Genomic DNA, 288,358 nt, shown 5'->3' with positions numbered 1-288,358 from the left:
CAATTTGACTGCTTTGAACACATGTACACCCTCATGAAATCATCTCTATCAAGGTAATAGGCCTATCCATCACTGCTAAAAGCTTCCTTGTGTCTTTGAGGGGTTTTTTGTTTGCCTATTGGTTTTTGTGGTGAAAACACTTAACGTGAGATCTACCGCCTTCGCAAAATTGTAAGTGCACAACACAGTACTTTTCACTGAATGCGACAGGCTACACAACAGAGCTCTAAAAGTAATCCACTTTGTATGACTGAAACTTTACACCCACTAAATAACAACTCATTTCTCCTACTCCTCACCTGGTAATGACCACCATTTTATTCTTGGCTTCCGTGAGTTTGACTCTCTTAGGTACCTCATATAAATGGAGTCGTGTGGTGTTCGTCGTCCTGTGACCGACTTGTTTCATTCAGCAAATGTCCTCCACGTTCATCCGTGTTTTCACAAACAGCAGAATTTTCTTACCGTCCCACGCTGAGTAATATTCCATTGTGGGTATACACATTTCCCTTCTCTATTCACCTGTCGGTGAGCATTTGCGTTCATTATAACATGGCCATTGTGAATAATGTTGCAGTGAACACAGGAGTGGAGGTAACCCTTTAAGATCCTGATTTCAGTTCTTCGGGGTATATACCCAGAAGTGGAACTGCCGGATCAGACGGTTGTTGTGCTTTGAATGTTTTGAGGAACCTCCGGACTACGGTGTTTCCATTGTGACAACAATGGCCATTTTACATTCCTACCGACAATATAGGAGTCCGATTTCCCCGCATCCTCCCCCAGGCTTTTTACCTTTTGTCTTCTTGATGGTAAGCCATTCTAACTGCTGTGAGGGGGTACATCATTGTGGTTTAGATTTGCATTTCTCTGATGAGTAGTGATGCTGATGATCTTTACAGAGAGCTGTTGGACATTTGTGTCTTTTCTTTGGAGAAGTGTCTGTTCAAGTGCTTTGCCCGTTGGTTACTTGGATTATTTGGGGTTTTTTTTGCTACTGAGTTGTAAGTGTTCCTTATATATTTTGAATGTTACCTTTTATCTGACATTTGACTTGCAAATATTCTCCCCCATTCTGTGTTGCTTTTTCATTTGGTTAATTGTTTCTTTTTCTGTGCACAAGCTTTTTAGTTTGAAGTAGTCCCACTTGTCTAGATTTGCTTCTGTTGTTTGCACTTTTGGTGCCATACCCAAGAGATCACTGGTGAGACCGAGGTCAAGAAACCTTTTCTCCATATTTTCTCCCAGGATTTTTACAGTTCCAAGACTTTTTTATATTTAAATCTCTCATCCATCCACTCTGCTTTAATTTTTTTGTTTGTTTTTAATGTTTATTTATTTTTGAGAGACAGAGTGAGAGCGGCGGAGGGGCAGAGAGAGAGGGAGACACAGAATCCGAAGCAGGCTCCGTGCTGACAGCCCAGAGCCTGACATGGGGCTCGAACTCACGAACCGTGAGATCATGACCTGAGCCAAAGTGGGATGCTTAACTGACTGAGCCACCCGGGCGCCCCTTTCCGCTCTGCTTTAAAACCAAAACACTGCATGGTTTTAGTCTAGGAATGGGAGAACAACTTTTCAATAAGGAATAGCCTGGCTAAGTGTGAGCTTTATTTTATTTTATACATATATATATATATATATATATATATATATATATATATATATTTTATACATATATTTTATATATATGTATATTTATATATATGTAAATATGTGTATATATATATTTTATACATATATTTTATATATATATATTTAATTCTGAAACTCTTACGATAGTGCCAATCTTGCATATTTTCAAAAGGACATCTTTAAGTGTTTTAAACTTAGAGAATTCCTTGTGAATTACAATGAGGAGAAAATTACATTGTAAAGAATCCCTATTGCTGTAGGAGAAATGCAATTTCTTTGGGCTCAGCAGATATCAACACTTCAATTGTAATCTTTATAGACAAAGATAGACTAAGGAAGATGGATAGGTTTTGAGAAGACACTGAAGAAAGTCTTATCCGAGAATCACACTTATGAAGAATAATAAAAAAAATAGAGCTGCTCAACCTAGATAAGAAATGAAAAAACATACAATTTTTAGGTTATTAAATATAATTATATTTGTTAATAACAGTTTTAACATTATTGATAGTATTTGAGGGAATAAGAGAAAATTAGCTTAAATCAAATCTAAAGACTGCAGAAAATGAACTTCATTAAACATTAGAAGGGTTTTTAAAGTGTTCCTTTAGACATCTTTAAAAACCTTACATTTCATGCCTGGAATAATTAAAAATATATTTATACAGAAAGACGCGAGCAGAGAGAAGCAGAATCGTTCCTATTTTTCATAAAAATGTTTCCACATAAATCAGAACTTTCAGTGGCTAACTAGATACATAGCAAATCATATACACATATAAAATATGTTTATAAAGATAGTGTGTGTATGTATACATAATAAATACACATATGTTTATATATGTTGTATATCTGTGGATAATTACTTTAATTTGATAAAAATCTAAGACTGAGCTTACCCGGAAGGGTAACCCAGTTCTATGACTTGCCCCAGGACCCAGAAAAACAGAACTTGACTTATGGAGAAATGAAAATAAATTCGAGCCTAACTTGCAATGGTTGCATTCCAAAGAGGGATCATGATAGAAGAACATGTCTTATGGCATGAGAGACAGAGAGAGAGAGAAAGAGGGAGGAAAAGAAATCAACCTGAAGCCTAACCACTGGAATGTTGTAGATGAAGCACTTGTAAGCAATCCATGGTGTGAAGGTGGGGATACTGCATTTTTGTGTTTCTGGAATTCAACTATATCCTCCCCAAGATGAACGAAGGTACTCGTTATTTAAATACCATCTGCTGGCAACTTTCAAATTTAGAAGTCAGTGCAAGTTATTTCTCTGAACATCAGACTATTATATCCAAGTGCATGCTGAAACTCCCCACTTGGATATCAAATATTTGTCTTAAATATAACATGTCAAAACCCAACACCACTCCTCACACATAGATCAACCCTCCCTCTTCTGCCTTCTCAGGAAGACTCCTTCTTTCTTTGCCGTGGCTCAGACCAACTTTGTGGAGTTATCGTTTAAGCCTCTCTTTCTTTCCTATCCCCAATCCAGTCATAAAAAAAAAAAATTCTATTAACTATGTTTAAAAAATAGTTCCAGATGCTTACGAATTATATAACTATTACATCAGCTTAAGTCGGTGGGTCTCAAACTTTTGCCTTGTGATTTGCTTTACAAATCACTTTTGCCTTGTGGTTAATACTTTACAGTGGTTCAGGAGGGTTTTGCATTTATTGATATTGGGAAAATAGAAATTCTAACCATATGTGTTTAGTGACTCATTTGAATTTGACAATACATTGTTTCCAGAATATGCAAAGAATTCTTGCAATAACGATGACAGGCATGTCAGATGGCCCGACACTTCATAAGAGAAGATCCACAAGGATCCAAGAAACATGTGTAAAGGTGTGCAACGTATGGAATAATCAGAGAAATGAAAGCCAAACCCACAGTCAGGTACCTCTAGAAACCAACAAAAATGGGAAAGTAAAAAAGGCAAACATACCCAGGATCAGTGAGGATATGCAGCCCGCATGGGAGCCCGCGTATTAATTGGAGCCCGCATATATTGCTAGTGGAAATGAGAGCCTATAATAATGCGATTTTTCGCGCGTGGGAGCCATAAGAGTGAACCTCTCAAGACTTCCAGTGACAGGGAGTAAAGTTGGCCAACTGCCTCCTTACTGTGCGTTCATTTCCACCACTGTGTTTGTGCCACAGCTGCTCCCAGCCGGTGACAGAGCCTGGCAGGGTGACCAGGCATACCCATCCCCAGCAGACTGGCCGGGAACTCACCAATGGCTTTGTTAAGCATTTGGGCTGTGCCAAATCATATCACCTCTCTCCTTCACTTTGGTGCAATCTTCTGTTGCATTCAGATGTCTCTCAAGCTCTCTCCCTGTTGCTTTTCTGCCTCTTTTCCTTCATACGGGTAATGTACCAAGTACTAGCATTGCCTGTTTAACACCATTTGGGAGTCCCTTTCTTAGAGAACCGCCGGGATGCATCCTCTGCCCCCCCAGTCCCACTTTTAACTACTTACCCAAGAGAAAAGAGGAAACAAAATATATGTCCACAGAAAAGCTTCCATATGAATGTCACATCAACATTATTCACAAGATAAAAAACAGAAAAAAAATTAAACGACCATCAATTGGTGAATTTATAAGCAAATTATTAGAATCTCATAATACAGAACACCAATTAGCAATGAAATGGAACATATTAATATATGAAACCACAAGTGAATAAAGTAGCTGAACACAAAAAACTCCATATCCTCTGGTTCCATTTTTATGAAATTCTGAAAGAGGAAAAACTGTTTTGATAGAAAGAGATCAGTGATTTCTCAGGGCCAGAGAGCAGGGAAGGAGAACGACCAATGCAGAGGGGAAGGAAAAGAATTTTTAGGGTTCTGGCACTGTTGGTTGGGTGATGGGTTCATAACTATATATACTTATCTAAATTTATGAAACTATATTAAAATATAAGAATTTTGTATAAATGATAAATTACAGCTCAATCAAAGTAACACAAAGAAAACTAACATATGTAAGTTTCTACATAATAAATATATAACACTTACATTTAATTACATACTTTTTTGTTTATAAAATAACGCATGCAATCTTCTGCTCTCTGTCATAATCGTTACTCTAAATAAAACAAATACTCCATGTCTTTTCACTGGAAGACTCATGTTTTTCACAAAGGTGCTAAAATAAATCAATGGTGTTAAATTGATGTGGACAGATCAAAGTGTGAGTGTTTTTGTCTATCATGAATTAAGCATAATTTACCCCAGTTATATAAGATGACATTCAGCTTCTATTATAGGGGAACTTGCCATCCTAAGAAATTTTCTACCGTATAAAAACAGCTTTATTTTTACTGTTCTTGGTATCAGATATGAAAGCATTTTATTCTCCATTTCACATATTGTTTTTATTGAGAATTGTTTTAACAGAAAATTTAAGTAATTTAGGAAAGGGGAATCACTGACTATGACACAAAATGTATCCAGAGCAGGTAGAAGAAGGAGACACTTGAAGTCGGCCCAGATTCAGAAGAACAGGAAGTCTAAATGTCATGAAGCTCTTAGAATAATTGATGACACGAACACTTTGGCTAAATCACAGGTCTTAGTTTAGACTCCTGTAACCAGATACCATAGACCTGGCGGCTTAAACAATGAACATTTATTTTTCATGGTTCTGGAGGCTCAGAAGTCCAAGATCAAGGTGCTGACAGCTACGTGTGGGGAGAACTGGGTTCCAGTTTGCAGGCAGCCATCTTCTGGTCGTGTCCTTACATGGCGGAGACAGAGGGCAAGCTCACTTCCTCTTCCTATGAGGACACAGTCCCATCGTGGGGGCTCCACCTTCATGGCGTGACTGACTCTCAACAGCCTCATCTCCTGAAACCATTACATTAGGCCTTCACCATAGGCATTTGGGAAGGGACGCACGCCTTCAGCCCATAGCACCATGATAACGCCTTCTGTGATGCTGTCTGGCAGGAATCAAACCAGCTCATGTGTCGACAGTGCTAAGGTGTTTGCAAATTCTGAAATATTTTTCTTATTATTGATTCTCACCCGCTGTCAGCGCATTCTGTGGACATCAAGACTGAAACCATGGCTGTCAAAGTGCACGTTTTACCCAATGCTCACATTCCCTTTACATTTTGCCCAGGTTCCACTTACGTGATTCAACAGGGAGGGACTGATTTCGTATTGTCATCATTGGACTGTAGGTTACTTGATATATTGGCTTATAGGCCAATCTTACTTTTTGAGCATTTCCCTGAAGTCTTAAGAATGTAAGTTAAAGCATTCCTTTAAGCCTTTAAAAAAATGCAAGCTGTAATTAATTCCTTTAAATAGGGTTTGGTGCTTCCCAGAAAATAACAGAAAATTCAACAACAGGAGAAATGTTACCCAGAACATAGAATTTCTTTCTTCAAAGTATTTGCAAATAGTCTGATATATTTTAAGTAGGCAGTTAACAACAAATCAAGTTATTTTTGGTAGCTGAAATTTTTTAAGTTTTTTTTTTTTTTTGCATGTCCCAGCACAAGATTCACATAAAAAGACCTACTGAAAAATAATTCAATTATTTCAAAATTACTATAGTATACTATTATAGCCAAGTATAAGTAAGTACTAAATAGCACAAGGATTTTTTTTTTTTTGCTTATTGGCATTACTTAATTGAAGATACATTTAAGAAGACTGTCAAACTTTAGTGAAATAAAGACTCACTGCCATTTTATAACTAAGATGTTACAAAATAATATCAAATCTGATATTTTCCCCCTCATATCAGAAACTATTGAGATTTTTTCCCCCAACACCTAAAAAACTTTGTAGAGCATATTGATCCTTGTCTCTTAAGTTAAAGCCATTAGTGACGATTTTTACTTTACCTCATTTTGCCTGTGTAATTTCCTACAAAATAACTCAGATACAGGAAGCTGAATAAAGAAAGACAAAATAGGGATGCCTGGGTGGCACAGTTGGTTAAGTGTCTAACTCTTGATGTAGGCTCAGGTCATGATCTCACAGTTCGTGAGTTCAAGCCCCATATCGGGTTCTTCACTGATAGTATGGAGACTGCTTGGGATTCTGTCTCTCCTTCTCTCTGCCCTTGCCCTGCTTGTGCCCTCTCTCAAAAAGAATAAATAAACTTAAAAAAAAATTTAAAAAGACAAAAATAAAATAATAGTTTGTAATTGTCTGTGTCTGTGTCTTTGCCCATTGAGCAATGACACGATCCCTGGAACACCTGGGCCTCCAATGGCTATTTCGTAAAGTGATGAATGAATGGAGGCCGACTTTAGGAATCTGATTTAGGTCTGAATGAACAACAGTGTTCTCAAAAGATTCTGAGCTTCTTCAGCCTCTGCTCTCACCTGCACCTAAGTTGACCAACAGACTAAATTCAATATTATCAAAACTTAACCCGTTCTACGCTGTGTATTTCACATACGTAAGTAGAAAACTTTGGTAAGAATGGAGTGGTCACAAAGTGAGCAGTGCCGAGAAACCATTATTTACGTTTCAGATGACAAATCTAAAAAAAGTTTTCCAAGACTATCCATTCTATAAAAAGCTCTAGGGATTACTACTCCCAGAAAGAAGAGCGAGAAAGAGGTGATGTCCGTACGTTGGAAGGTCAAGAGCACCTTAGGCAGATTCTTGGGGGATCTGGTCAACGGGAAGGATAGGATGAAAAGCACACATTTGTTTTGGTTGGAAATCATTTTAAAGTTCATGTCACTTAATAATGCAATTTCTTTACTATTAGCACTCATAATAATATTAGCATTCATAAAAACCAAGTTGGTATTTTGGTGTTGAGTGGTGACATTAAAACACACGCATCACATGCAAATTGAGACAAATATACACAGATACTGTTCTCCTGGAGACTTTCTAAAACCTCAATGTAACCTAAAGAAATGTTTACAGAATCCACTAACATGTGGAAGAAACCTCGGAAATTTACAAAGAAGCACAACATCTGAGGGTTAATGGCCAGAAGGTGTCAGTTATTGTAACAGAGTGTTGTCTAGAGTTAATTTTTGAATGTGTCTTTTTATTCCTATTCAAGAAGCAAGGAAGTGACAGCAGCCTTGCTCTGAATTCAGCCAGTGGCTTCAAATAGAAATGGTTGTGGCACGAGTCGAGTGCTTTTCCGTCAAACAATCAGCTTCGGGGTTAATGTTCAGCGTGAATACTTTCTGACGTCACATCTCCTTCTCCCTGTTCTTTAATGAATCATGCCACACGGTGTTTTGTTAGAATGAAATAAATTATAGGCTGTGGCTTCTGGCCAACAAAAAATTGCCTTTACTTATTTTAAGACCCCATCATTAGTACATCCTTCTGGATGTTATTTATCTACCACCCACTACTGAGCCCTTAATCACAGCATTTTTACTTTTCCCCTTTCTTGGAATGAGACAAAAAAAAAAAAAAGTCAATTCAAGGTTTACAAAGAATGCTTTCCTGTCATGAGGCATTTACCACTGTCTTTTTCCAGGCGTATTTTGTTATCATTGTGTGACAGCAACAGAATGGTTCCCATTTCATTTTCGGTCACTATGTGCCAAGTTCCATTGTGTATTTGTCTGCTCAGAGCACAAGAAGCATGGTATTTCGACTATGAGTTTAAGTCCAAGGGCGAGGAAAGCATTTCGACCCCACTGCCAGATCTTCTCTAGGAAAAGGTGATGATGATTTTGTGTTTGTCTTTGTTGGAGAGATGTGGGAAGAGTTGGCTAGGCCAGTGTTCCCTGGATCCTGGGAATGTGTGCTCCTTTTTGATGTGGGAAACAAAGGCAGAAGGAAATGGCAGGTAAAATTAAATTTCCTTGTAACCTGCAGCCCATTGACAGATACTTGAGGCTGGCAGAGTAGAACATTTCTCCAGAACTCCCTATTGTCTTCATGTTAATGCTTTGCTAGAAGGAAAAATAACCTTAGCTTGACAATAGCCAGGCCTCCGGTTTCCTGTGAATCCTCTTTGGCATATGGAAATCCCTTTGAAGACTTGCCCTTGATGTTACCTCCCCCAACTCCACAGTGTATAAGCAGTCTCTGTTCAAGGTCCAGGGTAGCTCTTCCTGCCCACGGGTGAACTCCTCATGCTTTAATAATATCACCTTTTTGCACCGAAGAAGGCTTAAGAATTCTTTCTTGACCATTGGCTCTGGACCCCACCATGACTCCCCAAACCCCATCACTCTTGACTATAGGGTCCAAAGGACCAATGGCAACCAGCGTGTAGCACACAAAGCTAACTCAAACGACAATAAAAGCAAGCCTCCCATTATCCATTCCTTTATGTAAAAACCCTTTCCACACTTGGCCTCATATACACAAAGGCATGTCTGTGAAATGTATGGTTGGTTTTACCCTGAGCTACATTTAACAATGTTCCCAATTGTCTTAATCTCTTAATCTCTCTTCCCAGTCCCTTCCTCTCTTTTGTGGTTGCCTCCTGCCTGCTTGAATATTTGATTTGTTGGCCTTTTCCAATCAGTCCTTCATGCAGAAACTCTCGCCTGTTCAAGTGAGGTTTATCTTGCCTTTGGCATTAGTCTGACTTCCATGGTTACCTTTGCAGTGAGTGTGGAATGATAAAAATGGCTTTACAAGAATAATTTATATTTTATATAGCTCCTTTAGGTGTTTTCAAATGCTTTTAAGATGGAACAGACCATTATAGTCTCAATGCCACCCTCTGAGCTAATTCCTTGACCTCTGGAGAGTGGATTTGTCAATGAAATAAACAACAAACAAGACGACAATGGCCTTATTTTAAATATTGCTATTACCTAGGAAGTGTTCTTTTGTTAAACACAAATGGCTGTGGGCAGGAGAGGGGATTTAACACAAGTGCTCTGTGGTAATCTTGCCTTAGACAAATCTGACTTCTCCTCACTGCCCTCCATCATAGGACAACACACCCTTGCCTGAAATGATCTATTGCCTTGTTACAAGAAGGGTGGTCTGAAAGCTGGGTTGATTTTTGTGAATTAATAAATTGATGAGACACTAAGAAGATTAGATTATAGTTCCAGAAAAGGTGACCTTGGGGCAAGAGGTGGCCAGAACTGTCGTGAAGGCTCGAGGAAACATTCATAAATGCAAGACAGTGATGTTAAAAATGTTAAAGAGGGACACAAAATATAGTCCCAGGAAACTGTGCATTGTCTATGACGTGGGGAACGAAGGCAAAAGAAAAAAAATTATATTTCCTTGCAACTTACAGCTCATTGACAAGTATTTGAGACAGGCGGTGACCTTCCTCTAGGAACTCAACGGCCTCCAACGTTAATACTTTGCTACGGGAAAAAGGCAATCTTAGCTTAACATTTTCCTGACCTCCAGGATCCTGGAAGTCTCCTTTAACATACGAAAATTCCCTTGGAAACTTCCTTTATCTCTACCCCCATCCTCCAAATATATGTCCCACTGACAGACATCTGAAGAGTCTCACGACTGAGGTTTTATTAGACAGTAATAAATGACCTTTTCCTAACAACAGCTAGCCCTTCAAGGTCCCGGAAACCTTGCTTACAAGTTCCTTAGAGACTTAACGCTGTCCCTACCCCACTCCCAACCTGAAGGTATATAATCAGCCACTCTTCACAAACCCAGTGCTGATCTTTCTGCCCACGGGTCCTGTGCCTGTGCTTTAATAAAACCACAGTTTTATACCGAAGACATCTCAAGGATTCTTTCTTGACTGTTTTCTCCTGAACCCCAACATTTCCACAACAGTCTATGCATCGCTTGTGTATTTCTTTTAAACCCATAAGGTTGTTTCTTCTAATTTTTCTCTCCTATTTTGGTCACTCCCTCTCCTGCACCTTCTTTAAGATGATCAAGGTATGGATAAAAGGCATGTTAATCACTATTTGTTTCTTGATATGAAATCATACTAGGCAGCTTCAGTTGTCTTTTTTAAAATTTAATTTAATTTAATTTAATTTAATTTAATTTAATTTAATTTTATCAGAAGTATCATTGCCACTTATCTGCAACTATAAACCTAATGTGATAGGCCAATACTATGGATAATTGAGGGTAGACTCCAAGGGGAAAATCATGTAAACATAAATGAACACATGAACCACCAATGTTAGGTATTCAGAAAGTAAGAACAGAATGATCCTTACTGGGGAGAGACATAAAAAGCATTTGGCAAAAATTAGACGACAGGATGAATTTCTAGGTTTAAATTATAAAATTGAGTTCTTAGCTACTTCATATCTCTTTGAATCCTAAAGAGTATTTCCAGAATGTTACATGTCTCTTTTCCTCACCTGAGGATGATGTCCGGGCCTTGTCTTGGCACTTGGGTTTCCCTGTGTTAACAATGAAGGTCATTGCCATTCTCAATAACCAAAGGCAGGATAGACCTACTGGCTCTTTCATTGACCCTGGGTGGTGTGAGATGTTTGAGGCTCACTGACATCCAGAACCTTTAGTGGCCGAGAAGATGAGAGGCCCGATGGAGGCTACTCCTGTGGTTTCTTTCCACCTATGCTTTATTCGCTCTGCAGTTCCTTGGTCAGATTTTCACAGTTCAAAGTGCTTTTACAATAATCATCCATGTGGCCTAAGAAGCTCAGAGATTTATGGAAACATCTAAGGTTTTTAATAGTATTTGCCATTTGACTATGTTGACTATGTTGCCATGTTGACTCTATATGTGCTATAGACTAAATGTGTTCTCCCTCCAAAATTCATGTATCGAAGCCTAAATCCCCAATGTGGTGGTACTTGAAGGTGAGACCTCCAAGAGGTGATTGAAACCTGAGGATAGTGCCCTTCTTGTGATGGGGAAAATGTAGGATAAAATAGGGAGGGAGGGAAATGTTAGGGCCCGAGGTCCATGAGTGGGAAAAATGCACATGTTGGAACAATGCTGGGAGCATCTGGCCACAGCGAAACCCCTCGGGCGTAAGGTCCCACTTAAGAATGTGACAGACACCCCCTCTTCCCTCTCCAGTGCCCCTCAGGAGTGTGACAATCAAAATATCTAACTAAAAAAAAGAAACCCATAACACTTATGTTATAGGAGGGACGGCACAACCATGGTCTGATTCCTCACACAATGGAGTCGAGCCGATCAGGAAGGGACAACCCAGCACCTAAAGTTTTCCAGCCGAAAGGGGTAGATCCTGAGAAGGAATGAGGCCTGACCAAAATCTAATGAAGTCAAGACCTCTGCTTACTGTCACAGGCAGTCACCTCTGTGCAAAGAGAGCTTTCCTACTACTCTAACTTTCTAATCTTAGACTCTAGTAACTTTTGCCCGGTGCTCGTTTTTTGTCCACCTCTTTGTTCTTTGAAGTGCAGACACCACAAACTCCGGCTATTGAGGTAACAAAGCCCTGCAACATTATAAGAAGCGACGTGAGAGTGACAATCTGTCTCCGAACCCCGTCAGGTGAGGGTACAAGGAGAAGACGGTTGTCCGCCTGCCAGGGAGAGAGCCCTCACCAGACAGTGGAGCTGACAGCTCCTTGATCTTGGACCTCAAGTCTCCAGAGAGTCTATGGTCATTTACTACAGAAGCCCAAACTAAGACAATGTGGAAAAATATTCACTGAGCATCTATCAGATGCCCAACACTTAGAAATAATGGTAACAAAATAAACCCTAAGATCCACGAAGAATCTTCCGAATTACAGAGAAGATAATAGATATTAAACAAGTAATGATTCTACAAACACAATGATCTCAACGTCGGATTCGTTCTGTGAAAATGATTACCCGCTGCTGTGGGAGAGTGTAAACTGGTCAGGTGTCGGGGATGGAGGGAATGGTGGTGGCGTGTGAGACAGTCGGGGATGGGGACGTGGAGGGGCAAAGAGAAGATGCAAGTGAGGTTCATCCAGGATCCACAAAAGGAAAGGAAGGCACCTGTGAAGGAGCTCGATGATTCTGGCAGATAGAACAAATGAGAAAGAACAGTGCACTTTGGAGAAACTTACAGAGAAAAAAAAGGCCAATATTTGGGGAGGACAGAGACCCATGAGCAGGTGGTCTGAGTTAAGGCCGGACAGGGGTTAACAGGCAGGGCATGCTAAGCCGTGCTAGATGGTTCTACTTTTTTTTTTTTTTTTTATTAATGTTTACATATTTTTGAGACAGAGCGCACACACGCAGGGGAGGGGAAGAGAGAGTCAGAGACAGAATCTGAAGCAGGCTCCAGACTCTGAGCTGTCAGTGCAGAGCCCAACCCAGGGCTTGAACCCAGGAACTGTGAGATCGTGACCTGAGCCGAAATCGGACGCTTAACTCACTGGGCCCCCCGGGTGCCCCAAATGCAGAATTTTGTAAGAAGCCTACCAAGTAACTGCTTTAATAAATTGCCTGATTGATGTGTGTTTAGGTGGACTGGGTTTGTGTGTGTATAAATAACCTTGCTACTTAATAGTTCCACGTTTACAAATGGCCTTGCCTTGGTCTGTGGTCCGGCAACCAAATAATTAACACCCAGAATTAGTATCTGAACAACGTGATACAACGTTTCTGTTGCAGTTTTGCCGTGAGCATAAGGATTCTGATGTTTCTCTTCAAGAGCGGTGTTACTCCTCACCAATGAGACATGATCAGAGCGGCCAGGTTAGTCTCAATAGGGGCGAGTCCCAGTTGGCGGTGGCTTCCCGGTGGGCGAAGACGCCAGCCACACGCATTGCGCAATCTGTGTGCAGCTACTGAGCAGTTAGTCAAGGAAAGGGAGTCCAAAAGACTGTGGCACGATGATGGGCTGACCCTTGGGTCTGTGGTTCTTGCTTCTGATAACTTCAACGTTGTCTGGGTCCGTTTTATTGTTTATTTGTTTATTTATTTATTTATTTATTTATTTATTTATTAAAAAAAAATTTTTTTAATGTTTATTTATTTTTGGGACAGAGAGAGACAGAGCATGAACGGGGGAGGGGCAGAGAGAGAGGGAGACACAGAATCGGAAGCAGGCTCCAGGCTCCAAGCCATCAGCCCAGAGCCTGACGCGGGGCTCGAACTCACGGACCGCGAGATCATGACCTGAGCTGAAGTTGGACGCTTAACCGACTGAGCCACCCAGGCGCCCCCCGTTTTATGGTTTAGATCCAACTTTGTTTTGTCTGTCTGTTTTTTGGAGGGGGGGGCGCGAAGTGGAGTTTGTCTCACTCCCCTTTCGCTGGTGTGGTCCTAATCCCCTCCTCTGCTCAACCTGTAACACTGTTGCATCCCACAATTTTCTGTTCGTGGGTCCGTGGAGTCTGTGTCCACCCCCCGGGGGGCCGCGTGGGCTCTGCCTTGAGCCCGAGCCATGCCTGTGTCACTCTTGGATTCCTGCTGGCGGTAGGCAGTGACATGTCTCGAGTCCCACTGCCGCTGCAGGCTGCTGGGGTGACGTGAAGGACAGTCACCACTCACTCTCCCAAAGGTCAGCAAAGAAAAATGACAAGGCTTCAGCGTGACCTTAGATGACCAACTTTCTCATCTGCTTTTATCATTCCTCCCCAGCTCAGCCCGGGGCATGACACTTAGGACACCAAGTCCCTTCTCAGAGGAGCTAACTTCTTGGCGTCCTTGATAGCTGTTCACTCTTGTTCTCCCCAGCAGAGAGCATTTGATCCCTTGTCCCTGTTGGTTAGCGAGGGGCCAGGGCTCCTAAGGAGTTAGCTGGCCCTCAGAGCTGTTGGTTCGGTCACGCCCTTGACTTTTGAAAGCTCAAAACAGGAGCACTCACTCCTGTTTCGCCTTTTGTTCCTGCCACATCCTCCCTTTCCGGAGTCAGGGGATTTCAAAGTCTAGGGGGAAAGGGAAAAGTGTGCAGAGCAAAGCAAAGAGCGGAAACGGCAGACTATCCATCCATTAATTCTCCCCATTACCTTTGTGCTACACTAGCAAGCCAGGAGCGGAAAGTGAAGTCACTTATGTCTAGACTGGCACAAGGGGAAAGCTAGCACTGCTTGTGGCCATTGCAAAGCTCACGGGAATTGCAGACTTGAGTGGGGGGGGGGGGGGCAAGGATTTACAATCGCATAGGTTACGCTGTTCTCAGGCACTTTTAAGTTTTTGTCCCTGAAGCATTTCACTATCTTCCCTTTGAAAAAATAACCAGAACAAGTTCTTTGGTTACAAAGGTGAAAGACTGCATCAGATTATTTAGAATGACAGATGTTCAGTGTAAATATACATTTATGTGTATTTTAGCAGGTTTATTTCAAATGCTTACACCATATCTACACTAATACACAGGAGGTTTTTGGTGAACTTGACTCTAAATTCTCAGGGTGCAGAGGAAATAGATGAATGTCTAATTTTAAGGCTTATTAATTTTGTTGTGTGCACTTAATTACCATATTATATAAATGGCACTTTAATTTAGAGATATAACATATGTCCACTCTTACACAAAATAATTTTATGCAAGCTATTCACATGCATCTATAGGATCCGTGTGAGTAATTGAACCCATTTTTTTTTCAGACTACATTTTTTTTCATTCCTAAGCCGTTTGATTTATGGAACTTTTTCAATTTGCATATGATGTTGTCACTAGATATTTTGACATCCAGACGCGACACCCATTGGGGTGGTAGGAGTTTACACAATATTGCTACTTATTCTATTTGTGAAGTTAATCTTTAATATTCGACAACTGAAATCTCATACCCGAAGAAAAACCAACAAATGGCACATTGCAATTCCGTGTCCTGTTTTAACTCGTTCTAGCCGTAGTCCCGGGTGAGCCTCTGAAACGGCCCTGTATTGATCCCATTTCCAACTGTGTCTTCTCCAAATAGATACTTTCAACTTCTCCCAAGCAAAAGAGATCTATTCAAATTTGAGAAAAATCCAAAACATTTTAAGAGCTTTTCATTCTTCGGGATAATTGTTTTGTATGTTTACTTATTGAGTGGGGGAGGGGCAGAGAGAGAGAGGGAGAGAGGGAATCCCAAGAAGGCTCTGGCCGTCAGCATGGAGCCCCATGCAGGGTACCATCCCGTGACTGCAAGATCATGACCCGAGATAAGTTGGACGCTCATCCGCCCGTGCCACACAGGTGCCCCAGAATTGGTTTCTTCTGAAGCTCCTCTCCAGATGCTAGATGGCTCCTCTCTCCCGGTGTCTACGTGGTCTTCCCTGGGTGTGTGTCTGGGTCCTAAGCTTCTCTTCTTTAAGGACACCAGTCACATCAGAGCTGACCCGAATGACCTCATTTTATTTATTACTTCTTTAGAGACCCTACTATGCTACAAGCAGAGTCACCCTCTGAAGTACTCTGGGTAGGGGTAGAACTTCAACACGTGACTTTGGAAGGGGGACCCAATGAAATACAGTAATTAACATGAAGTTATCAAATTCAATAACACCTTAAGCATCTAGAAGAATATAAACCGATAGATATTAAATTAGATACAGTGTCTGGGCGCCTGGGTGGCTCAGTCAGTTAAGCGTCTGACTTGGGCTCAGATCATGATCTGGCAGTTCATGAGTTGGAGCCCCGCGTCGGGCTCTGTGCTGACAGCTCAGAGCCTGGAGCCTGCCTCGGATTCTGCGTCTCCCTCTCTCTCTGCCCCTCCCCTGCTTGGGGTCTATCTCTCTAAATAATAAATCAACATTGAGAAATGTTTGAATAAAAAAAATAGATACAGTGTCATTTTAAGGTTAGATCTTAACTCGTGTTGCTAAAAAAAACCCCAACCCTTCTCTCATTATTCTAAAGTGCTCTAGATACGTTTAAATTTAGAAAATTTGAAGTTTCAAATTCTAGAGCTTTTAATATGGAGAATTTCAGTGTCAAGAAAAGGGAAAAAAAAAGAAATAGTCTACCCAAATTATAAGTTAAACGATTGTGATTTTTTTAAACATACATCAACCTCATTGCTAGAAATGTTTCCATCACTACTTTGATTACAAAACCTATATAAATATTTTAGTAAGTCATATTTAGATAAATGCTTTTATTAAAGGCCATTGTAGAATCTATTATGTACTTCACAGGGATAACATGAGCAAGCTTATTATAGTAAAGCAACGAATTATGTTAGAGGTCAGTATAAAAAGTTGGTATATATGACTATAAGAAAATACATAATGCATTTATGTATTAGGAAAAAACTCTAGGGAAAAAATACTAGGAAAAAATGCTTTAAAATACAGATGAATTAACAGACTCTTTCTGGAATCTATGCATAACCCATGAATAAGAGATTAATAGTCAATGGAAAATAAATTGTAGGCAAGTTTATGTTGAATATATTGATGGAAATTTAGCTAAATGTAAAAATTATAGGTTCATATCATTTTTCTATGAATTCACTGTTGATGCATTAATATTTCCTCCAAAATATAATTTAGGAAGCAGAAGCAAAACCATGATGACAAATATCATTATCTTGAATAAGATGCTCATAATACCTATTTATTTTTCTCCTAATATCTTATTATGAACATTTTCAACCCACATAAACATTAAAATAATTTTAGTGAATGCCCATACACAAACCATCTAGATTTTATGATTACTATGTTTCTAAAATTTTCTTTATCATATATGTATCCAACTATACATCGCTCTATCCATTCATTGACTTACTGTATTTTCTGATGTATTTCAAGGTAAATTGCAGACATCAGTAAGTACACCCCCAAACATTTTAGTAAGCATATAATCTAAGGCTCAATACGTGCTTACACTTTTTTCCTTTTGAGGGGAAAAACAATAAAATGCACACAATTTAAATTTACCTTTTGATGAGTTTTGGTGTCTATATACCTGTGTAACTCAAAACCCTATTCAGATAAAGAGCATCTATAGGGGCACCTGTCTGGTTCAGTCAGTGAAGCATATGATTCTTGATCACAGGGTTGTGAGTTCGAGCCCCAGGTTAAGTATAGAGATTATGTAAAAATAAAATCTTGAGCGCACCTGGGTTGCTCAGGTGGTTAAGCAGCCAACATCGGCTCAGGTCATGATCTCACGGGTTGTGGGTTCGAGCCCCACATTGGGCTCTCTGTTGTCAGCACTGACCCTGCTTGGAATTATCTGTCTCCCTCTCTCTCTGCTCCTATTCCACTCTTTCTCTCGATCTCTCAAAAAGAAATAAACATAAAAATAAAATGAAATCTTTAATAAAGAATAAAAAACAGAATGTGTTCAAAAAAAGAACATCTCTATCACCCCCGGAATCTACTTTTAGTCAGTGTCCACATTCACCCACTGAGATACAGCCACTATTTCCATCTTTTTGTACCATAAATTAGTGACACTTGTTCTCGAACTTTCCATAAACAAAAGTATGCAGTCTACATACCATAGTTTTATAAGGCTTCTGTTACTTACCAGAATGTTTTTGACAGTTATTCATGTTGCGATTTGTTTTTGCTGTATAGCATAATTCCATAGTATGAATATATCACATTGTTTCCCTATTCTGCCATTGACGGACTCCTGGCTGTTGATCCTTTGGGGGATATTGTGAATAAATATGCCATACATTTTCTCCTTCATGTTCTTGTGAATATTTGTTTTTATTTTTAAATACCTGTGGGTGAGTTTACGGGGTGTTTTTCTGCATTTAAAAGTCTTTGAATATGTTAAAATACTTGGGGTTTTTCACTTTTAAACTTTAAATAAGTTACGGATCATTTTGGGAATTGAGTCGTTTACTTAACGGCGCGGCCTGAAGGCTAAGTTTGCCTCTGTCCTGTTTTGTGGGACACCGTCACTGTCATTCACTCCCTTACTGTCTGTGGTTTCTTCGGCACCACTGCTCCAAGGCAGAGTTGAATAGCTGTGACAGAGACTTCAAGGCCTACAGAGTCTAAAGTATTTACTATTTTTCCCTTTCTAGAAAAAGTTGTTGTTGGCATTATATTCTTTGCTTTTATTTTTTTTAGTGTGTATTCATTTTTGAGAGAGGGAGAGGCAGAGTGCAAGTGGGGGGAGGGGCAGAGAGCGAGGGAGACACAGAATCCGAAGCGGGCACCAGGCTCCAAGGTGTCAGCACACAGCCCGACGCGGGGCTCGAACCCACGAACCGTGAGATCACGACCTGAGCCAAAGTCGGATACTCAGCCGACTGAGCCACCCGGGTGCCCTGTTGGCGTTATATTCTGTTGTCCGATTATAACAATTAGTACATCTGTATGTATCTCTATTAGCAATGTCTCCTCATACTATCTGCATATTTATTTTTATTCAATTGTATAATGTTTCAAAAATCTTCCCCCTTCTCATTTGGGCTCATGGCCGTTCATTTTATCTATTATGGCTGGCCAGGGACCTGGGACAACAAGGACCGGCAGATCTTAGATAAGGGAGTCCGGAGGAAGGACATGCTGGTGGACACCTGGGCGTCAGTACCAGAGTGAGGACTTGGTGTCACGAGCCCTATCCAACGCCCTCTAGAGACATCCCCCTTGGGAGAGTCACTGAACAGCTAAGCAGACACAGTGATTCAGCCATGTGACATCATCCAGCCTTCCCATCAACTCCCCCGGTGCTGCAAGCTGGAATGGACTGGCCACAATGGCAGAGATGGAGGTTGGTAACAGGCAAGCTCACTCCCGCAGCCTCTGAAACGTCCACGGTCAACAACAGGCAGGTGTATCCTCAAGGATACCAACCAGCTTCTTAAAAGAGAGTTGATGACTTGGACCCCTTCCATTCTAGAAAAGCTGATGGTGCATCATCAGAGGAAGAAATACCTATCCTGGGTATAGTTTTGCCTCTCCTGCCCACGGAACCTTTGTATGGCTAGGTAGCCAGTACCACTAACTGAAGGTTGACGTTGTCTGATCCACAGACATGAAACCCACCCCGCACCATGTGCGCCTGCTCAGGGGACACCTTCAGAGAGAAGGATGCGAAGAAGTGGCTCGGGATCGTGGGATCTGCTGATCGCATCCCGTGACGCATCCTCAGGATGTAGCTCACTGGTAAAGCGTTAAAATGGCACACGGAACATGCCAGCTCAGATGAGGCACCGTCATCTAGGGTGCAGCATACACACTAAATCCGAGAGCACTGTCTGGAACAGTGTTGGGAGAAATTCTAGTCCAGGATCTCAAGGTCACACAGAGTGTATTGACCACTGTGTTCTTGCTGAGTCATGCTGTGACCAGCCAGCCATTGAGTAGGAAGAAGGGTCCAGAGTTGGGCTATTGGTGCTAATGCTTTCCCCTGAATGGTATTTACCAGAGCCATCCCAGCTTCCTTTTGGTTGGTGTTTTCCTGATTACCTATGTCTTTAAATTTGAGACGTCTTTTATTTATTTTTTTTTTTTAATTTTTTTTTTCAACGTTTTTTATTTATTTTTGGGACAGAGAGAGACAGAGCATGAACGGGGGAGGGGCAGAGAGAGAGAGGGAGACACAGAATCGGAAGCAGGCTCCAGGCGCTGAGCCGTCAGCCCAGAGCCCTACGCGGGGCTCGAACTCGCGGACCGCGAGATCGTGACCTGGCTGAAGTCGGACGCTTAACCGACTGCGCCACCCAGGCGCCCCTTGAGACGTCTTTTAAATGGCATATAATTTGATTTTTTAAAAACAAAATCCAATATGAAAAAATCTTTATTTTTATAGGTTCAATAGGAGTTTAATCAGTTTATATTTACGGTTTCCCGGTATAATTTATTTTCATATATATATTCTTTTTCTTGTGCTTTTCATTTACAGAAGTTTTTCTCTTTTCATCTTAGTCCCATTTCCTGTTTTCTATTTAATTATTTAAATTTTTGTATTCACGTTGCCTTCTATTGATATGAAAGTTTTATTTGTACTATATATTATACAATCTATTTTTATTATCTTTTGACGGATTTTTTTATTTCCGACTACATTTTTTTATCCCTAGTTACTATGTTTCTTTTATTTTGAGCTTACGGATTCTATTTCTTTGAGTCTTGTAAATTTCTTGCATGCTCGATTTATTTGTTTAGCTGTAATCATTTAGATGACACTTTATGGATATCCCATAAAAGTTTCTGTCATCTGAAGTTATTCGGGTTTGATTCCATCTTTTAATATGCCTACTGCTCACACTTATTGGGAAATCACCTCATTACGTGAATTGTACTTTGGATCGTGGCTTCACCTTCAGGACGGTTTTTCCATCAAACATTCAGCAACCTGCCTTAAAAGCTTATACCACCAAGGTGCTTTCATCAGGTTACTTCAGAAACATTATCAATTGAGTTTGATGTTTGGGTTCATTTTTCAGCGTAGGGTTTCCCTGATCACGCTGGTCATGAATTTTACAAATGGCAAATTAAAAAAAAAAAAAATCAGGTTTAATGGACCAGAAAATTTGTTTCTAGTCCTGGCCTCCTATGAACCCAAGATGTCTTCTCGTGTCGGAACGGATGTGAACAATCAGCATTCTTGACGACTAAGAATGAATCCAATATGCACACCTGCATTCACATGCACACATTCACACACATGCAAGCACATGCGTGCACACACGTGTACATACACCCATGCACATGCACGCATGTGCACACCTGAACTCCACAACCCAACACGGCCTTTTCATCAGCTTTCCTCTTCCTCTATCAGTTTTCCCTTTAGTCCGACTCCAAGAAATGCTTTTTTTTCCCCCATTGGTTTGGAGCCTGTGTATACGATGCAAAGCATGTCGGCTACGTGTTGTATGGCAATTCCATATTTTTAACGCAGGAGGATTTTTGTTATTTCCTTCGCCTTACCGATGTATTTCAAGGCTCGATGTGAGTTGTGTTGTTACGTGACATTCTGAGAAAGCCACAACTGTATAGATTTTATTTTCTTTATTGAAAATAAAGAACATTTTTTTTCTTTATTTTCTTTACTTACATCATTCCACTCTCCAAATGACTTGAGGTAATTTTGAGCAAAGTTCACGTGCATGAATGTTAACTTATTAAAAATTAAACGAAAATAGAAATTTCAATCAAGGAAAGAAAGAGAAACCAAATACGCCTCAAGGAAAGGTTAATTTGGCTGCCCCGGTAAACATGAACTATGACTCTAAGAGCCTCAATAGCTAGAGCAGAACGAAAGGCTATGTGAGGGGCCCACAGCTCATCAGAAAGGAAAGAGCACACTTGTTTCTTCAGAGACAGAGCCCTTTTTTTGGCTGCACTTGGTCACATAGATGTCATCAGGTGACGCAATGGGCAGTGTGCCAGACGACCATTTACAGATAATGAATTAGCAGAGTAATCCAGCAAAAAAAAACAATGTAGAATCTTGACCCAGACAGATACGGTTCCAAATCCAGACAATGATCTTTTTTTATTTTTGAAACTTAGGTAAGTTTCCGGAACATTCCGACTCCCAGGTTCTTCGTCAGTACGCTGGTTATTACCACCTCCAGTTAGTGAATACTTGATAATTAGGGTTATGGTGGAATGCAGATGGTGTTGCAGGTTCCATAAAATTCTCCACTACTTTGGAATACAGGGCACAGAGGCCTCCTGACCGTCAGCATGACAGTGATGCAGACAGTTGGGGGACATGGAAGTAAGGCTCAGACGCATCCCTGATTTTCCGTGAAGCCCAGGACCACTCTTAAGTATGAAGTTAGGCCTAAACTTGGAGTTACTTTTTTAATTTTTAATTTAATTTAATTTTTAATTTTAATTTGTTAATTTTTAAAAATATTTATTTACTTATTTTGAGAGAGAGAGAGAGAGAGAGCACACAGAGGGGAGGGGTCGAGAGAGAGGGAAAGAGAGAGAGAGAGAATCCCAAGCAGGATCTGCACTGTCAGCACAGAACCCAATGGGGGGGGTTGAACCCACAAACTACAAAATCATGACCTGAGCCAAAATCGAGAGTCAGATGCTTAACCGACGGAGCCACCCAGGTGTCCCCAGACTTGGAGCTTAGAAGGCACAGATCTACGGGAAGAACATGATACAAAAGTACTATCTCAAGTAGACATACAAATTTGATAAAATCATCATGAATCCCTGAAGAGTAAAGAAGACATTGTTTTCCTGATAACTATGGGAGTGATAACAACAATGGCTACATAACTTCTCAGAAATGGTAAAAATAGGGGTGCCTGGGTGGATCCGTCAGTGAAGCAATCTGACTCTTGATTTCAGCTCAGGTCATGATCCCAAGGTCATGGGATCAAGCTCTGCGTCAAGCCCCGTGCTAAGCATGGAGCGTGCTTAAAATTCTCTCTCTCTCTCTCTCTCTCTCTCTCTTTCCCTCTGCCCCTCTCCACCACTTGCACTCTCTCTCTCAAATAATAATAATAATTATAATAAAGATACCACTTGAAGAAAAGAAGACGCAGGGTGTCTGAAGAAGCTGGGCCACCAAAGGCCTGGGGAACTGGGTGTGCAGGTTTCCCCAACACTTGCCTGGAGAGGGACACTAAAGACTGGAGGTCAGGGAGCGAGGGAGCCCCAGAAACACCACTAACCCAGGAAACCATGTGTTCGAAGGCGGTAATTAAGAAAAGCCAAATCCCAACATTATATCATAAGACAAAAGACTTCCAACTGGTTCAAGACCTAAATGCCACGGTAACTTGAGAAAAGCATTTTAAATTATGAAAGAACACAGGGGCATCTGGGTGGCTCAGTCGGTTAAGCATCCGACTTGGGTTCAGGTCACGATCTCGCAGTTCATGAGTTCAAGCTCCGAGTCGGGCTCTGTGCTGTCAGCTTGGAGCCTGGAGCCTGTTTCCGAGTCAGGGTCTCAACTCTCTCTCTGCTCCTCCCCCACTCACTCTCTCTCTCTCTCTCTCTCAAAAATAAAGATTAAAAAAAAAATAAAATAAAGGTTAAAAAATAAAATATGAAAGAAGATATATTTATATGATCATGAGCTAGAGGACAGGCTTTCTGAGCACAAGTCAATGTTGAGGCCATCAATATGTAGAATACTAGCTACAATAACCAAATGGTCCCTGAGATGTCAAAAGGAAATAAGCAGCCAATATTGTGAAAATGTCAATAAGACAGGAGCGGAGTAGGCCCTTCAGAAGTGAACAAATACACGGTGTCTAGAGGCATGTTGTCTTAGCCAAAACTTAAAAATAAAGGTAAATAAATAGTTGAAAATGTGATACGTTTAGGGTGCCTGGGTGGCTCAGTCAGTTCAGTGTCTGACTTCGGCCCACGTCATGATCTCACGGTTCGTGGGCTCAAGCCCCGCGTCGGGCTCTGTGCAGACAGCTCAGAGCCTGGAGCCAGCTTCGGATTCTGTGTCTCCCTCTCTCTCTGCCCCTCCCCTCCTCCTGCTTTGTCTCTCTGTCTCTCAAAAATAAATAAACGTGGAAAAAATGTTTTAAAAACAAAATAAAATGTGACGCGTGTCTCATTGATTAGTAATGATCAACAATATTTACATAGAAGGAGTAGGAAATTAAGTAGGAGTGAAAATCATCCAGTTGGCAGTGTTTATCACAACAATAAGTGCATACTTTTGTGAGCAGCAGCTACCCTTGTATAATCACCAAAGTACATGCATACAAAACGAAATAATAAATACAAAATAATACTATAAAAGGAAGAATGAACAGAGGGTCCGTGACAACAGATGGTCTCGTTTGTCCTAAGGGATGAAGTTTGGATGTATGTGTATATTGAGCTTGTCTGCTTGAGGACATCTGGGTCATACTATCTTGCTACTCTTCCCCTGGCTTAATCAGGTAAGCGAAACCATGCCTGTAGAGCCTCATTGCCTCTCCTGTCACTCCAATTGCCACAACTTCGTGAGAGGACGTCCTGTGGTGAAAGTCACAGGCTAATTGACTTATCTAGGTATTGGGTCCCGAGTGCTCAGGAAACTTCCACCTTATGCCTCGTCTCAGACTAGTTTCGTAACTATCTTCGTTTCATAATTTATGTTCTTCATAGGACACCCCTTTGCCTCCGTTTCGATGACTAACTACGTGCATGCTTCTGTCCACCCTTGGAGTATAAAGGACATGCAGGATATTATTGTTAACTCTCGATAAGTAGGTTCATTCTCCTACTCTAAACCACCAATGCTATCTCTTCTGTTAAAATAAAATTCCCTGTCCCGACAGGGGGGCTACAATCCAACCAAACATGATCTCCTCACTGACTCTTCCGAAGTGCATCTCTCCTTTCCTCCTGTCTTACACAATTCCAGGCACATCAATTGTCCTGCACCGAAAATACAAGAAGCATGCAGATACACTTTTCCACCCCGAGTTTTTTCCACCCCCGGAGAATTCCTTCCATAGATTGTCGACACGATATTCCTTCTCACTCCATTCTGGTCTCTGTTCTAAGATCACCACGGAAAGCATTTCCTTGACCACCCTACTGAAAATATCACTTTTCATCATTCACGGTGCACCTACTGGGCATTTTTCTCCATGCCGCTCTTCCCTAATTTAATAGTTCAGGTATGGATGTATGTATGCTCGTATTCATGTATTCACCCAGAGTATACATGAAGCAGTCTTTCTTAGCCGCTAACGTTGAGCGTCTTGGAAGGCAGGGCGTTTGCTTGTTTTACTTACGGAGAGAACGTCAGGCAGGACAATACGTACAGAAGCCCCTCCCTCCCAAATCAATGAAAGTGGGGAGTGGTAATGAAAAAGAATACAGTGACAGGAACATTCCACAACAATGTACATTTAGGATGGTGGGATGTGGGGTGGTTTTATTTTCTTTTTACTCACTTGCATTATCATTTTTTTTTTGCGATGGTTGTTACTTACATAATCAAAAGTAAAGAAGAGGGCAAGAACATGTGTCCTTGTAGACCCAAGCTAATCGAAAGAATAGCTGCAGTTTATGGGGTGCTAAAACGTTCCAGGCATCGTTGTAAGAGCTACACATTTAGGAAGTCATTTCATCTCAGCAATCCTGCCAGAAGCAAACTGTTCCTCTGCCTTGTTCCTTGACAGGGAAACCGACTCACAGAAAGGTGAAGTAAGTTGTTGGTTCGGTTAATAAGGGAGAGGGGGTGGTGATCAGTCTTTGATCCTGGGCCTGCTGTGTTTTAGAGTCCACGTTACCGCCCCCACACACAGCCTACAAACCAGCAGAATTTGAAAGACAAATCTCCGCCCCAGATGTGTCCACACTAGCACAGAGTATTAAAAACCAACCAGCTCTTAGTCGGATTTTTCTCTCATTATGCATGGACCCTGTGCCTTGACATTTCTCTAAATTTAACAGTGGAGCTCCAGATTATTGCTGCTAGCAGCATGCGATCACTTTGTAGTCTTTTTATGGGTGTAAACCTTTCCCAGGTGGGGTTTTCAGCAGTTTCAATGGTAATTACATGAAATATGTTATCTTCAGCTGCTTTTATATTCACGGACATGGATTGTTGTTCTAGGCATCGGGGAAAAGGCCAAGGGGACCGGCTGCTTCACCTGGGTGAAAATGAACTTGATTATCCACCCTCCGGTGAGTCTGAAAATGGCATTGTTAATTTCAACTGTTTATTAAGAGACCGTCTCATTGTCAGAACAGGAAAAGAGCGGCATTACTTTGTTATGAGCGATGAGTTTGGCCTGACCCCTCCTGTCACCTGACACCTTGTTCTCATCACAGCCGGGCAAGATTAGAATATGTTTAGTTTCTACACCTCTTTTTAATTCTCTTTTTACAGCTCTCATCATTTGTGTTCCTGAGCCCAGATGCCCTAGTCTGGCGTTTTGGGGTGTTTTTTTTTTAATGGATTTGCTTCTTTTGGAAGTGAAAAGAAATAAAGTCAGCACACTCTTCCAGATCGCCAGTGCTCACTGACTGGTTAATATTCATGGGGCACGGCAGAAAGTCCTTCATTTGTAGTAAGAGGAATTGAATGTGTTCCCTTTGGAGGGACCTGTGCACAGCCAGAGGACGAGGTTAAAGAAACGAGGTAGCATTGGTCACAAAGAGGGCTCTAATAATTTTTTTAAAGACTTGTCTGATGTTGGTTTTGAATAAAGATGTGAGACCTCTCTGTTCAGCCCTTTTAATGAACAGCATGGTGCTTTGGATAGTCTCAGGAGAAAGACTCCTTTTTTTTCCATTATAAAGAACTACTTTAGTAGAATGTTTGATAATGAGATGCAGAAGCCCTTCTACAGTCTCTTTTATTACATTCCCCAAATGAAAGTGGCTGCTGGCTCTGTCACCCCTACTGCCTCCCTTTAAAAAGGAAACAATTATCTGACCACATCATAAATAAATTTAGGGAAATCCGACGTGTTGTACAAAGTTGGCCACGGAATCACATACACTCACCCACAGTTTGAGAGGACTCACTTGTCTAAATGTGTAGAGCAGTTGTGAGATGAAGCAGCTACTCTGAGAAAGTTCTGGAAAGTAAGGAAGACAAGGAGAGAAAAATGGATCACTTCCTGCTTTACCTAACACCTGCCTTCCAAATGGAGTTTCTATTCGTTTTTACATTAAAATAGCAATTGCAACATACCTCCTTCTTTTTTTTTTTTTTGAGTTTATTTTATTTATTTATTTTAAGAGACAGAGAGAGAGAGAGAGAGAGAGAGAGAGAGAGAGAGCACATGAGCCGCGTAGGGGCAGAGAGAGAGGAAGTGAGAGAATCCTAAGCGGGCTCTGTGCTGTGAGCACAGAGCCAGACCTGAAGCCCGACCTCACGAGCCGTGAGATCGTGACCTGAGCTAAAATCAAGAGTCAGATGCTTGACAGCCTGAGCCACCCAGGCGCCCTGCAGCCTATTTTCTTCTAAAGCTATAAAGTAGTTATTTTTGTCAAGATGGGCTTGGAAAGCTAATTTAGATGGAATTGTCTGCCAGGTGTGATCCTGTGATTGGTACTCATGAAACATTTCCAAAAGTCAGATGGAAACTCTGTAAGCACACGTTTCATTTTATTTCAGAGTGTGTGCGTGCCTTTTGTACTATTGATATTGTTGGCTGATCCTGTGAGTACGTTAAAAATTCGAGACATACGTGAAAGGGATTGCTTAGGTGTGGGCACAACAACTTAAAGAATTGAATCACCTTATATCCTGACCCACAGTACCACTCAATCTCATTAAGGTATTTCATTTCCAAAAACACGAAGTTGTGGCCCATCTAGGATAGTTTGTAGTCATTTTGGCACATGATTTACCCTGACGCTGTACGTGGACTTAAGAGTCTGAGAGAATTAAGTCTTTGGTGTGGTCTTTATCCAAGAGAAACACAAGCCGCCAAATTCAAGGAAAACTTTCCTTTAATCTTCTGGAAATGACCTTACGAACTAGAAATTCATGAAAGCAAAATCATTCTTTTAGGGCCAGGCAGAGATAAAAGTCCTCCACGTTATGCTTTTTAAAACCTGTGAAGGATCTTCTTTGTGGAAGGAAAATTGTTCCGGACAAGTTAAACAGGCAAGGAAGACTTTATTCAAGGCTATTGCAACAGGGGAGAGAGACTGAACTCAATTCCCCTGAAGGAGAAGGTGGGAGGGTGAATCAGCGAGCGAGCGATCGGGATGAACAGGTGAACCAGTTGAGCGGGACTTCGAGGGGAGGCTGGGGAGTGCTAGCGGCCGGCTCTGCTGATTGGTACTCAGCACTGTGGGGGTTCCACCCTGCCACAGTGACTGGGCAATAAGGGGATTATCTTTCTAGATGCTTACATTTCAAGGGGATTGCTCCCAGGGCCCTGACCATGACATTCCTGGCTTATAAAACTGGCAGGAGGCTGGGAGACTTACATCTCAAGGAGCAAAGAATTTACAATTGCAAGATTTCCAGAGGAAATGCTCTAAAGAAAGGGAAGTCTGGGCTGGAGACAGGAAGAAGCCCGTGCAAGGTGCACTCAGGCTGAGGGGGCGTTCTGGCCCTATTAGTGACCTTGTTAGTGCAGTGCCACTGGCTCAGATGCTCAGATTCAGAGTTGCATGCTAGAGAAAAGGTGTGAAGGCTCTGAGATCTGCAGTCGTCAGACAACAAATCTTAGCATTAACACATATATACACAAACACGTATGTATTAACGTACATATACATATATTTTTTCACTGTCTACTTATTTATTCAAAATAGAAAAAAGAAACAGTTAACATAGTGAAAACAAAAAAGCTGAGGGTATCTTCAATAAACGAGGGGTAAGTCCTCCCCAAAGCCCCAAAATGTGAATGAGGGATATTTTTGCCTTTTGCAGAATGTTATTGAGTTGGAATCATATAAGAGGTGGCCTTTTCAGATTGGTTTCTTTCACGTCGTAATAATACACATTTAAAGTTCCTCCTTTTTTTCATGGCTTAACTAGCTCATTTCCTTTTAGTGCAAAAAATATCCCATTGACTGGATGGACCACAGTTTATTTATCCGTTCACCTCCTGAAACACATCTTGGTTGCTTTTAGGTTTTGTCAGTCATTAATAAAGCTGCTATGAGCATCGATACGAAGGTATCTGTGTGGACACAGGTTTTCCATTCATTTGAGGGAATACCAACGGGCACAATTGCTGGAAAGCATGGGAAGAATACGTTTCATTTTATAAGAAACTGTCAAAGTTCCTTCCAAAGTGGCTGCACAATTTTGCAGCCCCAGCCACAATAAATGTGAATTCCTCTTGCTCCTATTGGGGCCAGTATTGGCCATTGTCAGCGGTCCAGAGTTGGGTCATTAATTAAGGTCTGTAGTGGTATTCTGAGGTTTTAATTTGGAATCCCATAACGACCTATGATGCTGAGTATTTGTTCGTATACTTCCTCCCCGTCCATCATCTCTGCTGAGGGGTCTATTGAACCATCTGTTTATTTTCTTAATCAAGTTGTTTGTTCATTATTGTTTAGTTTGAAGAGTTCATTGTATGTTTTGGATGACAGACTTTTTTCAGATGTGTTTTTTGCGATAGTTTCTCTCCATTGACGGTTTGTTTTCTTGTTCTCTTGAAGTTGTTTTCCACAGAACAGAAGTTTTATTTTAATGACGTGCCGCTTCTTTCTTTCTTTCTTTCAGGACTCACACCTTTGTTGTTGTATCCAAAATCTCAGCCACCCTACCAAGGTCATCTAGGTTTTCTCCTGTCTTATTCTCTAGAAGCTATATAGTTTTGTGTGTGACATTTGGGTCTGTGGCCCATTTGAGTTAATTTTTGTGAAAGGCACAAGGTCTGTGCTTACATTGATGGATTGATTGATTGACTGATTGATTGAATGTGGATATCCAGTTGGTCAACACCATTTGTTGAAAACACTCTCTTTGTGCCATTGTGTTGCCTTGGTCCCTTGGCCAAAGATCAGTTGACTCTCCTTGTAGAGATCCATTTCTGCGTGCTCATTCTGTTGTATTGGTCTATTTTCTATTCTTTCACTGTGCAAAGAGACACAATAAATTGGGAGAATCGCCCCCTCAGTGTCACTGTAGCTGCTCAAACAGCCCTTCATTTCTCTTCGCCAAAGCCATCTGTCGCCCTTCTTGGTGCCTAAGCTAGCTATTGTATACATCTCTTTGTTACTTGGCTGTACATTCACACACTAGGTACTCCTTTATGATGAATGATTCCTTCATTTTATAAGGTGAATTTATAAATTGTGCTAATTTGTTTTTCTTTTAGACATTTTAATGCCATAAGATACACACGTTAATCACAACAGGCTTACAAGATTAATTGAAGGTGATTTTTGACCCAGAGTTTAAGTCTGTGGAATTTCCAAGCCATTTACCTAAACAAGAGACCTCATAAATTTTCACTGAGTTTTGAGAAGTTTGAATCGTGTAAATATTTCACTGTAGAGTTGGTATAGACTGAATTCTGTCTTCCTAACATTCATGTTTAGGCTCCAGATTCCAATGGCACTGCATTTAGAGTTGGGCTTTATGGAGGTCATTAAGGTTAAATGAGGTCATAAGTATAGTCCCTAATCCCATAGATTTGGTGTCTTTTTGAGAAGAAGAGACATCACTCTCTCTCCACGTGAACATAGAGGGGAAATATCATGTGATAACACAGGGAAAAGGTGGCCATCTGCAAGCCAGGAAAAGAGCTCTCGTCAAAAACAGAATATGTTGGCATCTTGACCTTGGACTTATAGCCTGCAGAAATGTGAGAAAAATTGCATTGTTAGAGCCACCCAGTCTGTGATATTTTGCTATGACAGCCCAAGCTGATATGAAAACCAGTAAATACTCTTGATTTATGAAAAGGGAAAAGAGAATATTCTTTCTTACTTCACAGTATTGTTGGTATTGGAAAAGCAAGTACGTCAACCACCCAGGGAAAATGGTAAATCAAATAAACAAATTGATAACGATAAGATCAAAACAAGTATGACCTGAGATTCTAAAAGACCAATATATTATTTTCGCTTTCAGCTATCAGACCAAAAGTTAATTAAAAAGCAAAGACCATTAACAATATTTCTAAAATCATAAGCAGAGACGCAGCAGTGTGTATGAGCAATGTGTTTCCCTCTGAAGTAGTCAGCTCACAATTAAATTTAGAAAAAATTAATTACCTTGTTCTTGGTTATGTTTAGCAAATGTCAAGTGTCCGTTGCCATCTGATTTCCACATGGCCTATTCACATGGTGTGCACTATGCCCTTAGGCAAGGACACCTGCTTTGTGTCACCTTTGCTGTGTGGCTGTGGTGGGGGGTTTTGCTGTTTTGGTTTAACGCACTGAATTGGGCAACCGTACAATAACCTGCTTACTTTCTTTCTCCTGGATGCATTGATTTACTGCCAAGGCAACTCCTTTCATTTAGTTCAGACCGTATCACCCTCTGACCTTGGGTCTTTCTTTGGGTTAGATGAACATAAAGAACTTAGAACATTTAATTGAGCAGCTAAGAATATATAGCTTCGTTGACGATTTGAGTCTGATTCTAGAAACTGGGCTTATTACCTGGATTCTTTCTTTTGTATCCTATGGGTCGAATAATCTAGTATGAGCAGACAAGACCAGTCATGTCATTGTAAAATACAAGAGCTGGAAGGAACCTTACAAGATAAAAGGGCGTCTGCAGCGTCTGACACATGAAGCGAGGACGATACACGTGGGGGTGAAGACGCATTCCATGTCTAGACCAGATTCCCCCTTGTTCGCAGCCACTGACGTCTTCCTCTATGTCTGTCTGTTTTTCAGATCTGCAAGTCTGATGCTTCCGGGACTTCCAGACCCCTGCTTGTGAGCTGGCTTGGGGTTATGGCCAGGTACTTACCGGTCCGAGTCCAAAAGACAAAAAAGAGAACAAGAGAAGACAATTTTCACCAAGTACATGTATATAATTTACAAGATCACCCTGTGTTCCATGATTCTCACTAATTTTGAAGTAAAATATTACTTCCTGTGTGCTTTGCTGTGAGAGGAGGCTGCAGGGTGGTTTTTAAATGATCTCCGGTAAAATTCAAAATAAAATGAATTTTTGTGCTACTGTCTAATATTTGTCTACACTTCACGGCACATGCAGTCCACACATTCAGGAATCACTGCCCTGAATGGTGGATCCACACTTCTTTTCTTTTCTTTTCTTTTAATTAAAATATTTTATTTTAGAGAAGAGAGGCCAGACAGAGGGAGAGAGAGAGTCTTAAGCAGGCTGCACACTCAGCACAGAGCCCAACACGGGGCTCCATCCCACAACCCCAGGATCATGACCTGAGCCAAAATCAAGAGTCAGATGCTTAACGACTGAGCCACCCAGATTTCCCTAACATTTTCTAATAAGGTAAAGTTTCCAGTTTAACTATGGTACTTGACCATATTATGTTTCTTACCTTATTTGGTCTTTTTACATGAACTTGGTGTACTTAGAAAAATAGACTCTTTATTATTTTGCCATTTAGATTACACACCATTACTTCATTAAATTTTTTTATTTTGATTTTAGGGGGGGAGGGCAAAGGGGGAGAGAGACAGAGAGAGAGAGAGGGACTGAGAGACAGACAGAGTCCCAAACAGGCTCCACACTCAGCATGAGCCTGACCCGGGACTCTATCCCATGACCTTGGGATCATGACCTGAGCCCAAATCAAGAGTCAGATGCTCAACCAACTGAGCCATCCAGGTGCCCCTACACACCATCACTTCATATAAGTGTGTTCTTAGTTTCTTTAGGAGTTTTCTTTTGCCTGAAACACATTCTTCTTCTCCCAGACCCCCTCCCAATGTGTCCTTTACATCTTCCCTTGGATGTCACTTTTTCTGCGATCTTTTTGAACTCCCCCAAGACTGGGTTACACATCGGGCCACATGATACTGCCTTTCCGCTCTCTGCACTCATAGGTGCTCACAGGCACGACCCCTGGCCCCACAGCGGGAAGGATCGGGGAGAGGCCTTGCCTTCTCTGAAGAGGCCCCCTAGGCTCACCCAGAGCAGCCACTCAGTAGCGGCAGCAACAGATTACTGCATAAGGTAGGGGGGAGAGGGACTAATTTGGATCACGTTTGATTGATTGATTGATTGATTGGTTGATTGAAAGATTTTAAACATGCTCACCGTAACAACCAAAAAATGGTGATTATCTCAGATAAATGATGTGTTAACTAACCTTATTTTGGTACACATTTTGCAATATATATGTGGGTCACATCAGCACATCGTGCACCGTAAACTTACATTATATCGACTGCATCTCAATAAAACTGGAAAATAAAAGTATTTCATTTACCCTCTAATTCCCAAGTGCTGTGGCCACCTACTCTTCCCTCCAATACCATTGTTTGTACTGCTGCTGGCTAGGATCATCCTTTGTAGTGCACGTGCCCAGACCCACTTCCGGTGGTCATTCTCCTTCTCTGCCTCAACTTTTAAGTCAGTTTCATCCCAAACGTCTCTCGTCTTTGGTTTTCTTCCTGTCCTCTACTACTTATCACGTTGACCCTCATTGCTTCATCTGTCGTCTTAATCAGTATGATGTCCAAATGTCTATTTCTCGTCCGCATCTCTCTTCAACTGATAACACACTTTTTTGCTGTGCATCTCCATGTGGGTACCAGGAGGAGCATTAGCCACGTAGAATGCTCACGTCTGAATTTATCATTTTGTCTCCCCTACCTGTCTCGTAGGTGGGGACTCGATGAAATCATCCGAACTTGCACACTAGAAAGTTCAAATGGGAGACAATTTTCTATGGCCCTTCTTGTTAATCATTCCTACTATTCTTCCTGTTTATCTCTCCAGTAGTGTCCACGTACCATGCCTGTAAAAAATTCCAGCTGTCATACTAGTCACCAGCCATTGAAAAGTCACACTACTGCAGTGTTTCTCATTCTCCCATCCATTGTTGACACTATCATGACCGTGACTTTGCTGAAACACAGTCTTGTCCTAGGGACTCAATGTCCTCAAGTCTTCAATGGCTCCATGTTGCCTTAGATTCCAAATATCTGAGGGTGAACTTCTAAATCTTTTTACTATCTACTTATTTTCTACATAAATATTCCCGCTTTTCACTGTATGTTGTTATTAGCCTTTATCATTGTCCATTTTGGAGAAAAGCTTTATGATTTATTTCATGACTCCGTCCCATCCTGTCAGGATTGATTTTGGGTTTTTACGAGTCACTTGTGTGGCATCTGACTGGCTCCGTCAGAAGAGCACGTGGCTCTTTATCTCAGGGTTGTGAGTTCAAGCCCTACGTTGAAAACAGAGATGACTGAAAAAGTCTTAAAAGAAAAGAGTTCACTTGCATCTCACTATTTTTCTATGCAACTTCAGGAGATTTGCGTGTGGCAAAAAAAAAAATCCATATTTTTGATAAACTGCCCATTGGTTCTTAATGATCAGCTCATTTGGAACCACTGTAGTAAATGTCATTTTGTAGCATAAATACAGGGTACATCACCAAGTTTTTGGTAATCTCTCTTTCTGGTAAGTTTGTACGTTTCTTTACAACTCAAATGGTATGTTATTGTCTATTGTTTTATTCCTAACATGCCAAAAGCACAGGTCCCCACATATGGTAGAAGCTAAATAATTAGTCCCTAGAATCAATTAGACAGAGTGTGTATACGCATACGTGACTGGATTCAGGAACAGAAGCTCAATCTCGGGTTTTCAAACATTTAAGTAAAATGTATAATGTCATCTCAAGTATCTGGGGATGAATGAGATGGGTTTGTATCGTCTGCAGATTTTCCTTGTTTTCAGGGTTTGTCGTCTCCTTCCTTTAGCAATATTCTCTGCTGTGGACTGAAGGAAGAGTGTCTTTGATCCACATGCTCAATGACCTACTTCTGTGATCATTCACTGTAAGCCCAGGAGTCGTCACTGCGTCACGGCTCCCTTTTCTTCTAACACCTCTTTCTAGTTAACTCTCACTTTATCTCCTCATCACAACTGTTTCCCCAGCTGTTTCCAAACCATTCGATCTGAGTAGTTTAATTTGTGAAATTTCTGTTTTCTTTTCAATCATCTAGGGTGGCCCTCCTCAAAGTAGCTTCCAAAATTCACACAAAATACAGCAAAGGGCACTGCATGTAGGTAGGGGGTAATCAAAAGTACTATTGTACTAATTAAGGTCGTGAAAGTAATCAGATATATTTTCGTAAACCGCAAATCATGTAGCTGAATATGGTTAAGTTAGGTAGGTTGGAAATTAAAGAGATTTTACTTCCTGGCTGATCCTCCCACCTGACAGGGGCAGGGACCTCTGTGCGTTCAGAGGTGTGGGAATGGGCATCTGTGCATGTGGAGGATGAGTTGCTTTTCCTAAGGTCTCTTTGGTCACTCCAAGGAAGGCTAGTGCGACAGAGGAGGGATAGAAATTTTAGGTGCATCATCTACTCTGGAATACAACATTCCACTTTATTTTTTTATGTTTATTTATTTATTTTGAGAGACACACAGAGAGAGAGAGAGAGAGAAGAGGAAGGGCAGAAAGAGAGGGAGAGAGAGAATCCCAAGCAGGCTCTGTGCTCTCAACATACAGCCTGATGCGGGGCTCAATCTCATATACCATGAGATCATGACCTGAGCTGAAGTCAAGAGTCAAATGCTTAACTGACTGAGCCATCCAGACACCCCATGATATTCCACTTTAGTTTCCTTTCTTGATAGTCCTGGGTATCTGTTAATCAACACACACTTACTACCTATAACACATCACATACCCCTGCAATGGTAGAGAAGCAAAAGTTTGCTTTGCCCTTGAAAAGTTCTCAATATCATGGGGATAGAGCAATGAAAATACTAACTAAAATGAAGTGATAATATTTTTTTTAAATATTATTTTAGAGATGGGGGGCAGGGGCAAAGAAAGAGAAAGAACCTTAAGCAGGTTCCACGTTCAGCGCAGAGCCTGATGTGTTGGCTTGATACCACAACCCTGGGATCATGATTTGAGGTGAATTCAAGAGCCGGATGCTCAATCAACTGAGCCATCCAGGTGCCCCTGATGAAAGAGTCTGTCTAAAGGGTTGTGCCAGAAAGAAATCCTGACTTTAATAAAGCGATTCGTTTTACAAAGAATTTCCACAAAAATTATCCTATTTAAGATCAAAGTAGCTCTTTGAGGTAGGTGATGCTTTCATCATGTGTTTGCCATTGAACAAAATGTGCATTTAGAGCAGTGCAGTGACTTCCCCCGGGCTATAAAGCTAGTGAGTGAAACACTGGGATCCTATTCCCTAACTATTGAGCCCAAGTCTCACATGCGTTTTACGTGCACATCAGCCATACGTTCCAAAGTATGAGCCCATGCAGTGATTTTCTAGACTTGCGGTGAACGCACGGGAAAGTTACTTTGGTACACACGCACGTGCAAACACACACGCGTGCTCACACACATGCACACACGTGCCACATCCTCAAGAGTACGACATCTAATAAAGTAGAAAAATCTCAAGATGTCGAAAAAATGTAGGATTAAAAGGCAATGACTATTTTCTTCAGCAAAAAGCACATGCTGATCAGCTCAAATAATTATTTACTCTGCTGGGCACTAACTTCATTCTCGCAACATTTGTGCAGCAAACTTACAAGGGGCAGGAAGCAAGCAATTCATTGCATTATATTGTGATAAATTCTACTGACGCGTGGGCTCCCTGCAGGGAGAGAGAAGATGAGGAGAGCCGTCTTAGGCTGTTGAGTCGGAAAAAAAAGTAAGAGGTAAGCAAGGTTTTGCAGAGGAGACGATGCTTGAAGAATGTTGAGATTTTACCAGTGAGTAAGACTGACTTACCTACCAGACAAATGGAAAAAATACGATTCTAGGTTCTATCGCACACAAGATAAGGGATTCAGCTCAGTTGTGAAAAATCGAATTTATTGAGAGTCTTGGCCATCACTCCTGAGTGATGACTAACCAACCCCTTTTTCGAGAAGCTTAAGAACCCCCAAATAACTATTAATAAATGCGGAGCCATGCCTACGTCATCCATGCAAGTTATCGGCACACCGTCACTTCCAATGACATGAAGAAGATTACCGACCGCCATGTGGAATGTCGAGGTTTGGAATCATCGGCAGGAACACGCTCCTCCTACTTGCCTGGAGCCCAAGGAGTGGATCCGGGAGCTTTCTCCCCGCCATCCCTACTATTTCTTCTTCTTCTTTTCCTTAGATGTCACTGGTCAGCGGTCACCACTGCTCAGCCGCGTCCCAAAGTGCCAAGCGCCCTCGGTAACCTGATAGTAGAATCGTCCTGATTTCTTACACATGAAACATTTAGCCGGTTAATACATTTATCACTTTTCAAGCAGCTCTTCAGGTGTCACAGTCACACGTGTATTTTCGGCTTGGTTAACACGTCTGAGGGAATCAGCAGTCGGGCACTCGAGAATGTTATTTTTCTCTCTGAGTAGGTTTTCCTGGCTGGCATCCTCTTGCTCGCTGGGGAAGAAATAATTACTCATCTACCGGCTCCTTCGATGAGTTCACCGGACATACATTGTAACCCGGTTTCTATTATAGATCCAGACAACTCTTATTTATTACTTTGTAGGTCAAGGCACAGTTCTGCATGATGTGGAAGTTAAGTCGGTGCTTAAATTACTTCCTGTAAATAAGACTCATTAACCGCGGTGACCTGAGAACACTTTCAATTTAAGATTCTGCCCGGTGAGGAGAGTCCTTAGATTAATCCTGCGGCTGTACACGCCGCTTCCCTATGCTTTTCACTCGATGAGGCGACATCTTGGGTCCCCACAGCTGAGAGACGAGCTCCCTTAACTTCTTCCACATCCGCTCACCCCTCACATGTGACACTGAGTATTTGATATTTACGTAAAAATAAGAAAGAAGGAATCACCAAGGAACTTGATTTTGGCCTTCTGAGAAGGCCATGAAAACAGACTTCACCTGTTCCCCAAATCCACTCTGATGTAATTCTCAGGAACGATGCATGAAAACATCTCAGTGACACACTTTTCTTTTTAATATTTTTTTAAAGTTTATTCATCTGTGAGAGAGACAGAGCACAAGTGGGAGAGGGAGACACAGAATCCGAAGCAGGCTCCAGGCTCCGAGCTGTCAGCGCAGAGCCTGACGCGGGGCTCGAACTCACAAACCGTGAGATCATGACCTGAGCCAAAGTCAGACGCTCAACCGACTGAGCCACCCAGATGCCCCCCAGTGACACACTTCTAAAGTAAATGCCCCAATTAAAACTTTTCGTAGAATAAATCTAATTCAATTTTTTAAACATCCTGAAAAAAAATCTAAATGTGGAGCAATTTCTTTTCATAATACTCGAATTTACCCTATATAAATCATGCATTTTTATTAGATAAACGAGATATATTGTAGGACCAGAGCCATATTCCAATTCTTTGTTGAGGACAAAAACAAAAGGCATTTTCATCTAAAAATTTTTAATGTTTATTTTTGAGAAAGAGAGACAGAGCACGAGTGGGGGAGGGGCAGAGAGAGGGAGACCCAGAATCCAAACCAGGCCTCCAGGCTCCGAGCTGTCAGCACAGAGCCCCACACGGGGTTTGAACTCATGAACCGCGAGATCACGACCTGAGCCGAAGTCGGACGCTTAACTGACTCACCCGCCCAGGCGCCTCAAGACATCTCTATCTTTATAAACTTTACCGACACTGATGTTGTTCTTTTTGTATGTGAAAATGAAATGCGTGGAATGGGAGACTGAATTTGGTCTGGAAGTCAAAACACTTGAGAGCGATAGAGAAGAACACTCGAAGTGAAAACTGAAATTATGCTAACACCAATCCTTAACTGCCAATATCACTCCTCTTCTTTTTCTGACAATAATAGGTACAGCTCGGCGTGATTCTTACAGACAGGAAAAATACAGGCATGCCTGTTTGTTCCCAATAGGGTCAATTTTCCAAGGTTGTAAATCTGATTCTTTCCCACTTCTCCGAAAAGTCATTGTGCGTATGAGGAGAAAAAAAATGCCCTTAGACATATGTGTGTGTCCTAATGTAGCTTGCATTTTGTTGCCTTTGAAAACATACTGTAACAGCACCAAACACTAGGTGTGAATGAGTCACCCAGTTCTGGAATTTCTGATGTAACTCCTTGCTTGGCTGGAAGAAGAAGAGTGGTGGCCAAGATAGTATTGAGTTCCTCCCAGGAGTGGTTTGGCCGTGATTAGCCTTGCTCCCGGGCAAAAATACATGTCTGAGGTGAGCATGATGAGAAGAATATGAAGTAAAAGAGGTGGCTGGCGTGTGATGTGTCTTTAGAGACCCTGCAAGTTCCAGATTACTAACACGCATGGAATTGTCTCTATGACGGTTTCTCTTGGGACTAAGTCATTATCCTTGGTGTCTGGGAGGATCAGATTCTCATCCAGAAAATATTTATAGACTAGCGATTACATTCTAGGTATCTGATCTGTATAAAAGTACTCATCCATATGGCCCCATCCTTTGTCACCTTTACAGTCTGGTCCAGGAGGCAGAACCCTGACGTAGTTGGAGAACAATGAAACGTTAGACAGCGTGCGACTCCCTCCTGTACAGATTTAAGCCCCACGGAATAGCATCCTGCCCTACGGTAGGCACAAAGGATTGCGTTTTTAAATAATGTATGGGATTTACACAATCCAAGAAGGCTAGGAATGAAATTCCAGGAAGAGGAAATAACATCAGTGGGAGGAAAAGGATGAAATAAACAGATGGTGTGAAAGAAAGGGAGCAGGTTTGCCAGATCAGAATGGTGTGTAGAAGTTAAAAATCCTGTTAAGAAAACAGTTGGGAGTTACATCCCAAGTTGATGCTGGAGAATTCTCACGTAGACACCTGGGATGATTTTAGGTTTCCAAGCCAGTAGGTTGTGCAAGGTGGTCAGACAGAGAGACGTGGGAGGCTAGGAAGGGAGGGATGATCCAGAGGCAAGGTAACAAGTTAGGCACTTTACAGTGATCCGGGGACCTGATCCTTACTTTCGTTGTCTGGAAGCTAGAACAGGGTCCGCTTCACAATACGTTCTTAATATCATGTTTTGTCTTCTGAATTAATACTGAACGCACCTGTCCTTCTCTAAGCCCCTGGAATTTCGAGAGAAGCAAATTGAAAATGCTTTCGAATCATTTAGCGCCATACAAATGTGAGGGGTTATTGTGTCAAAGGAAGGATGAGAAGGCCACGTGGGGAAGGTAATGTTGAAAGCATCTCCTGGAGTTGAAACTTGCGAGTAGCTCTGATGTGGAAGAATGTTATCTTTTTCAACCGTGGAAGAAATGCGTCGATGCTAACGGAGAGTACCTGGAGCTTTGGCGATGGCAGAACAAGAATGCCTGTTGTTGTCCGCAACGTTATATATATGTATTCATCTCTTAAATGTTGAGTATTTATTCGTCTAAGAAAACCTGCATCTTTTTGAGAAATCGATTAGTTACCTTCCTGGTTATGCTACATCTAACACAAAGGAACACAGCTACTGATGTTAGCAAAAAAATAGTTGGTAACGTTCCATCCGAAGAGGGTGCGAATATGCAAAGTGGTTCCTTTAAATTATTTCGGCCAATTACCACACAGAGTTAAAAAAACAAAACAAAACAAAAAACTACATGATAGTCCTGACTTTAGAAAATTATTGCGTTTCTATATGGAAGCATGAGCTGGCACATGAAATATTACTTGTGACTTCCGTTATTGTTTATTGCCAAGAATGCCAAGAGGACATTGGGACCTGGAAACGCTTCCTCTGATCCCGGTTGGAACACTGAAAATTCCTAATGTGAACTTTTTATTTGCATTTGAACAGTCTTTGCTAATTCAGATGGAGAGAGCAGCAAAGTTCCTGGCTAGAGGTAGGGAAATGCTTCTCCTTGGGTTTCATTGTGTGACATTGGATCTAGGTAATTAATAAAGTTAACCCTTGACCTGAATCATGACAAATACTGTGGAATTAATTTATTTTACCTTTCACATATTATACCCAAAAATCATAGTAGTAATAATTATATCAATAATAAGTCTTGGCACTTCTAAAATATCGATGAGGATATGATATTTTTTGAAATTTCAAAGCATCGACCAGTATAAATGTGAAATATTAGTCTCAGGAGTGTCTCTGAATGGATTACTTTAGAAATTGATAGCATTTTAGTAGACTGTTTATTATGTCATTTTCTCATTGACAGGATTTACAAGCACAGACCTAGAAACAAATGATGGTTTTGTATTTTGTCGTTTTTCTATATAAATTATTATCAGTAAATGTGGCTACTGACCTGCCAGAGTCATTCTAAATAGTATTTAAATTTTTCTATGCGATGTCCGAAAGTGATGATATATAATACTTTTATGCGGTTCTTTTCCATTATAAACAAATTTAGATATATATTGATACCTATCATGAACTTTATTTTTTTCTTTCAATTATCACTAATGATGTTTTAAAAATGCTCTAGAAAATACAATTTTTGGTTTATAAATATATCCCTTTGATAGGCAGACATATGATTTTCTTGAGAGTAATTTTTTTCTGTGTGAGTCTCCTGTTTTCTACATTTACTTTCTATGACTTCTGATCGAAAATGCTGACAGAATTTTCAATCTCACATCACATTCACAGAACCTTTTTGTGTGTTTGGCTGTTTGTTTCCAGAGCTGAACCTCCTTTTCATAGATGAATGTAAAGCAAAATGCCAGCAAGCAAAAAAAAGTAGTCATTTAACCGTGGAAAGCTCAAGTTATCAAAATCCTCAACCACGATAGGCTCACATTTTAATGACATTATTGTCACTGGCTGGGGCAGAGCAGTCCTGTGTATCCGCATCACAAACACGCTGACGCATCTGTGGAACTTGTTTTCGAAAGAACATTCTTTAAGATACAAGGAGATTGGTAGCGTGAGCGGAATGTACAGGATACTCTAAGACAGGGGAAATGTAACTGATCTTGTGCGAGGCTGTAAATTTATCCCTGAATTGCGCCTTAGAAAACAACATGTCAGTCTTGGCCTATGTTGGCTGAAAGTTGTTTCACCAGTACCACACCCATTCCTTCCTTCTCAGCCAAGCGCTCATCGAAACTTGCTCTGTTGAGGCTGCTAACGGGTTTGTTTTTCAAGGCAGATCACTAGAATCACCCATCAGTCACATTTAAAAACAAAAAAAACCCCTCACAACATGTAAGTATCTGAAAGCATTTGTCCAGACTTTTTAAACAAGTTGTATTTAATGACGGAGGCATCTGTCCACTCGTTCGGATTTCTGATCATTAGTTTTTAAAATTCTTTCACCTTCTTTGCCCAGATCAGGGTTTACACACTTAATTGACACGGTAATAGTTTCCTCTAATAATCCACTCCGAAGAGATGAGGGGGTGGTTCCAGACAGAACTTTTAAAAATCAGCTGCAAGGAAAGAAGCTTTAGAGAGCTAAAACAATGGAAATCGTTTGTTTCCTAAATAAATGTGAACTTTGGGATGTGCAATTTGTGCAGATTATTCTTGATGTGTAATCTGTAAAGGTTAACATCTGCTCTTAAAGCTTTCGGTAATGATTTTTATTAAAGGTAAGGAAGGTTTTATGTGGTGGTTCTTATGGAGGTAGTCCTCTTTGGCCACTAGAGTCTCCTTCTTTTACGGAAGTGAACATATTTTTAGTGATTTTCAGTTTTTTTCGAAGAAAAGTACTTTGGCCTCTATATTTATTTGTGCCAGCTGGGGACCAGACTTTGTGAAGATGTGGGCACCTTTATATGTATTTTTTGGTTTGTTTGTTTGTTTGTTTGTCTGTTTGTTTTTGAGAGAGAGAGAAAGAGAGCACGAGTGGGGTGGGAGGGACAGAGAGAGAGGGAGACACAAAATCTGAAGCAGGCTCCAGGCTCCGAGCTGTCAGCACAGAACCCAACCTGGGGCTCAACCCACAAAACATGAGATCACGACCAGAGCCAAAGTCGGACATTCAACCAACGGAGCCCCCCAGGCGCCCCTTGAGCAACTTCATAAAGTCACATGTGTTGAATTTGGTGTGTATTTATATTTTCATAAAGGAAGTTTTTCGGCTAAAATATATTACTAAAAATATGTATCTGTTTATTCAGTGATGCTATCCTGTATCATTCCTGGCTTATAATACCTTTATATGTATTGGCACTTAGATTAAAAAAAAATTAGGACCATCCTTACATTCACTTGAGCTTAGTATATGAAGCAGAGTTTACCTACTAAAAGGTCATTGCCAATTTATATATGTTTCTGTTTTTTCTTCAGTTATGATTATGCCTGATATCAGTTGATATGTTGATATTATGATGCGGGTGAGCAAAGCTGGTGATTGAGTCCTGGTTGGAAAAGTCCAGATGTCCATGAATAAGGGAAAATTTGGTCTTATGACAACCAAAGTTTTATCAGTAAGAGGTTCCATGATACACCATCATGGAAAAAAATATATATATATACATATATATTTAGATAGATAGATAGTCATTTAAGCTAATATTAAACAGTACGTAAGCATGGGTGATTTGTTTAATAACCTTTAATAGAAATTGTTCTAGAATGATTTTACCATATATAAGAAGACACATTTTTAATCTTGAAAAATAAGAGATTCCAATTAAAATTTAATTTGGTATAAAATTGAGTTTTTCTTTTTTTTTTTTTATTTTTTTATTTATTTTTTATTTATTTTTTTTATTTTTGGGACAGAGAGAGACAGAGCATGAACGGGGGAGGGGCAGAGAGAGAGGGAGACACAGAATCGGAAACAGGCTCCAGGCTCCGAGCCATCAGCCCAGAGCCTGACGCGGGGCTCGAACTCACGGACCGCGAGATCGTGACCTGGCTGAAGTCGGACGCTTAACCGACTGCGCCACCCAGGCGCCCCTAAAATTGAGTTTTTCAAATATCTGTATTGTCATTTTAATTTAGGATGTTACCATACATATAGGCATGGTTAGCCAACGTATCACTACAAGTCACTTACAACATGGAACTGATTATGCTGAATGAAGAGCGGCATTCCTCCTGTTAGAAATACAGAAATATTTAAAACCAATTAATATCCCAAGATTAATTAAACGCATTTCACAGCTCAAGAATCCCACAAATAAGGTCGTAATTAAAAGAAAAGCAAAACAAAGCATTCTGATGACAAGATAATCAGGGCATGCTGTATCTGCTTGGTGTTTTGCAGCAGGGTAATATTTTCATAGCCCAGGGAAATGTTATTTCTTGGATAGATTTTTCTTACTGAAACCCAAAGCGGAGGCGTTGCTCTCTCAGGTGTGAGAGGAATTAGCCACATTACTGTGAGTCAGAGTCTTTGAAAGAAAGTTTATTTTAGACTCTGGAGGAAATTATAGGATAATTTAGATGATCAAATTCGCCTGAGGGATAAAAACTATACTTTCTCAGAAGGGGTTATGTGAGAAACGGTTTCGCAGGTTCTCAGTGGCAGATGATCTCCAAATAGGGCCGTCACCATGTATTTTCTCCCGCACAGGCAGGCCGTGAGGTCCCCCTCCAAAGACGGAGAGGTCCCCATTCCTGTCTTTGCGCTGGTCCCGGACAGGCGCTGGCAAATAGAATCCTACAGAAGCGGAGGCTCCTGGGGGCTCAGTCAGTAGAGCGTGAAGTTCAAGCCCCACGTCGGGGGTGGAGCCTACTTAAAATAAAGGACTCCTACAGAAGTGGCTTTCAAAGAAACTCTGACAAGGAATGACTTTTGTGATGATAAGCACCCTGATATTATACTTTTTTCCTGGACTAACATAGATAAAAACTGAAATAAAGGGATAACTGCTTAAAGCTTATTAGAGACAATACAATAAATTAGGATGTTAGCATGTGAACGGGTCTGTATAACCCTCCCATCACAAAATCGAAGTAACCCTTCCATTCACTAAACAGTACCCAGTTTCACTGATTTTGCGAAAATGAAAAGCTAAGAATGGGACAGGAAAAAAAAAACAGAAAAAAAATTAGTTTATCAGAGTTTGATTATTAACTTTTTTTTAATATTTGAAAAAATGGTCAAAGTGAATTTATTTGATTTCTGATGTATCGTAACTCTTCACTTGTATGGAACCACGCTTTGCAAAAACAAATACAAAAGGTTTTAAACTACGTAATATTGTGAATTATCTGAGCCATTACCATTATTATGGATAGAACCATGTGAGTTATACTTCATACGTGTGAAATATACACAGAGAAAAATGTTTACTATGTATAATTTTAATAGGAAAAAAAACCATGTAATCCATTCAAAGTTTTCATAAAGAAAAAAATGAAGGAAATTTTATCCCTGCTTGAGATTAGCGATAATACACTTACTGCGTTTCTAAGGGAGACATCACCACGGAGCTGCAGTAATTCACAAAAATGATGCATTTTTCTCATTTGGAAATACACAAATGTTGGCTATTGTTGGATATTCTTGCCCATGAAACGGATAGTCTTAATTTAAAACAAGTCCGGCTGTCTAGTAAAGAAGAGAAATCTTTACGTTTTTTTTTTCAATAAAATACCCTCAATCTGAATTTAAATATGCAATACCTAGTTTTAGAAAATCAACCAGTTACTTATTTTTTTAAAACGTCCTGGAATAACAAACACACCTCTGTCTTCCGTTGATTCTGTAATTAGCTCGTGTCTGGCTCATTCGTCATCAGTCATGTTAGTCATTCTGCTAACCAGTCTGGACTCTAACCTTACGGGACATTCAGTTTGCTATGAGCCACGCTGACCGAAGGTAAGTCTCATTCATCTGCGTGGTTCTACTTGACTCAATTGTTGACTCACTAAACGACCTTCAGGGTGATTCCACTCAGCTTCCTTGTAACCAGCTACTGTATCCTTTTCATAAGGCATTCCCTGTGCCTACGAGCAAAACCACATTTTTGTAGGTAGCAGTGGTTAAGAAACGACAGCAACCATAAACCTTCGCAGTTTGGTTTTAAGTATCTCCTTTAAAGTAACCGGGGCTTTATGTTTTGGTCGCATCCTCTCTCTCTCCAGTTGACTCAGAGACTGTGGCAAAACTTACTCTCAAGACAGGGCTAGTAATGGGAGCAAGGAAATCGCACGTGGCAACTCAGCCTGAAGTTCAAGCTCATGGGCATTCTAAGCCTTTGTGGTTAGCCAACCAAGTTTGAATAAGAAGTTACCTGGGAACACATTATCACCCCTGCTAAATTAATGTGTCTATTGGGTCTTTGACTCTCTTTTCTTCGCCATTCATCAATCCCCATTTCGGCAGAAGGGGTGCAAAAGAGATTCAAAGTGGTTATTTCGAGCAGCGCAGCGCATTGTTTTTCTTTGGAGGAGGGCTTTCTAAAAAAAGATCCGGAGGGAAGATTGGCTGAAGGCTTAAAAACAAGCTTCTGAAAATCTTCCACATTAATTATCTGATTAGAAAAGCCGACTTCAATACATCAGTAATTGCCACTGATAAACAGATGATTCAGCAACTTTCCCTTTGTATTTTAAACTTGCATTCCCTTAACTCATTCTAATTACAAACCATGGATTAGTTAATGAATACAAAATGAAGGAAAAATTATAGATGTGCAAGTCATTCAAAGGTTATGAAACGGTTGAATAACAAAATTCTAGTAAGCTGGTTCCCCTGGATAAGAGTATTTGCAGCAGAAACATTTCTCTGGAGGGAGAGGGAAGCAAGCGTGAGTAACATGGGACTCTTTCAGCCCAGTGACAAGGAAAATAAAGGATCAGCATACTTGGAATGGTTAACAATTTGAACATATACCACACGTTTTGCTGTTGTTCTTGGACATTCAGCGATCGAAGAACTTTTTCAGGTATTGTTATCAAAAGTCACCTAAACCAGAGAGGAAATTTACCTGGAACCAATTTGGGAAGAAAGGATGATGACAACTTACTACCTCTAGATAACTGATCATGGTAGATCATTATGGATCCACTGATATGATTGAGAAGAAGTGCAGGCAATTCTTCAGTATACGCTGCGTTATTAAATGTCTTCATAAAGTTTGGGTGGAAAAAGGGGTAGCATATTTTGAGGGAGAAAGTGTTGTACATATTTGGCATACAATCAATATATGCTGAATAACTGTGGCATCCATGAGAGACTGAATAGACAGACATTGGCCAGCCCAAATATGACAATAGAACTCTAATAGAATCCACAATTGGCAGGAATTAGTCTAGAAAGCCAAACAATAGCTTTGCCAGTAATTGGCCCCAAACGCTCAGAACCTGGTCAGTGATTGCCATCTTCCCAATTTTCTTTCTTTCTTTCTTTCTTTTTTAATGTTTTTGTTTGTTTGTTTGTTTTTGATGGGGGGTAGGAGCAGAGAGAGAGGGAGACAAAGAATCCCAAGCAGGCTCTGCACTGATAGTGCAGAGAAAAAGAAACTTTTCTTCGAAATACATTCTGTAACTAAATAGTGAAACAACATAAATTTAGGAGGTAATTAAAATATGTATGACTCGGGGCGCCAGGGTGGGTCAGTGGGTTAAGCGTCTGACTTCGGCTCAGGTCATGATCTCCCAGCTTGTGGGTTCTAGCCCCGCAACAGGGTCTGTGCTGACAGCTCAGAGCCTGGAGCCTACTTCGAATTCTGTGCCTCTGTCTGTCTCTGCCCCTTCCCTGCTCCTGCTTTGTCCCTTTCTCTCTCTCTCTCTCAGAAATAAAGAAATTAAAAAAAAAAAAACATTTTTTCAAAGTTTTTTTGAAAGTTTCTTTATTTCTGAGAGAGAGAAAGAGAGAGAGAGAGAGCATGAGCAGGGGAGGGGCAGAGAGAGAGGGAGACACAGAATCCAAAGCAGGCTCCAGGCTCTGAGCTGTCAGCACAGACCCTGACCTGGTCTGGCACCCACAAGCCAAGAGATCCTGACCTGAGCCGAAGTCAGGTGCTTAACCCACTGAGCCACCCAGGGGCGCCTTAAAAAAAAAATTAAAAACTTGTATAACTCAACCGAGAAAACAATCTCTATTCAAATGGCTGTGTCTCTTCGTAATCATTATTTCTTACCGAATCTTATAAACCGTGAGATCATGACCCGAGCTGAGATCAAGAGTCAGTTGCTTAACCGACTGAGCCGCCCAGGCGCCCCAGCTTCCCAGTCTTCTGCTCGGCCTTCAAGTCAGGACTCACCAGGGAGAACCACGATACGATCCCTCATGATTCCAAGCCTAAAGCAAGAGACCCGCTTCCACTTAGTCGGCCTCCAGCCTCCCCAGACCCGTAGCCTCCAATCAGCACAGACCTGAAGCCTTTCTTCTTTTTCTTCACTACGAAGCTTTTCCACTCCCCTGCTCGCCTTGAGTCTTTACCAATCCTGATGGTGGCTGATCCCTTCGCTCTAGCGAACTTGGAGTAAATAGCCTCTGCTTGCTCTCATTTGGGTGGCCTTTGTTTATTCCCATATCCGTAATCAGTCATTTCATTAAGTAGCTTGGCTATGAAGAAAAATAATTAGTTTGGGCAGAGAAGGTAAACAGACCTGCTAACCTAATGGTGTGGAATCTATAGCTCTGAGTTTCCATACAGTGAGGAATAATGATCACGAGAGACACAGCCATTCGAATAGAGATTGTTTTCTCCGTTGAATCGTACACATTCTAATTATCCCTTACATTTATGTTGTTTCACTGTTTAGTTACGAAATTTATTTTGAAGAAAAGTTTCTTCCTGTCTTGCTTGTTTAAGTGGCTTTGGCTTAATCTGTGTTCAGTCATGCATAGGTACCAGCTATAAACCTTGTATTCAACAACTTTAGAGAATGCAGTTTTAAATTTTTTAAGTTTATTTATTTATTTTCATATATATATATATATATATGTACAGAGAGAGAGAGAGAGAGAGAGAGAGAGAGAAAGAGAGAGAGAGAGAGAGAGAGAGAGCAAGTGAGCAGGGGAGGGGCAGAGAGAGAGAGAGAAGCCCAAGCAGGCTCTGCCCTGTCAGCACAGAGCCTACTGCAGGGCTTGAACTCACGAGCTGTGAGATCATGACCTGAGCAGAAACCAAGAGCCTGATGCTTAATCGGCTGAGCCACCCAGATGTACCCAGAGAATGTCATTTTATCCTACGTGTTTTGTCAGTAAGATAGGCCGCTTTCCCTGTATTGCTTATAATTCGGTTTGAGAATTGAGAAGGCGTCTCTAAATTCCGCACTCTTTCAGGATTCACATCAAAAATACTTGGTCTACCATTTCCAGTTGTTGCATCGAAGTGCAAAATGTATATACATTTTAAAGGAAACCTGCAATAGAGAGGGGCAGCCGCATTGTCCGTAAAGACTTGGCTAAGTGACCTGGTGACCAGAAGCAAATCTCCAAGAGATCTCAACCCGGTTTTAAATTTTTTTTTTCAACGTTTTTTATTTATTTTTGGGACAGAGAAAGACAGAGCATGAACGGGGGAGGGGCAGAGAGAGAGGGAGACACAGAATCGGAAACAGGCTCCAGGCTCCGAGCCATCAGCCCAGAGCCCGACGCGGGGCTCGAACCCACGGACCGTGAGATCGTGACCTGGCTGAAGTCGGACGCTCAACCGACTGCGCCACCCAGGCGCCCCTCAACCCGGTTTTAAACAGCACCACAGGTGATCAAAGAGTGCTGGATCCAAATCATTTCAGGTGGATAATACGCCTCTTTGGATTTCTCAGCATATATGTCAAGACCAACAAGGACAGTAAAGTGAGATTAAGCCACACTGATGCTATCACCCTAGGAGTCACTGCCATAACCACACAGTGCTTAGAGCTCAGAGTGTATAAAAAGGACAAGCAAATTGTCAGCGGAAGATGATAAAGAGGATCTTTTGCATGTTACTGAGGCACGCAATATAGATTTTACAGAATACCACGTAGCATAACCTAAAGGCATATTTCGCACGCAAGAAAAATTAAACATTGCACTTGTTTCCACTTACTTTCATTGGAAAGCTGTAAAATCAAACTACCCGGGGGAAAGTTTTGCTTTTAAACAACATCAGATGTGACTCCAGGAAAAGCAGGGTGCAGATTTTCGCATTGCTGAACCATAAAGTGCTCACGCCTTCCTTCATGGACGGTCGCCAGTCCTCAGAGATCACGTGATACGGCGAATTCCCGCTCTCTGCTGCTGTTTCTTCACTATGGGAGATGCTCTCCAAACCAGAAGAGAAGTCGCCCTCTGAAGCTGCAATGAGGCTGACATTGACATTTAGATTTCTGATATCAATTGTTTTAATTTTACATTTCCCTGGTGACACATAATGTGGCACATCTTTTCATGTGCTTGTTTGCCATGTGTTTATCTTCTTTGGGGAGGGGTCTTTAGCCCATTTTTAAGTCAGACTGTTTGTTTTCTTATCATTGGCTTCTTTATATCTTTTGGCTAACAGTCCTCTATCAGAGATATCTTGCAAATATGTTCTCCCAGTATGTGCTTGTCTTTTCATTCTTTTGATTGTGTCCTTTTCGGAGTAGTAATTTTTAATTTTAGTGAAGTCCAGCTTATCAATTCTTGTTTTTCACGGGTCGTGCTCTTGATGTGTTATCTAAATGATATCACCAAACCAGGCTCATCTAGATTTTCTCTTATGTTGTTCCCTATGACTTTAGAAACATTGTTTTTATTGTACATTGTGTTTTTTTTGTGAAAAATACATTTATTTTATTAAAAAATGCTGGAAATCTATAAATACACTAATTAAGTTAATAATGTTGGCTTGTCTTAATAAAGAAAATAACATTTGAAGGTGCCTGTTTTCTACAATTTTATTTTATTTTTTGTTTCTTTTATAGAATTTTTATTTTTTTTTATTTTTTTTTCAAAATATAAAATATATTGTCAAAATGGTTTCCATACAACACCCAGTGCTCATCCCGACAGGTGCCCTCCTCAATACCCATCACCCACCCTCCCCTCCCTCCCACCCCCCATCAACCCTCAGTTTGTTCTCAGTTTTTAAGAGTCTCTTATGCTTTGGCTCTCTCCCACTCTAACCTCTTTTTTTTTTTTTCCTTCCCCTCCCCCATGGGTTTCTGTTAAGTTTCTCAGGATCCACATAAGAGTGAAAACATCTGGTATTTGTCTTTCTCTGTATGGCTTATTTCACTTAGCATCACACTCTCCAGTTCCATCCACGTTGCTACAAAGGGCCATATTTCGTTCTTTCTCATTGCCCTGTAGTACTCCATTGTGTATATAAACCACAATTTCTTTATCCATTCATCAGTCGATGGACATTTAGGCTCTTTCCATAATTTGGCTATTGTTGAGAGTGCTGCTATAAACATTGGGGTACACGTGCCCCTGTGCATCAGTACTCCTGTATCCCTTGGGTAAATTCCTAGCAGTGCTATTGCTGGGTCATAGGGTAGGTCTATTTTTAATTTTCTGAGGAACCTCCACACTGCTTTCCAGAGCGGCTGCACCAATTTGCGTTCCCACCAACAGTGCAAGAGGGTTCCCGTTTCTGCACATCCTCTCCAGCATCTATAGTCTCCTGATTTGTTCATTTTGGCCACTCTGACTGGCGTGAGGTGATATCTGAGTGTGGTTTTGATTTGTATTTCCCTGATGAGGAGCGACGTTGAGCATCTTTTCATGTGCCTGTTGGCCATCCGGATGTCTTCTTTAGAGAAGTGTCTATTCATGTCTTCTGCCCATTTCTTCACTGGGTTATTTGTTTTTTGGGTGTGGAGTTTGGTGAGTTCTTTATAGATTTTGGATACTAGCCCTTTGTCCGATATGTCATTTGCAAATATCTTTTCCCATTCCGTTGGTTGCCTTTTAGTTTTGTTGGTTGTTTCCTTTGCTGTGCAGAAGATTTTTATCTTCATAAGGCCCCAGTAATTGATTTTTGCTTTTAATTCCCTTGCCTTTGGGGATGTGTCGAGTAAGAGATTGCTACGGCTGAGGTCAGAGAGGTCTTTTCCTGCTTTCTCCTCTAGGGTTTTGATGGTTTCCTGTCTCACATTCAGGTCCTTTATCCATTTTGAGTTTATTTTTGTGAATGGTGTGAGAAAGTGGTCTAGTTTCAACCTTCTGCATGTTGCTGTCCGGTTCTCCCAGCACCATTTGTTAAAGAGACTGTCTTTTTTCCATTGGATGTTCTTTCCTGCTTTGTCAAAGATTAGTTGGCCATACGTTTGGGGGTCTAGTTCTGGGGTTTCTATTCTATTCCATTGGTCTGTGTGTCTGTTTTTGTGCCATATTGTACATTGTTTTTAACAGCTCTTATGTCTTCAGCCACCAATTAAAAAAAAACAACGTATATGGTTAACTTTCATTAAAATGTCATTGTCTAATGACTCCAAAGGTAAGAAATGACATCCACAGGGGATTTTATAATGGGGAAAGAGAAAGCAGGGAGCATGGGCCAAATATAGGTCATGTATTTCTGGGTCTAACAGAGAGAGATTTAAAGTCACTCTACATGTAAATGTGCTGAAAGAAACAATAAAGTTTATTATAGAATAAATATGGCTTAATGGATGTAGGCATATAAATAGGAAAAAAAAAACCCACAAAGCTTTGCATAATCTCTTAACAATGGACATAATCTCTTAACAATGGACACTTTGTGGGGGCACCTGAGTGGTTCAGTCAGTTGAGTGGCTGGCTCTTGATTTCAGCTCAGGTCATGATCCCAGGGCTGTGGGACTGAGCTCCACCATTTTAGGATTCTCTCTCTCTCTCTCTCCCTCTCTCTCTCTCTCTCTACCTCTGCCCCACTCCCCTGCTCATGTGATCTCTCCCACTCTCTCTCTCAAAAAAAAAAATTAAAATGAAAAACAATGGACACTTTGTCAAGCAATTTTTTCTAAAAGCAGGACAGTTGTACAATGAGGGCTCTGTTGGTCCACTGAGTTCCATTTTCTTCTTCTGCATCTAGGCACGTAGTAAAATAACACTTCACAGACTCCCTGAATGCTGAGCACAGGGGTGTGGGCAGGAGTGGCAATCCCCATGTTCGCCATGTTCGGGCTTGGCTCCAAGAGCTCTCTGAGACCCTCCTGCTCCCTATTCCCTGGAAACTTTGGGCCAAGCTGGTGGCATCACAAGAAGTGGGGTCCCTCAGCTATTCTTGAGGATCACCTAAACGGAAGGAGAAATAAAACCTTTTTGTTAAGTCAATAAGAAATTGGAATCATGATGTTTCTCACACATAGACCAACCCATCCTGACTAATAGACCCGCAAAAATGAGATCATTAAAACCTTTACTTTTCATTCTTGTAACTTCTTCCAACCATGAGGCATGTCACAACCCTGGGAGATTTTTAACAGAAAATGTATACTAGGTTATAGTTAGGGAAAACTCTAAAAAGAAGAAATTTGCTTTGACGAATCCTGTATGCATCACAACTTTCCCATATAGCCCAAAAGACTGATGGTTTAATGAGGTGAAACCCTACTTCATTAAACTTTCCTTGTCTGGAAATTTTGGCACAGAAGATTCAAAGATAATTTCCATTGAAAATTCAAGAAATTGCCCATAACATGATGGATGTGAGACCATCAAAACTAACTTCTAAAAAATAATCCTATTTCTAGGCTCTCTGATGCCCAGGATAATTCAAGTAGAAAATAATATATGAGAAATACACTCGTGACTTAGGAAGCAAAAGCGGAAGAAGCTACTATAAAACAAAGTCTGGAGAAAGCTGAAGTCCTCAAGTACATGGAACTCATTTTCCATGACTCCAAGCTTGTGTTGTTGTACATGAGTCCCTTGAGAGCCTGGTTCCTGTAGCAGAAAATATGCCTTCCATGGGCTGAGAAGTGTCATTCCAAAATCACATTGGCGACAGTAATAGGACTAGTTATTAATACTGAATAACTGCTGTGTGCCTGGAAATGTGCTCAGTGCTATATATGAATTGATTTCTTCATGAATCGTTAAAAAATAGTGGCTGCTAGGATAAGTTAGGGGAACTCACCTGCCGACAGTTCTTTGTAAAGTTTGTACCTTATCAGTCCAAGGTACCGTCGTAATACGATCTTCACTAGACTGTGGAATCCTGATTTGTCTTAAGTTTCTGATAAAAATGATAGACTCTGGGATTTGCAACTCGCATAAAAGGCAATAGTGCTCAGTATTGTCACTTCATCAAGTGACAAAGTGCATCGAGACTTAAAAGCAAACCGACCCAACTTAGCTTGGCTTTTCTAAGATTCCCTGTTAGTTACTGGCAGGTACCATGACTGGGCTCCAGGTTTCCTGTTTCCTGACTGATTGCTTCTTTATAGCTAGCTACCCGCTGTAGTGAGTACTCTAATTCAATAATTTTTGTTTGCATTCCTGCTACCAAAGCCTACATTTTAATGTAAACTTCTTTTATGGTCTCATAAAAACTGTGGGAAGATATATTATGCATAGAATTTCCAAAAGTAATTTTTTTTCCTTTTGACCCCATAAAATAAATAAATGTTGGTTGCTAAAAATGCCTAAATTATAAAATGCATATTTGATACTAATAACTGGAATTGTAAGATGCATTTAATTGCCTGCAGGGGCTTTGATGTTGAGCTAGACATACTCATGTTATCCCCCGAATATGATTATGCAGTAAATAATGACATATGCAAATAAATAGTGGGTTTGCTTTTCATAGAAGATTAGATCAATTTGCTTGGAAATAACTCCTTTTGAACTAAAAGGATATTATCATATCCATGGCTGTGCAAGAAGGAAAACAATCTGATTTGGAAATTTCTTTCAAATTTACCCAAGAAAAGACTTGACAATAAACAGAGAAATAAGGAAGTGAATGAATGAATAAATAGATATTCTAATGTTTGCTCAGAAAATTATTAAAGAGACTTTACTTATTTAGATGTTTACTTATTTATTTATTTAGATGTTTACTTATTTTTGAAGGAGAGAGGGACGGAGTGTGAGTGGGGGCAGAGCAGAGAGAGAGGGAGACAGAGAATCCAAAGCAGCTCCAGGCTCTGAGCTGTCAGCATAGAGCCCGACGCGGGGCTCGAGCTCACAGACCACGAGATCACGACCTGAGCCGAAGCCGGACGCTTAACCGACTGAGCCATCCAGGCGTCCCTACCTTAATCACCTTTAAACCCATCCTTCCTCACCTGCACCCCTGCAACTCTGGCCAGAGGCGAAGGACAACCAGCCAAAGGCCAGCACTGTACATTCCCAGCCATCAACCTCAAGGACACCCTCGTCACTGTCCCACAGTCTCACGACACACTCCTCCTCCCTACTTACCTGGAAGAGTATTTCACATCTTCTCCTCTCTCTACAAACCCCTAACAGCCCCCACCAGCCTGCAAACTCCTCTTCACTCTCAACTGACAAAAAACAAGGACACGAAGGGGAACTTCCAAATACCCACCTGCACCCGTGCCCCCCTCCCCTCTCCCGTGCACGAGCCCCACCCGCTGCTGACCACTCTGCCTTTGCTCCCATAACTGCCTCCTTCCTCTTCAGCAGTGTAAGTGGGGATTTTCTTTTTGTCATGAATATAAAAACATGATATGGATCCTCACACCGTTAAAAATCAAGTGTCCTGGCCCCTTATTCTTCTCCCGTTGGTCCTGTTTACAGAAAACCCATGAAAGGGTTCGCTACGCTTCCTGCCTCCTAGAAACACGTGCCTGGAGTTGCTTGTTTAACTCTAAGCAGGGAATCCAGTCGAGCCCCCCTGGGCTTCCGACCCATGGAACACTGAGATTATAAACGAGTGCAGTTTTCAGCTACTAAGTTCGTGGTAATTTGTTAAACAGCCACTAGAAACGAATCCAGGTGGGGACGGCTTCCAGCTTCCAAAGGCAAGGTCAGGGTAGGGCTCATTAAGAAGGTGCCATGGCAGGCACCTGAGTGACTCATTTGGTAGAGATTCTGACTCTCGGTTTTGGCTCAGGTCATGATCTCGTGGTTGGTGAGTTGGAGACCCACGTCGGGCTCTGTGCTGACAGAGTGGAACCTGCTTGGGATTCTCTCTCTCTCTCTCTCTCTCTCTCTGCACCTCCCCCACTTACACACATACACACTCTCTCTCTCTCTCTCTTTCTCAAAATAAATAAATAAACTCAAACAAATTAAAGAAAGACACCTTACCCTGTGTTTCCTTATTATTAAGCTCCTGCCATGCATCAAGCCTCGGTTAGGCCCCCTGCAGATACAACAGGGGGAGGTGGCCCCTGTCCAGCTGTCACTTGCTCTGCACTTTGGAAACACTACTTAAACACTCTACGTTTCGGGTTCTTCACGTAAAAATGGGTGTATGGCTAACCTCCTTCAGCCGATGAGAATATTCAACGTCATAATGCATATAAAGTAACTACTAGTGAACCAGGCTCAACGTGGGCTTGTAATAAATGACAGTATTATTGTCACCGTCTCCCATTCAAAGGACATTATGTGCCTGCCAGTGTTGTTACCAGTAAAAGTGGCAGGAACAGGCAAAACGATAATAATACTTTACAATGATTTGACTCGCTTCACATTTTATTTATTTATTTTTTTTATTTTTTTATGTTTATTTATTTATTTTTTTAATTTTTGGGAGAGAGAGAGACGGACACTTAACCGACTGGGTCACCCAGGCGCCCCTGACTCACTTATCATTGTAAAGAAGTTTCATTCTTATTTCATTATTTTTTTTATTTTTTAAATTGTTTTTAAATTGTTTTTAACGTTTATTTATTTTTGAGACAGAGAGAGACAGAGCATGAACTGGGGAGGGTCAGAGAGAGAGGGAGACGCAGAATCTGAAATAGGCCCCAGGCTCTGAGCCGTCAGCACAGAGCCTGACGCGGGGCTTGAACTCACGGACCGCGAGATCATGACCTGAGCCGAAGTCAGACACTTAACCGACTGAGCCACCCAGGCGCCCTGAGAAGTTTCATATGTTATTTCATTATGATGCCACTGATCATCTGTGTAGGTTACTGTGCTTTTAAATTCAATGGAAACTAGGAAAACGTTACAGGATTTTATCCTCAATCTGTCTGGATACGCAAATCCAGCATTCTGTATGCTCTGGATGAGATTGTGTCAGACTGCCGTGATGAGTCACCATAGTTGAAATAATTCTTGCGCCTCAAATCAATAACATTCAGATGGTAAATATTAAAAAAGAAGCATAAACAATTGCTATAACATATTTTAAGGGATATGCATAGACATTTTTAAAACTGTTTTAAAAATACATTTAAAATAATTTTGTGCCTCTCAGTAGCCAGTTGTGCCCATATCGTGTCTCTAACGGAAATTCACGAAATTGCTTTCGAAACAGTGTCAACTTTCCTTTGATGTTTTCCAAAGAGTTTTGCACTGGAAGCTATTTCATTATATTTTAACTGTTTTTCCAAAGAATTAATTGATTTTCTTTAATACATTGTCTAATCGAAAATGCTAAAAAAGGATTAGCAATGATAAAAGCTATACTTATCGAGTACGCAGTAGGTAGCAGCCAATAAGATAAAGGCTTTGTGAGCATTGGGCCTGTCAACGTCACTATAGTTCTATGAACAAGATATATTCTCTCATTTTCCCAAATGAATAAATTGAGATCGAAGGAGGTCAAGTATCTTTTCCTAAGGTTTTACAGCTAGAAAGGTGAAGCTAGTATTTGAGGTTTATTATTTGAATCCATGTCTGAAGATAGCAGAGTGGAGTCAAAACTTCTCAAATTTCATTGCACGAAAAGGATTCGGAGCATTGTCAAGGTTCAGAGTCCTAGGACACCCGCCAGAAGTTCCGAGGGTGAGGCTCTGCGACTTCTATCTCTAAAAAGCAACTAAGGTAATAATCCTGGGGCAGGTGGTTGGGCAGTTACAATGCGACAAATACTGTGCGGTTGTTAAGAGAATTATTAAGATAGTGTTAGGTGTAATTTTCTGTTTTAAAAGTTGTTACATTAAATCATCATCAGTGAAAGAGTTCAAATCTCTGTCCTCACTATTTTATCAAATGCGTTATTTTCTAAAAGAAGAAAACACTGGGTTCATATTGAAGTGTCTTTCCTCTGCTTCAGCTAAGATTAATGCACACCATTGGACCCAGCGCTTTCTTCTAAAATCACCTTCCAAGGGTTTGTGGAAACGCGGGGCCAGACTGACCTACTTCAGAGAGACTTAATGACACTTGGAAAGTACCGATGCCCTTGTGCTACTTTTTTGTGAAAGTCAAACGTGCTTCTTTCCAATATATCTTTCAGGATCAAGTCTGGGTTCTGATATTTCAGGCTACTTACTTCCAAAGTGCCATGAAGGCTTCAAAACGTATTTGTGTCACAAGTGGATCCACTAGCAGGATTAATTCACTATCACTGGGGCACCTGGGTGGCTCAGTCTGTTGAGCGTCTGACTTCGGCTCAGGTCACGATCTCAGGGTTCGTGAGGTCCAGCCCCTGCGTCGGGCTCTGTGCCGACAGCTCGGAGCCCGGAGCCTGCTTCCGATTCTGTGCCTCCCTCTCTCTGCCCCTTCCCTGTTCTCCCTCTGCCTCTCTCTCTCAAAACTAAACACACATTAAAAAAAAAAATTAAATCATTACCATTAATGGTTTAAGAAAACAAAGCCAAAATAGTGTGGCTGTGGAGAAAAGAGTGTGTGAGGGGCTATATATAGGGAGTTGTGGCAGTTATTACAACGGTGCTGCGAAGGGGTGTAATTGTTAGTTGATCTAGCCCTTATAAAAATAGCCATCTTATTTAAGGGAATTACTTATCCCGAGTCTGTATTATTCCAGCTAGCATAGTTAACTTGATGGGTTTCTGCCCTCGAAATTGCTTGACTCAACTCGTTTTGACTTGGCCACGTCTTACTTGTGTTAATGTTCGATCTCTAGTTCTGAATGTCACCGGTGCAAATAATTATTTTACGTTAAAATATGAAAGATTTTGATTTGTTTTTAATGAACACTTTATAGTACTTTCTTCTTTTAAAATGCTTTTAAATGTATATGTATATATTATATATATACTATATATAATATGTATATGTATATGTATAATATGTATATGTATATATTATATATATACTATATATAATATGTATATGTATATGTATAATATGTATATGTATATATTATATATTATATATATACATTTATCCTCGAAAGAAACACATGTATGTATATATTTTATTTTATATATGTATATATGTGTGTGTGTATATATACACACACACATATATACACATACATATATATACACATACACACACATATATACATATATACATATGTATATATTTACATGTATATATACATGTACATATATATATATACATGTATGTATATATATTACATATGTATATATGTATATATGTGTGTGTATATATTTACATGTATATATACAGGTATGTATATATATATATTACATATGTATATATGTGTGTGTGTCTGTGTATATATATATATATATATATATATTTATTTATCCTCGAAAGAAACTGGAGAAATGAGTAAGGAAAGGGACACCTTTTTTGGTAAATAAGGAAAATGAGATTGGGAGGACTTTAATGGCCCGGGCAAGACCTCACAAGAGGTGGGAGCTGGGAAGCACTCCGGCAGCGTGGACCCCTTGCTTCGTGTGAGTTACTGATTTGGTGTGACCAACCTCTACCAATGTCCATGCCAGGAAGTCGTCTGCTAAATGGTGTATTTCGGAGGGCACCACAGCATTGGCCTCCGCAAATCATGTCCCCGAGGGGTTTGCCTGAAGGTCCCGAGACCCATCTCTCCTGGAGTCCTGCGATGGCAGCAGAGTTGTGCCGCCCGAAGGCAGGCCGCCCCCCGGCCCCGGTGACCTGGGCACCTGCCAGGCGCGCGGTGGACCACGGGCCGCCGGGGCCGTGCAGGGGTGAGGACAGGCAGCACAGAGGCAGCAGTGCTGTGAGGGGCTCCCACAGAAAGGAGGAGGAAGGGCCGGGGGCACCCTGACTTCCAGGGGATCCGGCCAGTGCTCCGTGCCCGCCCCCCCGGCCTAGTTCCAGCGTCTTGCCTCCGTGGGGCCCTAACTGCGTGCCCGGGTCTCTAAGTCGCCAGCGACTCACTACGAATGACTAGCAACGTTCACAGCTTCTCTCAGTTTAAACCTCATGAAGGTGTGGGGGGCACCTGGGTGGCTCAGTTGGGTCAGCCTCGGACTTGAGTTCAGGTCAGGATCTCAGGGTTGGTGAGTTCGATCCCCGCATCAGGCTCCCTGCTGTGAGTGCAGATCCTACTTTGCATCCTCTGCCCCCCACCCCCACCCCGCCCCTCCCCTGCTCTCTCTCTTTCTCTCTCAAAAATAAATAAAATTTTAAAAATAAGCCTCATGAGGCATAGATTAACATTATACTTCTGTTTTCTGTATATTAAAGCTTAAATATCAACCAGAAGAAAACCCAACAAAGCAAATACTCCAACGACCAAAAAAGAAAAAAAAAAAACTACAAAAGATGATCTTTGGTCGGTGAGGAGGAATGTAGTTTACATTCTGGGAGAAGAAAATAAGGAGTCGTAATTTCCTGAAGATAACCAATCAGTTGTTATTGTTGTTGTTGTCGTTTTGTAGGAAAGTCTCCTGAATAAGATTCTCTGGCCACTTCTCTTTCAACTCTCCTGCTTCTCACGTCTTTGTCAGGCTGAGTTATGTCTTCAATAAAACTGCCAACGCATTAAAATTCTAAAGCCATCAGTCACTACCCATGCTTATCATTATTTTTTTAAACCTCCCAGCAATACCGGAAAACGGTCGCCAAGAGTATATCTACATCCTCTTTGCTAGATCTGGAAAAATCGAGATTTGAATCATGGCCCATCGGCTTGTAACCCGTGTGACCACGGGCTAGTTACCTAACATCTTCATTGCCTCAGGTTCCCCATCTGTAGCAAGATCCTCACGGTGATGACCACAATGGTTGGTTGCGGGGAAATCCAGGATAATAAAGGTAAAATGCTCGGAACAGCATCTGCCAAAAAGCAGCCACCGCGGAAGGGCTGCTGATCAACGTGAGATCAGGTCCGCAGACACAGACGCGTAGGTGGAGGAAGCCAGGAGTTTTGCCCCAAATGGGGATCGAGCTGCCCCCACTGCTGTTCGCACTTGATCTTAGCCAAAAGGCCGAGAAGCGATTGCCCCACTGCTGTTCGGAATGCCGTTATTTGGAAGACACCGAAGACGGCGGCAAATTCAAGCACTTATGTGATGTGTGGCTGAACTATGGAATCTGTTTCCATGCATAACGGAGACATATTCCTCTAACTAATTTACCAGCCATTGTATTGTCTCCAAAGAAAGGTGAAAATGCGTGACACTCTAGAAAACCCACAGATGCCATCTATTGGGAAGCTGAAGACCCGAGGTCTAAGAAACGTTTGCTCTCTTTTTCTCTTCTGAGCATCCGCCTCCAGCTTAGGGAGTGAGTGGGATGTTAGAGCAAATTTTACTTTCTTTAGGGGACACAAGGGCAGGAGCTCTTCTCATGAATACAAAGGAGGGTAAGAACTGTATGGGTGGAATCTCATCCTGACTACCCAGAATAGAATCTGCCTGGGCCAATCAGCATTATCCTGGTGTTAGGGCAAATCATGTGAAATGTTTACCCCTCGAAAGGATGCGGGCACAGAAAAAGTTGTGGCGATAACCTGTAAACAAGCCCGTAATGACTCAGACTAAGGAAGTCCGCACCCCTTATCATGATCTAAAAATCCCTGTGGGATTTGGGTCCCTGCCTATCATTGCAAAGTCATTTATTTATTTATTTAAAGTGTTTATTTATTTTGAGAGGGAGAGAGAGAGCAGTGGAGGGGCAGAGAGAGAGAGAGAGAGAGAGAGAGAGAAAGAATCCCAAATAGGCTCTGTTATGTCGGCGCAGAGCCGGATGCGGGGCTCAGACTCGTGACCCATGAGCTCATGACCTGAGCCGAAATCAAGAGTCAGACGCTGAACTGACTGAGCCACCCAGGTGCCCCTTGGGTGTTTTTTGGGTTTTTTTTTTTTGAAACATGTTAATGGCATTCTAACCTTAGCATCCATGTTCTTACTCCTATCCCTGGAAGGTTTTTCTCCGGGACCCTCAGAAGTATTTATTCTTTTTCTTACTTTATTCAGGTTGTCGCTGAGATTCAAGCCGAAACAGTGCAGCTCTAAGTAAACATTTCTGTTACCATGGGGTCAGTTACATGCACGGACACCATGTTGTGTGCAAGGCCACGATGGCAGTTTCAACTTCTGTGAGCCCACAGAACGTGGTGCCCACAGAAGCATCATTGGGCAGGGGAGGCACATTCAAGTCCATTTTCTGTGTCTTTCAGGGTCACCCCCAAAAGGTTCTGTAGTGGTACAGCTTTCCACATTCAGGTGGTGCCCATGTGTCCCAGAGACCCCTCTGTGAACCGGGCTCACGTTTGTTCCCTGGTCATTGGTGGTCAAGATACCACCGGTGGCCCCAGGTCTGGATTGAAGCAGAAGAGGCAATTTCCCCAGGGCTGATGCTGAAGGAGCCTGGGTCACCTACTCTTACACCGTGATCGTACCTTCTGGATTAGCCTGAGCTGGATATTTTATACACCGTGTCCATTTGATAATAGATTGCTGCTTTACCCACCCAAACGTCTGGCTAGATGGGCCAGATGACAGCCAGTTCACGATGGAAGCTCAACTCACATGGTCACCTGATAGCCTAGGGGGGAGTGTTCAGTTTCTACAAGGCCAAACGCTGTTTCTCAAAAAAGGAGAAGCTACTTTCAGAAGAGGGCACAGATTTCCTCCAGATTCTGAGAGGTCTGTGTGGTGGTTCTAGAATTGGCGCTTGCCAGGGACTCCAGACAAAGTTCCTGTTTGTCGTGGATGCCGGGAGCATCATTGGCCCTTGTTGGAGGGCAGGACCGCTTGTACTGCCACCTGACATGCTGCACAGCCTGTCCTGCTTGGGGGCCCACTTGGGGCAGGCGGTCTTATGGGCTACTCTGTGCACAGGTCGAAGTAACGCTCATATAGGGCAGATCAGATGTTGCCTCTACATTCATATCTTAACTTTTTAAAGTTTATTTATTTATTTTGAGAGAGAGAGAGGGAGAAAGCATGAGTGAGGGAGGGGCAGAGAGAGAGAGAGAGAGAGAGAGAGAGAGAGAGAATCCCAAGTAGGCTCCACACCACCAACACAGAGCCTAATCCAAGGCTTGAACTCATGAATGGTGAGATCCTGACCTGAGCTGGAACAAAGAGTCAGACCCTTAACTAACTGAGCCACCCAGACATCCCTCTCATATCTTCATTTTTTAAAAATGTGACACGTTGTAGGTATTCTACAAAAAAAAATTATTGTAAAGCATACGGAGTTTGGAAGTGTGTGCCTCCAGAAAATACACAATAGTGTTGAAATGGCAACTTTAAAAACCCAAAGATCCCTTCCAATAGTAAAATTGTATAATTCCATAAATTATTTTTGTTTCTAAGATATTATTTTCAAAATAATGTATTATTGACAAAACACACTGTTCTGTATATATTCTTTGTTTTTATAAATGGTTAACAGGTATATTTAAAGTAAGATATTAAAGGTCATTTAGACCACAAAGACTTGTGTTTTTTCCTGGCAGGAATTTTTCTTGAATGAACAGCAGAGAATTTTTTTAAGTCTGTGTTTTTTTCTTTTAATGTTTATTTGTGTATTTATTTATTGTAATTTTTTTTAGTTTATTTATTTTGAGAGAGAGAGAAAGAGAGAGAGAATGAGAGAGAGAGAAAATCCTAAGCAGGCTCCAGGTTGACAGCATGGAGCCTGACGTGGGGCTCAAACCCACAAACCATGAAATTATGCCCTGAACCAAAATCGAGAGTTGGATACTTAATTGACTGAGCCACCCTAGGGCACCTAAGTTTGTTTTAAAGCAGATAATAACTGAAAAAGTATATACATTAAATATGTATTATATTAGGATAAGTGATTACTTTTTCCAAATTTAGAAGTCTATAGATTTTCCAGGAGAAACCTGTAGGTGTTCAAAGTTATATACTTATAAATAATATTTAAAAAATTTGTTTTTTATACAATGTCTCAAGAAAGCAACACTTTTACGATGCATGCACCAGGTTCATGATATAAATTTGTCATACAAATAAAATACTTACACATCATATGATGAAATAATCATTTAGAATGAACTGATTCCTTAATAAAATACACATATACCACCATTGAAAATGATTATTTGAAATTTATGCTATGTCACTGAATTTTCAAAAGTCGAATTCACCAAGAGAGTTGAACCCAACATAAGGCTCAATGGTCACGACTTCTGAGGTTAACTGAAAACATTTAAAAATGTACAAGAGGGAGAGGCACCTGGGTGACTCAGTTGGTTAAGTGCCTGACTCTTGATTTCGGCTCAGGTCATGCTCTCACTGTTTGTGGGTTTGAGCCCCGCGTCAGGCTCCGCATTGACAATGCAGAGCCTGCTTGGGATCCTCTCTCTCTCCCTCACTCTCTCTGCCCCTCCCCTACTTATCTTCTCTCTCTCTCTCTCTCTCTCTCTCAAAATAAATAAATATGTAAATAAAAGAAAATTTAAGATGTACAAGAAGGAATTCACTCTTAGGACCTCTGCAAACAGGCAGCAAACTGGTGGACCTCATCTGTAGAATTTCGCCCATCCTATCTGCTACTTCCTGCGTCGAAGATGTTCAATATGCATTAATGAATTGAATGGATATAGTCTTCACGCACCGTGACCCACGAAACGGCCCTCGTGTTCCCTCCTCATGCTCTGTGTTTCCCTCCCTCCACCCCGCCTTATCCCTCACCCACCGCAAAGCTGGTCCACTCCTGAACAGAAGTGCTTACTTCGCCGTCCGGCCCACCATGTGCCCTCCCCGTGTGTCTCGTCACTCGTCGGACTCAACCGTCTTGCTGTCGTTCACTCTGTGCCGCTAGCTTTATCTTATCTCTGCAGTCATACATACGCACTGCCAGCCAAGCGTGTAGTCGATGATACATAAATTGTTTGGGTTGTTTGATTGATGTTTACAGACACAGAAAGGTATTTGACTTTCTCGTGTTTACCCTAGGATAAGCTAGCGTAAAAGATTCAGTGTTGCAAAGCACAATGTGAATCACATACCAGAAGCCCATTTTGATTTCAGAGAAGTCATCCTGGAAAACAACTTGCCAAGTGCTCATTTAAAGATTATTTCTTTTAAAAACCGGATTGTTCTAGGCTATCCGTAATCTTACAATATAAGAGGAAGCATGCCATGTGGGTATAGGGATAGTGCCAACTTCAGGCAGACACATAAGTGCATGACACTTGTCAGTTTTACCTTTTTGACTTACTTAAAAATCATTTAATATAACTATACAATTCCATGGAAATTTACCAAAAGGCATACTGAAATAGCCATGATATATTTTTTAAAATCTCTAAACAATACCGTAAGTCTTCACCGTGCGGCGCAGGGCCAACCAAGACTTCCGTGGGGTTGGACGGAACACAGCGCCTGCCTCTACCCACCCCTCCCACCAGGTAGACCCACGTGGGCTCAGGGCTCGTTTGCTTGGTTGAGCTGCTGATTCCTCCAAATGGTCACTGCTGGACAGAGGAAAAAGAATGGCCTCCCTAGAGAGGGTTTGTGGGTCAAGCTGCATTTCCCAATGCTTCGATTTGCCTCCGGGCCACCTCTTCGACACATCACCTCCTGTCTCTTACACCTGTTCAGCGTAACTCTCAGCTGGCACTTTGCTGGTTTGTGTTGCTCCTGTCGGGGAGCAACCAAGCCCTCTTCCATCCTTCCAGGGTTGTGCACCTGTTTATTGTACCTTTTGCCACAGTTACAGTAATTGCGCATAAAGAGTTATTTTGGGATACGAAAGGTGCCCAAACCGGCACCTTGAGGCATCTGCTGAACTCCGGGTATCTTTCTTCGTGTCCCTGCCATGAAAGAGCAAACCCCTCTTCCCAGGATGATTGGAGTCAATGACCCCGGCCGCATACTGATACTTTTAGGTGCCTGATGGCCTACCAGGATGAGGAAGCCAACGTGACCGGATGGCAGCCATCACCTGGAATGTTGCGATCACTTGCTCTGTCCCCTGGCACAGCGTGTCTCCCCTGGGAACCAGGACCTGTACAAGCACAGCCTGAAGTGGCCAGGACAGGAAGCACAACTTACCCAATGGGCCTCTTCTACCAAAGGTCGTGCTGGCCCGAGATCGGAGTAGACACCACGTCTTCCCAGACAATTGCTCACGGAGTCCCATTTTTCTTATAGAGCAGGTTCCCTGGTCTGAGGTGCTTCTGGGCGAGACCCTGCGACAGCAACCAGTCTGAGCACTGGCGCAATGATGCTGTGCAGCTCCAGAATGTGGCCCATTCTCAGGAAAGACAAACAGTTCCCCTCCAGAGTGGCAAGTGTCTGACACAAAAAGGCTATCATCTCATGGCCGGCTCATTTTCTCCAAGGTTTGTACCTTATCTAGGCTCTGCCTCAGTTTCTGCTGCTGGTTGCTCAGGCTTTCAGCAGTGGCAGTAGCTAAATCCACCTTGGCGAGTAGGTGACCACATTGTTGGGCTCATCCCTGCCCCATGGTCGCTCCATTCGTGGGCAAATGATGCAAGTACAGAGGTGAGGAAGTTTAGAAGGTGGCTGACTTCCACTCAACGAGTTCTCCCATCTAGCTGGCTGCCTGGGCATCTCTTCGGCACTGGATGCTCTCTTGCATGTAACTGATACAAAAAAATAATAATAATAACCTCAAAAACCTTCCTTTTTGCCTCCCATCTTTCACTATTGTCCCTTCAAGGCTCCAGACTGGCCAGACAAGCCATTCCTCTGTGCAGGAGTGGATGTTTTTCTCGCCTGTGTCTCTTCTCCCAATGGGTAGCAATGTGTACTGCTTACAGTTGGCCTCCTGGGAGAATTTCAGGGTCACCCCTGAATGCAAGGTTAGTGCTATTCAGGGCGTTTTTGGTCTAAAATAATATATAGAGACCCATTCCTTGGACCAGGCTTAAAATATTTCTTCTTCTGCCAGCTGATTGAGGTGTGCCTTTCCATCCCCATAAGATCATACGTGTGATAATATCAGCATTCCAGAGGCAGGTAAACATGGGGTTTTGGAACGTTCTTTTGTGTAACTTCCCGTGCCCTTGGGCCTGCTCAAGGTTGATGCAAAAATGTATAATATCCCTTACATGGTGGATTGTTGGCGAGCCTCCCGGCCATCAAGCCTTGTTGGGGGATTCGGCAATAGCCATCTCGTGATGCTGAACACCCTTGGTTAGATCATCATTTGTCACTTCTCAGATAGGGGTTTAGTCACTATCAGGGCCTAGTAGCTGCCAGGACGTGGTTTGGGAATGGGAAATAGAACTTTCCTGAAGATGGCGTGGTCTTGCTGCAGACTCCTAATGGTCTGCAACTGTGGCTTAACTGCCACATGGTGACCTCATTGTCACCACACAAGAAGGACCACTGGGGCTGCCGCACCAAAAGACCCAATTGGCAGATACTTTTGAACTGCAGCCTGAACCTGCTTCAGTCTTTTCTTTCTCTCAGGTCCGCTCAAAATCAGCGGCCTTCCAGGGCGTCTGGGTAGCTCAGTCGATTGACCATCTGACTCGTGGTTTCAGCCCAGATCATGATCTCACACTTCTTGGGATCGAGCCCCATGCCTGTCTCTGTGCAGGTGGCAGGGAGCCTACTTGGGATTCTCCCTGTCTCTCTGTCCCTCCCCCACTCTCACTTACTCTCTCTCCCTTATAAAAGAAATAAATAAACTTAAAAAAAAATCAGCAGCCTTCCAAGTCGTCCAATCGTCCAATAAATGGGCAGCGGAAAGTATGCTGTCTCAAGATCGAAGGAGGCCTGCCAAGGGCTGTATTCCTTTCTTAGTGGTAGCTGGGATAAGATGCCATAAGTTGCCATTTAATTCTGATGTGCTCCAGCACGTTCCAGACTACCAGACTCCTAAAAATTTCACTGGTGCGGCAGGTGGACCCTGAATATTCATGTGGTTTCTCTCCTCGTCTTTAGTGCGAGTATGACTCACAAGGGCATCCAGGGTACATTCCACTTCAGGCTTCCATGTCCAAATAAGTGATGAAGGCAAGATTTCTGGCTCTGGCTAAGTGTCAAAGTCAGCAAATACCACGGCCTAAAAGGAACTACAAAACTGGACAAAATTGGTAACAACAACACAGCACTCTGGAAATTGACTAAAGGCAAACGACAACCTAAGAATCTCTTGGGCCTGAAAAAATTCCGCATTTCAGGAAAAGGCAACTGGAGTTTGCGGGTACTCTGGCCTGAGGGTGATTCTACACCCGGCCTTCAGCTTGGTGACGCCGAATTTCTGCCAGAGGAGCGCATCCCGTGGGTACAAGATACTTCTCTGTTAACGTGGGTGGGCTCATCTTTCAGAAGCGTGCGATGGCCATGCCCAGCACCTCTGTTCATGGCAGTAACTTCTTAGAGTCAACAAGGGGCAAAGGTTGCCAAATGCTGGGCTCTCTTAGCCTGAGGCTGCCATATTTTAGCAGAGTCCTGGTGAAGGCGGAGCATGTGCATAGCCACGACCAGACAGGCACCAAGATATTACACGTTCCGGGCCAAACCTGAGCAGTATGCGTGAGCAGAGGAGACCTGGACCTTGGCTTCTCACCTCATTTTACAAGAAAGATACAAGAATTCTTGGCCAAGTGGTTTGTTCAAGCATCGGGGCAGAGAATATACAAGATTAGCCTGGGACACACCAGAAATAAAGAAAGTGCTCCAAAAAATAATAATAATAATACAGTAATGAGTGTATGTCAAGGGAAAATGGATCCAACTGACAGAGCTCTCAGTGGATAAAGCTAGAACAATAATGCAATAAGAAATATATTCTTGAATGGTAACCCACAATATAAGATAAATACCCATGAGTCCTTACTGATACAAAAGTGGTAAATAAGTAGATAAATGAGGGAGACAAATTTTCCATGCACGGTTTCAGATTACGTGTCTAGACACTCGGCCTTCAAGGGGGCGGAGCATAACTCCTTATCTCTTAAGCGTTGAGTGCACGCAGTGACTTCCTTTCAAAGCGCACAGTGTGGGGAGGGACAAGAAGAACAGATTCCTGGTGAGAAATCTGTCAGGTACCCTCCCAGGGTTCACGTCAGCAGTGGTCAGGCATGTAGGTAGCGTGCGCTCATGGGGGATGATGTGATGAGCGCCATCTCTGGTCTTCGTCCCCAAGACCCATAACCAGTATTTGACCACGCAAGCCTCAATTAAAGGATCTAGGCTGCTATAGATACTAGCTGACCTGTAGTCCTCAAAACTGTCAAGGTCACTGAAAACAAGTGAAAACACTCACTATTTAGAGGAGATGAGGGGCCTTGGTGGTTCAATGTACTGTCATATTCTGCATGGGATCCTGGAACAGGTAAAAATCAAGGGTGTTTGGATAAAGTGAGTCCTTTTGATAACAATGTGTTAGTCTTGGCCTGTTAACTATGAAAAACGTACTTTATTATAAATGTAAAGTGTTAATGATATAGGAAATAGGATGGGAAGTATATAGGGGTTCTAACTTTTGACATTATTATTCTTTTTAAAATTTTCTTAATGTTTGTTTATTTTTGAGAGAGACACAGAGTGTGAGTGGGGGAGGGGCAGAGAAAGAGGGAGACACAGAATCCGAAGCAGGCTCCAGGCTCTGAGCTGTCAGCACAGAGCCCGATGTGGGTCTTGAACCCATGAACCGCAAAATCATGTGCTGAGCTGAAGTTGGACGCTTAACCAACTGAGCTACCTAGGTGCCCCTACCTTTTGACGTTATTTAAGCCTGAAACTACTCTAAAAAAGTTATTTAAAAAATAAAAAAAGAGGGGTATCTGGGTGGCTCAGTTGATTAAGCAACTGGCTTTTGATTTCAGCTCAGGTGATGATCTCTTGGTTTGTGACTTTGAGCCCCGCTTTGGGCTTTGTGCTGACAGTGAGGAGCTTGCTTGGGTTTCTCTCGCGTGCTGCCTCTCTCTCTCTCTCTCAAAATAAATAAATAAACTTAAAAGAATAATAAAGAAATACAGACATGGGGCAGATGTGAGAGCATCCCATTTTGAATGCCTTATCTATGCAGACACAGTTCCATCCATGGAGGTCAGAAGCCTTACTGGCCGGACACCCTGGAGTGCAATTCCGTCTAATCGTTGGCTAATTCTTAAAAATTCAGACATAAAATTAAAAATGAGAATCTATATAAACAAAGAAAAAAAAGTGAATGGAAACATCAGGCTGTTTATTACAGGAAATACAGAGTTCACTGACTCAGCCCAGGAAGTACTAAACAAAAAGCAGCAGCAACAATTATCAGACTACCTCCCACCTCTCCTTCCTGCCTTCTCTATGCTTTTCCCTCTTCCATTTACTTTTCCGTCTATTCTGTCTTTCCTCCAATACTCCTTATGAGTCAACTATGGTACCTATTATAGAACAGAGAATTTGAAAAAGTGAATAAGGATCTTAGACAAACTAGAGTGTTTTTTTTTCTCTAAGTGTGTATTCATTGACACAGAGAAATAGACTATTGAAGTATAAAAATATGGAGGGCAGCTTTAATGTTGCCCTTCATTGCCCTTAACCTGCTGGACCCTTTGGAGGAGTTCCTTGGCCCAGGGGATGATGAAGGCGATGGCTTTTACCAGCCTAGTGAAGACACGGCAGAGACTGAAGGCAGAGAAGAGTCTAAACAACAACCTAGCAGCTCAAATCCACCACACTCTCATTTCAAACAGAAAATGTGGCTCCAATTAAACTGGCTTATTGCAGTCAAGTGCCTGCTTTTAATTTAAGCCCTGGGGCATCAGCTAATTTAGACGGATGTTAACCAATGTGATAAAGTCCAGTTACAAAATGGCAGATATACCCATGACATACAACTGCACGCCCGAGGAGCTCACATCTAGTAGTAAAAGGAATTCATGAAATGACCACAATACAGTAGGGTCATGGAACATTCCTAAGAGCTATGCAACACAGAAATGAATGGTCCCCGGATAGGTGCTTGGGCTTCTCCTTTAGTTCAAACATGAACCTCACTTATTACCATGGGGGCAGCGTAACTGCTTGTAGAAACTCAAAAGACAACACATAAATAATCAAGAAGTAGTAATTTCTAGTTGCAGAAGGGATGATTACACAACCTACTCTTTGCCAAACCGAGAGCTTCCATTCACGTTTGCTGATCGTGATAATTCTGCACCCGGTTATCACGGAACACATTTGTTACTCATGAAGGGAAGTATGGCTGCAGGAAGTCCAAGAAGTTAAATGACTTTTCCAGGTCATGTGGCAGGAAGAGAGGGGATTTGAGCCCACACCTGAGAGACCCTAATATTGAGTTCCCTGCCATTGAACCACCATTCTTGGCAACCAGCACAACTCTTCAGTAGAGCCCAAGGAACACACATATTGTACCTACAGGAGGCTTGCTTAGCTGTACCAGTCAGGGTCCAAGTAGAACACTGACACCACACCAGAGATGTGTGGTGACCTCTGAGAAGACAAAAGCCATCCACGTGGCAGTGCCGTAGAGAGCTACTCCTTAGAAAGTTTAAGAATAAGGAGTGGGGATGGGGAAAATTAGAGTTTAGAAGTTTGAAAGGCGGCCCCTCTGTATGGGCTACAGATATCTAAAAATGGCTCTATCGGCCTACGACCCTCACTCGGGAGCTCACCGGAGGAAGCCCGGCCTATCCGTCAAAGGAATAATGTGGTTTGAAGAGACCAACGCCGAATCACAAAGCAAAGTCTACCAGGATGGGTTTGAAGCGGAGAGAACAGTAGCTTGATAACCAATAGACTTACTGAGGCTGTATTTCCAGGCCCCCAGATGCCCTTTTTGCAACTGTGAGAAATTCTTCTCATGGGCGCAACTGGCTATGAGTCGCCACCGTGACTGAAATTAACTCATAATCAGGAGCTGCTCGTAAGTAGGCATTTTGTTCTCCAAATGCCACGATTTAACAAAAAGAATTCAGAACATAACTGATCTGATACATCATGCATGTTACATTTTATTTATAAAACGATAGTTAATTTTAACCTGCGTCCCCAAATTAGTGCAGGACTGTTGGTATTTTTATCATAGACCCGCAACTAAATATAGTTCCTCTGCTGCAAACTTACATAAAATATTTACTTAAGCGTAATTATACCACAAAAGCTTGTTCAAATGCCAGGCTCCTTTGGGAGATTTTCACAGTTGTCTTATAAGTGGACAGGATGGTTAATCATAGCGTAATTACTCTGACCTCAAGCCACATATATCTTTTTATGTATCGTGCTATTTATAACTCATTTTGGCAGATCAGCCTCTCAAATGTATAGGAGCCTATTTAGTAAGATGAATCATCATTATTGTCATCCAGAACAGACATGCCTAAGAGGTAACTCCTGGACTCCACCGAAATGCACAGTACTCTTCTGGAAACACAGAGGACTATAGGGAAGCTCTCAGGCCCATCACGAATTCACATTTGTATAGAGGGTAAGTCACACACACATGAACATTAGATTACTCACAGTATGTCATGAGAGTCGAATGTATGCCATAATCTGTAAGTGTTATAACAACTGAAAGGAGAGAGAGAAATTCCCTACGGGACTCAGCGAAGTAGAAAGAAGTAGAATTTGAGTTTGACCTTGGAGAAGCATTGGCCTGTGCTCTCTTCCCCCACCCTCGCCGAGCACTGGACTAGCACTGGCTCAGACCACGTTAGCTGTCTCTCCCAACATTCTCTTGAGTTCTGCGGTGGGGCGGGGGGTTGCCTTGTTGGTCGCTGAATATCTAGTTTGTTTTAATGAGCAGAATCCAAACAGTTTGTGGGGAGGCAGTGAATCACACAGTAGTGAAGAAAGGTCAGTTGCTTGTGTTCGTGCTCGGAGTGCCCCCAGGAAAACAGGCATGCAAACGAAAAGGACGGTGTGCTACCCACGAAGGGACACTACCCACCTGTTCCCAAGACAGAAGAAACGCTCTCCCAAGCCAAGGAAACTGCCACCTAGACTATCAGTTCCGTGAGTCTTCAAAGTTGTTTCACGCAGAAAACCACCACTGTGATCAAGATGCAGGGGGCGCCTGGGTGGTTCAATCAGTCCGACTCCGGCTCAGGTCATGACCTTGTGGTTCGTGAGTTCGAGCCCCGCGTCTAGCTCGCTGCTGTGAGCGCAAAGCCCGCTTCGGAATCTCTGTGTCCCTCTCTCTCTGTCCCTCCTCCAATTGGGCGTGCACTTGTGCTCTCTCTCTGTCTCTCTCTCTCAAAAATAAACATTAAAAAAAAGGTGCAGAGTATTTCCATCACCCCCAAAAGATGCCCCAGGTCTCTTGGCAGTCTGCCCTCCCTCTGTCCTCAGCCACAGGCAACCACTGTTTTCCTTTTCGTTGTTACAGATGAGTTCATGTTTCATAAAAATGATATCATGTGTTACAGATGATGCACATAGGTTTGCACGACATGTGCCTGATTTGGTGACTGGTTTCTCTCACGCAGCAAAAGGCTTTTGAGTTTCGTCCATTTTGTTTCAGGCATCAGTAGCTGGTTTCTTTTGATCGCTGAGTAGTATTTGTGATATTATAGTTTATAATAAGAAATACGCATTTGGTCTTCATCCTTTCTGATGCAGGGCTCTTAAAAACCCTGGAATCTTCTAAGTGGTGAGAGCGATAAAGGTGTCTTTTTTTCTGTTAATGAGGTGACTTTTGAATGGGGGCTGGTTCCCAGAGAAGTCAACCCTGTGATTAGTGGATTGCAGTTCTCAGTTCTACTCTGACCTGTGGGGAAGGGCCAGGGGCCAGGGGTTGGATCAATTGGCAATGGCCAATTTAATCAATCGTGTCTGTGTAATGAATCCCAAAGGGCAAGGTTCAGAGAGTTTCTGAGCTGGTGAACACAGGGAGATTCAGACAGAGTGGTGCTTCTGGCCAGCTTCTGTTCCTTCCCACATACCTGCCCCTGAGCATCTCCGCCTGGCTGTGCCTGACTTACATCCTTTAATAAACTGGTCATCTCGTGAGTAAAATGTTTCTCTGAATTCTGTGAGCCACTCTAGCAAACTCACCAAACCCAAGGAGGGGTCATCGGAACCTTCAATCTACAGCCACTTCATCAGATCCCCTGTGACAACCTGGGCTTGTGATTGGCATCTGAACCGAGGGGAGTGTTCTGGAACTAAGCCCTCAACCTGTGGGATCTGATGCTGTCTCTGGGGAGTGTCGGCATTGAGTGGAATGGTAAGACACCCAGTTGGTGTCCCGGAATTGCTTGATGGTGTAGGAAAAACACCCTCGTAAATAGGACTTGGTACCAGGATTTTCGTATTCAGTTGTATGGGTTGTTTGTCTATTCAGGTACTGATGGATATTGGCGTCGTTTCCAGTTTTGAGCTATTACGCAGAAGGCTACTGTGAACCTTTTCCTGTACATCTTTGTGGACATGGCAGTTTTCGTCTCTTTTGAGTAGATGCAGCTCTTTCTTCTTTATGGCATTATTGTTTGGGGCCACTTGGTTATAGAGGTGGAATTGCTCTCTAACCCATTTAGTTATGTGTCGTAAAAGCTAAAGCTGATACGCTATGGATGAATGTATAAAATTACACTTTCCTCTTCTATTATTTAAATGATTTTATGTTTGTTTATTTTTAAGTGTTTATTATTATTTTCAGATGACCAAAGAAGCTATTCACTGAGAAGGGCAACTAGTCTATGTAATCCGACTGCCTTATAATCTGACAACCGATTTTAAAGTGAGTTTTGAATAAAAAGCATCTAAGGAGGTAGTTAGGGCACACAGTAGTCTAACCCCACAGCTGGCCAATCTGTGAGTAATATCAGACCTCATCTGAAGTAATAATATACGCAAACTGTTGTGTCTCAAGTCAGGCATTGCTTGGAGCATATTGTAACTATTAAAACATTTACTTCAGACAACAACCAGGGGTAGGTATTTTTATTTCAGATAAGGAAAATGAGGCATTCGGATGTGAAGTAATTTGCCCGACATCACAAAGCCAGTAAGCAGCAGGCTTCGGGGGACAGTGGGGAACTCTATCCAAGCTGTCTTTTCCGGAGGTCACACACTCATTCTTCAGTGACTTTACTAAACTTTGCTGATTGAAGGAAGGAATCATGACTTATCTCTCTGTATCTCCAGTGCCTACTAGATTGACTAGACATTCAATAAATATAGTATGTTTTAATAACCCAAAAGTTTTCTAATATAAAGCTCTTGTAAAAAAATTGATCTTTTTTTTTGTATTTCATTAACATTTTCAAATAACAGTACTCATCATACATATTATTTAAATTTGTGGGTTTTTTTTAAGTTTATCTATTTATTTGTGGGTAGGGGGATCAGAGAGAGAGGAAGAGAGAGAATCCCAAGCAGGCTCCCCATTGTCAGTGAAGAGCCCGATGCTGGGCTCGAACCCATGAACCATGAGATCATGACACCGAGCCGAAATCAAGAGTTGGACGCTTAAGTGACTGAGCCACCCGTGCGCCCCGCAGATCATATTTTTTTAGCTCGTTTTTTTTGACCAACACATGAGTCAGCAGATCTCTCCCAGAAGTAAGTAGACTGTAGGCTATGTGGAATCTCTCCATCCATGATGATTTACATCCCAGGAAAACAGCCTTCAAGGTGTCCGATCGACCCCAGCTATTTGTACAGAGCAGACAGGTTTGCTCTGAGATCTGAAAACCTAACTCCTTTCGTTCGGTTGAATCCCGCATATACTCAGCTTTTACCTCTCCTTTTGGGATTAAAAAAGAAAAAAAGTTAGAGAAAACAAGGAACCAACGTTTAAAAGAACAGAAGGCTCCTCACATTGAGGAACCGCTATCCCCAGGAAATTTCTATTTGTGGGCCGGGGTTTGCTCTGCCAGGGATAGATGACGCAGTAGTGGAACCAAGTGACTCTAACCTACTGGCAGTGCTCAGGAGGCATAATGGAGGCGAGATTCCCGGGTCCCCTCTCGCGGGCTCACGGAAGCCTTTGATGCCCCTGGGGCTGCTGTTGTCTGGTTTCTACAGGTGGTCCAGAAGGATTTCCAATGGACCCCATCTCTGAGTGGTTTACACTCACTTGAGTCAAGTTGCTTTCACCTCCTCACTCTGATCTTACCCCCAGGAAAAGAAAAGCCTTACAATCACTGCCACGCGGGTCTAGCTCTCTGAGGGGAACGGTATGCAAGGGGAGACAGGATTCTGGTCCATGGGTGAAGCTTAGGCCATGATGAAGCAGTAACTCAAGGACAAATAACCCATCGATCCTCATCCTGTTAAATGATTTGCTGCCTACTTTCAACCCCCCCCCCCTTTATTTACATTATCTCAGGCTGAGCAAGATATTGGATTCGAATTACAACTCAGAATGAGAGAGATACTGAGATCAAGGAAGGGATGTATCTGTTCATTGAAAACTACCATTGCTGCCTGCCCACCACGACTCTGCCCGGAAATGGAACCAAATGGAAGGCTGAAAGTCTCTGCTGCCTGGAATGCACACCCATCACCATGTTCCTTTGAAATGGGTTATGGGGACAGTTGACCCGCATTCATTCTTCACTAACGTAGGGAAGGAAAAGCTATTCTCTATAAAACAAATTCAGTTAAAATAATAAAGATTAGCGGTCCCTGGGTGGCTTAGTCAGCTAACAATCTGACTGTCTGTTTTGACTCAGGTCATGATCTCATGGTTCGTGAGTTTGAGCCCCGCATTGGGCTCTGTGCTGACCGTGTGAAGCCTGCTTGGGGTTCTCTCCCTGTCTCTCTTTCCCTTCCCTGGCCTCCCTCTCTCTCTCTCTCAAAAAATGAATAAACTAATAAAAAAATAAAGATTAAAAAGTTTCAAAATGATAGAGCACCATATAAATGTAGGAAATTTAATATAAATCTACCACATATTGCATATATCAAGCAGAAATTAAAGAAGAATTGCTTTTTTCTTTCCTAGTTCCTAATCTCGACTTCCATTCTGAATTATGTGACAAGTTAAACATCATGTTTGGTCTTAAAAAGCATGAATAAAAGGGAGTTTGAAATAGCAATCAAATCATTTAAAAGTATGGAGATTGAGGGGTTATTTGTCCTTGAGTTAATTAGTCACCGTTGCCTAAAGTTTCATCTATAAATGGAAATGTCAGCTCTCTTTGTGTTTCAATTACATTTTTTCTTGATTTCCAGGCCCCCTGGGTGGCTCAGTCAGCTGAGCATCTGACTTCGGCTCAGGCTGTGATCTCACAGTTCCTGAGTTCGAGCCCCGCGTCAGGCTCTGTGTTGACAGCTCAGAGCCTGGAGCCTGCTTCGGATTCTGTGTCAACTTCTCCTCTCTGCTCCTCCCCTGCTCGCACTCTGCCTCTCTCTCTCTCTTTCAAAAAAATAAATAAACAGTAAAAAAAATGTTTTTTAATTTCTTCTTGATTTCCATAGGTTGTAATTTTTTTCAGTGTTTTGTATTACTAAAAAGTCTATTACACTGACAATATTGATTTTAATATTTCTCCCTTAGACTTATAACTGTGTATGTGATGGGTAATGCTCACAGTTGCAAAACCCAAGAATTTATTGATAAATACATGGTACTCTTCAAAGACTAATTAATATTTCAGTAAAGTAACATTTATAGCCTTGTATTACAATATTAACGCTAAAATGCTGAGTTATAGAACTGGTTATTTTTTTCAAGATTTTCTATACGAACACACAGAAACGGGCAATATAAATACTGGACGCCACAAAATTCAACTTTGATCTAAATTAGACAGTGTGTTGGGGCACCTGGATGGCTCAGTCACATAAACATCTGACTTCAGCTCGGGTCATGATCTCGCAGGTTGTGGGTTCGAGACCCGCGTCGGGCTCTGTGCTGACAGCTCGGATCCTGGAGCTGCTTCAGATTCTCTGCCCCCCTCCCTCCATCTCTCTCTGTCCCTCCCCCACTCGCACTCGATCTCTCCCTGTCTCTCAAAACTAAACATTAAAAATAAATAAATTATCAGTGTGTCGCCACACAGCTGAACTTTTAAAAAAGTAAGTGATTTTAGAGGTGCCTCCGTGGCACGGTTGGTTAAGTGTCTGCTCTTGATTTTGGCTCAGGCCATGATCTCACTGTTCATGAGTTCAAACCCCACGTTGGGCTCTGGGCTGACAGTGTGGAGGCTGCTGGGAATTCTCTCTCTCCCTCTCTCTCTGCCCCTTCTCCACTCATGCTCACGCTCTCTCTCTCTCTCTCAAAGAAATAAACTTTAAAAAAAAGTAAGTGATGTTATATGGAGAAAACAGGTTAGCCTGGGAAAAAAACCACTTTAAAAGGGATATCTAGGAGTCACGAGAGGGGAGAAAAATCGCACAGTCAGGAAACCACATGTGGGCGTGATGGACTCAAGCTGCATCTTCAAGAAACCTAAAATTTGGATGGAAGAGAAAGAGAAAGCAAATTCTAGGGGAGTGGAATGGTTTGCACCAAATATGGAAACAAGAGACCGTAGCCTGTGCCTGGCACCTTTGGACAGCCTTTTTGGCCAGAGAACGGATTTCCCTCGGGAGCATAGAGACAAATAAAGTTGAAAAGTTATGTTATATGCTCTTGTTTTTAATTACAGTAAGATTCTTCTGGCATCATACAAAACGGCCTGTTTCTCTGCACGGTTGCAAGGCCGTTTTGGAAGCTAACGTGAAAACGCTTTGTCCTGGAACCACTCAGTGTCTCCTTTTCGCTTATTTCTTCCTGGGTAACAGAGCACAGGCTGCAGGGGAAAGAACAGCCATAGAAACACGACTGGGCTAGGGTGTGGGAAAATGGGAAAATGTCTCTCAAGTTTACGAATCGATGCCAGAAGAGAGAAGATATTTTTATGATACTTTAGTCTAAATGACATTTGCTCTGGGTATCTGTTGGTAACCAGACGCTTTCTGTCTATGCCGGCTATTGAAACTTCCTTTATGACACTTATCCCAATGTGCTGGGTAAATGTCCTTTCCCCAGTCTGTGTTTCTTCCTAGTTGTCTATCGAATGAAAACCACAAAATGTAAGTGATGTGAAAAGGAGAAAAGGGAGTTTTTGCTCCACATCCGAAAAGAAGAACAAAGACACGAACGGTAGGAAAGACCCTGCTTATCAAAGACTCCAAATGCTCCTTCACGTCCTCCCAGCCTTCCTGGAAGGTGGGTTTTCACCCTGTCACCAGTTCAGAAATGGGTTGTGCCTGGTGATGCCATCATTTTGGGGCCAAGGGATTAAAAATCCAGTGTTTTCCTCCTGTTTCTCTTCTCTTCCAACAGTGCCTGTAAGAGGTCTTGGGACAAGGAGACGATGAGTCTTAAGAGAGAAGTAACCCACACATCTGTGAACGTTGCCGAACCCACGAGGGAGTGTGTAAGGGTGAGAAATAATCACTGTTGTGTTTAACCAATGAGATTTTGTGGCTTGAGTGTTGCAGCGTTAATTATTCTGAAGGACATGCATAGGTTCCTAACCGGTTTAATGCTGGTTTCTCATGCTTCATTCTGAAGAATATTTCGAGTCTTGTTTAGGGCCAAAATAAAGGTTTGCTGAAATGTAACGTTGCTGGAGAAATTAATGTTTAATTGTTAAGTACCACCTCACCATCACTTGCACAAAGAGAATGATTATAATCAAAGGGAACCTAAATTTAAAGGTCAAGGCCGAAAATAAACCCATCGGAGGAGACATTTACATGAAGATCATGCAGCCAAGATCATACGGGTAAATTGAGATCTTGAACTTCTAACGCTCTGCACGTGTCACATAAGTAAACAACAAATAAATCAGCCCTTCAATAATTCACTAGGCAGCAATTCCCGTTGATTTGTTCTACGCGTGTTCAAAATATTTTTTGATGTAAATGTAGCCATCATCCACAGTGGACATCACTACTTTTTTTTTTTCCACAAAAGCCCTTGAATACGGCTATCGCATTGGAATTGGATTCTCTCGTTTTCGATTTCTTTTTTAATTTACATCCAAGTTCGTTAGCATTCAGCGCAATCATGATTTCAGGAGTAGATTCCGGTGACCCGTCCTCTCTGCGTAACACCCAGTTCGCATCCCAACAAGTGTCTTCCTCTGAATGGGATTCTTTAGATAGTTCTGGCGAGTACATACAGAGAAGACATTGGTTTTTGTTTGTTTGTTTGTTTGGGTTATTTATTTATTTATTTATTTTTAGGGAGACAGAGAGAGTGCAAGGAGGGGAGGGTCAGGGGAGAGGGAGAGAGAGAATCTCAAGCAGGCTTCACGCCCAGCACAGAGCCCAGCGCAGGGCTGGATCTCACGAACCGCGATATCATGACCTGAGCTGAAATCAAGAGTCAGATGCTTCACCGACTGAGCCACCCAGGCGCCCGGAGGAGGAATTGTTTTATAAACCTGGTGTGTTTTTCCAAAGTAGCTGCATTACTTCCGAGTAAAAGGTTTGCTTTTGAGAAAAACTGGGTCATCAGCGCCGTGCGAAGAAAACTATTCATGCCAGAGTTTACTAATCAAAACAAAACAAGCAACCAGGTCCCCCTCTCCACCCTGCCACTGGCAAGAAACCCAACCAGACCAAAAAAAAAAAAGTGTTCTCTGGAGTACATTAAGAAATTCTCTAAAAATCATACGAGGAAATTACTATCGCTTCTCCACCATTATGCTAATTGATATAGCTGTAATCGTTAAACATGATTCCCATGTGACTTTACCGTAAATCACAAGTAGAACAAGGCTGTAAGATCCAAGGGGCTGTGCAGAAAACGTTAACACAGCAGGCCTAGCAGGACCCTCCAGAGGTCTGCTCCTGCTTGGCCCTCGGATGCTGTCGGGGGATGTGGATCTCAGGAAAGCTCCCCCCACCATTCCTCAATGAGGGTGGTTCACTGGACCGAAACTTTTTATACAAATAATACCTCTTATGTTGAAACTGTTTTCCTTCTGAGAGTAGGGGATTTTGGCCCTTGCCAGCAGAGGGCGTCTACGTGATGGGCCCCCAGGAACCACCCCGGGGGTGAATCTCCAAGGAGCTTCCTGTGTAGACATTACCTGTGTTGTCTCCTCTCGTGGCTGAGGTTCAGAGCATTCCGTAGGGAGGACTCTCGGAGACTTGCACCGGTTTTCTCTCGGATTTTGTCCCATGTGCCTTTTCCCTTTCTTGATTCTTCTTTGTGTCTTTTCACTGTAATAAATCATAACCATGAATATGAGGATATGTGGAGCCCTATGACTCCTCCGAGGGACCCCCCCAACACAGTGACAGAAATTGCTCAACTCGTGCATCTGTCTGTGTGCTTATTTCTGTTAGTTCTTGTGTACTTACTCAGCTGGAAATAGATGGAAGTTCTGTGAATAAAGAATGAAACGTTCACAGAAAAATGAGACATAATTCATATGGCTTCTGAAAAATAAGGTATGTACAAAACAATAAATAGAAGTCACAGTTAGGGTTCAAGCTACACATTTGTCTTTAAAATAAACATAAAGGTCTTATTTCATATATCAACTTGTGGTTTTATAATTCTACAAGCAATTACTCTGCTGGAAAAAATGTTTTATAAATATCAAAAGAACAAGGATTGGTTTATAATTCATTTTCAAAATATCCTCATGTGCGTGGGCAATTTCCAAGCTTTTATTTTGCCCACTTCATCTCATAGCTTACGGGTTCCATAGTCAACTTACTAATTGTATTACAAATTTCTTTAAATCGAAGGAACTGCTATTTTGACTTCAAATGCTTGGTGTCCTTTTTGGCTTTATTTAACTATAATCTACAAATTTGAACTTTGACTTTTGAGTGATTGAAAGACATAAAAGAATTAACAAAAATGTGTTACTCATCATCCGTTTCTATCACCACATTTTCAGGAGAAAGTTACGAGATGCTGACTGATATGATTGCTCTAAACCTATTCCACGCTGTCATGTTTTTACGGCTGGTTGGTTATTTTTAATTGTACGTTATGGAGATTTTATTTGCATTTCAGCTGGCAAGTTCCTTAAGTGAAGAACTTTGAGGTATTTTTTATGAATATCACTCGGAATTAAATTAGAAGTACTCAAATAATATTTTAGGTTGTTATTCTAGTAGTAACTTCATATCACATGTTCCAAGGGACATCAGAGCTGTCGACCATGAGAAATTAGACAGAAGGGACTATCGTAGGACAGTCCATCCTGAGAGCAAGAGTACAACCTTGCAGAGTAGGACACTCTCTCGTAAGGGCGATAATGTGGGCGGACAGGGGGTGGGTTGGTAGAAGGAAAATTGATGGTTGTAGTTATTAGACTCAATTCGCAAGACTCCTGAAAATTTCCTGTACCTTCTTTTTGGTTCTCACGTTGCTTTGCTTTCTGCATTTTCTGGTTCATCCATGAGTGATCCATCCATGGTCGAGACTCTGGACCATTTCTTGAATTTAGCAACTACTATCCTACTCTATCTCGGCAGGGCCTCGGGCCCAAGCAGAACCAACGTGCTGGAGCTTTGAAACATCACCGAGGCCCCAGAGCGCGTAAAGTTGGATTTCTCCGGACTTACCCACCGCCCAGCGAGCCTCAGGGACTACAGTCAGCAGTTCTAGTGCACTGGAGATTTGAGTTAAGGACGACAGTCGGCCCCATCTCCAGGCACTCTGATTTAATTCCAAGGCCTGGCTGAAGATGGGCATTTGTAAAGCCTCTCCAGGTTCTGGGGATGTATAACCAAGAGGAGCCTTGATACACAGGGTGATCACAAAGCTTGCTGCTCTGATCAGCTTTCTCTAGCAACTGTTCGAAAAATGTGTGCGTGGTAAAGCAGCTTAAGGCTTAGGAGGAGAAGTGACAGAAAGGCAGATCTCCGAGCACACAGTAGCCAGTGGGGAACTGGGAGATGAAATGATCTGTGCAGCAGTGAGGGGCACAGGCGTGCTGGGCAGGTGCATGGCTTTCGACGAACTTTGGCCTCACTGGCTGTGGGATCCTCAGACTTTAGGTCCCACATCTACCCATCAAGCGAGGGTAATACTACTTTCCTCTCAGGTTTGTTGTAAGAGTTAAAAGAGATCAATAAGCGTGAGTATTAGTCTGTAAAATAATCAGTGTTTACGCCAAAAATCATTTAGGAATGAGTATAGATGTAACGTAACGCTCTAACTCAGTATCTGCGTTCAGAGGACTAGAGGCTGCGTCCTCGGCCAGTTGCAGAGCTGTGAGATTTTAAGCATGTACCTCAGCCTACCTAAATTTCATTCTTTCTGCCAACGGGTATCACAGATGTCCTATGAATCAGACCTGAGATATACATGCTGAGTGTTTATTACCGAACCCCTCACCTGCTACCGGCTGGGTGAGGAAGCTGTCATTGTTATTTGTATGTGCCCATGACATCGCCTATAATATAGCTTCTGACGGTGTTATGATTATCGACAGCTTAAAGCCCAACGCCCTAAAATCCAAGATTATTTTCGCGATGTTGAGGAATAAAAACTTTAAGAATCAAAGTAACTATTTTTCCGTGCTGTTTCTTTATTTAAGATTTAGTGCTCGTCAAATTGGAAAGAGTAATGCCATTCCTCTATCTGAATACAGTGTGGCGAAATCCACAGAACGTTAGCATGATGCTGAATGCTTATAACTGTGAGCTCCTTTAGTCTGGGAAGGAAACCTGAGCTAAGTCGGAGCTCCGTGTCCTGTGGGGGAAAATTGTGGATATGCCTGCAGACGTTGTATTTCGTTTCCTATCGTACAAAAATTTAATGTAATTTTACCTAAAACCATAAACCTCAGGTAACCTGATACAAATTCTCTTTTAAAACTTGTGGTAAGAAAATGAATAATAAATAAGATGCTTGCTAATGATATTAATACACAAAACATAGTTCAACAATACGAAAAGGGATGTTGACATGTGTAAATGACCCATATGAATGAATGGCACGCACAATTCTCGATTTGTGGAAAAATGCTACTTATTCTCTTCGGATATGATAACCCCCCCCCCCCATATTTTCTCAGAAAAATGATTATCCTTGGAAATATAGTTTTTGTATCATATTCTTTTCATTTTTGTCCAGCTCAGTCCATCTCACAAAGTTTCAAAATATGTCATTTTATTTCAGAGTAAACAAATATATGCTTACCTATTCACCTTGTAATTATTACAGAAATTACCATTTTTTGCATAAATTTAAAAAAGCAATGACCATATACTAACACATCCTATCCGTTAAGAAAGGAAAAATCACTGAACAGCTAGAATTTCTTCTTTAATGAAATTAATATTGCACTACGATTATTTTGATTATTAATCAATTATCAATGATTGTCCGCATCTTAAAATTCAGTAAAGGCTAGTGGAAGGGTGAGGAACATGGTATAGTACCCCTAAGAATTGGATTTAAATCTTGCTTCTCTCAAAGATAAATGTCGGGGTGCCTGGGTGGCTCAGTCGGTTAAGTGGCCGCCTTCAGCTCAAGTCACGATCTCGCGGTCCGTGAGTTCGAGCCCCGCGTCAGGTTCTGTGCTGATGGCTCAGACCTGGAGCCTGCTTCCGATTCTGTGTCTCCCTCTCTCTCTGCCCCTCCCCCGTTCATGCTCTGTCTCTCTCTGTCTCAAAAATAAATAAAACGTTAAAAAAAATTTAAAAAAAAAGATAAATGTCAACACCGTTTATTTATTTTTAAACCAAATTTTTTAAGTGTCTCTTTATTTTTGAGATAGAGACAGACAGAGTGTAGTTGGGGAGGAGCAGAGAGGGAGGGAGACACAGAATCTGAAGCAGGTTCCAGACTCCGAGCTGTCAGCACAGAGCCCGACGCGGGGCTCGAACTCCCCAACTTCGAGATCATGACCTGAGCCAAAGTCGGTCACTCGACCGACTGAGCCACCCAGGTGCCCTTATATCAACACCTTTTAAAAGCAGTTGCTTTTGTGAACATCAGTGTACATATTTGTAAAGTGTGAGAACTGACCTTGTTCTGTGAAGTGTCTTCCAATAAATAAATCGTTTAATGCAGTTCAGAAAACAGTGAGTAAATATCAGCCATTTATTATGACAAGGCCAGTAGTTTAAGCTTCCTCTTCATACTCAATTGGTCAAGCAATTAGCAATATTTAAGCAATCATTCACCTGTACCAAGCAATTTTATATAGAAAAGGGACCTGTCTTTTAATAAGAAAAATAATTTATGATTAAAGCAACCACTCATAAGAAATCTGCTTAGTAAATTTAAGTTTTCTAAATTTTTATTTTTCCTTATGTGCTCACAATTTCAATAAAGTGTATAGTGTCTCTCATGTATTTGACTTCCTAAACACATATTATTTTTCGTTTCTCATATGTCATTATGTAATATCTAATTTGCACTGTATAATGGTCTATGAAAGATTCCCAGACTAACACTCATCGTATGCCTCGGGATAAATTGTTTTGGAAATGATTCCCAGTTCCTATTTTCTGGATGCTAACTGAACACAGTGTTGACAATCCTCAGCATCTTTTTCATTCATCAGTACTCAGCAGTTGAAAGCAGTGATACCCCTGGACGTATTGGTCAAAATCCCTTTCCAGAAAGACCTAAAATTCATCAGTCACATGGGAATTTAACACAATAATGGATATTATTTTCCTATGTTACTACTTGCTTATATTTCCTAATGCAAAAATAAGATTACTATAGGTAGTAAACTAACAACGAATAAGAAGAGTGACTAATTGACCTATTTTAGATTGTTTTTATAAGAAAAATATTTTAAAACGTTATCTCTGGCTCTAGAAGACCAGCATTCCCACCAATAACAACTAGAAGAACTGTGAAGATGACCTTAAGAATCTGTTTAAAGGCATCTGAGCCTGACCAAGGCAGCGCTGATGTTAAGGTTAATGTCATAGAGGGAAAGGGTCCCAACTTAGGCAATACTTTTGCCTTTGGGGTATTTGCTGATGTTAAGTAACAGTTGACACTGAGTAGAGCTTTTAATAATCTCAAGAAGCAGTGTTGGGAGCACAGAAAGATGGAATTCAGGAATCCCCAAGGAGCATGTACCTCAATAAGCATATACCACACTTTGAGTTTGGATCCAGTAATGACTACAATGTAAGAATAAAAGCAAACATGGTAAGCCAGTTCTCATAAAAACTCAAAGCTACTTTTAATTAGCCGAATTCTTACTTGGTACATGATGATCTGCCCTTATTCTGACTGTTTGCTGTAGATGTATAATTCCTTCTCTGAGCGAAAATAACCACACCTAGATTCTTAAATGATCTTTATAATTTTTCAGACACAACCATTATTCATTGGGAAATAGCAATGCACAAGAAATTCAAGAGTTGGCTAAAATCAAAAATAAAGATAACGGTATAAAAAACCCATAGGACATCACAATATTGCAATTACCAATAACTTAATCATGAGTAATCTAGAATGTCAGGAGAGAATAAAACACTATGAAAAATGATCAAGAGAAATTCTACAAGTGAAAAAACATAAAAACATAAGTTAAGTCAATCAGTAGTTTTAATACTAGTTTAGACACCCTCGGAGAGAGGAATAGTAAACAAGAGATAAGTCAGAAGAAAACACGCACATTGAGGAATAGAGATAAAAGCCTGAAATATACAGAAAGAAACGGAAGGTAAAAATTGAGTATAACAAAAAAGATCTCAAACAACTGTGTTTGGAATTTGAAGAAAGAGGAGAGAGAAAAAATGAGATCAAAGCAATATTTGGAGACGTAATGAATGAAATTTTTCCTCCCAAATATTAAAAACTCCACTTGAGGCTCTATAACCCCAAGCACTGTAAATATAAAGAAAACAAAGAATCCTAAAAGCATCTACAGAAAGACTGCCTTCAAAGAACAGGCGACTTTTCAACAGATAGAGGAAACTGAAGGAAATGGATAGATCAAAGTACCTCAAAGACAAAAATATTGTCAATTCAAAATTCTATACGTGGCAAAACTGTCCTCAAAAAAGGAAGTGAAAATGAGGATTAATGAACAGCAGACTTGCCTTAAAAGAAAAAAAGAGTTCTTCAGAAAGAAGAAAAATGATCCCAGATGGAGGTATGGATATGAAACAAAGAATACAGGGACACTTGGGTGGCTCAGTCAGTCAAGCATCTGTCTCTTGATTTCATTTCAGGTCATGATCTCAGGGTCGTGGGATCTAGCCCCATGTTGGGCTCAGTGCTATAAAGATAGAAGGTGAAAATAAACATATTGCAAAAGATGTAAGTTGCAAATATGAACCAAAGGAAAGCTGAGAACACTATACAAACAACAAATTCAGTATTCTTTAATTTCTTTAACATATATTTAGTTTTGAGAGACAGAGAGAAACCGAGCACAAGTGCGGGAGGGGCAGAGAGAGAGGGAGACACAGAATCCGAAGCAGGCTCCAGGCTCTGAGCTGTCAACACAGAGCCTGACACGGAGCTCGAACCCACCAACCAGGAGATCATGAGCTGAGCTGAAGTCAGATGCTTTTACAGACTGAACCACCCAGGTGTCTACAAATTCAGTATTCTTTAAGAAGAGAGATATTATTGAGATCGAGACAGTTCAAAATATGAAAGGATCAGTACATCAGAACCAGGTAAGAAGTCTAAATGTGTTTGCATCTAGTAATATAGCCACCTGAAATTAAAGGTATCAGAGCTAGTGACTCATCAACTTTAAAATTTTTTTTAACGTTTTTTTAATTTATTTTTGAGACAGAGAGAGACAGAGCATGAACGGGGGAGGGGTAGAGAGAGAAGGGGACACAGAATCGGAAGCAGGCTCCAGGCTCTGAGCCATCAGCCCAGAGCCCGACGCGGGACTCAAGCTCACGGACTGCGAGATCGTGACCTGAGCCGAAGTCGGACACCCAACCGACTGAGCCACCCAGGCACCACTAAAATGGAATGTTGTGTAATTGTACTAAACTACAATTTAACCTTTTGACTACATCTAATCTAATACTACAGGAAAAGAATCATTCATCCATTTCAGTTACTGTCAACTAATGAAACAATTTGAAAAAAATTAAAATCGATGAAGTTCATATCATTTCTCCTTCCATTCTATAGTTGCGACTCTGCACAGAAATTTTCATTATGCCGTCATTTTAATAACATAGCGATGCTTTCTGTGGGATGTAGACTCTCTGCCACTATTGTTTCAAGTATATAAAAATAACTAATATTAAAGATAATAAAATTAAAAGCAATTTCTGTATTGTGTCTACATTTTCAATTATAGGGAGGTTTTGAGAGATTTTTAAAAGTTACTTAGTGGGGTGGCTGTGTTCATTAAACCTTGTCAAGGATGATTTACTTTCATGCTAGAAAGATTTCAGTCAGGAAGTTATGAACTGTTATGCAAATTGTAAATCAGTAACGTTTACAGAAGACGATAGTAAGAGAATATGGACACGCCCTCCTGGTGTCTCTTGTTCCTCATTGCACAGATTTTAGTGCCACATTGTGCTCCAGGCAGGGGTCTTGGGCTGTCAAGACCTTGCCCCTGTGGCCCATCCGGACTTGCCTGACTTCAGACCTTGACCTCCTCTCTTCCGTCACGGGATTTACGCAGTCTCGTGCTTCTGAATCTGGATAGCTACTTTTGTAGCTGGCACATAAACTATGACTTTTTAGAGGCCTATAGGTTTGAAACATACTTTTCAAGTTATAATTTCAAGTATTAAATATTCTACCCGCTGAAAATAGTGCTTCATAAAGAAAATAATGATAAAAATGCTGTTAATTTTAAGATGTTAACAGATTTTTCACGCCCAGAATGCTCATAACGAATTTTTAATAGATATTCAGTGATTTCAGTGAGTGGTGGTGTCACTTCATTGTCTGTTACTTTGCTTATGAATAAAATGCTGTTTTCCATTGATATATTGATATATTATCAATTTCTTTTGCTAGGCATTGAAAGAAACAAACATGAGAGAGAAACATGAATCAGCACTTGACTTGGCCCAATCAAATAAAAGGCTCTCCTCCCAAAGATATGCTTTGATTATTGTTCAGTGACATAAACTGAACTTTCCAGAAGTTTTTGCAGAACACGGTAGAAATGCATTTCTACGCTGCCAAAATAAGGGCGGCAATTCTTTCTTTGCTTATTTGTTTATTACATAGAATAGGTGGTAACACACCTTGTATGATTTTAGCGACCTTATTAAGCAATAATATTTTACCTTCTTTCTTTTTCTTGGATATTCCTATAGACTAATGCCTCATTCCTTTGTTTGAAGAGTTCACATTCTCTGTAAAAAGTAGTCTGCATGTGAGTGTTGAGTGTGGTGTGATTCATACAAAGAGAAAAAAGAGAGATGCCGTATATTTTCTATACACACTGAAATTAATTTGAGACGAGTTAACATATACAAGCACGGCTTCTCAAAGTTCTGCACGGGCACCTCTAGTATACCTGGGGACCCTAGGCTGTAAGAACTCATGGTAAAAAGAAAAGCCCATAGAAATTATTTGTACACCTTTCTTTAATCATAAAATTAGTGAGAATCTGCTATTGCTTTGATACTTTTTATTTTCCACTACATACAAACATATTTTTTGTTGTTTCCTATAGACTTAAGAGAAGAACTCAATATTATTTGTTTAGTCTTTGAAAGAACACAGACCATTAATGTGATGCTCATTGGCTTGTAAATATCTAATTGTAGTGTTTTTTTGCAGTCAATTTTACATTTATACTTATTTATTAATGTTTTTTAGGGGGGGCTGAAATTCTTTTGGGGGCAACTCTGAGCAAATTAAAACTGCTACACTTTAATATGAAATATATAGCCATATGGCGGACAACCATGCGAAATGACTCATGGTCAATTATAACAAGGATGTGACACATGGTCCTACTTACAAAAAGATTACAGGATTATTTTCCAAGTTGTGGTATTTGAAACTGAAATTGAAGAAGAGCGGAAAAGAAGTGAGATGTAGATTTTAATCAGTCATTAAAGAGTTATATTTGGGATGATTCGGGTGCTATATATAGTACAGAACCCAACTTAGAATCAGTCTGCAGGTCTCTTCGTCATGCGTTTAATGAGTTTCTCTGGCTTCTGTTGATGGCAATGCTCATGTAGCTACAGAATGATGACAAAATGGCAGCTGTCATTGGAAATGGTCTTTTGAGTATTTATCATCTCTTACGCAGTTGGAACGTGAGAGCTCTTTCAGTCCAGATTACCTGCTACTGGCCACAATTCTTTTTGGGGCCCTACTGAATAAAAACAGAGCAGAAAGCTAACATATGCTTTCTTCTTCTTCTTCTTCTTCTTCTTCTTCTTCTTCTTCTTCTTTTCCAGGAACAACATCACCTTGTACAAGTCTATATATTCAAAGCCATGGATCCGTCATTTTTTCTAAGAATGCCATAAAACTATCAAGTTATGTTATAATGATGACTCTGTTCAACTCATCACGACACCGAAAGAAGGAGCATATTGATGAAAATGCTAAGAACATACCAACCGAGACCAAGATCAAGTGCAATGAATGGAGCGCATGTCATTTAAATACATGGCAGATATTTATACGGAGGGCCTCCTACCTGTAGGTAGAGGGGGTACACGTGTGATCAAGACAGCTCCTGTAAAAGAGAACAATTTTCAATCATAGAATAGAATAGAAATTCCAGGCTTCGGAAGACATAAATAAAAGAATGTTCCCTAAAGAAGGTTAACTTTAAGACAGATTATTAGTGAAGAGTAATAATTAGCCGAGGGAAGAGGGTAACAGTGGGACGGGAACCAACTGAGGCTCTGGTACAAGTTTTATAATAGCGTTAGTCATAATGATAATAGCTAAAACTTACGTACCACCTACAATATACACTGGGTGTTTTTAAAGTACTTTTCTTAAGTTATCTTACCTAGTGCTCATGACAACTTTATGAAGGAAGGTACTATTACTGCATCCATATTGTGGATAAGAAGCTAAAGCCCAGAGATGTTAATTAACCTCCACAAATCACACAGCTAATATTTGGTGGAGCCAGGAGTCTTACCGAGTCTTTTTATGGCCATTGTCTTAAAGCAGAAACCTTTCCGGAGTGTCAAAAAACCTTTAATCATGACACCTGTTGGGGCGCCTGGGTGGGTCAGTGGGTTAAGCGTCCGACTTCAGCTCATGTCACGATCTCGCAGTCCGTGAGTTCGAGCCCCACGTCAGGCTCTGCGCTGACAGCTCGGAGCCTGGAGCCTGCTTGGGCTTTCTCTCTCTGTCTCTCTGGCCCTCCCCCGCTTGTGCTCTGTCTCCCGAAAATAAATAATAAAAAATGCTAAAGGGTTTAAAAAAAGACACATATATATCCCTCCTTTGCCATGAGAAGGCACATTTCCAATAAAGTCTTGCTTTTTATGCTACTTTCAAACGTTTCATATATTTATATTGTTTTTATTATCTGTATACCAATAATAATTATGATACAACAGTTCAGAAGAAAAAATTAATAATTTAGGGTCACAAGAAGATTTTAAATTGTGTGTACATATACATATGCATATGTATATATACATACATAAGTGGAAAGATACTATAGATGTTGAGTGAAATATTTTTAGAAATCAAAGCATACTATATTAGGATGGGATACTGTGGGGAAGGTGAAATACATTCAGAAGTTCAGAGAGGAAAATGCAATGATGTAAAATTCACAGCTGTTAATGAGGGTATTTTATTCTTTTTTAATGGACTCTGGTGGGCATTGAATGACATTGGTGTTTATAATCTATAGCATATATTTAAGTGAGATAAAGTAGCTGTGGTTCTTAATGGCATCTTTTACAATATTACAAAATACATCCTTTGTAACTATTTAAACTCGTGATGAAAACCTAAGATGCCGATTTAAAATGAGAGGTGAGGGGCACCTGGGTGGCTCAGTCGGTCCAGCACCCGACTTCGGCTCAGGTCATGACCTTGTGGTTCATGGGTTCAAGCCCCATGTCGGGATCTGCGCTGACAGCTCAGAGCCTGGAGCTGCTTTGGAATCTGTGACTCCCTCTTACTCTGCCCCTCCCCTGCTTATGCTCTGTCTCTCTCTGTCTCTCAAAAATAAATAAACATTTAAAGAAAAAAAGAGAGAGGTGATACTCAAGAACTTAGTAAAAAAAAAAAAAAAAAAAAGATGTGCTCTCTCTCCCAAACGTGGAAATTGTGTTCTTCCTGCCTCTTTCCTTCACACTGAAGAAAGACGAGATGCCCTCCGATGTGGCCCCATCCAAGGGAAGGTCACAAATCACCAACCAGCAGGTGTTAGGAAGAACGAATTGCTTGTGAAGTTACGGGTATGAGAAATTAATTGAAAAATGGTTAAATTACGAAATGTTTTGGATGCCTGTATCGTTGCAGGACGCATTCAGGTTCTTAGGAATGATTCACGTGCGCTCATGGGACATTTTAGCAAATACGTTTTCAGAAGAAAAGACCCAGACTAGACCTGTTCTCCCTTTCCTTTTCACTTAAGTTCAGCAGTGGAAGTCACTTAGGAAAAGTGTTTGGAAACGTATCTTCTGAGATTGTTAGGAGCTTCAGAATGTCCGTGGTCTGGCCAGCTGCCATGGCGGTGTTCACGATTCAGATGAAGACGAGTTATGTAGAAGGCGCTAACCCAGGGTGACTTGGGAATGCTAATTATGTCAAACTGGGGGCTCCGGAGAGTTAAGTACACTCTACAAGCCCCTGTCAGGGTGACACATCTGTCAATTTGCTTTATGCCATAATTCTAGAAGTTATTGTTGCTTTCCAACTGTGCAAAACTTTGTCTGTGTTTGTTCCTTTCACCCCGCCTCATGGCGGAGAGAGGGACTAATCCCCAGAGAATGGAAACGCTTCTCCAAGCCACTGTCTTTTTATGTTTTCCCACGTGTACCTTAGGTGAAAACAAAACTAGACAAAAAAAAAAAAAAAGGTAAAAACTTGAAAGTTCAGATTTCAAACTTTCTGAAAGCAAAAGTGAGTCTCCGCCTGGCGTGGGATTGACAAAGGACGCTCTGAGAAGCAGACAGCAGCATCGGGGTCACCCGGAACGTGTTCGCAACACAAATTCTAGGGCCCAGAACGACTGAGTTAAAGTCTCTGGCGGGGCGCCTGGGTGGCTCGGTCGATTAAGTGTGGGACTCTTGGTTTCAGCTGAGGTCACGATCTGATCTTGAGGTTTTGTGAGTTCGAGCCCCACGTGGGGCTCTCCACAGCCAGTGTGGAGCCAGCGTGGGATTCTCTCTTTCTCTCCCTCTCTGCCCCTTCCCCGCTCCTGCTGTCTCTGTCTCTCTCAAAATAAATAAAGAAAGTTAAAAAAAAAATTCCCCGGGGTGGGGCCCAGAAGTGGGTGTTTTCGCCAGCCCTCCACGCGAATCAGACACACACTGAATTTTGGGAACTGCTGGGCTGGAGTAATGCCCCGGCTCGTCTGAGAGATCCAAGCCTGGTTTGAATCCCAGCCCCGGCACTCACTGTACACAGGGCATGTGCTCATTTACTTTTCTCCTCTCAGTCTCAGTCTGATACCCATACATTGCACAGGATATTGACTAAGATGACATTCTTACAGAGAAGAAGGGGCAGAACACCTCTTAGAAGGTACCGTTTGCTTCTCAGTCCCAGAAACCGAAGTGCCATACGATGGGAGGGGGAAAAAATGGAAAATACTTGGAGCCTTAGGACAGCAGACTCTGTTAGCAGAGCCAGATTTGGGCTTACATACGCATCGTGAGAAAGAGAGTTACTCCTGCTGGCTGTTTTTCACAGATCGCCAGCAACCCACCCACCCGTGCTAAAGGAGTGGTAAGTTTCCCAAAATCGAGCCTGGTGAGTTTTCCCAACCTGTCAGGTGCGTCCCCTGAAAACCACACGGAGATGAATGGAGCTTCAATGTGTTGTGAGCATTTAACATTCACTGCTCATCCCATGTGCTTGTCGTAAAGAGCACTGAATCAGTTAAATTAGTGATTATTTTGGAGCGGTGAGTCAGTGTGGGAGTCTAACAGCTATTCTCTGTTAGTGACTGTTAATTTTAAGAGAAAATGTCCCCTTTTTGGAACAAACAGATGATGTTTTCAGAGACAAGACGTTGAGGAGATGGGATGTCTCTTCTGTCCTGAAGGGAGAGTTTCCCAAATCAACCTGGTGTCCTTCAGGAATGTGCGCAGAGAACCCATCAGAGAAGCTTCCTTATGACTCTAGCTAATATTTGACCTGCCTGCTCTCACCCTCCCTTTCCCTCCTTTATTTTTCCTTACAGCATCGATCGATCGATATCTGACCTTTGAAATATGCATTGCCAGATACGTGAGTTCTACAAAGAAAGGATTCTGCGTGTTTGTTCACTGCTGTGTCCTCCGCACTTAGAAACATCCCTAAATATAATGGCTGCTCAATAAACAAATATTTGTTGGGTGAATGAATTATTCTCTTTGCTATTTTCATCACTATATGATCATCAACACACATTTTCAATATAGTTTTTCATCAGAAGCTAAATGTGTCCTTGCCCCTTAAGTTCTATTTTGAACAGCAACGATTCCAATAACTACATTATCAGAAGCCTATCGTCCCTATGCGATGAAGAGTTAAGTATCCCTTCTTAGCTAGAATTTAACACTGCAGGCCATTTTCCTTTCTGTTTTTAAAACATGTTTTTAATGTTTATTTACTTTTGGGAGAGAGAGAGAGAGCGAGTGAGCAGGGGAGAGACAGAGAGAAGAGACACAGATTCTGAAGCAGGCTCCAGGCTCTGAGCTGTCAGCACAGAGTCCGATGCGGGACCGGAATCCACGAACTATGAGATTGTGACCCGAGCCCAAGTCAGACGCTTCAGTGACTGAGACACCCAGGGCCCCATTTTCCTTTCTATCGGAAGCACTACGAAACAGCAACTTAAGACGTAGGCCTCTGTTTCTATGTCATTCTTTTCTTTTCATGTTCGACATTTAAAAAATAGTGAATGAAAGTACGCGATGACACTTGAAAATACAGGAGAAGAAGATTGTTTAGCTTGCTACGGTAAATTTCGATTTGGAATAAGAAAAACAAAAAGTCAGCAATCCACAGAGCTTGCAGGGGAAAAATGATTGAGAGGAAGTGCAGAGAATAGAGTAAGGCATCAATTTGCTTTTGCAACCTCTGTGACAGGACAGTCAGGAATGCCAAGAGCAAAAGAGGAAGAACCCAGAGAGCGACAGAAAAGTGCCCTGGAACTAGAAGCTCCTGCAAGAGGTGGGGGGGGGGGGACAGGGATCTGCGCCCCCCCCCCCAGCCACCTCAGGGTGAACGGAAATCTTGGGCTCCTTCAGAAACGTATTCATGTGGTATTTCTTGAAAAAAGCAACCACAGCCTATCACTGCTCTCAAGCAGCTCAGGAAAGAAGAAACTATCAAGGATTATATTTATGGTTCTGCAGCCTGAGAAAAGTTGAAACGATTTTAAAGGAAAAAAATCTGGGAGAAAATAAAGACACGAACTTTCTGATTTTACGTCAACAAATGACCGAAGGGAGACTAGTTCTCATTTTTTTTCAAGTAGTTCTGTAGAATTTGTCACTGATCTTCTTCCCAGTTTCTACTGTATTTTTTTAAGAATACTGTCAATAGGCCATACGTGCAGGACGATCGGAATGGGGAATCAAAGGGGTGGGGGAGATAACTCTGGGCCATTGCCCACAGATTCCGGTGTCACCAACAATTCTGTGGTGGAATTGGGAGGACAGGTGAGGTCATCAGGTCAGGGGTCAGGAGGAGGGGCCTCCCGAGCTGGAATATCCCACCCATTGCCTGAGCCACTAGATTTATAGGCAAGATTATACATTATGTGTTATGATCTAAAAGGTCTTAATTAGGGAGACCTTTCGCATCACTTCTCATGGACAAAATCTTGGGTTTGATTACAGTGTGAATAGGGTATTACTCTAAATCATGCCCTCCCTTAGAAGGTACAATCTGGGTTTCCACAGTGTGACCTCTAGCTTGCAAGAGCCCTAGGACACACACTCCTGTGCACGGATGGTATTTTATGATGGAAGCTTTTATGCATCCTTTTCATTGACAATTCCTTCAATTGAATTTAAACAGTGTTTAGATTGGCAGATGCCTTGAATGCCGCAAGCTTAATTACCAATACTGTTTATCCTCAGCGTCTTCTGGTTTGAGAATCTTCATTCATCTGAAAAGGAATATTTTGAACGTGTTATTCCATCCTTTCATTCATAAGGAAGTAGCAAGAAAACCCCGCTGATGGTGCTGAATAAAGTAGATTCGTACAAGAAAAAGTCACACAATATCTAAAAACTTGTGAAGGTATTTTGGGCGGATTGGCATGTATGAGCCAGTCGTCCACGGAGCCTCTGGGCAAAATCAATAGAAACCAACACGTAAACACCCATCAATCATAATTTATTTCCATTTGAATTTGTTAAATTTGTATGAAAGTAGCGAAATATATATTAAGCAAAAACTACGGTTATATGCACACTTGGACAACTCACATTGTGGAATTAGTACTCAAGAAATAACCATCTAGACCTTTGTCAGTAAAATGGAAATTCAAAGAAAACTTAGATATTGTAGAAATATTTTCTCAAAGGGAGGAGAAAAGTGAAAACACAAAATATCTTCTAAAATAAAATTTTATTCGGTCTAGATATTTAATGTTGACTTTGATTGTTCTCTATTTCTTTCCTTCAACACCATCTTTTTTAAAAAAAATTTTAATGTTTATTTTTGAGAGAGAGACAGAGTACGAGTGGGGTAGCGGCAGAGAGAGAGGGAGACACAGAATCAGAAACAGGCTCCAGGCTCTGAGCTGTGAGCACAGAGCCTGACATGGGGCTTGAACTCACAGACTGTGAGATCATGACTGGAGTTGAAGTTGGACACTTAACTGACTGAGACCCCCAGGAGCCCCTCCTTCAACAGCATCTTAATGTCAACTCCCAATAACGTTTGAGCTAATAACAAGAAGTATCTCCTAAGGGAATAAACCTAAACTGGCATCCTACAACATTATTGCAAATGATATTTGATTCCAATATTTGGTCTTCAGGATCATATTTATTTGAATATTAAGTTTCAGTATTCATACCATAATATGGTCATTTAAATCTATGGGGAAAAGATGGGTTATTCAATAAATATTGTGATAATAAGGAAGCCAGTTAGAGAGGAATAGCGATGGATCAGAAGTTTACAACTTCTACCAAAATAAATTCCAAAGGGATTAATTATGTGGAAGAAAAACAAAATAAATCATAAAGCACTAAAAGAAAATATAGATTATGCAAAATTTGGCATATGGAAGATCTTTGTAAGCATGAAACAGAAATCAAGAATCACACACGCACACACACACGCACACACACACACACACACACAAAAGACACATAGAGGTGGTTACCTAAAATATTGTGATATTCCGCATGGCAAAACGCTATCACAAATATAAAAGAAAGTAAAGATGATAATTATGAAAATCACTCGTGTCTATCATGGCACCATAAACTTTGTATTCCTAAATATCAATAATAATAATTAAAGATAAATAAACCAATAGGAAAATGAGGAAAGGAACTGTCAGAGGTTTCTTCAAACAGGAATGACTTTTAATCAACACAAAATATTATCAATCTCATTGATCGTAAGGAAAAAGAAGCTGAAAAGCACAATAAGATAATATTTTTTCTAGCAGTTAAAAGAGATCAAAAAGTTTGGTAACTATTGGCGAAATGTGAGGAAAGAGGCATTCTCATATTCCATATTAGTTATTAAGAGATAATTAAGAAAACAACCAACCAAGAAAACCACAAAATGCAGTGGATTTAAAAAGATCGATGTTTATTTCTCTATTTTGGCAATGTCCACCCATCTCAGGGTCTTTGTGCAACTCCCCTCCATGAAGTCATTAAGAGACCTAGGTTTATTCCATAGAATTGCTCAGCCATCCCCGGGGAAGACATTCATCCATCCATCTCTGTATAATGTAGGATGGATTGTCGCTATTTCTGCGTTCTGATAGAATGGGGGAGAGAGAGGCAAGTTGTAGGGTTCACGATTCCCTTCCAGTCCCTACCCAGGACTTCCCCCACTTTGTGTCTGATAGGAGGGAAAAGATAGTCATTAGAGAACCAAATTGATGACAGGTAGTCCCAGGGATTCGCTGAATGTAGTGAAACACTTGTTTCCACGGGAATATGTCTGGACCCCTTGACCACAAGCAGAAGGGAAGATAGTGAGTGTGATGAGTGTTTCTTCTCCTACACTTGGGTTTGACCTGGGAACGATAAGGCAGCATAGTCTTGAGCTGCTTGGGCCCGTGTACTGTCAGGTCCTTATGACCAGTTGCTACATGACCAGAATCAGTTTATCAAATTAGATTCACAGGAATCTGACATTTTGCTGAGGGCAACATTAACTAATGGTTTCAAAGCCTGAATTCACGAGACGCAAAGGAAAGATCTGAAACCATCAACTGAGCTCTCCAAGGTCCTTTCTCACCACCTTGACATCCTTTGGTCTTGAAGAACACGAAAGGTCCCTAAGCAAGTTGTGCAGTTTCTATTACTTATACGGATGAGAGTTATTTTGTTATGAAAACATTTTCTACTCGGTTACGCAACTGCTGTAAACTCATGTGATATTTTCCAAGGAACTATGCTCCCTCGACCCTCAGAATGCAGAGGGTTTATTGCAAGTGATTCTAGACAACCAGGTATATCCTGCTTGCAGTGCTTCACAGATAAGCGGTCATACTAGCAAACACTTGTTATCTTCTTGCTGGAATATCTGATAATAGGATGTTGACAAGCAAATAGTTCACTCACCTTTTTTCTTTCTTGGGGCTTCCCACTGGTAATGGGAGAGAAGAAAGCACAGAAATGCTGCTTAATCTTTTCCATTTCAGATGTCCATATCTAAATATTGTCAATTGTCTCAAAAATACCCCCTACAATATTCTGTTCCCCATGATCCACACATGACATTTAGTTTTCATGTCTCTTTATTTTACCCAACTCTCTAAAAATCTCTTATTTATTTTTTTTTGGCTTTTGTGAGAATAACATCTTTATGAAGTTCACATTGCTTATCCTACAGAATCCCCTACATTCTAAATTTCTCTGCTTTGTCTTTTTTTCCATCAATATAGAACACAATTAAAACATTGTTGACAATAAAACTACACAATACTGCCTATATTATGCTATGCACATTTTTACTTTTTTATTCCCAAATTATTCATTACCAGTTATTATCGATAGGAGGCACGGCTAATGCTACTCATCGACTGATGAGTTAAATTGTTAACACCATGAATTAACTGTGCCTTGAGAATTTAGTCATTAGTACAAAAGAAAAACTCTAAGGGACATGACTTTCACATGCATCTAAATGCTTCATTGGAAGCATGATTACTTAGATATGCAGCTTTTCTCAGAACCGGGGATTCTTGTCTCTGAATCTAAACAGATTCTGGATTGATAAAGCAGTGGAAAAATGACCTACTTAGGGTGAGTATTGACTACAGCTGGTGCCATTCAAAGTTTGATTTGCATCTCCTGTTTTCAAGAAGATAAACAAATGATTGCTTCTTTCTTATCTATATAGTTCTTGGACTCTAAAATCCAGATCAAGATTTGTATAACCTTCTGTAGAATACTTTATTGATTGTGTGAACATGTTGGGTGCCTAGGGGGTGTCATGAGTGGCTATTTTATGACCTTATCATTTTACTAAACTCTCAGATAAATTTCTTGGTGATATTTATATCATAGCCATTCCTCTTGATATAAAAAAAAACATTTATTTGCCTCTTTATTGAAATTTCACTGTACACTTCTAAATTGAATGTGATTCCTATCGATTTCTGTCCTTTTCTGTAGGTGAACTCTTTGCGGTAGAGTGCTGGGTAATTTCTTCTTAAGACTATAACTTTGTACCTAATACCAGTTGGCGTCGAAAGGTTTTCCATATTTGTAAATTTAACAATATTTTCCATTGGAAAACGTCAGCATCTTACACCCATACTTCAGGAGGGTCCTTTACCCTTAATATTATTGAGTCCTTTAACTTCTCAGGAGTGTATCCAACACACTTTTATAATACTTCATATTTTCTCAATATGAGACCAAAACTGCAAAGTACTTGAAGATACCCATATACCTTTCTGTGTCAAATCAGCATTTTCTGATTATTAAAAATGAGTAAAATATATTGTGTACTACAGTGACATTGCTTATAGTCATTCATACAGGTGACAAGACATTAGATGATTATTCATTCCAGCAATAATAATTGTTTTGTAACCAAGAGTGAATTTGCATAGTTAGAATAGGTACTGGGTGTCTTTCTGTTGCAATGCAACAAAAAGAATATTGGGGAGAAATACAATTATTTTAAGTTATAGAAAATGAAATGCTAGAAAATCATATTTCAATAGCTTTAGAGAGAACGATGCTTCTTACTTAAGACCACTATCTTAAAGCATAATTTCTATCATTAAAAAAATTAAACTTTGATCAGCTATAAAAATATTTCTGGAAATAAGTGACATCTTGTTTATTCTACACTAGCATCCATTGAAAAGAACTTATGATGTTGGCAACTTTCAAGAATAAAAGAGCCCACTGGTAGGGTATGGTAACAGGTGAAGCGGACAGGGAAACATTAGAAGAATGTGAGTATAACTCCTATTTTGAGATAATTCACAGGATAAAGAATGACTGTCTCTACTAAGGGTTAAAGAATGGAGTGTTTTTAACCTGCAACCAAAAGAAAAATGTCCACTTGAATCTCACAGTCCTTCACATTATTACAGGTGACTGTCACAGTATAATTTAATAACAAACACTCTCAAGATTATGTCTAGGCACATACACTCTTTAGGGAAAAGGTGAGTAAAATTGTATTATTAGATTATTTATTATTAGCATAACTATTTAAGTTTATTCCATTCCATTTTTATTTTCTAAGACTTAATAATCAACACACATTTAGCATCTAAAAGCTAAGCACTAACATAAAACTTGATGAAATAAAGAATATTATGTAGGTCATACCTTTAGTTTGATATTTGATTCAGTCCCAAATGCTCTTGTGTTTGAAATGAGTTGTCACAGGATTAAGCCAATCACAATAGGTTAAACTCATTTTTGCTTAAGTTTTCCAATACTTGAGTTTGAGTGTGGTAATAATTATAAAATGTATGTAATTTTACTAATGTGTTCTATATATTCTATAATTTTATGATCCATTTGTTTAGATATTGGTGATACAGATTTGGGTTAACATTTAATTGATATATTTTCTGTGCTATTTTTTTATTTTAGTGAGAGGGAGAGAGTGTGTGTGCTGGGGAGAGCAGGGGGGAGAGAGAGAGAGAGAGAGAGAGAGAGAGAGAGAGAGAGAGAATCTCAAGTAGGTTCCACACTCAGTTCAGATCCTGACATGGGACTCAATCCCTCAACCCTGGGATCATGACCTGAGCCAAAATCAAGAGTCAGACGCTCAAATGACTGAGCCACCCGGGCGTGCCTATATGCTATTTATCACATGTATTCACTATAAATTAGGTAAAATATTTTTTCTAGCTCAAAATAATGTTTATTATAAAATAAATCTTATATCCGGAAACTTCTGTCTTCCTGGTATCCAAATAAAACTGAGGGGACCCATGAACACAAGTCCCACCGACTATCAGAGCCTGATGGCCCAGGGACCTGTCCCTTGGATGGAAGCACAGAAATTGTGGTACAGATTTAGGCAGGGTGGACACATCCTTTCTCAGACTGAGTAGGATTTTTATTTGAGAATAGACTCCTACTCATTCCACCACTTTGCTTATTAAATGGGACATTCTGTTGTTCTTTTCAAAAACCAGGCACCATCAATTTCTGAACTGAATGGACTTTGCTACAGTCTTTGGAAATTTCTCCTGATCATATTGATTGCCCTACTCTGATAGTCTCTTCCCAGCTTTCCTACAGCCTCTTGTCAAATCCAAATTCAGTCTGTTTCCCTGCTTCTTCTCTGCAGTAGTTTTCTAAAATTTTTTTATATATTTTTAAATGTTTTTATTTATTTTTGAGACAGAGAGAGACAGAGCATAAGCAGGGGAGGGGCAGAGAGAGAGAGAGGGAGACACAGAATCCGAAGCAGGTTCCAGGCTCTGAGCGGTCAGCACAGAGCCTGACGCTGGGCTCGAACTCACAGACTGTGAGATCATGACCTGAGCCGAAGACGGACACTTAACCGATTGAGACACCCAGGCGCCCCTGCAGATTTCTAAGTTTTAAGGTCTCTAGGTCTTCAACTTGAAATATAATAACTGTATAGATTGAGTAATAGCAGATAGTAGACTTTACTAGACCAACAAGCATTCCATAGATTGCTGCTTGATATGTGTGGGCGACAGCCAGATGGGTTCTGCCCTTGACTGTTTATTATAATATTTTATCATTTACTTGCTAGGATATAAAACGCCGGTTAAAGAAATATATCAATAGTGCAGAGCGAGGAGGCTGTCATGAAGAATGGCTGCAGAAGAATTTACAAGGGACTTTGAAAAACTATAATAAAAGACCAAAACAAGAAATGCAAAACGGAAGAGGGGAAAAAAGTCCAATCTTGTGTACAGGTGTGTGCGTACGTGTGTGTTTAAGGAAGAAGCATTGCACGATTGAGGACAGTGGATTCTGAAGTTAAAGAGAACTGGGATCACATCAGTGAAATAATCACTATTTCTCTCACGAGTTTGGCCAACTATTTATTTCCTAAGACGCAGTTTCCTGTTTCCTAAATGGAAATGCGAAGGTTAAACAAGATGATATGCATAAAGTGCTTAGCGTAGAGCATAACACGAAGTGGTCACTGCAGAGATGTCGGTGGCTCTTATCACCGTCACCATTATCATTGTATGCAAGAGAATGAAATTAAAATCAATTCATTAAACAAAGGCTGGGTTAATAGTCAATCGCAAGCATAATACGAGCTGCCGAGAGAGGTAAGTCAGTCGTACGCTAATTATCAGACAAGATATAGCTAACCTCAAGGCTGGTAAACAACCTCTGTTAGCTCATGGCTGGTGCTTCTCGAACCTGGATGTGCACATGAATCGCCTGGGAATCGGAGCACATCAGACGCTTGCATAGACCTGGGTGAAGAAGTCTGAGACTCTACATGCCAACTTCTTAGCGGGTGTTGACGCTGCTGGCTGGGGACATTAGCAAGAACTGGTCTGGAGCGTATGTTTCACGCTAATTGCCAACTTTGAGGAAAAATGATACTCTTTCGAGGATATTCTTTCAAGGAAAGTGATGAAGAAAATGAAAGATTAGGAACGGGTTCGTATTACAGAAGTAATCGAAGGCACTGGCTGTAACAGCCTAGAAGTTAATTTCCCTTAAATTACGTGAAAAGCATTACAAATAACTTATTAAATCTTCTTTAAAAAGTGCTTTTTCCTGGGGCGCCTGAGCGGCTCAGTCGGTTAAGCATCCGACTTTGGCTCAGGTCACGATCTCACAGTTTGTGGGTTCGAGGCCCACGTCTGGCTCTGAGCTGACAACTCAGAGCCTGGAGCCTGCTTCGGACGCTGTGTCTCCTTCTCTCTCTCCCCTCTCCCACTCACACTCTGTCTCTCTCCCTCAAAAATAAATACACATTAAAAAAAATGTTTTCAGTGTTTTTCCCCCATCTCCCACATTTTTGAGGAATAGGAAACTTGCAGGGACTTTAAAATACGAATTTATGCTACTTAGCAAATGTCACACATAAAAGTGCCAAAATTGATTAATTATATGATATGGTCCATTTTGCTAATGTCATCTAGTAAGCTGAAGGTCTAAAGTGAATTTTATAGCACTATCAGCAATAGTCAAAGTATGGAAAGAGCCCAAATGTCCATCAACTGACAAATGGATAAAGAAGATGTGGTGTATACACACACACACACACACACACACACACACACACTGCAATATTACTCGGTGTTCAAAAAGAATGAAATCTTGCCATTTGTAACGATGTGGATGGAACTAGAGTGTAATATGCTAAGCAAAATAAGTCAGAGAAAGACAAATATATGATTTCATTCATATGTGGAAGTTAAGAAACAAAACATGAATATACAGGAAGGGAAGCAAAAACAAGATAAAAACAAAGACAGAGACAAACCATAAGAGATTCTTAAATACAGAGAACAAACTGAGGGCTGCTGGTGGGGTGTCGGGTGGGAGGATGGGCTAAGTGGGGGATGGGCATTAAGGAGGGCTCTAGTTGGGATGAGAGCTGGGTGTTATACATAATTGATGAATCACTAAATTCTATTCCTGAAACCATTATACTATATGTTAACCCACTTGGATTTAAATTTAAAAATATGGACTTTGGGAAAGAGAGAAAGAATGAAAGAAAAAAGAATGAAAAAAGAAAGAAAGAAAGAAAGAAAGAAAGAAAGAAAGAAAGAAAGAAAAAAAGAAAGAAGGAAGGAAGGAAGGGAGGGAGGAAGGAAGAGAGAAGTAAAGAAAAAAAGAAAAAATTACTGAAAAAATAAAGGTCTAAAGTTAATTTTAGATATTCATTAAACAGTCTATGATATATACATCATTGGTTTTCCCTGGAAATTCCATAAAATAGTCTGCATTTGAAAATTCACACAAGTGTATACACAAGTATATATATAAATATCTACTTATGATATAATAAATAAAGCATAAGCAAATAAAAACTGATTTATGAAACTAGCTACTGTAAGAGATAAACTGAATATTCTAGAAAAGCAAAGATACAACATAAATTAAATTTTGTATCCGTGAACTAAACTGAAAAAAATCCATTAAGATTCTAAGAGTCAGATATACAGTCAAGTTCTTTTTTTTAAGTTTATTTATTTATTTTGAGACACACACAGAGAGAGAGACAGAGCACAGGAGCAGGGGAAGGGCAGCAGTGAAGGAGAGAGAGGATCCCAAGCAGCCTCAGCTACCAGCGAAGAGCCTGATGTGGGGCTTGAACCCACGAACCATGAGATCATGACCTGAGCCAAATTCAAGAGTCGAACGCTTAACCAACTGAGCTACCCAGGTGGCCACATTCTGTATCATAGTTATTTCATTTCTCAGAATAATTTGTCGTGCTTTATTCCCAAAATAATAGCTGTTTTCATTATTTTAATTAATAGTGGTTCTAAATCTACAAAATAAATAACTATAACTAGAAGTAGTGGATTATAAACAAATGACCATCTGATAACCCCTCGTTCTTTTAAATTGTTCTGAATGAAACACCAAATTTCAAAATTGTTGGCTTATTATGATGCTGCCTCGTTTTCATATTGGTTTTCTGTTTCCCTGCCAGAATCACTATTAAATAGATTGCACTAATAATAGTATTTGCTTCGTCGAAGTTACCGAATTATGTAACTAATTTAAAAAATGGGGATCCAAGTGCGCGTGCGTGCGTGTGTCTGTGTTGAGTTTGATTTTCTTAAAATGTTTCGATATTGCCAGCATTATTCAGATTTCGACGTGGGCGACTGGCAGGGACAATAAGAATCTTTGCCCATAGTCAGCATTCTCTCTTTCCAAAAACTGTGGCAAAAAACAAAACCCAAAAAACAAAAAAACACAGGAAGAATATGAAGGGGGAAGCATCTGAAGAGCCTAAAATGTGTGGGCATCATTCTGTGCATTGAGAGGTTAGAAATAAAAGAGAACAATTATGTTAAATTTTAAATTTTCCATCAGATATCAAATTAAGCAGTGATGCTTTAATTATCTACGGAAACAATTCTAAAAATAGTGCTCAGAGCCCATGAACTGTGACATATACTGGGCATCCTTGTCTTCGTAGTATTGTCACATGCTAGATTGCACCCTCGATGTTGTCACTGGCGGAGATAAGGTGGTAGCCTGTAAAAAGGGTGCAAATTAGGAAAGCAAGAACTTTAAACGTCCTCTTTAAAGTGGAATCTTTCAGGGGCACCTGGGTGGCTCAGTCATTTACGCTTCTGACTCCTGCTTTCAGCTCAGGTCACGATCTCACTGTTTGTCAGAATGAGCCCCGCATGGGGCTCTGTGCTGACAGCGCAGAGCCTGCTTGGGATTCTCTCTTTTCTTCTCTCTCTGCCCCTCCCCTGATCCTGCTCATGCTCTCTCTCTCTCTCTCTCTCTCTTTCTCTCAAAATAAACAAAATAAATATTTTTAAAAACTATAATGGAATCTTCCAATTCTGGATCATACTGAGGCTCTTGCAGAATACGGCATTTAAGAGGCAATAACTGCACACGAAATACGACCTTACTAACTTCCTGCTGACCGGAGTAGGTTGGTCTTCTGCCTCGTTGTGTGTGCTTTGCTTTGTAATTTGATACAAGGCAGTGGACAGATCCGTACTGTTCCCTTCCCTTCATGGCTCATCACGCTGGAGTCAGGTGAATCACTGAGGGTTGTCCCAGCTTTCTTTAGTGGCGTGAAACCTGACATGATAGCTAGGTCAACGAAAAGCATGTGACTGCACAGGGGGAGCAGTGGTCAGAGAACTTCGCTGTGAACCCAGGGTCATCACGGAATATATCCCAGGCCTCAGTGAAGGTAGGGATGCACACTTTAAACACCCGTTAGCCTCCTCGAATCCACACGTGGTGGCGTTAATGCAGGGAGGTCCATGCTGCGGAGCGCTGACACTCACTTTAGAAGAAATACCTAAGAAAGGGAGTGACGGAGCTCTCCAGGATCAGCCAACGACGAAAATAGAAAGTCTCCTGACGTCCAGGTTTCAGAACATCTTTCGAAGTACGAAGACGACTTAGGTAAGCCACATTTCCTATAATGCCCTCTCAGGAAAATCTGGCGGGGCTGGATATGTGAGGTGGGAGTTCAGAACAATGGAAACGATGCTAATTCTGTCCACTTCCCATATTGTAAAGGAACAGCAAAATAGCAGCGACTGACTGGTTGAAAGGTCCCGTACATTCTTTGAAGAGAATGAGAACAACACCTTTAATATCAAGATAACCCACCCTTAAATATACTGCTGTATACAGAGCGAGGATGTCACTAAAAATATGGGAAAAGAATCCATAGATACAACTGCCTTTCTTATTTTACTGCAGTTTGAAATTGTCACACTTTGAAACGGCATTCATTCCGGTCTAAGAAATTAATTTGTATTTGGTGTTTGCTCACTTAGCTTGTAGGTATAGACCTGAAACACAGAAGATGTACCCAGGGCCCGTAAGTGCCTGAGTGCTGGGTCACTGGTCCTGAGAAAGGTCACAGTGACTTTGCCCGGACAAATAGATGTTATGCTTCTGTCTCGGTACTTAGAATTTACCTCTTTGATCATCCAAAGTGGATACACTCTGATGAGACATTCTTTCCCGTTGACACGATCTTAGGAAATCTGTTCTAAATTTAGATGGAATTCTAGCGTCAGATTGAATGATGAAAACATAATTTCTCCTCTTGTATCACATTTGAAAGACCGATTCATTGAAATACAGCTTCCGCCCCAGGTTTTTACAAGTGGAGACAAAGCTTCCATCTAGGTTTTTCAAAAGTAAAATGATTTTGCTTCCGATACACGCGAGTTTTATAGCGTGCAACATGAATACGTCATTTTTGGATGACTGTTCCCTCTCTGACCATTACAGCTGTGGCTTCCTTTTCTGCAGTCAGAAGTGCTATGTAGGAAAAGTGTTCTAGTTTTTAAAAATTAGTTGTTATTTTGTAGGCTAAACAACTGAATTTTCTTCTGTATTTCACAGACCTTCCAAAACCATTTCTTAGATTTTATAGCAAAATATGTATAGTAAGAAGAAAACGTATTAAAAGGGAAATGGATCTTGAGAAACTTAACAGAAGACCATGTGGGAGGGGAAGGGGGAAAAAACGTTACAGAGAGGGAGGGAGGCAAACCATAAGAGACTCTTAAATCCTGAGAACAAACTGAGGGTTGATGAGGGGTGGGGGGAGAGGGGAAAGTGGGTGACGGGGATTGAGGAGGGCACTCGTTGGGATGAGCGCTGGGTATCGTACGGAAACCAATCTGACCAAAAATTATATGACAAAAGGGAAATGTGAAAGACATAATAAGGGAAATGATAAAAATAAACCTATTGAAGAGATTCTAAACAGTTTTCGAAATTATTTGAAGAATCTTACTCCTTACTATTTTAAATTTACACAGTTTAATACTTCCCATTCTGTTTTGTTTTATTTAAATATCTACGTAACATCATCATGTTTGCAGTCCATTTTGTGAATGCACACACATTTTAAGCTTGATTATAGGGATTTATCAAGAATCAGAATGGTCTAAATGCAATGTGGCATCCTGGACTGAGTCCTGGAAGGAAAAATAAAATGCGCTAATGGGGGGGAGGTCCTGAAATGCAAATTCAGCCTGGACTAGAGTTGGCAATAGTGAGACTTGTTGGTTTCCTGTTGTGACGAGTGTAACTGCTACTGTCAACATCAGGAGACACTGGACTAGGGGCTGATAACGACTCTCTGTATTACTTCTGCAGCTTTTCTGTAAATCTAAAATTATTCCCGAGTACATTTTTTTATTTTATTTATTTAAAAAAACTTAATGTTTATTTTTGAGAGACAGAGACAGAACACAAGCAGGGGAGGGGCAGAGAGAGGGGAAGGCACAGAATCCGAAGCAGGCTCCAGGCTCCGAGCTGTCAGCACAGAGCCGGACACGGGGCTCGAACTCACGGAACGGACCGCGAGATCGTGACCTGAGCCGAAGTCGGACTCCCAACCGACTGAGCCACCCAGGTGCCATGTAAATTTTGTATTTTAAAGTTATAACCCCTCAACCACATATTTCTATCCTCTATAATGGAAACTGCAGTTATTGTGTTAATAACCTGCCCTTTTTTATAATTTGTAGGAGACCGAATATTAATTACAATTAAAATCTGCTTATAATATTTCCTTGAAAAATAGTGGTAAAAATTAGGGTTTATTTTCTCATCCTGGTAAACTGTGCCATCCTGGTGGCGGTAATGAAGATGAGTTTATTAATAATGATGAGTCATGTTCATGCTTTCATTTGTTTAGAGGATTGCATTTTCTATTTAATGCCTTTTAGAATACGTTTTTGGATCCTTATGACAGTGATCCATTAAAGGCCAATAAGTGAAAAAATGTTATTCTCTAAGAAAATAGACAACCCCATACTTCAAATACAAGCATCAGGATCATTGATTTGGATGCTTCGCGGCTACATGAAGTTATCGCAAAGATTGTTCCCTTAGATCACACGTTGCTACCACAGAATGGTTTATGGGCTACATCCACCCACCAGACAAATAAAAAATTAGCAACATTTGTCACAGATAATGCACTCTATTCACCAGATGCTAAAGAGATAAATCCACTCAGCAGATTTTGAATTCATAATGGCCATCTTCTATTCAACGCACTGTCTGGCAGGAAATAGACACAGATTTAAAAGTTCAGTGACTTTACAGCCAAAACACAAGGGACACATCTGCTTTTACTGACAATATTTCCCGAATCTGAAGGATAATTGCCAGATATTACTTCAGATCAGGACTAGGTAGTAATCAGATATGGACTGAAAGTTTGAGGAACTAGGGCATTTTGTTAAAAAAAAAAAAAAAAAACCAAACTTGTATAAGAATGTTAATAACAAATTAATTCATGACGACCCTGAACTGGAAATGCCCCAAATGTACATCAACATGTCAATGAGTAAACAAATTATTGTGTATTCATACAATAGAACTAGGCCGTTATTATGAACATTCAAGCTGCCATGAAAAGCAGAGAATAGTGAGATCTCTAACAAAACAGAGAAATAGGTTTGGGATGGGGGAGAAAGATGTTCAGTTCAACTTGAAATCTGTCAGACAGACTCCAAAGCAGAGGAAATACAAAGAATAGAATCCCTGCCTTTATTGTTTAATGGAAACCAGGCTTATCAAGAAGCTGATTCTCTAGGTTTATTGGGCATATTAACTTAAGATAATAATATATTTTTAAATGACTTTCTCATGACAGGGAACTCTTAGTAAGTGCATAGTAGTGAATAGCAATCCATTAGCATTTATAATTGTTTTAATTGAGACAGCAATTTATTCTGAATCTCAGAAGTAATTATTTGTTGGACTGCTTCTTAATTTTATTAACATACTGTTTGGTCCATAGGAAAAGAATGCATAAGACAAAATGCTATTTATTTTGGATTACTTATGCAGAATATATTGAGTAGATTGGATTGTAACTGTTACGTACAAAGGCATACTCGAACATAAAAAATCATAACATCTAAATGTGCATAAAAAATGTGCACTCGAACATAAAAATCATAACATCTACATTTGTGTACTTGAGTCTAAAATAAAAATGGCATAGAAAGGGGAAAGTATGGGTAGAAAGATATCTGACCTCACTTAACATTAACAATTTAATGATGCTGAATTTTATCCTGACCAGGACTTTAAAATATCTGTAATTCTCTATTGCAAGCCTCCTCCCCTGGAGTAAGAGCCTTTCATCTGTGAACACGTATCTTTGACTGAATTCTGAATGTTTTCACTGACACACTCGCTCTTTCTCAATGCTCAACCTTATGTCGAATAAGTAATTTAATTAGAATCCTGCCCTGTAGGCTACTAAAAGTCTTATTAATAGATAGAATAAACATATTTAGAACTGAACATCTCTTAAGGGAAGCAGCTATTACATATACTTGATACACTTAAAAATATTAAAAATAACTACGTTAATTTCAAAGACGTTGGTTCCTGTCAAAGCTCACATTGTGACTTTCATGAATGCATCTCACTGTCCCACCTGCTAGATGATATTAGTGTCATAAACTCAAGGAGGCTATTGAATGTAATTGTTAGTATGTAGATAGTAGCATTTCTGACAAATGCTCAGAGTTGTAAAGTGTCTATTATGTTTAGACACAAAGAATATAGAATAGATTTGCTTTATATTCTGATAATGTTTGTTACTGTTTTTAAGACTATACTGTTTCCATAGTTACAGCAAGAAGCTCAAAACCCCTTTTTTCTCTGTAAAGTGCTAAAGAATAACTTTACAATACGCTCATAGAATGCGACATTCACTGAACACGCTATCATATAAATACAGGTTTTATTTTACGGTCAGGCCACACTATATCACACGTGAAATTATGAGCAGGAATTTTTGGCACTGAAAATGAATAATGCTTAATATTCATTCGGGGTTCTCATCAAAACAAGTGAAAGGAAGGGGAGAGACATCATGGCACTCAAAGTCACCCATTTGTTTATCCAAATCAGTGCTTGAAAATTAGAATGAAGTTGCAGTGTCCTACATCAATGGAGACCCATTGTGACTTCGAAACAGTAAACATTTGACAGAAGCTTCTGGAATGGAGGTCCTCTCTCCTCCCATTTCCACCTCACAAGTCTCTGGGTCGAGATGAACCATCCGCTCTCCCTCCATCACCTAATTCTGTTCATCATGCTCACGTCACTTATGTCTTCAGCCCTTTCTTTGCGCACTGAGAGGGCAAAGGTGACAGAGAAGGATTGACCTCTCCCCAGCCCAATGGGCAAGTGAGCAAGACAGGAGCTCGGGCAGTGAACAAAGCTGCACGTGCACAGAAAAGTGTGAGCTTTACAAAAGCATGATTCTAGAACCTTGCCGGCCATCTGTTTATTTTGATGAATGCCTCCATTAGAGAGGCACGTATAGAAATTAGCAAGCCAAGAAGCACCTTTCCCCAAACACCAGTGGCTGAGAATTATTGTTCTTGGACTTTTTGATTTCCAGGTTGCACGTGCAGTTTCAGAACAAGATGGACGCATTGGCAGCGGTTACGACTTTGACGAGTAACGGAATCAGCCAACTCTTCCTAAACCACCTGCTACCCGTGCCTGCCTGAAGTCATCTCCCTACTTCAGCATCTGATGGCTTAAATACACTGGTCATCTGTGGCACTGTGATGTCCTATGAACGGGGTCAGTATGATTTTTCATTAATGAAAAAAGAAATATGGTCTCCAGTTACCCCTTTCATTTTCCTGAGGTTAGGAGACTTTGTTCTCAATTTAAAACCGAATTCTGTTATCAATATTCCTTGGAAATTCTACTTAATTAAAATGCTCGAGTCATAAAATTTGCCAAATAAAAACTTAGTTAGGTTTTTCAATTAACTGCGTTTAATTAGAACTATATAATATGGAGTGGATTTGCTTGTGTACCTTTTTGTAATCAAAGAAGTTGGGGTTTGGTCAAAATAAAGAGAACATTAAAAAAGTAATGGATATCAGTAGAATAAAATGTGCTTCATTCCAAATTAAGTTCTCCTCTGGCTGACACAACAAAGGGAAAAAGCCTCACCTTCTTGGGTAGTTTGTCAAGAACGCGTTTCCAGGACTCCGGTATGCGGCCACCTAAAGCCGACACAGAGTGGCTGTGGCTCAAGCCACGAGGTGGTTTTGTGTCTGTGTCCAGTGCAAACCCGTGTGACCAGGCGTTTTCATGGCACAGACTTGGAAAACAAAAAGGCAGCATGTAAATCATGTGATGTATCAATTTTCTTTTCTTCAGTTCAAAAAGACAAAATAATTTCTGCCAGCGTTCAGTAACACAGCAACAAGATTCTACCCCAGTCTTTAAAAAGAAAGACAATAAAATGTGCCTTTGGGAAAACTCTGTGATCAAGGTCTGTCATCTGCATTTCTCTTTAAGGTCCTGGTAATTATTTTCAAGGATGTGGACAACAGTGATGTCAGAAGATCATCCCCGGTTGAAAGCATGATTCTTTCCATGCAAATCACATTCGTGACAAAACATATGGGAATAGAATGTCCTGAAGTCAGCTGGGGCATTCCACGTTTGTGGTCATAGATTAATATTTATAAATTTGCATTAGGAAACGTTTCGTGCTCATAACATCCTGATTTGGGGGGTAAAAAGCTTCTTTTGATGTTGTTCAAACTATAGCGAGAAGAATAGAGGCATATATTTTCGATCTGGAGACTTCAAGTGAGTGCTTGATCTGAACCACAGGCAATCTGGCGAATCCTGGCATTTTACAGGACAAGAGAACGCGGCTCAGCAAAGCTCATGGCTTGACCTGGGTCAAAGGGAGGGCAAGACACGTAGACACCCACAGGCTGAAGGAATGTTCACTACTTTGCCTTAACTGGGCAAGATGTTTATTTGCTTCCTGTTGGATTTATTTCCATTATTTTTTCAGTTGGATTAATACATTATAAGCTTCTCTATTCAGGTGATACCAGCTGCTATAGCCCAAACCAGAGCAGAAGGGTAACTGTCGCCCACGTAAAGTCCAACTGGTGACTGTCATAAGTCGCCTTTTCTGGAAGCAGAGGCGAGATGCCCTGTGGAACAAGGGCTATTTATTAGGGGTTGATAACTGTGGGTACCAGAGAGGAAATGGTAAGCAAGGCGGCTTAGAGGGGAAAGGCACAGTACCGTGTAGATCCCATAAAGCCTCAGCCAAGCCCATAGGACGTTCTGGAGCATAACCCGCCGGCCAGAGTTGGCCCGAAGGTTTAATTGGTTGCAGTACACCCGGGGGAAGCAGCTAGTGAGGTACTGAGACAAATCCTGAAGGAGCTGACATCCGGATATTATCTGCTGATGGCGTCCTATCTCCCGATGGAACAGAAAATCATAGATTTGACAGATGGCGTGTAACGGAGGCCCTAGCGATTGGGGTCATGGCTGTAATAGTGTTCCGTGATTCTCCAGCACCTGCTCTTTGTCTCTAGGGACCAGGATGGTCAGTAGTAGTTAAACGGCAATATATTGGAGCTCTGAATCATCGAGCTCAGGATGGCAAAGGGTTTCTCTACAGGATCACATAGTAAATATTTTAGGCTTTCTTTTTAAAGTCTATTTATTCATTTTGAGAGAGAGTGAGAGTGCAAGTGTGAGTGGGGGAGGGCCAGAGAGAGAGGGAGAGAGAGAATCTTAAACAGGCTCAGCGCTGTCAGCGTAGAGCCCCACAGGGGGCTTGATCTCATGAACTGTGAGATCATGACCCCAGCTGAAATCAAGAGTCCGGTGCTTAAATGACTGAGCCACCCAGGCACAACTGTTTGGGGATTTTTCAGCCAACTCTGATTTCTGTGACATATTCTTCTTGTCATTGGGTCCCAGGATCCTCTGAAATCATAAAAATTATTTTTAGCATATAAGCCATATGATAATAGGTTGTAGTTTGGATTTGGCCCCCAGGCTGTAGTTTGCTTGCCTCTGATTGATATTCTTTTTTTTTTTTTTTATTTTACTTTAAAGAGAGAGAGAGAGTGTGTGTGAGCAGGGAGAGGGACAGAGAGAGCAGGAGAATCATAAGCAAGCTCCACAGTCAGCATGGAGCCCAAGCGCTCGATCTCATGACTCTGAGATCATGACCTGAGATGAATTCAAGAGTCATAAGCTCAACTGATTGAGTCACCCAAGTGCCCCTATTTTTAAAAAAATTTTTTTTTTTTTAACATTTATTTATTTTTGAGACAGAGAGAGACAGAGCATGAACGGGGGAGGGGCAGAGAGAGAGGGAGACACAGAATCGGAAGCAGGCTCCAGGCTCTGAGCCATCAGCCCAGAGCCTGATGCGGGGCTCGAACTCACGGACCGCGAGATCGTGACCTGGGCGGAAGTCCGACGCTCAATGGACTGAGCCACCCAGGCGCCCCGCCCCTATTTTTTTAAAGGTGGCTCTGATTTCTGTCACCCTCCACTCCCCCCGGTGCGGCACAGTTTTGAGTCACTACCTTGGCTGAGGGCGAAGGGACAGTATCACAGGCTTCTTCTTGGCCCTCCCATGATGAGTGACATTTGTTACCTGGCTCTCATGTGTCCCATTCTAACAGGGGTCATGACTATACCTGGGGTCTTCAGATAATAACCTCAACCTGGAACCTGTGTCCAACGTCCTCACAATGGTTTGAAGTACTCTTTTCTCAGTGTTATGGGTTGAACTGTGTCCTCCCAGTAATTATAAGTTGAAATACTAGCCCCCAGTATTTCAGATGTGACCTTAATTGGAAACAGGTCATTGCCAACGCAGTCATTAAGATGAGGCTATCCTGGAAAGGGTGGGCTTTAATCTGACTGGTGTCCATATAAAACAAGATTTAGACCCAGACAAAAACCCAGAACTAGTCATGTGAACATGAAGGAAGCATTTGGGGTGCTGTTTCTAGAAGCTGAAGAACACTAAAACTTGCCATCAAGCTCCCAGAAGCTGAGGGAGGGGCCTGGAGCAGATTCTCCCTCACGACTCAGAAGGAGCCAATCCGGGGTCGTCTGGGCAGCTAGTTGGTTAAGCATCAGACTCTGATTTTGGCTCAGGTCATGGTCTTGTGGGTGGTGGGTGGGTTCGAGCCCTCTGTCAGGCTTTACACTGATAGCTCAGAGCCTGCGTAGGATTCTCTCTCTCTCCCTCTCTCTCTGCCCCTCCTCTGCTCACATGTGCACTCTCACTCTCAAATAATTAAAACAAAACAAAACAAACAAACAAAAAGGAGTCAACCATGCCTATACCTTCATCTGAGACTTCTAGCCTCCAGAGCTGTGAGAGAATAAATTTATCTTGTTTAAGCTGCCTCCTTATAGCAGCCTTTAGAAACTAATACACCTGGAACTCATTCACCCATGGAGATGACTGGAGGGCCCCTGGCTGAAGGACAGAAGAATCATTGCCAAGTGGCATGTTGAGTCCTTCCTTCTGGAGACATGGCCCCCCTTCAGTCAGTGCGTTCGTTCAGAAACCTGGCTCAGGTCCAGAAATGGAGCAACAGATTTGGGCATTTGGGGGGACTTTCAGCACCCTGGGCATATCTCCTTGATGTCCTCTGATAGTACAAACTCAGCAGTGCCCTGCTGACTTCCCACCCAAGGTGTTCTTAGCATTGCTTCGTTCTATTAATTAGCTCCATAACTTTCAGTGGATTAGCCTTCTTTGCCGTTCTCGTTCCATCATGATGATGGTGATGCACTATCCACTTGTCTTCTTTTGTTGTAGGGTCCTGTCCTGTTATCTCCGTTGCTATCAGTGTGTATAATTCTGCAGTGCCCTCTCTTGCCACGTGCCCTGGCGTAAGGAGGAGGGCTACAAGTAAACATTTGCAGATGCTGGCGCCCTTGTCACCAGCTCATTCCTCGTGATGGGACTGAGCTGATAGTTAATGGCAGGCTCTTTGGACTATGTTGTGGATAGGGCGCCCCTGCAGGTCATACACAGTACACTCACGCTGTCGTGCCCGTATACCTCAGCCTTTCCATTCGTTGGCCAGCATCTGCTACGTGATTCTGGTATTTCGACTTCACTTAGGGCCGGAGATGCACAGTACAAAGAAGGGTGGACATTCATCCAGGCTGAAAAGGGGAGAATTAACTGAAAGTCTTTATATACAATTGTAGACTCATTCCCTGCACTCATGCACAGATTTTTGCATGTCTGGCGTCTGTCTTCCTTCCGAGTTCCCAAGGAGATCCAAGCTTTCATCCCTGGAGAAATTAAGTTTCCTTAATAGAAGAGTAATCCGTAGTCTAGAATTTGGTTATCTCTCAGCGTAATTATATCTAGCTTGCTTCCAATCATTCGTAAGCAAATCTGACAATGGACAAGTCTTATAAATGTATCCGAATTTCCCACTATCTTTTAATCACATTACTCTTTAAAAATATAAAACAAAATATGCACAAACAGATACTTGAGAAAGGCTCCACATTGAAGTACACACTGAGGTTTCTACCAAGATGAATAAAAATAAAATCAACTAAATATACCAAGGTGAAATCTCATAAAATTTAAGATAATCAGGAATAATGAGAATATTCTGAATGCTTTCGGAAATAAAAATGCTGTTAAATTACACAAGAAAGAGTTTCAGAATTTTTTCCCTTTTACTTCTCATTTTCAGTACCGGACTCGAAATGCTTTCAAAATGTGAAAGAAAAAATGTTTTCAATCTAAAATGTTATACCTCACAAAACTATCAATTAAATGAAAGCCAAATAAGAGACTTTCCAGTCATGGAGGAACTGAACAATTTCTTCCCCTTGCAAGCTTTTCTCAGGAAATTATATGACAAAACATTTCAGCCAAACAAAATATTATTATTATCATTTTTTAATGTACTTTGTTGTCAAGTTGGCTAACATACATTATATATACAGTATGCTCTTGGTTTTGGGGGTAGGTACCCATGATTCATTGCAACACCCAGCGCTTAATGCAACAGGTGCCTCCTCAATGCCCATCACCCTTCCCCTCTCCCCGCCACCCCCATCCACACTCAGTTTGTTCTGTGTATTTGAGAGTCTCTTATGGTTTGCCTCCCTCTCTGTTTGAAACTATTTTTTCCCCTTCCCTTCCCCCGTGGTCTTCTGTTAAATTTCTCAATTCCGCATGTGAGTGAAAACATACGACATCTGTCTTTCTCTGACTGACTTATTTCACACAGTACAATGCACTCCAGTTCCATCCATGTGTTGCAAATGGCAAGATTTCATTCTTCCTCATTGCCAAGTAGTATTCCATTGTATGTATAAACCGCATCTTCTTTCTCCATTCATCAGTTGACGGACATTGGGGCTCGTTGCCTAATTTGTCAGCCAAACAAAATATTAAACTAAAAAGTGTTGGATCTGCTGTATCAGTTAGGTCACTTTTCACCTTCTAAAAAAGTATTATTTATTTATTTATTTAAATTAGTTTTAAATACATAATTAATATATAATTAATAATAATTATATTATTATTTAATTATTTATATTATTTATTTTGAAGGAAACAGAGAGAGGGAGAGAGAGAGAGAGAAGCACAGGATGGGGAGAGAGACGATCCCAAGCAGCTCACGCTGTCAATGCAGAGCCCGGTGCAGGGCTCAAACCCACAAACCGTGAGATCATAACCTGAGCTGAAACCAAGAGTTGGACGCTCAGTCAACTGAGCCACCCAGGCACCCCAAGGTCACTTTTCATTTTAAATATCTGAACACCAATAATAAACTATCACAAGCAAATAACAATAGCAACAGCAGCAGCAATAACAATAACAATAATAATAATGAAATGGGTCTTCTTTACTCATTTGTATAACAATTTAGGGTCCAGGGTGGTGTTGGTCTCAAACAATGCTTTCCAGAAGTGGTTGCCTCCATCTTTTAGGCCACTCCTCTACCTGTTGTCTCAATTCTCTCTTCCTTTGACTGCAAGAGAATGTGACAGATCCAGACACATCCCCTAGTCTGATGTTCAGAGGAGAAAAGAGAGCTTCCCCCCTGCCCCCCGCCAACACAATAATAATAATATAAAGCCTCATCACCCTTCTTGGCCCAAAGTGGTTACTCCAGCAAAACTGCATTAAGAAGAATTAGTTAAACAGTTTAACCTGTTCAGAATCCACCTCTTGTTCCGAAAGTCATTTTCAGTGAAATCACATTTTCTGAGAGCGGGATAAGGCGATTCCCCCAAAAGATTTTATGGATGCTGACAGAGTGACAGATACCGAATACCCACTACACTGAAGAGACAAGAAATAGTGCGTTGAAGAACAAATGAGTGAGGGCTGGAAGAGGGAGCATTTAGATTAGAGATTACCAAGCATCAGTCGGGAGCTGGCAGAGAGAACATTTAGGTTAGAGATTACCAGGGAACAAAATGTAATTCCACTAGAACACTCGCTAGGTTAAACGTTTTAAAAACAATTTTGTTAGGAAGAGGACATTACAGTAAGAAAAAGTCGAAAACTCTAGTGAAAAACAAAATTTCTAAGGGAGAGGAATATAATCATGGCTCACCTTTTGACTTTGGAGTGAACAGCATTTACACGATCATTGGATCGTCTACACAGTGGATATTCATTTTTATTTCAGTAAATATACTACAAAGCTCACCCAAGGATGAAGCAGGGTGAAGATTATAGATAAATCTTTAGCTGCCATAACAAGAAGTAAATAGATTGCATCTCCCTTTGAGAACTTAAGATACAATAGACTATGTAACTTCACAGATATGGGTGTTACCACCCGAATGAAAAGGTAAAGGATGAAAGCTCAGTTGCCAGGGAGGGAAAGAGGGAAAAAGGAAAAGAGGAAGGAGTTGTTTTTCAGTAAAAGTCTTTCAAGATTATGTTTTTTTTTTGTCCCTATCCATATGTTATTTGGGAAAAATTAGCTTTGTGAAGAGAAGTTCAAGGCGTCTCTATTTGTCCAATGCCAACTCCAGAATCACAGACTCTTCTAAGTTAAGAATTATTCACTGTTATTTCAAGTCTTCAATAACCTGTACATTTGTGTGTTTCCTTAGATTTACTTTTCTGAACAAAATACAGCCAAGAACCAATTTGGAAACACAACAGCCTTTTTCTTTCTTGCATTCCACTAACACCAACTTCTTACCACGGGTTGGTATTGTCACTGGCCCAAAGTTGGTACGGCCCAAGTTTGGATGTCATAGATCAACAGCTGAGCATAGGAAATAAGGTGGCTAACTGGGGGGTGTGAGCATCATATCCATGCGGTCCCTGGTGGCTTCTTCTCTCGGCTACAAAATGACGTACCCCGTCTTGCCATTCACTTTCCCCCCAGATACTAGGAATTGTCTTTAGGTAACAGTGACAGAAAAAGAAAACAAAAAAAGGTCACACTTAGTTTATCTGCTCGTTTTCCTACAATTTGAATAGCTTTACATGAACAAAACCAGCAACCTTGAATGAGAAAATAGGGATGTGTTACATCGCAGAAAGAAGCACAAGGCTTGTGGGGGAAGATAAAAGACGGGAGAGAGAGAGGGAGTGTCTTGCGTCCTGCTGACGCCCCACCTGTTTCTGGCGAGCACCCATCTGTGAGTACCTCTGTGAGTGCCGCAGCCTGTCTTAGTCCTTCCTGGTGGGATCCTTCTCCCCCTCCACCTGCTCTGCTTCTCCAGGCACCTGTTTCCTCTCCCACCAAGTCTCTACCACCCCCGACCTGTGCCAATGACTTTATTCAGGGATATTTTTGCTATTTGATAATTCTTGAAACTGACCTAGGGAAAGGGTTATGGGTGAAGAATGACATGACTTCCGGAATTTCTAGCTGCAAACCATGCATTCGGCACTTTGTTTTTCTGCTACCCGGTCCTTTTTTCTATAAATGTCACGGGGTGCTTCTAAAAGTACCAATATATTTGAACCGATTTTTCATCACACCTATTGGATTTTAGTACAAACAAATTGAGACACGATTTTAAAAGCCGTAGAATCAGAATCAAAATTTTAGTGTGTGTTAGAGAAAATCATTGTGCGTTTTAACTGAAAAGTAAAATGACTTAAACAATATCGGTATAGATTACTCCCTTACTAGAAATTCTGGAGGTAATTTCAACAGCCCAGAGATACCATCAAAGAGGTTCTTTCTATACCACCATCTGTAGTATATTGACATTAGCCTTAAGCTTGTCCCCTCCTGGTCAAAGTGGCCACGTGGCCATGTCTTTACACGTCCCAGGAGTCATCCTTGTAAAAGATTTATATGAGAAAGCTCACACTTGCTGTGAGTTTGCCTCTAGGCTGATATAATAAGTTAAAAAATAATAGGTTATCATATCTTATTGTTCAATATTGGGTCCTATAAAACAGTATTTATCAAGAGCCAACTAAGATACAGAGATGACGTTTTAGCTCTTAAAATAAACAAGTAATATGGGGCGCCTGGGTGGCTCACTAGGTTAAGCATCCGACTTCGGCTCAGGTCACCATTATCTTGTGGTTTATGAGTTCGAGCCCCGCACCTGGCTCTCTGCTATATTAGCTGAGAGCCCGCTTCAGATCCTCTGCCCCTCCCGCACTCTCTCTCTCTCTCTCTTTCTCTCTCTAAATAATAAACACAAAGTAAATAAAATAAAATAAGATAAAGTAATAAAATAAAATAAGCAAATAAATATAGAATTTCTTTCTCATATAAAGAATATTTTGATTCATTCAAATCTCCAAACTTAGGTCTCACTCTCAAAATATTTCTAAACGGCAACCCTAGTAATTTCTTATCGTGTCAATACTCTGTTCATTAACTTAGCCATTATTTCATTTACACACTAATATTTACTTATTCAATTACACAAGTTGTAACATAGGGCAGAGGCCGCAGGATCTAATGTTTAAATGTATGGATTCTGCAGCAAAACCGCCCATGCTTGAATCCACTCCTTGGTATATAATTCAATCTCGCTGTGCCTTAGTTTTGCTATCTGGAAAAAATGAATAAAATGCACATACCTCATGGGGTTATCCTTTTTATATGAATTACCATATGCAAATTGCTTAGGAGACTGCATGGCTCCCAATAATTTCTCAAGAATAATTATTATTTAGTTAAATGCAAATAAAAAAAGTACTGAAGGAAAAGACACCCTGGTTTCATAATTGCAATATTTAATTGTTTCTGTATGATTGAAAGGCACAGGCATCAAAAGCAAAAATAGACAAGGGCAATTACATCAAACAACAAAGCTTCTGCATCGTGCAGGAAACCGTCGGCAGAGTGAAAAGGCAGACGCGTGACCTAGAAAATATTTGCAAACTGCATACCGGATAAGGGGTTAAGATGTACAATACGTACGAAATTCCTACACGTAACAGCAAAGAAATAAACAACGACCACAGCAGAACCCACGGCCAAACAAATAATCTGATCCAAATGGGCAAAAAACTTGAGTTGACAGTTCTCCAAAGAAAACGTGCACGTGGCCGACAGATCTATGGAAAGACGCTCAACGTCACTCATCAGGGAGACGTAAATTCAAACCACAATGAGCTATCACCTCACACCTGGTAGGCTGGTCACCATCAAAGAAGCAAACAAACAAAAACTAGAAAATAAGAAGTGTGGTAAGGATGGGGGTATAACCTGGAACTTTTGAACAGTGTTGGTGGGAATAGAAAACTGAACAGCCCCTGTGAAAGACAGGATAGAGTTTCGTCACAAAATTAAGAAGTGATCCAGCCGTTTAACTTCTGGATATTTATCCGAAAGCACGGAGATCAAGATTTTGAAGAAATACTTGCACTCCCACGTTCACTGCAACGTTATCTGCAATAACTAAGTATTGAAAGCAACGTGGGTGTCCATCAGTAGATAAGCGGATGAAAAAAAAACGGGATTTATACGCACAATGGAATATTAGGCAGCCTTAAAAACGAGATGCATCCTGCTCATATGTGCTAACATAGGTGATTTTGAGGACATTATGCTGAATGAAATAAACCAGAGACGGACAAATACTGCATAATTTCATCGACATGAGGCTCCTAGAACAGTCACTGCTATAGAAGCAGAAAGGATAACTGGAGACGTCAGGGGCTGGGGGAATGCAAACGGGGAGTGACTGCTGGCCAGGTGTGGAGTATCAGTCGTGCAAGATGAAAAAGTTCTCGATGTGTGTCCTGCAGCAATGTGCGTAAAAATAACAATATTGCACCGTTCACTTAAGCTTTTGTTGGAAGGTAGGCTTCATGTAATGTGTTTTTACCGCAATTAAAAAAAAAAAAGTCAGTTCAATCCATTCAACCCAGAAAAGCTGAGTTTGCTTTGGGTGCGTATACCACGCAATCTAACAATCAGCTGAAGATCTGACTCTCTATTTTCTGCTTCCACTCGGGGCCGGACAGCATCCCGAAAGCCTGGGCTCCGTGCTGCCGTTCCTTGCTGTCCAACGTGACCGGAATGAGATTTCATCAGACAAAATTGCTTTAAAGCATATTGTATCAATCTGGACTCCTTTCTTGTGCAAATGACAATAAATCAATGTAAACTGACTTTTGCCAAACTGGACTTATTGACTCGTAAAACTGAAAAGCCCAGGAGTAGTACTTTAGACACAATTTAATCCAGAAGCTCAAATTATTTGGAATAATTTGTTTCTGTTCTGCACCCCCCCCCCTTTTTTTTTTTTTCTTGCTCTTGGCTTTTTTCCTGAGCTTCCTTCTCATTCTCAGGCTCATGTCCTCCTTTCTGGCAGCGGTCCCACCCTGAAAGCCTGCATGCTTCTTTCCTAGCACATCTGTATTATCTTATATACTACAGGCAGATAGTAGGTTGGTACATGATTATCATTCTTGAGTAGCGCAGTAGGTTCACTAAGACTCAACAGACAACATAACCATATTCATAAAGACCTAAGCTAAGCATTCATTTGGCTCCTAGTCCATTTGGACTAATGGATTCGATCTGAATATTTAACAGAAATAGTGTCATTATATCTCACTGTCTTGATCGCATGTTCACCCCTGACCAGTCACTCTGGCCACCGAATTTACTGCATTGGTTGGCTGACCTTACATCATCCTGTAGCCCTGGAGGCAGGAGTGGAATGAGAGATTTTTATGTGTTATATGGTCTGAGCAAAATGCAGACTTGTTAGATTTTAATAATCCCTTTGAAAACTGTGTTCCGTCTTCCATTTCTAGTCCCCGGATGCTGCTTAGAGTGATGGGCCTGTATTTTGCACTTAGTATTCTAGAAGAGCAGACTTTCTTCTCAAGCACCTCTAGCCATATGTATGTCGTTACAAATCCTGAGTTGTGTGCCTAAAATAAAAGAATATGAGTCAAAGGTATATACCAAGAATAAATCATAAAAAATCCTTATTGCTAAGGGTAACAAGAACAATGTGTTCCACCTTTAAATTAATATATAGATGGTCTAAGGAAAGGCAAATCCTTCATTTCAGAAAGATGGATACTATGGTACTTGAAAGTAAATTCTAGATAGATAAAAATAAGGTATTAAATTCCAACATGAACATTTAATATTTATTTTCTGTCTGTCATCTGTGTATCTAATCTATTTTCATTTTTTGAATGCCTTTTTCCTATTTTGGGGGAGAGCAAAATTATAACTCTTTTATTCTTTTTGAAGGTAAAAAAAAGTGATACACTATTTGTATCACTGGGTAATTCAGCTGGCCTACGTTTTGTAAAATATACCCTTTGGCTGTAGGAAGTGTTACTTTAGCACAGCACGTCCACTCTTCATGAATCAATCTGACCTTCTTCTCTCACTGCCTTGCAAATCTACTCTCTGTGTATTCAACACAGAATCTTCTTGAAAAAGAAAATAGGAACTCGAAGAGAAGAGACTTTATTTAAGAGCTACACTCTTCCCTTGAGGACTTTGTCTTTTGAAAAAAAATAATTTGGGAGAAACTCCAAAATACAAACAAAGAGATTAATTGTTGCGACCACAAATTTGCACAAATAATATATTTGACATAAATCTGACTATCCCCCTGAATTCTCTCAAATCATCCTTAATATGTGTTGTAGACTTCGATAGCGGTCACATCTATTACAGATAACTTTCCTTTTTTTAGTGTTGAGAAAAAATTTTGTATTGAGTGTAAGATTTCAGGAGGAAGCTCCTTGGTAGCTACATGCATATCACAAGGGATGCTTCATACAAATTTGGAAATAAATTTCTTTTGCAGAGCAAAGGGAGAGAACTGGGTATAAATCTAGCAGGCTATGCACTCAGTGAACAAAAAATATGACTAGCTTTCTTTGATTATTTCTGAACTCAGTTTAACCCTCAAACTCTAATATTTGCTCAAATGTAGGAAAGCAGTTATTTTCCATCCTGAAGATAACACGATCACTTATAATTGAAACTTCACTTCCCCCCTTCCCCTCGTTGATTCTAGACCAATGATGAGGTTCAAGGATCAGCACGTCCTAATTGGGGAAGTCCTGTCATTGTTTTGAGAGGAACAGAATTATTACCAAGACCTGGGAATTAATGCGCAGGTGCCAGGCTGGGGACAAATTATAAATATCAATAAGGCAATTTTGATATGAAGGAACTTTCCCGTGACTCAGAATTGAATGATTTGACAAGGACACCTGAAGCAAGTACGAATAATAAACTACTGGAATGTTCCCTTGAAGCCTCGAAGAAAAGAATGGCTTGCGATGAGTCACCTGGGAATGCTGCTTTCAAGGGTGGGTAGCACCCTCAAGATCCATTCACAGATTCCGCTAATCGCGTTTGTCTCAGAACAGGGACAAGACTTCCCCAGTGAAGCCACGCTGAGACCTTAACCTAGTAACTGACCTACAATTGGTGAAGGGAGACGAGGTCAGACCTTGAGAAAGCAAATATCAACCTCGTGGCATTTGCCAGGAGGTAAGGAATGACCGCCCATCAGTGGAGTATTTGTTACTATATGGTCAGTGAATGATTCAAATCCAGAATCCCATTCTAAGAATCTGCCTCCTCGGAACACTTTGGATGCCAAGAGCACTGTTTTCTTTGCCTTTCCCTGGGAGAAAACAAACAGACGAAAAAAAAAATCTCTGGGTTAAGACTCTATATATAAGTGGCTATCTTATTTATTTTTAAATTTTTTTTTAACATTTATTTATTTTTGAGAGAGAGAGGGAGCGTGAGCAGTGGAGGGACAGAGAGAGGGAGACAGAGGATCCAAAGCAGGCTCTTTGCTGTGAGCACAAAACCCAATGCGGGGGTTGAACTCACAAACCGTGGGCTCATGACCTGAGCTGAAATCAAGAGTCAGCCTCTTAACTGACTGAGCCACCCAGGCCCCCTTGTACATAAGTGGTTATTTTAGAGGTTCTTCTAGGAATTATTGTCAGGGTGTTGGGCACTTAGGCTAGGAAAGGAAAGAAGCCACGTAAGTGTGTGTTATCCAACAAGCCGCTGCTGAGGGCAGCTCGTCCTTAATCCTGCTGGTTAATCTGGAAGCCAAGGTCAAACACTTTGGGATTGCACTACAGGATGGGTGAAGGAGACCAGCTCCTAACAGTCATTGTTTGAAGGTTGCTTTCACCTTTCCCTGCTGACGGGTACTCAAGAGTGAGCTTCCCAGAGGCAGCTCGTAGAAAAGCCATTTGCAGGTGCTGGCTGTGCGAGAGGTAGCCTGGGAGAATGCTTCCTCAAACGTTTGCCTTTGAGGTTTTACTCTGACTTTGTCCATTTCATCTTGGTTTTCAAATTGGTTTGTATGTGGCTGTTCATAATATTCTCTGGCTTCTTTTCCATTTTTATTTTTCTCCTTCTCGTTATTTGCTTTGTTTATATGCCTCTTATTTCCTTTCTTGCTCTTGACCAATCTTATCAGAGACTTATCTGTTGAATATGGTTTTCCAAAGAACTAGAATTTGGATTTAATAATCATCCTGACTCTTTTGGTCTATTTCACTGATTTCTAGCATTTTCTTTGTTATTTCTGTCTTTTCTTCCTTTGAGTGTACAGTGTTTTGTATCTAGGCTTTTTTTTGTTTTTGTTTTGGTATTAGAAACCCCATTTTCTTCTAAACCTTGCTGTATAGCAACCCACAGATTTAGAGATTTGTCTCTACCCTGGTCATGAAGTTCTAGATTTTGATCTTTCCCTCATAATTTCATCTTTAATCTTAGAGCCAGGCATTAAATGGAAATAATTTTTATTGTCGTTGGTATTATTGTTTTGGTTTCCAGACATGTGACATGAAACTATACTTTGGATATTAGTTTCTATGTTATTGTATTCTGATAGTAGGTCTGTATGCTTATTCGTTCAATTTACCAGTTTTGTTTTTTTGCATAGGATGTATTTATTTTTAATAAACGTGTAATAGGAGTTTAAAATGTGTTTATTTTTAAGGGCACCCGGGTGGCTCAGTCGGTGAAGCATCTGACTCTTGATTATGGCTCAGGTCATGTTCTCACAGGTTGACAGGTTGCTGAGATTGAGTCCCACATCGGGCTCTGTGTCGACAGTGTGGAGAGCCTGCTTGGGATTCTCTCTCCCTCTCTCTCTGCCCTGCACCCTGCTTGTGCTCTCTCTCTCTCAAAATAATTCAAAAAACTTTTAATAAGTAAATAAATAAATAGTATTTATTTTTGTTGAATTAAAACTTCTGCTCATATCAAATACATTGACCTTATATTCATATGTTCTCAATCTTTGCTAACTTTAGATATATTTAATCAGTTTCTACGAGGATTGTGGTAAGGATTTTCCAGTGCAATTATTATTTAATATAATTGTCTCACCGTTTTTTCATTTATCCTTTTTTAAGAAAATGTTAATCTGAGGCTATATTTTAGCTGCACTATGTTCAGGAACATTGTATCAGTTTGCCATACTCTTTTTCCTGCGAATACATGATAACATTTTTTCTTTCCAGATGTTTATTTTGCTTTGATTCTATCTGCTGAAAATTAAAATTGTCATCCAGTATACATATTTGACTGGGATGCCTTTTGCTAATCATTTATTCTATGTCTATAAACTATGTGAAATATTTCCCTTACAGATACGTTGCTGATGGATTTTATTTTAGTTGATAAAATTTGATATCGAATCAGAAACACTCCTTTCACTGATATGTTTAACCCTATAGGTTTATAGTAACTTAAATTATAATCTAAATAATTATTGTAAATCTATTATAATTATAGTGTTCTTTTGCTTTCTTGCTTTATTTATTTAGTTATTTATCTGTTTTCACTTACATCTTCCATTGGATGGGTTGAATACTTCTTCACCGACGTGAACATTTTTGGGTTGAATACTTCTTAACTGACATGAACCTTTTATATTTTTTACTCATATAGTGATTACCTCTAATTTATTTATTTAGAGTTAGGGTCATGTTCCCTACCAATGGCTTGTGATATTCAATATCTCTATTTTTTATCCAAACCAGACAGGAAACTCAGAATACACTTAAACTCTCTGTTCTTCCCATCTTCCCCCATACACAATATATGTCAATCGCTCATTTAGAGAACAATAAATTTTCCTAAGACTTTCCTCACCTTTACTTCCATACTGCAATATATCCTCCTGAAGTCATTATTCTTCTTGCTATAACACATCCTTTATGTGTTCTTCAAAACTGAGAATGCTAAAAATATCTTTCTTTTCCCTCTTGAATTAAAGCAACAGTTTAAATGCAGAGAGCTTCCTTTAAACCTGACCGCACAGCTCTATTGACTTTCTGTACCCAGTGTTACTTTTCAAAAGAACGCTATGAATATAACCCCACTTCTCTGAAGTGATCTATATTTGTTTCTGTTGAGCTGTGTTTTTGTTTTCTTTTTCTTTCTTGTATAATCTTTGAGAATCTTCTCTTATATTTGGTTTTATTAAATGTTATTATTGGAATTCAAGTTGTTTATTTTTTTCTCCAGAAAAACGCTGTTCAGTACTTAGATGCATTCTTGGTTTGAGGTCTGACAGCACTCTTTAATTATGTTATTATTAACTTCAAACACTTCTCATATTTTGTCATTTTTTAACCCTTCTTTCACTCTGAGATGTATGCATAACCTTACATATCTCTCCTCCATACCTATTAACATTTTCTTGATGCCTTCCAGGAAAGTACTTCAACTTTGATCATATCAATATATTCATTATTTTTTTTTTAACATTTCAACAGTGATCACTGTTATACCCAGTATTTCCAAAGTCTTCTCCTTCTGTGTCAGTTATCTACTGCCATAAAACAAAGCAGTTCAGAGCCTAGTGGCTTAAAATAATAATCAATTTATTAACACATGGTTTCATGGTTAGCAGTTTATACTGGGCTCAGCTGAGTGGTTTTTCAGCTGGTCTTATCTGAAGTCATTCATTCAACTGGTGGATCAACCAGTGTCGGATCGTCTAAGATGATCTCGCGCAGATGTCCTCGAGACGGCTCTGGCAGTTGGCTGGGGGTTTGGTGTTCTAGCAGCCTTCACTGGGAAGGCTCATCCATGTTCCGGGTGGTATCATTCTTCACGAGGCTGTCAGTGTTCTCCAATGGTGATAAACGACTTCTCATCGACAGAAAGTTGAGCCCGAATTTGTAAGCACTTGCTTAGTCTCTGCTCACAACATGGTCGCCAACGTCTCATTAGCTAAAATAAGTCACCAGATTGGATTGGTGGAGAAATGAACTCCAACATCTTTATGGGGGGAGGATCACCATCATATTTTAAAGGACTGTGCGGAGAGGGAGGAAGGAATTATGGTAGCCATGTATGAGAATGCTCTACTGCACCTTTGTAACTTCTTAAAGTTTTCAATAACCTTCCCTTACGGTGAGCACCTTTTCTTACACTGGTATAAGTATTATATCTTGTCTTTCTTTCAGAGTGCTTACACAAAGTCATTTGTTATTTTCTTGGGAGTAGCAGCTGTCTTGATATGATACTTATTAAAGAAAAAGCAAACACCCAAGTCCTAGTTGGTTCTTCTCCACCTGAGTTTAGGGGATGGGAGTTTGGAGTATGTCTCAGGACAGGAAAGCTCTAACGTTTTCACCTTGATTTCCCGATCTCTTGCTCAGTGCTTTATATGTAAATCGATCTAATTATGAAGCAACTCTGTATGTTACCCTTCCTGACTCATAGGTGAGGGAAATAGGCTAAGAGAGTTTAAATAATTTGGATGCATCTACTAATCGACAGATCTGGCATTGTAGAAAGAAGTTCCTGACTCCAATCTTCTTAACTGGCACATGTCACATTTAAACACTAAAAATCTTCTTCAGGCATTGCCATTTCTTCTAACAGAAGAAACTTCTGATATTATTTAGCGTGGTCGTCTGTCAGGTGTATCCACCTGCTTTCTCTTTTTGGTCCATGTGTGTGTCTGTATGAATGAATATTACTCATTTGTTCCAGTAGGACTTGAAAACAGCTCCATCAATGATCTCTGCCATCGCCACTTTTTACCTTCTGTGTGCCAAGGCTTTTGATTTCCCTATTGGTGTTTTCTATAATGCACCTGCTGTTTATATTAATTGCTCTTTGAATTCTTTTTTTTTTTTTTTTTTCTTCAAGAGTAACCTTCACGGACACAGGCTCAGCAGTGGTGGCTCTCGGGGCATGCCTACTCCGGCTGGAGTGAGTAAGTGGGACAATGGTAGAAAACACGAGGGCCTTCCTTTGAGCTCAGGTGAGACAATTCAAATTGAACAGCGAGGTTAGTTTTTGCTTTTGTTTTTCCCTGTGAGCAAGAAGATCTGGGATTCCAACAGCTACCACCTTACAGATAAAGCAACGCTGTGGAAACCACTGCACTTCCTTTGGCCTCATTTTCTGCATTTTCATTTCATTTTATTTAAAATAAATAATAAAATTATTTTGAGAGAGAGAGAGTGCAAGTGGGGGAGAGGGGTAGAGAGAGAACCCCACACAGGCTCCCTGCTCAGTGTGGAGTCCTACTTGGGGTTCCATCCCAAAACGCTGGTTGAAATCATGAGTCCATCACTCAGCTGATTGAGTCACCCAGGCACCCCCATTTTTATTTATTTTTCTTTTTTAAATTTTGTTTAATGTTTATTTATTTTTGAGACAGAGGGAGACAGAGCGCGAGTAGGGAGGGGCAGAGAGAGAGGGAGACACAGAATCTGAAGCAGGCTCCAGGCTCTGAGCTGTCAGCACAGAGCCCGACACGGGGCTCGAACCCACAAACCATGAGATCATGACCTGAGCCAAGTCAGTTGCTTAACTGACTGAGCCACCCAGGCGCCCCCAAATTAAAATAATTTTAACTGAGTCCTCTTTGATGCTAACTCAGTTATTACTCAATTATTACTCAGATATTACTCAGTTCTCATACTCTGACCTTGTGGGAATGTCTGGTTCCTGTAATGCCAAACATGTCACCCACCTTATGGTATCTAAGTGAAACCTAAAATCAAACATCTGTTTAATAAAATATTCAAATTTGTATCCTATGCATATAGGACAATCCTTACTGGTCAGTGCTTTCCCTTCCCTGTCTGTTCCTTTGCCAAAGGCTGGCACTGGGCAAACCACGGAGTTAAGACCACTCTCAGCGCCCCTCGGAATGTTTCTACTTTATATCATTTCCAACCAGCTCTCCTTTCCTTCGCCTCCGTGAGAAGGTATCCTTCTAGAAGAACTGTGGCTATGGCGAAGGCATGCATTGCGCACAGCCAGTCATAACTACAAGAAAGCCTTGATTTCCACGAGAGATATATTGAAAAATTAGCTATGTGTGTCGATTAGAAAACTATTTTTGAAGATTTTTATTTCAAATGATACATTTACTAAAAAGCATCGACTGCATTTCCCCTTGGTGTTTTTAAACGATCATAGCCATCACTGCTTGGCAAAAATGCGGTTGCAGTATCACTCCTTTCTTAAAATTTTTTTTTGCAACTCAGTCTGCCCTAAAACTGGGGGAAAGAGCTATTTCACATTTTTGTTCTTGAAAATGTGTGGGATGTTTCCTTATACATGTTGAGTATAAAAGCGGCTGGACAGTCAAGGAAAGAAGGTTACAGGACTTTACTATTATATATATCTTAAAAAACCCAGTATTTTTCATTCAGCATTTATTTCCACGCACAGAAGCTTGTTTCACTCTTCAGAATTATTTCATGAGTCAGACATAAGTCCTGTCCTAGCCTAACATTCAGGGTTATTTTCAACAAGCAAATGTTGGTTTCAACAAGCAAATGTTGATTCTAAAAATCACCTAATAACACTCACTAAATCATCATCATAATATGACATGCCCTAAATAAACAAAGGAAATAAACGAAGGTGATGCTATTGAGTGATATAATTAAGAATACAAAAATGGTATGGCCACATAAGCAATCGTCCCCTATGCTTCTCATTTAGTAACTTTAAGTGAAACTTTGTATTCCTTAATGGAGGTTTTTTTCATAAAATATAGACATTTTCTCCAGCTTCATTTACATCATAGGGCTAAATTCCTTTTTCCACTACAGGTGGTTTTCTCCCCAGACTAACAGTGAGCGTACTCTGTGCATAACTCAGGACGATGGCGATGTATCTTTCTATCTCAGGATGCATCTTTATAAAAGTTCTTTTGGTTTGTGCCGATCTACAGAACCCTAGCTACTAATTAGGCTGCTGATTGTTTACAAAATCTTGATGTTATTTTTATAAGCCACTGTCAACTAACATTAATCAGGAGGAAAAGAGAGTTTTTCTAAATTTTAGCATAGACTGGTGGATCGTGGAGTTATTTCTATTCGCCTCACATTTCCCCCAACAGAGATAATAACACATTGTTCCCGGAGCACGACTATCATTTAAAATGAAACAACGTAGACAATGACCACGCGTCTGTAAGTACTGATGAAAATTGGTTGAATAATGAAGTGCTCTGATAATTCTCACCCACAAGAGGCTAATATTCGTGAGATACCTGACAATACAATGTATTCATGCTTCTAAGAAGACCAACTTTTATTTCTCGCGTCATGTTCATAAGATATCCTGTCTGGTCTAAATATAAGGTTTTAATGATTTTAACTCTCTTCTTTATTATGAAGATTTTCTACTCATGACATATTTACAGGCTGTTGAAGGGAAATACGGCTTCCCATGTTGGTTGAAACAAGTTTCACGTTGGAGAATGGCAGATAACTTTTAAAGATATTTCAATATTTGGCAGCAAATTATTTATTAATACAAGTTTTGATAAACTAATGCTATGATGTGTAGATTGTTGATTTAATAAAATGGAAAAAAACAGCTTTACGTAACTACGTAAATAAATTTAAATAACTTCTTTAAAATAAAATTACGTAATGCAGAGTGGGTCAGAAGCGCTATTTTATTCCAGTTATTTTTGTAACCTCACCTGTTACAGCCAGAGAAAACCAACCTTAAGGATGCTAACGCTGCAGAGGAATTAATGGAAGAGTCCTGGAGCATCTGCAGTTTTATAATTTGCTATACAGAACCACGAGCATGCGGACAGAATCAGAGAAAGTGCCCTCCTCCAATTCTTTTAAGGGTTCTGGGGATCTTTCCTAACCATTCATTGTGATCAGGTGCAAGGGCAAGGAAGCCAATGTCACCTTAACTGGGTTCAAAAAGTATGAATTCTACCTTATGTTCTATACGTGGCCTCTATTTGGATGCTAACTTAGAAGGACTGTGGCAAGCACCTTCTTCCGGGCCAGCCCGTTTAACTTTACGAAATCGATCAGTTTATAACCACTCCCTTTCAAAATGCTCATGTCTTGAAATCTGACCATATGTGTGCACATGACCTTCCTTGGAGAAGCTGAACTTTCCCCATCTGTTGGTGTTTCTCAGAAAGAAAAGCCTGGTGGGTCTCCATTAGGGAAGGAACATTACTTGGCAAGTGGTGGGTCTCAAAAGTGAGAAGGCGATTTGCCAAGAGAGCAGAATGTGGTGGGTAGTTAAAAGTCTTTCTGTGTGTCTCTGTAGGAAAATGAAGAGAACTTTCAAGGAAAAGTTGCAGCCACAGCCCGGGAGGATCAGGGCCACGGTGCAAAGGCCACATCATCATCTGTTTCAGTCTCTGGGTGAGTGAACAGAGGACCTGGTCCAGGACATGCCCTCAGCACTGAGGCCACAGAAAAGGGACCTCACAGCCCCAGACACTTCCCCAGAGAGGACTGAAGCTCATAAATCAAAGAGGCAAAGAGGCCCTTATTTCTGAGAACTTGACTTCAAACACAGACATATTGGCCACTAGGTTGTGCAGAGGAATGAGACAATGTATAAAAAGTCTGGATCTCCAGCACCCCCCCTCGATTTTTCTTTTTTTGTTTTTTTCTTCTTCTGGGATTTCCTTCCTGAATTTCCTGCAAGAACCACTTGTCTAGCAAAATTTCGGTGGCCACTTCCTTGGCCCAGTAACAAAATCTGGGTCCTGGGAAACCGGTCCCGGGCACAGAGGATGAAACATGTTAGACATACTTGAGTGGATGGATTTTAGCAAAGACCAAGGTTCTGTTCTCTTATCTTCAACAGGCAACTGAGAATACAGTAGTTTCCCTGTAGGTATTTTTTTTTTTTAACGTTGTTACTGTTTTATGGAATTGTTTTATCACTCTCCTAAAGAAAGCATATCTTCTGGATGCGAAACAGAATTGCCATCCCCTCTGAAAAGTGTCAACATTCCCCTCTCAACGTGCAGCGTTGACCATTTTTCAAGCACCCTCCCCCACCACCGGGCCCCTGAACCTTTGTCATTTTATTCACAAACCTACTAGTCGCTCGAACCGGCTGCTGGTCGCCCGCTGGTCGCTTGTGCTGCTTTGCAGTTGGGACGTTTCTTCCTCAACTCCACTCCCATCCACTCCCCAACCCCCGCGCTGCCACAATATCACTCCTGGGCCCCGTGACTCCCGCGGGGCCTTCTTCCTGCTTGGCCTCTAGACCCTTTACAGGTACGCACGTGGCCGCATCCACCCCGGGTTGGTGGGCGGCGCTCCTCCTGGCTCCCCGTCCCTCTGCTCACTCCTTGCCCTTTGCTCCAGCTCCCAGCCCGCCCAGTGGAGTTGGGTCTCCGCGCAGTCTCTGTCTGTCTGTCTGACACTCCAGGTCTCCGTTCCCGCCTGCCCCAGCTGCCCACCGTTCACTGAATGGATGGAAACGCACTGACGCACACGCACACACACCTTTTACCCACTTTTACCCTCGTCGGGGACTTGCAGCCGCCTGCAATCCAGAGACCCGAAGCTCGGTGCAAGGTGTCTCGGAGGTGGCGTCTGGGCTCGGGGAGCCCCCTCCCCCCGGACTCGGGGGTCGCCTCACCGTCCCCCCCCACCCCACCCCCCCGGCACCTCCCCTCGCGGCCGCGGCGCCGGAGGCAGGCGGGCCGGGCGCGGGCACCGCCGCCGGCACGCACGCCCCCACGTGGGCGGCCCCGGGCCGCAGCAGCAGCAGCAGCAGCAGCAGCAGGTGCCGCGAGGTGGAGGCCGGGCCGGGAGCCCCGCGGCGGCCGCAGCCCGGCGCCCTCGCTCTCCCGCCCCTCTCGTCTCTCCTCGGCCTCCCAGCCCTCGCGGCTCCGCGCCTCTCCCCCTTAGTCCTTCCTACCCCGTCTACCCACCGCCGCCGTCCCCAGCCGGAGCCCCCAGGACGCACGCGGAGGGGAGCGGGGGCCGGGGCGCCGCGGCCCGGGGGCCGGGACGGCGGCCGGGGCTGGGGGTGGGGGTGGCGGCCGGCCCCGGGGTAGCCGCGAGGTCCGGCCGGCGGCCGTGGTGGCGCGGACAGTCCGCAGCGGCCGGGGAGGGCGGGACGCGGCCGGCGGGGACGGGGAGGTGCCGCGGCGGCCGCGGAGGGACTCCCCCCGCCTCCCGCGCGCCCCGGCCCTCCGCGGGGCCGCCCGCCGTTTGCTGTTCCTTCTCGTGCGTTTATTCGCATTTTCCAAGCTGGGGCTTTCCCGGAGCTGTTTCCCCAGCAACTCTGTCCCCCCCCCCACCCCCCGCCCCCCGAGTTTAACGCGCCGCGCGCGCGCGCATCTGTGCCCGTAGCGGTAGGGTAGGAGGTGTTCTGCGTCTGCCTGGGGGGTTTTAAATATCTTGGGGAAGAGGAAGGTGTCTTCGCGGAAGCCGTTCGGTGCGGGCGACCTCCGCATCAGGCCGGGCGATTAACCGCGAAACTTTTAGGGCTGCCTTTGCCTCCGGCGCGCCCCTGCCCGCTCTCCCCGCCTGTGAGCGAGCGCAGCGCGTGGCAAAAGCCTTCCCCCCCCGACCCCTGATCAGAGGGGGAACCCGCTTGCTCTGGGCAGATGCAGTGTAAGGGGTGGCAGACACCCCAGCTGCGATTTCCAACCCCTGAAAAGTGGTAACCGGACCCCAAAGGGAATTTTCCCGCGGTGGCCCCTCCCCCTGGCTCGCCTTGGATGGGGCCTCGGGATCCAGCTCGGGATTTGCCTGCTCCCTCCGGGGCCCCTCGGCCGGGGCTGGCGGAGTGACGGCTCCCAGCCCGGTCCTCCCCCCTCCCCCCTCCCCCCCCCCCCCCTCCCAGGATCCGAGCGGGTGTGATGTCCTTGCAGCCGCCGCCGCCGCCGCCCCATTCCGCCGCGCACCAGCCCCGGGGGCGCCGGCCGCGCGGTGCTGCCCAGTCCTGCCCCGGCGCCGGGCTTCCCAGAGGGTCGCGCAGCCCACGGCTATGACTCAGGCGCCCACTTGGTAACTCTGCCATCTTCCTGCTCCTTTCCCCCTCCCTCCCTTCCCCGCCCCCTCGGCCACCCCCCCCCCCCCCCGCTCCCCTCCGCCACCCTCACGCCCTCCTCCCAGACGCCCACCCACCCGCTCAGCTCTCCGCAAGATCGCAGAGGTGGCGCGGAGCCCGGCGAGCCGATGACGGACCCCTTCCTCCTGTCTTCAATGCCTCAGCGGAAGATCCCCAAGGGCTGGAGAGAGGAGGGCTGCCGCTGGACATCCTCCCGGAGAGGTTGCTCCGACCTGCTGCTCGGGGTGTATGAAACCGGGGACTGAGCGAGCCCCAGCCGCCGCCGCCGCCGCCCGCCCCGTCGCTGCCGTCGGACTGGACTGGCCCCCGCCTCGCCGCGCCCGCCGCCCGGCCCCGGCCCCGGCCACGGCCCCGGTCCCGGCCCGGGCGCCCCGGGGCTCGCCCCGCGCCCGCCGCCGCCCGCGCGCCGACTGCCCGCGCGTCCTCCTGACAGCTGCGGCGGCGGCGATGATGCAAAGGAGGAGGGTGCTGCCGCCGGCGGTGCTGATGGTGGCGACCGGCGCCCGGGTGTGATGCGAGCGTCATGGTGGGGATGCTGGCTTCGCGGCGGTGAGACAGCGAGCGAGCGCGAGCGCGAGCCAGGGGCGGAGGACGCCGGAATTCGGATCTGGCTGCTGTGTGGGCTCGGATCTCTCTCCCCTCCCCTCTCCCCCCCCCCCCCCCCACTCCGTTCGGTTCTCGGTTGGCACACTGAAAATCCCCCGACTCCGTCCTCTCCCGACCACTGGAAGTCTTCCCGTCTCTAAATGGAATTAGTGGAGATCGGAGCCTCTGGTGTAAGGAACAGACATGATCTATGGACGCAGTTTGTTTCACAGTGAGTACCTTTCCCGCCGCCGCGCGGGGCCACTCGCCGTCCCTCCTCCCGCCCTCCTCCTCCCTCGTGGCCGAACGCGCAGGGAGAAGCCTCGCCGCCGCACTCCAGCCGGACCCCGCAGTCCCCGCCAGTCCGGGCACCTGTAAACTTTCTGGCTTGCGGCACGGCCGGCCGGGGCGTGGGGGCGGCGCGCGGCCGGTGGTCGCTGGGTGTCAGACTCTGCGGAGGAAAAGCAGCCTTTGGGTCTGCGGGGACGTCCCGGGGGCGGAGGCGAGCACGTGCGGGCGCGGCCGGGAGCGGGCCCGGGTGCGGGCGCGGGTGGAAGGGGGCGGCGCGCGGGGCTGCCAGCCGGGGGGGATGCAGGGAATCGCCCTCTTCCCGGGGCTTCTGGAGCTCCGCGGGCCCACGTTTCCACTCCAGGAGGTAGTGCGGGGTGCGCCTGAACGCGGCGCTTGCGGGGAGGGCGAGTGCCAGCCTCAACTCCCGTGGCCCCCAAGACCTCTCGGGGTGCCTTCTCGGGGTAGCGCGTGCAGTGGAGGGGAAAATGGCCTCGGAAGGCATGGAGCAAACGGCGATAGAAGAAAAACGTGCGGTGGCAATTTGTTATTAACAAGCAAGGATTCCGGTGCGGATCCTGTGCCACGCAGTTAAAAGCCCGGCTTTGTGGACGCGTTGGGCATGGTACTTGCTCCAACGTGTGATTCCACCACAACAGGAAAAGCAAAGTAGAGACACAGGGCGCGTACAGCCTGATATTGGTGGCTGTGCACCTGCGTGTCTGCGTGTGCATAGAATCATGGCAAGTTAAAATAAGAGGATCTATGTATATATATATATATATATTTTTTTTCTGTTTAAACAGACAACAACTAATGTTTCACTCTAAAAGATGACCAGGCAGAAGCACAAAGTAATAACATTGATGTACTTTCTCAAATACTAATAAAAAGGCCTACTGCTTTTCCTGGAATAATCTTAAAACGTAAATTTATAAGCCCCTGCCGGCGTGCTTCGGTTTAGGAAATCGCTGTGAATGATACTCTCCCTTCCCCCAATTCATCTTTAAGTGGAGATGCGATTATACACCTAATGGGACTTAGAGATTTTAGGCAACTGGGCAGAAAATAAATGACAACGATGAAGTGCAAGAGGAAAAAGCAGACCTTGTGAGGACCAGATTGTTTGATGACTTTTCTAGCTTCCGGTTTTACAAAAATATTGAGCCAGTCAAGATGTGCCAGTAAAACAGAAGTTCAGGTTTCAAATGGTCCTTTGCAGATTGACTCTTGTTGCAGTAAATAAAACCGAAAAAGAGGCTCAATAAAATGCTTCTAGAAGTCACCTTTCTCAAAGTAAGAATCTATTTCTGGGTAATACCAAATATGAAGTCAACGTGAAGGTTAGAAGGAATTAATTTCTTCGCTTAGAAAATGCTGAGGACAGGGGTTGCTGGATGGGACAGTACCTTTTCATAAGAAACGTGTTTATCCTGCTGCCCAGTGCCTCCAATTCACATTCATCGGTTTTCCCCTGTGCCCCTCCCCCACCTGCCATAAGATTCGCCTGAGTATTTATTTTCTAAAATACAACAACACTGGCAGTGCGTTCTGGTCCCTCTTGGTCCTCCTTGTTTGCCTTTTCAGACTTTCCCCTGGCTTACGCTCTTCCTTCAGAGATGCTAGCAAAGCCATTCTTGAAGGGCAGTTTGGACACAATGCGGGTCCCGAAATCCTACTGTAATGTGGCATTAGTAGATGACAGCATCCCCTCCGAAGTCTTGAGGAGCACATTTGCAGCTCAGGTCCCATCCAGTCTTAACTTGCATCAGTTCTGGGCACTAATTGTCCTGACTTGTACATTTGTAACCAGTTGGGGCATGTTCTGAGTTAGCTTGGAACAGTGAGCAGTAATAAACTTAATATGCTTTGATATTATTTGAGCTTTCTGGGGTTATCGAATATGATCATCTCAGTGTATACTAATATGATCTCTTTCTCGTTTTTCTTTTCTGTTTCAGTTGTAGCAAGTTTAATCATCTTCCATTTGTCTGGGGCGACCAAGAAAGGAACAGGTGTGTTTTTGGGGGTAAACGCAGTGGAGGACCTCTAATTACTTATGTTTCGCTATTTTTCTCATATTCTTAATATTCCAGAATATCTGAACATTTTATAGTGTGTCTAATTGATTGATTTTGACTAAGACAACATTTCAAAATTAATTTACTAATGGATACTATAAGAATGTCCTCTCTATTTTTAGTCTTATAGAAAATTGGATGATGCCTCTTGTTTTCATTTTTTACAGAGAAGCAAACCACCTCAGAAACTCAGAAGTCAGTGCAGTGTGGGACTTGGACAAAACATGCAGAGGGAGGTATTTTTACCTCTCCCAACTACCCCAGCAAGTACCCCCCTGACCGAGAGTGCATCTACATCATAGAAGGTAAGGGGCAAAGAATCAGGGCTGGGGAGAGCTCTGAGCCAGACCTGGCCATCTCTATGCTTTGGGCGGACAGAATGCCCCAAGACATCACAAAGATTGGTTTTCGAGACCATGCACATAAATATCTCTTCAAGAATCAAGAAACTGTAAAATGTGGAATCAAGCTAATTATTGAAATTATTAGTAATGGGTTAAGATAAGTAGAGTCTGGCGAATAAAAGCAAATCAATAACAGTTAATTTTGCAGTTGGTTTAATTGATCCAGAATTCTAAATTAGTGGCATGGAGGCACAGGTTGGCATAATATTGCCTAACGTACAATGGTTGTGAAACTAGTATTTCATTGGCTAACAGTTAGTAGAATAACCTGTACAGTTGTTAGTGTTTCGTTAATAAAATACAAAAATACATATTTATGTCAAAAATAAATCTATAATCATGGTCCCAAACAATCTGAATGATAGTTGCCTTAATTTGTGCTAACAAGTGACATTATCATACTTTAATGCCAAAGTCAGGATTCCGAATTATGATGCTTCTTCTCATCATTCTCTTTCCTGACTCAAAAGATAAATAGTGCTGAAAAAGAGATTCATTTCTCTTCGAACATTTCCAATTTCCATTACCCTTGTAGACACCACTCGATTAAGTACAGCTTTCTAAAATAAATGATCATTTCATCTCGTGATGAAGATTTCAACATCACAAGTGTGAATACCTAATAGCCCCAAACCTGCAACCCTTCCCGCCCACACAGGCACAGACAGATTGGTCTACCTTAATGAAAAAGACAGTATATGTTCAATATCTGCTTCTAAATGAGGGGCATGTTCATTTGGTAGATGTTTCAGAGAAGAGGCTTTCTGTTTAACCGCTTTCAAGAACTTCTATCTAGAGGGGCACCTGGGTGGCTCAGTCGGTTAAGCGGCCGACTTCGGCTCAGGTCATGAGTTCGAGCCCCGTGTCGGGCTCTGTGCTGACAGCTCAGAGCCTGGAGCCTGTTTCAGATTCTGTGTCTCCCTCTCTCTGACCCTCCTCCGTTCATGCTCTGTCTCTCTCTGTCTCAAAAATAAATAAACGTTAAAAAAATTTAAAAAAAGAACTTCTATCTAGAAATGATTCTTTTATCTTTTTGTAACTTTTAAGCTAAGGATATTGCCCTTCTCCTTTTTGTGCGTGAGGTTGAACTTTTAGCAAAGATACACTGCACTCCACGAAGAAGGAAAGAGACTCAGCTCTGATCATAAAGGCTAAAACTGAGAAATCTGGGCTCTGGCAGTTTTTTTCCTCAGATGATTGATAGAAAAGGAAACTGAAATATGGAAATTCTGGGTTAGACTTAGTTGTTCCCTTTATCAAGTTAGTATTACCTATCTATTATGTGTATATGTGCATGTATGCATAGATATGTATATAAAATTTTCAAAGACCTTATCATAGGGTAAAACATTTAATCCTAGGGAGTAAGTATTTCTTTTTTTTTTTTTTTTTTTTTTGGTCCTCATTTTATAGACAAGGAAACAGGCACAGAGGGGTTAAATGTCTTGGTTAAATTCACCTAATTCGTGTTTTGAAGAATCAGTATTTTAAAACTTCGAATTGTTAAAAAGAAAAAATCAATGACTTCTCTCATTTAAAGGATTAATTCAGAGGGAAAGTTTTGCGTATTAATTGTGCTTTCATGCCTATTAAAAAACATTGCTCGCATTTCAATCTCATGCGCATAGTCACATTCATTCTTAGTTACGTCAAGGACAAAACTTACAGTTGGGAAGTGGATAGAAGCTCCCGTGGCTATTGGTTATATTTCTACACCCTTTTTGAAGTACTCTATCCTAGCCATGGTTTTCCGTCCATGCATTTATTTAACAGATATTTTTTGAACAACTACTAAGAAGTAGCCACTCTTCTAGGCACAGTGTAGAGAGCCTTTAACAAAACAACCACGGTTCTTGCCTGTGGAACTTATAATATGGTCTGGGGACCATGCCCCTTCCAGTCAAAAATCTGAAGGCACCCCCCGCAAACTAGCAGTGTTCGTTCGGAATAGGAGAAAGAAGACAAAGCTACAAGGGGGAGCAGGTGTTTTCACTCAGTTTTGTAAAACTTCCAGGAGAGAATTCTCTGTACAGAATGGCAGGTGCAGATGTGCTTAGATGTGGTATGATTGGGACCCACAGGGAGAATCGCGTGGGCTTCTGCGTAGGGTGAGGGGAGCGGCAGTGAAGAGGGGCTCAGGAGGCAGAGGGTCTCAGAGAAGGAGAACTTGGCACTCCATTGGCTCCGCCCATGGACGTCTGAACGTTACATTCTAGACAGTGGGATGTCACTGAAATAAATTACGTGGAGAACGAACCCACCCTTTGGGGGAAGTAACTGAAGGAAAAGAAGCAAGCAGGAACTATTGTGAAAGCCCACGTAAACCACAGGAAAAGCCTGACCCGCACAAGTGACGTTGGCTGTGGCACCAAAGGAAGAGATGAGAGGTATTTAGGAAACTGAGTTGTGAGCGGCTGGAGGTAGGGATGGGAGATAGGAAATCCCAGGACGATTCCAAAGTGTTTGGCTTGGAGACATATAGAGGGAGGTAAAGGATACGGGTGGAGAAGGAGTGTTTAAAGGAAAATTAATGGGCTCCATTTTGGTGTTTATGGAGATGCCTCATAAAGACATTGGGTATGTGAGTTTTCAGCTCACTGGAGAGCTCTTTGCCGAAAATAGATACTTAGAGGTCATAAATATAGACTGTGGTTGAGGCTCTTAGTATGAATGAAATGATCCAGAGAGAGCATTTGGAGCACTGGTTTTTTTTTTTCTTTTTAAAATCTTTCAGAAAATACCGATGCCCGGGTCTGCCCCCAAGAACTCTGGCTCAGTTGGTCTTTGCTGGAGCCGCAGGTAGCATTACGTTGCGATAGCTCTCCATTGGGATGCCAGTGGCCCCAGAGCACTGGTCTAGAAAGAGCAGAAAGAAGATAAGGGAATAGTCTTCTGAAAAACAGCGTGTAAGGGATGGGAGAGTAAAGGAAAGGATGACAGGGAGGCGGTGAAGGACAAGCCAGGGAGATGGACCGGAGACGAGGCGAAAGAGGCCTCAGTACCTAGTGCAGGTGACATTTCAGGAAGAAGGGAGAAGCCGAGGTGCCAGTTGTGACGGCCAACAAACCTGTAAAAGCGAACACATCTATTGCATGAGGCCCCTGAGACGCTGTTAGGGAGACACTTTAGGAGGTGTGCACTCGGTGCCCTAGCAGGCGTGGGGGCCGGCTCCCAGCGGACGGAGGTGTGGGTGTGGGTGGTGTTGATGGACCCAAGGTGGAAAGGCAGTTACTTTCTTCGTCTCTCCGTCTTCTTGCAGCGGGGGCAGACTGTCATACTTAATTCTGAAAGGAAGAGCCTGTTCTGTAGGAAAAGGTGCCTTGAAAGTACAAGAGAGGGCTAAAGGATTGGCTAAGTTTCTGGAGGTAAGGTGAGGTTCTGGTAAACACAGGTGGCGTCCCAGTCACAGAGAGGAAGACTCCTCGCATGGATCTCAGGTTGTCCTAGAATTCCCTCCAGTCAGAGGCCATATTCTGTACCTATGTTCAGGTGAAAGCGCCCAGAGTTTTCAACGCGCCCAATGACACGGTAAGACTTCTCGAAAAGGAACTTCCGATTTACATACCAGATGACTTGCAGAAGATGTTACAGAGAAAGGCAGCCGTGAATTGAGAGATTTGAAGGGAAAGAACATGTAAGTGTAGGGAGTTGGACTTAGCTTCCAGTGGCTTACGTGCACCATAAGCCGTTGTCTTGAGCTACAACCACGTGCTGTTTGTTTGTTTGTTTATAAGTAGGCTCCATGCCTCGTGTGGAGCCCAATGCAGGGCTTGAACTCAGGACTCTGAGTTCAAGACATGAGCTGATATCAAGAGTCGGACGCTTAACTGACTGAACCACTCAAGAGCCCCTATGACATCCTTCTTTTTAAAACATTATTTCACTGCCTTCTAAAATTCAGTTAGTGGGATTTCGTATATGAGCGCGTGTGGTTGACGTCTGCACGATGGACCAAAGGAAAGTGAACTGTCCGCGTGTAGTCCTGCCTAGGGAAAGCCATAACGCTGGTATGTGTCCTGATGGAACATTGAGAGGTTTGTTCATCCACGTTGGAGGGAACTTAAGTGACGATGAAAATGAAGGAAATGTAAGTGAATTCGTGTTCGATGACCATGCATTTCTTAATAGCGAAAAATAGATGGATATTTGTTGATCAACAGATTTTTATTAAGTAAGTTAGCACAGGGCTGCTCTCTTTGCTTTAAGGTTCCCTAGCCGTACATTATTCACATCAGAAGGAAATATCCTATATTCTGAAATCGTTTATTTCCTTCGGAAACTTATATTGCCTTGCCAAAGAGGAAATGAACCAGCAGGCACATTCTATAAGATGGTAATAGGTATAAATGTTATACTGAATGCTAATACATATATGGGTCCAGTGTCTTAAGCCTTTGCCTTTTTGTTATTGAACTAATAACCTTGAAGGGAAAAAAACATAGTTTTCCAAGTGATGTCTTAGGATATTTTCCAATTCATAGATTTAAAAAAACATCACTGGAACTTCATCAAATCTGTCATTAGGTAGTAACTACATTTGTTGCCCTTTGTGAATATATGTTACTGGTAGATAAAATCATCCCTGGTTTTGCCGGTAAGAGCAGTAAATGTCTCTTTTCAATGTCCAAAGACTCATAAACATTTTTAGAGATTAAAAATAATCCCCAAAAGAGTCTTATAACACGCATTGACCTTTAACCAAATGAGCTTCAGTTTTATCCTCGGGGATCATCAGGGTTATATTTTATTCTGTAAGTCTCTAATTTCCAAGTCATCGTGTATCTCAGTTCTCTATTCATTTTTGACATCCATGCACACAAGGCTTTAATTTTAAAGCCATCAAGGGTGATATTCAATACATATTTAAGAACTGGTGTGGTGGGGACAGCAGTCGTTCGGAATGATTACCGACCACATGGGGATCAGGCCTTCCTTGTGCCAGGTCTTAACTTTGAAGTTTCTGGAGGGTGTTGGTCCCCGAAGAGGGCCACATGGCAGGGAAACACTCAAAGGACTCGAGGCAACAGCTGTTTACTAACTAGGATAAATATGTGCGGATATTTCGACAACTGTTATGGCCATTCTGGGGTATCCTGGCTGAATATCAATCTGGAGTGCCAGGATTTTGAGCTGTTTTGGACATGACAAGGGAGGAATGGAAGGGTGCTAGCAAATGCATTCGTGTAGAGGTTTATAGAGCCACTGGCCCTCTGAGGCTCTTCCTAAGAGAGCTGTCAAAACGGTTATGGAGATAAGCTCGTTTACTCTTCTGCCCCAAAGAGGTATTTTTTTCTTTTTTCTTTTCTTTTTCTTTTTCTTTTTTTTTTTTTTTGAGAAATCCTCAATGATAAGTACTGTGCTGAGTGCTGAAATACGAAGGTGAATAGATTTTTGTCTTTCGTGAGTATATTTAGAGAGATGGTTCTTTAAAGCAAGAGTTTCCTACACAAACAGGAGTTGGCGAAATTGGAGACCGATACTCCAGAAAGTGGCAAAATACATGAAAGTCTGAAAGACCATGAGGCCTTCGAAAACACCCTGTGCCTCAAGCGGCCTCAGCTTGGGCTGTGTCTGGAGGGGAAGATCCTGGAGGAGTGAAGTGTAGGACCCGTAAAGGTCCTGCATGTCAAGTGCATTGATCTTTTTCCTGTAGCTGATAGAGAGTTGCTGAATAAGTTTAAACCTGCGGGTGCCGTGGTAAGGTTTGTGCTGTAGAAAAACTACTCTTAATATCTTCGTATGTGCGCTTGGGTGCAATCGATACATCTCACTGGGACTTTTCGAATGTTTGGATAACTCTGTGCTGAACGATTCTTAAGTGGTTTTTGACCTCAAAACTGGATACTTCGGCAAATACGGGAAAAGGGACAGAAAGAGGTCTTTCTGTTTACTAAGCCCGATGGTAGTGGTCTTTCACAAAAGCACGGTGATCATCGGGTCTGTGTTAGATATCTAAATGGTCATTTTGTGTCTGAATAATGTTTTGTGCAACATCATCAATTTTAAGGAGCATCCCTGAGACATTCTTACGGGAACGTTTTCCCTTAGAAGGCTAAGTATGACAGACTTGCTTTGTGCTCCCATGATGTCAGACTCAGAGTTTGATAGAAGATCTACAGATAAAATTGGAAGTCGCGTCACAGAAATCAAACTAAAGACTTAAAAAACGGCCTCCTAGACATACTCTTTCCTTTTTTTCAGCTGCCCCAAGACAGTGCATTGAACTTTACTTTGATGAAAAGTACTCTATTGAGCCGTCTTGGGAGTGCAAATTTGATCATATTGAAGTTCGAGATGGACCTTTCGGATTTTCTCCAATAATTGGACGTTTTTGTGGACAACAAAACCCACCTGTAATAAAATCCAGTGGAAGATTTCTATGGATTAAATTTTTCGCTGATGGAGAGCTGGAATCTATGGGGTTTTCAGCTCGATACAATTTCACACCTGGTAAGTAAGGGTTTGTTTGTTCGTTTGTTTGTTTTTTCATACAATTATTTTTCTCTTCCTTAGTTTTCTGTCCTCATAGTAAAAGAACATTTGTAAGACGGCTTCGTAGGTTTTCAAAGAATTTTCTAGTTCTATTCAACATCACACCTACCGTGCTTTCTCTTTTCATTTTGTAATGAAATGAAATTTCCTGAACGGAAAATAAATTTTCCTTAAAATTTAGCCTCCACTAGAGGTGAAGTGTAGTGACTCAGGGGTCTGTATGATCATCAGGAGCACAGTTAATTAAATGGACTTCCATTATGCTGAAATGTGTAATTTGAGAGGTGACTTGTAATAAAGAAACTAATTACAGTATACATTGAATCCCTATAAATTTGAAAAGACAATTGTAGTGTGAAATGTATCCATCTAAATGATCTTTGGAGAACTTGAATAAAAAATTCTTTTGTTCTGAAAATTATAATTTTTAAGGCAAATGGATCTTAGCATAAAGCAGTCTAATCCCTTTTTAGAAATGCAAATTCCTAACAGTTGTGATGAAAGCCAGAGGCCCTTAGCAGCCAAATATTCATTTGCTGCAGACATTATCCGTCATTATATAATTATTCATCCTGGGTCCATTTTCCTTTTCACCTGCTAATATTAAAAAAAAAAAAAAAAAAAGGTCTATGATGTTGACTGGCTCACTTGATGATGAGTTGTCATTTATTACAATAAAAATTGGTTATCACCTTTTTAAATTGCAGCGTCAGGCTGAAGCGATTTGACATTTGATGAAGTACAGTCCTTTTTTTTTTTAATGGAAAGATGACTCAAACTTACCTGAAGCGCATTATTTCTATATGATTACATATATTTTTAGTTTGTGTGGGTTGCTTTACTGAGGCGGTAACAGGCATAGGTGACATTGGAAGATGCGTAAAATTTGTTGGGGTTTCTATTCTATGTTACACAGGTAACATAAGAGCAGGGTTCTGCTGCTCAGGTGAAGCGCTACAATTTTAAAAATAATTAATATGAGATTAACGATGACTGTCGTTATGATATTATGGTTTATGTCGAATAGGTCATGTATTGACAGCGTTGTACGTATCAACCTCAAGCATTAGGAATGTTTTTATAGTATCAGTAAGAGATATTGTGGTTTTAATTGTGCTTTGTTGATACTGGATCCTTCACAGGAAGCAGGAGTATTTCACCCTGGCGATCAGACTAGCTTGATGTGCTCCAAAAAGTTGCAGACGCTGAGATTACTTTAACTAGTGCTTGAGTTGTGAATGGAAATAGATTTTTTTTTCCTTAACGGATGATTTTGGGCACAGCCGGGACTTAAAGATAGCTCTAGGTTTTTGTACGTTATATTTTCATCCTGGGATTGGAGATCAGGGGGATAGTGTCTAGGACTTAAGACTCAGGTTGTAGAAAGTTGTCGGGTCCACTTTATCAGCGTAAGCGAGGCTATCCACATTTCTAGCTCTGGCGGAGATCACATAAATGGTGGAGCCCAGTCTGCTTTTCCAAGGGTTTTGAAAAGCCACTGTGTTCCCTGTGCAATGTTCTTTGTGCCTTGTTTCTTTAGAGCCCCTTTTACTTTATCTGTATACAAAAGGGGATTTCACTGCCATGAAGGACTGGATCAGAAAGGAACGAAAGGAGATGGTTCCATGAAATTGAGGATGAGTTACGGATGGACTGAGGCTTCTGTTTCCACTCAGATAAAGGAGAGTAAACTAAGTGCAGGGGGAGGCGCACACTTGGCATATGAAGGAACAGTGGGACCATAAAAGGGAGACTTGTAAAACTTCCATGACTGCAGACTCTGACGTTCCGTGGCCCAAGGCCATTGCCTGAGTGGCACAGTAATCTGCTACTCATTCCATAAAGAGCCAGTATTGAGGAAGCCAATTAGTTAATGAAAGAGGAAGGGGGCAGGGATTAGTAATCATTTAGACAGCGTTTAGGGAATAGGGGGTCAGGCAGGCTTCGGTTTAATTTGGGTTAATTTGGACTGGGGACGATGCTTTAAGTGGTGATTTGGCGAAACTAAAGCCATAGAGTTCCTGAAGTCAGCGTCATGACTTAAAAGTCGAAAGCCTTGCCACAGTCACCAAGGCATCCAAATGGACCAGTTGGAGGGGAGAGCCCCGCCCACCAGGTCACTTGCAGAGCTGGACCCCAGCACAGCTGTGAGGAACACTGGTTTGGGGACACCATCGGGCCTCAGCCCTGACTTTCTTATTTCTGGCCTGCTGTAAACTGTGGACATGATCCTTAATGTTCGGTGCCTCAAAATTTCAGTTGATAAAATAGGGACAATACTGACCCCCTGTTTTTTGGATTGTTTGAACACTGGCCGCCTGCCAACCCATGCATCCTTGTGGATTTTTCACTTCAAATACGAGATCTCAACTATCAGTAGCTATTGTTTTTATTAATTTGATCATGTGTTGTTTAAGAACAAAGTAGGGATTGGCATCGTTTATTGGGAGAACAAATATCCCTGAATTTTTCATTTACAACTGCTCCTTCTCTGCTTTGGGGAGTGAATGTGCGAAAGTAGTACCTGTAAGATGTTACTTTTCCTTGTTAGCTTGTTTATGTGGGTCTAGGCCTCCTTGTGGGGGTTATAGTTATGCCTGATGGCAAGTCATCAAAATCGTCAAAGAAGAAATAGCAGTGGGAAGGCCAGGTGGTCTTTATTATTGTTATGAATTTACTACGATCTGGAATCTCAGTCTTAATTTATAGTCTCAGAAACATGAAGTCAACACACTGAGAATGTACTCCCATTTAGGAATTAATCATATCAACCAAGCTAAAAAGGCTGAATATACATATGTCTGTGTACACGTTGATACATGGTACACACACACACACACGTACACATGTGTAAAAATATATGCCTTTTTAATAAGAATGCTTCAAATCACACAGCCCAGTTTTTCTTGTAAGCAAACATACACACATACACAGAAACAGATAGAAATGTTTCTATTTCTTAATATCTGAGATATAGAAATAGAAATAGAAATGTTTCTATTTCTTAATATCTGAGTCTCTGACTTTTCTTCCTATACAGCTTTAAAAAAAACAGCTTTTTAGTTTGGGACTCTTATGTTCCTAGTAGCTCTGCTTCTGGACTGGTGGTGGATGGGAGCTGGCTACCTGGAGGTCATGTGTGGATATGCAGTGTAGGAGGGCAGAGCCAGGGACGATGCCATGGAAACACTCTTAAAGGGGTATTTCCGGGGCACCCGGGTGGCTCAGTCGGTTGAGCATCAGACTCATGATCTTGGCTCAGGTCATGATCCCAGGGTCTTCAGATCGAGCCCCGCGTTGGGCTCAGTGCTGATTGAACAGAGCCTGCTTGGGATTCTCTCCCTCTCTCTCTCTCTCTTTTGCTCTCTCTCTCCCTCTGTCCCTCTCTCTCTTTCACACTCTGTCTTTCCTTTAAAAAAAGGGCAGGGGGGGGTATTTCCTATATCTCGTGACACATTGAACTAGTCCTCACTTTTTATTTCATGGATTATGGCTACTTTTGGACACTGTGTCAGTGCCCAGGCCACAGGGCACTGATGAATCACCTAGGGAGTAGTCGAGCACGCATAGGGTTGTGAGGGTGGGCAACATGACACAGGAGTCGGCTGAGTCTGGTCCTGGGATCTGCAGAAACCAGGGACAAGGGTGAGGCCTGGAGAAGGGCAAAGGGGCCTCACTGATACTCTCCCACTTCTGAGAAGAGGGATGAGTTCAGAATCCCTGAAAATGTTAAAAGCCACATGATGGGAAGTTTGGTAGCCCACAGATAATTTAGTGAGAAAACATAGAAAAGTGCTCATAGTAATAAAATGATATCGTTTTCTCATCTTATAGGACATTTTTTTTAATCTTAAAGATTTAAATCAAATGTCCTGCAGAAAAATGAATAATGATTAGCCTAGGTGGGGGGTGGGGAAGAACGAGGAAGAATTGAACGGGCCCAGATGGAGATACAGTGAAAATTTATTAGCACTATTATTAACACTTTCATTTTTGAAAAGGAGGCTGTATTTTTTGGTACTACTTAGACAAATACAAGTACTCAAGCTAAAAAAAAAAAAAAAGAGACAATACTGTAGTTGGTAATTTTTAAATAAGTTTTCAGAGCAGAGGAATACCCTTTCTGTGTAATCCACATTTTTTTAAACTCAAACTGAGAATGCTTTTCGCGTAGAAAATAATTCTCCCTTACAGTACAGCCAGCTGCCTACATGCTTCAGTGTTCTTTACCCCTGGAAAATATAAACAAAGGAGAAACCTGTAACATCTGCTCTGTGCCCAGCCCAGTAGCATTAGGAGGGACTTTATTCAATCTTAAGGAAGAAAAACATGCAGGATGCTATCTCTTGGGGAAAGTAATCCTTCCAATCTCTATTTAGGAACAACTATCTTTTGTGAGCTTTGAACTTTCCTTTCTAGTGGAGACATTTTCTGCTAATCACAGGCATATAATGTAATGTTTGTGAAATCTTCCTCTTTTGCCGATCTTTTTTTCTGAGCTGGTTTTATGAAACACACCCTCTACATGCCCTATGAGAGAAGTGCAGTAGTCAGGTGCTGCCATGGAAGGGAGTGGTGTTGTTAAATATATTGCAATTATTATGATACTTTGTACTTAAACAGAAGCTTTCATCTGAGAGCTCAGAGTGTTTGAGGAACATTCTGCCCAATTCCTAGCTTCCTCTTAGAGTCCAAGCCGATTGACATCAAAGGCAATGGAAAGGACGCAGTGCAGTGCAGTGATTTAAACTGAGTGTTCTAAGATTTCTACACATGTTAAATGAAATATATTATTAGGTAAAATATTGTCATGGACTCGATGTTATTTTAATTATCCAGTGTGGTGCTTTTCTTCTTATTTGAAATGTGAATGCATGTGTGAGTATTAGCCATATTGACAGCTCCTAAATTTTCTTCTCTACGTAATCAGAGTTCTGATACATGGTTTGGTAAGAAAGAAAAAAAAAAAGTAAGTGCTTACATCTATTTATCTATATCATTTTCTCAACGACTGAATTTTAATTTTGCAGTAAGAGCTGAAAGAATAAAAGGCTGAAGTTGAAAGAAGGGCTTGATTTGATTAATACAAGATTGAATGAGTTTAGATCAGATAGCATTGTGTGGTCTTTCTATTATATTTACACTGTAGACCCGAAATAGTCTAAATTCACAGCAAAGGCTGTCAGACAGAAAAGTTATGAAACAGAGTCACAGTTCCTCTTTTATTTTACTGAGGTACCATTGACATGTAACATTGTGTTAATTTCAGATGTACAACATAATGATTTGATATTTGTATACACTGGGAAATGATGATGATAAGACTAGTTTCCCTGTCACCATATACAGTTATATAATATGCAATACATTATTATTGACTACTGTCCCCATGGTATACATTACATCCCTATGACTCATTTATTTTATGACTGGAAGTTCATACCTCTTGATCCCCTTCTCAAATGTCACCCCCCCCAAATCCCCTCCCCATCCGCCCCCCACCCCCGGCAACCATTAATTTGTCCTTTGCTTCTGTGAGTTGGGTTTTATTTTATTGTGGTTTTTTTTGAATCCACACATAAGTGAAATCATACAGTATTTGTCTTTCTGTGTCTGATTTACTTCACGTAGGATAATGCCCTTAAGGTCCATTCATGTTATCACAAATGGCAAGATCTCATTCTTTTTATGGCTGAGTAGTATTCCACTGTGTGTGTGTGTGTGTGTGTGTGTGTGTGTGTGTGTATTTGAATTCATCTTCTTTATTACATACATAATTTTATAATATTATATATATACACGTATACACACACACACATATATACAATCTTCTTTATCCATTCATTCACTGATGGGCACTTAGGTTGTTTCCATTTCTTGCCTATTATAATCAATGCTGCAAGGAACATAGAGGTGTATATGTTTTCAAATTAGTGTTTTTGTTTTCTTTGAATAAATACCCCGAGGTGCAATAGCTAGATCATATGGTAGTTCTATTTTTAGTTTTTTGAGGAACCTCCATACTGTTTGCCAGAGTGGCTGAACCAATTTACATTCCTGTCAACACCAACTGTTTTTATTTCTTATCTTTTGGATAATAGCAAGTCTTGGAGATGTGAGATGCTATCCCATGGTGGTTTTGATTTGCATTTCCCTGATAATTAGTGACGTTGGACATCTTTTTATGTTGGCCATTTGTATGTCTTCTTTGGAAAAGTGTCTATTCAGATCCTCTGCCCATGTAAAAAAATCAGATTATTTGTTTTTTGTTATTGAGTTGTATGATCTCTTTATATATTTTGTATATTAACACTTTATCAGATACATGATTTGAAAATAGCTTCTCCTAACCCATAGCTTGCTTTTTTATGTTGTTGATGGTTACTTTACTGTGCAGAAGGTTTTAGTTTGATACAATTCCATTTGTTTATTTTTGCCCTTGTTGCCATTGCCTTTGGAGTCAGAGCCAAAAAAAAAAAAAAAAATCACCAAAGATTATGTCAAGGGGTTTACTACCTATGTTTTATTCTAGGAGGTTGTATGATTTCTGGGCATATATTTGAGTCTGTAATCCATTTTGAACTACTTTTTGTGTGTGGTGTAAGAGAAGGGTCCAGTTGCTTTCTTGTGTGTGGCTGTCCCATTTTCCCAGCACCATTTATTGAAGGGACTGTCCTTTCCCCATTGTATATTCTTGCCTCTGTCATAAGTTAATTGACTGTATATGTGTGAGTTTATTTCTGGGCTCTCTGTTCTGTTTCTTGATCTGTGTGTCTGTTTCTATGCCGATGCTATGTTGTTTTGATTACTATAGCTTTGTAATGCAGTTTGAAATTAAGGACTGTGATGCCTTCAGCTTTGTTTTTATTTCTCAAGATTTCTTTGGCTATTTGGGACCTTTGTGGTTCATAGGAATTTTAGGATTATGTGTTCTCTTTCTCTGAAAAACGCCAGTGGGATTTTGATAAGGAGTTCATTGAATGGATAGGTTACTTCGGCTGATATGGATATTTTAACAATATAAGTTATTCCGATCCATAAGCACAGAATATCTTTCCATTTATTTGTGTCTTCAGTTTGTTTCATCAATGTCTTGTAGTTTTCAGTGTATCGGGCTTTCACCTCCTTGGATAAATTAATTCCTAGCTATTTTTTTGAAGCAATTATGAAGGTTTTTTTTTTCTTAATTTATCTTTCTGACAGTGTGTTGTTGGTGTATAAAATGCAACAGATTTTGTTATTAAGTTTGCATGCTGTGACTTTACTATGTTCATTAATTAGTTCTAACGGTTTTTTGGGGGAGTTTTCAGCACTTTCCGTGTATACAATTATGTTGCCTTCCAGTAGTGACAGTTTCGTTTCTTCCTTTCCAATTCGGATGCCTTTTATTTCTTTTTTTGCTCCAGATAAGACTTCCAACACAATGTTGAATAAAAATGGAAAGAGTGGGCCTTCTTGTCCTGTTCCCAATCTTACAGGAAAGGCTTTTGGCTTTTAACCATCGAGTATGATGTTAGCCGTGGGTTTGTCATGTAGAGCTTTTAGTATGTTGATGTACATTCCCTCTTTACTTGCTTTGTTAAGAGATTTTATCATAAGTGGATGTTGCATTTTGTCATGTGCTTCTTCTGCATCTTTTTGAGATGATCATATAATTTTTATGCTTTATTTTGTTAATGTGGTGAATTATATGGATTGGTTTGTGGACATCGAACCATCCTTACAACTCTGGGATAAATCTCGCTTGGGCGTGTTATATACTGATCATTTTTACTTAATTCAGTTTGCTAATATTTTGTTGAGGATTTTGCACTTGTGTCCATCAGGGATAATGACTTTTAATTTTTTCTTTCTTTCTCTTTCTTTGTTTCTTTCTTTCTTTGTTTCCGTTGTTTGTTTGTTTGTTTGTTTCTTTCTTTCTTTCTTTCTTTCTTCTCTCCTTTTTTTTCTTTTGTGGGGTGTCCTTGTCCGGTTTTGATTTTAGGGTAATACTGGCCTCATAAAATCAGTTAGCATTTCCTCCTCTTCAATTTTTTGGAAGATAGATATAAAATCTTCTTTGAATGTTTAGTAGAATTCACCATCTGGTCTTGGATCTTCCTTCATTGAGAGGTTTTTGATTACTGATTCCCTCTCCTTGCTAGTGATTGGTCAATACAGATTTTTTACTTCATGATTCCATCTTGGAAGACTGTATGTTTTTAGGAATTTATCCATTTCTTCTAGGGTGCCCAATTTGTTGGTGTATGACTAGGCACGGTAGTCTTTTATGATCTTTTGTATTTCTTTGGTCACTTGTAATTCCCCTCTTTCATTTCAGATTTTTATTTGAGCCCTCATTCTTTTTTCTTTGTGAGTAGAGTTAAAGGTTGATCCATTTTGTTGGTCTTTTCAAAGAACTAGCTCCCAGAAATGATTGCTCTTTTCTCTGGTCTTTTTCGTCTTTATTTCATTTATTTCCACTCTGTTTCTATTATTTCCTTTCTTCTGCTAACGTGGGGCTTCATTTGATCTTCTTTTTCTAGTTCTTTAGGTGTAACATTAGATTGGTTATTTGAAATTTTTCTTTTTTTAAAATTTTTTAATGTTCTGTTTATTTTTGAGAGAGAGACAGAATGTGAGTGGGTTAGGGGCAGAGAGAGAGGGAGACACAGAAGCTGCAGCGGGACACAGCACAGAGCCATCAGCACGGAGCCATCAGCACAGAGCCCGATGCGGGGCTCGAACTCATGAACCGCGAGATCATGACCTGAGCTGAAGTCGGACTCCCAACTGACTGAGCCCCCCAGGCGCCCCTGAAATTTTTCTTGTTTCTTAAAATAGGCCTGAATTGCTATGAGTTCTTAGAACTGCTCTTACTGCATCCAGTTGAATTTGGTAAGTTGTATTTTCATGTTCATTTGTCGCAAGGTAGTTTTCGATTTCTTTTTTTGACCCATCGTTGTTCCATAGCATGCTGTTTAATCGCCTCGTGTCTGTGATTTTTCCAGTTTTGTTTCTGTGATTGATTTTCGGCTTCATACATTTTGGGTCAGAAAAGATGCTTGATATGTTTTTAACCTTCTTAAATTTATTGAGACTTGCTTTGTTGTTCTTTTCTATTCTTTGCTTCTTTTCTTGTTCTCTTCTGTTGTGGCTCCATGTCTTTCTTTGGTGGGATGCTCAGATTTCATTCTTAGTATCTTTCGTGGCTCTGTAGGTTTTTGCCTTGTGATTACCGTGAAACGTACATATCAGTTCATAGGTACCAGTCTATTTTAAGTTGAGAGCAGGCTGAGTTTGAATGCATCCTGAAGCTCTATGTATATACTCTTTTCTATGCTTTGTGTTTTTGATGTCGCATTTTACATCTTTTTCTTTTCTGTATCCCTTACCTAATGGTTGTAGTTATGGTTATTCTTACTACTTTTGTCTTCTAACCTTCATGCTAACTTTTTAAGTAGTCCATGGTGTTTACTTTTACCAGTAAGGTTTTTAATTTCATGTTTTTTTGCTACTAATTAACGCTATTCATTTTCTGCTTAGAGAAGTCCCTTTAACATTTCTTATAAGGCCAATTTAGTGGTGGTGAACTCTCTTAGTTTTTAAGGAAAACTTGGTATCTCTCTCTCAATTCGGAATGATAGCCTTGCTGGATAGAGTGTTCCTGGTTAGAAGTTCTTTGCTTTCAGTACTTTGAACAGAACATGACAGGCTCTTCTGGCCTACAAAGTTTCTGCTGAAAAATCTGTGGATGGTTTTGCAGACATTCCCTTGTATGTGATAAGTTGTTTTCTCTTGCGGCTTCTAAGATTCTTTCTTATCTTTTACTTTTGAGATGTAACTATGATGTGTTACGGGGTTGATCTCTTTGGGATCATCTTATTTGGAATTCTCTGAGACTCCTGGACCTGGATGTCTGTTTCTTACAGCCCTTTGGGCCTCTTGGATGTAAGCCCCGTTGATTTTTAAAGCCAGATGTTTCGGAGGCTCATCTCTCCAGTGCAGGTCCCAGGGGCTGGGATGCCTGATGTAGGGCTCAGGCTTCGTGTTCCTCAGTGATACATCCTGTGTCTGTGAGATTCCTCCTGCTCGTGCATTGCTGTGCTTGGGGGGTTTTGGGTGAAATCATATCTCTGCTGCTTCTACCTTTTTTAATATGGCCTCTTTATCCTCTATTGTAGAGGACCTGTCCCAGTAGTTTTCAGGTCTTTTTCCGAGAGAATTGTTCTGTATGTGACTGTCGTTTTGATGTGTCCCTGGGAGAGGTGAGTTCAGGGTCTTTGTATGACATCATCTTGAACCACATCTCACATTTTTTTTTGGGGGGGGTGCTTATTTTTTAAGAAATCGAATTTACAACTTGCGAGTCACAGAAGTGACAAAAATTTTAAGTGTGTAATGCGTCCCAGGGTATTCGTGCGGGGGCAGTTTTACCCATCCCTCGCTCCCACCTAGCCTATGACTTGGTTAATCTGATCTGTACAATACAGGGGTTAGGGGAAAGAATGAGGAATGAAGAGAGAGACAAAATGCTGTTTGGGCTCGGTGGGTGTTCAGGAGAGAAGTTGAGAGTGGGAGAGAGGATTTCCAGGATTAGCTGCCATCTGTGCAGAGAATACTGGAAGCAGTAACAAAGGAGAAAGAAGACTTTTACGAAGTTTCCTGTACAGAAAGAACGACTTCTTCCACTTCGTTCCTGGAGAGGCAGAGAAAAACGTTTTAAGTTGTTTATATTTATTTAGGGGTTAGTTGCTGGCTCATGATTTTGAACATGGTACCTCTGGGACTGGACCGTGTGGAGACTCAGGCATAATTTCTGTTGTAGATGTTTCTTTTCTTTAGATCTGCAAGACTCCTTGGAATTCACCTCATTCTGCCTTTTCATTTCATAGATGAAGATACCAAAGGTCTTGATAAAATCTGCTGCCCGGGTTTATGACTCTGTGTAGAGGTTAAGCTACTCCTTGTTTGTCTATTACATAACAATTATGCTGATGCACCTTCTTCAAAGGGTAGAGATTATGACTTTAATTACATCACATACTGCAAGCACTTTTAGTACCGTTATAGTAGGAAGTTTAATTAAGGGGGAATACTGCATCCCTCACATTTTACCAGGAACCAGTGCTTGGATTTAAAAATCCATCTCTGCCGTGCCGTCTAAAATGTCTTTCAATGCACAATGACCAAAGAGACCCTGAACGAGTTGCCTCTGCCCCCTCTACCTGCATTAAAGACACTGCCCTTTCCACCCATCTGAGCCTGAAGTGTGTGATTCATTTCCTGTGCTCAAATATCTGCGATGACTGACATGCTCAGTTGCGTGAAGAATGCTCTCATGACTTGAAATCTGAGGCCCACAAGCTAAATACTCCAGGGAGATCTTCAGTGTCTCTCTCCCAGGGCTCCCACAATTCTTCTTGTTCCTAATGCTTGTCTCGTTGACCTTTTCTTGTAAAGCTAGTTGGTTTCAGGCATCAGCACCATTATTTCTCCGGGGCTGCTGTATACAGTTGTGCACATTAAGGACCCTCAGTTGAAGGAGAAGGAAGGGCAGATCCCACTTACATTCAGATACCTGAGGGCAGAGCTGTGTCCTGAAATCAATTCCACTTATTAATTTGCACAAAGGCCTCATAGGGACTGGCTGAGGCCATGCCTCGATCAAGCGTAGCATTACCTCTGTACCCACATAGTAGTTCCAACGTCAAAGGACCAGCCTCCACCTTTCACTTAAATAGTCCTAGAGACTATTTTCTAGAGATAAATCCTATCATTTAAGCAAGGGGAACATTTAAAACACAAAGCGAAAGGAAGAAATAAAGCATATGTTTTCTCTCCATTTTGCATCGTCACGTGGGGAGAGGCGGGGTGTCTGTAGTCGCTCAGCTTCTTGGTAATCTAGAAAACTCTACCATTTAACTTACCATTGTATATTAAGAAGTATGCATTTCAGATTCCAAACATCTGATGTATTTTGCCTAAGAAAATATTATTACCTAATTTTTTAAACATGTTCTTTCATAACAATTTGTATATAGTTTGAAGCTTATTGTTATTTTATTTTTATGCAAAAAATCAAGGAATTTTCAGGACAGCAACCCAGCATTATTAGTTTCTGGACCAAAAGTGTCTCCTTATTTTAGAATTTGTATGCCATTATAGCTCCTTATGTATAGCTCATGCAACTATTTTTTACATTATTTTTTAAGTCTATTTATTTATTTATTGAGAGAGAGAGAGAGAGAGAGAGAGAGAGAGACCGTGAGCAGGGTAGGGCCAGAGAGAGAGAGGGAGAGAGAATCTCAAGTAGGCTTTGTGCTACCAGCAGAGAGCCCAACGCCAGGCTCAACGTCACGAACCCTTGAGGTCACGACCTGAGCCAAAGTCAAGAGTCCGACATTCAATCGACTGAGCCACCCAGGTGTCCCTCATGCAGCTGTTCTTGAAGTGAATGCACAGAATAACAGTTTGCACCAGGCTGTATTTGCAGTTACATTTATTCAGCAAATGTGCTGTAAAAATGCAGTAAATATAAGATACATATACTTGTATATGTACATATACTTGTACATATGTACATATGTACATATACTTGTATCTGTACATATACTTGTATCTTAAGATACATATACCTGTAGAAATTCAGTATATACAAGGCTCTATCCTCCATACAATGAGTTTATAGTTTATAAGAAAACAAAAATCAGATAGACTGTAGTAGACAATGTCCCTATCTCCTCCTCCCTCCAAAAAGACATGTTTATGACCTAATCCCTGGAATCTGTGAATATATTTGGTTACTTGGCAATGGGAATCAAGATAATAGATTGGATCAAGGATACAAAGATTACTTTAATACAGGGACATTAACTTGGATTATCTGGGAGGGCCTGATATAATCACCAAAGTTTTCAGCGTGAAAGAGGGAGGCTGAAAAGTCAGTGTCAGAACCATGTGATGGAAGAAAGAATCCAATGCCATTTCCGGCCTTAAAGGTGCAGGAAAGGCCCATCAGCCAAGGAGTGTGGGAGCCTCTGGAAACTGGAAAAGGCAAGGAATGGATTTTCCCCTCGAGCCTGCAGAAAGGAAAAAAAGGCTTTGCCGTCACATGGATTTCAACCCAGTGAGACTCATTTTCGATTTTGGACATTCAGAACTGTAACACAATACGTCTGTGTTGTTTAAATCTCTGAGTTCATAGTAGTTTGTTACATCAGCAGTGGACACAGATAGAGATGTCATGCCTGAGAGTAGAATGCTGCTGTACAAACTCATCTGAAAAAAATGTGGACGTGGTTTTGCATCTGGGCAGTGAGCAAAAGCTGGGAGAATTTCGAGGAGAAGCATGACAGAAAAAGCTTCTCTTGCCTTAAACAGACTGTTAAGAGGTGCATGGATAACAACTTGGCCAAGGAGGACTCACAAGGAAATGAAGAGTATTGCACATAAAGCATACACGCCTTAAGGAATACGTATGTCATCATAAGCAAACTGCTGGTTGAAACGCCGATGTTCAAGGTGCCAATCTTGAGGACTCGGAAGGAAATGAGGAAGATGTCCTTGGAAACAGGAGGAATAGAATTTCTTGTCGTGTTGAGTCAGAGAGATTAGCAGAATTGTGTCCTGGGGTCCTATGGAGAGCAGGACTTGGGTATTTAACTGAGGAGATCTCCAAGCAAAGTGTTGAAGGTTCAGCCTGGTTTCTTCCTTCTCGTGCTTTAGGAAAACACAAGAGGGAAGAGACTGTTTCAAGAACGAACTTTTAAACCAAAAGTAATTGAGGCTTAATGACTTGCTAGGTTACGAGCAATTCCAAAATTAAGAGATTCACTGCCTATTGAAATTTAGGGCTTCTTGGGATGGGGTTGGAAAAACATGCCGTAGGGAGAAAAACGAAGGTATGGCTGGGCAACCTTTTGCTAACCCTGTGGAAAGATAAAAACATCAAAATATTCAGTCTCATAAAAGGCTCTTTCAAATGATTAAGTGTGTGACTCATAAATCTCTTCAGTCATCTCAGCAAAGCCAAAAATAGAGATGGGATTATCTAGAAAAGACCTGTGGAGGAGACTCTTGGCTAATAGAGTGAATCTCGTGAATAAACAGGAGGCCCATGAGGTGGTTGAAAATGTTACATCAGCGGAAACGGTGCCATCTTGAACTTCAGGTCTTGAGACGGGATGAAATGAAAGGAAATGGTCAGTTCCCCAGATATCTACAGGTGAGAGACGGGATGATAAAACTCCTCAGCTACACATTTTCTACTTTCCATGAAAAAGGAAGGCTGATTCAGATGGACGGCCCCAAGCCCAGAGCATGGAGCCTTGAGCCCAGAGGTGGAGTTAAGAAACACAGAGGATAATTTCCAGGCCCGTGAAGCCAAGTGGAATTTTCCATATGGATTTCATGGTTGCTTGGGACTGTTGGAATTCCTTTTCCTTTCATTTTCTCCCTTTTTGAAAAGAAATGTCTATAAATGTTACTGTATGTCTCCCTCACCATTGTGTTTTTGGAACGAGTAAGATGTTTCTTCTTGAGTTCAAGGTTCACAGATAGAATGTATACCCAGTGCCTCATCCATACCTGACGGAAATGATGCAGGTGTTGAGCTGCTGGGATTTGGACTTTGAGTTGATGCTATAATGGGCTGAAACTTTTGGGTGTCTTGGGATGGGATGAATGTATTTTGCATGTGGGATGGACTTGAATCTTGGTGGGCCACAAGCTAGACCATGATAAGAAGAATAATGGCCCACAAAGGTGTCTACATCCAGAAATCTGGAACCTGAGAATATGGTGTGTTACATGGCAAAGGGAAATTAAGGTTGTGGATAGAATTAAAGTTGCGAATCAGCTGATCCAAAGATAGGGAAATTATCTCAGATGATCTGGATGGGTCCACTGTAATCGTAAGGGTCCTTCCATACAGAAGAGGGAGGTGGAAGAATTGGTGTTGGAATGATATAATGCTCATGAGGAAGACTCAAGTGGCCATTGTTGGCTCTGAAGGTGGAAGGTGTCCGTGAGCCAAGGAATGTGGGAATCCTCTAGAAGCTGAAAAAGGCAAGGAACGGATTCTCTCCTAGAGCGTGCGGCAAAGGAACACAGCCCTGCCAACACGTTGATGTTAACTCAGTAAGATCCATTTCAGACTTGACATCCAGAGCTATAAGATGAGAAATATGTGTTGAAGACACTAAGTTTGCGATAATTTGTTATGGGAGCAAAATGAAACCAATAATTTAGCATGTCACTAATTTTTTCAAAAGGTGTTTTGGAATTTGGGAAGTGATATCGAAAGTACGCAAAGGGAGGGCGCCCGGCTGGCTCAGTGGGAAGATCATGTGACTCTTGATCCCGGGGTTGTTAAGTTCAAGCCCCATGTTGGGTGCTGAGATCACTTAAAAATAAAATCTTGAAAGAAAGGAAGTAAGTAAGCGATGTAAGAATTCACTGTCGGGATGAAGAACATAGTACTTTTTGATTCTCTCAGTTCAAAATTTTAAAATACATTTTGGTCAAAATGCAGACTACCCAAGCCTTTCCGCTTGACTTTCCTACACACAAATTGACACTCTGTTTTTATGTGGATGTATCCGTGTGTGTGTGTGTGTGTGTGTGTGTGTGTATCATTTGATTTTATGTGAATGCCATCTTTATGCATAAATATGGCTGAAACCCCAACAAAATAATGACTTGCAACCCTTCCCAAAGATGTGCATGGGATGGCGGTATTTTTGTTGGTGGTAATAATAGCTATTTGTAGAACCTGGCACTCTTGAAGCCTCTGCCTCTTCACGGTGTATCTGCCTGATGTCTCTGCTTCAAAAGGGCTACGCTGTCTGTTCCTGCTTGCTCCGCTGGCCGGCTTCCCACCATTTCCACGGCTGTGCTGAGATGCTTGAAATTCTGCTTCAGTACATCCTTATGGCATTTTCCCTTCCCAGCGACTCCCAGACACTTCACTTCAACTAGACTACCACAAAGAATTAAAGAGTGATTATAATCCAGTAGGACTCTCCACCATCAGCAAGGCACGTAACCACCAAAGAACGAAATTTGACTTCTTTAAGCAGGAAGACGTATTAGTCATAAATATGTCACTTCTGTTCTGTTCTCCGTTGATCATAACCCAAATCAGAAGACTGTGTTATTCCCTGGGAACGGCTCTTCTGAAATTTGCACTTCAAAGCCCCAAGGAGGTTCTCTAAGTGATTCAGAGAGAAGAGTGATACAGAAATCGGTGCTACCTTAACACCGCCCCAGATGCTATTACGCCTGCTGATGCAGTCAGAGGGGAAAGTGTAGCAGATTTGGCGGGCAAACAAAGTGGAATTGGTAGAATGGCCAATGGCTGTGCTGATGGAACTAGGGAAGAAGACGGTTGTCATGACAATGATGGGTAAAGTCTGAAGTTGAGGGTTTCCCCGGGCGTTGCGGTGAATCTAACTTTGCAGAGACCTTCTGCCATAGATCGTTGGTTAACTGGTGAGAAAAGCATTCCCGGTTTTGGTTGCATGTGTATTTTGCTTCCTTTTAACGATAATTTGCAAAGTGTATTTCTATCTCCCTTTTACATTGAAAAGAAAACGATCATCTGAAAAGTAATACAGCCATGCTGCTTTTTTGCTGACAACTGTTTTTACCTTTTGTACTGTTTGTTATTTTCCTGGTTTCTTCCTCTGCTTCTGCCTATCAGCCAGTCTTTCTAGCTTTTTTTGTTTTGTTTTGTTTTGTTTTGTTTTCCACTTACCTGCAGTGGCTGTGTACCTCTTTCCTTGACCTCTCCCTGGCGATGTGTCTCCCAGTTCGTTTTACCTAATCCCTTCTCTAGGCTGTCGAGTCTCTGGGCTCTGTACTGTCCTTCTTGACCTGCTGGCCCCATCCGTATTTATTTATTTATTTATTTATTTATTTATTTATTTAATTTATATCCTGGTTTCCTTCCACATTTTCTAGGAAAAAAAAATCCGGATACTGTTTCCATCTGAACCGTTTATGAACCCTTAATAGAGGAGAAATGTAGCAATTATATAAATAAATATGGTAGTTAGTTTTCTGTTCGAAATGTCAGGGTTGGCATTTATGTTCATGGTGCTAAGCTTTTTGCTGCCGAGCTCGAATTAGATACAGTTTTTCATTTAACAGCAACTTACATGTTCTATTCTAGAACATAAAGTAATCCACAATAAAAACCAACGTTCTGCTGTTAAGGTAAAGCTGCTCAAAAAAATGTGATTTGGTATGGGATGCCTGGGTGATTCAGTAGATTAAGTGTCTGTCTCTCAGTTTCACCTCAGGTCATGCTCTCATGGCTTTGTGAATTTGAGCCCCAGGTGGGGGTCTGCGCTGACAGTGTGGAGCCTGCTTGGGAGTCTCTCTCTCTCTCTCTCTCTCTCTCTCTCTCTCTCTCTCTCCCTCTCTCTCTGCCCTTCCCCTGCTCATGCCATGTCTGTCTCTCTCAAAATAAATAAGTAAAAGTTAAATTTTTTAGAAACGTGATTTGGTATGTTTTTCTGATTATCTTTGGATGAAATATTCCTTTATGCCTAAAAGTAGCCATGTTCTAGAGAAGTTCCTCTCTGGTTTCAAACTGTTTTCAATGTAACTTACATTTCTTCATCAGGGAAAAAAATTACTAATAATTGAAGCTGTCATTTTAATAGATATTGAACTAAAAACAATTTATTTGGGGTCTTTCTCTTAAAATATATCGGAAGCTACTCATTTCCTTTCAAAGACTATTAGCAATATGCCAAATCATTGCCATAGTCTATTTGTATATGTCTTTAGTTTTCCATTTCTTCCTAAATCCATTTTTATCAGTTTTTTCATAATTTCATACAGCATATGAACTTACGTGTATGTCTACACACAAAATAGTTTTACGAAACATGGTCATAGTGCTAGAATATTACCTGAGTTCAAATTCTGGCAGTTTGCTTAATCTCTTAGCTGCAGTGGCCTCATGAGATCAGCATTTGACCCATTACCATTACAGATTTTGCTACCCAAGGATACCGTCAAAATACTGACATTACTTCTCACATGGCGTGATACTCCTCAAGATCACATCTAAACCCCTGGTTCATTATTTCATTATTCCTTATTTCACAGATTAATTCAACGGCAATAAAAGATTACTGACCCTGACCCATAATTGGTCCAAACGTGCCCTATCCTAAATACTGAGACATGAGATTAAGATTCAGATTCTGTTTTCATGGAGCTTGCGGTGTACTTGAGAAATAATATTTATACCCAATGTGATGAATGCCATGGATAAGTAGGGGAGCCACTCGATGTGACATGAGCCATAGCTCCATCATGCCCCTGTAGACTTCATTACAGCAACATTCCTTCTCTCTGTTAATATCCAACTTCTTAAAAGGAAGCACTTTGGTGTGCCCCTTTAAATTTCCAGTGCCTTATCAGCGCCTAGCATTCACTGACACTTACTGAAATCTCTATGAACAAAATACCCAGATGTGTTACCGAATGAATGAGTGAATGCGTGGAGGTGAGTAATCCAAGAAGGTAGGGGTAAGACACCAGGTACGGAAAAGTTGGTAAACTGTATAGCAGGTATTCCAGACCCTTCAGAAAGTGGACGTGTGACCTGGAAAGGAGAAGAGTTGAGATAAGATCAGCAGAATCATCTGATTCGGACACTGAAGGCTCCGTAAGCTGTGTCCATGGACACAAACACAACTTCAGGAGAAGTGAGAAATGTACTACTATTTTAAATCGAATCGCAGTGGATGGATGGAGTAGAGAGAGAAAAGAAGACCAGAAAATGAAGATAACACAATGCAGGCACTGCAAGCAGGACATTGCGAGAGCCAAGGAGGGAGTAGTGTGTGGGACGCTACAACGGAAGAGCAAATTTGAAGTCAGTAAGATTTAGAGACACATCGGGTGTGCATGAGTGAGAGCCGAGGACATGACTGAGGTCGCTATCCTCCGTGATTCGGTGATGGGTTGTATCATAACTGATGTTGGAGACTAAAATTATAGGAAACGGTACGTTTGCTTTTCAAGGTATCCAAAGAGAGATACCAGCGTGGTGTCCTTGAGGACGCGATGCACACGCTGTTGGCAATTTAGAGCCGGACCAAGGAAGAGCAGCCAGGGAGGGGGAAGACAGCTGATCAGGGAACTAAGCGCAGAACCCCATCTAATTATGACGTCCGCATATTAAAGTGGAACCTAAGATGAGTTTGAGCCGATACTCTCCTCGAGGTAAATTAGAACACAACACTGAGTATTTGGGAATGTTAGATGCTATTCAGTCCTGACCTCTTTCTTATGGATAGTTTCAGCAGGTTATCAACTGGAACCAGTTTGTCTGTGGGTATAGTTGGACTTGAGGGATAGTTTTTATTTTGGGAGGAAGGAAGGGAAGAGTACTTCTTTGGTCCCATGCTTGGAGCTTTCCCACCGCTAGGGACTTCCTCCTGAATTATGGAGAGAAATACTTCTAGGAGACTGGTTACACAAAGCAGACTTATCTGGGATATGTCTGAAAGGTGCGGAGGTAGAACTGAGCCATGGTGCCTATTAGATGAGCAGGTGTAATGACATTTGGTTTTTCTTCTGGTATGACTTTGCCATACTTCCTTTTAGGAGCGACCTCATTTGTTCATACTTCCTTTTGAAAATATACTATCTCTATTATGAGGATGATTGCAGGTGTTCTGCAAAATTTGAAGAAATACGTTTGGTCCAACTTAACAGAATGGGGGGTATGGTGGCTGAGAAAAGGGAAAAGAAAAGAGTCACTTTTCTCTTTTCATTGAGTTATTTTCTTCTTATTCAGCCAATATTTGCTACTTTATCTGTTGCTTGATTTTCTCTGTTGGGATTTACACCGATTACGATTGCAAGCTATAACAATGTAAAATGGCATTGACTACAATTTAGATGGTTGGGCTGAAATGGGGAACTATTTTGCAAAATATTCTCATATATATATCCTACATATTTACAGGAAAAAAATAGCTTTTTTCTTATGAAAAGTGTTTTTTTTTTTTACTAGGTAAAACACTTTCCTCCCAGATTTCTCTATGACATTATCCAGCATAACAATATATGATAAATGCAGTCATTCAAAATTAATTCCAATGAAATAATGGTATAATTAGGTGGTGATTCTTGCTTTCTACCATCTTATTATAAGATATCCATCTTAATAAAAATAATGAATTATTGAGTTCCTCTTATATGTCAGGCATTGTTCAAAGCACTTTGCTTGCATGATCCCATTTGATTTTTACAGGTATTATATCATTGCCATTCTTCTCTTGGATTTTTGAAAAAAAAGATTAAAAATGTTCAAATATTGTGCTCAAGGTCATCTCCCTAGCAAAGCTGAGACTTGAATACAAGAAGTGTATATATTTAGGTATTAGTCCCTACTGTCAACAAATTATGCATTTGCTTCAGGGCTTAACTTCTCAAAAACATTGATTTTTTTTTCACCCTTTATAATTTTATTGTGGAGTTTTGAGATGTTTTTGGTGATCGTAGAATTTCTCTTTTCATTAGAGTCTAACATCTTTCATACAACAGCAGTATTTTCCTCCTGTATCATAATTAAGCAAGATATTTGCCGTGTATTTTTAAAATTGTAATTATAACATTTTAACATCATTGGCATAATCATCATCATCATCATCATCATCATCCTATTAGTCACAAATATTAGTAATCAAGAATAATAATATCACTGCTTATAATTTATGTTATGAGTTCATTTTAAGCCCCTAAAAATAATATTCATATTGTTCAAGTACATTGTAATGCATATTTGCCATAGAAAATGGCTAATTCACTCCATCTATGTGTTGTCAGCTAGTAAAAATATAGGGAATGACAATTTCGAATGCTGAAATAATAATGGACTTCAGCCATATTTATTCGCCTCTGCAGGTGCTGCTTTATATTTCTTTGTACTTTGCAAGACAGTTGTGCAGCGATTTCAAACTTAGAGAAAAATTACAAGTACAAACTATCTTCCTTCCCCTTCCAATCCTTTGCTCTCTATATTTTATTCATTTTATTAAGTGGGAAAATAGCCTCAATCAGCTTTCCCTTTTTATTAAACTTCAGAGAGAGCTCCATATGTTTTCTGTCTGTTGCACTTTCTTGACCCTGAATGTCAAAAGTGGTATAGCCCCTGTTAGTGGTGGCAGGTGGGAGCGCCCTGTGACACAGTTAGAAGAACACAGCTTTTGTGCCAGCCGGGCTGAGGCTAAGACTTCAGATCTGGGAAATCTGACAACAGTCTTGGGCAGTTGGTGAGCTTGGGTTTACGTTGCAGTTAGGATACCATCCAGCTACTAATTAAAACAAAACCATTAGCCCCCCTGAGCTTGAGATTTCTTGTCTGCCGAGCGCTTGTTATAATGACTGTTTGATCCAGTTTTGCAAGGACTAAGTAAGATAATCTATGTGTAACCCAATTGATAGGATACTTTGCAGCTTCTCTCGCGTCGGGCCTGATCCTAGATTGTTGGAAACCATTCCGTCGCTCCGTACCCAAGCCACAAACATCATGGCAAAGTCACTGATCCGCAGTGCAAAATTTACTAAAGGTTTTTCAAGGAGCTGGGTTGGGTAATTATTTCGGATAGCAAAAAGCAGATTTCCTAAATGTTTTCTTGAAGTATCTACTTCCCCTCCAAATACTCTTTTCCTCTCCCTTAGCTCAGATTGTATCTTTCTGTAAGTCTGATTCAGATTCTCCCTCCCAAGTCCCTCCCCTCCATCCTTTTGATGATCAAAACAACAGCCAGAAGAACTGTCACCAACACAGGAGGCTGTCAACCGTTAAAGAACCAACAACCGTTGTTCCCTAAAGGTAGGCTGATGGTAGGGGTGAGGAAGGGGCACCCTTCTTTGGAAAACGGTTCCTTCCTTGCCCTGGCCTCTAACAGTTAGCAGGCACACTGCGAAAGGTAGTTAATAACCTCATGTTAACTGTACTACAGTCGCCATTCATCTGCTCTGCCTGGTGTCTACCAAGCTTTTAATTACTGTCCCACTGTGACCACATCTTGTGTCCGCCATTCGGCCCTTAAACCCCTAAAGCAAACACTGATCTCACCAGCAAATTTACCTTCCTTGAAACTGACATCAGTCTCGGTCTTATATCTGTATTACTGGTGAAATCCCAGAGTGTAATTTCTAAGAAGCTCCTTGTTTTTTTTTTTTTCCCCCTTCACCTTTGAATTTGCTGTTGGAGCAAACTCAGATTCCTTTTTGGGGTTACATAATGCACGTTTGTGGAAAATTTTTGTAGGCCGCTAGTAGACTTTCTGAGATCTTTCTAAGTCATCCTCGGTAATTATTCCCCTGTTGCTTGTATCATTAGAAGAATGATCCTTGAAATATGAAATGCCGGACCAGCACCTAAAAATGCATTTGTTGGGTTGTGTGCCTTTAATTGGCTCTCTGATATTATGTTCAATGGCTTCCAGATCTAGGGTAATAACTGTACACATAGAAATGGAATGTTACTAGACCGAAGATGCCTACTTTAGAGACATTCTTGCTTCCTGTGAGAATAAAAGGCAAAAGCTGAGCATCGAGAAGGAGAATTGCATTCAGTCCGCTCATAGCTTTTAGTTTTGCCTTTTCCTACCTCCATCTGCCCTGCTTCCCTCCCCTTGTCCATGTGGAGGATTCATCTTAGAATCCGACCTGGTGTCTCTTTCAGGCAGATATTTATTCTGAGCTCCTGTCCTGGCTGGAGAATGGCCCTATAAACTAGTCTCTACGGATGAGGAATTGCACTCACCCAGACAGGGCAACCTGCATTTTAAATGGCAACTTACACCTTATAGGCAGAAGGACAAAGCGGGAAGAGTTTGCAGGCAAAGAAACAACTTCTGGCTCTGAGGGCATGGAAGGTCCATTGCTCATGGACGGCACTCATTAACCGGTGTTCCTTTAGCACCTCCTCTGTGTTAGGCACAGGAAAAAACAGATACAGAGGCTGTCACTGTCCTCCAGGAGTGAGACATAAACAGACACATGCGGTCAGGGCGAATGCAAAGGCTATGGCTGAATTCAAAGCAGAAATAGCTTAATAATAACCTTTCTTGAATATGCTTGGACATTGGAGCCTCAGAAAAAAAATTAACCTTTCCCCCTTCTCTGTTCCTTTAATGTGGATAATATCTCTCTATTTACACTCTCTGTATCCCTTAGGGAGAGTGTGTACTTTTTTGTGTGTGAAAAGAAATGAAAGAAGTAGGCATTTTAAAGGCATCGGAGGTGTTCTGGTAAGATGAGGGAAGGTTATCTCCCCTTGAAGGCGCTTACGTAACACCCAGGTCCGATGGGCCCTGGACTGAGAGCACGCCGTGTGACCTTGGGCAAGTTCTTCATCCATTTTGGTCTCTATTTGCTCATTTATAAAAGGAGTGCATAGAACTTGATGTCATCCCAGCCTGTTGGGGCTCTCACATTCTAAAATTGTAGAATCAGTCCCATGCCATCAAAAATGGTTTTCGCCGCATTGATCGCCTGAGTTTGCAAAACAAATTCGCACCGTGTCCCCTGTTCCTCTGTTTTATAGAGGAGCAGGTTGAACTTTGGAACATGTCTTAGTCCGTTCAGGCTGCTAGAGCAAAATATCACAGACTGGGCAGCTTATAAACAACAGAAGTTTATTGCTCACGCTTCTGGAGCCTGGAAGGCCAAGGTCAAGCCACTGGCGTATTGAGTATCTGGTGAGAACCAACCTCTTGGTTCACAGACAACACCTCCTCATGGTGTCCTCACATGGAGAACGGGAAAGGCAGTTTTCTGGGGTCCCTTTAAAGGGGAAACTGACCCCATTGTCGAGGGCTCTGCCCTCACGACTGAATCCCATTCAAGAGGGCCCACCACCTAATACTATCGTCTTGGGGATTAGGTTTCCAGTAGAGGAATCTGGGGTTGGGACGGGGGCGGGGCACAAACCTTCAGTCCACAGGCGAGCGGTTAAGTGCCTTGTACACGCTAAGGTCCCACGAACTGGAGGGGCTGACAGTGACAGCCACCACTGCTGGCTCTAAATTCTACACGGTTTCTTTTTATTCAAATAAGGAGACAACAGATTCATATCCTTCACTTCCCATCCCCAGCAGAACCCCGTGACACACGGCGTCCATACAAGAGCTCTGCAATAAGGCGATTATTTTATTTACACTCTTTTGACATTATAGTAACAGAAATGTCCATTTGTTAAAGGTCCTGTGTCAGTACTTGGCGGAACAGTAGAAAAAAATAATAGTAACAATAGGCGAATCCGTTTAGGTCCTTCCTGCATTGTTGCCTTTAACCTCCACGACAACCCTAAGAACTACAGCATTATTGCAGACAAAACAGGCTATCATTTTTTCCGGTTGCCCGCAAATTGCAGTCAGAACCTTACAGTTGAGAAAAATAGGTCAGGAAAAACTTTTAAATCCTAAAGACCACTGTTGGATCTCTTCCCACGGAACCTCAGGGACCAAGATTGTGGTTTGTATTTCACCCACAACTTGCCAACAGTCCTTGCTAAGTAGAAACCTGAAGCTCCATAACGTCTCAGAATAGGAGCATTTTTATCCTGGTTGGGGATTCTCTAAGAAAACCAGTCTTAGAAACTGTGGGTTCCCACAGGAAGTGAGGCTAGGACCTTGTCACATGCGGATGAATTGGCCCAGGGTGACTGGAGAGTTCCGGGACCCCTGTGCCCAGGAGTTTGCAGCATATGTAAGCAAAAGGAATGCTGTCTGCTTTCTACCTGAAGAACCTCATAGGCTAGAGTCTGGCTGGAGCAGCTTGTGATGGAAGCAGAGATGTCGGAGGGAAGAGGGTCACCCCTGCACTCCCCCTTCTTGGCGTAGGGAGAACGTATGCTTCCCCGGGCCAGGTGGTCCGTGCCCAGCCAGGTGGCATGTGAGGGAGGCCAAATCTAGTGGAGTTGCAAGAATTGTTTCAAGGAACGATCAAAGAGGATAAGTTGGAGAAGAGTCCAAACTGCTCAGGAAACTGTGACCTCTGCGTGAGAACCGTTCTTTAAATTAAATGCCTCCCTTTCACAGAAATTCATCAACAGTCAAGAGAGGGCTCCAGATTTCAACAGCTAAACATATGAACTTCTCCTTTTCCTTTAACCTGTCCCTCAGCCAGACAGTTGCAGAGGATGGGAGGGGTGAAGGAACTAGGAAGAAAGAAGGACCTGTCTCCCTTCTCCCTCTGCAGGGTTTTCGTAGAGACACGTGTTAGGGACGGAGATGGGGGAGAGATGATGTTTTGGTGATGTGCACAACTATTGGATTTTCAACAGCTGAAATATCAAGAAATCGAGTCTTAATGAGAGTAACAGGAAATTTCTTAGAAATTAAAAGGCTGTAGGAGCCTCCCAAGCTCTCGTTCACTCACAGGGAATGGAAATTCTCCATCAGTCAAAGGCTAGAGTTGGAAATAAAGTAAAGTAAGATTATTCCTTTTTTTTTTTTGAGCCTCATAGATACAAACCTAGCAAATCAGTTAGGTATTTGTATTCCTCTATTAGAAAGAAGAAAATGGCAGCTTAACAAAAGTTGCAAAATGTACCCAGCACCGGTCAGTTTGCAAATTACAGCAGAAAAATTAAAGACCCGTGTGGTCAGACCCTAACTCCTATGCAGTGCTCACTATGTAACCTAAAATGACGAATGAGACTTCCAGATATCTTCACAGTAAGGAAGAACAATACTCTGACTCCATTGTTCCTTTACTGGGTAACGCAATGCTTGTTTATTCTTAATCCAGGTGACTTGGTATGCTTTCATTTGTCTTACTGCGCTTTCCCTGGAGATCCAATTCTGCGTTCAGAACTACTTACTAGGCATCCTTTAAATGTATGCTAGACGTTGTGCTTGATGTCCAAACTTGAGCTCATTGGTTCCACACCCCCGGTGAACACCACACGCTGAACCTTCCCCGAGCCAAGTTCTGTCTGTGATTGCTCAACAGCACTACGGTTCACCCAGAAACTCAAGTCCACGTTGTATGAAACGCGTTTGATTTTCTCTTTCCTACTCACTAAGTCCTCATCTCTCACTGAAATGAAGTCGTGGCAGGTGAGGGAGTCGGAACAAGTCTACGCCTACCTTTGAACAACGTGATAACCATTTTAGTTTAAGTCCTGAGAAAATGAGTAAGTGTTGAAAGTTTAGCAATATGGGAGTGGCATAATTTGATCTGTAATTTAAAAAGATTATTCTGGCTCTCAGGTCTACTCGGTAAACTTTTGTTGGTTTATATTGACATATACGTCGTGTAAGTTTAAGGTACACGTTGCATTGCTTGATACACTTCTACCTTGATCACCGATTACCCCCCTGGTCTTATCTGATGCCTCCATCACCTCACATGGTTATCATTTCTTTTCTGTGGTGAGAACATTGAGGAATCATTTCTAAATACTGCCTCCTGGGTAATTGCTTCCTCTTTTCCGCTTCCCTCTTCCCGTCTCAAGGCAGAGAGGAATCCTTACATTACATTCCAGTCTGTGTGTGTGTCTGTGTGTGTGTGTGTGTGTGTGTGTGTGCACGCACACACACACACACGTACGCGCACAAGCACCTATATCTTTCTCTTGCTCTCTCACATCGCATTGTAATTACCTATTTACATAATTTTTCTCCCACTAAACTGTGAGATTCATAAGGAAGTAAGTGAGTCACATTTGTGTTCCAAACATTAGCTATAGTGTCAACATATGGAAGAATGTACTTCAAGTATTATCTCCTCCTCACCCATTTACTTCCCAACGCACTGCTGTTTTCACTTGCCTGCCCCATTTCCTCTTCAAACTCAGCAGTGTCCATATGTCCTTCTCAGAAAACTAAGTTTTTCTTCTGCGTTTCATGTTTGGGGTCATGACGCTGCCAACCGTGGTCCATCGAGCAGCGAACTGTGATTACCCACCATTCTTCCCTCTCCTTTACCCCCACACTCTGCAAAAATGCCTTCTGACGACTTAATGAATCTGTATCTTACCCCATCTCAACACTAATCGCAGGCGCTCCTATTTTTTTTTTTACCTGGCTTATTAGAACAGATCTTGAGCTTGTGTTCCTACTTCAGGATCACCCGTCCCATAATACCCAAACATCTGCTAGAATGCGCTTCCTAAAATTCACATCTGATCCTGAAGCTGGCCTAGTTAAAGTCCTTTATTGGCAGCTCTCTGCCTGCAGAATAAAATAGAAACTCTTTAGCAGAACATAGAGCGTGTTTTGTGATCTCCGACTGCCCCAGGGCTGGACTTTGGGCATCTTGACCCACACTCAGAACACCCAGTGGACCACCAGTTGTGCCACTGACAACACTGTTGCTCTATCTCGAAAGTTCCATTTAGCAAATTCCAACTCCTAGCTTAAAGTCCACGTGAAGACCACCCTCCTCTGTGAGGTACTTTATAAAAAGTTTATAAAGTTAATGCTTATCCCTACTCTGGCATTTGTGATCTTTCTGTTATAATGGTAGAGTAGTGACCTCCCCACACTGCCCGCCCAGCTTATTGTGAGTTCTTCAGCTTGAAAATTATGCCTTCATTCTTTTTCCTTAGTTTTTACCAGCAGTACCTGAGCATTGCCATATATTGATCATGTTTTCACTCAAACAATATACCAGTAAAAACTCAAGATGATATTTCATTTCTCTAGTCAATGAGAAAGTTGGAGATGATTTCAGGGCCAAAAATAAGCACATAAATACATCAGTGAGTTAGAAAACACAGATTTTTCTCTGTCTTCAACTTCGTCATGATCTGAACAACAATGTCAATGAAATTGACAACTAAGTTTTCTTCAGTACTTCCGTATCACTCATAAAGAAATTATGTTCAGAAGAGTTGATTAACTTAAAAATATCATATAACTTAAAATAGAATTTGGGGCTCGGGCCCACATATTTTTTCCATGTTTTATTGCCTAGCATAGCCTGTGTTTATGTGAACATTGATAATAATAAATACTAAAGATCTGGCACAAAGTCACCCATACTTCGATCCTTTTAACTGGTGTTCTAAAGATTTTGCTACATCAGGATATAAGCCGTGGTTCAGAAGGAAGTGTCTCACCTCAGAGAGTCTGGTTAAAATTCGGCTCCACAAGTTGGTACCCAGGTGACCTTTGGAGACCTTCAGATCCCTCACCTATAAAATGGGAACCATATTAAGCTCATCAGGTTACGGTGACAATTTAACAAGTAAGGGGCATGCAAAGTTTTCAGAACATCGTATGGAATATAAGTATTTATTACAATGGTTATTCTTCTCCAGATTTGGTGTAAACACCTGAATCTTCAATGAATATTTGGGCAAGAAGCATGATTAGATCTGTCCCCAGAGCAAGAAGAAATTTTTCTAGTGGGATCTTTTAGTCGTAAGCTAAGTGCAACCTACAAATTGTTGCGTATTCAATCAGTGATTATCCTGTCTTATTCTTCTCTGTTTTGATTTTATATATCAAAATTAACTTGGTGGTTGTCATGGCCACCAAAGAAACAGAACTGAAGGAAGGGAAGTGTGATAATACAGTAACTTTTTGTTTACTCTGAGAAGCTTTTTACCACCTTGGCTGTATTTTTCTCAGATTCTTCACCATTAATCATCACAAGGGCAGCTCTCCCTGCATTTTACCCTGTTGAGAGAAAATGTTCTACTTCTCTCATAAAGTATTTCTTCCTAAATCTTCCTACCTTGGTGACCTATCTTTGCTTTAAATTCTTGTAGCATTCCCCTTATGGACTCTATCCCCACTTTTGGTAATAGTGTTTATTGCATGTAGATGTGTTAAATATTCCTAGGTAGGTTTAACATCCTTTGTTCTGAGGCTGTATCTTATTCAGTGCCCACCATGGGTCTTTTGGAATCAATATATACACAATGATTTTGGGTTTATGACCAAAGAAAATAAAGTGGAATAAATACTTAATTTTTTAAATTAATAATAATTATGTACATTAGACAATGTTCAAACTATCCAAGAGTATTTCTAATACTTTATTTTATTTTATTTTACTTTATTTTATTTTATTTTACTTTACTTTACTTTACCTTATTTTACTTTTACTTTAGTTTCAAGATACCAGCCTTATAAATCGTACATTAGAAAATCGAACAGCATAGTATCACTTGCTAACAAAAATATAGCAATATTAAAAACAGCTTTTATTACCCTACTACATCAGTAAAAATATACGTATAAACACCAAAACTGTAAAGTTTTAAATGGAAGACTGAATTGTAATAAACCATAGATGAGCCTATGCATTACTAACAGCCTGTGGAAGTGAGAACAGCAGGCAGAATATATTAGGTTAGTCTAGTCACACATCACTCCCTTGGATGACACTAGGAAGCCAGAAGATGTTGCGTAACAGGACTTAGAAACGTTAACTGCCAGATGTTACCCACGAGCTCCAGAGACAGAGTTCTGAGATCTGCTTAGTGCAGCGTATGGGTTCATAAAAGCCTAAGGAAGACTATGCGGCTATTTCTTAATTCTTCTGCAGTATGATTTAGAAGTGGCCGTTCCTGAAGAATAAATATAAGTAAATAAAATCTGAAGGGTTTATATTCCCCTGAATGAAACTTGATCTTTATGAGGGTGATGCAGATCTCTCTAATTTCAGGCCTCAGATTTATCAACTATGGAAACAATAGTGTTTCTCCTAAAAATATTTTGCGTCATCCTGGAATTTCTGTGACGTCGTGAAATATTTTTAAGTGAATTTCAGGGACCGCATTTTTATTTGATTTTCTAATAATTACAGAACACTCTACGTTGCATCAAAGTTAAGAATAAGCACATTGGAGAGCTAGCAGACATTTTAAAGCTATGACCCGGTTCATCTGTCAGTTATTTATTTGTTCATGTGCCTGGCACCGGAGGTGACAAATAAATAAAACCGAAAACCTGCTCATACCCTCCCTGGCGAGAGGGGTTACAATGTGATATGTCATAATAAAGGTAACATGTGGTCTTCAGAAAGTAAGACACCCTGAACTCTGATGACGCCAAGCGGTAGAGAAACATGGAGGACGTAACACCGTATCTGATCTTGAGGCATTTAGAAGAATCACTGTGAGGAAGGTGTGAACCGGGCTTGCGGGCTCTAGGACTGCAATGCCCAAAGACAGAGACGTTATCTTTGCTTTTCTACCAAAGACATTGCAAGTGAGTTGGCTTGGTTGAAATAAAGGCTGTGCACAAAAATATAACGAGTGATGTGTTTGGAAAAGTTATCCAAGATGAAAGTCCGTGTTTGCTACGCTAACGTATTTGAATTTAGTCACGAGACAGTGGAAACCACCAAAATGTTTTATATATGGATGTGAGCGTAGTTGAAACAGAAACACCGCCAGATCACAAGATAGTTCATTGGAAGAGGCTGCAGTTGTTTATGAATTGGGACGCTGTAAAAGGTGTCCAGGTGAATGAATATCGGTTCCAGTGGTAGCACAGGAAGTGAACAGGAAAGATGTAGCTTCTAGTGTTATGATGATCTTAAAATTTATAGCATGTGTTTTCTTTTTTTTAAGTCTATTTATTTATTGACTTTGAGAGATACAGAGACAGCGTGACTGGGGGAGGGACAGAGAGAGAGAGGAGAGAGACGGAGAGAGAGAATCCCAAGCAGGCCCTGTGTTGCCAGCGTAGAGCCCGATGGGGGGCTCAAACCCACGAAGCCGTGAGATCATGACCTGAGCTGAAACCAGCAGTCAGATGCTTAACTGCCTGAGCCACCCAGGTGCCCCTATAATATATGTTTTCTGAATATATGTAAGGAGAAGACCGTGAATTACTTCAGTTTGAGATGCCATTGAAATACGAAGTGGAGTAATCCGGTGTCTTTTGTTTTCTGACACACCAGCCCGCAAGTCTCTGAAGAAATAGATCGTTTTTAACTCGTTGTTGTTTGTTGCTCCTGTGTTTGAACAGAGTTTCACATTACAAAGCGATCCAGCCAGGGGCATCCCGTCAGGTCTTGGCATGGAGTTGGTAGTAAAAACCATGGGTGTGGACAGCACTGCTCATCAGAGAAATGCCAAGAAAGATAAAGACAGAACATTTGAATGGATATACTAGCAAGGGATGAGGCAGGCCGCTGGTAGACGAACCAAAAGTCAACAGTCAACAGGATGGCTAGTGGGTGTCAGGGCAAAGGGAGCTTCAGGTGGGACAGTGGGGGTCCTGGAAACCAAGGGAAAGAGACGTATTCAAGTCACGTCAGTTTGCGATGGAGAAAATGGAATGCGATTATCCATTCGATTTTAAGGTGACAAGAAGTTATTGATATTCCTACTAAATACAGGGTCCTCCCGGTGGTTGAGGTAGAATTCGGACTGCTGAGAACTAAGCCATGGACAAAACTGAGGGCTGGAACCTGGAAGTGCAGGAACCTCTCTACCACCCCCGCCCCCGGAACCTTGTCTGTGAAAGCGATAGTGTGATGGCAAGAAGGGAGAGGGGGCAGGTGGTTGAGTTTGAGAGGTGGTGCAGAGTCAAGGGGACGCTTTTAAGTTGCACTTTTTGTCCTTTCTTTATGCAAATCTTGTTTCCACAAGGGATTAGCTTCAAGATAGGTTTCCTTATGCCTGGCTTCTACCTGGTGAAACCCACCTGCCCCCCCGGCCCCTGCCACCCCCAAAATAAAATGTGCTCCTGAAACACTTTCTCAGTCTTCCTTATTATACCGACTCAGGGAGGGGTTGCAAGCCAACGCTCAGAGCCCGGGACCCTTGCTATTTTCATCACATTTATCACTTCTTGCTTGGGATCCTTATTTAGATGCCCCAGTCCCTTCCAGTGCCCGGTAGAGGTGACAGAACAGTAGTTTTCTGAAGACACACGTGGTGCTAGCGACGTCTCTGGTTCCCACCTCGCTGCAGCCACCCTTGCTGACGTTCGGACACCGTCCAGGCTGCTGAGAGTGTGGACGCCGACAGCTCGTTTTTGCCAATTCTAGCAACACCGCCTCCGCCCTCTCTCGCCTCCGCCAACACAGCGCTCTCCCAAGTCCCTGGATGCCTTATACTCCCCATATGATGGCATGATGAGACACTAGGTTTTTTGGTACTTCCTTTGATTTCAGCTGCGTGTGTAGATCTGGAGACTGCATTGAGGCAATCTCAGAGACATACACTATGACCTTCCGAGTCACCCGTCTTCTTGATATGTGCACCCTGAAGTCTCTCTTTTCTTGCAGTGAGATTTATTTACTCCCCCTGTGGGTACGCTTCAAATAGATTCAGAAATATCTTGCCCTGCCTGGGCCAATCCTAGGGTAATGTCTTTTAGGCTCAAGCTGGAGCGCGGCAACGTTTATCCCTACATATGGACGTATTGCCTTTAGAGCTGCAAGGATGTGATAGAACAGGACAGCGAGCGGCTCTCTTTTGTTCCCAACTAAAGCGCCCTGGTGCGGGCAGGGTTTGAGAGAAACCGGCCAAACCGTTTGTTCCAATTCTGTTTTTATCGTTGCATTTGTTTCTTAGTCAACTTTCCGGCAGAGGAGCAAATAATTTGCTTGTATTTCGAAAAGTAAACATCTGCTAGAGTAAAATAAATGTAGGTCCGGTCCGTGTTAACCCCTACAGTAGAAGCTGGATGTTCAAATCCGCATCTCGGCTTCACCGACTTGAATACGGCAGGTATGTTGGGAATGGGCTAGAACTGAAAATCTAGCAGTGATGATAATAACAACAGACCTCGTAGTAGGACTTCGTAACTTGTTCGAGTGTCTTGGTTATCTTGGACGCTATATTCTTCCACCAAAAAAGAGAGCGAGAGAGAGCATGAGCTGGTCACATTTCATTAAAGAAAATCGCTGTTGGGGTTTTTGTTGGTCTGTAGATTGACTCCAGGAGAGCTAGCATCATTTGTATGTTTAGTGTTGTGTTTAATGAACATGGTGTGTGCTGTGTCTCTCCTCTTATTTCGGTCATCATACCTGGTGCCTTTCACTACCATTCAGTAAGTCTTTTAAAATCTCTTGACCTCCCCCTTTTCTTTTTTGCACGAATGGCAGTATTCAACTTCTAAGGGAAATTAATTTTTTGCTATTAACTTTTCATTTAAATTGTATTCTGATCAGAAAATGTGGAGTGTTCCTTGTTACCATTTTGTTTACTGATCGTTCCTGCATTTGAGACTGTTATTGGATCTTTTTCTTTCTTTTTTTTTTTTTTGCTTTTGGAACTACCTCAAGATTTCCTTTAAGACCAACCTCTTAGAGATCAAATCCCTCAGTGTTTACTTACTCTCTAAATATCTTCATTTCCCTCTTCATCCTTGAAGGATCCTTTTGCTCACTGACAATTCTAGGTTGACAGGTATTTTTCCCCAGCTCTTGGTAGATATTATTTGACTGCCTGTTGACTTGTGTTTTTGCCATTGGAATGTCTGCTATCATTCTGTCACTTCCCTTAATTGACGTGGCCTTTCTTTCTGCCTCTTCAAGGTTTCCTCTTCATCTTCTGCTTTGTGATTTCATTGCCATGTCTGTAGGCATGGATTTCTTTGTGTTTCTTTTTTTTTTTTTTCCCATGGAAGATATTCTACCTCTGAGATCAATGGCTGCATATTTCCACCAGCTCTCAGGAATTTGTAGCTATTCTTTCTTTAAATATTGCCAGATGTCAATTCTGTTCTTTAACAACGTTGTATATGGAAATTCCATTTTTGATCTCTTTGTTGTTGTATTTTTTTTATAATTTCTTATTGTCCGCTTAGTTTTGAAGATTCCACTCCTGAAAATGTTGCACACATATCCATAAAAAGTATATTCTGTTTTTGATGACTCCAAACTCTAATGATCCCCCCCTTTTATTGTAAGCTCTTGTTCTTTAGATCTATTCCCATTAATGTGTGCTAATTTGGGGGAAACTTTCCTCCAAGGATGACCCGGTATCCTTCTGCTTTGTTTCTCCCCGTAGCAGAAGAGAACATTGGACCAGTCCCATTTCAGGATACCCCCAGAAGTGTCGGTACAGAAAAGGTGCCCAGGCCTGGCTTCCTTGTGTTCTTTTCCAAAGTTCACAAGTGTTGCTGGAAGAACCACGTATCAGAGACCACCTATTTCAGGATGCCCTGACATTCAGACCATTTTCCTACACTCCTGTTCCCCGAATTCCCTCCTCCTCTGGATCTGTCTGCCTGTTCTGGATTCCAGGTGTTTTTTCTCCCAGCTACTGACGGCTAGTCCAGCCGAGGATCCAAGCATAAGAGGGGCTCAGCTGTTGGTTTTAGGATTGTTTGGGGCTGAGACCGTTTGTGCCTACCGAGACCGGTGAGGCCTCAGTAAGTGTGACTGGCAGGACTTCTGTTAGGGAAGTGTGTCTGCATGAGTGCGTGCACATGTGTGTGTGGACATGTCCATGGTGCATGTGTGTGCATACGTGTGTGTGTGGTGCTTCTCGGAACTCCCAATCGCTAGTATTACAAGACACAGAAGCCCTCAGAGTTATTTTCAAATATGGTAAAACCTTGGATTGCGAGTGACTTGTTCTGTATGTTCCTCAAGATGAGCAAAGGTTTCTGATATATTTTAACATGATATCGAAGAGCAATGTCTTGCACTACGAGTAGGACGCGATGCTGAACATCACATGATCACAACTGACCCAGTGGTTCTTGAAATTCGCTTTGTTATACAAGTGGTTTGAATTACCAGCATGTTTCCGGAACGAATTATGCTTGCAAACCAAGATTTTGCTGTAATTATTTTATTATGAATATATTAAAGATCAAGAGAATATGAAAGGACTAAATATAAAATTCTACCAACCTACTACTGAGCCTTTACAAATATGGGAAAGTTTCCATGAAATAGATAACTCACAAATTTGAGAACAAAATAGTAACTACTAACGTTACAGAGATAACAGTCTATCGTTTCCAAACCATCAAAGAATAAAACGGGAAACAAATCTTATAAATCAAAAGAAAACAGGAAAATAAGAAAAAGGAAATGAGACAAAAAACTAGGGTTAGGTGAACACAAAATAATGGTTGTAAAAATAAACCCAGATGCTTCACTAATCAATATAAATGTAAATAGAATAAACTCTCCAATTAAGAAAACAAAACGGGGAGAAGTGGATTCCACTAAGGAAAAATGTCAGGACCATAATACTTACAAAAACACACCTTACCTTAAAATATACCTGCCTACCTGCAGGAGGGCTGAAAATCAAGGAATATAAAAAGATAGACATTAACTAAAAGAAAACTATCTACTTCTGATCTCTTTCCATGGATGTTACCATCGGCTTATGAGTCCATGGCTGGAGATTTCTTACTGGTTAGAACTTCCACAAGAACATTTGACAGCTTTTCTTGTTCTATTATTCTAAAATTAAGATGTAATTTTGTTTTTAATCCCAAATCTCTTTTATGGTCACTTAAGTTGCTTTCTAGTCCAAGAAACGAAATAGATACTTCAGAGCTATTCTCATCTTATGACGTCCTCCGTAGTTAATGAGTATTTCTCAGAACATTTGCTATTGTTCAAAAGGGATATATAATTCATCTGTACCAAGTATACTGAGCCAGGTAATTATAAATTCAATTTGAGATCATAATTTTAATATTGAGGCTCACAAAAACCTCGTGAGAAAAGCAACACATTAATAGTAGAACGCCATGGAAATATAATTAAAAATAGAGTTACCTTCAGCTACGTCCCTGCCCATGATTTGAGTTCATTAATTCTTTAACAATTATTGCATGGGTACCCGCTAAATGTTCGGAATTCTGAGAACTATATTTACAGAGATGAAAACAAACTGGAAAACTCTACCCACTTTCAAAGTTCATATCGAATCCATTAGAAGTTCAGGATGAACAAACATTATTACTGTAGAACAAAATGCTGTAATACAGACATAAAATTGTATAATAAAGTCAAGCCCTTGCTCCCAAAAGAGTTTTTTCCACATAGCAGCCAGAGTGATCTTTGAAAAATATAGTCAAAGTTACTCCTCCATACATCCGTCTACTGGTTCTTTTTTTCGATAAGAGTTCTTCCATTGCTAAGCTCCTCTTTGGTGAAGGGCAAGAGAGTAAATATTTTGGGGTCACACCATTTCTGTGGCATTTATTCAGCTCTGCCCTTGTGGCAGTCAAGCAGCCCCAGATAGGGCATGAATGAGTGGGCATAGAATGTTCCAGTAAAACTTATTGATGGACTAGAAGCTCTTTGGAATATCCTTTTTTTTTTTTGGAGGGAGGGAGGTTGGAAAATTGTTGCTACTGCTGATTTTGCTTCCAGAAACCTGACAGTGTAAGCAAATTTGATAATTTATAAAACAGCTGACGGAACCATGGAAGTCTTCACAAGTCTTCAACTTTTATTCCTCTGGCAGTCCGTGTTGTTTTGATAACAGTAGCACAATTATTCTCTACGTTGCAGTTACAAGATGCATAAAACTCAGGGGTAGAAAAATGTCACTCTATTTCATAACTAAAATTATGCTCTGGACTCTGAGGTCACAGTTGTGCTTGACGGTTGTCAACCTTCCAGTGAGGTTTCTTTCTTTCTCTCTTTTTTTCAAGTCATATTCAAGATTCAGCCCAATTCTTTTTGATGTACTTTCTGCAGATGGCTTCTGCTCTCTGCTCCATTTCCCCACGTCCTGCAAAGGGGACATGAGGGCGGCAGCGGTCCTGCTGTCATTTTCTGTGCTGTGGCATGCAGCTGTCACCATTGCAGTCTGAACAGTGTTCTCGGTTGTCCCCTGGTTGGCTCGCCTCCATAGCACCCTGGACAGCCTGCAGCGTCCTGGCATCGTGAGCCTAGGGGAGTCAGGCCCCCTCTTCCAGTCCACTGACTCACTCGTGCGCCACAGTCCCCTGGTGCCCAACCCCCCCCCCCCCCAGACCCCCGGCCTCTGAGACTGGAGTCCTAGCCGAGCTCTCAGAGAACTCCTGCCATCCTCTCTGTGTCTGTGGGTCACATACAAATTCCCCAGCAGCTGTGAGAATCCAGCGGTGGGTAAAGACCCTTGCTCCTCTCCCCTCGGGGGCTCACTCCTTCTCGATCGGATCCCCGCAAGTGAATATCAGCTCCTCCACTCCTCCCCTCTCTTCCTCTACCTCCACGGGGACAATTTAGAAGACTCACAGGCTGCCAGCAGGGCAAAGTCCAGGAGGCAACTGAGGTGGGCAGTGAGTTAACTGCCCTGTGACTGCCTCACACGTCTCCCATTCTAATTCCTTCATACTAAATCTTAGTATGCTCCACTTTAACTGTGGAGCAGGTAAGACCATGGGCTCTGCCTACAGACTCAGGTTCCTGCTTTGCCACCTGTTTGCAGCATGATCGTCGCCAATCCTCTCGGTAACCTGAGGTCTCACTTTCTTCAACTTTAAAAATTAAGATGATAACTGCCCTCCGAGAGAGGTATCCCTCTGAGGATTAATGAGATCATCAATGTTAAAGTTCCTACCCAGGACCTGGCATATAGTAAGACCTTGCTAAATATTATATGATTCTTCTGAGATATTCCCACACGTTTATTGATTTATCTAAAAGGAGGACATAAAGGGCAAAGTAAGCTCATCTCCGGGAGACAACAAGTAAGGAGCTGGGGAAATGATCGGATGTAGTGCGCATCAGCCAGGGGCAGCTGTTTCAGGATCAGGAAGCACAGGGGGACCTAAGGCTGTTTCCTAGGCAGGAGGTGGGCAGGAGAGGGATGTAGGGCAGATCATGAAGGGCTCTGTGCCATCAGTACACACACACATATACAGGGTATATAATACTGATACGTGTATGGATTTATAAGGAGTTGGGTTACATGATCATGGAGTCTGAGAAATCCAAAGATCTACAGCCCACAAGCTAGATGCCTAAGAGAGCTGATGGTTTAGCTCCAGTCTGTATCCACCGATCTGGGAACCAGGACAGCCACTGGCACAGTTACAGTCCAGAGCAGGCAGGCTCGTGACTCAAGAAGAGCCAGGTTTTCAGTTCGAGTCCAAAGGCAGAAAACTGTTGCCTAAGCCCAGCAGTGTGGCGGGAGCTCTCCCCTCTGGTTTCCCTTTTGTTCTATTCTGGAATTCACTTAATCAGTGGGTAAGGCTCGCCCACATTAGCGAGGGCAGTCTTTTTACTCTGCTTACAGATTCAGAGATTAATTTCATCCAGAAATAACCTCAAAGAGATACTCAGAATAATGTGTGGCCAAACGTCTGGGCACCCTGTGGCCCAGTCAAGTTAACACCATCTTACATGTTTTCAAAGCTGTGGCAAAGAGGTCAGATGTCTGGTGAACAAAGGGCACTACCAGGAGGAGAATGAATGGGCCAGGGTGGAAAGAGGCACCGAGTTCTATTGCCTAGAGAAGTAAAGGTGGCAAAGGGGAAAGCGGGTCTGTGTATTCTGTAATTGATTTTGCTTTCCAGTCTGCCTGGTGGTTTGCCGCATGTTAATCTCCTTGTTTAATTGCCCCACATTGAGGCGCATTGTAATGCTGAAGGTGAAACATAAGAAATAGGAGCTTATGAAGTTTAATTCTCATACATATATTGTTATTCTTTTTTGAAATATAAAAGATCATTTATCCTTCTCTTATTGTCTGCATACAAATTAAATGATCATTAATGGACTATCCATACATCAGAAAGCCTCTTTAAAATTTTTTAGAGTAGCTTATGAATTTGAATTTTTCCACTTATGTGGCTTTAATGTAAAATGTAGTCTTTCCTTCTAGTACAAGAACAAAAATAGAAACCTTTTAGTCTTTCTGGCCCCAGAGTATCGCCATCTACATGTTTGAGCTTCAGTTGCATGTGTCTCTCACCAGTAAAATAAATTTTGAAATAGAGACTGAGAATATTTAAATCGAATGAGCTAAGAAAAATTAGGTCCTGATATAGTATTTAAATTTCATGTCCTAAATACAGTCTTTGTCACATCAAATAGAATTCAAAATTAATTTTATGTCTTTAAAGAAGAGAGTATACATTTTCACTTTCCGCATATTTTATTTAGAAATCGATCTACACGTAACATCGTTGCCTTTGCCTAAGATTATTTTATGTTTGCTGCATGTCTCATTGTGTGAAAATTTTCATGATCAGAATTTCAGTGTTTAAGGAAGGAATTTTAACATGCGTATGAAGGAATGAAAGTACAATTATATTACACCTTTTAATGTGTTCAAACATTTCAAATGAGCCTCTTTTTTAATTAATTTCATTTTTAATACGAAGTTTATTGTCAAATTGGTTTCCATACAACACCCAGGGCTCCTCCCAACAGGTGCCCTCCTCCATGCCCATCCCCCCACTTTTCCCTCCCCCCACCCCCCATCCACCCTCAGTTTATTCTTGGTTTTTAAGAGTCTCTTATGGTTTGGCTCTCTCCGTCTCTAACTTTATCTCTTCTCGGCCTTTTGGCTATGATCGAGTGTAGTATCTGTTCTTATCAGTTTAAATGAGCCTCTTTAAATCCAGATTTCTTTATATATTTTAGTGTTCGCATGCCTAAGACGAATTAAACGCTTCATGGCCAGGACAAAATTTAAGAATGTTATGGAAATATCTCATTTTGAAATAAACCCAGTATTGATGTCCAATGTTTTTGAAATCATAGCATCATTTAATTTTAAAATATTAATCAATCCTCAAAATTTCAGCAAACATAACAGCCCTTCAGAAGCTTGTCCATTTCTGTAAAGCAGCCACATCCAATATAAGAATTAACTAGTGTTTGTGATAAGTGCATATATGTCACTGGATTGGAACGTGGCACAGTTTTATGTAGCAGGACCTCTCTTATCTCTGTTGGCTGGATGTGATTGCCACATGATTCCTGAGGCCCTATGTTAACACTCTCCAGGATAGTTCTCAACACAAGTGGGGAAGAACATTGAGAGACAAAGAAAAGGGGAGAAAGTAAGGAGACAGGAAGATGAGAAGGAGCAGGGAGAAAGAGGAGGAGTGATTTAGATGGACTGTGACTTCGTAAGTGGATGGCAGATGGAAAATAAATGGAAGAAAGGACAACGCAGTGGAGTTTATGCAAAAACATTTTCATCTAAGCTAGTGGAAAAATGGAATTCATTACAGAGGCATGTGTGTGTTTTAGGAATAGAATGTATATATATATATATATATATATATATATATACACACACACACACACACACACACACACACACACACACATATATATACACACATATATATAGGCATGTATATATATAACCACACTTCCATTTTTATATTTTTAGCTAATTTTTACTTTTCTGTGCTATTAATATTGGAAAATTATACACATAATTGCAATAGCTATCATGGGCATTTCAAAAGAATGTATTACCTGTTTTCTTTGTTTGGTAGATAAACAATAAAATGTTTTTTGTAAAGTTGTGGTAATAAGGTATACGTTTTTTCCCCCAAATTGTAATATAAATATTTTTATCAAGTCAGTTATAACATCTCAATTAGCCAGGGGTATTCCATGATTAAAAAAAAAAATGCCTCGTGTTTAATTTTTAAAATCTGAAAATACTAGCTGAATAAGGTCTTGATTACTACAAAATAGGCTTAAAATGTTAAAAAGGAGTACTTTGCTCTGAAGATCAAACCGTCTATTTTTATTTTGAGGAAGAAGTTCACGAGAAGCGGCTACACTCTTTCCAGCATGCTTTTGCCACACAAGGATTTGAGCTGTCCATAGCGGAATGTCCTAAATTACTCCCTGTGATTTAATACTGTTTCTTAAATATGGAGGAGCCTTTTGCCAGAGGCAGAATCCAGCATATATGCTCTTGTCAATATTTTCCTTAATATCCTCAAGTTGCGAGAGACAAGTGCCTGAGGGAATTTATATTTCTGCTTGAAAATGTTATTGATTTCAGGAGTCTTCTAAAAGTGAATAGATGGCGGGACCAAGTCCATCGTATGTGTTTTTCCTGCTAATTTCCAAACAATTACTGCTAGATATATTGATACCCTTTTAGTTTTGTTTTTGATCACTGTGTGATATTTCTGATTAACAATAACTACTAAAAATTAAGAAGTACAAAGGTTGGATTTTCTTACTGCGGGGCCAATCAAAGGCTAATGTTATTTAAGACGCATGCCAGAAAGATCGATAGCTCAGTGGGTAACATCTTTATCAGCTCACATGGCAATTCTCAGGGAGGATGCATCGCATGGCTACTCACGTGGCTATTGACACCGCCGAGTCCTCACTGGCCGTTGGTCCGAGATAGTATTTCCTTGCTCTGGGGTTTCCCTATAGTTCACAATATGAGAACTGACTTCCATTAGAGCAAACAAGAGACAGAGAGAGAGAGAGAGAGAGAGAGACAGAGACAGAGACACAGAAAGAGAGAGAGACAGAGATGGGAAAGGGTGGAAAAGGAGAGAACAAGATGGAAGCCACTGTCTCTCTAGCCAATTTTGGAAGTAACGTTCCATTGTTATTGCCGGAAGTGAGTCACTATTTGTTAGAAGTGAGCTACGGGTGTAGCTCACACTGCAGGGGAGGCAGTTACACCAAGGACATGAATGCTGTCAAGGGTGGGGGGTACATGCGGGGCATTCTTAGAGGCTACTTACTGCGTGGTGTTTGAATCTCTGTATGTAGGTTTCATAGATCACTAATCTTTGGTATTTGTATCAACCCTTTGGAATAAAAACAAGAACAAACACAAACACAAAGGTCTGTAGTTTAGTGCATTAAAACAATAACAATGTACATCTCTCACATTTTTGTTGGCTAATTGGTTCCTCCGTTTCATGTGATGATGGCCTGAGCACTGAGTTGGTTCAGTGTCCTCAGTCCCACGCCAAGCAGTTGGTGTTGGCCGTAAGCTGGGAATTCAGCTGGGGCTGTTGCCTGGGGAGACCTGGTTCTCTTCCATGTGGCTTTTCCACGTAGTCTGTTGACTTTGCTCTCAGTATGTGTGCTGGGCTCTGTAAGAGGGAACAACCCAAGAGTGAGTGCTCCGAGGAAGGAAGTAGACACTGCCGGTCTGTTAACATCTAGCTTCAGAAGTCCAGGATGGCACACATTTCTGAGTGCAGGGGCCACCTCAGGTTCAAAGGGAGGGCACATAACGTCCACCTCTTGATGGGCAACTGTCATCTCTATAACTGGAGAAGAAGAATTCTGCTGGAGAGCATCTTTGAAGATTGGCTACCTCAGTGTGACCCCTGGCTGTAACTGTCCACGTACTTGCCACAAGCTAAAGGTGCTCACCCCATTCGGGAGCCTCAAAGTGTCACCTCTTATGACCCAACTTGAAGCCTAGTATCCCGTCATCTATATATTGGGTCCAAGCGCAGATGACACGGCGTGTCAGCACCCCGCTGGCACAGCTGTTCAAATGCAGCTCCCTGGGTGGCCAGACCTGTAAACTAAAAACTCACATTATCTGCGCTCCTGTCCATCCCACCCTCCCACCCAACGTGCAACAGTGAGACCCGTATGGAAAACCATAATTAGAAACCTCCCATTAGAAAGAGGAATATCGGGAGGCTCCCAGTACTGTCATTCATAGTAATTCTAAAATCCAGCCTGCCACGAGTTACCATTTCCTACGATTGGCAGCAGGAAATTTTCCTTGTTTGGGGCTCTTTCCCCTTGGGTGCCTGCAGTGGCTCTGGACTCTGGGCTCGGAGCTCTGATTTTGGAGGCTTCCTTCCCCCTCAAAGCAGTCCATGTTCTCAGGGAGTAGGCTTGTCGGCGTCCTTCCTGACTAGAGGAGGTTAGCACCCTGGAGGCCTCTTTCCATTTTGAAGTTTCTCTGCCCCTTTGAATCAAAGCTGGTATAAGAGTCAGCAGGACTTTGAGGTTTACTGTGTCACACAACATGATCCACTCCAGCTTGCTTTGGGGAAATGTGCTTAAGATCCTCTGAGACAGCTGCCGAGCTGAGGAGTCACCTGAGGTGCCCCTTCTCTCTGCAGTTAACCAACAGTCACAGAACTGTTCTGCTCTCCCGCAAAGGAGAGGGTCCACTGTCGGCACTCTGGATTGATTGCCCCCAACTTTGATTTTACTTTTAGAATAATTTTCAAGTTGGAGGAGTAAGAAATAGACAAATGATAATGGAGTCCTGAGTTGGCAAAGTCTCCCCTTGATTCTGATGAAAAGTTCCTGTCACATTGATCTGTATCTGTACCTTATCATATGCACCTAAGAGAAAGCATTTGACGCTCAGCTTTTTTTCTAGAAATCGCCTCAGTGAAACCCCCAAGTTCATGGACTGCATTGCCATTTTCCGTGTTACCCAGGCAACAGTGTCACCACATGTTCCACCATGAAATAACACAGGTGTCTGTAAAAGTCCAGTAAGATTTTTCTAAGTGTTCTTCCAGCCACCACTGGTAATTTTCTCAAGGGCTTTCTGACCTCCAACTGACTACCCAGTTCCAAAGCAGAAAATGGAATTCTTTTTCAGTGGAGGAGTAACAATGTCCATTACCATCAGCAGTGGACGAGAGCTCTCATCCCACACCCTCACCAAAACTTGATGTCAATCTTAATCTGTGTTTCTGATTAGTAACTGTGTAATGGGATGACATAGTTGTGTTAATTACTGTCCAATTGTTGATTATTAATAAGATTAAGTAGCTTATATTATGTTTCCTGGACACCTGGATTTTTTCTTGTGTGAAATACCTGTTCAGAACTTTTGCCCATTTTATATTATGTTGTCTCTCACATACTGTCAGTCTGTAGATACTCTGGATGTTAGGATTTGAATATGTGTTGATAATATCTTCTTGCAGGTGTGACTCGAGTTGGCACTCACCTTCTAGCATGCTGCATACATCATTCCAGTGTCTTCTGGATTCTGTTGAATACAAGTGTTAGTTCCTTTGAAGAAATTGCTTTTCTTTTTCTTGGGCTGTTTTAAATATGTTCTGTCTCTCAACAGCTTTTAAAACTCTGAATAAATTGTCTCTTTAAATATTGTATGCCCTCCATTTTCTTCTCTTTTTATAAATCTGGTATGATTAGCATCTCCCACTCTGCCTTGTTTTTTGCTCCCACCCAAAAGTGGTATTTGGGGTCATATGGTGATTATATTTTTAATTTTTTTAGGAACTGCCATAGTGTTTTCCATAGGCACTGTACCACTTTACCTTCTCACCAACAGTGCACAAGAGATTTGGTTACTTCACAACCTCACCAACACTTGTCATTTCTATTTTATTGATAGTAGCCATTCTAATGGGTATGAGGTGATATCTCATTGTAGTTTCGTTTGCTTTTCCCTAATGATGAATGTGTGATATTGAGCATCTTCTCATGTGTTTATTAGCTATTTGTATATCTTCTTTGGAGAAAGGTCTTTTCAAGTAATTTGTCCATTTTTGAATCGTGGGTTGTTTTTTTGTTGGTGGTGTTGTCGCATTTTAGGACTTCTGTACCCATTCTGGACATTAGTCCCTTATCAGATACCTGCTTTGCAAATATTTGCCTCATTCAGTGGGTTGACTTTTTACTCTGTTGATATTCTTTTGATGCACAAATTTTTTCGAGTTTCATGAAGTCCAATTTGTTTATTTTTTTTTCTCTTGTTTCCTGTGCCTTTGGTATCATATCCAAGAAATCTTTGCCAAAGTCAGTGTCATCAAGATTTTAACCAATGTTTCCTTCTTAGAGTTTTATAGGTTTAGGTCTTACATGTAGGTCTTTGATGTATTTGACTTAATTTTTGTACATGCTAGATAAAGGTCCATATCGACTATTTTGCACATGGATATTGAGTTTTCCCAGGACCAGTTGCTGAAAACGCGGCCCTTCCAACATTGTGTCTTGGCACCATTGGCAAAAATCACATGACCGTAGATGAGAGGATTTCTTTCTTTCTTGTGTGTCACTTTAGCTCAAATATTATACACAAAGCACTGGACAGAAGGGGGCTAAGGCAAAGAGACTGGCTAGGATTCTGGTACCCTAAGGTGAAGAAGGCCAGGAGTGAGAAGACCATGGTAGACTGGAAAGGCAGACTAGTAGTGAGACATTTTACAAAGACTATTTGAGAGCTCTTGGTATTTTTTTTTTGGTGAAAGCCAAAGTGTGAAGGAGTCAAGTTCATTTTGTTTTAGAAGTTTTCAGCTCCGGTAATCAGGAGAAGTCCGGTGATGGATAAAATGAAAAGTCTAGAGGAATAAAATTGATAGAGTCCCCCATCAGTTACGCTCTCTGACTAAACAAGAGAGACCTAATTCTCTGCTTTCAACTTAAGAATTATGATATTGATTTGTATTGCTTTAGACCATTGCTTTGGGGAAATCTTGCATTATTTTCACACCTCTTAATGAAGTAGCTTTAGTGCTCTTATATTTGAATGACAGAAAAATGAGCAAAGGGAATGCAGATTTCTCAAGTGTCTCAATACCCCGCTGAGTCTTTGACTGCAGTTTCAGGGGAAGCGAAGCATTTAAGGTTTGGTAACATAGCACCAGCTGTACAGTTACACAAAAAATTTTTAAATGCCAATGGAAAGAGATGTCAGTATAGCACTATTAAATGTTCTAAGACTTACATTTCAATAGACACATCGAGTTGTGTTTGACCTAGGCCGGAAACATGGATTTTTTTAAATGTTTTTAATGTTTTATTTATTTTTGAGAGAGAGAGAGAGAGACAGAGCATGAGTGGGGAGGGTCAGAGAGAGAGGGAGACCCAGAATCTGAAACAGGCTTCAGGCTCTGAGCTGTCAGCACAGAGCCCGACGCAGGGCTCGAACTCACAAACTGTGAGGTCATGACCTGAGCCAAAGTTGGACACTTAACCAACTGAGCCACCCAGGTGCCCCTGGAAACGTGTTTGATTCTTGCAACCCTTAGATGACAGATTTGGGTCCAAGTGGACCCTGACAGTCCAGCTCTGTCTGGAGCTCCCGCATCTATAATTCTTTCCGGTCCCCAAGATGGAGGCTAAACTTTCGAGAACTAATTCTTTCTCAGAGGCCGAGGAATTTAAGAAGCCGTAGTCTAATTTTCTTAACCTGGGTTCAAAACTAGTGTTGACTGATCCCTTGTGTTCTCAAGTGAAATGCTCGTTAAAAACCACCGGTTTCAGCCACTCATTCCAACCTTAGGAATTGCTGTGATATTGGAAAAATTAGTTCCAGGGGGACGAAAAGAAATGCAAGAAATGCAGATGAAATGATTCAGGAGTTTTGTTTTTGTAACTGTTTAATCCCCCTATACTTAAATGGACCGAAGTCACCTGCTAATGAAGAAGGAAGTACATGGTGGGCTCTCCAGTTCTGAGACAGGTGCATGCATCTAGAAGTCTCTGAAATCTCCAGCTGTGATACTAGGTATAATGCTTTTTGTAAATGGATTCATACATATTCAAATGAGCTCAGTTCTACCATTATGTAAAACTAGGGTATAGATTCTGAGCTAAATTGACATAAAAGGGCTTTTTATACCTAGTATATGTTGTCATATGTTAAAGGAAAAGTGGATGTCTGGGCATTTACTGGGTATCTGTCCTTATTTTGATATTTGTAAATATGCATCAAGAACTGCATTATGAGTTTTCTGCAGGGATTCTCCGTCTGACCTCACGCATCTGAGGAAACCAGAGTCATTCTTCACGAACCCCAAAGCTAAGATGCTTTCTAATAGAAATAAGTACAATATGCAGAATAGACAGTGAGGTTACACGGTGGGATTTGACTTGTAAATATGGTTTTAGAGCAACGATAATATTTTAGGCATATTTTAAAAAGTTTTGAAAAGTTTAGGTATTACTATATCCGTTTACCACCCAGGACTGAAATTCTGAAGTGTACATGAACAGAATAACGTATAGAGCACTTTAGGAAATCTGTATCTTATCCGTTACCTGGCTCATTTTCGTAAGTTCTCTGCTTTGTACAGTTGATATTGCTACCCTAATTTATTAGAAAGGAGGCAACTGATACCTTAGAAGGTAGAATTCTCTCAGGAATCGGTGCTACCTCACACAGGTTTAGCATCATTCAATGTTTCTGGTGATTTCTTCCTCATGAAATTCCTATTTGACCTCCTCTCTGATGTTTTGTATGCTTCGGTTTTGCTTTTAGGGTCGTTGCCTCTAACACAATATGGTTTCAGAGGGTTTTTCTTCCATGTTTTACTGCCTCACTGGAGAATCATTTTGGATCCTCTTAACCTCAGTCACCCCACATGATGCGTCGCGCACACGTGGCTTTTAGAAGAAGTGCGTGGCTGGGTTTTGTGGGTTCAAAGTGCAGAAGGAGGGCTAGAGTTCACTGATTCTGACCTGGGTCAACGGAGATGAGAGTTGGGGGTTAAAACTAGGACACGCTTCCTTTCGAAGACAGAACATAGTAGCTCCAACTCTTCGTCCGGATGGGTGACAGTTCGTGCTGGTATGTCATCCCCTGAGCATCCCCAGGACGGATCAGGGGATGAATCACGCATGCTCCCATGAGAATCTACTGGCAGGGCCAGCGCTTGGCATTTTGCATTTGTTCTTTCCCCCTCCCAGCCCGCGATGGCTCCGCTTGCCCGTGTGCACTGCTAGCCCCTGGCATAAAAACTCCACAGTCCTTGCCAGGGGCACCAACAGAGGACGCTCCCGCGGTCTCCAACTAGAGGCCATTCCAGCTCCATTTAGAACCGGCTAAGGCTCATCAAATCGAGTGGAAGCACGAGAAGTCTTGTCTTGAAGCTACACGTGCCCGGCTTGCACACCTTTATTCCGTCCGCGGCATATTTAGTTAGCTGTCACTTACAAGGCTTTCTCACGGTACTTGCATTGCTATTTTCAAAAAAGATTTGGGAAAACGTAACTTTTTCTGGTGAACGTATTTTTTTTTTTCACTTTCAGTGACAATTTGTTTAGCTTACAGTGACACAGCGGGATAAAAGAGGCTGATGCGAGGATAATGCCATCCCCTAGCATACACACACACACACACACACACACACACACACAACTTGTGGTGCCACCCGCACGTTCAATTCTTGGCATGTCAGAGCCAGGAATATCTTCCTCCTCGGTAGCCGAGTATCACACCTGCTAGCCCGGGCCCAAACTCTCAAGTTCACCCACAAGACGTCATTTCCTACTCCTCTCTCGTAGGTGTGAGCCTCAGAGGCAAGTGCCATACTCCCTGTCATAGTATTTGCTTCAAACTCTCCTATGGTCAAGAATCCTGTCCCTCCCTGATTACTATGAAATAACATTTTTTTTGTAAAAAAGTTCTTTTATTTCCATAGAGCTGACACACAAGGTGACATTAGTTCCCTGTGTACAACACAGTGACTCGACTTCTGTATATGCTATGTCACACTCACCTTCGGCGTAACTATCACCTGTCACCGTGCAGCTCTCTTACGGCCTCATCCACTGTACTCGCTCCGCTGTACCTTTTGTTCCTGTGACTTACTCGTTCCAGACCCGGAAGCCTGTATCTCCCCTGTGCGTACTGATAAGCATTGCTGAGCGTTGGGAAAACGGGAAACGTGAAGTAACTGAGAAAGAAGAGGGCGTTGGGGGTGTCCATTTGCTGGGAGGGGTCAGCCTTTGTTGTGCCAGCAAGAAATGCCCTATTAAACCAGGTCTATGAAAAAGATGGCTCGAAAGATGGACTCATTCATTTGAGCTTTCATGTGATTTAGGAGGTACTTAGCTGGATGAGGGAACAGGGGCTTCTGGGAGAATTCGGGGGGCGGGCGTTGCTAATGATCAAGAACTTGCCTGGCTTCCTTTGCGTTCAATATGGAAACACCAAACACGTTTTGGGCAATTGGGGATTTTTTTTAATTGCCTTCATTACTCTTTTGCTTTTCTGAAGATTTCTTCTTCCCTTCGTCCTGCAAGTTTTTTTTTTTTTGTTATTCTACATGGCAAATGCATTTTCCCCATAGAAGAATATTGCTATCTTGTGACTATCTATCAAAAACAAACCTTGCAAAAGCCTGTTTAACGCGAGCATGAGCAAAATCAATATTCTTTGCATACATTTTGTAAAAGAGAGTTCTGTCTTCTCAATTTATTTAAAACTGTGAGTGAATACAAGCATCGTGAGAAAGCTTCCTGTGTTACAGCTTAATAAGTAAAATGAGGAAACAAAACTTCTGTACAAGCCGTGCAAATATCGGTAATATATTAAAGGGCTTGTAAAATTCTTTCCTGAAACTCTTTAGGTTTCCATTTCTAAATCCCATATATGAGTAAATTTTATGTTAAACCGGAAGTCATGATATGCAAACTCTGTGCCCACCTTACAACCCTTGGGAAGAGAAACTCTATTGTGAAGTTGTAACTGCCAGCCTCACACGTATCGATAACAGTAACCTTGGAAAATGCTTAAAATATTATACTATGGATTCTCTGTTAAAGCAATGTTGCTTCTAGACAAGACTGAAAGGAATCAGATTATTAAAATAATATGTTGATGTAAGCTATTTTAGTACTGCACTGTCAAGATTTTTTGCAATTGCTTTTAAAAACGGCATCTTAAATTCAGTTAACTGATTGCAAAAACTACAAAGTCAGTATTTTTCAATCTTGAGTAGGAAACAGGGAGCCAACGCTGAGATGGGTCACAGACAAGGAGGGAATGCTAGAGACAGTGACCCGGCCATTGGAATGGCAGTTAGTTTCCATACGAGAGCTGATTGAATGCAGATATACCCACAGATATTACAGGACTTTCCAAAGTAAATAGACGTGAGACGTGGAGACATTATATAGCTTATGACAGAATTCAGGATGTGTGAAATTATGGAAGCTTGAGGGAAATATTGGTTAACTTTCTCCAAGATGATCCTGTTGGGGAGTTGAGCTGTGCCTTGCAAAACATATCAAAGTATCGAAGTTGAGTTTTATAATCAGAGGGTTTTATAGTTCTATTTACACGGCCAGGTCAGGCAATTACATTCTCCCATAAACTGTTGTTAGAGGAATACCACTGTGTTTTGTGATATCATGGCATCCATGAGCTGGAAAAAGCCTAGACCAACCACATTTTCAGCTCAGGAAAAAATACGTTCCAGACATATTGAATGATTGGTTTAACATTGTAAGTTAGCTGTAAAACTTCTAGGTTTTAGCTCAAAACAAGTTGCATTTTCTATAGTAACTGAACCTCCATTTTGTTCATTTATAAGATGAATATGCCTCTGACTTGACTCAGTTGTAGTCTAATCGGGTAAATATTCATTTACTGAAAGTCCGTCTACAATCTGGCTGGCATTGTGGAAATCTCTTTCGAGTATGAAATAAATGTGTCGCATGGCCCCGAGTTAATAAATTGCAATTTCGAGTTTTGTTGCAAGAAGGCGTTGACCCACGATACAAAGGTGGGGTTGGCCAGGACAGAAGTTCTGTAATATTTTGGTCTTAAAACAACTGTCCTCTCAGGAAACAACTGAAGACTTCATAGGGCTTTGGTTTATACGGCTGTGTCATTCAATGCTCATTACAGTAGAAATTCAAGCTAATAGCATTTTAAATATCTATTTATTAATTCATAGAAAAATTACACTAATAAACCTATTATGTGTTATTTTAAAAGCATTTTTAACAGCATCGATTGAAATTAAAATATTAATTAATAAATATTGAAATAATACTTAGAAGAATTACATTGCTTTATGTTTCTGGAATTCTGTTTAATGTCTGGCTTCTTAGAAGACAGCTGGATTCTCAACATCTACTTGTTCATTAAATGTGTTGCGTTGTATTCTTAGGGTTGAAGTATATGAAGAAAATTCAGTCTCGAGATAATGTAGCTGAAAAGGAGACGAGTGTTTTCATAGACTTTTCAGATAGATTCTACCTCAAACCTCAGAAAGTAATAGCTCCTTAAAGGTTAGTTGCAGTGAGGAAGGTGAGACCATATCAGTGATTTTTTTTTGTATTCTGTTACATTAATATCTATCTTTTTTTTACCCATGCCTGAGTTTTTAACATTTGACAGTTAGTGGATCACTGTTTTACAGATCTTCCAAATGTTGACCCAATCCATTGTTGCACACCAAAAATTATATTTGTACATTTAGTCAACAGTCACATTTAAAAATGCTTTAAGTATTGAGAAGCTGTCGGATGCACAGTGATGGATATGATTTTCTTTGTTGGAAGCTTGAATTTTATCATTGGCAGCAAATATTATCAGCTGTTTTCCTTAAAGTCAACAGATTCACTCTGTTCGTTCTGCAGAAAAGACAGGCCCTTAAACTTTTAGATTAAAAAGAGTGGCAATTTTTAGTGCTTTGTCAAGGAGATTTTGAAATAAAACAGTTCTTTGCCCGCACAAAGGTGCAATGATGAGTTATACAACGAATACGAACGGCTGTGGTTTGGTACCATTGTCTTGAATCGTGCTAAGGCATCAGAAGTTTTATTTACCATTGCGTTTGCAACGTCAATGCAAATGTCAACACAGATGTTCCAGCATCACTCAGAACATTCAAAAGTTTGCTAACAACTTGAATATTTCAGCACGACTTGCATTTGTTGGCAAGCAGCTCCTTAGGAGGCCTTTGGTGATTGGTTCACACTGACGCTGGATGAATTCGAGCAAAAGCAGCAGCTCAGCCATGTCTGAACATCTACTTGTTACCCAGAAGTAAAATTCTGTCGACAAGGTATTAACTCCTTCTTCTCGTGTAAGGCTAAGACTTTAAATCTCCAGGTGATTGTGTGGTTAGAAAGCAGTAGAGTCTGCTGACTTCTTTTCTTTCCTGACTATTCAGCCAGTAGATATTCAGCAGTGGTCGCTTTGCATTGCTTCCCAAGGCCCCTCATGTCTTGTGTGAGCTAGTCCGGCCTCGGCAGGACAGTAACTCCCTTTGCAACATGCTTCAGGGCCTTTATCATTTTCAGTTTCAGAAGGGTGCTAAAAGATCTTTTACCTTTGAAAAAGGCAGATTAGATCTACATCTAAAATATTCAATACTTTTTAGAACAGTTGTTGATGTCAAAATAATGTTGCAATCAAACTGCCACGATAAAATTGCCAGAAAATATTTTTCTGCCCCAATCACAATAAAACAAATGATTCACATGTATGAAGCTGAAGGAATGATGGCTTTTGTCATGATTTCGTTTATTATGTACAGCTTTCCCGTTTAATCTGGAGTCGACCTCTCCTCTTCATGAGTAAGATACTTCTTTGGAATATTAGTGTCATCCTTTTCTCCAGTTTTAGACATAGCCCATGGAATGGTGGTGGAGAAAGTCAGCCTCTTGGTCTCCTTCATCTCTGGCAAATGTCCCTCCTCACGGGAAGAAGAATATATTACAAATATATTTCTTTTATTTCAGGGGAAATAGCGAATTTCAGAATATTCATACATTTAGATACAGTTTTTAAAACTAGAAAAAAAATTTAAATATTTTTACACATATATGTAATTCTAAAATAAGACAGAAAATGTCCTGAATTTTGGTTGTGCTTCCATATAAGTTCAAGACGTAATTCTAGATTTCTTTTTTTTTTAATTTTCTTTTAATGTTTATTTATTTTTGAGAGAGAGACAGAGTGTGAGTGGGGAGGGGCAGAGAGAGAGGGAGACACAGAATCCGAAGCAGCCTCCAGGCTCTGACCTGTCAGCACAGATCCCGACGTGGGGCTCGAACTCACGAACCACGAGATCATGCCCTGAGCCGAAGTTGGACGCCCAATCGACTGAGCCACCCAGGCGCCCCAAGACGTAATTCTAGATTTCCACATAACAACGTATTGGACAAAAATCAGGTTGCTGAGATTACAGCAGGGAAAATTAAAGCTAGCCCAATAAAATCCTTGAGAATAAACGGGATTAATCTCTGAAAATGTACATCACTTATAGCCTAAACCCACTACCTTAGAGTGTTCTTGAAAACACAGGCAAATATTTTAGTAACCGTAATAGTGATGATGTCATCACATATCATGTCTGGAAACTGCCATACATTCCCGAGAAACTGAGAATGTGGAACGGTAACATTTTAGCAGTGGTATGAACGTAGTTTGACTTTTGCGGTAGAATAAAAAATCGAAAAGCTCAGTGATCTCAGGTAACTGAAGTTAATTCTTGCTTCTGTGGTCTAATCAGAGTCAAGGAAGAGGCAGTACAACACATCTTCTTCCAGGAGCTGAAGCTGGCGCAATTCCGCACCTTCACTGGGTGGCTTTTGAGGTGGACCGTGGAAGACGGAAGAGGGAATTTTTTCCGGTAGTTTTTATGAGCTCAGCCTTCAAGTGAAGTTCAGCCACTTTGTCCACATTTCATTGGGCAGAACTTGGTTCCGCCGCTACCCACAACTGCAAGGGAGGGTGGGGGGGAACAGAGTCAGCTGGGTGCCTAGAAAGAGATTTGAGTTTGGTTTAGTAGAGATTATTCTCTCAAGTAGCACCTAATTTGATAATTTACTGTGAGACCCTCTGGGAAAGATGTAGTTATACGTGTAGTATGTCAACAGTATAAGAAAATCAACCTCATATTAAGTAACTATTTTTTTTTATATATACACAAAGAAATACGTTAGATTCAACCATATTTATGGGGCACCCACCATGTGCAAGCAATGTTCTAGGTCTTGGAGAGAGAGAGAGAGGAACAACAGGTAAGAAGTCCCTCAGAGGGTGTGCTTTGTTACAGTCTGGTGGGAGGAGATGGCCAATAGAAAAGCAAACAAATAGAGGTGTCTGGGTAGCTCGTGGGTTAAGCGTCTGACGCTTGATTTACACTCAGGTCACCATCTCAAGGTTCGTGAGTTCAACACCTGCCTCTGGCTCTACGCTAACAACGCAGAACCTGCTTAGGATTCTCTCTCTCTCTCTCTCTCTCTCTGCCCCTTCCCCACATGCTCTTTGCTCTCTTTCGAAATAAATTTTAAAAAGCTTTAAAAAAAGAAAAGTAAATAGTAAAACAATAGTGGATTTTGATCAAAGAAGTCGTGAAGGGAGAAAAGAAAGTGAGAGGCAGGGCTACTTTGGAAAGGCTCATCCAGGAAGGATTTCCTGAGAAAACAACACTCCAGTCATGAGATGAAGAAGGAGAAAGATCCACCCACGGGGTGGTAGTGGGGGGGTGGACAGTACAGGCAAGGAAGAGAGGCAGGTCACATACTGGAGGAACAGGAAGTGTTGATGTGTCTTGAGAGGAGACAGCAAAATCAAGAGCAGGCAGTGCATTGGGCCAGGGGGTCAGGGGCAAGGGCACATGGAATTACAGTCCTTTAAAAACAGCTGTGATTTTATTCCATGGGCAATGGAATGTCAGGTGAGTATCACGATTTGATTTATATTTTTCAAAGCTTATTCGGATTGCTTAGTGGAGAACGGATTTGGGGAGATCCTGGGTAGAAGATGGCTTTCCAAGCCTAGCTTCGTTGTGCTTCTGCATAATAATTTCTGTCATTGCCCCCAGACAACCTGGGACCAAAAAATCAACCTTCGTGTTCTTAAATTCAGTCTAGGCTGCTTTAAAAAATTACTGTGTTGTTTATTTTCTGTGTATTTTGCAGGTCGTGGGGGCCATCTGTTATTGTCACTGTGAAATTACCGATGGCTAACTCGAATGAAAGTGCAGAAACGATTTTTTTCCTAAAGTTTTTTTTTCTCCCCCCCATTTTTTTTTAACCATCAGCACTCTCGCCATTAATACAAAGACAAAAATAAATTTTCAACTCCCAGAACTGGCATTTCTCTCAACGTTGCCCGACATGAGTTATAAAAATGACAAATGTTAGCCTTCAAACCAGAAAATAGAATACCAACTACCCTTCCCCAAGAATCACAAGAACAGCCACACAAGGCTGAAACATTGTAATCAATGATGACGATTATTAAGCATTATGCAAAATAGTAAAACCGATATAATGAATAATAAAGAATCTGGATAACTGAGGTGGGCGAGGTTGGTGTAAACATAAGGAAAGATATTTGGTGTCTTCAATACCAAGAATACAGCTTAATGGTGACAACCAATCTGAGTAATTCTGTACAAAACATAGTTCTTTTATGGTACAAAGTAGATAATAAATATACATTTTTAAAGAATAACCAAATATCCATTAATTTAGACGAGGGAAAAAATTACTTGGGGGTATCCTGATCCAAACTGACTAGATCATCATCATTTCTGCTTCTTTCATAAACGTTGCATACAAATACTTCTTCCCCCCTCCTTCCTTCTCTCTTTTCCTTTTTCTTTCTTTTCTCCCTCCTTTCCTCCCTTCTGTCCTTCCCTTTCTCTTTTTTTTCCTTTCTTTCTTCTAAAAGGTAAGAGGACTGTTTTCAAAATAATTATGCAAAGGAATTTATATCTTGATTCAAAATGTATTACCACGTTGTAATTGTGTTCTACGATAAAGTGTGTCTAAATAGTTGACATAACTAAATTGTAGCCTGGCTAATCCAGGCCGCTTAGTTTCAATAAATCAGTACGCATTACTGTTTAACAAAACTAGGAAAAAAAACTGTAATGAAGATAAGTACGGTAATATAGTCAGCCTGAAGCCATGGGCCTCGTGTATCCAAGGATAGACACATACAAAGAAGTGCCCTTGGATACACACAGACATCTATGCACACACAGCCTTGATATCCAGAAATAATTGCCTCCTGAGAGTTGCTACCCTTTCATGTTTCAGTCCTCGACTGTTGATGAGCAGTGTCTCCCGACATATTTCTAACTTTATAAGATTTTTAATTTATAGCCAATACCATAGTAGTAAAAAGAAATTAAATGTCAAAGTCACCTTTTAACTTGGATACCATGTGTCTCCAAGAAAAATCATAGCCTTCATGCCTTTACCCATAAGTTAAGGAAAATCCAACTCAAAGTAACAGGTTATAAGGACGTACATTGTTGCAAAAAGCAAAAGGCCCAGAGAAGTGTGACTATGGAGTAGTTGAAGAGGGTGCACCAGGGAGATCCAGAAGGACTCATGGTTCTCGATGGTTCCATTCTGCTCAGCCTTAAGAGTTAGCATCTTCTCACATTAGTGCCCGTCAACCTCATAAGCTGACCGCCATGCATGACCCCAGCGGGTCCCCGTACAAACCAGACCATGATGTGAGCCAGAAAACTAAATACACCCTGTTTCTTTTTGTTCTCGAAGAAACTTTCCTCAGAAGCCTTCCACTAGGCTCACCATTATATTTCACTGGTTGCATACTAACCTCAAAATCAATTTCAGGATATGGAATCAAGACCACCGGTCTTGGCCTATAACAAGTAGGCCGCTTCTGAGACTTGTGATAAATCAAGCTTCCCCCAAGTACATGAGCAGACAAGGACACATATCTGGCCCCAGGGACCTGGTGTGAGGGGAAAAGCAGGGAGAGAGCTGGGGTTGAGAAGGCACAGCAGACTACTGAGAAAAACTTGGGGAGCTAGCATGGAATAAAGAGGGAAGAGGGCTGCTGGAAACAGGATGATGGCGTTCTGCTGGGGGAGAGAGGCCCTCGGTTTCACACCTTAACTCTGTGCTCCCGGTATTGCAATGGCAAAGAGATTTGTGTCCCCAAAAGTTACAGAATTTGTTAAATCAGGCAAAATGACTGTATGTGTCACAGATGGAAGTTTATTCAAAGCCTCACTTACCTATGGATACATTTTGCAAAAACAACCAGTGTCCGATTGTGGAGTCCGAAACGGTGAGCAGTATTTCCATTTGACGATTACATGAAGAGTGGCCTTGGAAGGTCTTGAAAAGTGGCTTCTTGCGTATTGACGAAAAACCCTGTGGTAATAGTTCGGTTTTATAAATTAACATTTCGGTCTTAACATTACCATGCAGGCGTTTATTTGGCCACTTAATTTCTCTTAATCTATTTCTTGGCAGATGCCTGAATAACGTAATGGTGTATTACTCAACATCGTTTTAAGTAATAAATGCAGAATAAGACTAATTATCTTTTTCTCAATTTTTAAGATCCTGACTTTAAGGACCTTGGCGTTTTGAAACCATTACCAGGTTCGTAACGTAGATATTCAATACTGTTCAGAGGTCTCTGTTTTCTGCTCTGAAATATACTTTTGGTTTATTATTCAAGCTCCATTTTTGTATGTTTGTTTGGCGTTTCGTTATTTAGCATGTGAGTTTGAGATGGGCGGCCCAGAAGGAATTGTGGAGTCTGTACAGATTATGAAGGAAGGCAAAGCTTCTGCCAGCGAGGCCGTGGATTGCAAGTGGTACATCCGGGCACCTCCACGATCCAAGGTCAGTCTTAAGGGGAAAACAGATTCGACAGTCGGCTTGGGAAGCGTCAGCAACACGCACGGCCTTTAACCCACCGGACGCGCTTAGTAGGTTTCCGAGTGCGATCATAAGCTGTCATTTTCTTTCGGTTTTGAAATGCAGCCTGTCTCTCCCCATCCAAGGAAACTTTCGGTGTCGTAGATAACAAGGAGAGGGTGCTGAAGGGGGCATTTGATCACCTGCCCAAGAGACTACATATAAGGTGTAGTGGAGAGTGTGCCCAAGAGGCTGTAACGTAACTGCCCCCGCTGAAAAATGGATTGAAATGCTATCTGTAAGCTAAGATTCTAAGTATAATTACACATACGCTTTTACTGTCAGTATCTGCACTCTGTTCTTGTTTTAACCTAAAACCATATCTTTGCAAGAAATTGCCCAAGACTTGTAAGATCATGTATCTCTGGCATATAAAATACCTTATGATAAGGCTGGGGGTCTGTGCCCAGGCAAAGAGACCAGCCAGGACTTCACCTCCTCTTACCGTCCTTTCTCTCTCTCTCTCTCTTTTTTGAAAATTTTTTAATGTTTATTGATTTTTGAGAGAGAGACACACGGTCTGAGGGGGGAGGGGCACAGAGAGGGAGACACAGAATCCGAAGCAGGCTCCAGTCTCCGAGCTGTCAGCACAAGAGCCTGATGCAGGGCTCAAACTCCTAGATCGCCGGATCATGACATGAGCCAAAGTTGGACACCCGACCAGCTGAGCCACCCAGGCGCCCGCATCACGCGTCTTTCGATTGTCGTTATGAAAAAGTATTGCTGCGTTACCAAATCCTCCAGTGTTTTCATAATGTGGCAGGAGTTGGAATTTTATGTAGGTTACCTTGAGTTTCAAATGCTGGCAATACTTTCTTAAAATTGTTAATGTATATGTTATGAAATTAAGTATATTAGAGGTCAGATTCAAACCCAGGCCACTATTTTGGAAATACTTCTTTAGAACAACCATACTTATCCTACTATTAAGATATGAAGAAATACTGGGAATGATTTTGTGTCAGTCACTATCATAGGTGGAGACTGTCGATTATTTGCTTATCCTCCTCTCTTTATTGTTATTCCTCAGTTATATTGTTTCAACCGAGCATTATTGGTTTATTGGGTTTGTAGTTGACTATTTATTGAGCTTGAAACAGTTGGTTATTTCGTTAATAGATTTAGTGGCTCTGTAAAATCTCGAGCACCACGCTGGAGGAATGAAAAAAGCATGCCGGCCACTGTCCTCATGCTTCCAGTTTAATTCTTAGACAAATATGTAATCAACTAATCCAAGGAATGAGACAGGGTCGTTGAGGTGTTTATAAGGTGTAGTACAGAGCGGGAGAAGCGCGTGTATACCTCAGAAGGTAAGTCACACGTGGAATCAAATTCCGCCAGGGTGTCCACTGAATTTTAATGAAAAACAGTATTGTATCAGGTAGACAAGGTGGGAGGGCTCTCTAGGTAGAGGGAATAGCCATCAGGGTCATAGAATCATAGGACAGTGAGCTTTTTTTAGGAATTGAGTCATTGAATGTGACCAAGTAGAACATGAGTATGGAGGTGGATGGTGAGTCTTTAAGTCAAAGGGCTCTGTAGGAACCCTAAAGAACTTGGATTCATGCCACTAGCATTAGTGATACACGCAAGAGTGTGAAGCAGGAAAATGGTGTGATCAGATTTGCATTCTGGAAAAGTAGGTTTTCCTTGTGAAGTAGCGACAGAAGACTGAACACTACAGGCAGAAGACCCAGTAGGAAGATGTGGCAGTGATCCCCACGGTGGTGATGATCTCCATGGTGGAAGTGATCCCATGGTGGAGGTGATCCCTACGGTTGAGGTTGAACTCCACAGTGGAGGTGATCCCCACGGTTGAGGTGATCCCCATGGTGGAAGTGATCCCCATGGTGGAGGTTGATCCCATGGTGGTGGTGATCCCCACGGTGGAGGTTGATCTCCACGGTGGAGGTAATCCCCATGGTGGAGGTTGATCCCCCCGGTGGAGGTTGATCCCCACGGTGGAGGTGATCCTCACGGTGGAGGTTGATCCCCACGGTGGAGGTGATCCCCATGGTGGAGGTTGATCCCCACGGTGGAGGTGATCCCCTCAGTGGAGGTTGATCTCCACGGTGGAGGTGATCCCCTCGGTGGAGGTTGATCTCCACAGTGGAGGTGATCCCCATGGTTGAGGTGATCCCCACGGTGGAGGTGATGCCCACAGTGGAAGCTGGTTATGACAGTAGACAGGTAAAGGAAATAGTCACGATAGAAAAAGGAGAATTTGGGGGCTGGCTATCCAGGATGAGGGGAAAATAGAGTGATCTTGAGGAAGCGTGTTGGCTTTCTTCACTTGACTTTCCCGTCAATGTGTCTCTGGGGTCTGCGTGCAGTCTGAACGTGCAGCACCCTCTCCCCAGACTTCCAGTTACAGAGATTCAGAGCCGTGCTCTGCTTCCAGTCTTTCCACCAGCAGGTCTCTTTGCATTTGTCCAAATCTTTGAAAACGTTTGTTGTGTTATGAAGAAAGACACAGTGATCCCTCCTTAAAAACAAAACAAAACAAAACAAAACAAAAAACCAAGGCTGTTCGCAACGTAAAAGGCAACCCCCTGCCTGGATTATAAGGGAGCTAGATTGCTCTCTTACATAATCTGTGGGTTCACATGCAAATGCTATTCATTTTTCTTAAACTCTATGAATGAAAGATCAGAAAAAAATTTTTTTCCAGCTGGAAACATTTGAGCCCCACCTCATTGTTGTTCCCGGCATCTTTGTCCCTGGAGTGTTAAAGAGAGGGTTTTTGTGGGAGTGTAAACACACATCCACATCGTTTTTTTTTTTTCCCCCCGGATGGTAAATAGGCTGTCTTTTGTACAATTCCAGAGTAACAATACCCAGTGTACCTGTCTGTTACAGAATTTGGCATTCTGTGACCCAAAGGGGAAGCCGCCTGCAGAGTTAGACAAAGATGACTCTATTGTGACAGGCTTTCTCTGCGAAATTAAAGGTGATAGGATAGGAAGTGGCTTTGAATAACGGTGGAGAAAAGCAAGAATATGACTGCCTATGTGGGCTTTCTGTTGTTGCAGACTTCCTAGCAGCTTGTGAGACTAGACTGTCAAAGCACAAGTTAAACTTGAAGTGGCCCGTGGTGAATTTTTGAATGATAACTGGGGATTGAAACATAGTTGCACAATGCAACTAATGCTAAATAGCTCACTGGGGTTCTACTAAAACGTATATCAAGTATTTACATTGCTTCTCAGACTTTTTGACAAATAGAAAATAGTAACACAGATGGTCACCTTTAATTAGAAGGTGATTCATCCAGATTTCTTAGAATTTGGCATGCTAGAGCCAGAAAGAACATTGGAAATCGGCTACTGATTGGCTCATTTAAAGGTGAATAAGCTAAGACAGGATAATGACGTCTTACCCGGGGTTAAGAGTGGAATCCAGAGATGTCTCTCTGTAGATTCTAGAACAAGGATGGCCACAGGGTCTTATGGCTTCCTGTTCTGGATCCGGTACAGAAAAGAACCAACAGGGAAGAATGTTGGATGATCACAGCAGGGTACCTATTTGAATGTTAATTCCGTGAAGGCTGGGCCTTCTTTATCTCTAGATACTTAGTACCAAGCCAAATGACTGTCATTCAGTTAAAACTCAGAATAAAACAACAAACTGATGTGTATCTAGAAAAATGGATGTGGTAGCCATCTTCAGACATTTAAAGGACTGTCGTAGGACAGACGAACAGGCAGGTAAGGGTTAATCTGCAGTGTTTCAAGCACTACAATTTATTCGAATGCTCAAAGCTGCAAAAAGAATAGCTTTTGATTCAGTACAAACAGGGTTTCTGCTTTTGGTTTTAATAATGGAGCCGCCCCAAAATCAAATCCATAAGAAGAATCCAAATAAAGTTTAGCAGAAATTTTGTGCAATAATGTTAAAGTCAGGTAATTTTTTTGGCCCAGGTAACATTAAACTCCTTTCAAGATCAAAACGTGATGAGTCTCTGATAAACGCCCAAATATTTGGTTTGTTAGTACAGAGCTAAGGCGAGATTTCCATATCCTGACTCCCGGTCTGGTGTGATGTCACAAAACCACACTATTTGGGGGAAATTGTCAAATTTGTTAAGATAGGAAAAGAAATAAATCAAACACTTATAAAAGTACAGCGGTGAAGATAATTAACTTAACGATTACGGTGTTGGGACAATAAAACTCTAGCTTTTAGTAATCACCCATCATTTAAAACTTCACGTTAGTGTTTAATGTGTTGTCACGTGACTCAAAAATGTTTTAAAGAAAATTAGCATTAAATAAACAGGAAAACTTGACAATTATAGTAAGTCAATATTTTATAGTGAAGTTGCTTTAAAGTTAATTATATGATGAACTTAATTGTAGGCAGAATCTTAGATACGACAACCCAGGATTTCCAGCCCCATCGGTGGAACTGTGAATATAAAATATCACATACCTGATTATGTTAAACTACCTGGCAAAGGGATTGTGCCGAAGCAATTAAGGCTACCACTCAGTTGGCTTGGGTTAATTAAAAGAGAGTTTATCCAAGTGAGCCTAATCTAACCACATGAGCCCTGTAAAAGCTGGATTTTCTCTGGCTGTCGGCAGAAGGGGAAGTCAGAGGAACGAAGAACGCTAAGAGCTAAAAGTGATCCCTGGTAACTGGTCATCGAGAAAGCAGGGACCTTGCTCCTAGAATGGCAAGCAGGTGGGTTTTCAGCCTCATATGCCCTTAGCAGAGAACACAGGCCAGCCCACAATTACTTCTGCCCTACAGACTCAGAGATCCGAAACAGGTCTTGAGTAAAGTTGCTCTATTTCTGGTAACTTGTTATGGGGCAAGGAGAAAACTAACACAAGAGATGAAGGGTAGTAACTATCCTTGATTACAGTGATAAGATTTAGGGTTCTGAAGACTGAGTCTGACTTGATTATCTCCAAACACGGAAACAAAATTGGGTAAACACAACGAAAACCACCCTTGGACCTGTTAGGACTCCACCCGGTTTGCGAGCGAAATCTCAGTTTCGCACTGTCAGATTTTGGAGACGGATTTTAAGTGCTTTGATACTCGCTCGTACATGCCAGAAAAATCGCCTTGATATTCGTATCAGGACTTGTTGTAGGGTGTGTCTTTTCAACGATTCAGCAAAGAGTATGGTGTTCTGATGTTCTCCTCCAAATACAGGGGATGCTGCTACATTCCAAATTCATGGGATGTCATATCTAAAATGATAAGGCTGTCATGTCCGGCCACAAATAAGACAGCAAGCTAAGAAGCCCCAGGCTACACACTTTTTCTTAAGAATGTGGCTTTCTTTATCAAAGTGGAAAGTAGTTCTGAAACCATGGACAGCGTTTCTCAGACCGGAGTGTATTTAAAGTGTATTTTCATGGAGAAAGCTGTTCTGGCAAGTCTTAAATAATTGCCCCAAACAGTGTCTGTGTTCTGCATATCCTTGTGACACGAGGGGAGGGACCAGGTTGAAAGGCTGGTATTAAATGTTTGTTTGTAAATATTATTCCTTAGTAAATTGTTAGCTAGAGTTATTTGCTTTAAGTGCACAAAAGGGATTCTGTTTTCCATATTAGTGTGATTTGGAAGCCAGATATTACTAGAAATTACTTATGTGCTCTGAACCCCCTCTGGTCCTGTTCAATAAATCACTTTGTCAGCTCAAACTCTTGGTGATTGATTAGAAAGAAGAATGCATCAAAATGATTCACTGAGAGGAGATGGTAATCTGACTATTTTACTGGGGTTATATATGATTCTGTTTATCATTTCCCCTTTTTCTCAGCAGAGAGGCTAAAGAACTTTCTGTAGTTTTCTACCTTAAATAAAAACCGTGACATTCTTTCCCTCGGTGATCTTATGGCCCAAACCTTAGGCTGGCAAGATACCATTTAAGTCATAATATAAGGAAGGCTGTGAGATGATGTATCCTAGAGCTAGTGTGGAGAAGCACGATCACTTTTCTGGCTAATGACATTGGCTTTTGCCCCAACAGCTCTGCCCCCAGTAAAGGTAATAACCGCTGGCATGTTTTACTTCTTTTCTTCAATGATTAAGAAAAATGAAGTTAAAAAATAATGGAATGCTCCAGAAGGGAATATATAAAAATCCAGTGACTAATTGTTCACTTCCTCCAGAAATAGTATTCTGTCTACTAAGAATGGCCTTTAAATAGAAAAAGGGGCTTAGATTTCTGTCACTCCATTTCATGTAAGAATACACATCAGTCACCTCGCATGGAAAATGTGGAAACTCTCTAGAGCTGTAAAATGAGAAACTATGGGCTGAATATGCAAATTGCCTTTCTAACAAGAGCAGTGCTTTTCTGTAAACCAATCTTTTTAAGAAAATTTAAGACAGCCATTTATTTCAGAGGGACCCATTTGTTTTCCGTGACCCTCGTTTTTATCTGGATTTGCCAACAGCTTGGTTTTGCTTGCTCACCTATTTATCTTATTGGTGTTTGCTTTCTTTAACTTTGTGACTTTCTTTCTGGGCTATAAGTCTGTGATAATTAAAAAAAAAAATTATAGGAGTCTGTGCAGTACAGTGAGAAGTAGCAAATGTCCAGCAGACCTGAGTTCAATACCAACGACTTACCTAAGGGCCTGGGTCACTGTGAGAAAGTGACTTGGCTGTACCCCCCCCCCCCATCTCGGCCTTTTCATTTTAAAATGGCTGCAGCAAGTGTATGTTGTTACTGAGAGATTTGAGCGAAATCATGCGTCAGCGCAATGTCTTAGGTTATTGCCGGTACACGATGCAAATAATAAATTAGCATTTTAAGCCGGGCTTCTACATGCAGCATAAGAAAGATACTCGAAATAATTGTTCAGGCCTATTAGGCCACTGACTCATTTAACCTGGAAACAGCAGGCTCTCAACTATCTGTCTTTCTTAAATTAGTCAAACGATTAATTCCTTCTTTCTGTGGGCATAGTGTTTGGTTTTTATAGCTTTGGAAGGACACTGGAGGGAAGGGTTACTTTACAAGACACTCCAAAGGATCTTTGCACCTCCCCTACCCAGTATTTCCTCCTATCGGTAACTATGCATATTTACGATTCTAATTGCAAATTCTTTTGAGGGCTAAGAAACTCGGTTGGGTTGACCGTATGGTACTTGAAGATTAAAATATGTATTTGGTTTTTTGTTGCATTTAGCAAGTTTATTACCTTATAAGAAAAAAATCTCTAGATTTTATAGGTATTTATGTTTTTATAGTGCTTTCAATTTGTTTCCTTTAGTCAGGATGGGGTGATGAAGTACAGTGAAAAGAGCTGTAAAGCAAGGAGTAGGTATTTTATTCCTATCGAAGGTTCCCACATTGATTTACTTATATCCCTAGAGCAACTTTTTGTCTCCTTCGCTCCAGCTTCATGGTCAAGGTCATCAGAAACACCCAACACCTTGTAAATCCACGTGGAAACTCATAAAACAAAGCAGTTAGGAAAACCCTGGAAGGTGTAACATTCCCAGGTATGCCTGGTTCAAGGAGACATTTTGGCGTTTCCCGGATGGCTTTCAGGAATGTAATATTTGGTTGGGAAAAGTGAATCCTAGATGGGTTACCTGAGTAATAGTTGGCCTTCTGATAAAATAAAGTACAACGCCACTGGGAAGGAGGAACATGCAAGGTGTTTTAGGACGTATATATTATGTTTGTAGTCACGGCAATTAAAGTTAACATCAAAGTGTCTGGAAATTTTAGATTAGCTCGAACTGTAATGTTACAGACCGCCTGTGTATGTGAAAACCTCACCAAGCAAAGCATAATAAAACTCGAGTGCCTCCCAGTGTTTCTCAATTTTTGTCCATTTCTCCCTATTTCTCTGTTGTTCTTCCTCAAATTTATAGGAGTATTTCCGGACTTGGGACTCCCATTTTATTATGTTCAGTCAGTTCTCCCTAATGAGTCTGTAACAAACTGTCTTGTGGTTTTCTGACAGTTCAGAGTTATATGAAAAATACCCTGTTTGGGGAATTTTTGCGTATGATTTCCTACTGCAAGAAATAAAAGGCCAGTTATTCTGTATAATTATTAGTTACAGCCCTTAAAACAGTCGGGTATATACAGGGACACAATCACTAGTTGCCGGGTACTGAAACAAGTGAAGTCAATGACAAAATAGAACTTTCCAGTCAGTCAGTCAGTCATTCACAGGCACATCCCCTCAGGAACTTTGATGGAGTGCCCCGCATATACAACACATGGTTCGACACTTTGAGTACAAAAACGTACACCTCTGCCCCAGCTTTTTGGGAGCACGTGGTTTAGTGACACTAAAGTTTCATAGAACCAGTAACTAAAGCTTATAATACATTCAAACTAATATTTTATCATAGAGGATGTAGAGAATAATTCTACCGTGGCTGGAGAGTGGGGGCACTTGAATATTCGGCACCGGTGTGTAAAAAAATATCAGGAAGAGGTTGGTAGGCAGAAAATAGGGATGGTCATTTTTGTGTGACTAATGTCATATGCATAGAGGATGGCATTTTGTAAAGTAAGTGTGAAATATTCAAACAGAAGAAGAAGACTTTGCCCGTTCGTGATTTTTAAGCTTTTTTAAAAATATATATAATTATTTGGAAGTCAGTTAAAGATTGTAGTAGGATTGTTAAATTTGTTTCTTAGAAATATAACTTTGGGGGCGCCTGGATGGCTCAGTAGGTTGAGCATCCGACTTCGGCTGGGGTCATGATCTCGCAGTCTGTGAGTTCGAGCCCCGCATCGGGCTCTGTGCTGACAGCTCGGAGCCTGGAGCCCGCTTCGGATTCTGTGTCTCCCTCTCTCTCTGCCCCGCCCCCACTCATGCTCAGTCTCTCTCTCTCTGCGTTAAAAATAAATAAACATTAAAAAAAAAAAGAAATATAACTTTGACTGGGCCGGGCTGTGGGAATGAACTGGAAAGTAAGAAACTAGGACATATCCAGGGCCGGCAGGAGACTGCTGAAATATCATAGACCTGTCAGAGATGGAAAAGAACCATTCTGAAGGTGAAATTAATAAAGATCAGTACCCCATTCAGTAAGAACATTGAGGACAAAAGAGAAATTTCTTTTAATTTGAAACATTGAAACTTTTAAATTTAGGGCAGACATACTGAATCTGAGAAAGTGTTGTTTTATGGGATTCAGAGTTTATGAATAAATGAGCAAAATGAATATAGAGATGGAAGCGATTGATTTGTAGGTGAACGCGTGTCTTTGGTTTACATCCATACCGCATTAATGACAGAAGGGTATAGAAGACGAACTCTCATACATAGCCTTGCGTGTTGGAAAACACTTAGTCACTTAGTAAGTATTTGTGAGGATGCCTTCTGTATTTCAGAACTATTCCAGATATCCCTGTCACAGAGCACAGATTGTTTTTTTTTCTTTATATCACTTCTTTTGCTGTGACATTACGTCCTGGTGTCATGGTTTCATGACACACATTTTCAACACCGAGCCTCACTCTTTTGTTCACTGTTGTGTCCCCAGGGCCCTTAACAGTGTCTGGGACAAAGTCAAAGGCCAGGGTGTAGGTAATGCCAAACTGATGGCGTGCATGGACAGATGACTTCTTTTCACACTTATCTGTAGCTAAATTAACTGCTTGTGATTTTTTACTGTCCATCGGAACAGAGTCAAATAATATCTGTTGACCATAAAACCGCATCATCTGCAGCAGCGTTATATCGTGGAAGGGTCAGAGCCTTGGGAGTTAGAGAGACCCCGTCTGATCTCCAGTTTATACCAGCAGAATCTTAGTTTCATCATCTGAATAGGACGATAAAACTTTGTAGAGTAGTTGGGAGTATTTAAAAATAATCTACGGTGTAGGTTGCATGGGGCATTGTTACCCATTAAATGTTAATTTAATTTTTATTTATGTGGACTTAACTAAATGGCTTTGACTCTATGTTGTGGTGAGAATAATCATAGATTAGCGCCCTTTCTTTAAATTTTTTTTTAACATGCTCTACTTGGAAAATGAAGCAATGTGGTTATGGGAAGGGATTTAAACAAAGTGAAATCAGAGACTATCTTTTGACACCATTTCTGTTTCCTTTACTATTAATTCAAACAAGTTGTTATCTTACATGTATGTCCACGAAGAAAGGAAAATAACACTTGAAAAAAATAGTAAGCACGGTTTGATGTTAGTTGTACATCTTTATTTCCTGCTATCCCCAGGAGAAAAATCATTAAGACTGAGTGTAATCAAGACTGTTTTGTGAGACTAGAGAGAGAGGCTGGTACTCACTGAACTACTTGCGTGTTTCGATCTGCGGAAATGACCGCGGCTTTGTTGTTACTTTACAGATCTACCTACGTTTCTTGGACTACGAGATGCAGAATTCCAATGAATGCAAGAGGAACTTTGTGGCCGTGTATGATGGGAGCAGTTCCGTGGGGGACCTGAAGGCTAAGTTCTGCAGCACCGTGGCCAATGACGTCATGCTCCGCACAGGTCTTGGGGTCATCCGCATGTGGGCCGATGAGGGCAGTCGAAACAGCAGATTTCAGATGCTGTTCACATCCTTCCAAGAACGTAAGATTCTCTGCACTTGACTATTTGTCCTTCACATATGTCATATGATGCAAGTCTCGTAAGCCGCTAATGGTGTTTTGTCCATGCAGCGTGAGCACAGTGGGGTGCGTCGTAACAAGGTGTTAATAACACTGAGATTCCCTTTCCTTCATTCTGATCCAGCGGCGGGAGAGAGTTACCTATTACATTCTGCTTCCTTATTTTAGCATACGCATGATAGCCTTGGTTAAGACAGTTCCCGCTTCGACTGGGAAATGAGGATTTTGTTTGTCTCTGGTTTAGCTCTTACGAAGCGTCTGGAACTTCAGCAGCTTCTGATGAAGTTTGAGTTTAAGTCTTAAAAACCTGCATAAAAATATTTGGTAGGTTCTCTTTAGTAAGCTTCTCTTGCAATTCCATTTATTGCAAATAGGTCTGAGACGACCGAGTTCCCATTAAAGTAAGCAAAGAGAGAGAATTGCCTGGGAGGAGAGTAAATAGAAAAAGTTTCAGAAAATATTTAAAATGGCACCATGGGTGATATCCAGAATTATGGGCAAACCGCAGCAATTTTAGAAAATTATGTTCTAACAAATAATGAGTCACATTAATAGATATATTTGGAATGTTCTTCAGAAACCCTGAATAATTCATGTTTAATAAATTTATACAAATGAAAAAAAAAAATCCTGAAAAATTCCGCTTTAGGAAACCAGCAGCCTGTATTTTGAAACTGTATATTTTTAAATAGAAAAAATAGTTCTGAAATCGCCAGAATTTCTCAGTGATTGGCACAGCATCCAATATTTTTTCAATTCATAAATATGAAATATATTAGACAATTCTTTCATGTAGTGAATAGGTTTGGCTTTAAATTCCTGTCTACCCAGTTGGAGAATTCTGGGACCCTGGAAGTGGCAAACGTCTCAGTCTTTGTCAATCTCGATTCCACCATGGAGTGCATTATCTCTCCTGGGATTACTGCAGATTGAAACAGCATGTTGCTATCGTGTCCTCATTTCAACAGTTGATCAAAATGTTAGAGGTAGTGCATTTTTATGTCAGCAAGATATTGGGCCAAAAAAAAAAAATCTCGTCGTTTTCTTGGTTAGAGTGGGAGGAAATTCAGACTACAAGGTCAGCCCATTTGGTGTCCTTGCTGATTACCCCACTGTCGCCAATAGGTTTTGCCTTTGGTGGGGGGGGTGGGGTTAAAGGTACTTATTTGATATCCTTATCAATCTTGAGTGATAATATGTTGAAAACTCGTATTTCATTTAAATGATACACATAAGGAAGGGCTAGCTAATATGTTAGATAATATAATCAATTTTTTTAAAAGATCACAAACATCTATTTTTATCAACACGATACCGTAAAATGCAATGGGGGTAAAAATGAAAAAACACATCCTTAGGTTTCAAATATCAACTAAAACAACAATAGTATAGAAGAGCCCTGCCTCCTAGGACTTCCTAAAGTTTTATGTCATTCAAACGCAGTATGAGCTAAAGCTGTTTGTTTGTTTTTTTTTTAACAATTGGCAAAAAATATCTTTTGCAGTATTAGCTTCTATGAAGGAAAGGTAGGTAAACAACTCAAAGAAGGTCGGCTCTTGGGGAGCCTCACTGGTCAAACTGTAGATTTGCAGCACCTATTCTGTTCTGGGTATTGTTAATAAGGAGGATCATCCATGGGAAGTGGCTGGCCAGGATGCAGAAGCAACCAGAATCATGAGACAAAGTCAAAGGAAGAGCGGCGTAGTTTATCTGAGAGATTTTGTTGTTGTTTTGTTCTAAATGTGGTCACTACCTGAGACTCACGCTGGTGATACGGATTGATGTCTGAAAGGTGAGATTTGTTTGTTAACTTGTAGGGAAATTTTGGAGCGATACTTAGGAAAAACGTGTAGCTCACAGGATGTGTGGTATTCCCAAACTGAATGGAATCCCATAGAGGGTACAGGCTCTGGCTAGGTGGCAGTCAGTCTGCAAATGGGTCACCAGGTGGTGTGAATGGTGTAGGGGAATGTCTGAGTTTTGTAGGGAACAAACTGGTAAACTTCGCTGATCCCGTTCAACTCTAACACTGATTGAGTTCCATGAGTCTTTAAGATCCTGCTGGTACAAGAAACGATGCATTATGTCATACTGTGCAGATGCCATTGCAAGTATTTCTATTTGAGCTGAAAGAAAGAGTTTTCATGCAGGTACGTAAACGATCTCCAGAAGTCCTCCAAGCGGGTGGACTTTTCAAAGTTGAATCCAGAAAAACCATGGCATCCGTCCTCCATAGGAGGAAAGCACCCCAATTTTTATGTTCCTGCACAGTGGATGGCTTATCACGGTCACGTCAGTGACAGGTGGTACAGTAGCATTCTCTGTGTTTATCTCATAAAGTTTACAATAGCTCTGATTAGAACAAATTTATCGTCCATGTCATGTTTCCTCTGTAGCTTTTTGATATTTTGCATTGTATTGCTTTATTTTTGGCTGAAACTGGTTGGACTTCAACCATGACATGCCAAGGATCACAGGCATTGTGTGATGACGTGTGTGGGTATGGACCAAGCCTTTCTGTATCAAAGTCAAGGTATTCCAGATAAGAGATGAAAATTTCAAAACAACAAGAAATGAACTTCGATCAGTGCTAATACTTCGGTGATGCTACTGAGTGGCTTAGGTCGTTTTAAGGACTTTAATGAGGAAATAAAGGAACTCTATTTATGACGTTTCAAGTTCCCCAAATGGTATTGTTCTAGTCCATATTGGTGGCTAAGAAAGTATTTTGCATTACCTTTTTGTTTTCTTGATGATGATAGGTATAACATTTATATAGTATATATATCATATATGTAAACATAGTTTATATGTAATATACTCTCTTATTTATATTATATAATCCATATATAATATTAATAATATACATGCCTCTAATCTTACTCCATACACATCCACACACATATGGAGTGAAAACTATTGGTGTGAAATCAACGACCAGCTTTGTCTTACTCAAATAATAAGAAACCACTTTGACGTTTTTCTTGGTTCTTAGCATTTATTAGGCAGTATGCCCAGTGCAGCGTTGAGAAGTGCTTACGGCACATTCAACAATATTCTAATATATGTCAAAGGGTCTCATGTCGGGACCATATGATGTAGTTTTTTGAGTAGAGTTGACACCCAGTGTTCCATTAGTTTCAGGTGGACAACTTAGTGATTTGACAAGTTTGTCCGTGATGCTATGCTCACCACAAGTGTAGCTCCCCTCTGCCCTACTACAGCACTGTCACAATATCAGTGACTCTGTTCCTTATGTTCTGCCTTTTAGTCCTGTGACTTACTCAGTCCATAACTGAAAACCTGTATCTCCCCTCTTCTTCGCCCCTTTTGTCCATCCGCCCAACCCATCCCCTCTGGCGACTATCAGTTCATTCTCTGTACGTATAGGTCTGATTCTGGTTTTTGTTTGTTATATTTTTAGATGTTAAAGGAGAGCTCAGGGACTGTCTCTTCTAATCCCAAACATTTTGTGAATTCAGACAGAATAAGAAAAGATCCAGGGAAGGAAACTGACTTTCCCTGCGCACCCAAAACTCCATGCTTAGTGATTGAACAGTCCCGTGGCAAGGATCGAAGACCTGATTCTGAAGCTCATAAGTTCTCTTGTGGATGACTTTATCACTTGTAAGGAATGGACAGCGCTCCCATTTTCTAAAGATGATGAATGATAAAGATGACGATAACAATAGGGAACACTTCTACATCAGTCATATAGCTCAGACGTGTCAACACTGGTTTATGTGCTTTTCAACCTGAATTTTGATGCCTCTGTCCTATCCGCTGTGCCTTCTGTCTACATGTTGCACAAACATGCTATAATCCTACAGTACTCCACTTTCCTATGCCCTACAAGATTAGACTCAAGTAAAATTATAACCAGGGACTTCTGCTCTGGAACATACTAAGCTAGAGACTAATGGATGCTAAACTGGTGCTGATTTGTTACACATCAGTGGAAAACTATTGCAAGTTTTGGTACTGAAAGTGAGGTGTCGCCCTAACAAATATCTAAAACGTGGAAGCGGCATGGGATCAGGCAGTGGTCATAGGTTGGTCGAATTTTGAGGAGCATGCTAGAAAAGGCCTGCATTGCGTTAGATGGGCAGAATAAATCTGGACTCCGAGGGCTGCTGGGGAGGGCTGGGACGGAACCGGGGGAAGGAAATCGTTGTTTTGCCGTGGCGGAAAGCTCAGAGAAATTGTCCTGCAGGACCTGCTGAGGGACCAACACTGGCTACGTGACTAAGTAAATTACTGCAGAGAGTGTTGAAGGCATAGCCTGGCATCTCTTGCTGCTTACAGTAGCTTGTGAGAGGGAAGAAGCAAATCGAGGGGAGGACCCGTGAGCAAAAAGCAATCAGGACCCGAAGGTTTTGAAAACTGCCAGCCTCTCCAGGTGGCAGAGATGTTAAAAAGTCAGAAGTGACTGCCAAACGCATGGCAGGGGATGAGGCTGAATGTGTGACCGTATAGCCTCTGCTAAATCACCAGAGACAGCAGAAGAGCACAGTGTCGGTAACAGAAGGGCCCTTTCCGGAGGTTGGAGGTATGGCTCACAGATCTTCCAGACTGGAGGGCATCCAGGAGGACTAGGGCGCTGACCCTCAGCCACCTCAGCAGGACCCATGGGGAGAGACAGGATTGCATCAGAGACTTTGGGTGAGCATCTGCCTGAGAGCAAAACCCAGTGAATTTCAAGTCAGGGCCACGGGCTTCTCGAGAAGACCACTTCAGCAGAAACTCTTTTGGTTTGGGCTGAAAGAGGCAGAGTACCGATGAAGAGACATCGTCAGAACCCCCAAATTCTTGTGGCATGGAGCCATCAGATAAAAGTGCCCAACTGCAAACGTATGTCACCATTCATAGAAAGGAAGAGTGACAGCACAGCACCACCAGCCTGGAGGGTGAAGCTCATAGAGACAGAGGGTTTTTCCTAGAAATGGAAACACAGTACCAAGAAATCCAGCATTTGTCCTGCTGGACTTCAAAACTATTATGGATCAGGGACTCCCGTTTACTCTCCATTCTCCCTATTTCCAACCAGACTCTATACCCATGATGCTGTGCCTCTCCCACCATTGTGTGATGGAGTGTTGGGACAGGTGATTTGTCTCTTTGGTTCTGGGGTCTAACGGGGGGAGGAAAAATGGTCTTTTGGGGCTACAGTCTAGACTCCTATAAGGGCTGAACCCAGGAGCCTCTTCTGTACCACATTTAGATGGCTTAGGTGTGAGGTTTGGGACTTTGAGTCAGTGCTGTAGTGCGGTGATACTCACGGGAGCTGTGAGAAAGGGAGAATCTATTTTGCATCCATGACAAGAGTGAGGCACTGGGAGCCAACGAGTGGGCAGTGATAGGCAGTGATGACCCCAACATTTCCACCTTTTGGTGTATAGAGCTTATACATACCTCTCTGCTGAGTGCAGGAAGAATCTGAACATCATGGAATGTCACTCCGTGATCATGTTACATTTCGTGGCAAAAGGGATTTTGCATGAGTAGTTAAGGTCCCTAATCAGTTGACTCTGAATTAATCAAAAGGGAAACTGTCCTGGCGGGGCTGAGTATACACAAAAAATACTGGTAATAGTCTTTAAGCCCTTTTAAAAGAAGGTCTAAAAGGCATGAATGCAAGAAGTCAGAGGCATTCTAAGCTGTAGCAAATACTCCTGCTGGCATTTATGGAGCACGCTGCTGTCACCGACTTTGAGTCTGGAGTTCTCTCTTGTGCAGCAAAAGAGCGGACACAGAATTGAATATGAGAGAGGCTAATGTCGGGGAGGAGACAAGAGTCCTGAGCAAGGGTCCTGTTTCTGTTTTATTAGGACCAGAAGGCTTACATATGTGATGGACATGCAGAAAGAGACAATACAACAGTGATCATTAACTCGCGTGTGAGAGAAAAGGGGTTTTGATGGTATGTGGTGTTAGGGGTCAGGGTCAAGACAACGTCCCGGTGGTGAGAAGACGGCCATTTACTGCAGGCACTGGGCACCGTGTCTATTTTAACTTTTCTAGGGCTTAGACAGATAGAGGGTGCCACCTCACTAACACGGCATTTTTCTCACTAATTCGCCCTGGGCACTTTCGCCCTGTAGCTGCTTTTCCCTCTATGCTTTGTTTTATTTCACGATTAATCCTGGGCTCTTTTGCCCTGGTGCAGCGACTCTCCGACTCTACCTGTGCTTGGACACTTTCATCCTGTGGCGACTCTCCCCGCTAAGCCTTGTTAACCCATTGGTGCAAGCTCAGAGAATTCTTAAACTTATTCCCCACACATTGCCACGTTGTAGAGAAGACTATGTGGCAGAGCATGGGTGTAGGCTTTGGGAGCCGAGAATGTTGCCCATCTGAGAGCCAGGGAGACAGGGGGAGCCTCAGTCCAGCGACCCAAGAGACGGAGTGCTCCCAATGACCTGAATGTAAGGCGGTAAGGTTGTAGTAATTTGTTACTTCGCAATAGAAAACCAAAACACATTCCTGTTGTAACAATATGCACTTTTGAAGGCCATAGATAATCCAGATGTCAATCTGTATGTGTCACTTACATATATTAACTGATATTTTATGATTTATTAACTGGTTCATGCTTTTTCTAGATTTGGTAGTTGAGGAGATGCGGCAAGGTAGAATTGTAGGAAAGATATAAAAAACAATCACTCTAACATCAGCTTGACCCTAAAAGTAGAGTGGCCACTAGGTTATTAACCTAGGCATCCGTGTTTTCATTTTGATATTTACTTGGAATCCCTCCGTCCGCCATTTTGTTCCTTCATCTAATGCATAAGCACCCAACCGCTGATGGCCCAGAGATGAATGGGATGGTGCTACCGCACTCATTCGAACTGAATTGCAGCGTGTGACTCACTCCAGAACACGTTCATTTCCATCTGGCACTCTACTCCACCCCGTCACCACGTACTTCCTCATCGACTTTAGTGAACTATCCACTGAAACGCTGTACTTTAAAAAGCCTTACTCTTTTCTCATAGGGTCTTTTTTTCCTCTCTCTCCAGCATTTGTTTATATTAGTAGCATCTTTGCTCTTTGGCCACAGCGAGCGATTATTATTTCACCGTTTAGTTTCATTATTGTTTCTTGTCTGGAGCATAGTTTGGCATGCCATCTGTCTCTTGTGTCCACAATTTACATTCTGTCCGCCGGAGTGCACATGCCCAACTTTGCAAGATACAAGTAAAATTGTTCTGTGACCTCAGTAAACTAAATTTGGTGGATCCTCAGGGTGAAAAGTTGCAGAGATGTTTGATTAGAAGCGTCCAAGTGCACTGAGCTCAGGAGCTCTCTGAGAATACACACCAAAACATATTGATGATCATCAACTCACAGCAATAATGTTTCATTTGCTCTCTAGAAAAAGCAAGCCCCAACACAATTACAAGTTTGGGGTAAATGATAAGATCCAAAGGCATGGTGTTTTCCTGCATTTCACCCAGGAGAGAAAATGACCTTCATTAGAGGAAGCCATGCTGCTGATTGTAAACTGATGTTTTAATGTAGAGATCTCCATGCCTCGCTGTTAAGAGTCGGTGCGTTTTGAAACATTGAAGACTACTTTGCTAATACAGGAAATATTTACTTATATCTGTCATACAGCTGCATAAATACCAGATGGCATATATAGAAATATCAGTAAGACACAGAATATGCTGGCAAAATTGCTGCACATGTGTCCTATTTTGGCACCTGTTTCTAAAGTAAACATAAAACACTGTGTGGCTAGGGGATGTATCACATATATAAGCATCAAAAGTAAGATAGGCGTTAATATAAAAACATAATTAAAATAAAAAAGGAAAAGCTGAATTGAATAATTGGCAACATAAACAGCAGGGTAAACATTCTTAACTATGAAGAATAAAGATTGGAGTGCCCCGGTGGCTCAGTCAGCGGGGTGTCCAATTTCGGCTCAGGTCATGATCTCACAGTTCGTGAGTCCGAGCCCCGCGTCGGGCTCTGTGCTGACAGCTCAGAGCCTGGAGCCTGCTCCAGATTCTGTGTCTCCCTCTCTCTGTGTGCCCCTCCCCTGCTTGTGTGCTCCCTCTCTCTCTCTCTCTCTCTCTCTCTCTTTCTCTCTCTCTCTCAAAAATGAATAAAACAAAAAAATTTTAAAGAAGCGTAAAGATTGTATAAGACAATTAGAGAAAGTTATATAAGCCAACGAGAAGAAAATGGGGCAAATAAAGTGAAAAATCAATTCATAGAGAAGCAGAAATGGCCTGTTGGTATAGGAAACATACACCGGTCTGTGTCAGTAAACAAAGAGATGCAAATTTCAGTAGGAATCAGGCCTGTTTTTATCTATTCAATTGTTTAAAAATATAGCCATAATAAAATACCCAGTTTTGTAGATGGTGTGAGAACGAGAATATATACATGCTTTCTTCTGTTGATCTGAAACTTAATCTAAAAATATATGTATATATTAGTGATAAGTATGTTTAAAAGCATTTAAACAATGAAAATTAAGTGGCTTGGTTAAATGCTTCTTGGAACCTGTATATATTCTTTTAACTCTTTAGATGCTGTGTTAGAATGATACAAACATTGAGCTATGTGAAAAAAATAAAATTCTCAAAGCAAATATCAAACAAAACACGCATAAAAGTATATCGTAAGTGTATGTGATAAATCTTTAATATAGAGTGTCTGCTGTATATGTAATGCATGTGTGTAGAAGGCAATTCATTTAAGGTAGCAATAGTGATTAATTTTAGGTGTCGAGGTTTTTTGATCCTCAGTGTTTTATGATTTTTCTACAATGAACAGTTATTGTTTTGGTAAACATTTTTTTAAAAGCAATAAATATAACTTTGATATGACTTTCTAAAGAAATGTATTAAATCCAAGAAAACAAGAATATAGATGTTCTTTTCTATGTTGGGAAAATCAAGACACATCTGTGATGTCAGGAAATGATAACTAATCAATAGAGTTTTCTGGGAGGTGGTAATTATACCAACAGGTGAGGACAGGTCACTATCTAATGACCTGTTCTTTCAGACTAAATAATCACCATGGTTTACACTAGAATTTCTCCACTAGAATTTTTACCCTCAAGACTAGAATTTTACACTAGAATTTTTACCCTCAAGACACTCACCTGATGGCTTGTTTATGGCATGACAGATGCTGATGGCTAAGCCTATGTTTTTCTAATGTCCTTGGAGCACTAGAGGTGACATCGGTCCTTCCTCCTCTGGGTGACATGAGTGAATCTTTGAGTTTGCTCTAATTTTAAATGATGTCAGTAGTTAGAAAATGTTGCTCTTGACCATTTCATAGCGAATCGTGACTGATGACTTGCAGGGTGCTCTAGTCAAAAGCCATTGGCTACTCATGTCAGAGATCTCACTCTTTTCCCAATTCGGCCTTTCCCGCCCCTGTTGCCGTGTTGTGTGGCCATAGTTCCATCTACAGGGGCTGGTGGATCGTGTTCTGATTCCTCCGAGAAATTAGCTACTGGTGTAAATAGGGACATTGGCTTCATTCCTGTTGCTGTTCCTTAAGCACATTTAGTGCTTAAATCAACAAAAATGTATTATTTGAAATAGATGTCACTGGGTTGAAACCATGGTGTCAACAGGGCCACTGTCTTGAGAGGCCGTAGTGAAGCGTGCATTCCCTCACCTGTCCCAGTTTCTAGAGCTGTGCTCCTCCCATTGAGTGGGTTATATAGCTCCTTCTCCTTCAAAGCCAGCAAGGTCCCCTTCGGTCTCTCTTGGATTCCTTGTTATATATCACATTCTGTCCCTTGGAGCTCCTCCTTTCCTCTGTAAAGATGCCTGTGATTACCTTGGCCCCTCCCGGATAATCCGGAATAATCTCCACATTGTGAAGCCCATAATCACATCTGCAAAGTCTCTTTTGTGTATCAAGTAACGTTCACAAATTCGGGGCATTAGGATGTGGGCATCTTTGGGAGCTATTATTCAGCTTACCGCAGTAGGTTTGCTGTTCTTATTCTGTTTTTATTTGTTTGTTTCTATTAAATTGATAAACTCTTCACCTAAAATTATGAAAAATATAGTTTATTGGACTCGAAGACCAAAGGTACACAATGCCAAATGGTAATGGTGTCTCTAAATACATGTCCCTTTCATGCCCTACTACTGAATATGTATTCTTCTATATAATGAAATTATTTAAAAGTTGAATGTTTTTATTACTACAGGAAAAGTACAAGAAGAGAATGTATCATAAATATATAAATGTATAATTTTGGTATGCATGTATGTGTTTTGAATTCTAAAATTAATGTTAAGCATTTTTCAAAACAAAATTACAGATCATTTCCAAAAAAGTGTTTTGGGCACCTGGGTGGCTCAGTTGGTTAAGCTTCCGACTTCAGCTCAGGTCATGATCTCTCAATCCATGGGTTTGAGCCCTGCATCGGGCTCCGGGCTGATGGCTCAGGGCCTGGAGCCTGCTTCGGATGCTGTGTCTCCCTGTCTTTCTGTCCCTCCCTTGCTCTCTCTCTCTCTCTCTCAAAATAAACATTAAAAGAATTTTTAAAGTGTTTTAATTGATAAAAAAATCAAAATAGTCTGAAAATATATGAAAGAGTACCCATTTGGTGACAGTCAGTTAATTCCTCTCCTTTCTTATCTATAACACCTTGACTTGAAGCCTCAGTTTCTTTTCCAGAAAATGAAGGAGAGGTTATAGAGTAGCTGTGAGTTTTAAATATATGTGTTCAAAACAGAGCTAATGGTAAATGGTTGGTGATAGCCATTGTGTCTATTAATGGGATACCAACATACTGAAACCTTTATAGTCAGGAGTTTCTTACTTTCAATATAATGAGAATTTTGAGCAAGGGATAATAATATAAAATTGTATAGTCTGCCAGGGACCTACCCTTCCTTCCTCTTAAGCATGTGATTGAGTCCAGTTGTACCATAAAGAGGATAACGATCAGAAATATTTTAATATTGGAAGTAATACTTGGCTCAAAATCCTTTTTTAAAGTATGTATATAGATTTATAGGCTGGTGGAATAATTAAAATTTAAAATCAATTTTCTTGAATGATTTTTTAGACTAAAATACTTGTCTTCCTTTAAGTAATGTTGATTTCCATGTGTATGTGTTGAATTACTTAGAAGATTTTGCAGAATTTTCAACGAACTTTTTATTTATTTTTTTGAGAGAGAGAGCAGGCAGTGCAGAGGGAGAATAAGAATCCCAAGCAGGCTCCACACCCAACACAGCCCGAGGTGGGGCTTCATCTCATGACCGCGAGATTGTGACCTGAGCTGAAATCAAGAGTCGGACGCTTAGCCAACTGAGCCACCCAGGCACCCCCCATCAAAATGTTTTGATCAGTGTTGTCTTGGTGAGGTTGTCAGTCTGCCAGATGTTGTGGACAAGAATAAAGGCAGCAAATTCCTTGTAGTTTTTGGCAGGATCCTTGGGGATCACATGTATTGATCTCTTTGATTCTCAGTTTACAGCTGTTGTAGTTTATGTCTATCACTGAAAGTAGATTGCGTGTATTTGTTGTATGGAGACAGAAAATGATTATTCTGACTTGTTAGCCTTTGAACTAGGAGGATCACAAAGTTGAGGCTATGATGGTCCATTCATTTTCTCCACCCTAATCTTTATTTACCCCAGTTCCCGCTTTGGGGACTTGGCACTTGCAACAATGAAACCAAATCTAGTGACTTTAACGGAACAGCATGTCTCAACCAGCTAACTGTTATAGACATGTACACCAGTCATGAAAATAAACCCTGAGATCCATGTCTGAGTACTGGTAATAATCAGACTACAGACCCCAAGGAAATGCAATATCCCCCTTATGGTAATTGTAGACCTATCTAATTAGGGACGATGAATAAATCATCATGTAGCTGACCCAAGGCAGACATAATTATAGTATACAAATATATGTTCATTCTTGGGATCAAATAGAATGGACAAGATCACGATGTGTCTCGTGTCCTATGTGAGGAAAGAAATGATCTCTATCTATGGAATATAATTTTCTCATGAAGATGCTTTTTCTTTTTTTTAATATGCTGTCTTTTTGGGACAGTAGCAATATGCAATTCTAGCAGAAAGATTGGGGGAATCTAATAAATGTGAGTGGGATTAAATTGAAATTTGTGAATAGATTTTCTTGTATTTAAAGAAGAGATTAAAATTCATCTTAATAATTCGAGATCTTTTGACAGATAACTAAGTCACATTGGAACATAGAGTTTTGGAGGCAGATATTGATCTTTCAAAAAAAATATATGAAGATGATAAAGGAGATGAAGAGAAGAGGCACAAATCTATTTCTGGCCTGAAATCTGGTCAGCATTTTTCAAATAAAATGTCATTTTCTCTAATTGCATAGCCTGAAGGGCATTTTAAGTTTAAAATATGGTGGCAGGGGAAATTTTTCCATTTATTTGGGGAAAAACAAAACATTTGTTTTGGGGACAATTCGGATGGCCAAATATATTTATTTTTTTACATTATATTTTTCTGGAATTAGAATATCTTGATTCAAACGTAACAAGCTAGACACTTTTCAATCCAGTTTTTGAAGGCTTTGAATTCCTACTCAGATGCTTACTCATAATTGATATCTCTGACATGTTAGCTATTTTCTTCCATTAAATTCATTAAAAAAGTTTAGTTATTTCTTAGAAATTGAAATCTGGTCATTTGCAGCAACATGGATGGAACTGGAGGGTATTATGCTAAGTGAAATAAGTCAGACAGAGAAAGACAGATACCATATGTTTTCACTCATATGTGGATCTTGAGAAACTTAACAGAAGACCAGGGGGGAAGGGAAGTGGGAAAAAAATGTTACAGAGAGAAAGGGAGGCAAACCATAAAAGACTCTTAAGTACCTAGAACAAACTGAGGGTTGATGGTGGGTGGGGGAGAGGAGAAAGTGGGTGATGTGCATTGAGGAGGGCACTTGTGGGGGTGAGCACTGGGTGTCGTATGGAAATCAATGTGACAATAAATTGCATTAAAAAATAAAAAAATGAAATGAAAAAATAGAAACTTCTTAAAACCTCAAAAAATAAAATAAAATCGTTGTCAGAATAGAATGGCAAGATGGCACTCCATGTCTATCTTACTGTTGAAAAAGTTTTGTTCTGATATCTGTGAGTTGGTAGGTATTTATTAAGCACCTCCAAAATGGCATGTGTTTGTTATTCAAAGCCCAAGTTATACAGCAGTGAGCAAGACAACTCCTTTGCCTTACATTTTTATAAGAGGAGACAAATGATGTACAGAGAAGTGAATTTAAGAAGATAAATTAAGGTCCTAATAAGTATTTGGAAAAACAACAAATTAGACGAACATGATGGAGAAGGGTGTGGATCTCATTGCGCCATGGTTATGGTGGGTGACATTGGAGTTCAAGAGGTAGCTGAGTTGAGATGTTGGATGAGCACAGGGGGTATTGAGGAGTTTGGCATTCACTCTGTTAAAGGAAGGTTTTGGAGTGTTTTAAACAGGGGTGAGCAATGGTTTGATTTATACTTTTAAATGACCAAATTTCCCTTGGCTGCTCTGTCCATGGATCTGATATAGAAAACCAGGTGTTGAAAAATGGCCATGAGCCACTTGTACCAATGGAGATGGCAACAAGAACTCGGCAGATAAATAGATGGTAGATAGATAGATAGATAGATAGATGATAGATAATAGATGGATAGATAATAGATGATAGCTAGCTAGCTAGCTAGCTAGATAGTAGATGGGTAGAGAGATAAGAGATAGATAGATAGATAGATGATAGATAGATAGATAATAGATAATAGATAATAGATCGATAGATAATAGATAGATAGATAGATAGATAGATAGATAATATATGGATAGATAGATAAGAGATAGATAGATAGATAGATAGATAATGGATAGATAGATAATAATAGATAAATAGATGTATAGATAGATAGATAGATAGATAGATAGATAGATAAGGCTGACACAACTAAAGGCTCTTTGGACATGGGTGTTGAAAGAGAAAAGACTCAAGAAAGACCCTAACCCTTCAGCCTTAGCAGCCTTAATGTTAATAACTCATGGCCCTTATTAATATCAGGAAAGTGTGTGAGTGGAAGAATGATGTGGGGAAGGGGTAGTTAAAGAGGAGTAAGGTCACAATTGTTTCTGTATCATCTAGCCATGTTTCACTTAAGATGGTACTTAGAATCCCAAGAAGAAATTATGTCGGGATTTGCTGGTATGGTATAAATCTGGACTTCAGATGGGAGTCAGAGCTGGAAGGGTAAGCCCAGGAGAAAATAGAGTGTCAGAGGCTTTGCAGGCTTCCCAGGATCCCCTGGGATAGAGAAGAGAAGGGGGGCCTCTCATGATTACCCTGGAGACCTGAATGCAGGGTTCTGAGAGGCAAAGGGAAAATCGTCTCTGTCATCTAGATCAATTAAAATTATTAGTGAATAAAAGTAATTGCGTTTCCAAGTGCACTAGATTTTGCTCTTTAGCATAAATTCATTACTTAAATATTTAATGCAGATATGTATCACATTTCCATATTTATGATAAACACAAGCTTTATTTCCATCTCTCAGGCAAAGTGGTAGGCTCTAGAGCATCCAGAGTATCAGGAAGTTTTGATAAATCAATGTCTTCAAGGCTGATAAAAGTTGAATTCTACAAATGAAGCAAGGACATGTCAATGTACTCTAAGCTGTCTCCTCATCCTGCCGCTGCTCGACACATTCCTGCAACCATTTCCATCCCAACTTCAGATTGGAGAAGGGATGGGAAAGAAAAGTGAGCAGAGGTAGAAGACTCGGTGATGTGGGCGTGTGAGCATGTGTGTGTGTGCATGCGTGTGGCAGCACCCACAGAGGCGGTGAACTTTTGACAAACTTCACATTAAACACATCCGAAGAATCTGAGAGAGGCAAGAAGCCAGAGAATGTGGATGGAGAGAATGAGATTTGGGTCAGGTGCTGGGAGACACGAGGGAGCATTTGAGCTGTTATTTAGCTGATATTATTATTAAAAGAAAAGTAGGATCAAGCATCACTTCCATTTCCAAATTTTCTTGATGGAGTAGCATGTTCTTTGGCTTTGAACTCACCTACCATTGATCGTTTCATTAGCCACAAAGCACAAGGATGTGAAATATCAGTGTGTCAGAGAGACATCTGCCAGGTTTTATTTTCCGTTTCGTTTCAATATTTCCTGAGGGTAGCATTTAGTGGATTTCTGAATTGAAAAAGAATACAATCAGACAAAACACAAATTTGAAAAGATACGTGTACCCCTATGCATATTGCAGCATTATTTACAATAGCCAAGATATGGAAGCAGCCCAAGGGTCCATCGACAGATGAATGGATGGTGGTATGTATATATACAATGGAATATTACTCAGCCATAAAAAAAGAATTAAATCTTTCTATTTTCAATGACATGGTTGGATCTAGAGAGTATTATGCTAAGTGAAATGGGCGAATCGGAGAAAGACAAATACCGTGTGTTTTCACTCATGTGTGGAATTTAAAACCAAAATGAATGAATAAAGAAAAGAAGAGACAAACCAAGAAACAGATTCTTAACTGCAGACAGCAAACTGATGCTTACCAGAGGGGAGATTTGAAATAGGTGGGGATGGGGTGAAATCGGGAAAGGGGATTAAAAGGACACTTCTCATGATGAGCACTGAGTAGTGTACAGCATTGTTGAATCACTATATTGTACACCTGAAGCTAATATAACACTGTATGCTAACTGTACTGGAATTTAAAGACAGATAAAAAAAAGAAAATAATAATGATAATAAATAATAATAATAAATAATAATAAAAAGGAAAGCAGTTAGGGAGACATAACACTAATAAGTGAGAAGGAATTTTAGTGACTTTGGCATTAACAAAAGTTATTACAAGCTAAAAAAATTAATTACAAAAAGGGAACAAAATTTATAAACATGTGACACAATACTGAAAAATGATCACACGTTCGTGAATAGACTTTTAACATTACAGCCTATATGTTTTATGATTCTTTATTAAAATTTTAAATGCAGTTTTCTTTACACTTAGTGTTGTGACTGCTATTCTTTCTCTCATCATCCCTTACCTAATTCAGATATGTTCAAAATTATTTTTGTGGTCTCTACTGAAGTTTTTATTTCTTACAGATCAGCAACATATAGGTATAAATGTCTCAGACGCATGTAGGATTTTCAACATCAGAATAGAGTCAAATGCTATTTCAGGAAATCTGGTGCATGCTCGCCACCTAGTGGTGAGAATGGGAACATGTGAGGATTTCAAAACAACCCAAAAGAAGGGAGTGAATTCAGTGAAATACTAAGTTCAGTCATTAGCTTTAAATATATAGTAAGTTATAGATGTTATGTGAAAACTACTATGTTACTAGTTAAAATATGAAAGAAAAAATAGATTTTTAAGAATACTATTTTATTTTTTTCATGAAAAGTTAAAAGATTTTTACCAATTACTATATATGTGTGTGTGTGTGTGTGTGTGTGTGTACATATATATTTCTACATATTATTTATAATAAAAGCTAAATATATATTTGTATATATACATTTATATATCTACATATTATTTATAATAAAAGCTAAATGTAACTTGTGAATATCCTACAAATAGTCATTGTCACCATTTTGGCTTATTTCCAGTAAAATTTTCCACATGTCTCTTTGTGCGTGAGGCTTTATAATTTACAGTGATCTGTGTCCTCATTTCTCACCCAACTTTATACCTTAGTAATTTCTCATCTCATTCTCTGTTCCCTTCAGAAATAAGAAATCTGTCACCATAATTTTTGAACACTGGGGCAAGACTTCTCAAGATTTTGCTTTTTCTTTTGTTCTGGTTTGTGTATCGAGTGGTAAACTAATGACATTGGAGTCATCTGGATTAAACAAAGTTAAACGGGCTTCGTGGCACAAGAGCTCTGTGAACAAGGGTCCACCAACAGCCGGTGTATGGAAGGAAGTGCACCATAGTTCATCTTACTTTCTAATCCACAATACATTTCTTCCCGCTAGAGCAAACTGTTGCATTAAAATTTGTGTTTCCAAAGAATTTATCATGAGATGTTTGGATAAATGTTCACTTACGGTATGTTAAATTGAAATTTTAAGCCTGGATTTAAGGTACCCGTAGATATTCTCGAAACCTGCATCTGTGCGTCGTGTTTCTCTGTCCTGAAAATCGTGTCACTCAGTTGCAGGACACTCTTGTCACTTATGTCCAAACCTCAGTTTATAAGATCACTAGAGACTTCAAAAGAATACGCCTTGATTTTATAGTGGGACCAAAACACCACGATCTGTTCTGCACACTCGCTTTTCTTGCCTTCCAAGATGGCGTCTGAATAGCTCTCTTTACAATTTGGAATTAGAAAATGCATCTTATCCTCATGGTCTTGTTTTCCTGCGAATCAAGGAATATCATAACACACATCTAAACCTTCTTCCTGGAAACTAGTACAAACACTTGTTAAAATCTGCCTTTTATTGAAGTTAGCGAGCAAACAATCCATCTTCTGTTTCTTTTTTAGAGTTAAAAACTTGAGTGATATTTTACACTGGGCATGGGTATAGCAAAGGGATATACTTCCCTAGATCTTTAAATAACTTAGCAAGGCTCAGTTTCAGGAATGTCCTGAACATATCTTAGAAAAGTGTCTTACAAACGTAAAAAAAAAATTGGGGGGCCTGGGTGACTCAGTTGGTTGAGCGTCCGACTCTGCATTTCCACTCAGGACATGATCTCACGGTTTCATGAGTTCAAGCCCCACATTGGGCCCTGCATTGAGAATGCAAGACCTGCTTGGGATTCTCTCTCTCTCCCTCTCTTCCTTCCTTTCCTGTGCTTGCACTCTCAAAATAAATAAATAAACTGAAAAAGAAAAAAAAAGTTGTCTTTCTTGCGTAGTTGCCTATAAAAAGTGGAGACTGTATATAGACTTACTTTTTTTTTTTCCTTTTTATAGGTAAATACTAGAGTCACATAGAGTCAAAGAGCTTGGAGCTTCAGATTTGTGGTGTATTAGTGACTCTTTTCACATTTAAATACATTACGGAATTCCTATGATTGCTTGAGAGAGAGAGAGAGAGAGAGAGAGAGAGAGGGATAAACACCTTCATTTCTACAGGTTGTGAGGTTCATTATTTGCATTACCTACCCTTACGTTACTTCACGTAATATTAGAAGCAACTTGAAACCACTTTTTACTTATAGACGGGGGTTGTCCGCTGAGCACTCGGGACGGGATGTTTGTAAATGAATGATGGAGGTTGTAGAAGATAACAGCCTGGAGAACGATATGCTAGGGAAATTTACGAAGATAAATGTCCCCAGTCGTTTTTGAGGAAGTGATGTTTCGTGGCGCATTACTTTATTCCCCAGTCTCTTACGAGTGGGAATGAACTGGGCTGTTGCTGAGGCTGTGCACCCAGCTGTGGCGGTCAGTGTCCATTGGATCTGCCTGGTCGGGTCCCATGAAGAACTGATTGTTACATATTTTAAATCTCACCCCTGCATGTAATAGCTTATACAGCTATGAGCTACAACCCATTTCATTATATTATTTCCCTTACAACGTTGTATTAGCTAAAGAACAGCTATGCTTTTTTGTTGCACAAGAAGGTAAACACCTCTGTGTAGAACTCCTCTTTTTAGACTGTATTGATTGCACGCTGTTATGTGTGAAACCTCTGCTCCATTCTTTCCAGCCTGCATTCTCATTTGGTGTTGACGAGCTCTCTGTGAACGACCGTCCTCACTTCACAAATTAGGAAATGTGTAATATTAGGCCACTGAACTGGTCTATTCTGTGTCTCCTTAACATCGTATGTTTTATTGGTTGATTTAATTTTGGCGAATTATTACCGTAATTCGAGAAGAGCTAATGTGTGCTTACTGTGCCTCGGACGACAGTGGTTACGGGTTTTAAAGCTCGATCACATTTAATTTTCACAGCTGTGTGTGGTAGTTAAGATTCGCCCCCTGTATAGCTGTTACTGAAACTCGGGGATCTTGAGGCACGTTCGCTCCAGGTCACACGACCTCGAAGTGATGGACCTGGGTTTCAGTCTCAGACACTGTGAATCCACGGCTCCTGTGCGATGCTCCCCTCCCGGAGCAGCTCCACGCACAGTTCTAACGCTTGTGTCCATAGGCTGGCACTATCCGAAGTTCTGTGCGTACTGAAATCGCTTAGGTAAGTGTTATCCTTATCCCCGTTTTACAGATGTGACAACTGGGCCTATCCCCAGGGATTATCACTCCTTGCAGCCGAGACCCAGCTCTGCCCACAGTAGCATTGTCGGGATCCTTCCATCCCGTGGTGAGATGTCTGCAGAACACAGGCGAAGCTTCATCCTAACGTGCAGTCTCCTACATAGGCAAACCGACCAACCAACAAAAAAAGACTGGTTGCCCGAAAGCGTCTGTATTGGTGCAGGAGGGAGGCGGGAACAGTGAGGCAAGACCCATTTTTCAGTGTCAGACTATCCATTCTGTGTTACCTGAATGATTGAAATCAGGAGCAACGCTGCGCTTGCACACATGACATTCTGTTGGCCGACTAGAATATTCCACTACTCTCAGTTTCTGCCTTTTTTCTTTTCTTAAAATGAAATACTTAGCGTTGCATCTGGGTAATGAAATGATGAGGTTCCATAAACCCTTCCACTGAAGCGAGATTGAAAGAGCCGCGGTCATCGTATCTAAGTACACTTTAAAAGCAGTTCGGAGACAAAAAGCCACGAAAATAGTTCCTCCTGTGTCTTTTCTAAAAGCCAACGCGAAGCTGTATGTGCTCTTCCGCTGACAACAGAAAACCTCCTTCCAGAAAGAAGTGGACTCTTTTGATCATGGCAACTGGGCGCGTAGGTACTCCGAACCGTAAGGATTGTTTCCTCAGCTGCCGCGTTTTTGGGCGCGAATCCCACCCTTCACTTGAGCTTCTTCCAGATAATTTTAGGAAATAAGGAAGCTGGTATTTAAGAGGCAAGAGCTTCTGGCAACGTATACTGAAGTTCTAAGCAGAACCAGTCCTCCGCCAACTGGGAGGATGTGTCTGGGTCAGCAATGGTGAGCGAGCCAAGGAGAGGACGCTGAGCTGTAGTCTCTGAGAATATCGCAAATCGGACCGCCCTTGAAGACCATTCATGGCATGGAGGTTAGCTCGCCACCACTCAACACACCTGTTGGAGTCTTCCGCTTCCTGGGATACTCAGCTAGCACCCTGGCTGGACTTAACCTTTTGCTCGGTAATATTAATCAATTAAACCTCTCTGTTGAATATTTACCATAAGCCTAGGAACCTTAAGCCGTATGAAAGCTTAAAAATGAAAAATTTTTGAAGGCATTGCCCTTCGTCTCAAAGAACATGTGGGAAAGATGATAAGCATATGCTAACCGCCAAGCTCTGTTTAAAATTGTAAGTATAATAGGATTTAAGAAAAAGATAATTTTCTCAGTAGCTTGGAATAGTATTTCAAAACTGTACAGATAATACAATGCAGATATGATTTGGATAACAGAATGGAGAATGGGTATTCCAGGGCAGAGAGAGAGAGAGAGAGAGAGACAGACAGAGAGAGAGAAGGAACCGTGTTTGGCCACTGAGCCACAGATAACGGGAGTGTGCTGAGGGTCATGGGAAATAAGGTCGGTATCCAGAGTGTGTCCAGACATCCTTGAAAACACAAGAACATAGCTTGCTTTGGGAGGCAGGAAGTTGCCATTTTATCTTTTCAACAGGAGATAGAAGTAAGAATCTTTGGTGAACCATTGCATACCTGCATTTATTTTTTTTTAAGTTTGTTTATTTATTTTGAGAAAGGGGGAGGTCCCGAGAGGGAGAGAGAGAATCCCAAGCAGGCTCTGCGCTGGCAGCATGGAGCCCGACTTCGGGCTCGAACTCACAAACTGTAAGATCGTGACCTGAGCTGAAATCAAGAGTCAGACGCTTAACCGACTGAGCCACCCGGGCACCCCGCAGATCTGCATTTACAGGAGAGAAATATTCAGACGTACGATAACGAGAACACTCAGAAGCCACTATGTTGTATTTTTGGTGTTGTCTATGAAACAACATTTATTTTTGTTCAGGGACTGTAAGTTGTTACACATTTGTTTCGTAGCCGCTGCAAGATTTGCTTTTTTTATCTTTCTTGTTTGCATAGCAATTCTGTAAATACTGGCAAAAGTAAGAGAAAAGATAGTCTAGTACCTGCAATAATAGAAAATTTAAAAAGCAAGACGATCCCAGTTAACTGGCACATTTGCCTGATCATTGGATGAAAAGGAGTGTGTCAGGAATGTGATTTATTGGCCGTCCTGGATTACCTATCCTGTTACCAGTGAAATCGCCAGTATTTAATCATAACTGATACAGGCACATGGATTTGTAGTTTTTTGGGTTTTTTTTTAACTTTTTATTTAGTGTCTATTTATTCTTGAGACAGAGAGAGACAGAGCATGAGCGGGGGAGGGGCAGAGAGAGAGGGAGACACAGAATCCGAAGCAGGCTCCAGGCTCCGAGCGGTCAGCACAGTGCCCGATGCGGGGCTCGAGCTCAGGAACCATGAGATCATGACCTGAGCCGAAGTCGGTCGCTTAACCGACTGAGCCACCCAGGCACCCCTGGATTTGTAGTTTATAAGAGATGTTCACAACCAAGAAGCAGCAGAACTACAAACACAACTGCATTTGGAGCATTTGGAATTCACAGTTTGGTGTTCTTACGAGTATTCTATTGTACTTTGTTCAATTACAGAACGCAGAGTCATTTTTATTCACATACTTAAAATTGTAAAATCTAATGCATCCTACTTAATAGTAACTGTAGTAATTTTTCCAACTCATCCTGGAAGGGAAGTAAGTATTTATGCTCTCTTAAAGGTTTTCTTCACTCGGCGGATAAGTGTATTTTCATTTTTTAAGTTTATTTATTTATTTTGAGAGTAGGGGAGGGGCAGAGAGAGAGGGAGAGAGAATCTGCACTGTCAGCTCAGAGCCTGACATGAGGGCTCCCAACTCACGAAGAACTGTGAGATCATGACCTGAGCCAAAATCAAGAGCTGGATGCTTAACCGACTGAGCCACCCAGGTGCCCTGATAACTCTGTTTTCAGTACCACCACAGTCTCTTAGGACGTGTGTATTTCTCATGGTTTTTTACTAAAACATTTTGCAACCACTCCACTCGCCGAAAACTCCTTTTCGTTCTGTGTGCACAGTTTGACAACATTCATTATCTGCTTAACAGACCGTATCTGTTCTGCAAGAGCCATTACGGTTGACTACAGAAATTTAAATTTAGCTCCATACTAAAGAGCAGATTTTTGCGATAATGTATCAGATCATTAAACTTTATATTATAACAGGCTTATATGATGTTTAACAAGGCACTAGCCCACGTTAAGCGTGATACTTCCTTTTCAAAATGACTACTGCATATTTTCTACCTTTTAATGTGTTTTTTCCCCGAAAATGACTATTGCATTTTTTTTTAAATCTTTTGCCAGACTTTAAGACCATAAAGTCAAACTCTAGCCGAGGAAAGAAGGAACTAGTCTTCTGGAAGCGGGATAGGGGGAAGGGTGTGGAGGGCCAGAAGGAATCCCTTTGCTTGAGTTAGCTACATCTTTACCATATTTCTGATTTTCAAGACTTGAGTGTGTTTTGTTTGTTTGTTTGGTTTCATTTTGTTTTGTTTTGTCTTGTTTTTTGGGTTAGGATTTCTCTAAGAGTGTTAAAATACACCAAGTTGCCTTATGCAAATTATTTGTGTGACACTTGTGGTTAATATAGCAAATGTACCTAAAAAGGGTAACTTTCTAAAATACCTGTTGATATATAGTCTTGAAGGTGTGAAAATCATTACAACATGACTGTGGTATTTAGACAATACTGATCATTAGTAAATCTTTATTGACCGATTTTCTAACCACTGTAAATTATGTGTTTTGGATCTAATATGCTTTTCTAGGATAGTCATCCTTAAAAGGATCTTAGAACAATTACTGAACAAAAAAAGCACGAAACACAGAAATTACGTTTTATCAGATATGTGGGATCATTGTGAAGTTAAAAGCACGGTCTGTGAACTATAATCCCTAATTCAGTATTACTCTAGAGACTGATTTTTCTTTTTTTTTTAATTTTTAACGTTTATTTATTATTGAGAGACAGAGAGACACAGAGCGTGAGCAGGGGAGGGGTAGAGAGAGGGGGAGACACAGAATCCGAAGTAGGCTCCAGGCTCTGAGCAGTCATCACAGAGCCCCACGCGGGGCTCGAACTCACAAACCGCGAGATCATGACCTGAGCCGAAGTCGGTCGCCCAACCAACTGAGCCACCCAAGTACCCCTAGAGACTGATTTTTTCTAAACATCCTATTACTCTGATAAAAAAAAGGAATGTATTTTCCTAATATGGAAGTCCTATCTAACATTATACGTTGCCACATTAAACTTGTACTATTTCTCATATCTTTGTATTGTATACCTTCTGGGCATCCTTCCTTTATCTCCCAGCACCTTAAATGCGCATTGTAATCTGGTGATCATGGACCATTGTAACATAATGTTACTAGAATGTGTGAAATACATGCAGGTAGGTTAATTTCATCAATCATGTTGATGGGAATAATATATATTTTTATGTTGTTCAGGATTAATTTTCTCTTGTTCTGAATTTCCATGACATTTTTTGTTTTGTTCATTTGTTGAAATAATGCAATAGAGATTTGCTTAATGTCTGCTTTCTTCGTTCGTGTTGTGTAAACATATGCTTTACAAAATTATTTCAATATTAATTAATTAAATTAAGACTTTTTGCGTAATACAACTAAATTTGTACATACAGAATTCCAGTGGAAAGCATAATGTTATGCATGTAGTGGGCACTTAATTTTCGTTAAATGAATGCAGCAAGTCAAAAACAAACAAAAAAAAAGAACACACCCATATAGATAATGTACTTCATTGTTATCATGGAAACCCTCCTGTGCTAGTTTTGTAAGCTAAGCACATCTAGAGAAGGGCCAGCTCTGTTCACAACATGGGAAATAATTACCACAATAGCAACCCCTGAGAATGGAATGTCGGATCGTTTATCTCAATTTGATGGCAAATTATCATTCTCATCTTTTTGTTTTTCGATTTGCAATCAGAGTGATTTACTACTGAATCACCGTTATGACTTTTTTCTTTGCTTTTTTTTCTTCTTCTTATTTTTAGCTCCCTGTGAAGGCAATACATTCTTCTGCCATAGCAACATGTGTATTAACAATACACTGGTCTGCAATGGACTCCAGAACTGTGTGTATCCTTGGGACGAAAATCATTGTAAAGGTAAAGACCGGTTCTTAAAATTTGCAAAATTCCTCTGCCTGTAGAGTGGGAAGAAGTTTATTACAGTGCTTGGATGTATCAGACTTAAAAATGGACTGTCTATGAACTGTCTCAAGCTTCGTGTGTATTTGGTATTTCATTTGTAAACCCTAGTCTTTGCTTTCACCAGAGGTTTCCTCATTCGTTGATGCATAGTAGAGTATCCTTAACACTGGGATGCTCATTAAAGACATCTTATGAGAGCTTGCAGAGCCATGGAGAGGAAATGCAGTGCAGTGTGTTTAGTGTGTCTAGTGCAGTGTGTTTTTCCTATCAGACCTGGTGCCCTTCATCTCTGCCTGCAACTCTCCCTTATTGCAATGTCTTCATCGGATAGTAAGCACACATTCTAGAGGTCAAGTGCGTTCAAGGAACATTTGTGCTTTCAGGTACTCCCAGCCACTTAGCTCGACTTCCAATTTTGCTCCCCGAATGCTTTTCTTCCTTTCCCATGAAAATACCTTCCAGCGCCCCTGCTCCCTTCTCTAGCCTGTACACAAAGGTCTGTTTACTTGGATAGCAATCCTCGGCTTGGCTATGAATGTTATGTGTTTTACCTGAAAATGCCAGGTATATTCTTTTACTCACATTCAATATTACCTGATTGGCAAAGAAAAAGGAACAGGCAATGAACTCTTTCATGTTCAAAGTCCAGTGTTGTCTATTAAACCATCTTCTGTGGACAGAAGCAGACAGGCATCGCCACCCTAGCCCTGGTTGACGTAGTGAGAAAGGCCCAGCCTCTCAATTATTTTGAGGATAGGAGTAGGTGATTATTCAAGGAGCCACTTCTGAATGGATAGATAGGAAATTACGTAATTTGTGCAGTAGAATCTTAAATCGGCACTGTTAATGACTGGTAGTCCTAAGCTTTATTTGTCTAACGGGATTGGTTCCCACATGTATAGGGACTATTTCACATGAGAGTGGACAGAAGAGAATGTGAACAGATATGCATTATGAGCTTTCAGGTTTCTCTTCTCCAGGTGGCGGAACCACTATTTTGATTTCTGATTCATTCTTTTTTGAGAGGGGATCACACCTTTACAGGTTTGATTGTTGTTACTGGCTCAGCTCAGAGACACTGTGGGTTCAGTTCCAGACCACCGCAATAAAGTGAGCCAAACGAATATTTTGGTTTCCTAGTGCACATAAAAGTTGTTTGCACTATTCTGTAGTCTAGTAAGTGTGCAATAGCAATATGTCTGTAGAAACAATGTGCATACCTTAATTTAAAAAAAATACTTTATTTCTTGGGGCGCCTGGGTGGCTCAGTCAGTTAAGCGTCTAACTTCAGCTCAGGTCATGATCTCATGGGTTGTGGGTTCGAGCCCTGTGTCAGGCTCTGTGCTGGCAGCTTGGAGCCTGAAGCCTGCTTCAGATTCTGTGTCTCCCTCGCTCTCTCCCTCGCTCTCTCTGTCCCCACTCATGCTGTGTCTCTCTTTCAAAAATAAGTAAACATTAAAAAAATTTTTAAAAAGTGCTTTATTGCTAAAAAGTGCTGGCCGTCATCAATCCTTTCAGCGAGTCCAAATCTCTGGTAACAGGTTACCATAATAAATGTAATAATAATGAAAAACTTTGGAATGTTGCGAGAACTATCAAAATGTGACATGGAGGCACGAAGTGAGCCAATGCTGTTGGAAAAATTGTGCTGATAGACTTGCTCGATGCAGGGTTGCCACAGACCTCCAATTTTTAAAAAAAACACGTGTCTGTGAAGGACAAGATGAAGTGCGATAAAATGAGGTATGCCTGTAATTTATTGGAGTTAGTTTCATGTACTAACCTACAGTATGTTCTAAGTAATTCGCTGTGCCCTGGAAAAGAATGCATTTTGCCATTGTTAGGTGAACTGTGCTATAGATGTAGGTTGATAGCACTGTTCGTCTTCCATTTCTGTTTTTATTTCCTACCATGTTTTATCTACTTTTAAAAAATCCTCTGATGATTATGGTTGAACTGCTTCTTTCTTCACTTCTGTAAGATTTCATTTTATGTATTTTTGAGTTGTTGGGTCTGTACAGGTTTGAAATTATTGTGCTTTCCTGATGGATTGACCTTTTCATCAATCATTATCAAATGATCTTCTTATTTTTAATAACTTTTTGCTTTAAAGTATTTTGTCTAATGTTAGCACATCCACTCTAGATTTCTTATAAATACGGTTTGTATTGCAATCTTTTTCCATCCATTGGCCTTTAGTCCATCTATATCTTTGGATGTAAAGTATGCCTTCTATAGACAGGATATAGTTGCATCTCATTTTTTTGATCCACTCTGAAAACATTTGCCTTTTCATTGGATTGTTTAATCCCTTCATATTTCAATGCTGGTATTGATATATAGTTGGATTTACATCGGCCATTGTACTTTCTTTTCCCCTCTGTGTCCCATGTTTTTTTATCCCTCTTTTCTTCTTTATTGCTGTCTTCTGCATCGAGTGAAAATATTCCAGTGTAGCATTTGAATTCCTTTAGTGATTTTTAATGTATTTTTGGAGTTATTTTCTTAGTGGTTATTTTAGGGGTTATAACATATAGCCTAATTTCCCAAAATATATTGCAGGTTTATACTAATTTAATCCCAATGACATTGTTTATGTAGGTCTGTTCTCTCTTCCTTCTTACCTATTACAATTGTACATATTACTTTTATGTACATTACAAATCAAAGAATACATCACTGCTGTTACTTTATATAATTTTAGAGCAAGTATGTATTCACATAATTCATTATATAACCCTTTCCTCCTTACCACTTCTCATTCTTTCCTTTGTTTTTTGTGAATTCACATTACCATCTGATGACACTTCCTTATTCCAAGACAGTTTTGCTCCTACTAAACTCACTTGTACTATTAATACCAAATATATTATAAGTTAAAGGCCCAATAGTACAATTTTATGCATATGATATTACTCTTTTAAAAAGTTCAGGGAAGAATGCAGAATATATATTCAACTATACTGTCCTTGGTAGTTACGTATATGATCGCCTTTATCGGCAAAACTTTAATTCTCTTTGGACTTACTTTTCTCACGTGGGTTTGAATGACTGTCTGGAGTTGCTTGGTTTCGATCCCAAGAATTTCCTTTAATATTTCCTTTACTGCCGTAAATTCTTTCAGCATTAAATTATGTTTATTTCTGTTTACCTGGAGATGTCTATTTGATCTCCATTTTTGAAAGTTCGTCACGCTGGATATTAGATTTCGATCAACAGTTTTTGTTTTGTTTTGTTTTTTGCCTGCAGAGTTTTAAATTTGTCGACCCTCTGCTTTCTGGCCTCCAAGATTTCTGACGATAAATCACCTGTTAATCTGATTGGGGGTCCTTTCTGTGTGATGAGTTATTTCCCCCTTGCTGCTTTCAAGATTTTCTGTTTCAACATCTTTAATCTCATATGTCAGAGTGTGGGTCTGAATTCATTTATCTTACTTGGAATTTGTTGAAATCCTTGGATTTTAGATTGTTCATCAAATTTGGGAAGTCCTCACCCTTTATGTGTGTGATTATTGTCCTGCACTTTCTTTCTCTCCTTCTTTACTCCCATCCCATGATGTTGGCACCATTGATGGCTTGTCTTATTTTTCTGAGGCTCTGCCCACTTTCCTGGATCCTTTTTTCTTAGTCTTCTTCAGATTGCATAACGTTCCTTCACCTATCTGCAAATTTGCTGTTCTTTTCCTAGTCCAGCTGAAATGTACTGCTGAGTCACTCAAATGCAGTTTTTATTTCTGTGACCATGCCGCTCAACTCTAGATTTTTCACTTTTTTCTTTTTTAGAATTTGTTTCTTTTTTTTTTTTTTAAGTTTTTTAATGTCTATTTATTTTTGAAAGAGGGAGAGACAGAGAGTGAGCAGGGGAGGGCAGAGAGAGAGGTAGACATAGAATCCGAAGCAGGTTCCAGGCTCTGAGCTCTGAGCTGTCAGCACAGAGCCCAATGCAGGGCTCGAACTCACAAAGATCATGACCTGAGCTGAAGTCGGACGCTCAACCGACTGAGCCACCCAGGCGCCCCTCATAATTTCTGTTTCTTCATTGCTATTCTGCATACAATGAGGGTTTCTCCTCATATTTTCCTTTACCCTCTTTAACCATCGTTTCCTTTAGTTCCTTGAACATATTTTATAACAACCGCTTTGCAATCACTGTCTCGTCGTCTTCCTAGTCTGCTGTTTGGCCCTCTCTAAGGCTTTTTAACCCCCATGTATGAATTGCATTTTCCAGTTTCTTTGCATGCCTTGTGATATTTGGTTGAAAACTTCATGTGAGGGGCGCCTGGCTGGCTCAGTCAGCTAAGCATCCGACTTCGGCTCAGGTCATGATCTCACAGTTAGTGGGTTCGAGCCCCGTGTCAGGCTGTGTGCTGACCGCTCAGAGCCAGGAGGCTGCTTTGGATTCTGTCTCCCTCTCTCTCTGCCTCTCCCCTGCTCATGCTCTGTCTCTGTCTCTCAAAAATGAATAAACATTAAAAAAAAGAAAAGAAGATAAAAAAAGAAAACTTCATGCTAAAGAATGTGCTGTAGCAATTCTGGATACTGATTCCTCCCTCCCCGGGGCCTATTGCTACTTCTGTTTTCTCCTTGACTTGTTTGTGAGCACAGACCAGGCTGGCCTGTTTCAGTGACGTCTGTCCTGCCGTTCCTCCACGGAGACCATGCCGTGGTCTCAGATGGTCCTGATTTAGTGAGGCGCTCTCTGACCATCCTTTGCCTGTGCTGTTTATGTGTCTTTGTTGGTATCACACCCAGCTGTTAGTCTCCACCAAGTGCCAAATGATTGCTCTGTTGTTTTGGACAGTTCCCAGGAGTATAAATTGTTCCAAGGTCTGACCCAATTCAATTCCATTGTGTTGTGGGGTTAGTCTTTGAGTTCAGCCTTTATGATTTATTCTAAATTACTAGTTATTTTCCGGACATTTTACGTTAAACTGCTACCTGTTCTCAGGTCTGGCTAGTTGCTACTGAAGAGCTTGATCGTCTCCTCTTAATCGCTTACCAGAAAACGTCTGTTGTTTTGGAGATCCCTAGGCTTGAACTTCTCCACACTGTTCCAAACAATGTAACGTTCTTTGGGGAAAGCTCTGGTGCTCTCTGTTCTTGACTTACCTCTCTTCGTGGGCGAAACGTCTGCATTACTGCTCTGAGTGATGGAGGGAGGCAGGGGCCGTGACCTACTTGTCTTGGAGTGACACCCCTACTTTATGAATAGCGTACTGCCCGAGGGTGGTAACCTCTGGCTTATCAGCTTGCCCCTCCAGGCAGACGGACAGACTCTGCGAGTGAGCTTGGGCAAGTGTGCTCAGAGACAAGCATTCCCAGCCTGCTGCCCTGCTGTAGAGCTTCTATCTTACCAGTGGGGGCTGAGAGGAGGAATGGAGCCCTTGATAACTCAGCATCTCCTGCCTAGGATAGAGTACCTGCACTAGGGATTCAGGGGGGTGGTGAGAAATGCTAGAGGTTTGCTCCTCCTGGGGAGACACTGCAGCTGTAGAAGGGAAGGCTTAGGAGGAGGAAACTCTGTGCTGTTGTCTGAAACCTCCCTAAGTGTCCATCATGGTGAATTGGGGTGGGGTTGGGAGAAATGGGTTCAAAGGCCAGACTCTCACTGTTCTTAACGAAATTTAGTAACTTTTCTTGAATAAATGTACTTCCATTTGCTCTTTCCATTAAGATAATTTCCAGAAACTATACACACACACACACACACACACACACACACACACACACATATATATATATAGTATTTCCAGATACATATCCAGATAATTTCCAGAAAAAAAAATATATATGCACATATATTATATTTATTTATTTAAATCACTTTTACCAGTTATGGTTGTTTCACTGGGGAAGAGGCCCATGGAAGACATCATGCCACCATTCCAGAAAGTTCTGTCATGAAATTGAATTACCTTTTGGTATCAGAATATTGTTGTTATTTTGAGTTCAATTATCCATGTCAGGAATAAATTCGAAACCATATAGGTAAGTCTGCGTTCCCACTAGTGGAGTTTGGGATGTTTCCTTACACCTATGAGAAGGAAAATGATTTACCGTTTTTAACATTACTAATCCGTTCCCGAATGTCATGCTGAAGGTCTTGTAAGACCTTCTCCACGCATATATTTATGTTTCAAGTAGGGGTGCCGGGCAGTGGGAGGGCTGTCTCTAAGGCCGGACGATGGGGCCCCTGTGAAAAGCGAAAGGTTTTGTTTACTTCTAAAGACTTGTTTTTGTCACTCGAAGCCTGTAAGAGTCCCATGCTGAGCGTACGTCTTATTAAAGTTCTCCCTATGCGCCTTGACTACCATATTAATACGCGGTGGATTGTTTCTTGTTTTGTTTGTTGTTTTCACTCTCCTCAACCTGTAGAGAAGAGGAAAGCCAGCCTGCTGGACCAGCTCACCAACACCAGTGGGACTGTCATTGGAGTGACTTCCTGCATTGTGATCATCCTTATTATCATTTCTGTCATTGTGCAGATCAAACAGCCTCGTAAAAAATATGTGCAAAGGAAATCGGACTTTGACCAGACAGTTTTCCAGGAGGTGTTTGAACCTCCCCATTATGAGTTATGCACTCTCAGAGGGACAGGAGCTACAGCTGACTTTACAGATGTGGCAGAGGACTTTGAAAACTACCACAAACTGCGGAGATCCTCTTCCAAGGGTGTTCACGACCACCACTGTGGGTCCCACGTGTCCAGTACGAAGGGCAGCCGCAGTAACCTCAGCACAAGAGATGCTTCTGTCTTGACGGAGATGCCCCCACAGCCCATCAAACCCCTCATCCCGCCCATGAACAGAAGAAATATCCTCGTCATGAAACACAGCTACTCGCAGGATGCCGCAGATGCCTGTGACATCGACGAGATTGAGGAGGTGCCCACGACGAGTCACAGGCTGTCCCGACACGACAAAGCCGTGCAGCGGTCAGTATCAGTAGATTTTTTGATGACGACTATAACCTGAGGACCAAAATGCCTCCAAGAATATTGTGTTCTAGTCGATCTGCATTTCTCACTTTCTCTTTTTGTTAATGATTCAAACCACAGGATCTCGAGTTTTTTCCTCTCCTTTTCCTTTCCCGGGTCATCCATAGGCTTCCTGAACCCTGTTTATGTACACATGTGTTTGTGTGTGAGCACACACAGACCAAAGGTAGTTCATTTATTCCCACGCGTACATGACATTCACTTCTACACAGATTAGGGTTTTAATTTCTATCGTAAATACGACTTGCTAATTTGCATCCACATGGTCATAAATACCGCTTTCGTCAACTTTTAGTATATTTTCAGATATAAAATGATATTTGGAAGTAACTGCCTTACCAAGATGGTTAACCCATCTTGTTGAATAATTTTAATTAAAAATAGCACATTTTGCGATATAATGTATTCTATTTTTTGTATGACAATGAAATTACCGAAATCCCTTTTTTCTACAGATCACATAATACTTACGTTACAAATTGCATATAATAGTATGGTATGCTAAACTACAAAACATTTCTATTTAAATGTAGAGAAAAACAGTAGTGACATTTAGTTCATGTTCCTTTTAACAGAAAGATACTATTATCTGTATCGAATTATTAGCCATAAAATTAGTAAAACTTTTGAGGAAAGAAAATTTAATTTAGAAAAAAAAATCGATTTTAAGTCCCCTAATCCAAATTATATATGTTTTATTTTGCATGTTTACTAGCATTGAGTTGGTTTTATGAATGTACATACTTTTTTAATTCATTAATGCATCTTAAAACCTAAAATATTTTTAGTTGATTTCGTATTTTTGCATGCTGATGGAAAAAAAAAAACCCTATTTCCACAGTTTTAAGAATTTTTAGGAATGCTTTTAAGTAAGTATTTGTATGAATATTTATTTTTTGTGCAAATATTACTTTGTTGAATGAAATAGCCATAACATTCCAGGTTCTGCCTCATTGGGTCTCTAAGCAAACATGAATCTGAATACAACACAACTAGGGTCTAAAAAGAAAATTCAAGGTAAGCGAATGTCCTTGGTTCCTTCTCCCACCTTGTTGTATTCTGTTTTGTTTTGTTTTGTTTTGTTGCAGTTGTCTTGTGGATATTTTAAGGAATGTGCTCTTTATTCCTAATTTCTTGAGATACATGTTTCGTAATATTTCGTAATCAGAAATATAATGGGTTCAATGCTGATGGAATGATGATTTGCCGTAGACATATCTTTCAAAACAGTGTTCACCTGCTTACCATCAAGCATTGTACGACAGTGTTATTAAAATGATGTGAAATCAGGAAGTGAAATTTTACATGGTTTAAAGTTAAAATCCGAAACTTAGTCAACTCTCTTTAAAAAGAGCAGAAGAAATGCGAGTTTTTCATAATAAAAATACTTGAGGATTGGCTCAATATAACCGAAGTCAGTATATAAAGTTGGTAATTTCCTGATTGATTTCCTTTGGCAATATTCTACTCAGTCTCCTACTCTAAGTATTTGGTGGTACTTATGCGATTTGTGCACTCTTATTTTTGCATGAATACATAGCTTATCTCATCCAAATTAAATGTAGCATGTTATGTCAAAATCTATGAAGTCAAATTTTATGATATAAAATTTGAACGCTTGACAGTGTAAAATGTTCCATTAATACCAGTGGTCTACGTGTACATCTATTTTGTGATCAAATGTCATAGCAGCTTTACTTTTAGCACTCGCTAATCTATATCTGTATTAGACTAATCTGTCTCCAATTAAATTTGCTTGACAGCTAAACTCTTCAAAACACTTCAAGCCTATCAACTATTCTTGAATTAGGTGAATGCACTTCCATGCTCTATATTACCTTGATAAATTGGTGTATTTGTATGCATTTTTCATTGGGAGAAAATGTTTTAACTGTGTTTTATTTTCAGAGAAGAACTATTTATACAAAGATGGGGACTGTGAAAAGAAAATTCTATAGTGAATTGTGGAAAGTGGACATATTTCTAAATTCATTTCCACTGCCTTTATCCAATCTTAAGAATTGCAGACATTTGTTATTCCTTCAGCAAGACATCCCCGCTGCACAATGATATGTTCATTTCGTAATTTGGTTGCTGGCCACCAAGTGCTCCTTAGGTTTTAAACACATTTTGGGATTTACTGGAAACTTGAAGAAGAAATTAGTTCCTGATTAAGACCATCCCGATTTTTATTTTTACTATTAGTTTCGCTTTGTTTCCATGTTGTTTTATGTCCTCGTTCTATGATTGTACGTTGTGTGATACGTGAAAAATACGATTGTGGATGAACTTTGTGTTACATGTACGTTGTTTTCATTAGATAGACTGCTTGAGAATAGTGCGCTCCTGAGGGATTTTGAACATGCTACAGTTAAGAAGTGAAAATATGGACCATGGACACACCAGCTAGAGGTTTTATGGACTATAACCATCTATTGTTGGATTATGATTAAACGCAGCCGAAAGTCTTGAGCAAAAATAACTACACTGCAATAAGAAACATCTCATTTTTTTGTTGTTGTTCTTTCCCAAATTCCCCCAACTTCCTTTTTGTTCTATATCGAAGGAAGACACTAAGTTTCAGAAATCGTTTTTGAAATCAGGTATTTTACCATTCGTACCCTTCAATAGAAATGTTTTTTGATGAAGCACTTAGCAATATGACTGAATTGGCAGTGTGAGAAACTATCCTGCATGTCAGTACTGAATATTTGAGTTGGAAAAATATCCTTTTTGTTAGACACATTGTAAAAAGCATGCATTCTCGAATACTGCTGTTACACTTCCATTTCTTTGTGTCATATGCTTGCTACTTGTAACTTTTGATATAAAGATATATAAAAATGTATAATAATTTCCTAACTTGAGTTAAGAAAAATGTTTTCTTCTATTAGAGTGATAAAAAAAAAAACCACCTGACTTAACATAAGTGCTCACTTTATATCAACTCTTTCTACCTGTTAGGCTATATAGGATGTCTTTTAGAATTGAGGCTTACTTCTCTAAAATTTGATCTCGAAAATTTTATGGAATATGTTCTTCTTTTAGAATAGGAAAATCTTTTTAAACGCTTTGAAATCACAGATCCTTCTATGCCCCCACATTACACCATTCTGAGTTGCTCTCCTACTGAGACGCACAAATACTACCTGAAAGCTTACTAATCATGATGTGTTTAATATAAATAAAGTAAAACCATATGATATATTTACTTGCTGTTGAATTATATACACACTCTATAAACTTTGATTTAGTGAATGGGTACTTTTTAATATTGAACGTGTATTCTTAGAAAATAAACTTTAAAAATCAGAATTACTATCAATCTGCTTACCAACATCGCCCAAACTGCTGAATTCTATAGAATTCTGTCCTTTGAATAGTAAAGCAATCTAGTCCATCACAATTCAAACTTTGTGACCCAAGCAGGCTTTACAAACCCATAGATGACTTACTTGCATACATCCTTATTAGGAATTAAATTTCATATATGCTACAAAAACAATTAAATGGGAAAGAAAATAAAACTTCATGATAGAAACGTTAAAGAATTATCATAGCAATTCTGAATGATCGATATTGAAAAAAAAGTCAATATACGTAGTCACTTCCATGCATCTGATAAACTGATGAATAGAAAAAAAAATCGGACATGATAAAGAAATGTTATTTTTATTGTTTTGCTACATATTTTATACCTACTGCTTATGTCATAATGTAGCCTTTATTATTTAACTTAACTGATTTATTTAATCTCAGGCCAACTCTTATGCCCTTTAATTCAAATGTAATGCATCCACAGATTGCTAACCATGTTTATGTTACTTTTTCTTTTTTAGAAATCTTCATAGGCCCTTTATTATTTGAATGAATAATCTCAAAATTATAATATATATATATATATATATAATGTGTAAATATATATATATATATACACACATATTTATTTATTTATCTCAAGACTTATTTCTAACAGAAAACAAAGGAAAATAAATTAAGTGACCCACTTGCCCTGTAGCTGTCCATAGGCAGCTCTTCCTAAATCTGCAGATGCTTCTGATCTGTTGGTTCACTGCTGAAAAGATCTTTGCACCAGAAATCTGCTAAAGGAGGTTAGCAACAATGAAAAGTCCAACCACACTAAGTCAATTGCTAAAGATGGATTTCTTATGTACATTTGAGGCACAGCAGCTCCAGGGGCAAAATACTTCTAATGAAGGATAGGTCTTTTCGGTGGTCATGCTAAAGATATTTAAAAATGGTTTTGACGAATCAGAAGAGAAGGTAGTGATGATGCTAAGGCTAGGACCTGGAGGCATCCTGTTGGCCCTTGGAATAACCCTGGATGCTGGAGCTTGAGATCGTGGGGGTCCACCATACCTGGGAGGCCCTTGGAGGAGGCTTCTTAAAAGCCACTACTGAAATTTATCAGTATATTAAACACTTCCATTTACTGGCATGTCAGACCCTGTCACCTGAACATCAACCTTCCAATTTCAATCGGGAGACACGTTGTAGGTAAGGAATGAGATGTTTCAAGACTCTCAAGATGTTTCAAGATGTTTCAAATCCAGTTATTTTAATAAATAATTATATTTTTTGATAAAGTGAATTTAAAGATTACTTACACAAGTGCTTTATTAATTCCGTAAGATGTTCTCCAAAAGCATAATTACACACTATATTAGTTAATTTGAAAAGAGCCATTTTCCTTTTATTTCTTGTATTTTTGAATTAACTTTCAAACACCAGGAGACATATCCTGATTATATGCAACACCTGTGAAACCCTGCATTCATCCTCTTCCTTTTGTCCAAGTGCATTTCACCTGCCTAATTCGAGATGGGTGTGCTGATTGGGGAATACTGTTTTGGGGGGGGGGGCTGATTTTATATACGTGCAATTTCTAGGTATCATATTGCCAGGCAGACTTATGTAATGTTTGATTTTCTATCATTCACTTGCATTTGCTCGGACAATTGAAATGTGGCTATAAACAGAACTGTAGATCAATGTCACTGAACTTTTAAAGGAGAACAGTCCACATTGTGGAAATGCCAGCTTTTCTGTTTTGCATTATTTTTTTCCACCAAAAATATTTTAATGGGTCTGACTCCATAAACTGCCATTCTTGGTGTTTAATAAAGTTAGGTCTTTGACAAAAGCTGAATGAATATTCACGTAAACTGTTGCGTTAATTTTTCTCTATTTTTCCCTTAGGAATTTGGGCTTTTCTCAAATTTGATAGCTTTTTAAAAAATCCCATGAATCGATTTTCCTCGACTTCAGAATATCATTATAAATGACAGAATCTGATACTGGTTCCTGTTACCTTAATTAAAGTAATGGTGAATAATTTATTGATGTTTTGGTGGTGAAATAAATGATAGCATTTTTATCTTATTATGAAGTTTGTCTATTTCAATGATGAAAATGAGTCCTGTCGGATTCCAGCTCTGGAGGGAGGTTAAATAAATAAAGTCTTTAAAAGTCTCTAAATGTATACGACTTGGAAAGCGAGTTTCAGTTTCTTCCCACTCTGCTGAAACAAGTTCGTTTTGATATCCTACTTACGCATTCTTCTTCTCTTTGCTTGTTTCTCTCTGTCACGCTCATGGCACAGAGGGCCCAGTCGGCAAATTGTTAACTAGAGAAAGAACAGAAGAACCAGGATTTGAATTTATTATAAATCTCTTCTCCATTTAATTAGTATTTCACATCCCCCTCTTAAAGGTTGAAAAAAAAGTAGCAAAATGGGGCACCTGGGTGGCTCAGCCCGTTAAGCGTCTGACTCTTGATTGCGGCTCAGGTCATGATTTCCAGGTTTTTGAGTTGGAGCCCCAGGTCGGGCCCTGTTCTGGCAGCTCCAAGCTTGTTTGGGATTCTCTCTCCCTCTCTCTGCCCCTCCCCACTCGTGCTGTCTCTGTCTCTCTCAAAATAAATAAATAAATAAATAAATAAATAAAATTAGGAAAGAAAATAAGAGCAACATAAAATATACATTGTAAAAGTAGCCAGAGATGTGTTTTTATAATTTTATTCCAGAAATCTTATCGCTTTTGTTAACGTAGATGTATCCTGATTTGTTTTATTAATGAGTTGTTTAAATTGTACTACAAGTTTCTTTAACCGAATAATAACATTCAAGTAAATCTAAGTGTCCTAGAAATACCAAACATAGGTGACCAATGTCAGACATTCACTATATCTCATCATTTTTTATTGTTGCCTCCAGTTCTGTACTTCTTTGTCCATTATTAAAGAAGTAAATGCCCTCTTCATATGTCTTTAATTCCTCAAAGGTAGGAAATTAAACTCTACCTGCTTCTCACTTAGGTCAGTTACCAGGGTCTAGGGTTGGTTTCTAGAAAATGTTTTATTCCCGCACCAGTATGATTGTACAAGTTTACACGGCTTTACATTCATAGTAATTGTGCAGTCAATGTATTCTCATTTGTCCCCAACTCCTAACACATCTCCAAACTCTGAGGCATGCCATTTTATATTGGTCCATTCTTTGAAAAGTGATTTTTTTGCTCTGCTCCTAACAGTCACAGGTAGAGACACAAAATATAACAGTGAGCAGAAAGCACAATGTATAAATTACTTAAAAGGAAGTATTTCTTTTGTATCACACTATAAAATGCGTACTCTTTAATCACTTTCTCATGAGTTAAGTTTAACATCAACATAGCCAGGGGCGCCTGGGTGGCTCAGTCGGTTAAGTGTCTAAGTCTTGATTTCGGCTCAGGTCATGATCTCACAGTTTGTGAGATGGAGCCCCGTGTTGGGCTCTGTGCTGTCAGAATCTGTTTGGAATTTCCTCTCTCTTCCTCTCTCTGCCCCTTCCCCACTCACACCCTTTCTCTCTCTCTCAAAGTAAATAAAAACCATTAAAAAAAATTAACATCAACATAGCCAGCCTCTTTTGAACTTGTACAGTCTATATACTGGGATTTTTCTTAAATGCTTTGGGAATGAAAAAAAAGGCCGAAATCTATTGGGGAACATAATTATGGAGCTTCATAGAAGGAAGGGTATTTAGAAGAGCTAGATCAAAACAACAAAATGTAAAATTATTTGCCAAGTTTTTCACCTTAAAAAGCTAATTAGTAACCTTCTTCATGATCTTGAATGGAAGATTACATATATTCAATTGTCAAGAGAATGTAATAAAGACGATGCTTTATGATAAAGAAGTTAGTAGCTAGCATATGAGATACACATATCTTCTCAAGGGGATCAAGAGAGGCTTAATGGATGGTTGTCTTTCTAAGCAGCTCTTCAAGGTTGGAGACCATCGAATAGTGGGGCAGGGAGAGATTTGTGCCTAGAGAAGTTCGAGCAGGGAGCAGTCTTGGGAGGCCAGGTATTCATTTGAGTTAGCTGGAGCGTAGGAGTAGACTAAAGGAGAAACAGTAAATATAGTTGGAAGAGTAGTTTGGCATTTGCATCATGATTTCTGAGCACGTGTAGTTTCATCTAAAGGAGTTCGTGTTTTTCCCAAGGAGAATGTTTTAATGTTTCATAGCGTGATACGGTTTATGAACTATACTTTAAGTCGAATCCTCTGACAGCAGTGTGCTTGTCCAGTTGAAGGAGACTGGAATAAGTAAAGGGAATCAAGAACAATACAAAAACAAAACACTAAGAAAGAATAAACTGTTGGTAGATATCCAGAAATATCTGTCTTGCTTTTCTATTTCCTGCCATACTTTTTTAAGTTTCAAGATTGTGATTGGCTAACTAACCAACACACTGAGTGCTATATGCTGAACACCCTTCCGAGCGTTTGACAATTAAGCATTCTGTCGGTCATCTTAGCAGTTCCAGCACTAATAATAGCAATGCTCGTTGTTATGGCTGTTACTCCACTGTATATAGGAGGACATTGAACACAGTTTTAGTAACTTTTCCAAGACCTCACCAAAGGGAGTGATAAATCCGACTCTGACCCAGAGCTGATTAATGCTGGAATCAGCCAGCAATCCTCACCCATGTGCCTATGGCCCTCGAAGAGTCAACATACTTTTTGCCAAAAGTAGTTAATTCATATTCATAGTAACCCCATCGTGTTGGCTTTCCTTCACTGTAAACATTTATATTATAGCAACTTCTCTCCGCCCTGTAGCATTTAAGGATCAAATGACAATGCATCGGAGGATATTTTGTGTATCCTTACGTACGTTATCAAAGTCGTGTGTAAACTTCATCTACCACCGACGCAGAACAAATGCATCGTCTGTCAAGAGCAGTAATGGAGATGATCTCCAGCCCTTCCCGTGTTCACAGTGAGATGACTGACTTCCAGAACCCACTGACTGTTATTCAAGGGAATGACATTTTCTCGGATGCTTATTCTATCGTATCATCTCATTGAACTCCAGAGCTACTAAATGACCCTGAAAGCCCTAGTCATCAAATATACGCAGAAATACCAACACTTGGAAGAAAATCCTGTTTTCAATGCCAGCCAATTTCTGGATATGAATCTGCATGATATAAACAGTGGATAAGCAAGCATGCAGACAGCTATATTGAAAATTACAGTCTCCTAACCACAATTATGATGTAAAACGTGATATAATGCGCTAAAAGTCATGTATCCCTTTTCAACAGGGAAAACTCAAAATTCAAATTTTAGGTTCATTTCATCCTACTTATGTGCTCCTAAAAAAGCTGTCTGAACCCTCCGAGCTCTGGGGCCTTTATCTGTGAAAGAGAGGGCCTATACCCCATGGAAACAGTTGCTGAGACACTTGGAATCCGTTGCGTCCATGAACGAACAACACGAAACCTGTTTTACTAACGTGGGGGCTGTCTGTCCATTTGTGCGTTACCAATCTGTTCTCCAGAGTGGGAAAAATGTCTCCGATATGTGACACCTTTATAAATCCACGAACCAGCCACTGCTGATGACCCGGGAGTGCTCCGTGTTTGTGATTCCCAAGGGTTTAGTCAGCTCAGGAAAAGACCTCAGCTTTCAAGGCAGTAGTCAACTGACATCAGTGAATGAGGGATCACGAATGATGGGACCAAATGGAAGGAATGTCGCGGTTGGTTGGGCATAATGAGGATGATCATGGAAGAGACACCAACACAGATATGGTATAAATAATATGTTGGGGAACCTGGGGGGATCAGTCCCTTAAGCGTCTGACTCTCGATTTCAGCTCAGGTCAGGGTCTCACAGTTTCAGGTTTCATGAGTTTGAGGCTCAAGTTGGGCTCTGTGCTGACGGAGAACCTACTTGGGATTTTCTCTCTCTCTCTCTCTCTCTCTCTCTCTCTCTCCCTCTCGCCCTCTCTCTCTCTCTGCCCCTCCGCCACTCAGACACATGCTCTCTCTCTCCCTCCCTCTCTCTCTCTCAAAATAAATATACTTAAAAGCATGTAATTGAGAATTGCTAATTTTTAGAATACAAGTGTTTGAAGATAAGCCTCAGGACTGACCAATTTGGGTATCCTTCAAAATAACTGTTAAGTGCATAGTCAATGTGGGTCTGTTAAATGAGCAAATGAGTAGAAAAATTACACTTAAAAATAAATAAATTTTTTATTTGTCACAGATAAATGTCCTGACCTGACTCCTGGCTTGTATTTATTAGCCCTTCCTTCTAGAAGTTATAGAACTAAGCCAGTTTCTAAAGTAGTCTAAAGAGGGGCACCTGGATGGCTCAGTCGATTAAGTGTCTGACTTCAGCTCAGGTCATGATCTCCCGGTTTATGAGTTCGAGCCCGGCGTTAGGCTCTGTGCGGACAGCTCGGAGCCCGGAGCCTGCTTCGGATTCTGTGTCTCCTTCTGTCTCTGCCCCTCCCCCACTCGTGCTCAGTCTCTGTCTCAAGAATATTTTTTTTTAAAAGTTAAGAATAAATAAAAACAAAAGTAAGCCTAAAGAAGTAACGTTTAGTAACCATTGTTACAGGCACACTAGCTAAAAAGAACAAACAAAAAAGCTAATTTGAGGTTCTGCTTTCTAAGCAAACACACACACAATACGAATAAAAAAAATGGGAAGTTTTGAAGAACCAAAACTTAGACTCACATTTAAGTAGAATTGCTTTGAAGTACGTATCTAGCCAGTATACTTAGGATCCGTGGATCATTCATGATTTTTAACTTCTCACATCTGCTCACTTTATGAATGAAAGTGTCCTTTAAAAAATATCACTCTTTAAAACACAAGTTTTCCAGGTAGATCATCATCGTTAAGATGGATCTTAGGAACACACTTTCCTATAATACACCCGCCCCACTTTCTGAAAGGACAGTCTTTATGTGTTAAAAAAAGAGGGGCGCCTGGGTGGCTCAGTCGGTTGGGCGGCCGACTTCGGCTCAGGTCATGATCTTGCGGTCCGTGAGTTCTAGCCCCGCGTCGGGCTCTGTGCTGACAGCTCAGAGCCTGGAGCCTGCTTCACATTCTGTGTCTCCCTCTCTCTGACCCTCCCCTGTTCATGCTCTGTCTCTCCCTGTCTCAAAAATAAATAAACGTTAAAAAAAAAATTTTAAAAAAAAGAGTAAGTCATTACCTGGTGATCCCAACTATTTTGCAAAATGTTAATGCACTTGGGGCCACTCTCCGTTCACTTTCGATGGCCAACCTTTCCCCCTGTTTATATTGAGACGTTTATGAATTACGTAGGTATTTTCTGACCAGACCTTTACCCTTCAGTGGCTTGTAAATGGGCATCATTTGTTTAAGGACGGTGCCTGTTGGTGAGATCTGCTATCTCACCCCCAGTTTGACTGCTCTGAATTACCAGGCCTGGGACGCTGCACACTGGTCGTTTCTTTGCCAGCTGGTCCCCGCTCAGGTCTCCTAACAGAAGGTAGAGGAGGAAGATGGAAAAGCAGCTCGAGACCTCAAGGACTTGAGTCTGAAGGCTGCTCAGGCTTCATATAGCTTATGAACTCGGCGCTACCTCCTAATTCCCTGTCTGTTTTCTCGACCTTTCAAGCTGTGCAACAGATTCCTTTTATCACACTCCCTCTTGATGTAGCCGGTCTGTTTTCTGTTTTCCTGGCCGGAGGATTCTGATGGGTTTTAACTGGCATGTTGGTCCTTGCTAAGAGCATTTGAAGATTCTGCCCCGAGATTCTTGTGCTTAGCTTTTGAGATCTTGTCTAGTTACATTTCACACACTGGCTAAATTATTTCTGAAATATTAGTTTTATAGCATGAGCTCTTAAAAAATTTATATGACGATCATGCCTATGTTTATAATGAACAGGTGTTCCTTTTCATGGGGTGGGTAGTCCTCAATTCCTGTTGAGATGCGGGGGGGGGACATTTGTAGTGACAAGACCTTGACATGAAAACATTATGGATCCTCTTTTGAATTTATATTCCAGACCTAGCCAGCTCCGGGCAACTTTTTAATTTGTTTATGCACACCATAATCAATTCTTGTGTATCCTTACATTTTACTTTCTTCTTCAGGAATAGAGTGGGTTTTTTGTTTGTTTGTTTGTTTTGTTTGTTTGCTTTTTGTTTTTGTTTTTGTTTTCCAAATGCTTGGGCAGTTTTGGCCTACTGACACCTTCAAGAGAGCCTAGAGACCCTGTTCTGGTGGTGTATTAGAAGTTTCAGGGCATTTCCGAGGAGGGCTAATAATTGAAATTCTAACGAATCAGCCACAGAACTTGCAAAGTGAAAATTTTATAACTTCGGTTTTTCACAGGGAGTGCCTTTGAATCTAATCACCTGGCGGTAAGAATTCTAATCTGAGTCAACCACCCTCAGACTTTCATCTCAAGGGAACAGGGAGACAACTAAATGTGGCTGATAGGTGAACGGAGTAATTTTGACTCAGTCTGTGGTCTATTTAATTGCAATTTTCTGCAGTTCGTGAATATACAGGAGAAAAGATCCATTTTTCTGGCTTAATCATATGAAACCATAGCTTGTTATGATAAACTAATTTCGTGCAGAAAATATTCTTGACGCCATTTAAATTTGGATTTTTACCAGAACACTCACATGTATTTATCTCAGTGGAGTGACAACCAGCAAAACAGTAGCTGTGCATTAAAGTATTAAAAAAGTCACCATTGGCAAATATTCAGCTTACACGGAACACTGTCCTAAGTATCTTACAGGTATTTACACAGTTAATTCTCATAACAACCTTACAAGCTAGATATTATTAGCTTTATTGTACAGATGAGAAAATGAGGTCCAAAGAAGTTAAATATCATTGCCAAGATCATGTAACTAATACATCATGAGGCCCGGATTTAAACTTTGGAAGTCTGGATACAAAATCCGTGGTCTTTTTTTGTTTTTTAAATGATTTGTTGTTTATTTATTTTTAGAGAGAGAGAAAACAAACAGGGGAGGGGCCGAGAGAGAGAGAGAGAGAGAGAGAGAGAGAGAGAGTATCCCAAGCAGTCTCTGAGTTGTCAGCTCAGAACCCGATGTGGGGCTTGAACTCACAAACTCTTAACTGCATGACCTGAGCTGAAACCAAGAATCAGACGCCTAACTGAGTGAACCATCCAGGCGCCCCTAGAATCCATAGTCTTGACTGTTCCTCAAATTAGTTCTCAGTGATTTCCCACTTATTATTTTTAATAAATGGGAAGAAAGATATTAGTCACTGATTTCATTCCACTCTTTCTAACCTAGTGAGCACAGAAACAGGAGAGAGAAGGAATAAATGACAGAGATAACAGAATCAATTCTGCTTGAAAGCATTCTTTAGGAATTCCTGGGGAGATACTGGAGACCTGTCGTGGAGAATCTCTACGTACAAAACCATTTTAGCGTGATGCACCTGGTCTGTCGAGGTTGCTTTTAGTAAATAAATTTAGAGTTTATGGATTTATAGCACGAGGCCTGCTAAAACTGTTAGTCAGCACGTGACTATCTCAGTAGTAAATGACAATGTCTCGTAACTAAAATATCTCACTTTGTACAAACGATGGCTTACGTGCAACACTTCGAGAGCTCCTGTGTGTGTAAATGGTATTGAGGTTCTCCTGCCGCAGCTATAAAGGACCCGGTGAGTTGGGTTTGTATACCCAGCTTCCACATACGTCACCTTCAGTGCAAAATTACCTCTATTCTTTGAATTATGGGTAAATTTTGATTCTGTGGGAGGTATGTGATTCTTGGAAGTCTGACTTGGAAGTCTGACTTGTTTGCTTTATCGTGGACTTTCCTCCAGTTGAAGTCTTGTGGAATTCAGAGTTCATTGCTGAAGCTGTATGCTTGTTTGGCTTGACTTGGTGGTTGTCATGAGTCCTGTTCATGTATTCAACAAACACACAAGGAGGAACAGCAGTTGCTGTTCAATATTCAATATTGAACATTGAATATTCAATATTCAATAATGAACCATATTCAATATTCAATGTTCAAATATTCAATAAATATTTATTGTATCCATACTAGGTTCATGGAGCTGTTTGAGTCACCAGACAAAAGATATTCACTCTTTTATGTCATGTAATCTAGGCGAAGGAAACAAAATAAAGAACAAAGAAAAGCAATAACAATAAAAATCCTGTGGCCTGTTGTGCATGTACCTTGAAAGAAAAATAAGGCATATTAGGGGCTAAGTGTCGAGATACAGGTTTGGCATTTCATGCAGAAGAGACATGACCAGGCTCTCTGGGAATGTGACGTTTGGCCAAAATCTTAATGGAGTAAAACGGACGCGTCAGTATCTGAGGGAAGAGATTTTCGGGCAGAAGGAGTGTACTGGGTATGGTTGAGAAGGTGCTGTGGTGGGAAAAGAGGGGGAGGGAGAAGGCAGGAGCCATCAAGGGTGGAGTGGCCAGGATTGAGATCAGTTAGGGGTGATGAAGATTTTGTTCTGACTGAAATGGGAAGCCACTGGAGGGTTGTGTCAGGGTCACAACATGGCTGCTTTCCCTGCTCTGTTCTGTCTGCTGGGTTGAGGAAAGCCTGTAAAGGAGCAAGGGGGAGGTCATTGAGAACAGGAGGACATAGTGCAGGTGACACATGAAACAGGTGTGGCATATCTGTCAGGGTGCAGAGTCAGGAAAACCAAAGCCACTCTCCATATCCCGGGAATTAAAATGCATCTAGGAATTAAGGGCTTATATAAGCTTTGGAAAACCCAAGGAGCAAAGGTCAGAGAAGCTTCCCCAAAGGTCTTTAGCCTGATGATGCCTAGAAGATCCTGAAATTCTCAAGATTCTCTGGAAAATGCCACGAAATTATGTGAGTCTACAGATAGTTCTGAAGAACATGCCTGCACATATGTGGGTATCATACATGCCCATGAGCCTGGCTGTGCGTGCCTTTGGAGAATAATGGCCTCCTCATCTTTTCCGTCAGTAGAATCTCTCATGAGTGCTCATCAGTGACAAATCCTATCATTAATTTGTACTTTCTAGAATTCCTTGACCTGGGATTATTACCTGCTTATAGTATTGCTTTCAAAGTCGTTTTCTTTTTGTATGTCATTATTCCTCAATGCCTTGGTAGAGAGGAGAGGTAAATACTGTATGGTGACACTCTGTCCTCTGGACCTAGTTCACCCCAATGAATTTCATTATGAAATAGTTAACTTGCTGATTTTTATATCATTCTTTCCTACCCGTGTATCAGCTTTTTGAGGAAAGTAGAGATCCTTTTCATTTTTGTATCCCCGGAGGATAGCACCTTCCTGGAATATCCTGGATGGGCAATCAATACTTTTTGTTCGAATGAAAAACTTTTCCATGATAAAAGGAATCATCATAGGACAAATTGAATGCTAACACACTGAGAGAATCGATACGGACAAGTAGAGACGTGTGTAGTAAAGAGATATACACCATTCAAGAGAAATTATCCATACAAAATTACAATTCAAATTTGAGTGAATTTGTGAAGGAAGTATAGGAAATAAAGAAATGTGAAGAGCAGGAAAATATATAAGAAGCAAGATTTTTTTTTTAAATAAAGTATACAGGGTATAGCTAGGCTTAAAACAACTCCGGATTATTTTGAGTATACCATTTCATTTTTTCTGCTTTTTTTATTATTATTAATTATCATTGTTATTATTTTCATCAGGGAATCTTTCAACTATTCATGACTGACTTGGGAAGAAAAGATTAGAGATTTATATTCTCAAGGCTTGCCAAGTATAATTGAATTGATATGCTTGTATTTTTTTCAGATGCCATTACACTTTTGGTGCAATACTTTGTAAATAGACAGCTCAATCTTCTTGTCAAGTTCTGAAAGGACATATCTAAGGACTATCCAAGAAAATATTTTGGAGATTGTGCTTACTAAAAAAAAAAAAAAAAAAAAAAAAAAATGCAATCCCAGCAAAATCCCTTTAGAGCCGGACTTGATCCTGTTGTTTTCCATGGAGCACTCTCAATTTACCTGATGGTCCCGGGCAGGTTAGAACACGGCAGAAGCTGGAGCTCAGTCACAGCAAAGGCAAGCGAAACCACACATCTGTTAGGAGAGTCTGGTTTTCAACAACAGACACTTAGTTTTCTCATGTTTTAGAGTAAGCATTCATCATGAAAATGGCAAGTTGCTACGAGTAAGATAAGGTTAACTATAAAGAAGATTCTTGGACACACATTGTTTTGTTTAACTGTATCCTGACTGTCATTCTGAAGGAAGATGTTATTACATTCTTCGTTTCACAGGTAAGTAACCTGAATCTTAAAGGAAGTCAACCGATTTACCCGGTTCGCAGAGCCAGTAGATGGAGGGACTCCCAGACCCTAACCTAGGCTTCCTACTGACATACTCATTTTCTCTCAAAGTACTGACTTTATATACTGAGCCCTAGAGATGTGCTAATGCTTGATATACATTTTCCAGTTCAACCCTCAGAATCACATTATAGGGGTGGGGGAGGGTTGGTTGGTAAACAGCCCGTGCTTTTTCTGAGGGGAATCGATGCTCGGTGACTCTCAGTGACCAATGCCAAAGAAAGAATTTAAAACCATTTGGAGGGCAAAAGCAAAGCAAAACAAAACAAAATCAAAACAAAAAACCAATAATATGTATACAACCTCATCTCTAGGAAAGCTGTTTTTCCCCAGCATCAGAAGTTATTTATTTGGTTTCTCTTCATAGGAATGATGTTGGGTTGTCTGTTCTTAAAGAAGCACCACCAATCTTCTCTACTAGGACTGGAAACTAGGTCTCCAAGTCTCCCTTCCTTCTCTGGCTCTGGGTTAGAGTTTGTCAGTGACAGACACTCACAAGGGATTTAAGGGGAAGACGGAGTGGAAGCCATTCTTCTCAGGAGGTCTCGGGGGGCAGACGCAGCGGCTTCTTGGCCACACCCACGAACTCCCAGTTCTCCATCGTGGTGACCAGACATGGAAGCTTCTACGTGTCTGTGAGCTCTGGCTTCCGTCCAGTCCCCGTGCTGCGGTCAACGGTCCTCAGGGACTGCTTCTCCAGTCCTTCAGCTACTGCCTTCCAGACTTTTACTAGCCATCTCCACTCACATCTGTGGGATCCCCAACTCCCATCTTAAATTCCTCATTCTTAAAATGCTCTAGAAATTCTATTTCCCTGACTGAACCCAGACTAACACAGGTGGAAGGTTGGTACTGGGGCCTAATCCCAAGTGCGTGATCATCGGTAAAGGTGCAGTGTTTCTCTTCTGAAAGAAACAAAGAATGGCCGCTCAGTGGAACACACTGGAAATTTTGGAAATAATGTATACTGCAGCAAGTTCACTTAATTCTACCCAGTCGACTGTGAAGGGGAGGGAATGATAGAAGGCATCAGAGAAATAATTAACATGTGCAAAGAAGCCTGTGGAAATGATAAGGTGAATGTTTACCTAATTCTTTTACCAGTCAAGTATAGTGCCCTTGGGAGGAGAGGAACGACATGTATTGGCTTTGATATAAGTGGGTTGCACACACATGTGCAAAAGGATTCTGACATCATAAGAGCAAAAATAGGAACCGTGTTCTCAGTATCGAGAAATGAGACGAAGGATATAATGTGTTGATAAGGATATTGGTAGATTATATATTGACTATATTTTTAAAAGCCTGTACTCTAGAAAATGTACTTTACTTTTTACTGTTAACATGGCCACCATTTGTTGTGTCTATACAAGGTTTGAGCCCATTGAGTTTATAAGAAATTACGTATTTTTTTGTGTGTGATAGGTAATGTAGTACAAGCATATGAAAATAACATGTTCAGGTAAGCATATGATTTAACAGCCTGGATTGTTAAGTCGTGGATCATAAAGATAAGGTCTTAGTGCACCCCAAGGAACAGCATATTAAAACTATATACGATGGAAAAAAACCAGTTTCTTGCGTGCAGGGTATACGAAACTCAAACATAAAATGATGGTACTGTCACTGATGCTGTCATAAAGATTAATGCAGAGGAAACCTTTTTGAAAACGAAATATGCTATTAAATGTTCATTATGAGATTCGGCCCCATCTATCAGTATCCACTAAATAAAGATTAACAGCCTTCTCTCTACTACAGATGTTACTTATTCTGTCTTGGTCTCAGATAAAAGAATCTTTATCCATAACACTGCTGCAAATTTCTCATTGAAAGGAATCAAGACAATACACAAATACATTATGTGACTCTTAACAATCTGATCGAAATAGTTACAGACAATATTTTGTTTGACACAAGTGAATACTAATTTGTGAATTCAAAATATGACTGATTTAGTATAATATCTTCAAAATAGCAAGAAGAAAAACTAGGTCTGTAATATGGTAAATGTGTAGTGAGCCTTTCCCACAGTGTCGCAAAGAACGTATCTGGAGCCGATTCCCAATTAAGAATGTCACTTGCGGTGACAGCAAAGGCGCCTGGTTTCAGCGTCTTTCACCTGAAATGTTCAGTCTCTTGCAATTGTCGTGAGTGGTGATGAATTGCACAAACGTCCAAGAGGAACCTTACCTGGTGGTGTTTGCCTTCACATATGTTCAACGTCATGCCAACTTTTAATGTAGAAACCTAACAAATAAAAAGAACTGTCTCAGAAAATAAAATTGTTATTGTGTTTTTATGAGACTTCTGTCCTGGCTACTGGATTTTATAGCTTCTACAATATCCACTTTCCCTTGTTGCGTGACCTTCATTTTGACTGAAACACCATCCATTACTGGTCTGCAGTCAATTCTCAGTACCTGTACCCCTATATTCCTGTTGGGGGTGCTCATCACCCGTGTTCCTCAACACAACCACCCCCCCACAACTGAGGTAAACATTACTCCAAGCATTACTCAACAAGTAGTGTAGGAAACAGTTATCCCTCTAGATGGAAAATTCCATGGAGAGCAAGAGCTATGTTTTGTTTAATTACCTCCCCATATACAGTATCCAATATAGCTCCAGGAATATAGTAGGCTATCAATGTACATTTGGTGAACGAATATATATAAATGATGTGGATAAAATATTTTTGAATAATAATTGATGTTTAGTTTCTTTTCTTTCCCTCCCTTCCTTCCTTCCCTCCTTCCTTCCCTCCCTCTTTCCCTCCTTCCTTCCTTCCCTCCTTCCTTCCTTCCTGTTTTCTTGCTTTCTTCTTCATATAAAGGGCCTTGTAGCTTCCAGCATCAGGACATTTTTTCTTTTAAAATAGTCATCTTGGCAGGAGTGAGATGTGACCCATGAACTCAGTGGCTCATACAAACAAACATTTCTTTCTTGCACTCCTTACACGTCAGAGGCGGCGGGTTGGGGCCTTCAGCTCCCCTCCCCGTGTTTCTCATTCTGAAGCCTGTCTGGAGGAGATGCTTTTGTTGAGGATATGTGGTTCCTATTGGGAAGAAAAAAAAACAAGAGAATTGGAAGAAATTCAAATGACATTTTTGATGCTTCTGCTTGGTCTTGATTCATGCCACATTTGCTTACCTTCCACTGGCCCACCCTGTAACGTGGCCAGACCCAGAATCAGTGGGGAGGGACATAAAATATCTTACAAAGAAAGGGGAAGCAAATCTTTGGAAACAACAATACAATCCACCTTACCTGTCTATAAAATTGCTCCTGTAAAGTAAGTATGTTTCAGAAAGTAGCCCCCATTTTAAGTGTGACTTCCAAGGACCAGGATTTGTTATTCAAAATGCTTAGTTAAAATCGCATAAATTAGAAAGTCCTTTGGCAACAAACACTGAATTCGAGGTGTACAATTTAACTATCTGTGACCTTTGTAAGTTTCACGGTCACCAGCCATCTCTGAATCTTCGCGTCAGGGTAGGTAAAAAACTGAACTAAAATATCTATCTTATAAAGTTTTCATGCACATTATATAATAACATGTAAAAAAAAAAAGTCCAAGGGCAGCTCCAGATTTAGAGCAGCACCTCACCCCTCTTCTCCTTTCTCTAAAATGTCCTTATGCTGGAAGAAACACTTAGTTTCACTGCTTTGCCCCGTACCTGTTGGCTTCCTGAAATCTGCTTTCTCTTGGCATCTTTCACAAGAACACACCTAAGCTACGTGGCATCAACTGGCTTGGATATTGACAGCTGGGGGTGTGTTCTCCACCTCCAGGGCTCGGGGTTCAGCTGGTGTCTGTATCCAACCTCAGGCAATATATTATCCCAACATACAGTATTTGGTATAAATAAAGGAAGGAGTTTTGTTTTTCCTTTTTAACTCTAGAGATCTGCTAGGTCACTGTCATTCCTGCCGTCTCTTGCTGTACCCTTCAGAAGCAAGGCATTGAGAGACTTATGTAAGAATATAGTTTCTGGCAGCAGGAAACTCAACTTTTCAATTTTATTCTTGAAGAAGAATCTCTCTTCTCTCCCGCCCACATGCTTTTAAAACATCTCAGAATAAAGTTACTGTTTGTGCTGTCTTCCAACTCGAATAATCTGACAGATTGCTTCTGAAAGAAATCTTAAGTTAAATCAAAATACGAAACTTTAATTAACAAATATAAGCAATGCTGTACATATGGATTTTGCCTAAAATCATGACAATTTCCTCTGTTTGTCAGGCCCTTGGTCAAAGTCAAGAGTGTTTGTTAGTTTGACTTTGGACTGGCAACAACAAACAATAAATATTTACGGAGCTATGTAAAGTGTTACGATGTACATGTATAATTACATATGTATATTTTATACATATATAACAGTTTAGCAATAAAGTTATTTAATGGTGCTCATGGGAAACTGTCTCATTTTTGTATTTCAGAGAATATTTGTCCACTCAATCAGTCATGCCTTCATACATTAAATCGGCTTTTATAAAGTACGAGCTCTGTACTAGACTCTTCTGCTGAGACCTAGAAATGTAGGTATAATCATTCATAGTCTCATGAGGAAGACACGGAAGTAGATGATTACAGTACCATAGATTCAAGCTACATAGATATATAAGTGTACTTATATTTATATTGCATAATATAGTAAATATTCTCATATTATATACTCATACACACATATACATATACCTACATATATATATATATATACACACACACACACTCATAAATTGAGTATTGTGAAAGCAGTAATTCCCCGAGAAAATGAAAAACGTATGTTTCTATATGCCTGAAGTTGGCCTTTTTTTCTTTTTTTTTAAATACACATTGCCTTCTTGTGACATCGTAATGACAAACTTCCATGGCAGAGGTAAGATTCCAATCCAGTTTGCCTGGCCACGAACCCTGTGTCCCTTAAGTGGCTCGTAAGCAGGCAGTCAAAGGAAACCATTAGAGGCTGTCAAGGCCTTTCCAAGGAGAAGGGCTGCTGTCACTGGTTGTAAATGGGGAGCAGTTTGTCCCAGGAGGTGAGATGAGACAGTAAGTCGAGACCAGGTTGTCCGCTGTTCATCATGACGGTCTTGCTCAGGTTATCTTCTTGCAAATTAATATATTCACTAACTGTTCGCTCTTGCAACTCAAACTTCGCTGAGCACCATGCCACATCTGGAGAGACAATGATGAACAAAAGATCTCTGACTTTGAGAAGCTCAACATCCCTAGCAGAGAAGAAAGGCATCGAGCATTCACCCAAACCATTGCAAGACGATGGGGAGAATGAGATCAGATTCTTGGAAGGCTGATGTGAGAGAAAACACCTGTTACGATTAATTAGTCTGAACCAGTTGAATCTCAGTGAATACGGAAATCTCTGAATATGGAAATTATCGAAATTTCTGTCACTTGCCAGGCAGAGTTGTCCAGATCCCTTTTCAAATTAGCCATGTGCCATTAATTCCGCCCTCACCCCACCCCCACCTCTTATCCTGTAAACAGGACAAGGGCCTTTGAATGTTTCTTTTAGTTTCAACCAGTTCAGACTACAGTTGGCCAACTTTCAACAAAGAGAATCCCTCTTTAAGTATCTTGGAAGTTTCCCTGGCTCTTCCTTTCTCAGTCACTACGTATATTATTTCCCACTAATTGCCATTGCTGACATTCAGACATTTAAATTTTCTAAGTGGACATCCTAGATTAATGCACCTTCCTTTTGATGAAGAACATTCTGACCTCAATATTTCATTGGTCCAAAACTGTCATTTCAGAGACTCAGTTTGCATTATAATAACTTCTGTTTTAACCCAAGGTCTTTGGTATTTTCTTGCCTTCTTCTTCCTCCAGACTGACTCTTGGCAACCCCTCAGGAAGTTCATTGTCTTTCCTGCATTCCGGAACATGCCTGACTTTATCAGTCTGGTGTGGCCACTCTGCTCTATTCCGCTCCCAGAAACTTGAATTCATGTATCATAGCACACCACTGCAATGACAGTTTTGTTGGTTATTTTTCTTCAGTGTATTTCAATATGTGAGACGAAGGATGGTCCTATTTGTATTTTATCACTAGAATCCAGTAAAATGGCCCATGCAGATTGTGTCCAATAAGCGTTTATGGAATTTATCAGCAAATTTCTTCCACCCCAGTGTTAAGACAAAATTTTACTAAGTATTCTACTCATGATTCCTTGCATGTCTCTTCCAAAATTGCTCTTTTTGTGAATAATTATCTTACATTATGTATGAGTAGACACTTTGTCAATTAACCCATCTGAACTGCATTACCATGAGGGAGGGAGTGGTTGGGTCTATTTGTTTTTTCTGTCATAAAAGTTTCCCAAGAATTAGGTGGACATGCTGAGGTTTTTAATATCTTTCGGAACCTGAGGATTAAAGCAATATCCTTCAGGAGAAATAGCAGAGTAAATTTAAATGAAACATTCTTCCTTAAATAACTAAAGTGTTAACCAATATTAATTATACTAATTATAGTATTCATTCTATAAAGATGATTAGGGTCTTGGGGTTGATAATGAAATACATAGTTTTAGAGAATGCGGATTTCAGGGGACAGATGAGGCAACATAGTAAAACTTTAATATAAGAGTTAGCACATTGAAGTCCTAATTCCTTATTAACTTCTATTTTCTTTAACTCCTTAAATTGTTAAGCTAATTTATTTTGTATTTTGGCGACTTATTTATGGACAAATGGAACTGTAATAGACATAGAGATAACTTCTTATCTTTCTTCTTCTTTTTTTACTTGAGAGAGAGAGAGAGAGAGAGAGCATGAGCAGAGGGAGGGGCAGAGAGAGAGAGAGAGAGAGAATCTAAAGCCTTCTCTACTACCAACGTGGAGCCCAACGGGGGGCTGGATCCCATGAACCTGGGATCATGACCTGAGCCAAAATCAAGAGCTGGACGCAACCGACTGAGCCTCCCAGGTGCCCTGGTATAAAGGTTACTACTTTCTTTAGCACGAGTAAAAGAGCAGTGATCACTTTTAATTAATTTACACTGGGAAGCATAGTTTTCTTGTATTGATCATTTATTATCACTTCCATTTCACACTTTTTCATTTGTACCCCATCACGGCTTTCCCACGACCAAACAAAATGCTGTGGTCCCGAGACCGCGATCCTCAGGGTTAACCCATATTACTACCACAGATATTTCATGTACATTTCTATATATGAAATATATATAGATCACCTGGAGGGTTACCGCAGGTACCGTTACCAATATTCTGTTACAAGTGATTGGAGTGATCTGATGGCTAAACCTGCCTATGAGTGACTCTAATTAGTTACCATCAAGGTGGCGCTCAGTATTGTCTAGACATAAACTGCCATTTTTACATTTCTTTTGTTTTTCAGTCTTTGCCCAAACCTCACTCCCTTCTCGGTCTTCTCTGTGAATGACAATAACTGGAAGCAAAGGGGAGAAAGTCTCTACCATCTAATAAAAGGAAACTACATCAAATGACGTACACAGCATAAAGTAACCCGGGAGTCATCTGGTGCAAGCCACTGGCCTTCCAGATGAGAAACTGAAAGCCGGGAAATTCCAATTACTTCCCGAAGCTCTTTCAACAGATCAGAGAATACGACCTCGTCCTTCCAATCGCCAGTTCAGTGCTGTTTGCAGAATGCCCCGCACAGCCTATTGAGTGAACTGTGTCAGGAAGAAACAAGATAGACCTAATGCATCTGCAAAGCAGATTTCACTTTCCGAGACAGTATTTCAGTCGATACTAACGACATCGGAAGGGGGAAAACATTGTCTCTTTAAAAAAGAAAAAAGAAATACCAGGTCTCTTCAGTCAGAATGTTGTGGAATTTAATGATTTCTTGAAATACGCTGTAGGTGGAGAACCCGGAGGGGGCCAGAGGTAAAGAAAGTTGCAGCCACGTTGGCATACTAATTACCAAACCGGTTGACACAGAGCCTTAGGTATCGCTATTGTCACAGCAGATAAAACACATCCTTTTGGCTTGTGAAGGTTTTGGAGTCCTTTCATGAAGCCAGATGGGTTCTAATGAATGCGGTAACGGTACACAGGCCTACGTCTTTTTATTCCTAACTGGCAGCCTGAGATCCATTTGGGATTTACCTAATGAGTCTACCCCGGGAAACTACCCTTTGCATTAATTAGCTCTATGGGCTGAACAGGGGGAACACGCAGAGGGCTGTTAAAATTGAGGAGACAATGACAAACTCTCGGTTCTTTGGACCCGTAGCCTTTTTAAATCTGAAAATTGTTTTTATACAAAGGAATGATATTCCCGGCACCCTGGAGAGTTGCCCAGCCTTGAGAGTGTGGCCAAGAACATTCCCCCTTTTTCTTCATGACAGGATCTCAGTTTTGTTTGCAGCACCCGTGAGCCCCATGAAGTGTTCACCTCCTCGCGTAGGGGGGGCCACGTGAACGAGCTCTAGTCAATGACGCCCAGGTATGTCTGCTGAGTGTGGCTTCTGCGGACGCCATGGTTTGGGGGCCAAAAAGGAATCAAGTCACTCTTCGCTTTTACTCGCTTCTGTCCGTTTGGACGGTAGACATAGTGAAGGTGAAGCGTTTATTTGGATTTTATAAGGAAGAAGTCTCCATGATGAGGATGGCCGAGCAGAAAAATACACAGGGTCCAAGACAGGTTGGCCTCACGTACGCATGTACCTCTCTGGGCTGGCCACTGACATTAAAAATCCCAGTCCCTATTTGGCTAATCACTGATATCCCAAGCCCCAGGGGGGTTGAAGTGGTCTCTAAAATGTTTTTGTCAGGGCGCCTGGGTGGCTCAGTCGGTTAAGCGGCCGACTTCGGCTCAGGTCATGATCTCACGGTCTGTGAGTTCAAGCCCCGCGTCGGGCTCTGTGCTGACAGCTCAGAGCCTGGAGCCTGTTTCAGATTCTGTGTCTCCCTCTCTCTGACCCTCCCCCGTTCATGCTCTGTCTCTCTCTGTCTCAAAACTAAATAAACGTTAAAAAAAAATTTTTTTTTAAAAATAAAAAAAATAAAATGTTTTTGTCAATTAAGTAAAGGAAAGACTTAGACTTTAAGAGTCACCTTTGCTTGCACGACATGAGTTTGCTTCTTTTCCTGAAAAGATAGGGGAAAAAAGCCCAGCCTCTCACTCTTGACCGGCATACCCACAGTCTACTCACACAGAGCATTTGTGTGCCCCAAACACCCAAGGATCATAGGAAAGGTTGCCTGCCGTTCAACCCCAATACACAGTCAAAATCACTTAGTAGAAAATTTTTTTTAACATTTATTTATTTTTGAGAGACAGAGAGACAGAGAACAAGCAGGGGAGGAACAGAGAGAGAAGGAGACACAGAATTCGAAGCAGGCTCCAGGCTCTGAGCTGTCAGCACAGACGGACGTGGGGCTCGAACCCCACCAACTGGGAGATCATGACCTAGCCGAAGTCAGTTGCTTAACTGACTGAGCCACCCAGGCGCCCCTAAAATCACAGAGTAGAAATTTTTAATTTGGTGCGCCTTTCTGGACCCTGCAAAAATAGACATTTTCTTGACAATTTCTCCATGTGATGCCTAGGGTCCTAGCCCCTCTCTGAATCTTCTCTGCAGTCCTCAAGTGCCACTTTTATGTTTTTATGTAACTTCTGTTTGAAACTTAAAAGCAATTCTCTCTTTTTTATCTCCCCAGCAATAGTCTGACTTTTTCTTTTGAGGCCATCATACCAATACAAAGCCTGACTTTCTTCCTCAACCATGTTTTAAAGTATTTTGTATTTGTTTGCTCATATTTTTTTAGAAAACTTTTTATGTTGTTTTGCGAAGAAGAATATCGGTGTCGGTTATTAAAACATATGGATTGCTTTCACTTTGCTGTAAGTAAAGGAAGGAACGATGTAGGTGTCCATACTGATGTGGACTTATGTCTAGTTTTATATTTATAAAAATGACCATCTATGTGGGCGCTATTAATTAAATTTCTACTTCGGAGGGCGGATAAAGTCTTTAGAAATGTCTTCGGAAACATCAGCCGACTCTCAGAAGCTGTTGAAGAGGCAGCTAGTGTTGCAAAGTGGGAAAATCAGACGGTCTGGCAGGCACTTTGGCGTTCTGTAACCATTTCTATGTCTGCATCTCCCTGAGTTTCCATCTATTAAATAGAAATAAGACACTGCGGTCATCATGTGGCTTTGAAGATTAATGGTACTGTGAATATAGGCTACATGAGACAAGAATTGCTGGGAAATGGTAGAGTCCTTGATTTTCTGTTGAGAAAGAAAACCCATCTTAATGTGTAGATTGCAGACTCCATAATTTTTTTTAACCAAAAGTTGATGTGAGTTTTCCTAATGGCGGTTTGCCTTAGATTTCTTCTCAGTATCTATTCTATTGAGTGTTAATTCAGGCAATGAGCTCATTATCCCAGATAGGAGCACGTTACTATCTGGTGATTACAGCCCCATGACACAACAGGCAATGAGTACTCTACAATCAACTCAAAATAGGCTTTTCTGGCATGGCAAATGCCTCACACAATGGGCCACCGACAGCACCCCCTGCAGTGTGGCCCAGGATGACTCACTTTCAAGTATTTCCTTTTTTTTTGCAAGCCAAATCATCTGCACATAGTTAACGTGAGAGAAAACGGGTGGAAAGAGGTGGTTAGTGTTGGAGCTTGGAATACAGCTGAAGATCATGACCCGAAATTAGCCCTCACCAGCCCACAGAGAGACCAAGGAGAAAACCAGGGAGGTTTCCTGTTTAGATTCCAGAGCGTATACAAGCATGTGGTGTGAATACCTATTACTCGATCCCTCTGGGAAGGTTGAGCTTTTATACTTTAGAATCGGCGTCAAGACCATGTTGAGAATACAGAAAGGAGAAATGCATTTGCCTTCTCCTGTTTCTTTGCCAGAAACCACACTATCAAATAATACATAAGAATAGGGAAATGTTTGTGATGCCTTTTAATTTCTATGACAAAGAAAATGCCAGTTTCAGCATGAAATTCTTATATACCTCTCTGACTAGGTAAGATTTTTTTTTTTCCTTCACTATCCAATTATTTTGGCATGAGATATAGAGTTGTCTGTATCTGAGGGGTGGATATTGCTCTAGGAAACGATTTTGGATTGAAAACGTCCTTGATGTAAGTAACTCACATCTCTGTGTTCTTATTAGAGCTCTGTTCACCATGCAGGTTGTCTCTTTCCAATCCCAGAAAAACACGCTGAAACGACATACAGAAAATATAGCGAAATATATGAACACCATTTATTATTTCATGACTAATTTCCTAAAAGCTATACTTTACAGTCATGTGTTAGGTGAAATCAAATAATGCAACGTTGTGCAGATATAACTGATCTCTTTTTGAGTCAGGAACTCCTGATGGCACTTTTACCAAAATGACTTTTATAATATTTAAAGCCTACGTTGTAAGATACGATAAAAAATGTATTGGCATAGTTTATTGATCTCTTTAAAGTATTAGGTGTGAGACTTTCATAGATCTTTAAAAAATATATTTTTAGGAGGGTTGAAATTGGGTTATTACTTAAATATACTTGAATATAAAAAATAGTGCGATCGTTTAGGTGTTTTTTCTAATAGCTACAGTTTATTAAGTGCTTCCTCTATAACAGGAATTGTGCTCATTGAGTTATAGGAATTCTCCTATCTGACACTCACTGCAACCCTGTGAAATGAGTATTATTATTTTTCCCATTTTAAAGATCAAGGTTCTGAAGCTTAAAGAGATTGAGAGTCTTGCCAAAGGCAAGTTGACTGGGTTGGACCCATACCTGTTTAACAACAAAGCTTGTATTATTAATGATATGGATGTTCTTCTAAAACATTCTGCCAATGTTTATATCCTTATTTCTTTTCAATACAAGACTTTTATCTCTAGGCTTCCAGCGAATACTCTTAAGATTTTAAAAATAGATTCTGGGGGCACCTAGATGGCTTAGTCAGTTAAACATCCAACTCTTGATTTCAGGTCAGGTTCTTGATCTCACGGATCGGTTCATGAGTTCAGGTCCCAAGTCAGCACAGGGCCTGCTTGGGATTCTCTGTCTCCCTCTCTCTTTGCCCCTCCCCCACTGGATTGCCCACTCTGGCTCACTCTCTGTCTCTGTCTCAAAAATAAATAAACATTAAAAAAATAAAAAAAAAATAGTTTCTGAAGTTTATGTAATAAGAGCATGACATTAAAGTACTTCTCTTTGGTTCAAACAATCTAATCCTACAGAGACACATCATTGACTCTGTGTTCAAAATGGCGTGCTTCATAGGACTGCCATTGTAGAATTCTTAATGTGATGAACTTGACCCTTCTGCCTTAAATCCATGCATTCCTGGTTGAAGAGAAAATCCTAGGACGGGGGTCTGTGATTGTAACTCTCCTCCTCTCACTTAAAAGCTGTTATGGGGCGCCTGGGTGGCGCAGTCGGTTAAGCGTCCGACTTCAGCCAGGTCACGATCTCGCGGTCCGTGAGTTCGAGCCCCGCGTCAGGCTCTGGGCTGATGGCTCGGAGCCTGGAGCCTGTTTCCGATTCTGTGTCTCCCTCTCTCTCTGCCCCTCCCCCGTTCATGCTCTGTCTCTCTCTGTCCCAAAAATAAATAAAAAACGTTGAAAAAAAAAAAAAGCTGTTAAGTGCCTTTATGCCTAATGAGACATTTGGGTTTTGCATCTGGTCCTATTGGTGATTTGGGGTTTTCCGGGCTAAAAACATAGCATGAAGTTAGTAAGCCTAAAATTTAAGCTAGGCTTGAAAATAACATCCTTAGGAGCCTTCAGCTTTATCACTGACTCCAGTTCCCCATCTAGAAAATGGAAACCATAATATTTAGCTGTACCACAGTGGGATGTTGTGAATGGCTAATTACAAGGATTCAGCTTATTAAAGTTGTAGATAATTGCTAAGCATCTTTTTAACCTCTGCTCTGCACTGCCAGAGGGATAGAGGCAATGAGCTAATGGGTTTCTTCCATTCTAAGTGTCTGATCATTAGAGTTTGAACATCTGCACAAGAATGTGCTTGTTGGTGAAAATCAAGCAGAATGGAACGTGTCTCTACAACAAAAGGGGCTGATGGGCTCAAAATAGGGCATCCACCTTTGAATATCCGCTCTAGTAGGTCCTACACAATCTTTCCCCTGCTTCCTGGCATCCAGATTTCATCTACTCCACATCAACCAGAACGGGCTCCTCGCTGTTCCTCAAAGGGCAAAGCCCTGCTATTTTGCCTGGTAAGCGCTTCCCCACGACGTCCACAGCGTTGGCTCGCTGACTCAAGTTCTCTGCTCACCTGTCATCCTGACAGAGATGACCTCCATGGGCTCTCCATCTCAAAAGCCCCGCTCTATTATCTTTTGCCCCTACAATCCTCCCCGGTCTTCCACCCCCAGTCTTTAGTCCATTACCCTGCCTTATTTTTTATAGTGATCACAGTCCCTTCGCACATTATATCTGGTTGTTTGTTCTCTGTCATCTTGTTCTCTGGAGGTAAGTTCTGTGAGAACAGGGGATTTTGTATGTTTTGCTGACTACTGTATTCTCAACGCCAAAAGGGTACTTGGAATATTTTAAGCAGTCACTAAGTGCGTAGTGACTAAGTGGATAAACGTATGGGGAATATTTCTGCATTATATATTCTTCAGTCTTTATCTCCCAAGTGTCTGTTTCCAATAATCATTAATGGGGTCTACTTTTGATTTTTTGACATTTATAAGGCAGAGGAAAATCTTATCCTTCAGGAAGTCTTGAAAGCAACTTAAAACTCCCCAAAATCAAACCCTTAATTTACTATATAAACACCAAAAGAGAGGGCAACAGAAATATGTGTCTTTGATCTAACATTAGTTTTTCATGTAGTTTTATCATCATATACATCTGAACTTATTTTAAACTTTCTGTGGCATACTGAATCTAGTGTAGACCGAGGTTCTGCAAGAACCGAGTTCCAATCTGAATAAGACATTTGCCAACTGAGTGTTGCTTGTGCTACAAATTCCGGGATAATAATGCCTACTTATCTATATTTTTCTCATGTGAGTTGGTTACATAAGGTCATTCTAAGACATCTAACAAAATTACTAATGTATATTGGGATCTAATATGTGTTAGTTTTCCTTCTTCACAGAGCAAGATACATAAATCTTTATTTACCCTGGAAACCAGGCATATGTTTCAAATATCTGTTTTTTCTCCTTTCAAAGACTGGCTACGTCACCTCTGGGTACTCTGCAGATCTTTCCGCTGTTGATGAAGCTCTGAAAGGCTCCTTCTTCAAGCTCTTACTTCTTCATTCTTATGGCTCTTTTTCTACTTTTTCAGTATTTGAACTTTATTACTTGAACTTCCTGTCCTCCAACAATCACATCAGTGTTGGTGTTTCTAAAGATTCTGTTCTTGTTCCTTCACTCCCCTTTCCATAAATGTTCTCCAAATGATTTTGTCCATTTTCTTCTTTTTACTTTAATCCACATGCTAATGATTCCCAAGCCCGGCCGTCTAAGATTCAGGCTCCTATTTTCAATCAGTGCCCGGCCAGCTCTATATTGATGATGCCTCTAATAACGTTGAAAAGTGGAAAAGTTTTTGCTCCCTAGTGAAGTTGGTCTTTTTGCCATATTTGCATGATAACTGGGTGGGGAGGAAGTAGGAAAAGGGAGAAGACAGAGCTGAGTTCTGGTTACTAGTTAATGTGGCAGCAACAAATGAGAGGAGGGGGTGACAGAAATGCCCTGACTCTCAAATATGGTGTTGGTTATCCAGACAAGTAACTTTACAGAGAAAGTGGGCAGGTGCTACTTTAAGGTAGCTTTAAGTTAACATCAACAGAGATTGATTCAAATCAAACTTGGATACGACACAACGAAAAGAACACATTATCCCCCCCCCTTTTTTTTGCTTCTCAGATGCATAAACTGAGTCAAATTATATAAAGACAAGAGATAAACCAACGTGAAAAGACGTTCTGAAGATAACTAGCTGGTAATTTTTGAAAGTGTCAAAGTTGAAGAAAGGTTGAGAAAGAGACATGATTTTAAGGCATGATTTTGATCTGGATCGTTTTGCTATAAAGAATGCTGTCGAAGTCATATTTCCTTTGTAGACCTCAGTTTTTCCTTCTGCAAAATGAATAGCTTGGGCTAGTTTTCAAAAATGACAGCTGATGTTTATCAAGTGCTTAGTCTACCCTAGGTACACGCGCACACACACACACACACACACACACACAAATGCTATTGGAACAACTGGAAAAATTTGAACTGGGTCTGAGGATGATATTGTAGTAATGTCCCCATTTTTTTTCTTACTTTTAATTGGCCATATTGTGATTAGATAGGGGAAGGCCCCGATTGTAGGAAATACACACTCACTGTAATATTTGGGATGATGGACAACATGTTGGCTACTTTTTCTGAAATGGTTTTGGGGAAAAAAAGATGTTTGTCCTGTACTTGCAATTTTTCTGTAAAGATTGAGATTGTTTCAAGGTCAAAATAATTTTTAGAAATATATGGAGAGTTTTCCTAAATGTCAGATAACAATTGGAAGATAAAAGCTATATAGCAACTTAATCAGAATTATATCTCTAAATGGTTGTTCTGGCAGCTCTGTGGAAAGTATATGTGGAGAGTGGGAGAGTGGAAGGATTGTAACACTCTTGGAATGTGACTTTTGGGGAAAGATACAGTAAGGTTCCCTACTGGAAGGACACATTGCAAAATAGCCACCCATCCTCCAAGCTGAGATGGTTCCAGGCCAATCTCTCAAAGTGCATGCCTATAGAGAGAGTCCCTGAGAAATGCAAACCAGATGAAAAGCTATAGCAGCTGTCTACACAATAGGTGATAAGTGGCTGTAGGGGAAGATGACTTCCAGATATATTTTGGAAATTGAATAGATAGAAAGGCTGAAAGATTTGGTCAAGGAAAAGAGAGGACTCAAGAATGACTCATGCGGTTTTAGCCTGTAACTCCAGCAATGGCTTAGTGGGGTATCATTTATACGTGGAGAAGAGGGATGAGCAATTTGGGGAGAAAAATCAAGAATTCATATCTTGTTACGAGTAGGCAATTCACTAAAGAAGAAACTCAATGATCGACACCTACAGATTAATATCCCACTTCATTAGTATTCAGAAAGTAAACAAAACATTGAAGCGTTTTTGACCTGTGAGATAAGCAAAATCTTTTTCTTTCAAATTTGATTTCTATTATTGATGTTTTGGGTACAGAAACAGGTTCTTTTTAAACTGATAGTAGGCAGATAAATTGGAAAAGTCTGAATGGAGAGCAACTATGGCTCTAATATGAAGCCAATAATTCATGCTTTCTGAAAAAAGCAATTCTACTTTTATAAAGTCACCCAAATGAAATTACTAAGGATGTGAAAAAAATATTTAGCTATAAAGATCGTTCCTCTAATGTAGCTTTAAATACAAAAAAAAATATCCGCTACATTATTCCTACTATCCATATAATAGGATGCTATTCATTTGCGGTGAACAGAAGCACTGGTCCTTTTTTCTGGAGTTTCCAGTGTGTTAATGTAAAAACTGGCCCTGAGATCCCCAGCCTTAACATCACCTGTCCCTGATAGAAGCCAGGATGAAGCGGTGAGAGAACGACTAAGAGGTGGTCAGGTTTTCCTTCAAAGGAGTCATCACCCTTTAGGGACCCCAGTAAAGATTGCCTTCTGAGTACCTGGGATGGAAAAAAAAAAAAAAGAGGTGGGGGAGTGGAGGGAGGGGGAGAGAGAGGGAAAGAGAGATTTCTTCTTTTTACCTTCCCAAACCAAGTGCGATGGGATGCAAAAAAACGATGGACATGAAGGTTTCTGCCAACAAAACAAAAACGACAAACACCAAAAACACAGGCTAAACACCCTGCCCCCTGCAGAAAAATATCATTTGGAGGTGGCCTGCTTTCCAAAGAAACCAGGCAAGTAAGGTAAATGTGGCTGGAACCGATCCTACTGAGGGAGTCATCTTAAAAGTTTCTCCTATTGGGGGTTTGGGAGGCTGGGGTGTTTTGGGGAAAAATGTAAAACCACCACATGAGGAAGTACCCCCTACTAAGAAAAAACAAACAAACAAACAAACAAACAAACAAACAGAATGCCAAGAATCTGGTACCAGCTAACACCAATGGTATTTGGTTTCCAAAACCTACAGAAAGGTTCAGGTACGTGATTTGGCTTTTAACACTTTTGCCTCCTTTCGTGAGTGAGGAGACGCAGACTCTATTAGGTACCCCAAATCTTAGTGGCTTAACACACCATAATCTTGTGCAGATCTGAGGGGAGGGGCTGTTCAAGTCCTGGTGGTCTTCGAGGGCCCAGGGGTCTCTCTGGAGCATCCGCAGTCAGCTCAGGGGGCCCGGTGGAAGGCTGACATCTCTCTACTAGCACCCCATTGGCTGCGCTCAGTTACATGGCCCCGCGGGAGGGAGGTGACGTGGTCCAAGGTTTCGGTGAGCTGGTCCTGCCTGCTTCCATGCTTCCTCTCTAGCTGGGCCCTGGGACCCAGAGGAGCCAGAGGCAGCACAGGGAGTTGGGGGAGAGAAAGGAACAGAAATAGGATAAAAAAGGCAAGTTCCTCTTCTCCCACTGAACCTTAGACATCACCTGGGAGCAGAGATGAGGGGGCAGACTTTGAGCTGGGTGATAACTGGATTTTTAAATAACTGAAAACAAGATAATTGTAAAAAAGAAAATTAACTGGAAAAGTTCTAATATCATCTCTATACGGAGCAGGGAGGAGAGAGCAGACAGCTTCAAGACAGAGGTTAAATAAAAAAATTTTCCTCCTTTTGAGGCACACAATTCAACCCAATTAATTAACTGGTTACATTGTTGCTTCCATATGCTGAAATATAATGCCGCCATTAAAAATCATGTTGCCTATTTATATTGTATTTGCATGGAAGAACATTCTTGATGAACTATATTAGAAAACAAGTAATGTTATAAGATCATACTTTTGCAAGATAAGTGTATGGAATTTACAGTATAGGCATCAGTATATGCATATATGTGTGTATAATTTGCACACATAATTTCCATGGAAAGGATAAGACTAGTCATCTCTGGATCATGGCATTTACAGTAATCAAACATTTTTCTCTTTAGATTATGTGTTTACTAATTTTTAGGTACCTGTCATGACTTCAGGAAGGGAAGCATAAAATAAGGATGATGTTGTGCAATAAACAGTAACAAGTGAAGTTATAAAAATATGTTTGATGTCTACCTACCACATACGCCTTGATTCTGTCTTAACTATTGTCTATATTTTATGATTTTTTTTCAGTCTTATGAACGTGCGACATTAGCGATGATAATAAGTAAGCCAAAACCAATAAGGATATTTGCCTTTAGATAAATAACATTTTCCGTGAATCTTTTATCTCAACCAATCTCGTTATACATCTTTCATTTTTTATAGTTTCTCTTACTCTAGTAAACATGAAATAAGAATTGCAAGACTTATTTAATAACAGATGTTTCTGCGGTTGGAAAAAACAGCATCCCTCACAATTTTGTGTGGCAAATTTGCATTACAGGAAGTTGTGGACACCCTTTCTAGCAGTAGGGGGCACCAAGGTCTTTGCCTTGTAGCACACAGAAAGCGCCAATTCCATGGTCTTGGCCAGAGGAAAAATAGTCAGCTTTCCAAGTGTAGCCAACCCTCAGGACTCAGTAATTTTCCACACACACTTCTTCATCCAACACAAGCTCCTTCACGTGTTCTGTGGTCTGTGTTCTGCTCCCAGAGGGTTTACTGCATCAGAGTTACTGGTCTCTCAGAATAACACTAGGGGCTACTCAAATTCAAATTAGAAGTATGGCCATCTATTCACTGGCTTGGTCTTGATGTCCTTTTCTTTTTTATTGGTAGCCCAACCTGCTTTTATTTGTGTGAGTCTGTCCTACTTGTTGCACAGAGTATTGAGAGATTTTACTGGATAAGATTTAAGAAGGCTGCATTACTACTGTGGAGTCTAATTCATGATCTAAATTCAGTGTGCTACTATTACGATCAAAAGTCAGTTGATTTGCTAACTGATTATTGGCATCCAGTGGACATGGGGATACTGTGCCTCGATTCTATGAAATTCCAACTAGGGAGCAATAATAGGGTAGGTATCACATTCTAGGCTGTCCAGTTTTTTTATATTTTCACTGGAATGGTATTGTGCACTTAAGATATCAGGATAGATCGACCATATCACATCTAAATCTATATCTATATGTTCCTTATGATCAATCAAAGCTGGAGCCATAGATTCCTTTATTCCCAGGTATAGTTACTAATTATTTTGTTCTTTAGGATTGCATTGAATGCGTAGATTGTTTTGGGTGGTATTGACATTTTGACAATATTTATTCTTCCAATCCATGAGCAGGGGATGTTTTTCCATGTCTTTGTGTCTTCTTCAATTTCTTTCATACGTTTTCTATAGCTTTCAGCATACAGATCTTTTACCTCTTTGGTTAGGTTTATTCCTAGGTATTTTATGGCTCTTGGTGCAATTGTAAATGGGATTGATTTCTTGATTTCCCTTTCTGTTGCTTCATTATTAGTGCAAAGAAATGCAACTGATTTCTGTACATTGATTTTGTATCCTGCAATTTTGCTGAATTCATGTATCAGTTCTAGCAGCTTTTTGGTGGAGCCTTTCAGGTGGTCCATGTAGAGTATCGTGTCATCTGCAAAGAGTGAAAGTTTGACTCCTTCTTTGCCAGTTTACATGCCTTTTATTTCATTTTGTTGTCTGATTGCTGAGGCTGGGACTTCCAACACTACGTTAAACAACAGTGGTGAGAGTGGACATCCCTGTCATGTACCTGATCTCAAACGGAAAGGCCTCAGTTTTTCCCCATGGAGGATGATATTAGGTGTGGGCTTTTCACATATGGCTTTGATGACATTGAAGTATGTTCTTTCTATCCTGACGTTCTTGAGGATTTTTATTTTGTTCTTTAAACTGAAATATCAATACTACTAATATTTAAGAGAATGATGAGTTTATACACATATTTTTTAATGTTTATTTATTTTTGAGATGGCCAGCACGAGTCAGGGAGGGGTCCAAGGCGGGCTCTGCGCTGACAGCAGGAAGATGATGTGGGGTTTGAACACACAGACATGAGATCATGACCCGAGCTGCAGTCAGATGCTCAACCAACTGAGCCAACCAGGTGCCCCTAGTGGGTTTATATTTTTAAGTCAGTTGATCTAGTCACAAACAAAAATAATCGTTCTCTATTTAAAAGTTAAAACTGTGCCAAACTTTTGGGAAAGTGCAACTTTCCTGAAATCTCAATTCAATAATTTCTAAGAAATTTAGTTCTGTCGTGACAGCTCTGAGAATGGAAACTGTCTTTTGCAAATATCAAATCCCATACCTGGCTTTATGCAAGGCCATACCCTGAAATCTTCGGCACATATCAAGTGGTGTTTTAAAAGCACGCAGGGAAATCACTGTTTGCAGGACTCAGATGATGAACTTTCTTTTATTGTGACCAACTGCTGTCTAAGTTACCCCCTCAGCTAAATTTAGATTTGGTTAAACCTTGAGTTTCCTGTCACGGTAACTCAAAATAGTTTATGGTATTATTCTGGAGGCTGGCTGTTACCAACCTCCAGAACGTGTTCAATGTCATCTGAAACTGTCTTGAAAATGGTGAAAAGTTTTCATGTCGAATGTTTGTTTGTTTGTTTGTTTGTTTTTAACTACAAGGTAGTTCCCAAACATGGTACCCGAGTGGGATGTAGCCAGGATGCTTCTGTGTCAACGTTCAATGTTGGCATCGCCTTCCACACGGCCGAGCTTCGCAGAACAAGTGGCATCGGCGTCGGTGCTTAACCTGGTGGAGGTAATGCTGCTGGAGAACAGTGAGGAGGAATGATCTGAGCAGGGAAACAATGCACAGAAAATTGGAGTTGACAAGGCGGGTATCGTGTTCAGGCCACCATCTTATTATATGGTGTGCCTGGGGCCAGATGGGGGAGGGCGTTGGACCCAGGCGAAGGGATTTACACTTTTTATTTGTAGGCAGTTGGAAGACAAGGAAGGTCATGCATGAGAAACAATGTGAACAGGAGACCAGAGCAGCGGGACTGGGAAGCAAGAGGGTTGTTCTGCTCGCTCTTTGTGAGATGGCTTCGAAAGGGCCAAGTCTGGATGTGTGCGAACCAATTAGAGAGCGCTATAAGAATAACAGCAGCCCTGTGTGCTCACACTTAGGTGTTGAGGGTATGTTTTCACATGTTGTAAAGTTAATTCTCTGTGGTAGTTCAGCCCTGAGGAAACAGAGGGGCCAGAGGAGTCTTAAATGCTCGCAAAAGACAGCGGTGTCAGTAAATGGCCCCGCGGGGGTGAGGACAGAGGCCCGGGACTCAGGGCCAAACCCCGGCTCAGCTCTGTGGTCGGGGGGCCAAGCACCTGCCACCCCGTGGGCAGGCCAGCGGCATCCACCTTTCTGCATGTCCCCAACGGCCTTGTGTGTCAGTCCGGAGACATGTCGTCTTGTGCATAAAAATCGAAAAAAAAAAAAAAATCAGAGCTCTGTTCGGAGAAAGCAATTTGCGGAGAAGGATAAGCAGTCTGATCAGAAATAAATTGCGAACTGGTAGAAGCGGTTTCTATGATCAACTCTGCTACCGACTTGCCGTGACTTTTCGTAAATCGCTGAATTGTGTGATTTCCCCATGTGGAAAATAAAGAGCCAAATGAGTTTTGAGGACCCTCTAGCTTCAGAGATTCAGCTTATATTTCACACTGAAAGTATCTGCCTCAAGGCGCTAACACGTTGTTCAGTTTCCCAATAAACTACTTTCCAATAAATGGACCGCCTAAGGCAATTTGAATAATAGTCTCTCTCTTTCTCGCCCTCTCTCTCCATCTTTTTTTTCTCTCTCTCTCCCCATTTCCTCATTTTAGATTCATGCTATACTAATGTTATGCTAATTACCCTATCTGTTGCTCTGACGTCTGACTCGATTGGTCACGTAAGGCACAATCCTCCTCTTGTCCTGTTGTCTCAGCTGAATTATGGGAGTTTTCACTTGCCAAGTGGGCGTGGGGGCAAGGGCAGGGCCATGGCGCCCTTGGAGAGGGCTCCCAGGAGAAGACATTTTATTGGCACGGCTCCTGCTGAGACCCCACAGTTGTCTTTCTTCATGGAGCAGCTGGCTGGTGAAGTTGTGTATTTTGCTGATGGATCTGATGCGTAGTTTGAAGTCTGTTTATACCTGTCAGTGGGTTTTATAACATCTCCCTTATGGTTTACATCAACAGTATTAAGTAGAGTTCATGGTGTTCATCTGCTGTTAGGAATAGCGGGCGGCATTCTGATTCTTTATTGTCACCTAACAATTACGAGAAGGGTTTTAAGGTCCCCTTCACAGGAACTAATGAATTGCGGTGGGTCAGAGGGAGCTATCCAGATCGCAGGGTCACATCGATTTGCCAGAACTTTGTGTTTCACGTGAAACAACCTCGTCATCATTCCCTCTAATATTACATGCAAAAGAAAAAAAAAACAATTATAAATCCCTGCCAATGTGTTAACTCAGTGTTTTCAAATGTTTTGCCAGATGTCTAGAAAGTACCTCAATTGCCTTTCTTTCTCTTTGAGGCTGAATTGTCCTTATTGGCTTCAGGGTTGTGGAATGAAATCTCTGTTGTTTCTCTAAACAATAAAGCCCTTCACGAGAGGAAGCTGTTTCTAATTTAAAGAAAAGTAAGTACATTTGGTAAAAGCCTACCTACCTACGGCGTCTACCAAGGACTTGTAAATGGAATGACTTCTCTCAGTACAGGAGACATTTGTGGGCTTTCCGTTGAATTCTCCTTGGTGCAGACGATAATAAAACATTCAAAGCACTACAGAAACTAGCGCATTAATTAATGGCCATTATTATTACTAATTACTGAAAACGTACTTGAAAACCATGTACAATCACATCACAATATTAAGAAACCGATATGCTGTGACCGAGACACTAATTCAACCTTCGCTTCTGTTGTAAATCTGAGTTTATTGGCTTTCTTTTTAATCCTCTAGGGATCATTCTCTAAATCCTATGAATATATTTGGTTCAGTGTATTTGTATTTTCATTGAGTTCGAAGTACTTCTTTTATTACCCTTGAGACTTCCCAATTGACCTGAGGAAGATTTAGAGGTACATCGTTCCGTTTCCAAGAGTTTGGAGATTTTCCTAGTTCTTTGTGTTATTGATTTACAGCTCGGTTCCACTGTGGCCAAGGAGCACCTTGTCTATGATTTCAATTGCTTCCAATACCCTGAGGTTTGTTTTCTGACTCAGGATGTGGTCTACCTTGGTAAACGTGCCACGGGCACTTGAAAAGAGTGTGAATCCCATTGTTGTTCGAAGTGTTCTGGAATTATGGATTGGTCCTCTTGGCTGACGGTGTTGTTGGGTTCTTCTCTACCTTTGCTGATTTTCTGTATACTGTTCTGTGTATTGTTTAGAGCCAGGTGCTGGTCTCCAACTGGAAGTGTGGAGTTGCCTATGTCTCCCCGTAATTCTGTCCGTCCCTGCCCCATTACCATATTCTGCAGCTCTGTTTTTTGCACACACTCATTTGGGGTTGCTATGACTACTTCTTGGTGGATCGTTATGTAAAGTCCTTTTCTGTCCCTGGCAATTTTCTTTACCCTGAAGTCAATGCTAACTGATTTCAATAGAGCTACCGCTGCTCTCTTTTCGTTAATGTTTGCAGGGTAGAATTTTTTCCATCCTTTGATTTTTAACCTACCCATATTATTTCTGAAGTGGGTTTCTTATAAACAGCTTATAGTTGGATCGGGTTTCTTTGTTTACTTTTAGCGTTCGGTTGTTTATTTTGCTTTGCTTTGCTTTTTTTAGATGTTCATTTTGCAAATCTCTGTATTTCATTTGGAATATTTAGACCATTCAAATATAATTGTACCTATTGATATCTTTGTTCTTATGTCTGCCATTTTGTGTTTTGCTTTCAGTTTGCTCTGTCTGTTTTTCATTTACCGGCCTTTCTGGGAGCTACCTAAAGAATTTTTAGAATTAAATTTTTTTTTAACGTTTATTTATTTTTGAGACAGAGAGAGGCAGAGCACGAACAGGGGAGGGGCAGAGAGAGAGGGAGACACAGAATCCAAAACAGGCTCCAGGCTCCGAGCTGTCCGCACAGAGCCCGACGCGCGGCTCGAACTCACGGACCGTGAGATCATGACCTGAGCCGAAGTCAGAAGCTAAACCGACCGAGCCACCCAGGTGCCCCAAGAAATTTTAGAAATAAAGAAAAAAGAATTTTTAGAATTTATTTCAATTTATCCATATAGCATTTGGGTAGATCTTTGTGTATAACTTCGAGTGTTTGCTCTACGATTATATAACTCTAACAATTCAGTGTACTCTTGACATTTTACCAGTTTGAGGAAATAGAGCAATTTTACTTATCTTTGTGTTCCTGTGCTCTTTCCTATTTGTAATAGAACTGTCTTAAATATTTCATATACATGCATTGAAAACCACATAAGGCACATAAGGTGTTATGTTTTGCTTTCACCATCAAATGTAATACAGAAAACCCAAGAGGAGAAGGAAGTCTGTTGTATTTACCCATATTTGTGCTTCCTGTATCCTTCCTTTCTTCCTGATTCCACAGTTGGTTCTTGGTCGCTTCAGCCGTTTCTAGAGTTGCTGCCACACATACTGTGAGTTTTCTCCATCTGCAAGTATCTGGACTCCCCTTCATGACTGAAGGGTATTTTCTCTGAATATGGAATTTGAGGAGGAGAACCCTTTCCTTTCACCACTTAAAAACGTTTGTCTTGATGAGAAATTCCCCGTTGTTGGAAATCTCCCCCCCACCCCCTTGGTAAGATGTCGTTCACTACTTCAACATTTCTTCTTTGTCCCAGGTTCTCATAAATTTGACCGTGATGTAACTTGAGGTGGGTTTCTTCAGGTTCATACTGCTTATGGTTCCCACCGCTTCTCGAATCCATAGGTTTATGTCTTTGGCCAAATTTGGGAACTAGGTAGCCATTATTTTTCAGCTACTTTTCCAGTGGTGCCCCTCCCCCCAGCTCCATCCAGGACTCCCATGGCGCATGGTCTAGGTCTTGTGCTGTAAGCACCCTGTCACTCACGCTCCACGTGTTTTCTTCAGTCCGCTTCCGTATTTTTTACATAACAGGCATCATATAGTATTCTGTCTTCAAGTTCACTGGCTTCCTTCTGTTACTCCATTCTATTTTTGAGCTGATCCATTGAGCTTTTTGTCTCACTGTATTTTACAGATCGAAAAGGTCTGCTTGTTTCATCTTTGTATCTTCTCTTTCCTTCCTGAAATCTTCCAACTTTTCCTCTCACTTGTGCTTGCAGTGTGGAAACATTTCAGTCGTGTCTTCTTTCAACTCCTTGCACATAATTCCAGCACCTGTATCATTTTGGGGTTTGGAGTCTTTTGGTTATCTTCTCATTTAAATTGAGTTGTTTGTGGTTCTTGGTATGATGAGTGACTTTCAATGCAACTGGGACATTGTGAGTATTATATTGAGATACTCTGAGTCTTATTTCCATCATCTCTTTTTGCTAGTCTCTCCTCACACCCCTCAGTCAGGAGAAGGGACCAACACCTCTTTACTACCCGGGGGATTAGAAGCCCAGGTTCTCAGTTCAGTCTCTGTTAACACTGAGGGGGAGGGGTGGGAATGGGCTGTCTTACTCCATTTCCCTATTAGACCCTCAGTGTCTGGGAGGGATAGGGGCACCTGGTTGATGCTCCACGCTTGGCTGCTAGCATTAAGGGGAGTGGAGGGGTTGGCCTCCTTCCTGCCAGGCACTAGTCCATTGGTAATAGAGCCCAGCAGGGAGGTGAAGGGGCATCTCATGACTGCTGGTAGGGCTGGAAGTCCTGGATTTCCGTGTGAGGGAACCTCGTTATTGCCCTGATGACACTGTCCAGTGTGGAGCTTGGAACCTGGGGAAATCAGAAATCTAAGCTCCTTATTCCCTTTTAATGATAGTGATGGAATGAGACCTCATTTTTTCTTGTGGTATTTGCTGGGGTAGAGAGATTACCGTCTAAAATGTTCTTTCTTCCGAGGACCCCCTTTTCTAAATCCTTGAGCCAGAGACAATAGGCTGTTTCGACTGTGCTCATTCGGGTTTCTTGTTTGCTGTAGAATTCTTCAGCTTCACAAGTGGTTTATATGAGCCCAAAGGCAACCCAGCAACTCAGTTAAACTCCTTCCTTGAGTTTCAAGGTCACTAGTTGGTGTGCCTTCTTCTACCTTGCAACGTTTCCTTGTGTTTTCTTTATATATAAGGTTCAGAGTTTTGTTAAGTGCTTAGCAGAAGGAAGAGGAGGGAGAGTCCCATCTCTCCCAAAGCAGAGGTCCCCTATATGATTCCTTTAATGAAACATGTCTACAAGGCATGACATTCCCGTTAATTTATTAAAAAGGGAGAACGTCTATTTGTTGACAATTCAGGAAGCTCATGGTGTTATCTGCTCACAGCCAGCAGTGAAGGCAGAGCAACAAGGCCCTTCAGAGCCCCAGATGACATTGTTGCTAAGGGATAGCAAGCATTTATAGGGACTGAGTCACAGAGAAAATGAATCAGGGGACCTCTTACATTAGAATAATAGGCTCACATCACCCCCGCAAATACTCATCCTCATGGTCCATGAGGGTAAACATGACTGATGTAAAATCGAGAGGGGTGAAGAGCAGAGAATACATTTTTGGTCAAGACATTGTCATGGTGATAAGGATTATGATTACATTGTGATGAATTCCCACTTGCTCTGAAACCGCTTCCAGTAACTTCAAACAGGAGGACCAGACAAAAACTGTACCCAGTTGTGACACTCATTGTGAATCACGCTCTGTTGTGCTATTCTTGCTTGGATAACAGTTTAGTGCATGTTGTTTCATACTTTAAAGCAGAAATGTACAGTTTGTGTAGCATCGAAATTTGAGCCCACTTCTTTTACTGAAGAAAGGTTGATATAATTTGGAGACTTCAACATTGCAATAGCTAGCATCAATATTATTTTATAGTAGAGGAATGTCGGTTTCATCAAGAATAATTGAATGTCTAGGTTTTGTGCAGTAACATTCAATATTCATGATCTAGAGGCTCTTGGTTCACTGAGTTCCTGTGGTTGCTTTGTATTACTGTTGATAAGGGTATTTCTGTGGGCAGACTGGACAAGAATTAAAGAAGGCTTTCAAAGAAGTGTTACTTTATTTAATTTGAAAGACAGATGGTGAGCAAAATCATACTTGTTTGTTTGTTTGTTTCAGAGTTAGGAGGATCTTATGGGATCCAAACCATCCCCCTAACATAAGATAGATAACAAATTTTTATTTTTATATACACTTCCTGAGAAGATGAGTTCAAAAATTTAGCAATTAGGGGCACCCGGGTGGCTCAGTCAAGTAAGTGTCTGACTTCGGCCCAGGTCGTGATCTCACAGTTCATGAGTTCAAACCCCATGTCAGGCTCTGTGCTGACAGCTCAGAGCCTGGAGCCTGCTTCAGATTCTGTGTCTCCCTCTCTCTCTGTCCCTCCCCTGCTCACTGTCTGTCTCTCAAAAATAAACATTAAAAAAAATTTTAAACATTAGCAATTACAAAAAGCTTTGTTGAAGTCAAGGTAAACTATTTAAGTGATTC

General features: G+C 41.0%; 1 protein-coding gene, 2 long non-coding RNA genes and 1 pseudogene across 5 annotated transcripts; 3 read left to right on the top strand and 1 right to left on the bottom strand.

Annotated features, from left to right (window-relative positions):
- The first annotated feature begins 136,643 nt into the window (after positions 1 to 136,643).
- Positions 136,644 to 245,972, top strand: NETO1 (neuropilin and tolloid like 1). 2 transcript variants are annotated; one of them, XM_042962347.1, is made up of 12 exons: positions 136,644 to 136,679; positions 138,697 to 138,750; positions 138,984 to 139,121; positions 145,422 to 145,670; positions 202,608 to 202,649; positions 202,768 to 202,895; positions 203,057 to 203,138; positions 204,356 to 204,360; positions 213,279 to 213,507; positions 237,801 to 237,914; positions 244,334 to 244,892; positions 245,898 to 245,972. In XM_042962347.1, exons 1-12 carry the CDS (start codon positions 136,652 to 136,654, stop codon positions 245,956 to 245,958), a joined length of 1,689 nt encoding a protein of 562 aa, XP_042818281.1. In that variant the 5' UTR covers positions 136,644 to 136,651; the 3' UTR covers positions 245,959 to 245,972. The 2 variants fall into 2 exon arrangements, with proteins under 2 accessions (XP_042818281.1, XP_042818282.1); XM_042962348.1 differs by lacking the exons at positions 203,057 to 203,138; positions 204,356 to 204,360.
- Positions 185,115 to 185,241, top strand: LOC122232865 (annotated as a pseudogene).
- Positions 245,973 to 261,279: 15,307 nt separating the features above from the next.
- LOC122232629 lies at positions 261,280 to 266,511 on the bottom strand. Its single transcript, XR_006209987.1, has 6 exons — positions 266,395 to 266,511; positions 265,569 to 265,830; positions 264,666 to 264,786; positions 263,611 to 263,709; positions 262,845 to 262,901; positions 261,280 to 261,556 (listed from the first exon to the last, which is right to left on the bottom strand). It is a non-coding gene; the product is annotated as an uncharacterized LOC122232629 (long non-coding RNA).
- LOC122232630 lies at positions 265,605 to 268,485 on the top strand. 2 transcript variants are annotated; one of them, XR_006209988.1, is made up of 2 exons: positions 265,605 to 265,691; positions 268,037 to 268,485. It is a non-coding gene; the product is annotated as an uncharacterized LOC122232630 (long non-coding RNA). The 2 variants fall into 2 exon arrangements; XR_006209989.1 differs by having other exon boundaries at positions 265,624 to 265,704.
- The last annotated feature ends 19,873 nt before the right edge of the window (positions 268,486 to 288,358 follow it).

Source organism: Panthera tigris, chromosome D3 (genome assembly GCF_018350195.1).
Source record: "Panthera tigris isolate Pti1 chromosome D3, P.tigris_Pti1_mat1.1, whole genome shotgun sequence".
Taxonomy (NCBI): Eukaryota; Metazoa; Chordata; class Mammalia; order Carnivora; family Felidae; genus Panthera; species Panthera tigris.
Note: the sequence above shows the minus strand (reverse complement) of the source record. Positions and strands in the feature narration are given on the sequence as shown.

Excerpts from the sequence above, each read along its gene's own strand:
- NETO1 (XM_042962347.1), top strand. The coding sequence starts at position 136,652 with ATGATCTATGGACGCAGTTTGTTTCACA. Across the intron at positions 145,671-202,607 it reads TCGATACAATTTCACACCTG|ATCCTGACTTTAAGGACCTT; the intron begins GTAAGTAAGGGT and ends TCAATTTTTAAG. Across the intron at positions 244,893-245,897 it reads CACGACAAAGCCGTGCAGCG|GTTCTGCCTCATTGGGTCTC; the intron begins GTCAGTATCAGT and ends ATAACATTCCAG.